This window comes from Amphiprion ocellaris, chromosome 10 (genome assembly GCF_022539595.1).
Source record: "Amphiprion ocellaris isolate individual 3 ecotype Okinawa chromosome 10, ASM2253959v1, whole genome shotgun sequence".
NCBI lineage: Eukaryota > Metazoa > Chordata > Actinopteri > Pomacentridae > Amphiprion > Amphiprion ocellaris.
Window position 1 is genome coordinate 11086487 of NC_072775.1, and position 246918 is coordinate 11333404.

At 39.4% G+C, this 246918-nt stretch overlaps 16 protein-coding genes and 1 long non-coding RNA gene across 25 annotated transcripts; 8 read left to right on the forward strand and 9 right to left on the reverse strand.

Moving 5' to 3' along the window:
- Positions 1–549: 549 nt before the first annotated feature.
- LOC129349754 (uncharacterized) lies at positions 550–1536 on the reverse strand. The gene is made up of 2 exons (XR_008602866.1): positions 891–1536; positions 550–776 (listed from the first exon to the last, which is right to left on the reverse strand). It is a non-coding gene; the product is annotated as an uncharacterized LOC129349754 (long non-coding RNA).
- LOC111581466 (sorting nexin-16-like) lies at positions 1364–38770 on the forward strand. Of its 3 annotated transcripts, none has more exons than XM_055014076.1 (7): positions 1364–1402; positions 31676–31762; positions 32202–32350; positions 32442–32511; positions 32592–32728; positions 32811–32969; positions 38312–38770. In XM_055014076.1, exons 1-7 carry the CDS (start codon positions 1388–1390, stop codon positions 38331–38333), a joined length of 639 nt encoding a protein of 212 aa, XP_054870051.1. In that variant the 5' UTR covers positions 1364–1387; the 3' UTR covers positions 38334–38770. The 3 variants fall into 3 exon arrangements, with proteins under 3 accessions (XP_054870051.1, XP_054870049.1, XP_054870050.1); XM_055014074.1 differs by lacking the exon at positions 1364–1402 and adding an exon at positions 28404–29459 and having other exon boundaries at positions 38312–38764; XM_055014075.1 differs by lacking the exons at positions 1364–1402; positions 38312–38770 and adding an exon at positions 28404–29459 and having other exon boundaries at positions 32592–32714; positions 32811–33021.
- Positions 2562–11080, reverse strand: LOC111581465 (Y+L amino acid transporter 2). The gene is made up of 10 exons (XM_023289641.3): positions 10863–11080; positions 10136–10668; positions 8384–8509; positions 8165–8309; positions 7003–7126; positions 6694–6797; positions 6517–6613; positions 6231–6380; positions 4459–4642; positions 2562–4184 (listed from the first exon to the last, which is right to left on the reverse strand). The coding sequence occupies exons 2-10, from the start codon at positions 10653–10655 to the stop codon at positions 4090–4092; spliced, it is 1545 nt and encodes a 514-aa protein (XP_023145409.2). The 5' UTR covers positions 10656–10668; positions 10863–11080; the 3' UTR covers positions 2562–4089.
- Positions 12527–28143, reverse strand: LOC111581478 (receptor-interacting serine/threonine-protein kinase 2). Its single transcript, XM_023289661.3, has 11 exons — positions 27545–28143; positions 25297–25450; positions 24641–24796; positions 23177–23334; positions 22441–22490; positions 22180–22341; positions 21745–21830; positions 18291–18392; positions 17289–17385; positions 16898–17101; positions 12527–15331 (listed from the first exon to the last, which is right to left on the reverse strand). The coding sequence occupies exons 1-11, from the start codon at positions 27742–27744 to the stop codon at positions 14943–14945; spliced, it is 1758 nt and encodes a 585-aa protein (XP_023145429.2). The 5' UTR covers positions 27745–28143; the 3' UTR covers positions 12527–14942.
- Positions 38771–44030: 5260 nt separating the features above from the next.
- On the forward strand, positions 44031–58527 carry asip2b (agouti signaling protein, nonagouti homolog (mouse) 2b). The gene is made up of 4 exons (XM_035957004.2): positions 44031–44181; positions 44280–44411; positions 55238–55311; positions 57741–58527. The coding sequence occupies exons 2-4, from the start codon at positions 44303–44305 to the stop codon at positions 57906–57908; spliced, it is 351 nt and encodes a 116-aa protein (XP_035812897.1). The 5' UTR covers positions 44031–44181; positions 44280–44302; the 3' UTR covers positions 57909–58527.
- A 2263-nt stretch (positions 58528–60790) lies between these two features.
- LOC111581472 (V-type proton ATPase subunit d 2-like) lies at positions 60791–65235 on the forward strand. The gene is made up of 8 exons (XM_055014073.1): positions 60791–61391; positions 61899–62070; positions 62431–62609; positions 63449–63528; positions 64368–64445; positions 64526–64702; positions 64779–64856; positions 64985–65235. Exons 1-8 carry the CDS (start codon positions 61262–61264, stop codon positions 65147–65149), a joined length of 1059 nt encoding a protein of 352 aa, XP_054870048.1. The 5' UTR covers positions 60791–61261; the 3' UTR covers positions 65150–65235.
- On the reverse strand, positions 65189–132924 carry LOC111586552 (uncharacterized). 2 transcript variants are annotated; one of them, XM_055014071.1, is made up of 74 exons: positions 132582–132924; positions 132371–132418; positions 132119–132285; positions 131965–132035; positions 131566–131731; positions 131236–131373; positions 130576–130753; positions 130342–130484; positions 129731–129834; positions 127054–127219; positions 126779–126958; positions 126069–126221; positions 125636–125780; positions 125021–125179; positions 124742–124860; positions 124465–124659; positions 123543–123698; positions 123262–123446; positions 122980–123162; positions 120729–120820; positions 119445–119614; positions 119101–119254; positions 118945–119021; positions 118675–118855; positions 118422–118577; positions 115132–115265; positions 114852–115010; positions 114484–114667; positions 113045–113256; positions 112644–112832; positions 112369–112511; positions 112120–112279; positions 111943–112026; positions 110044–110181; positions 109725–109841; positions 109547–109639; positions 109184–109404; positions 108870–109063; positions 107808–108056; positions 107489–107718; positions 107231–107395; positions 105276–106382; positions 104035–104406; positions 103373–103726; positions 102820–103155; positions 101639–101770; positions 101352–101504; positions 100720–100836; positions 100467–100640; positions 100118–100322; positions 98254–98408; positions 98074–98186; positions 97886–97967; positions 95583–95720; positions 94374–94536; positions 94059–94174; positions 90795–90941; positions 90546–90659; positions 90346–90462; positions 90096–90254; positions 88815–88976; positions 86952–87114; positions 86674–86861; positions 86013–86105; positions 85707–85911; positions 83819–84006; positions 83119–83216; positions 82257–82441; positions 69308–69507; positions 69055–69223; positions 67941–68050; positions 67157–67282; positions 65741–65867; positions 65189–65603 (listed from the first exon to the last, which is right to left on the reverse strand). In XM_055014071.1, the coding sequence occupies exons 1-74, from the start codon at positions 132643–132645 to the stop codon at positions 65593–65595; spliced, it is 12501 nt and encodes a 4166-aa protein (XP_054870046.1). In that variant the 5' UTR covers positions 132646–132924; the 3' UTR covers positions 65189–65592. The 2 variants fall into 2 exon arrangements, with proteins under 2 accessions (XP_054870046.1, XP_054870047.1); XM_055014072.1 differs by having other exon boundaries at positions 106305–106382; positions 132371–132421; positions 132582–132920.
- A 1195-nt stretch (positions 132925–134119) lies between these two features.
- On the forward strand, positions 134120–142635 carry zgc:153115 (uncharacterized protein LOC768186 homolog). Its single transcript, XM_023292547.3, has 2 exons — positions 134120–134923; positions 137468–142635. Exons 1-2 carry the CDS (start codon positions 134413–134415, stop codon positions 137710–137712), a joined length of 756 nt encoding a protein of 251 aa, XP_023148315.1. The 5' UTR covers positions 134120–134412; the 3' UTR covers positions 137713–142635.
- Positions 142636–144697: 2062 nt separating this feature from the next.
- colgalt2a (collagen beta(1-O)galactosyltransferase 2a) lies at positions 144698–150822 on the reverse strand. Its single transcript, XM_023292546.3, has 12 exons — positions 150526–150822; positions 149839–149949; positions 149050–149167; positions 148834–148968; positions 148535–148739; positions 147328–147447; positions 146945–147018; positions 146748–146854; positions 145612–145744; positions 145375–145502; positions 145093–145299; positions 144698–144998 (listed from the first exon to the last, which is right to left on the reverse strand). The coding sequence occupies exons 1-12, from the start codon at positions 150762–150764 to the stop codon at positions 144794–144796; spliced, it is 1782 nt and encodes a 593-aa protein (XP_023148314.3). The 5' UTR covers positions 150765–150822; the 3' UTR covers positions 144698–144793.
- Positions 150823–151948: 1126 nt separating this feature from the next.
- tsen15 (TSEN15 tRNA splicing endonuclease subunit) lies at positions 151949–154373 on the forward strand. Its single transcript, XM_023292563.3, has 4 exons — positions 151949–152139; positions 152264–152345; positions 153342–153477; positions 153559–154373. Exons 1-4 carry the CDS (start codon positions 152071–152073, stop codon positions 153728–153730), a joined length of 459 nt encoding a protein of 152 aa, XP_023148331.1. The 5' UTR covers positions 151949–152070; the 3' UTR covers positions 153731–154373.
- Positions 154374–157829: 3456 nt separating this feature from the next.
- On the reverse strand, positions 157830–169081 carry zgc:55943 (uncharacterized protein LOC406337 homolog). Its single transcript, XM_023292561.3, has 6 exons — positions 168758–169081; positions 167659–167797; positions 164512–164591; positions 163967–164037; positions 163801–163864; positions 157830–158758 (listed from the first exon to the last, which is right to left on the reverse strand). Exons 2-6 carry the CDS (start codon positions 167747–167749, stop codon positions 158720–158722), a joined length of 345 nt encoding a protein of 114 aa, XP_023148329.1. The 5' UTR covers positions 167750–167797; positions 168758–169081; the 3' UTR covers positions 157830–158719.
- A 55-nt stretch (positions 169082–169136) lies between these two features.
- sec22ba (SEC22 homolog B, vesicle trafficking protein a) lies at positions 169137–173211 on the forward strand. Its single transcript, XM_023292559.3, has 5 exons — positions 169137–169362; positions 170399–170508; positions 170616–170776; positions 172199–172345; positions 172605–173211. The coding sequence occupies exons 1-5, from the start codon at positions 169288–169290 to the stop codon at positions 172757–172759; spliced, it is 648 nt and encodes a 215-aa protein (XP_023148327.1). The 5' UTR covers positions 169137–169287; the 3' UTR covers positions 172760–173211.
- Positions 172992–177776, reverse strand: imp3 (IMP U3 small nucleolar ribonucleoprotein 3). Its single transcript, XM_023292560.3, has 7 exons — positions 177557–177776; positions 176453–176560; positions 176156–176230; positions 175986–176065; positions 175756–175807; positions 175498–175570; positions 172992–173738 (listed from the first exon to the last, which is right to left on the reverse strand). Exons 1-7 carry the CDS (start codon positions 177691–177693, stop codon positions 173712–173714), a joined length of 552 nt encoding a protein of 183 aa, XP_023148328.1. The 5' UTR covers positions 177694–177776; the 3' UTR covers positions 172992–173711.
- A 1214-nt stretch (positions 177777–178990) lies between these two features.
- On the forward strand, positions 178991–194354 carry slc35a3b (solute carrier family 35 member A3b). 5 transcript variants are annotated; one of them, XM_023292550.2, is made up of 9 exons: positions 180590–180744; positions 185061–185109; positions 186154–186400; positions 186505–186659; positions 188169–188291; positions 190095–190269; positions 191235–191353; positions 192019–192152; positions 193467–194354. In XM_023292550.2, exons 1-9 carry the CDS (start codon positions 180734–180736, stop codon positions 193561–193563), a joined length of 1110 nt encoding a protein of 369 aa, XP_023148318.1. In that variant the 5' UTR covers positions 180590–180733; the 3' UTR covers positions 193564–194354. The 5 variants fall into 5 exon arrangements, with proteins under 5 accessions (XP_035814192.1, XP_023148318.1, XP_023148324.1 ...); XM_023292553.3 differs by lacking the exon at positions 180590–180744 and adding an exon at positions 182085–182189; XM_035958299.2 differs by lacking the exons at positions 180590–180744; positions 185061–185109 and adding an exon at positions 178991–179155.
- Positions 194355–195773: 1419 nt separating this feature from the next.
- Positions 195774–198976, reverse strand: fam78ba (family with sequence similarity 78 member Ba). Its single transcript, XM_023292557.3, has 3 exons — positions 197763–198976; positions 197397–197676; positions 195774–196798 (listed from the first exon to the last, which is right to left on the reverse strand). The coding sequence occupies exons 1-3, from the start codon at positions 198095–198097 to the stop codon at positions 196556–196558; spliced, it is 858 nt and encodes a 285-aa protein (XP_023148325.2). The 5' UTR covers positions 198098–198976; the 3' UTR covers positions 195774–196555.
- Positions 198977–199091: 115 nt separating this feature from the next.
- Positions 199092–207034, forward strand: cmpk (cytidylate kinase). The gene is made up of 6 exons (XM_023292558.3): positions 199092–199339; positions 203723–203869; positions 204030–204182; positions 204299–204375; positions 204652–204748; positions 206191–207034. Exons 1-6 carry the CDS (start codon positions 199202–199204, stop codon positions 206230–206232), a joined length of 654 nt encoding a protein of 217 aa, XP_023148326.2. The 5' UTR covers positions 199092–199201; the 3' UTR covers positions 206233–207034.
- A 471-nt stretch (positions 207035–207505) lies between these two features.
- Positions 207506–213839, reverse strand: bcl6ab (BCL6A transcription repressor b). 2 transcript variants are annotated; one of them, XM_023292548.3, is made up of 9 exons: positions 213696–213839; positions 211640–211811; positions 211199–211420; positions 210288–211106; positions 210052–210179; positions 209759–209935; positions 209542–209672; positions 209315–209452; positions 207506–209102 (listed from the first exon to the last, which is right to left on the reverse strand). In XM_023292548.3, exons 1-9 carry the CDS (start codon positions 213724–213726, stop codon positions 208959–208961), a joined length of 1962 nt encoding a protein of 653 aa, XP_023148316.2. In that variant the 5' UTR covers positions 213727–213839; the 3' UTR covers positions 207506–208958. The 2 variants fall into 2 exon arrangements, with proteins under 2 accessions (XP_023148316.2, XP_023148317.2); XM_023292549.3 differs by having other exon boundaries at positions 209768–209935; positions 213696–213838.
- Positions 213840–246918: the final 33079 nt, after the last annotated feature.

Here is a 246918-nt window from a genome sequence, read left to right on the forward strand (position 1 = left end):
GAGAGAATGAAGCGGCCTTGCAGCGGGAGGAGATGGCCCAGAATACTGCCTTCAACCAGTCATTTCTGGGTGTACTGGGGCAGCTGGTGCAGGTAGTGGGCAGCCAGCGAGTCTACCTCCCAGAGACTTGAGATTTAGTTGTATATAGTTTTACTTTTAGCCCTCCACTGTAGGACAGGCCCACCACAGTTTGTACTTTGCACATTGTAAATAGTTTTGATTTTGCTGCTGACTAATAAACTATTTTGTGACTTATGTGATTGCATCATAACTTTTAATTTTATCTGTTAAGACACTGTTAGGAAAAGAGTCAACAGTCTGAACCAAACAATTCTATATTCCCTAATAATGCATTTATGTTTAATGGGATTTAACATGTTTTAACACAAATTCTTTTATGGTTCATAATTCTGGTGACTGAATTACACCAAAGCAATACTGATTTATCAAACTGGAATATTCTTAAAACAGCTGTTTTAATGTTTTGGTGTTTAATTTGTCATGTAGTCTTGCTAACCTTCACAAATAAAACAATAGCACAGACACATCTGCAAAAGGTACAAAAGTTTATTGTCAGAATTGCATTAAAGAAAACAATAGCGGTCCGGGGACAGAAAAACAGAAGTATATCGAGAAGAATAACTTAACTTTTGCATGACACGTAGTGCATCAGTGCATCCTGTACATCTCTGTTCTCCTCCTCTACACCTTGTGCCACTACAGGCTCATGTGTTGCTGCTTCAGGTAAATCCCATGAAGTCTCACAAGACAGCCATCTGAAACACATACACAGCATACATATTTTAATACTTAATAGCGATAAACTGCAGCCATTACAGGGTCGTTCACAGGACTGATACACGATAGCTAGCGAACTAGCATTAGCTTACCCTTATATGTCGTCTAGTTCATATCCTCTTGTCTTCGGCTTGATACTGCTGCATCGCCTCCCAAACTCTCCTGAGTGTCTCCTGAGTGTTTCGACTCGCCGCTCTCAGTTTTCTCCGACTCTTCTATTACTTTGAATCTGACAGAAAGCCACAGACTGAGCAGCACGTGAACCATCGCCTCCGCTATGTTGCGTTTGTGTCGCACACAAATGACGTTAAGGGACTTTAGGCTCGCCGTGCTATGACGACTCCACCCACGATGAGGCGATATGGAAAAACAACTAAACCGAGACGAGCCGCACCGCGCCGAGTAGATGCTTGTGGAATCTCGGCTTAATAATAGCTAGGGGGTAAAATAGGGGCGGTGAGGGGAAGGACAAGCTCTCTCCTTCACTCTGCTTTCCACGCCCTCTTTTCCCTCCCCCAATGGGCAGAGATCCAGGAAGAGGAAGTGTAGATAAGGTGGGGGAGTGGCCTGTTAGAATCTCTTTGGGACCATGCGGCCATCTCAGGTAAGGCTGCAGTGTAAAGTAGTACCGGTGTCTTTGATGTTTTTTGTTTGTTTGTTTTTTTTGTTTGTTTCTTTTTTCTTGTTAGTATTAGCAATGAGCAGTTAGCAATTAGTACTTGCATCTTAGATGAAATCTGCTTGTATAGTCTGTCTGGTGAGCTTGGCTGAAGTAGTGAAGTATTTTAGCAATTAGCGGTTAGCATGTAGCACTAGCAAGTTTGGTGAGCTGGCTTGTATAGTTTCTTTGTCAATGATGAGTTTGCTTTGGACATAGTGGTAGTCTTGCAGCTAGCATTAGCATTTAGAGGGGTTTGGAGAGTCTCTATATATATATATATATATATATATATATATATATATATATATATATATATATATATATATATATATGTATAGTTTCTTTGTCACTTTTTAGCAGTTGGCACTAGGTATTCAGCATCTTGCACTAGCTAACTGATAGCATCAGCACTGGTCACTACCTGGAGCATCTCCTTAACGGGCCTGGGTCAGTTGAACGTGGCAGTGCTGTTTGGATTGTGTAGGAGCAGCGTGAACTGGCACTAGAGGGGGTGAATCTGGGACGCCAGAGTTCACCACCTAGCCTCCTGGAGGTGTTGTGGGACTAAGCAGGGGAAACACCGTTGAAGGGAGGTTTCCACCTGATGACGCCCAGAGATGTGTTTGGAATCACTGCACACTGGTGTGTATAGTGAAGGTCAGGGATCCTAGGTCCTTTATTGAGTGCACATCCTTTTTGTTTGGAGCACAAGTGTCTTGTGTTTAAACTAACTTTGACCAGTGACTGTAAAAGGCCTTAAAATGCAGCTTCATTCAAATGACACAGATGACACCTAAATATCCACAACTCAACCATTTCATTGTAAAAATATAATTCCAGACACATGTGGATGGTCCAACAACACGATCCTGTCCCCTAAAACATCAACCAACTTCTCTAAGCCCTTAAGAAAGACTTGGAAAACTTTCTACAGGCAGCTTCAGATTCTTAATAACTCATTACTGTCTTGTGATTTCTGGTCTGTTCATTATCATTCCTATATAGTGTGCACTTGGTTGTTTAATCACATTAATTCTGTTGTAGAGATGCTGTGTTGGAACAACAAATACAGAACATGTTTACAAATAATACACAAATACAGTTTGATGCAAAAAATCTTTGCAGTTTAATCAAATACAAAAGGGTAATGAAGCAAAGTGCGTTTACAACAGAGAAAGTTCAATTTCACGCCAGCTAAAGAGGGTTAGATACGACAATATAACTTTGTAAGAAGAGAAACAAAGCACACATTGGTCAAGTAGGCCAAAAGTTACAAGTGTAAATCCAGTGTGTTTGACTGAACCTGATGTGTAAAAAAAACAAAGAAACATTTCATTTTGAGGGCTGCTTGGTGGTTAGCACTGTCGACTCGCAGCTAGAAGATCCCCGGTTCTCGCTCTGGGATCTTTCTGCATGGAGTTTACATGTTCTCCCTGTGCATGTGGGGGTTTTCTGTGGGTTCTCTAGCTTCCTCCCACAGTCCAAAACCATGCTGCAGTTAACTGATAATTCTAAATTGTCTGCAGGTGTGAATGTGAGTGTGATTGTTTGTCTCTATGTGTAGACTGGTGACCTGTCCAGGGAGTCCCCTGCCTTCACCTTAAGTCAGCTGGGATAGACTCCAGCCCCCCATGACCCTAATGAGGATAGGTACTGGATGAATGGATTTCATTTTGAAAAGCATTAAGCTGGTAAAGTGCTCGGACTCACAGTTGTTTCCAGTGCAATGAAACGATTTTATAATTAAAATGCTGTCAATACAGATTTTTTAGAGGCACTGGAAAGAGAAGGCAAGTTTCAGTGCAACACTCTCTGACTGCAGATTACAAATGCACCAGTAGTTTAGTTCTGTACTCATGCAGTTCTCCTGTAGATGGAGCAGTTGAGGTTAGTTTGAGTTGAACTGGTCTGACAGGGAGGACAGATGAAGCTGCAGCCTGCTAAAAGCAAATGAGGGAGTTTCATACCAGGATGCAGGGAGTGTTTGGCTTCCAAAAACCTGCTCTGACATTTAAAAAAAAAACACGACTCAGAGCCTGCAGACAAACTGCTCAGATCAGCCAGATAAGTGCAACGAAACACCTGAGGATTTAAAGGTTGATTCATTTTAAAATGGTCTAAATAAATACACTCAGTGTGAATGCAAAGGTTTAGGAAACATAATATGCAAACTTAGTGGAACAACGATAACTTTAACAGCTTCAGCTTGACATTGGCAGTTTTCATTTACACAGCTATTCACATATGAACATGTAAAAATATCCCTGAATAAATAATTAGATTCAACATGCTTCCTCAAAGTTACGGTTGTCATAAGATTTAAATTTAAAAAAAAATAATAAAATTATACCGTCACTCATAAATAAATCGTGACCTGCAACTACAGATATTGAAAATAGTTCCATTCAAATCCTCATAGAAGATAATCCTCTGTAGAAAAGTGTACACTGGAGAGAGCAACAGTTCATCCGCTCCTTCCTGGTGAGTCATTTGACACGTTCGTCTTTTTTTAACTTGACCTGGCACAAGTAATCCTCACAAATGTTGTGAGACTCGCCGCTCTGTCCACCCAAATGCCGTGTTCTCCAGGACTGAGGCCTCAGCTCAGACCGATGAAGTCCATCTGCAGCTCACTGAGTTTTACTTCCTGCTTCGGTTTCCTCCTCGACGTCGAACTCCGTCAGGCAGCAGTAGAGCAACATCTGGGTGTATCTGGTGGCAGCAGCTGGAGGAGGAACAGGGGTGGAAGGAAGGAAGGAAGGTCGGTCAGTTTCTGCTGACTGATGATCCAAGATGATTAGTAATGTATTTTGAAACTAATATGAATCATGTGGTGCAGATATTTGGCAATCTGGGTAAAAAAGCTGTGTAATAAAGAAAAGCTTTGTTATATAATCTCAAATCAAACCAGTAAGGAACAAATAATTAGATCCTAAAACAAATGAAAACAAGCTTACAGAAGAATGGAAGCATCTTTGCTGTTTGAGTCTGAGCCTTACTGTTTAGTTTGCGTATGAATTTGGGCCTCCTCTCCTCAGGCAGGTAGATGGCAACATAGTAAACTGGGATCCCAGACAGCGCGATGCCGATTCCTATTAGAGAATTAATGGTGTCTCCGTAAAGAGGGACGATCACCAAGAACAGGCTACACAGGCAGTAGATGAAGGGGAAGAACAAGGTCAGCTGTGGAGACGAGAAGACAAACGTGTGGTTAAATATGTGTTTACATGCAGAATAATGGTTCAAGCCACAACCAGACTGTCTCCTGAGGCTGATCATTTAGAGCACATGGAAATACCTTCTTTATTTCTTTGTTAGTTTAAAGGTGGAGTCTGTGATTCTGAAGAAAGATGCTAGTTTGCATATTTAGATAGTTGTGTCAGATTTATCATCCCACTTGCTCCCCTTTTCCTGTGAAAAACAAGCTACGCTGGAATAATGTTGCATGGATCAGTCTGAGCCACTTTATTCACATTAACAGATCCAGACTTGTGTATGAACACTGCTTTTTTTTCAGTGCACACACAGCGGTCAAAGAATTACTCAGATACTTTAAGTATCATTACAACAATGTCAAAATACTGCATTACAAGTTAGAGTCCTGCATGAAAAATCCCACTGAAAGGAGTAAAGACATGCCAATATTTAGATTTTTTTATGACAATAAAAACTTTTTTAAATGTCTTCTCTAGTTAGATTTCATTCATTTCATCAACAATTCTTAATGACAACATGATATGGTTAAAAAGTTGTAATAAAATGTTCATCAGACCCAGCAAAGAATTCTTGACAAATGCCTTTATGACCCCTTGTAACTACATTATATTTTGTTTATTAATGTTTGTTAATGAATGCTAAAGAAGATCAAAGTTGGTCAAAGTTAAAAAATTACTCACTAGCTGGATTAGTATGTGGCAAATAAAACCTTTAAAACTTAAACCGGGAATCTACTGTAAATATACAAACAGGTGTCAAATCAAAGGAAAAATCTGGATAAATGAGTACAGCAACACATTTACACCGGTACAATTAATTAACATCGAGCCATGCTCTGTGGCATGTATGAAAATATTAAGCAGACTCATTTGAATCAGATTTGGTATTAAAATGACAGGAGGAAAAGATGTACTATAAGTTAAACCGTTAGATGTGTCATTGTTAGGGCACAGTTGGCAGGAGCTTCAGTTGTAATGACTGCTCAGTCAATTGGTGTTTTAACAATAAATTGATTTGCATTTAGTTCTATGAGAAAGACAATAAATAGGGCCAGAAATTGTGATCGACTTTCCACCTTTGATGAGAGTGGTGTCTTCCAGGATGACAATATTTCATTCCATACAGCACTGAAAAGAGGGTCAGAGCTCTCCATTATCGTCAAAGCACCAAATGAGGAAATATCTTATGGAAGAATGGTGCTCATCCCTCCAGTAAATTGCAGAAACTTGAAAAATGGTGGTGGCTCATCACCTTACTAAGACACTGTATGATGGGTTTTCCTTTAATTTGTCACGTCTTTATCTGCCAGTGTTAAATATGGAGTTTAAAGTTGATGTATTTACATGCCAGAAATAAAAACAAAATTATGTCACTTCAAACCACGGAAATATCTGAAATATCTAAAGAAACTAAAACACTGAATGAATGCACAGACTGCAAATGTCCTGTATACATGTAAATATATTGCAGATATGATTGCTACAGATGACTGATAATCTGCACACACATGTAAACATATAATAAGCATGGATGTCTGTAGTGAACAAACACACACCTTGACAGGCCTGTGTCTGTCTGGCTGGGTGATGCGCAGGTAGATGAGTCCGGCCACAGACAGACCAACGTAGAGCCAGTAACTAAAGCTGAAATAGTTGATGAGCTGAAACACGTCCTCCACACACAGGAAGATCAGGCCCATTAATCCCTGCAGCCACACAGAACAATGAGAAGAGAATCACTTGAACAGAACCTGCATTGCCTGTCATGTAGACCTTGTTTTTGGGTCTTTGAAGTAGCACAGATGTGAATGCGTGGGATAAATCTGCAGTTGTGTTTCTTACGTTGAAGAGCAGTGCAGGTATGGGCGTGTAGCGCTCCAGGTGGATCAGACTCAGGCTGTTGGGGAGATGGCCTTCTCTGGCTCCAACGAAAAACAGCCTGCATGAGCAGTAAAGTGGAAGATTAGTGGAAAATTACTCACAATATGAGCTCAAAGTCAGCAACTGTTTTCGTATTACCGTGATGCAGCGATGACGGAAGCATTGAGTCCCCCGTAGCAGGACATGGCCACTGAAACAGGGATGATCCAGTTGAAAGGACCCAAGACTGCATTTCCAAACGTCTGCGGGGTTTATTACGAAAACATTTTTTAAGCAGAGCTTGCTAGTGCCTTATACTGTTACACTGACAGCATGCAAACTGCTTTTGCTTCATTTTCAGCAGTCTTGTTTTCATGTCACGTCTTGGGTCGACCATTTCTAAGTAGAACAGGCCTAAATTTAGCAGCAGAGTAAATCATCTCTCTCAGGTGACTATTTGTGTCTTACCACAGCAACAGCGTCACTGGACAGCAGAGACGGCATGTCTAAAACCACATAATACGCCACGTTGGTCAGCAGGTAGATGATGGTCACTATGGGCATGGAGACGGCGATGGCCAGGGGCAGATTTCTACAACAACATCCACACAGATCGGTTAGGGACTCAATGAAAAGCGGCAACAAATGGATTATAGAAGATTCATGTGAAGGCAACACTTTAAGGTTGCTCAGTTTGAAATTCCAGCCTCCATACTCCATTTTCCCGTTGTTCAAATACACATTTTACGTGTACAGCTCAAGAGATGTCTCAGCATTTCATTTCAACATGAAAAAATCCCCAAAAATATCTTTAAAAATGATGGAATACTGCAAAAACTCAACAAAATAACAACAAAAAACCCCGGTAGAAATAAGGCAGATATTGGCAAAATATTAAAACAGTAATTTTACAGTTGGTTTTCATTTAATTTTTTTTACTGTTAACATGCAAATTAATACCATTTTCTAAAGTTGTGTCAAACTTAAACTAATGTATATTTCATCTACTTTGGGACAAGCTGCAAACACAAAAGTAACTTGTTATGACCTTTAAAGTTACTTCAGTTTTTATTTTGAATCATATTTCCCGCCTGCTGATGACCTAAATCCATTTGCTCTCTTTTAGCTCTGTTTTTGGTCGCCACCATCTTCTGAACCCAATGTCTGCCTCTTTAGCTACTAAATGCTAAAATGCTAGTTCACCAGTGAACTGTTTGATAATGGACAGCTGGTTGTTTTGTTTATTGTTTGTTTGTTTGCTGAAAACAGTTGCTGGAAACAGAAAACCCAAAAAATATTAACTAAAAGGAGCTAAAAAGGCGATGTTTTCTGTTTCTGTTTTCGCATTTGCACAGCCTTTTGAGCCATTTTTATTATAAAAGTGTTTATCGTAGCAGCTTTAAATGAAGCATATATTAATATCTGATTCAAACTGAGAACATTTTGAAAAACATTTGTTGTTTATTCGTGTTTTTGTACAATTACCAATTACCCATTTTCACCACGTGTATTCAATCTTCTCAGCAGCATGTCAATCGTAAACTTATCCAATCAGTGAGCTAAATGGAGGAAGTAAAGTCAGGTCAAATGTGTACATGTTTGTGAGTGTTTTCATGTCTGTGTGGATCACCTCTCTGGATTCTGGATCTCCTCCGTGACAAAGTTGAGAGTATCCCAGCCAGAGTAGGAGAACAGAGCCGAGTAAAGGGCCAAAGCTACAGCTCCAGGATCTGTGGAGGAGCCTTCAAATGGACTCTCAAAGCTCTTTGTTTGTCCTGCATGAAGAGAAGTTCAAAGCATGTGATGCATGTTTTCTCTCATGAGTTCTTCTTCTTTCATTTTCACTCACCAATAGACATTTTCAGGATTCCCATGATGATTATGAGGAAGAGGGCCATGAGTTTGGCGTAAGTGAAGATGTCCTGGACCAGAGTGCCCCACTTCACATAGGCACAGTTAATGAAGATGAGTATACCTGGAGAAAACAAAGCAATAAATGAGACATCCTCACAACTAAGAGGCTAAATTATATGAACAGGGACTAACACAGCTTCTGGTACAGATTCTACTTTTGTGTTGGGTTGAATTTGCACAGCAGAAAATGAGAAATCCTTCGGGATGCAACGTTGAATTCATTTTCTTAACAGCTGATTTTTGAGAGCAAACAGACTCTCCTTTGTGTCACATTCAGTAAGAGGGCACAGAAACTCATGACTCTCTCACCTAAATACCACTTCTGCTCGCTGCAGACTTTGCAGCACAAAGCCGGGCCGTAAACCACGGCGGTATTTCACAGGACTGATAGTCTAACTATAGCTGAGTCAGTTCCTCTGAAGGTTACTGAGTTTGGTACTGAAAGATGTGGCCAATGTGTGAATGTGCCACTTCATCTTTTGTTCTGACTAATGTCTTCCTGTACAGGTAGCACTAATACTCAACTATAAAGAATATTTAGTCAGACAAGTACGTTGAATTTAATGCCAGAGGGAGAGTTAACGTGTTGGTTCTGGGTTGGGTTTTCTTCAGCACTAACTTAATACAGCTCTGATGCTGATTTAGGAGAGCAAGCAGAGATGCTGCTATCAGAGGGTAAAATTACAAGCAGTAACAGTGGATTACATACACTGTTAAAAAAATAATAATAAAATACAGTAAAAAAAAAACTGTCAGCAAGGATAACAGAAACAATCTGAACAAAATATGCCTAAAATGGTGGAATACTGCAACAACTGTTTAAAAAAACAAAAAAAACAAAACAAAAATGGTGAAAAGATGCCATATATCTGTAAAATATAAAAACTAATTTTAAGGTCACACATTATGAAAGAACAAATAACTATTTGTGTAAACACAGATTTTTGATGTGAATATTAGTCACAGTTTATACAACTTTTTTTATTTTATTTTTTACATTCACCATGTAAATTAATATGTTCTATGATTTTACTAGATATTGTCTGTAATTTAACAAAACTGGGGAAATTTTGCTATTTAATTGATATTTTCCTGTTTTGACAAATTACAGATGACTGGAAAAATCACAGAAAAATGAAATGAAAACTTACATATTAAACAAAACACAAGCATAAACTATAAACAATGTCCACATCAAAACAGATTTTAAAAAAAAAATAACTTGTTTTTTTACAACGTTTGACTGTAAAATTACACTACTTTTAACTAAATTTAAATCAGCAAAAATGTTTCATTATTTTACATTATTTGTCTTTATGTTCACTGTTAGTTTTTGAATGTTACAGGATTCCATTGTTTTTAAACATTTTTTTTCTCTGACCCTTGCTGCCAGATTTTTCCAGTTTTTTTTCCACAGATTGTAATTTTAGTTTATTTTTTGTACAGTGTAGGAAATAGTAAATCGAGGCTTTCATGCTTGTATCTTTTGGCAACAATCTGCAGCAGCCCAGATTTTAAACTGTCCTTGTCAAGTATGCAAATTTACAGCTAAAAACATCAACCCAGATTTGAAATACTGATGTAATATCAAGCTCATATCTTATTCAAGGACTAATTCTTGTAATCTGTTTTCTGGGTGATACTGAACTTCAATTCACGCACTCACACACACAGCAGTGTTTCTTACAGAGGCAGGCTGCAGCTAAGAGGCGGATCGCATTGTACGGCGGCTGGCAGGTGGGGTAGAAAGCCTCCAGTAGATAGTTGGCGAAGGTGATGGAAATCACCGCCTGGCTGGCCGGCTCGATCAGCAGGATGGACGTCCACAGGCGGATGAAAGCCAGGAAGCCTCCGAACGACTCCAGGATGTAGGCGTAGCTGGCTCCAGACTTGGTGATGGTGGTTCCCAACTCTGCATAGCACAGAGCTCCAAACACTGAGAAGATGCCTCCAAGAGCCCAGATGAGCAGCGACAGGCCGTAAGAGCCGCTGTGCATGAGGACGCCCTTCGGTGAAACAAAAATCCCAGAACCAATCATGTTGCCCACGATGAGGCAGATCCCATTGATGAGGGAAATCTCCCTCTTCATCTGCATTTTCTCTGTTTTGCCGCCATTTGGGGCCTTTAAGTCCTCTTCAGACGGAGCTTGTGAACTCGGACATATCGTCTGTGACATGACTCCAATCTTCTGCCTCAGGTCCCCCATGGGTCCAGCAGTGCTGATGTGGAGATGACAGGGCAGAAATTTAACATCACAACATTCTTACTTTTAGCTGAACAGGATGCTGTTAAAGTCCAAAATTCAACAAGAGGTCAGTCATGTGTCAGTCTCCATGGTCCACTGTCTGTGTCTAAAGTGTACAAAGTCATCCCTGATCCACAGAAGAAGTGTGTAAAAGAACAGTGAACTTACCTTGTTTTCTAAAAAATCAATATGTCCGTCTGTCCCTGTGAACATGTAAAATCACTCTCAGATCAGTGTTTCTCCTCTGGACTCGCAGTCAGACATCAGTGAGATCCCATCTGAGAGGTAGCAACAGTCGGTCGATGTTGCAATCCCTGCAGGCCAGCACGAACCACAGCGGGTGTTTTTTCCAGCACCAGGCGAACCGCACTCTCGTGTTCCCCCCCTGTGCTATTTTGAGAGACAAGCAGACCTCGTTCCTGCCCCCAGGGAGCCTTCAGCAGCCTCAGAGCCCATATACAGGACACAGTTAAGAGATTGTTTGATGTAAAGCGTACTGAGATGTGCGCTGTCATCAGGCATAGCTTCATTCACAGAGACTGTTACAGCTGTCACTATCCATCAGTCGCTCTGACAGGTTGTCATGAACGTTATGAGACAATGGACCTGCAGGCTCAGACATGTAGAAGCTCCACAATGCTGGCTAGACACGTTTTTCATCTCTGTGGCTGTTTCGTATCTTTAAGAGGTCATTTTTTGGCTCTTAGTGGTTGTTTTGTGTGTCTTTAAGGTCTTCTAGGATTCTTTTTGTATCACTTCTTGGTCATTTTCCATCACTTTAGGGCATTTTGATAGACAGAGATGAGTTTTTTGGGGTTTAATCATTGAGTGACTTTGCACCTTTGTGTCAAGTGTATTTGTACAGTTCAAATTTAAAAATCTTATCTTTTCGTGGTTGTTTTACATCTTTAAGAGATCAGGTGTTGGTTCTTAGTGTTTTTTTGGGTCTCTTTATGGTCTTCTGAGGTCCTTTTTTATTGCTTAGTGACCTTTTTTAGTCTCTTTTAGTGATTTTTTTTTTTTTTGCTGGTTGAGCTGTTGTTGGTGAGCTGGTGTGCTCACGCTGCAGTGAGTGTGGAAGAAATTTCACAGATCTAAACATTCTAGAGAAAGCAATAGTGCAGAGTTACATCTAGGCCAATATAAAGCACGTATGGGTTATTTTCATGTAACATTGACACACAAAGATGAGTTTTTAGGGGTTTAGTCAATGACTACAAGGACTTTTGTCAATTGCGCCAAGTCAATCGTATTTCAGTATCCCAAATTTAGAAATGAATGTGTAAATTTAACAGATATCATGTACAGAATAAGCCAACAAAGGCACATTTTTTTTGTCTTTTTGTGGTTGCTTTGTATCTTTAAGAGATCACATTTTGGCTCTTAGTGTTTGTTTGGGTCTCTTCATGGTCTTCTAAGGTCCTTTTTTTATTGCTTAATGACCATTTTCCCTCTCTTTAAGAGATTTTTTGCTGGTTGAGCTGTTGAAGGTGAGCTGGTATGCTCAAGCTGCAGCGAGTGTGGAAGGAATTTCATAGATCTAAACATTCTAGAGAAAGAAATGTATGTGTAAATTTAACAGATAATATACAGAACAAACCAATGGAGGCACATTTTCTGTCTTTTTGTGGTTGTTTTGCATCTTTCTGAGGTCATGTATCTCTCAGCAGTTGTTCTGTTTCACTTTATGATCTTCTTAGGTCATTTCTCTTGCTCTGTCATCTTTTTTAGCCTCTTTAAGTGAAATTACATCTTTTCGGTAATTAGCAACTGGTTCTTTCTGTCTGTCTGACTGGCTTGCATCAAAAAATAAAGACAAAAGCAGACAGAAGTAAAAACAGAGAACTCATTTTAATGAAGAGTTTGATACAATATTTGAAAAATCCTACTTCCGACTGAAACCACAGCTACACATCAACTGAACTTTGTTTAAACACATATTTACCTTTTAATTAACTGACACTGATAATGACATGGGCACCAAATTAGGTGCCCATGTCTAGTTATTTTACGGAAGGCATTTCTACGAATATCAAATGAACGCTTCACAAAAACAGTGCATGAGTTTTCAAACAATAGATCACAGATGAAAATATATATATATAAAAAAGATGAAACTATCATCTACGGTACAAAATATGTTACAACGTATTCAAACTCGTAGCAGTTTTTTACTCAGTTTCGCTTGATATGTGTGTAAAAAGGCTTTTGCACGTTACTGGAGTTGAGACCAAAAGCGGAATATGAGGCACAGTTATCAAAGACAAGGCAATACAAGTCCAACATATGGAAGCATATCCACCTTGCTCGGCCTCTCTGTTGTCATTTAAACGGCTTTTTATCATCGTACACAATTTTCTGTAACAGTGTCTCACTAAGAATGGTCTGCTGCAACTCATTTCCTCGGAGCAAGGCCTAGATTGAACCGTTGCTTACTTTGGACTGAGTTATGCAGAACCTTTAGATCAACACGATGAGAGAGTGAAGTACATTTATTTATAGAAATGGGAACAAGACGAATGCTATTCTGTGACAGATGTATAGATGAGAGCTACTATATTGCAATATAAGCACCTGTTTGAGAACGTGAAGGCAGTGATGAAGACAGTAAGGCCTTTGATGGAAACTATATGCAACAGACACACCGGGGCTGAAAGAACTCCATTAATCTGATGAACAAAACTAGATATTTTAAATTGGTAATCTTTAGATTTTGAACTTCTGTTGAGACAAATAGAAAAAGTTAAGATGCAACTTTGGGAAATTTTTTCTTCATCATTTTCTGTCATCCAAGTAATCGATAATAGTCGAAGCCCCTCTGAAAGCGTAAACACAAACACACTCGCGCACAAATGTTAATAAAAAGGAGACCAAGCATTCACTTACAATGAGAAAATTGAAAAATATATATGCTATGTGTATGAATGAAGTAATAACAAACCTTCAGGCAGATAAACTGCTGCTACTTTCTTATATGAATATATGTATTATCTTGAATTTAACAGTATTACGCCTTGCTCAGTTTTACCAACTGACTGTCTGACAGAGAGAAAATGATTTTATAAACACGTTGCTGCCTTTTTGAGCACAGCTGCAGTAGAAAAAGTTTTGACAATAGAGTAATAAACAGCTTAGAGCTTCTGTATAGTGCAGGTCAGCTAAAGATTTGCTACAAGCAAAGCCGGTTGGATTTTTAGTTTCACTTCACTTGTGCTTCTGCTGAGCAGCTCAGTAGGATCAAAAGTGTAAAAGAAAAACTATTTTGCAATCTCAGCTCAGAGTCTATGGAAGAACAGGAACTGTGGAAGTATTCAGATAAGCCTAAAGCATCTTAGGTGGACGTTATGAAGAATACTGAGAGGTGAGGTCGTTGCTGAGCAGACTGAAAGAAATCAGATCATCTTGGTCAACTTTTAATCTAGACACGAACACGACGCTCTCCGTCTGGGTATTATATTACAATCTCAGCTTCCTCTTTACTCCATGACCCAGAGACTCTCTTTAGCTCAGCAATAAATAGGGGAGGAGGAGGAGAAAGAGCCTGGACGGGGACAAAAACTTTCCATGCAGTCACATGACTTCGAACACTTGAGATGAGTTACGTGACGCTGCTCAAGAACAAATATTTAAAGTGACTATGCGTTTTCCTGCTGATTCAGTGTTGAGACGCTCTGGGTCGGGGCTCAAACTCACTTCACTCAGGACAGTTAACCCATGAATACATGATACTTTAGGATTGCTATAATAAGAATGAACCTTATTTTTACTGGAGTTTTTCCAGCATGTTAACAGTCCTCCTGCCACTCAGATAAAGTGAATGTATTGAGGAGGTTGCCACACACACACACAAATAAAACAAAAACAACCGAGCTACATAAAGGTAACAGTGCTGGAGACATAAAGCATAACATACCAAAATGGGTGAAATCCTGCAATCCATCCACCCAGAATAGAGGAATATAAATAAATTGCCACATTAAATAAAATCACTGATTCAGTTGAAATCTTTTGATTCTGATCATACAGAATACAACCTTTAAATCTCTGGTTGATGTTTGGATATGAACTTAAGTTTTGTACTTGCAACTCTTTTTGCTCGAACACCCGTTCTTCAGTGTTTTCGAGGGGGAAAGGCCGACAGAAACCACAAACACCCTCTTGATGACAATGGAACCAGTAAGAGTTAAGTGTAGTGTCAAGTTGGCACTGTCTATAATCTGGAGTTTTTCCATTGTTCTGTGCCTGCTGCTACACATTCCTGGGGAAGCTGCAGGACATGGACAGCGGTGGTGCGCTGGGGATGAAAGCCGTGGTCGGGGAGCTGATTTCAGGCGGGTACGGCTGCAGGCCGTTCTGCTTGTTGTCGTACAGCTTGCGGACGACGATGCGGCAGAAGTCTTCGTTGTGTCTGTAACAGTTGTCCAGAAGCTGGCGGACCTTTGCGGTGCGCGTCGGCTGGTTAACCACCAGTTCGTAATCCTCTCGCATCAGCATGTCGCGGGCCAGTAGGGCGTCCAGGCTCTGGTTCAGGCAAGCTTCTGTCATCTGGGAGACGATCTTCTCACGTCGTAATGCAATCCAGTGAGAGATGGGGCCTTGTGAAGGAGGGAAGTCTCCCAGTGGAGGAGAGTAATTTACTGGAAGAGTGAAGGGAGGAGAAAGAGGAGAGACTTTAGAAAGTAGTAACACAATGAAAACAGTTCATTTGATTTAAGACCACCTCCAGTGAATGTCAAGTAGTTAACACTGTTAATATGTCCATACAGGGTTTTTATATGCTAGAAAAAACATCATGAGCGATATAATCAGGCAACGGCACGTCTGAGTGTTTCCGCCTTGAAACTGCAATATGTCGACTTCTGGGGTTTCATATGTAACAAAAACCGAAAGAACCCGTCCTGCTAACCTTAAGAATGGAGCTTTCTGTATCAATACTCCTCTTCAATACTGGTTTCTGGTTCTAACACCTAGGGCTGAATGATTCCAATGTTACAACTTAACATTGAGTAGTTCACACTGAGCTTAATTGTAGGTGAGCTGGTGTGCTTGAGCTGCAGCAGGTGGGCAGGGCTGAGAGAGCTGGATGTTGTAGAAGAAGCGTCAGTGTAGAGTTACATCCAAACTATTTAAAGTGCAATATGGTGAGAATCACTTGTGTGTGTGTGTTCTGGCCTTTATAAACAAGGAGGTGTAATTTAAAAGCTTCTACAATAAGACGTTTACTTCTGGCATTCCTCAAACCATCCATACCTAGATAAATTTCCAACTTTACAAACCAATTCAAATTTCTCAGATTCCTGCTGTCTGTTCTCACATATACTGTACTTTAATACAGTCAGATTCCCAATAAGACTGTTAATATTTTGATATTTTCTCTTGTCAGACAGTGGAACTAATTTGAAACACTGACTGCAATGAAGCACATCAAGACCACATATGAACCAGCAGTCACTTCAGAGCCGTTTGTAAGCTGCTGCTCTGCACCACCAAAACACTGATTTAGAACTGAGTTTTGCTCAAAGTCCTGGTCTCACACATTTTGTGTCAGTTGCCTTGCGGTCAAATGTTTTGTCGTCAATCACAGAAACAGAGAGAGTCTTCTTCCTGTAGGGGGTGTGGACATCAGCTGCACTTAAAGCTACAGACATGTAAACGGCCAGATTACAACAGAATGAAAACCAGGGTTTATATAGTCACAGTGAAATAAACCATCTGTGCAGTATTTTGAGCTGAAATACTGAAAGAAATATTATAGGGGCGTGAGAGACGTTCATTAATTTGCTATAAGGAGCACAACATGGGACCTTTAATTTGCTATAAGGAGCAAAACATGGAACCTTTAGGGCAAGAGGGTATTATTTTCTAGGGAAAACAATCTAAATATGCAACTTTGATACATGGAGAGGAATTTTTAGGGGTTTAATCAATGACCGAAGAGATGCTTTAATTTTACCAAGCTAGGCCGATTTCATATGGAGCTTAAGTTTATGTGTGCAGAATAGACCAGAAAAAAAAGTCTGAACTATGGGGATGACAATATTAGCTAGATAAAGTGTAAAAATATATGAACAATATGAATCCAGTAAAACACTTAACAATTTGCAGGTGCTACCAAAACAAGTAGGACCTGAAACACACTTCTGGTCTCGACCTGGAAACAGGACATTGGACCACATACAAGAGAAAGACAATGCTTTCAGTACCTTGCTGCTGAGGCTGAGGCTTGAGGGTGAGGTTATCCAGCAGTGTCTCACATTCAGTGGCGGGCAGGCCAGGTTTGATGGGAATGTTTAAATCATTCATGGGTCTGGCACTCTGGTAGCCGTTCAGATTGTTGACTGCGCAGTTGTCTATCAAAGAGGCTGGAGGCTCCAGAGTAGGAGCTATGAATGATGATGGAAGCCCCTCTACATCAGAAAGAGTAGAAGAAGAAGAAGTGTGATGTATTCAGGTGGTTAATTAAGATAATATTAAACACAGACTTGGATTAAACTTTATATCTTATCTTGTCTTACAATGGAGTTGAACCCTTTCAGTAAATGTTGTGGATCAGTGGTAATAAATTAAAGGCGTGGTTTGCAGTGTTGTCATTACGTTTAGAGGGTGCAGGATTGATGCTGGTGAGGACGCCCGGCAGAGAAATGTCTGTGTCCTGGGAGGAACAAGACCCTGAGCCTGAATTGGAGTTCTCCTGTGGCAAAACAATGAAGTTTATTTTACAGTTTCATAAAAACGTAACTAACCAGACAAAGCTTTTCCAAGTATTTCTGCTCTGGGAGTAACTACACACAAGTTCAGCAGTAATGCTGCTGAGTGTTACTTTGATATATTCAGACATTTTAGCTCATTAGCTTGTAAGTGTTTTATATCTCTCTCTCTATATATATATACACACCCATATACATATACATCCAAAATCACACAATTTATCAGACACAGAAAACGAATGTCGACAACAATCACCTTTCTGATGGCTATCTGTGACATCAGAAAATGTAACTAAAGCCTAAATCCTGATATTTCATTAGAATCACTTCATTCTACAGGTGACACTTAAACACATCATCAAAAACAAAGGTTTGCACTCACCAGATTTCATGAAAAACAAAAAATTCTGTGCTCTGCGGTGTAACCATGAAGCAATAAGTGACTCAGTTGTGACAAACAAGCACCTGACAAATATCAGGTTGCGCTGACGCAGAGTCGATAGGAGACGGAACAAATTACAAATATGAGTAGTAAAATATCTATAGAAGTAGAAAAAACTTTTTTTTCCCAGTATTGGTAATACCTGTGGGCACCTAGAAAATCTTGATTCCAGGATTTTTTTTCTTCAGTTTTTGTAATTAAAAAAAAAAAAACAAACAAAAAAAATCAAAAGTTTTTCTTTTTTGTGATTTATGACATCATTACTGTTGAATACTTCACAGAAGATATTTTTGACTTCTCACTACTTTCTAACCATTGTCGGGCACAGGGGCAGAGAATTTTATAATGCAGTGAAAATGAGCCCACAGTGAGTAAAACTGTAACAGGAGAAGGAAACACCTAGCCACTGCTTGACAGTATAGACATCAGAATCCTCTGGATACTGACCTGCCATGGGCTGGATCTGTCCTTCAGCATGTTCAGAGACGCCTCATCACTCCTCTTTTCACACACGTTCTGAGCTGAACAACAGCCTGATCTCTGCCTCAGCTGTGGAGGAGCAAGAAAGACAGAGAACAACCAGATGTTAAGTTATAAATTGTTAAAATAAAACATGCCAAAAGGAATTATGAATGCATATACAAGAAAATACTGAAAAGGTTGTCCAGCAGCACACAGGAGGATGTTACATTTACATAAGCAGAATAATACCCCCCAAAAAGCTTGTAAAGCAGAAGTGATGCATCCGACCACATAGTTAAATATTCACCTTTCTAGTTCCTACATTTTCCCCTGCAGACGTTTTGCTGCCATTAAGTGTTGCTCATACTGAAGGGTCATGTTGTATGTAAATCACTGTTATACTTGGCTGACTTGAACTGGCAAGAAGTGGTTGTAACTGGTAAGATGATCGAGTTTCTCCTACAGTGACTTTTAATACACTTTACGCAAGTGAGGCTATTGTTATGAAATACTGGACTTCTAGTGTCACCATTTATCTTCAGTATTCTGTGGCAAGACCAGTTTCAAATAATTCAGTTATCATCTTACAGTAAAACAAACAGGGACTTTTGAATGTTCAAAGCCGTTCAACACACATAACTACTAACACAGTAATGCTAAATAATGACTACATTAATTTGTTAATATTTCAGATTATGAGTTAAAGCCTTGTTTCCATTAGTAATATTTATAAAGAGTACAAAAATGAGACAATAAGTCTGAACATTTAACTATGATCAGCTGTTATTTGAAGTGTTTAAAGGTTTGCAGTGAGTCATTATACTCTACTTGTGGTGGAAAAAGACTGACCAACTTCACATTTTTTTTGGAGTAGCTCTTAGTGTAATACTGTATCTGTTTCTGCATTTTCTTTCCAACCAGATAACCACAGTTTTCTAACATTCCCTCAATACTTTTCTTGTTTTTTCACAGGAAACAATGGTCTCAGTCACGTTTATGCATACATATTCAGGTACCACACAACTGAAAAGAGGCAGGACACGATAAAGGGGAATTATGAGGTAACCCTTCATCATCTTCTCTTAGTCACGGTACAAATCCAATTGTCCAAAATTACACACAGTTCAACTTTCAGGTCCCTTTCTTTGCGGAATGATGTTGCGTATTGAGACGTAATTTGTTAGTGTGTTTGGAATCGAGGGGATTTTCTGAATTCATCTGGGAATTTTATTAACCGGAATTGTTTTGTGTTCATTTACAAAACAAAAACACTGAGTTTGTGCTGGTTTCAGAGCTGCAAGCAACTAATGTGAAACTGTAACTACAGTGAAAACAAAAAACAAGCCGTTGAATATGAAGCCCATTTATGTAAAAAACAACAGGTTACTGGAGCCTCTATTCTGCCTGTCCTTGTAAAAGCCATAAAACTTTTTTTTTTTTTTTTTTGAGTTTTACTGTTCCTACTTCCATATTCATTAGCATATTCAATCCAACACACGTTTGGTTACATTCAGTGAACATCTCTTCAGTCTGTTAGCTCTCTTCTGAACAGAACAATTTTGTTTGCAGACCTTGGCTCTAAATGCAAACAAAGTAGCTCCGACTTCACACTAAACTGTTCCACCGTGTCTTGTGCACGTTCATGCTCGTGCACGAGACCGGAGAAAAGGAAGTGGAAGGGGATTTAGAGGGGAGAACAACAAGTTTTGCATTTCCTCTGATTCATATGAATTTTTTTTGTTGTCCGTTCCAGTTATAAAATACTTTGAGTTCAGGGAAACACTGTGCAGAGAGTTGAGATTATGTTACATTTCATGTGATGCATTCAGTGCTCATTATTCATTTGAAGGGGCCGGTCTCCAACAGTACACGGCTAGTGTCATACCACACACATAACCACTGCACATAATCAGTGTTATTTAAAACAAACGTGTCACAATGTAGTATACAAACCAAAGCACAGCCACAATCACAGTGACACATATTATGATACAGCAGCCATAATCTGACTGACCAAAAAAAAGAGAAAAAAGACGCTTTCATGTCAAGTGAAAACAGGTTTCTTCAAAGTATTAAATTAATGAAAATATTAATTACAAATATAAAATACAAAGAACAGGTGATTGTGTAAATATTCACCCTCTATGTAAATCAACACAGGTACAGCCAATTGGTGATGTCACACAATTAGTGAAAAGGAGATCATCTGAAGGGAATGCCTCTTGCCTCGCACTGTGAGACACGTCCAACGACGTCTGTTGTCATGGTCTTGCCACCAAAGACAAGCTGCGATAAAATTCTGACCGTGTCAGAAATTTGAGGTGATCATCTCACAGTGTGACTGCTGCTGCGACCTACGACAACTAACTAGCCAATAGAAATGCAGTATGAAATTATGTACTGATCAGAGCGGCACTGGTGCTAAACCCAAATAGATGATTGGTGGCAACAATGGCAAAATGCAACAAAACAATTAAGTGGGATTTAAACATAGAAGAAAGCCTAGTAGAGTTGTAGCAGCAGAAGTCTTGTCTTTTTGACGTGTCCAACTCGTACCAAAACCGGACAAAAAAGGACGAAGTATGGAAGGATATAGCGGTGGAATTGCAGCTCCCTAACATTAGCGGCTAGCAAACACACACAAACGCCGCTTTAAATAGTGGCCACAGCACTTAGTTTGTGTTATTAATGAATAAAAATTAAATCCGTTCATGTTTCGCTAGTTTCCCTGTGATTGTAGGAGCTTTGTTTATGCATCGGTTGTTTATTTTTCATGGACGGATGGCACACGCTTTTTGAGCATTCACGTTGACTTGCATACAACAGTGGCTTCCTCTTTGCAGCTTTCCCACAAAGCTTTGACTGGAACAGGAAACAGTATGCACAGACTCTCTAATCTCAGCCGCTGAAGCTCATAAACTTCATCAGAGGAGTTATAGGTGTCTTGGTGGCCTCCATCATTAGTCTGTTTCTTCGCTCAGTTTTTGGGGACGACCTGCTCTAGGCGGACTGCACATTGGCACATTTCTTACATGTTGTAGTCAAGGATTTAACTTTACTCCAATGACTTGGAAATTTTCTTGTATCCATTCCCTGACTTGTGCTTTTTTAATAACCTTTTTACGGAGCTGCTTGAAGTGAACTTTTGTCTTAATGGTGTAGTTACAGCCAGGAGTCACTTTAAAGGGCCTGAATACTTACACAATCAAATCACTTTGTACAATAATAGCTTTCAAAGTTTTCATTTTGACATTAAAGAGTCTTTTATTTTTAAAAGTCTTGTCACAAAAGCAAAATTAAACTGACCATGATTCAATGGCGAAAGGCAATAAGAGGGGAAAACTTCCTAGGGGGGCAGTCAATGCTTTTTTATTTATGCTGTAAAACAACATTCAGAAGTACATTAAAATAGAAGAAATGTGAAAAGCCTTTGGCTGACCTTAGATTTCTTGATCTCCAGCACAGCCTCCAGGAAGTCTATTTCATCAAACTTCCTCACCATGGGTTCCAGCTCAATTAGACACTCTGAAATTGAAGTAAGCACATCACTCTGCTAAATCTAATCAACATTGTAACACAACCACATTTTTTTTATCTGGTGTCACATATTTTCCAATCATGCAGTTCCATCAGTTTGAACCACAGTGCTTTAAAGTTTGTCTTTATCATTTCAGTAATGTAACAGTAAGCTAATAGTCATTGCTCAGTAAGGATAAAATCTAACATGATTTTCCTGTTACTCAACATGAAAAATGTTAATCATCCTAAATTGTGTGAAAGTTCAGAACAATGCAACACAGTCCTGTGAGTAGATAGAGTTTAAAATATTCTGTCGGAAACACATTCGTGGTTTCAGGAACTTGTGTGATCTTACTGAGGAAGGAGGGTCGGTCATCGGGGTTAGCGGTCCAGCCGCAGGTCATGAGGCTGATGAGAGTTTCTCTGCTGGGGATGTCGGCGGACAGACTGTCCAGGCTGGTGTCAGGACGTGTCCCTCGCAGCACACTGAACATGATCTGCATCGGGTTGGTCACATCTAAACACACACATATTAGTGGTTCAAGTGAACAGACAGAAACAAGGAGAAATGCTAAACTGAAAAAAAGCAGCGCACCATAATAGGAAAACAAGTTACCTTCAAACGGTATCTGCCTGGACAGCACCTCCCACATAATGATGGCATAGCTATAATGTAAACATGAAGGAGAGAAACAATTCAAAGAAATCAGAGTTACGTCACTGGTTTCAACTGGTTTTCCCCGTCAGAGCCGAGGGACTTCACCACAGTTTTATCAGAGAGGCTACTTTGAGGAAGAGCAACAACCGTCTGACCTGTTGCAGCAACCTCAACCTCTTGCCCAAAAGCTGAAAAGATACCAGCCACAGTGGTGAGTGAGTCACTGTCAGCTATAGGGGAAAGTGGATTTCTTTTTTTCTTTCAACTTTTCTAATAATCACCACTCCCACTCTGACAGATTCCTGGAATCAGACCATTACTGGCTCTTTGTGTGCTGCTTTTTTGACACATTTAGCCTTTGGCATGTGTCCCTGTAGTGTTCTGCTTTGGTATGCCAACATCCCAGTCTCTCGCTGACACATTTCTCACCTTGCCAGAAAACCTAATGTCCCAGAAGGGCCATTTGTGCTCAACAAACACTGATACTATCAGTCTAAAAACAAGTCGAATATAAAGTGTCAAGAGTTCACCTATTCACAAATTTTACAAAAAACTTACCACTGACAATTTAAGCTTTATGTACTTAAAAACATCTAAATTAAACTAATGCTATTGACATAAATATTAAATTAAGGAAGAATGTAGACTGTTCAAACTACTTGTAATTACAAGTGACTGAGATCAGGAGTCCCACCTGTACATGTCATGTTTCACGTCAGCCCGGCGGCTCTTGGACGGGTCGTACTCTTCAGGGGGCATGTAGATCACTGTGCCGCCCATCTCTGTGGTCTTGGACCCCGAGCCTTTACTGACAGACAGCTGCCGCCACTTTGAAAGACCAAAGTCGGCAATCTGGAGAGAGGAATTGCAGACAGTTAGCAAGACAGGAAGCGCTGACAAGGACCTCTTTTTTTTACAGTTGTACTATTCCTAATTCAGTGTTTTCTTTTTAGGGTTGCAGTCTAGAAGTCGACTGGTCAGTTGGTTGGTTGAGATGCTCTCATGTACCATCACTGGCTGAACAATCTCCAGTATTACTTTCATGAGTAGAAAAGCGCTACATCGATAGCCTTCCAGGATTAATCATTTATTTTTGGCTGCAGATTTAAACCGGCCCATCCTGATGAAGCCTACTAGGTTTTTTTTTTTTTTTTTTTTTTTTTTTTATAAATGAATACGGGCTGGTTCACTCTGGTATGTTCAGAGTCTGCTGTTGTCTTTTAAGTATAAAATAACATAATAACAAGGTTAAAATGACTTCATATGGAGCAAATACTAGCTCTTTATATGCATGTATTATCGATTTAGGCTAATAAGGCTAACAGGTAGAGTGTGTGACTGATTTAGTTCATCTAAAGATAATAGACTTTTATTTTTCTGTGACCAATAGACTGGTTAAAGACGGAACACAATTTCAGTCAAGAAAGCTTTCTCTGTTTGACTATAGCCCTATTCTGTCAACTTCAGACAAACAGTGTGACTGCACGACTCACTTGGATGGTAGTTTAAGAATTGTTGCATTAACTGATAACAGAAGCTACTAAGAGGCAGCACTTTTTCTGTGAAGTATTTATTTATTTATTTATTTGGTAGGGACAGAGCACATTAATGAATGCCCATTTATTCAGAAATGGGCGTAAATATGCCGGATTATAGCACAATGCTAATTTACATCTGTAGTCCCTAATAAAAAAAGACATAACAGTGAAACATAAAACAATAAGACACAATATAAGCACACCGCAAAAAGTACATACAATAAAACATAGGACAATAGATCACAATAAAAGGTCAACAGGTTGCAATAAAAAGACAATAGGTCGCAATAAATGATAAAAGTATAAAGTATGACCTTCAAGTTCAAAGAAAAAGACGAAATAGAGTTTAAACACATTTTAAAAAAGGGTTTTATGAGATCATTTAACTTCTCTTCAATGATGTATGAAGGACAATTTGTTCAATGTGAAAGATTTGTGGAATGAAGGCTGGTATTTTCGCTCGCTACTGTTTGGTTTCAGTGGAAAAACACAACGTATGCATCACTGCATCAGAAAGATGAGATGTATGTCTTGTTGTCACACACACTCGATGAAGCTCTTACAGTAAAAGCTTGTCTTTCTTCTTTTACACATGCCACTCATATCTCTCTGACACATACCTTCACATGAAATTCGCCATCCAGCAGTATGTTCTGTGTCTTCAGGTCGTGATGTAAGAGAGGTGGGTTCATGTTGTGAAGGAAATTCACCCCGAGGGCGATTTCATACAAAATCCTCAGGCGCAAAGGCCAGGCAAGAACAGGGTACATGTCTTTCTGTTAGTAGAGATTAGAGACAGAATATAAATTAAATCAACAAAGAGGGAAAGCATGTGTAATATTGTATTAAAATCACAGAGCTATGCAAAATGACGAAATTAATAAAATGAATGACTAAGATGAGTAGGAATTTCTCTGCACTCTATTTGTCTGCTTTTTTCAATGTTCAGCTTTTGTTTCTCTGCTTGCTACAAAGTTTCATGAGAGACTGAATATTTTCAAGTTTCACGTTTGTTTGCTGTTTCAGTGACATGATGAGTGTCACACAAAACAGAGAGTAAAAGCTACAACAGCAGAACAGAGACTCTTTGACTTCACCCAAAAGTCCAGAAACAAGAACTGTAAAATCATTCTTCTAATCAGCGATGTAGCAGCGACACTGAACAAAGAGAACTGGTGTCTATTTATGGTGATGGAGATGAATTCTTTAGGACTGTGATCAGCATGTGGATGATCACTTCTTGGTGATATAAAGTTACTTATTGACGTGTAGATACCTCGTGGAGCAGCAGATCCAGAGAGCCATTGCTCATGAACTCAGTGACTATGCAGAAGAACTCGGGCTCGTTGCAGATGCCAAAGATCTGGATGATGTAATTGAATCTGGCTTTGTGAAGCACCTCTGCCTCCTTCAGCAGGCAGTTTCTCTCTCTGAAACACAGCCAGTGATTAGGTCAATCTTTACCCTCAGACAAAAAGAAATACTGATACATCAACAATGCTGACTTCAAGGAAGCGTGCTGAAGGAATAAATGTTAGAAATAATTCTCAGGGTATTAATCAGAATACTTTAAAATATTGATTTATACCATGATGGGGTAAATGTAGACCAAATCATGATGAAAGTAATGACACTTTAATAACTAATTTTGTTAGTTTTAGACAGAGATTGCTCAGAATCGTTAATCAGAACTACAGAAATTAGTACACAGGCGCACACTTTGAATCATTCCAATGTCATATGATCTTTTTGAAACGGTCATCAAGGCATCGTACAGGACATTGAGGGGTCATTGTACTCAAAATACCTCTTAAATATTTGATCAGAATAGTTTTACATGTTTACATTCGAGGAAGTTTGTCTTTAACAGTGAGTGATAATGTTATCTAGAAACAGATCTTATCTAAAGACAGAGCAATAAAACAACTCCTTGGCTAATGCTCCCAAAAAGTCCAAACAAAGTGAGTCAATATATCATCTAATATTAACTTACTGACCAAGCGTGGATTAATTTATTACCAAGTATGGGTATCCCAATATTTGTCAGCTCATGGGCAAAAAGAACAGTACATAAATGCAAAGATGTGTTGAGTTAATGTACAAACCGTGTCTCATTTCCAACTTTGTTTAACCAGCTACTGAACTGATAAGTACATTTTTTCAACAGTCAAACATCCCACACATTAAATATTTTGCTCAAAATTCTTGCCCAAGGAGATCTTTATCATAAATATTGGTTTACATTTAGAACTGATGAATCAAACACATCTTGACTATTAAATTAATTGCCGACTACTTTGGTAATCAGTTGGTCAGTATTTTCTTTTAAGTTTAACTTCTCGGCTTTTAACTTTTCGACTTCATAAATTTAAGTATTTTTTTGCTTTCTTTGCTCCTCTGTGACAGTCAACTGAATGTCTTTGGGTTGTGGACAAAACAAGACATTTAAGGACTTTGACAATTTTATTTCTCACCATTTTCTTCCTCAATATAAATATCAGCATTGGAAATACTGATTGGGCTACTGTTGATGTACTCAAAGTTATAGAAAACATGCCCAAGAAGGTGAAAGTGGAGTGTTATTCCATTAATATGAAACACAGCTTTATCTGACTAATATAAATATTAAGACAGTTTTGTTAGTTATGGAAATTAATCAGGCTAATTTAGAATTAAGTTATGACCCTGGAAAACAAATCCAGGGATGACTCTGTCTTTAAAATTATGCAACTGTCTGAGATTGCACAGTGCAATACTTCATAATTTTCTGTTGATGAATCACATAACTCTGAAAATATAGACTGTGTTTATTATTTTTAATAACAGTGTAGTCTCAGGTCCTCCAGCTAAACAACAGGGAGACAGAGGAAATATGCAATAAAACTGCACACATGGAAGAATGTAACAACTTCTGAGTCACTTTAGATACAGCTGAATCAAAAGTACACACAGGATTAAACCAGCATCAGTTCACGCCTTTATGCTCTAATCTCCAGATTAGTCAAGTCACAGTTATTTATACATGTTTAAACCAGCAGCTGATGAGCCACAGTGCTTTCTAGTAGAAAAATAAGATTGGCGTTACAAATTAAGTGTAAATATTAAGGTTAAGACACTGCAGGGTTATGTATGGTGTGAATTTACCTGAATACTTTAAGTATGAAATGACAAACCACTACTAAAATGTCATAAAGACGACTTTATCTGACTAATTCGAATATTAAGGCTAAAACCCTACAGTATGATCAGCTATGGGGATTAACCTAATTTAGAACTTAAGTTTGAGCCTGCAAAAATATTCATCAAAGCCCCCCCAAAATCCAAGGATTATCTGGATTTCTTTAGGGCAAGCTAGAGTTTTTAGATCATTTAAATTAGTGGGCTGTCTGTGACTGCACAATGCAATACCGCAGAATTTTACTGCAGTTTTCTGTCCGAGTGCCTTTTATCTTTACATTTACAGAAGTCACCATTTCTTCCCCTCAGTATACATGACCTAGATTACTACAGGAGGCGCACACTACCTTTCTCCAAAGGGTGAGTCGAGCTTGAGGCACTTGATGGCCACAGTGGTCCTCCAGTCGGAGTGCTGCGCCTTGAACACGGTGCCGAAGCCGCCTCTGCTCAGGTAGTACAGGTCCGTCAGCTTCTGGTACGGGATCTCCGACAAGGTGCTGGTCAGACTGCCGATGTTCACGCAGCCTGTAGCCACGGGGGGCTCCATGTCCGTCTGTGTGAGCGTTGTACGGAAACTCTCCGGCGATTTATGCTCCGCTAGGTCAGCCTCTGAAAGCAGAACTGACCCTTCTGGTAAAGAGGAACAGCTCTCCCATCTACAAACTGACTGCTAGCAAGCTAAGCTAACATGGCGGGGGGAGGACGCCTGGAAGAGGGAATATTTGAGCCGTTCGCCGGCGAAAACCGAGGAAACGAGCTCGGTTACACGTTTGCGCTTCCCTCTGTCGGTTTATTCATGGTATGCAGCCGGCTGTCACCGGAGCAGAGACACCAGCCGCCGCTGAGCCGCTCCGCTGCGTCCAGGTGGGTTTGTTGTTGCCAATGACGACACACTGCCGGGTTCCGCGAGGTGCGTTCAGGAGCGCAGGATTTCACAGAGTCACACAGGTAGCCGGATTATTGTTCTCCAATTACCTCGGAGAGCAAAATCAGAATTCAAATATGAACCACACGGAGAGAGAGAGTTAACTCCAGAGATGAAGACACTGTGTAACTTAAACTTATGTACGAGCCTCAGGGCATACATTTGCTTTCACTTTCGCCTCAACAAGGACGCCCCTCCTCGGTATGAGCTCAGCTGTTAATATCAGGAGTTTCAACAACTGGAAATCCCCAGAACCTGGGGCTTTCCCACTGACACGTTGTTCATTTGAAAACGTGAGAAATTATTTATATCTTCTGATACTTCATATAATTTGAAACATTCTGTGGAGCACTGTGACAAACAGTGTTTTAAAGTTGCCACATTAAATGGTAAAATTGCATTTTTTTGGGGGGGGGGGTTGTAAAGAACTTGGAGGTGTGCAATAAAAGCTGCAGTTTGCATCTATGATGTGTAATAATGCTGTAGCTGTGCAGGTAATGCAGGTAATGTTAGCTTTGTTTATATGTCCACAGGTGAGAGTTTTGTCATAACTGTGAAGCTGAGGAATATTCAGGGCTAGTGTGAGAGGGAGTGCAGGTTTGTTGTTGGTGCTTTATAGAAATAGAAGGTGCTCTTCCTGTCCTGTAGACAGGACACACTGTGAAGCACATGACTGTGTTGGAGTTGTAATTCTGTAACCTGAAACCCCCATAAAGCAGAGTGTGCCAACAAATCAGGTAGTGTGTAAAAACCACTGCTTATATGGATCTGAAACAACGTGCCTTGTATTTTTGATGAACCAGCAGGACTGTCAGCCAGACAGTCACTGCACAGCTCAGGTGAGAAGCCCAACGTGGATTAGGGACGCTGTTTGTTTTCCAGCTCTAACATTCAGTTTGCTCTAATCTGGTGTAAGTAGACACTCCTCGTATGTGTCCTTGTGTGTTTATGAGGATTAACTTTATGTACTTGCTGACAGTACCTCAGTAAGATCAGCTCCGATGGCTGTCCCCTTTGTTCCGGTCCCCTTTCCAGTGGACTGGTCCAGAGTGAGCAGGTCCTGCTCTAAGAAAGGGTCTCCCATACAGACTAACTCGTCAAACTGTGAGAACCCAGCTCTAGAAAGTAGCCCCTTGGTGAGAAGACATGGACCCTGGGGTGCTGCAGCTGGAAGTCCCACCCTCGATGAGAACTTGAGTGGACCCAGAAGGGGCATATTGGACGGGTCTTCCACACTGCTGGAGGGTGAGGGGAGATGCGGGGAGAGCTGGATGGAGAGACCGAACTCCCCCACACTGCTGGGTTATGAGATCCTGGAGGAGAGGACGAAGTTCACGGTAGGAATTTATTGATAAGATCTGCTGGCTGTGCACAATAGAGAAGAAGATTGATCTTATACAATAAAGGAATTTCCATTGATAGGTTTCCAAAATTGTGTCAACATCTGTATTTGTATTGTATTTGGTAAAAATAAAAAAAAAACCTTTCTGATTTTAAAAAAAGAAAACATGGCTATATCTGAAACAAAACATTGGTTTAGTTTGGCATTGTTCAATTTTGTCTCTGTCTCTCTCTCTGTGTGTGTGTGTGTGTGTGTGTGTGTGTGTGTGTGTGTGTGTGTGTGTGTGTGTGTGTGTGTGTGTGTGTGTGTGTGTGTGTGTGTGTGTGTGTGTGTGTGTGTGTGTGTGTGTGTGTGTGTGTGTGTGTGTGTGTGTGTGTGTGTTGACTGCACAATATTGTTGAATGGGCAAAACCAGTCACAGTCACATGTGCAAACATGTCAGTATATTTTGCAACAGCAATTGCATGTAAAATTCCCCATTCTCAGGAGAATTAACGTAAAAGTATGAAAGACTGAAAATAAAGATGTTTATCTGCAGTTTTGGAATCTTACGTTACTGGCATTTTAAGTGAACTTTACTGTTTCTTTCATCTACAGCAATATTAAGGCCTGTCTGGGTGAAAAATGCATGTGGTTTAGTGAACCTTTAGGATGGGCAAGACAGTAGATGTCTTAATGCACCATAGTGAAGACATCAGTTAAACTATAAAGAAACCATGTAATTTCAAAATAAGGCCATTAAAGGAGAGCTGCTTAACAAACATTTTTGAGAACACAATTTGCCAGTAGTGATTTAATTTTAATATTGGTGTGTAATGAGGCCTGCTCATATAATAGTAATTATGTAGCCAACTGACTAAATGAAGCAGAATATTAGCTAGGAAATAATTGTGAATTCTTCCAATAAAACATGCATTTAATAAAATCATAGTCATTCATTGTCCTTTATTGTGGAATGCAAGCAGAGAGTCATTTTCTCATTCTCAGTGTCAAGAACAGAATCACATGTTTTTATGCTTCTGTCTTATGCTCAAAGTACAATAAACACCTGAATAACTGAAATAAATTGTAGTGTAATATTTTTGTGTACGATGTGCTAAAAGTTGATATAATTATGGCAAATGCTATTAGACCAGAGGTAAAACATATGTGACTTTGGTGTGAAGATACATGTTTTTTGGAAAATGATATGTGATGTACTCAAAACATGGTGTAAATTTAAGGTATTATAACTTTTATTCTTGCACTGCACATCTCTGCACTTTTAAACTTTATTTTTATTTTTATTTTTTCTGTTAAGCCACTTTACCCTCATCTGTCACCCTTGTATATATTGTAAATATTATTACTATTGTTCTATTATTATTTTATTCTTATCACTATGTCTACTGTTACATAAGCTGCTGTAACAATGTAAATTTCCCCTGGAGTGGGGAGAAATAAAGAACTTTATCTTATCTTATCTTATCTTAACATATATCAGAATAATATGCATGAAATCTATCACAAAATAATGAGGGTAAGATGTGGAGCAAAAGATCTGAACATGTCTTTGCATGTTCTCTGTAAAAGATGACCTAATGATAACTTAAAGCGCATGTCTTCAGTAAAGTGAGATCTAGGAGTGAAATATGATAACCTGACGTCATGATCTGACCAATAGATTAGTGGAATGGTGTCAAAACTGCCACTCCTATCATGCGCCCTAGAGGCGTGGAGAAATGACCAACTCTCACAGCATAAAAGACAGTGCACGGCTCAGTGTCTTCAGTTCTTCTTGGGGTGTTATCACTGCTAAGAACTGCTCCTGGATTTTTTTGTCGACAAATCATGCTGAGTCCGAGTGCGGACTTCTCTTGGCGATTTTTTGAACATCTTTAAAGAAACTTTTTAGACATTTGAACACGGTCAAGTCACAGACTCTGACATTGATTTGTAACCTGGTTTACACTTCATCAAAAATGTTGACAGAAGAGGGTTGAAATCTGCTGGGATTTCAGAAGGTGTGTCGTAAACATAATAGATGCATGTGTTTACAGTTATTTGTAAAGGTGTGATAATAACAGATGTATGAAAAGGAAGGGTCCCATGTGTGTGAGAGGGATTTAACTTGCTATGACGGTCAGTGCAGCTTAATGTGTGGTAACCGCTGGTGAAGATGCACGTTTATAAAGATGCACCTTTGCCACAGTTTAATCATGTGTTTTGTAGGTTTATAAGATCCTGGTGGTGGGGAGTCCGGGAGAAAGCTGGGTGATCTTCAGACGATACACAGACTTCTGCAGGCTCAGTGGCAAGGTGAAAACACATCATGCACCTCGACAGGAAAACTTTTTTTAAAGGGATTTCAGAAGATTATGAAATGGGATATTGCTGAAAGCCCAGAGGGGTCTGATGACAGATGAGACGTGAACTCAGTTAACTCCAGTTGTGCTTTCAGTGAGCATCAGAGAGCAGTTTTTCCTTGTGACCCCAGAATATTTCCATTTGTGATCCATCTCAGTAGATTTTTCCATGTAGAGTTCTAAGAGTGGCTTTAGGTGTACAGCTGGGTCACACCACATGCAACGTATCTGATTTAATTAAGACACTTAATCAAGTTCTTTTACATCTCACTGTGAGTGCTGTGGTTTGTCGTTCAGCTGTGGCCTCATGACCCGACAACACTTTTGACTCAATGATGTGTTGCCATAGTGATTCTGTTTTCTGTTTGTTTTTGTTGGTTACTTCAACGCAGCTTAAGGAGCTGTTTCCCAGCTGCCGTCTAACTCTGCCTCCTAAGCGCTGGTTCAAAGACAACTATGACGAGGAGTTTCTGGAGGACAGGCAGACTGGACTGCAGACGTTTCTGCAGAACCTAATGCTACACAAAGATGTCATCAGAAGGTGTGTGCTGTGAGTCTTTCCAATACTTTCCCAAGACTGACTTAATTCATGTGTGATTTTGTCTTCTAAATGAATTTCGTTGTTCCTCCAGTGAAGTTGTGAGACACTTTCTGTGTTTGGTTGACCCTCCGAATCCATTTGACAGCCTCGAGGAAAGCAGGGTGAGGTCACTTTCATCGCAAAAGTATTGTTAGTTGTCAAGACTGTTGTCTAAATCAATCGGCTGCTGTTTGGAGTTCAGGCTTTTTGCGAGACTCTTGAGGAAACCAACCATCGTCTTCAGAGGGAACTGGTGGAAAAGCAAACAGAAGCTGACAGGTTGAAGGAGACTCTGGAGGAGAAGGAGAACTACATCGACCTGCTGGTGAAGAAAGTCAAGTAAATACACACAAAGTTGTAGAGCTAGAAAAACACCAGAGGCCTTTTGTACACTGTGCTGAAATGATTTCCTCCTACGCAGATCCTTGTCACGTTATTCTAAGAGTTTTGATGGGCCCCGTGAGACAACTGAGATGATCCCCACAGACATCAACACTCAGAAGGAATTACAGATGTGGATGGATTTGAGCAAAATGGGGATGAAGATGATGGCAGAAAAGGCTGACTACGATTCAGAACGGTAACTAGCAACAGTTGCTACCACTCAGCAGCAATAAAGGATGGAAATAAGAGAGTTTTATTCACCTTTTGTTTATCTTTACTGAATATTTTCATCTTTGGTGAGAGTCTGAACTGCCAGTAAAAAGCCGGGAAGCTTCCCAGACAACTGCGGCCAGGATTTCACATTTGCACTTTCTGCTGAAACATCATTTCATAGAAGCAGAAGCTCAGTGACAGAATCATGAAGAGCAAAGAACACACAGATGCAATCTAATGCAACATCCTGAATACATGCACTGATGAGACAACACTAAAGTCTGTCTCCGGTCGTTGATTAAAACCCTAAAAACTAATCTCCGCATATCAAGGTAACATATTTCAAATTTTCATACCTTTTGCAATGTGCAGGTCTAATAAGCCCCCACCTCTATATACTCCCCATTTGCTGCAGCTCAAGCACACTAGCTCACCCAAAGCCCTGCTCAAACATTGTAAAACTACTCCACACTGCACAAGGGCAAGTTGTAATATTGGACTAATTCAACCATACATGACAAAAATTGTCAATGAAAATCGAAATGCTGAGCCCTAGCTATATAAAAACCACCATATAGACACGTCAACAAGTAAAAACACTTCTAATATAGTATTAGGTTCCCCTCGTGTCACCAAAACAGCCCTGAATTGTCAAGGCACCAACACTGGACTTCTGTGGGCAGCAGGTCAAAAAGGGGACTCTTCTTTTGGCCGACCACTGCTGCGTTCCAGCTCCCGTTTGTGGTCCGTATAGTCATTTTTGAGCTTTTTAAGTTTATTGAGGAGTTAGTCAAGGCTCTGCTTGTACCGGCTGCAGCCATCTCCCGCTGGATCTTTTCAAACACCGGCTTGGTCCAAGAGGCTCCCTGTAACTTTGACTGAATTTCGATCGCTGCTTGGATTTGGTGTCCATATTTACCAGTTTTCAAAACAGTAACACTAAACACTGCTTCTACTCGCCCAGCTGTTTAAAAATGGCTGTTCTGTGTTTTCACCGTTGATCACTGTAACCCCGCCCCCAGCCCGTGACATACTCGGTTCTTAACTCTGGCCCAGCAAAGAGTCGGTGCATGAAAAGCACCAGTTTTCGGAGCCTGGAGCCAGTGCTTAGTTTGTGGAAACACAAAGAACTGGTGCTAAGTCAGGCACTGGCTCCGAACTAGCACTGGAACCAGCTTGGTCGAAAAGGGGCCTGATGATATCTGGTACCAGGATGTCGGCGGCAGATTCTTCGGTTCCTGTGGGTTGTGGGCTGGGACCTCGGTGGATGGGGGTTGCTTTGATGCATCCTGTGGATACTTAACGTGACTGGGATGAGGAGTTTAGAGGACTGTTCAACACCTTTAAGTCGTTTTCTGGAAAGTTTTCGCAGTTTTTTTTTAGTCAGCAACAATGTTTAGGTGGGTGGTACATGTCAAAGTAACGTCCACATGAAAGCCAGGACGCAAGATTTCCCAGCAGAACATTGCTCAACATGATAAATGTTATTGACTTCATCTGTCTTCAATGTTCAGACTCAGTGTTCAGCCTAATTGTTGAAAACTGAGTTAAATAAGCTACTTTGTGTGTGTGTGTGATTAGGGAAAAAATATGTATTTTGGGATACTAGAAGCAATGTCGTTTTTCATTAAAAAGTGAATGTCAACCATAAATATCTCAAAATATGAAACCTTTTACATTCTCACGATGTGCCCGTTTGTTGTCTTGCTTTAATGAGGGAAGAATCCGTTCCTTCCATTGGATCCAAATACTTATTTTGGAGAACTGTTTTGCTTGTAAGCAATGTTCTGAGATGATCTGGATCATGATGTTTCCGCTAATGCAGGCGGTTTTGGAGCCAAAGAAATAGGAAACAAACATGACCAGTAGGTGGCACTTTAGTACAATAAGAGTTTCTGAAAGTAAAGCTGCTGGCTGCATCTGAATGAAGAGATGCTGGGAACTTGATGTTCTGTTCTCAGCTCAAGGACGTCTCGAGTGCCGAGGAGAGAACACAAGAGAGATGTTTTCCTCTTCAGTAGCGAATAACAGCTCACAATCAATGAAAGGTGTGTGTGCGTGTGTGTCATCAGACCTATACAAGTGAGACTCATTCATGCCAGCTCCATTGTCAGTGAAGAACCATTTTGTTGCTTCCATTCACCCACTCTCCCTGAATTATTGAACAAATCACAGACATGAGCAGCAGATCTTATGTCTTGAATCAGGCCCATATTTATACGGCTACACTGAGCATGTCTGTAGATTATTTTATTTTTTATTTCTACTGCACTCTGAAAACTTATAGTATAAACAATGAATGTGAATGACGTATGGAAAATACATTTGTGTAGGACTGCAAAATGAAAAGTGTGACATGTCAAAGTCAGCTCAGTTTTCATAGTTACCATAGCTAGATTACTTTATGTTGCAAAAAACATTCACTCTTTAAAAAAAAAAAAAAGAAAAGAAAAGAAAAATCATGGTCCCCACTGGATGAGTACCGTATTCAAGACCTTCTGATCACTTTGGTAATTTCTTGACTTTTCCTTTGCTGCCATAATCAGGTTGAAATTTCATTTGTCAAATACTTGATTTATGGCCAATTACCAAAAAAACAAGATATTCTGATTAGCTTAGCTTACTTCATGTTAAGTGATAATTAGCAAACGTAATGCCAAAAGAGTCTGAACTTAATTATCTAATATTTCCATGAATCTGACCACTAGCTTACTAGCATCATATTTACAGCCACACAGGATGTGTTTACATCATGCACTGCAGAAGTCTATGGTTTACACTGATTGTAAGAAAAGTGCCAAAGTTTCTTGGAACCAGGCAGTAGATTCAGAGATGCAAACTTAATTTGGACAATATTTACCTCTAAATTTTGTAAAATAATTTAAGAAATTATCTTTAAAATTGCCACTGGCACCTTTAGATGTGACACTAGTAAAGAGCACCTGAATTTGTATTTTCTTCACCATTAAATTACCAACGTTATTACTAGTAGCTTCAGTGAAAAAGCAACTGGACTGATGAAAGCACCTCCTTCCGTTCTGGACAGTGGAGGATGCCTCTTGGATGAGTGGAAATAAAACATCTTGAAAAACCTAAAAGAGAAGTCCAACTGATTATTTCTGAAGCTCCAATGACTTCCACAACCTGGATGACTGATTTATTGTTCTTGGCCTGGTGCAGAACTCCCTATTTTTTACTGTATTGAAATTACATTTTGACATTTTGATTTTCCCTCAGATCCACACAGGTGAAAATCCTGCAATCAGTATCTCCTTAGATTTCCTCCTTTCAGTTTTTATTCTGCTTGGGTAAATACTTTTGAACAAATTGGTATTTTCCCAAATTGTTACATAATCGCCACCCAGTCAGCCATGAAGCCTCTAGCTGCCCACAGCTAGTTTCACAGAGATCTTCACAAAGATAATTTGGACTTAAAATACACTAAAAATGGGGCTGGACTGCATTCCTGTTCAGAAGAACTAATGCAAGAAAGAGTGATTACAGCACTGGATTTACAATATCTTGCAAATGTACAGTGCTGTGAAAAAATATTTCCCTCCCTACAGAAATCTTCTGTTTTGCATATTTGTCACACGTAAATCTTTCAGATCATCAAATTAATTTTAATATGAGATAACGATAACCCAAGAAAACATAAAATGCAGTTTTTAAATGATGATGAGGGAAAATGTTGTCCAGCTCATCTAGCCCTATGTAAAAAAGTTACTAATTTACCATATTATCAAATTAAATTGCCAACTGATTTCAGTCTCACCATCCACACTCACATCTGATTACTGCCAGGCTTATTGAATCTAACATCACTAAATAGAACCTGTCTGAGTTTGTGAAGTAGCTAAAGGCTCTCAAAAAGCTGCACGATGCCACGTTCTAAAGAGATTCAAGAACAGATGTGAAATAAAGTCACTGGCATTTATCAGTCTGGAGAGTTACAAAGCCATTGCTAAGTCTCTGGGACTCCAGTAAACCTGATTGAGAGACACTATCCACAAAACATGGACCAGTGGTGAACCTTCCTAGGAGTGGCCCAGGTACCAACATTTCTCCAAGAGGGCGTCAATGTCTAATCCAGGAGGTCACAAAAGAACCTAGACGAACATCAAAAAATCTGCAGACCTCACTGGCCTCAGTTAAAGTCCGTCTAGATGATTCCACAATAAAGAAGACACGGGGAGAAAATGGCTTCATGGGAGAGTTGCAACAAAAATATCTGGATGAGCCCCAAGACTTTTGGAATAACATTCTGTGGACTGACGAGTGAAAGGTGGAGCTTTTCAAAGGATATTACGTCTGGTGTAAAACTAATACTGCATTCCACAAGAAGAACATCATACCAGCAGTGAAACATGGCGGTGGTCTTGTGATGGTTTTGAGGATGATTTGTCATAATTGTTTGAGCCATGAATTCTGCTCTCTATCAGAAAATCCTCCTGGAGAATGTCCACCATCAGTTCATGACCTAAAGCTCAAGAACAAATGGTTTATACAGCAAGACAATGACCCAAAGCACACAAGCAAGTCCACCTCTGAGTGGCTCAAAGAGAACAAAGTGAAGGTTTTCGAGTGGCCGAGTCACAGTCCAGACTTCAATCCAATTGAGATGCAGTGGTAAGACATTAACAGGCAGTTTGTGCTCGAAAACCATCTAATGTGACTGAATTAAAATTATTCTGCAGAGAGTGGGTCAAAGTTAATCCATAATGATGTAAAAGGCTGATCATAGACTTTCACTCCAGTTGTTGCCGCCAAAGGTGGCCCAACCAGCTATTAGGTTTAAGGGGGCAAATACTTTTTCACAGGGGTGATATAGGTTTTCAATAAATCTTTAATAAATCATCATTTAAAAAATGCATTTTGTGGGTTATCTCTGTGATATTAACTAAATATGAATGTTACTTTGATGATCTGGAACATTTGTATGAGACAAATATGCAAAAATAGAAGACTTCTTGTTATGGTCCCTGCTCCTGCCCATGTTCTTCTCCGTCCTTCTCCCTTCTTTCTGCCTCCTTTTTTCCTGTCTGCCATCTATGTCTCCCTATTCTCACTCTCTCTGGTCTCTCTCTGTCTGTCTGCCTGTCTCCCTCTCTCCTATGTCTCTCTACTTCCTGAACCTTCCACCTGCCTGCAGTCTGATTGCAGCAATGTGAATCAGCTGCTGTAATTAGCTCACACCAGTCACCTGTTTGCAATTCCACCTCCCAGTATATAAGCCAGCTCTGTCATTCACTCCCTGTCGGACTATAGTCTCTGTTCATACATGAATTCTGGTTTCCCCATTGAGCTCTGCTTCCCTCTTGACAGCTTCAGCCTCCATGGACTCTGATCTCCACAGGACTCTGCTTTCCCACTGAGCCCAGCTTGGACTCTGGCCTCCCCCCATCCCTGGATAACCGCCGGTCCCTTCTGTCTCCAGCCTTCTGTCTGCCAGTCTTGTCCCCCCGCCAGCTTCCGGATTCCCCGTGCCTGCCTTCCTTGCCCCTTTAGTTCCGTGTCCCCTGGGTTTGTGAGTACACTGTCTGACTTTAGTTTTTTGCTTGCATTTTCCTAGTGTTCCAGTGTAGAGTGTAGTCTTTGTTTGGGTTTTGCTGTCTGGCATATTTTGTATTTGGTCTGGTTTAGTTTTTCCCCGTAGGTAAATCTTGATTTTTCTTTAAGGTTTTTGTTTTAGGTTTAGATTGGGTTTTGCAGTTTAGACTGTTTTTGTATGAGGGTTGGTGTTTTCGGTAGCGCCTGTTTTTCCCCTTGTATTTTATTAGTATTCATTTGTATAAATAAACGCCTGATCTCTGTGCCTGTGTCTGGGTTCTCCGACCCCCCCCCCCCCCCCCCCCACACCCCCACCACACCATGACACTTGTTTTCTCAGCACTGTATGTGTGTATATATATATATATATATATATATATATATATATATATATATATATATATATATATATATATATATATATATATATATATATATATATATATATATATATATATATATATATATATATATATATTACTCTGAACTGATTTGCCATTTTATCAACATTAGAGAGAAAATTACAACAAAACCACGATTAAAGGGTAATAAAGTACCAGCCCAGTCTGTTGGGTTATACCTCCCACTGTGACTGCAATTGATCTCATCAGGCAAACTGTCAAACAAGCATTTCAAATATTCATTCTTAATTAAACATTTCTAAACTTACCATATACATGCTTTACTATAGGCTATAGACACTCAAGGTTAAAGCGATAAATTCAAGGGTACTGGTTTTATTAATATTATACCCCATCTGTCAGTCAAACCTGATAAAAGGCCCTTTTCTCAATAGATGTCCAAGTTCTGGGTGGTATTAATAAGGTTAATGATTGATTCATTCTATTCACGTTTCAATAAGTCATGACATTGTGACCCAGAGGCAGCATGCACACTAGCAGAAGCCTGAAACTGAAGCAGCTAAATGTAGTTCAGCCATCATTAATTGCATTATTTACAGCCATGCTGTTCCTACTGTGATATGGCAAATATTTTCCATGACGAAAGCCCGTCAGGCAGATCATTTGGTACTTTTCCACCCCGGGTCCTTTATCTGCCATCAAGACAATTCACATTGTTATTGCTTGCTTCATTTTAGGACTTTTTGTACCCTGTCTCTCTGTGTATGAGTGCAATGCCTTCAATTTGTCCACCTTGAGGCCAAAACAAGGCTAAGGACAGTGATGCAAAGTGCAGGTTACCATAGCAACATCAGTGAATTTTAAAGCAACAGTGGTGAAATGACTCAACCAACTTTATACATGCATCAGCTGTCCGTGACAATGTTTGTTTCATATGTGGTCATAGTTCATTCTAATTGTTCTGTTTTTGTACAGGTAAGGCTTTAATCAGATATTACAGGAGAATTCTACAGATTTCACAGATCAAAGTCCTGGCTTTCAGTCTTAGACGATCCTACCAATAGCTGTAGTCTGCTCTTTGTCCCTGCTTGAGGTAGCTGTTGGATAATACGCCCAAATCCCTGCTGGCTTGTGGACACGAGGTTTTGACAGGGAAGATAAATGCATGGAACAAAAACATGGTGTCTTTGCTTCCTGCTGCACTGGTTTTGAAGTCGTTTGAAAGTATGCTGCATGACTCCAACAGTGCGCAAAGCTAAATAAGAGAAGCACTGCAGTAATTCTTAGAAAATGTCATGTCTTTAATTATAACTTTTTAGTCCATGATGATGAACCGTAGCAGCAAGCTCACAAGTTCTTTGGTTTCAGTCACGACCTGCAGTTGATCAGTAACTAGCTGGAGAACTACTGCCACAGCTGCCCTCAATTCATACCTGATCTGAAGGCCATAGTGCATGGTAGACATTAGCAGGACTCTGCAGTGGTGTACAAGCTGTATTTCCTCAAAGGTCTGATTATGTTTAGACTTGTATTTTTAGTGAAAATATAAAAAACAATAAAATAAAAACAAGTCAAACAAAGGAATAGCTGAAATTCACACCTCTAACAGAGTGTCTTACTTTCGTTGTCACTTGTTTTTGTCATTTAAAGCCCAAGGAAGGATATTAATGAAACAAAAAATTACCATAAATCAAAGTTTTGCATGAGTATCAACATTTTAGGACATAACTATATAACTTCTGCTGCACACTACAGGTAAAGTGCAAATACACACCACTGTGGGCCAGAAAAAGCTAAAATAAACCTAAATTAATTAATTTACTTTTGTTACATGTCAAATTTCATTTCAGATTTTTTTGGATGATAGTGCTAATTTTTAAATAGCATAATGGTCTGAGGTAAGGGTGGTTTTGATATATTTTGTTCACTGTTTCACTGTTTACATGAGAATTTTATAAGGATTATCTATTAGTTTGAATACAAATATGTTGTCTGTAATATGTTAAAGTGTAACTTTAGGAACTTTGAAAAAAACTTGACTTGCTAATGTTAGATTTTTGATCAACTGTGTACACTATCATTTCGCGCAGCACAGTAGCTAATCAGCAATAATATATATACATGTATATACACATATAATATGAGTCTAAAAGGCTAATTAACAGATTTTATGATAAGCTAATAACATTTAGCTGTGTTAGCTTGCTAGAGTGCTAGCTAGCTTGAATTCTTTGCTGCTGTTACTGCTACTGATGACATTATTTTTTAAGTCAGGAATTTAAATATCAGTGATAATAAAGTTAGAATAAAGTTCAAACTTTTTCTGAGGTCCTTCAATTCTAAATGAAGTGGCCGTAATTAAACCATTTTTGGAATAATTTGTCGGTAATGGCGAACATTTATGTTGTAGTTCAAGTCAGAGCAACGTCAACATTTTAAAATAAAGTTTTCCTTTTCAAGATTTCACATTCAGTATTACAATAGCAAAGCTGTATTTCATTGTAATGGTTTCACTATACGCTTTAAAGTTGTTTATTGAAGGCTACTGCTGGTCTAAACATTGTATTGATTTTCAATATATGTATTTTCACAATAAAATACATGTTCTAGGCTGAAAGGTTTTTGTTCTTAAAACATTCTAAGAAAGTTCTGCCACAGTCTAGTAATATTTTTCACAGGAAGCTTCATTTGTGAAGTTAGGACCCCTGCCCTAACATTCCTAAAACATTTTCTAAAAGTTGCATTGACAATGTCCTTCCTTTGATATTATGTCACACTGAGTAACATTGTGTGAATGATTTTATTAAAGAGTGTTCTATAAAGTGTTAGCTCAACAACATCACCAAAACATCCTCAGAATATTGATGGCAAAATGTTTATTAATATATCACATTAAATGAGTGTTTTTAAAAGATGTTTTGTCATATGAAGCTTTGAAATTATCCTAAAAAAATGTGTTTAAAAGTAGGTTTGAGAATGTGCTTCCTTTATTATCATGAAACATAATCTGAGACGACATTCTCACAACATCTTCTGAATGTTGCAGGTAAAACGTTATGTTTTGCTTAATTTTTAATGTTATAGTAAGCAGGGGAACCGCCATAATAGTTTTATAGCAGTTGTAACAGGGGGCCACAGAAAGACCTGGGTTGGAACACAAAAACAAAAGCTTGAATTTCAGGAGTTTTATTATCCTGGTTTTGTACCCAGGATACAGAAAACTATGTCAATATGAGAGTTAAGAAAAGGATTCATTTACACGTTAGCCCTAAAAAACTGTTAAAACATGTAATGGACAAATAATGTCCACATCAAAAATGTATACATTACAAACAGTAATTCGCTCTTTTACAGTTTTTGACAGTAACATTACACTTTTGTCTTACTGTATTTATATCAGCAAAAATCTACTTTTTTAAACAAATATTTTCTGTTATTTAAAAGAAATATATTTATATTAAAAGACTGAAAAAAATGGTAAATCCCCATTTTAATTGCTACTATTTATGTTATATTGTATATGATAGGGAAATCACAGAAAAAAATATTTATTAACATGTAACTCCAAAAAACTGGTCAAAACTGTACTTAATGTCCACAAACAGTAATTTGTTCTGTACAATGCGTAACAGTAAAATGATACCGTTTCAGTGTATTTAGTGTATTTCGTCATGGCCACATATATGATGACAATAAAGCTATCAAAAAAATCTGCCAAAAACAGCCCTAGTTTACATTTATTTGCCATTATTTGAAAGAAAATTAGGTATATTAAGAACTGAAAAAAACTTCTTGACTATTATTGTATATATTTCCCCAGTTTTGTTAAATTACATGTAATATTTATATAAGTGAAATCATAGAAAAAAGTTATTAACATGTAGCTCTAAAAACTTGATCAAAATTGTATATAATGTCCACATCAAAAATCAGCAGTTTTTCAAGCAACAATTTGTTCTTGTGCAATGATTGAATGCAAAACACAGTGTTTAACTGTATTTAAATCAGCTAAAAATAGCATTATTTTACAGATATTTGCCTTTTTAAAAAAAAAAGATGCATTACACATCATAACTATTGAATATATTATAGTAAATTCACAGAAATAAGGTATTAAAAACTAATAAAGCAGGTCAAAATTTTACATAATATTCACAGAAAAATCTGCAGTTTCTTTAAACTGTAATTTATTTATATACAAACCTTACTAACTGCAAAATGACACTATTTTACTGCATTTACATCAAGTGAAAATGTTTTTATTTTGCAGATATTTGTCATTATTTGCACCATTTGAGTAGCAGAATTACCACAGATGAGATTAGGAACACTCTTTGAAATGCTAAATAATTTTCAGACCTTCTTCAGATTAAAATATCTCCTTCAGACCATGAGTAGAGCTTGCTGGTTATGTTGACCAGTGCTGAGGAAACAATATTCACTTTGCTGGTTGTTGCTGGAGAGTCTTAATGTTGGTTGAGTTAAACCAGCAGGTAGAAATGGAAATCAGTAACTTCTTTAACCCTTGTGTCGTCCGGGTCAAAATTGACCCGTTTTAAAGTTTGAAAATGTGGAAAAAATATATATTTTCACAGTGAAACTTCTGATGTCCACATTTTCAACATTTTTTGGAAATCTTTGAACATTTTTTGGTGGAAAAAAAGAAATGTTAAAAATGTTTCTTAAGAATATTCACACAAAAAATCAACCTAAATCCAGCGAATTTCGCTGGATTTTTTTTGTGAATGTTCTTAAAGAAAATATAATAAGTTTTACTGATATATATGTAATCACTTTAGATATTTTTATGATTTTGTTTGGAAGACTTTCACTCATTTTTTGAACATATTTACAAGAATTTTCTTGCCAAATTTGGGGGATTTAAAAAAAAAAAAACTTTTAAGGGAAAGTTTTAAGTAATTATTGGAATTTTCTTCCTGAAGGTTTTGCAAATTTTCAGAAATTTGGGGAATTTTTTTTGCTGAATTTTTGGATTTCTTTCAGACAAGGAAACAATACTTTTTGGTGCCCGTAAATGAGGACAGCAGGAGGGTTAATTAGTGAAAATGGACCAGGGGACAGGGGAGGGAGATGTCTGCCTTGGGGCCATTAACTGCTGCCTTTTCCAGCCTATTCTCCTATCAGTGAGAGTGATCGGCTCTCCAGCTTCATCTCCTGCGGCGCTCAGTCCGTCGTGTCGGGGGGCGGCGCGTCCAGCTCGGGGTGGTTCAGTGGAGCCTCCTCACAGACGCACAACCTGACCGAGGATTTACTGAGCAACAAGTACGAGAGTCGTGGATTTCTTTCCCCCCCCCCCTTCTTCTTCTTCTTCCCACAGTTTTTCTTATGAATATGTGACTGATTTTCGCTGTCATCTGCAGATCTTACCATCACCATCATCATCATGTGGAAGATCTCCGGCAAACACTTGTTGTGCTTCTTGCTGCTCGTCTTCCCGCTGAGCTGGGCAGAGGACACGAAGAAAGATGCGAGGAAGACTGAGAACGCCACAGGTGAGGATTGAACCATCTACGGTACTCATGGGGACGTTTATTGTGAATACGTTTTGTTTCTGTGCTGTGAGTCTAAAAGGCTGCAGCGTCACTGAAACTGCTGCAGCCTCTGATATGAAAGGAGACTCTGGGTAAATAATGCATGTGGACATCACAAGATCAAATCTGATCTGTGCACAATTATCTGAGGCACCAGTACACTAAAAGAAAAACGCAAATAAATCCAATCAAGAGAGACAAATGGAGAGACAGAAATGTATTTGTGCAATTAATCATTTATGTTACCGAGTTATGTACAATAAATTGAATTTAGAACAACAGCATATACAGTACTTTCTATCCAAACCTTTTATTCCAGGCTGTGCATGTATTATACTAATAGGCTTGATTTATAGGACTTGATTAATAACTTTATTGGCAGCAAATGTGATTATATTATTCATATTATTGTGATCTAAATTCAAAAAGTTTGACATATTTGTTACATGCTCTTATTGTGGAGACTGTTTGAGAGGACTTTAAACAATACATTCACAAACCCCAGACTTTCCTCAGATCAACTGTGGATTGTATTTTTGTACAGAATGAGGACTGGAGTTTGTCTCCCAGCACTTACTTTAGAAGTACGTCAATGTCTGACATAAATAAGAGAATGACGCAAGAAACTAAATCCGTGTTCAGTGGTCGTAGGAAACTTTGCTGTTTTCCTCCAGTATTGACCAATGAAGAACTTTACGCTTGAGTATCTTATTGAAGAATTGCAACAGAGTATAAGGAGCATATACTGTAATAGCTGAATGGTTTGTTAACGTATTTAATGGTAAGTTATCAATTAACATTACACTAGTTCACACGTCTGAGTAGATTCTTTGTCATCCAAGTCATGGTAAGTAAATTCTTGTTTATTTCTTGAAGACATTTCACCTTCATCCAAGAGGCTTCTTCAGTTTTAAAACTGATTGATGGGGAGTTCCAGCTATTTATTGTTATGCCCAAATCCTTGTTTGTAAAACTGCCAGGTGAGGAGTGACTCAAGGTGTTAATACTGGTGTTTGGGTGAGAATCTCAAGCCTACGTTACCTGATAAATGGTGTCATCGAAGCCCACACTTGCAGATGAATAACTACAGTTTGATTCCTACCACCTGCTGGAACATAAGCTGAGGAACAACAGAACTTTACAGCACAGGGTCTGGGAAGAAAGCAGTCCTTATCCATCTTTCAGAACTCATTAAGCCTCTTGGATGAAGATAAATGTCTTCAAAAAGTCTTTAGTTGTAGATATTCAATGATAGTGACTTGACATAATGTCAATATAATTTGAGTGCATTAACTCGCCTGTAAACATGATTTCTGCTTGTTGGTGTTTTCCATTTGAACTGGGAAGTCAGAAGTTTTGTGCTTAAAATTTCAACTAGAACATCAGCTGTAGTCGACTCAGAAAGTTGAAAGAACCTCAGCTCACCTCATCATTAGTGGCAGGTGTGGTAATATATTGTTTATTAGCATTTCTGTCTCAATAAATCACTGCTCCACACATTACTGTCCAACTGCTATCTGGGGACATGAGGCTAACTGCTAACAATGGCTAACCTGAAAACAAAGGTTGTACTAGAACACGGTCAGCTTTGGTGCGACATCATTCCCAACTCTGACTTCTAACTTCTGAGATAAAATGGAGTCATGTGAGATAGATTTTCAATAGTGCGAGGAAAAAACAGTCTCTATCATCTCACACTTGTGTTCAGTGTGTTTGAAAGCATCTGACACATGGTCCAGTAGATGTGAAGCAGCATTACTGTTCATCTTAAGCTCTCACATTACTTACGTAGTGAACGAATGTCTCGTATTTACCCCACCGAGCCCTGGGGGAAATACTCGGCTGGTTAGCTGCCAGTTGCTCCATTATTTACATCAACAGAAAAAAAATGGAAAAAGTACACAAAGTATGAATTGGACTGCAGAAAATCAACCATGTATTATTTTAATGCAAAAAATGTAGAAAGGTCAGCAGTTCAGATCTTGACATGGGCAGGATTTGATATACAATGAAGTGCTTCATTGCCCAGAAGGTCGATGATGATTCCCCTGAAAAATGAGTGTTTCAAGTAAACAAGGAGAGGTACAGACCGCTGGCAAGAAACGCAATGAAATTAGATGCTTCTACACTGGGGATCTGGGAATATGTTTTGTTTTTCAGGGCCGCTAAGGCAGATTTCTTGCAGCATTATTTGTTGTTTTTTTCCTTAATAGGTTAGATGGCTGTGCTTCTTGGTCAGGTTTTGCAGATGTGTCTGTCAGTTAGAGCAGAGTGTTAAAATTTGTCTTCCATTAGAAATATTTTACGGAGCTCTAAAGTTTAGAAGAGTCAGCATTTTTAGTGTAACAGAAAAACTGGACACGCTTGTTTAACCCTCCTGTCGTCCTGCGGGTCAAAATTGACCCGTTTTAACGTTTGAAAATGTGGGGGAAAAAAATATATTTTCACAGTGAAACTTCTGATGTCCACATTTTCAACATTTTTGAGAAATCTTTGAACATTTTTTGGTGGGAAAAAAAATGTTAAAAATGTTTCTTAAGAACATTCACAAAAAAATCAACCAAAATCCAGTGAAATTCGCTGGATTTTGGTTGACTTTTTTGTGAATGTTCCTAAAGAAAATATTACAAGTTTTACTGATATATGTACTCACTTTAGATATTTTTAGGATTTTTTTGGAAGATTTTTAATCATTTTTTGAAAGTATTTACAAGAAAATTCTTGCCACATTTGAGGGATTTTCTAAAAATAAATTTTTCAAAGGAAACTTGTAAGGAATTATTGGAATTTTCTTCCTGAAAGTTTTGCAAATTTTCAGACATTTGGGTAATTTTTTTGCTGAATTTTTGGATTTTTTTCAGACAAGGAAACAATATTTTTTGGTGCCCGGACAACAGGAGGGTTAAGATGTTTAATACATCTTGTTGAGCAGATGGACCTTTTCTGTTTGGAACAGCCTCCCAGAAAAGGATCAAATCTGATCTGAACAGGACGTTGTATACAGTATGGTGAAATGTGATTGGTTTTAGAACACAAACATATAATTCAAATATTGAAATGTGATTGGCTAAAGGTGGGGATAAACCGTGGTTTAGACTTAGTTCTCCCATTAGTTGGTGCACAGATATGTCTGTATCTCTTATCACATGATTCATCCAATCCCCAGGAGCTGCACCCTGTAAGAGGAACCCTCCTGTAAACTTTTCCTCGCTTTCTACCAGTTAGTATTATTCCATTGTTAGCTGAGATGTGATGTAGCCATTAGTGGTATTTCATAGGAAGGATCATTATGGTTTCCACCCTTAAACAACCTTGAGTTAGCAGTTTCATTAGTTACATTATAAGGAAATAGGAATATGCTGTGTATCAAAGCCAAAACTCTATATTTGTTAGTGTGTGTGCACGTGTAGAAGAAGAAACATTTTTTGTAAGCGGATGCAACTTTCCAGCCTGACCTGTCTGTGTCCATCAGAGCCTGGAGTTAGTGCTTAGCTCCATCTCTCTCTACACTCATATGTAATATCAATTTCAGTGTTCAGTTAGTAGTACCTAAAAACATAAATCCTAACAAACTTCAGAGGTATCTTCTACCTTAACTGCCAAATCACAGTTCCATTAATTCATCAGAATGCCAAATATCTTACACTGAGAACTGGTTGATCCTTATTCTACACAGGTCCATGGCAATTGAGCAATGAACATCCAGTCAAAGAGTTGATTCTGATTTTGTCAAGAGGAAACGATGCAAGTGGCTTTTAAAGAGGGTTCAGTGTTAATCGGTGGATATTAGGAGCACATGTACCAGTTATAAAAGCTGCTTTGAGCAGGAACATTGAGTTCTAAAGTGAGATCTGTATTTAGATATGTGGGAAAGACGTCAGCAAACAGGGTTTAGAAATTGTTTGACACATTTGATGACCGTGGTGCTTGTACATTGCTAGTCAAAAGTTTGGACGCACTTTCTCATTCAATGCTCTTTACTTATTTCTATTATTTTCTACATTGTAGATTAATACTGAAGATTAATACATTTTTGTTTACAACATATTTCGCTAAGTTTTATTTTTAGTTTTGATGTCTTCAATATTAATCTACAATGTATAAAATAATTTTAAAAAAACACTGAATGAGAAGGCGTGTCCAAACTTTTGACTGGTAGCGTACATTAGTGCCATATGTAAAGGAAAAACAGGAGAGCCAGTGACTGAGGATGTCAGTGCAGGATGTGATCAGACTGTCAGCAGGAACACTGTCCTCACAATTACATAGAGATGGATGTTAGAGCAGGCTGGCATCACATAAAGCCGTCATTACAAAGATGAATGCGCAAAAACCACTGAGAGGTGAAAAAAGTAATATGGTCGGATGAGTGATCTTTTATCATGTTCTTGACAAGTGGATGACTGCATGTGTGGCACCAAGAGCAGCACAGATCTGAACCTTTGAGGGGATTCCATTCTGGTGAAGGTGGTCTTCTCCAGGATGACAGTGTTTCCATCCAAAGGGTACAAGGATTCACTGAATGCTTTGAGTAAATCCCATGGTTTGGCCTTTGAGGTCATTGCCAATCAGTCAGATTTAATTTCTATAACCTTTTCATACAACGGATGGAAATAAGCACTTGTGCTAAATTTGGCTTATTTACTGCAACTTTGCGTAAACTTATGAGATTGTATGTTCACTAATATGCACTATCCAAGCAAAAAACAAGTGAAATGTAGCATAAAGTGCTTTACAGATGAGCAGAATAAAAATAAAACAACATTACAAACAACCTTCCACTTCCAACATCGCGTTACAAATGAAGGACTCAAAAGCACAGCGATTGTAGAACTGAGGAAGCGTGATCCTAAATAACATATGCAATGAGGAAACACCAGAGGATATAAAATAAAATATCAGTTGTTAAATTCCTCTTAGGGGCTAGCACTTTTGCTTTGCAGCTAGAAGATCCCTGGTTCATGCCCGATCTTTCTGCATGGAGTTTGCATGTTCTCCCTGTGCATGTGTGGTTTTCTCCAGGTTCTCTGACTTCCTACCACAGTCCAAAAACATGCTGAGATTAATTGGTAACTCTAAATTGTCCGTAGGTGTGAATGTGAGTGTGCTTGTTTGTTTGTATGTGTCACCCTGTGATAGACCAGTGACCTGTGCAGAGTGTCCCCTGCCTTCACCCTAAGTCAGCTGGGATAGACTTCAGCTCCCCGCGAACCTAATGAGGATTAAATGGTAAATAGATAATGGATAGATGGAAATTCCTGTTATTAGATCTCAGCTTAGTTAAACTTCTCGGAAATTTCCGACCGATGTGTTAGACAACACTCTCCACCACCATCTTCAAAAACATCAAATGAGCTAATATTTTTTCAAAGAATGTTGTTCATTCCTTCAGTATGGTTCCAGAGATTTGGAGAATCGATGCCACGGTGAATTGAAGCAAGCTGACGACAGCCTTGCAGATGACTGTGGCCCAAAGCCAAGAGGGAGGGTCCATGTGAAAGTCTATTCGGCTGCAAAATTACTGACTTGAAACACTTCCAACACAATTTTTATGTGTTTCTATATAAATATGTGTTGAAAACACATTTCACTCTGTTATTCTGCTCCTTGCTCCTCTGCTGTTAGTATGAAAATGATGTGGCCAAAACACGTGGCTGACCAGATGTACAGAGGACACGTGCTGTGGACTATTTAGGTCTAAATGCTGAGTTACTACTGATCAGGGGATCGAAAAAGAAAAGCTGGGATAAAGAAAGAATGATAAAATAAGGAGAGGCAATGGCCACATTTTAGTACCAGGAAGCACAATATGCCTATAGTTATTTACAGTCTAGTAAGTAAAACGTTTCTGGCTTAACCTTCAAGTAACATCAGTATGTTTACGTTTACAAGAAAAAATCTGCTGCAGTGCCTTTATACAAGTATTATACTGCAACCTACCAATTCTTACAGTTAATGAACTGTGATCAACAAGAAAATAACCAGACTGTTTCTATATCATCCTCTATCAGACCCAGAGCGAGTTTCTGCAGATTTAATGTTGGAGATACATTAAGCAGCACAAGAGAATAAACACCTGGTCTATAAAATGAGTCCTGACTATGAAAATATGAAGAAGGCTGACAGGGAGAAAAGTTTTTTTGTAACAATTTCTTGTCGCTTCTTCATTAGATCATTTTTTTTTCTCCTGTTTTGTTGTTACTGTCACAGTCTAATTTGATAGAACCTTTTTTGAAAGAACTGATTCGACCTTTTGAGCTTTATAATCACAGTGGTGGTTATTTAACACTTGGAAATGGTTGTTAGGGACACCATCTCTGTCACTGCAAGGGTAATGGCACAGAGCTTATTTGAAACTGATTGTGTTGGTCTTAGAGATAATGCTTGCTTGGTGTGAATGAGGGGAAAAGTTTGAAACATGTTCTTCTCCTGTCCATAATTCCACATTTCTGACCTGTCCAGCAGCACATGGTGGCCCAACACCTTTCTAAGACACTCGATGGTGGTGTTTTGAGAAAGTTGTGTTTTAAAGGAGTTGATCAAAACACGGACGAGAGCTTCAGTATCAGCAGGTGGAGAGGCATAAAATATCACAGAGATGTACGGAGGTATCTAAGGTTTAAAGATCTGGTCAAAGATTAACCAAAGTGTTGAGCTGGACTGAAAGTTAAGGTGCAACAACTGTCAGTCAGGAGGCAAAAGGAAGAAAGAAAGCTGAGAAAGAGGAACTTTCATTTGTTGTCTTTGTGAACTTGTGTCCCGTCTAGATTGGGCTTTGAAGGCACCGATGCCGGAGGTGAGAAGTTTCACTTCAGTAAAGATTGTTTTGATTATCATCAAAAGAACATGAAGGCCTGCAGACGGGACAAGTCAAATCATTTTGGAGTCAAATCATTTTGATTTGTAGTGGAAGACTGACCATCTTAGCTGCTATTAAATCATTTTACTGCCTCGGCTTGGATACTGGTCCAGCTCCATATGTTTATGGGAACGTGCCAACGTGCTTCAAAGCAAATAATAGTCACTTATGTACATCTGGGATTTAGATATAGATCAAGCATGATAGAAAAAAGCAATACCCCACCTGCTTTTTGTTGCACATACTGTCTTAACTGCGATTTGGCAGTAAAACTATTGATTAGCCACACCCATTCCAAATTTGTGAAGCAGAAGTGCAAAGAAGAAAAAAAAAATGAGTCACTGGTCCAAAAACTAAATCAATTTCAGACGACAAACACTTACTAATTTTTTCATATAATTTCACAATATATACACAAAAATAAATTTTTTGAACACATTTAAGCACAACAGAAGCCACTTAATTATTTTAAATGATAAATGACATGGGGACAGGACCGATCAGGATCTAACTGCTCTATTAGCTGCTGAGATATTTTTATTTTTATGTTGGTAAAGTAGTAGTTTGATTATCTTCACACTTGGACAGAATTTTCAGTGTTTAGGAAATCATGAATAACTCAATAATTAGCTGTTTGAACAGTTTGATAAGGTGCTATTAATTTAGATTTAATCTTGTGTTTAAGTGTGTAATTATTGTGTGTGATACATCATTTCATGTTCTGTCCAATCTCACATGCATAACAAATAGATGTATCATGGCGCTCTCCTCAGTCCCGTCTTCAAAAAATTACAACCACTACACTGTCTTTTAAATCACCTTTTGAGGGAAATGTTTTTAAAATGTTGTTGCTTTACTGCTGCTCCTTTTCATCCAACCAATCCTGGTGGAGAAGCTTCAGACGTGCTTTTAAAAGCTCTTATTATTTTAACCTAATGTTTTCCTAAAACGTACCCAGGCAGTTTTTCTTCCTAAACCCAACCAAGGTTCTAACATGTAGTTATTATGAAAATGGGAGCCAAAGCTTGATACTAACCTAACAAGTGAAAATGAAACTTATGTTGAAGAATAATGTGAGAAAGTCCTGTTTCTGACTTATGCCACCATGTTACCTCCTTAAGGGCAATTAGTGCTGTCTGTGTCCATGTTATGTAAATCATTGTCATTAACCACATGATTGCAAGGGTCACCACGGACACCTCTGTGGACTTTCATGTTGGTGACTGCACCTGAAGGGAAAACAGAAGGTGCTTAAAGCCAATGCTTGTTTAGAGGAAAGACTGCAAGGAGATTCTTGGTTATCCATAATTCTATCATTCATCTCTGTGCGTGGACACAGTGCTACAGAACAATCTTGTTTGTTATGGGTTCTGTAAAGGGTTAGGGTTAGGGTCTTGAGACAATTTGAATTGTAATCAGCGCTCTATAAACTAGAAAAGCACTCAGAGAGCGCAGTACTCTGCCAAGGCTGCTCAGTTGACGTATCATTTTCGATGGATGAAATCTTCAATAAAAAATGACCTTGTGCAGAGTACAGACATGTGTTATGCATGTGCATGTTATGTATGGATACCAAATTGCATGTAAATTACTCTTACAAAGGTCTGTTGATCAGTTCATCACTTTTGGCAAGCCTTTGTTTTTCTAATGTTAAAATAACCGTTCCCTCCATGCTTTTATTTTGAAGACGTATTTTTAATGTTACAGGCTTTTATTTTGTCATTCCAGTGGCACAGGAAGTGTTTATCTAAGAAGCAGTTTCTTGACATGATGAAGGCGATGGCGAAAAGTGCGAAAATTCACATAAAGATGAAAGGAAACGGTTCTACACTGTTGCTGTCTAGCAAAGGATGTGTCTAAACTTATAAGCACCTAGCTGGAATGAGGACAAGCTCTTAAGGTGAAGAAATGAGTAAAGGACAGAAAGGTGAATTTGTGTTCAAAATAAGGCTGACGGCTGACCTTTACGGGTCTTGTGTGGTTTGCTACATCATGTGACCTAAATATGCAGTAATTGATGGGACTCAGAAACAGCCCACAGTTTAATCATTTGTTCCTTGTATGATTTCCAACTGATGAATCACAGTGAATTTGTAGTAGGATTGTAATCATGTGATCGTCAACAGGTAACTGACACAGTGTTCACTTGTTGTCATGGTTACAGCGATGCCATGTCGGCAGCTATATCTCGCAATGGGAAATCCTTAACAAAGCCGTGGATCCAGACTATAAGCCGCATCACTGCCAAAATCTAATCACTTGGTTCTTGTATGACTTCTGACCTTCCCTGAAAAATTCATCCAAATCCGTTAGTCCGTTTTTGAGTAATGTTTCACTCAGACAGACTCACTGTGATTCTCAGTATTATCTAGCAAGTATGAAACGGGCGAGATGTGAATCAGTAATTCATCTTGATTCCCACCGTGTGACAAGTGATACAGTAAGGATGAAGGAGTTATCACAAAGAATACAGTGAACAGAATTTGTATTTCTGTTTCAAGTAAGATTGAATCAGATGTTGAAAATGTTTTCCAGTAAAGTTACGTAAGGATGGACAGAACCAAATCATTTGCAAACATCTTCTGACGGTTAAAGCCAAGTACCCAGAGATTGTCCAGCTGTTTATAGTTAGCGGAGGCCTCACAAAGGTTCACCCACCTGATGACAGAATTTTTGTTCTCTGAGGACCTCCATATAGAAGAACCCAACTTTTTCAAATCAGTGATGCTGTATTTTCTTGCATTGTTCAGAAAGATTATGTACAGCTTCTGCAGCTATGGATGCTGTATTTCTGTAAGCATGCCAGCTTCTTTACCCTCTGATCAGCTGACAATGCACAGACCCTTCACCCACCCCTGCCTCCTCCTTGTGGGTGATGAGCCCATGTGTTTGCAACTGAATTCTGGCTGTTGTTTATTAGCAACTTGGCCTCATGGGTTCCAGCCAGACATTTACAAATTGAGGGAGGGGATCCCACTTTCTTTATGTCACCCGAGGTTAATGGGATGTGACCCTAAAATGCCAGTTTTTTAGAGGACAGCTGGTGAACAGATGAACAACCATCGACTAATGAATTGGTGTCATGTACTGGATACCAAATGCAAAGATAAATTGCAACCTCAAGGGAAAGCGTGGAGAGTTTTTAAAAACATTCTGGGAGTGGTGGGTCCACAACAAAGCCCTTCTTTTATTTTGAAATCAGTCTTGAATCCAGCTATCACGTGTTAGTCAGGCATGTGTGCTTGATGGTTGTTGCTGTCTTTTTTTTTTCCTTTTTGTTTGTTGTCTTGCCTGGGCTATTTCCTCTCTGCAACTGTCTTGTTCTGTGATTTAATTTAAAGTTCTGCATTGTTTTTATTGATTCCTTTTTATATGAATAGGCACACATGCTGAAGACAGGTCAGAGGTGCACTGTCGAGGCGTGGGTGGTAGGTGAAGGAAGGAAGTAGGGGTCTCCTGATCTGACATCTATGTAATTCTATTTTCATACATTGTTGCATCAATCAACTGAATGACTATTGTGTTGCAAAACCAATGAAGAGAGCATTAAAAAAGTGAAGCAGTGTGGACTGATTGAATGTCTTCCTGTGGAGGATGTCATCCACATCCAATCAGAAGAGCAGACAAAGAGCATCCATCTGGGAGCTTCATAGTATTTAATACATGTGTCCATCCTCTTCTGAGCCAAGTCCTGTTCGCAATCAAGTTTTGACCTGATAGAACATTGAAAGCAAACTAAACAATAAGCTTCTTTCTTGCTTGATCTTCATGTGTAACGAAAGAACAACCTCTTGTAGGTCTGAAGAGATTCTGGTAAGGAATTTTCCTCTTCTTGGCCAGAGCCACTGCACTGATTTCCACTGAAAAAGAGTATAGAGCTAATCAAAATAAGAAATGTTGATTCAGTCTCATCCTCTGTTAATTACAGTTTTTGGCCAAGTGAAGAGCAGACGGCTGTTTGCAAGGCAAAAGATTTCTCCACCTCAACAAAATCAAAATCTTGTGAGTATTCATCTTTCTGCTTCGTTATATGATGCATCTATATGTATGTCTGTAAGTGTATGTTCACACTCTTTTCTGTGAGAGCTGGAAATGTGAAGTGTTTGACTGTAATTTTACCAGCTGCTGGCAGTTTTATTTATGTGCATTTTCCAGTCCAAATATTCCCCTTAAATTTCTCCCAAAGGAACTGCAGAATCAGAAAAACACTTTAAAAAAAAAAAAAAAAAAAAAAACATCTTTGACAGCAGCTCCATTTCCTTCTTCCATTTTGGAAAATGGTTGCTTCAGGCGTTTATTCCACATATTTTTCTGTCACTGAAAATTACATTTTTAATACCTTCTCTTCATACTTACGATAAACCTTTATTTATACAGCGATTCAAACATTTACATGTTTCTAGTATTTCTGTAGTAAGATTGTTTAGGTGATTAACCTTTAAAGAACATAATTTTTACAGATTTCGTGGCAATACAAAACATTATTTCTATTCCAAAGGATGCAGTCCTTGTGATATTCTTCTACATTTTTTTTCATTACATTTTCAGTTTCTTAGATGGATTGTCATTGTGTGTCAAATTCAAAAACATTCATGTTGATTACTATTTATGTGCAAGGTCAAGACTTGCCACTTAAGGAATCTTAACTGAAATCTATGGGTGAATTCTGTAACACCAAAAATGATGGCTGTGTCTGACCCCTCCCCCCAAGATAGCCAATCATCTGCTTTGTAACAGTCAAACCAGGAAACATCCAATCAGTCAACAATGTTGTGAAATTGTGTGTATATGTGGCAGAAGCATAATCTCCAGAATTAAAAAAATGACTTTTTAAACCTTATTTTGAGGCAAAGTCACCAAAACTTTAAAGCATCGGCTTTGAGTGGAGATTTAATATGTATTTTTTATGTCTAGGTGAGGATGCAAATACCTATTTACAGCTATATTCTCAATCATTCAGACAGGAGCCTGGTCTTCAAATAACTACATGGGAGTGTTACCGAGTGACTGCTGGGTGGTGAGACTTGCCTTCAAGGTCTTTAACTCTACCCAGTTTTCACTATGTTGTCAGATTTCTCAGCAAATAAAAATGTCCTTTTATCACCTTATAAAGTTGATATGACCCATATGTTGGCACATAGTCGATTATTTACACTTCAAGTAGACACATAGCAACATTAGCATTAATTTGGAGTCTAGCTGCCTGTTAAATATAAGTCTTGTTTCCTTACCTTTTTGTTTTTAGCTCTGTTTTGGTCCCAAACCAAAACCAGTTATATGTGTCCCGTTAGCTATTAAAGCTCCATCAGGTTCTCAAGCACGTTGCCAACTTTGACTGCTTGCTGTTGAGTGCTGGGTTTGTAGATTACAACAGTTCCATCTTAACTTTTTTTTAAAAAATTAAAAGCAGCTGCTAGACTTTAGTGAGATTTGCAAGATCACATTACAAGAGAGTCTATCCTGCCAGGTTTTAAGCTATGTTCTAGTGTCCCATCCATAAGTCTGTTTGTTTTTGTTGTTAGTCTGAAACTGTACTTGAAAATAGATAAATCCTCATCCACAGGTGACCCATAGGTTTCTTAAAAAACTATTTTGAACTTCTGTGTAGTGGCTCCAGCCAGGACATCTTGGCAGTGCCTGACTCCACATAACTCCCAGTTAATCCAAAGATGAGCAAAGAGCTGGAGCTGAACTGGTCCATGGACCGTCCTGTGATGGTGCCCAAAGCAGCCACATCCTTAATCATGCATAACTTTAAGCCTGAATACAATTATAACTGCTGAGTTATTTAAAAATTCACTGTGGTACATTTGTCACGAATAAGGAAATTAGCTATACAGACCAACACTGTTTTTTGTACCAGATTGTAAACATGTTTATTTCTCCTGCAAAGTTGGACATTTTAACATGAAGGTCAATGAGGACTGACTCACTTTTGGAGGAAGCATCAAGTGGCCATTGAAGGAACTGCAATTTTTTTTGCACTTCTGTGTTGGCTTCATTTGTAACCTCCTCAAGTTGCCACTGTAGCCCATGACAGACAAATAGTTAATTGGATCAAGTGTTCTGAGAAAGTGGGTGAGCCTTTCCTTATAGTTTTTTAAGGAGGACTTTTCCGATGGTTCTGTGTAACAAGCATTTGAAAAAAGGTGCTGAATAAAACAGTAGGAGTGAATCAAGACAGTAGAATTACAGGCCTCTGAAACAGAGCTGACCATGAGCTGAAAGACACTAAAATGCTCTGTAGAGGTGAATAATCGATCTCTTCCAAAGAGAAAATAGCAATTTAAACCACTGTGTACTTAATATAACTCATTAGTGCAGCTTTTACTTACCTTCTCTGTATTTAACGGCGCTACGATTTAAATAGCTCATTGGGGATTTTAATTGCTTTTCCATTTCTGTGGATTCTGTCTCTGCTGGTGTTTTAGAAGCACAAATCAAACGTCATGGCTCCTGCACGTCGCTGCGGCCGCTTGATGGAAAGCTGCTCCTCGCATGTTCCGTGCTGCGACCCCTGCGCCTCCTGCCGCTGTCGACTCTTCAATACCATCTGCCACTGCTGGAGGATGAACCCCCTGTGCTTAAAGAAGACCTAGACAGGACACCCAGACGTGCACACTGATACGTGCACAAATACACAGCAGCAGACATATAGACACAGAGGTATTTCCATATATTGCCTTCTGGCTTGTTGGTTTTCCTCTTCGGCAGTGCAAGGGCAGTTTCAGTTCATATTATTACAGTTCAGAGTAAGCTACTACACAGACTGATGGAACAAGAGAAAGCTCTTCTTTGTGAGGCAAGAATCTTAAAAAAACAACAAAAACAACGTAGTCTTAACCTACATACTGTAGTTGGGTTTATCTGTAGATGTGACACAGTTTGGGTGACATGCTTTTTCCTTCATGTAGACATAAATATGTGTATCACATTTTAACTGTGTGTTATGCCTCGGGCAATCCCTGCACTATCGCTGCTTTGGAATATATTTATAATTTCTATTCTCTATTATCCATGCTAATCATGTAGGGGCATCGGTTGTTGGATTTACATTTTAAAAAATGTGGATAAATGTCCTGTTATGTAAACAATGCATTGAAGAATACATATACATGAGTCCCAGTTGTGAAATCACCAGTTATCCGTGTGTGGATTTATGAGCTGAAGTGTGTTTCTATTTTTGCTATTATATAAATACTGTGTGATATAAACTTATATTATTCTTGATTTTTTTTTTCAGTTTGATTGTCCTAAAATCTTTGAAACAGCATAAAGACAAGCCATTTAAATGTTGATGAATAGGAAGGAATAAGATTTACTTCAGGAGATGTGGAATGCAAGATTAAGTATAGGCAAAGAAAATCAAAGTTAGTCTGAAAACATTTGTTGGCGGCTATCTTGTGGATAACCAAGGGTTCAACATGCTTTGGAAACTTTTCTTGGACACATTACACGAAAAGCAGAAAGATAATTAACATTACGCTGCTTGTACTGTGTGTTTCCTGTAAAAACATGCATAAACACACGTTGATACTAGTCTGTGTGAATTCTGCAGTTAAGCAGTTTTGCATCTCCTGAATCCCTTCCAGGAAATCTTTGTTTCTTTAATATTATAAATTTGTCTGAGAGAGGAAAAAAGAGTTGGTTAAATAGACGCATCTAATGTGACGTAACAGTACGGTTCTGTTTTGAATGGTAATCCATTTCACAGAGATCGTGTGTTCAGAATGCCTTTTGAACTCTTGACCATGAAGGAGTGGGAGCCAGAGAGGAGTGAGGTGTTTCTGAAAAGAGCAGTTCAGTCGTGTATCCAACATGGAACAACCCATTTAAGTTCATAGAGCTGAACTCGTGTACTGTGTCTTATTATGTAAGAATAATCTGAAACAGTTGTCCGTATAGGGAGGAACACATACTTAGCGAATATAAGTAATAAATGTGTCTGACATTTTCTCTTCTTCCCACAGGAACACTCTGCTGTCTGATTTTGTACAGAATTATTCCCACACAAAAAATATAGGTTTATACAGATGTTAGTTGAACATACATGTTGCCAAAACTGTACATTGGAGAAGCAGTGAAGCATTTCATTAGCTTGTCTTAGGCCTCATTCCTTTTTATTTAGTGCATTATGTGACACAGACTAAAGTCCATCGTGTTATTTGATTTATACCAATCAGCCACAAAGACATCGGTGGCATGAACTCCATAAAACCTCCGAAGGTTTCCTGGTGCCTGATACCACAGGAGATTAGCAGCGGCTCTTTTGCAGCTCTGGATGTTGTGAGATGGGGCCTTTCATTAATATGATTTGTTTTTCCAGCACATTCCATAGATGCTCAATTAGACTGGGAGCAGGGGAATTCGAAGGAGTTGTTTTTTGGCCATTTTTGGCTTTATTTGACAGGTTAAGTTGAGAAGTAGACAGGAAAGTAGGGGAGTGGGGGAGAAGAATGGGGGAGAGACCTGCTGTGGGCTGGCGTCGGACCCAAGCCGCTGCGTTGGGGCCCCTGTTCATGGGTCACCCACTCAATCAGTTGAGCTATCTGGGCGCCAACACTTAGAATTCTTTCCTCATCAAACCTGTCATAAGAAATCTTTGCAGTCAGGCAGGGAACATTATCCTGCTGGAAGAGGCCATCAGGGATTACTGTTATCATGAAGGGATGGACGTGGTCTTCAGCAATGTTTAGGTAGGTGGTTCATGTCAAACATGAATGTCAGAACCCCATATTACCCAGTGGGAAAATTGCTCAAAACATTCCACCAGTTTCCCACAGTACATCCTGCCTTCTTTTCTTTTCAAGGTCAATGATGTGCATACACATGATGAAAAAGAAAACATGATTGATCAGAGCTGGCGACCTTCGTCCATTGCTCCATGGTCTAATTCTGACACCTTTGTATCATAGCAGCATAAAGGTTTGCAGCAGTTTGTGCTATCGTGACTCTTCTGTATGATTAGACTACATGGACCAGCCCTCACTCCCCGACACACATCAGTCAGCCTTTACCAGTCAGGACTTCATCACTTGTTCACTGCTTGGACAACTTTGGTAGGTACTAAGTACTGCTTACCAGAAACACCCCACAACACCTGCTGTCAGACCATTCTGTGCTGCGCCTCTGTATCATTCTGCTACAGGGGGATAAAACACTCTGCCTTGTTTGTATTTCTTTAAACCATTAATCTTAGGCAGCACTGAGCCCAGGATGCAGCAACGGTGTCCCCTCAATACAGTGACAGTGAAATAGTTTTTGTTTTGGTGCAACATTTGTATCCAGGGAGGCAGGAAGTATGATTATAATATGATTATAGTAGCTAATTCACAAAAAAAGTATATATATATATATATATATATATATATATATATATATATATATATATATACAAATCCTCTGCAACACAATGTGGTTGGTTGCTGCCTGGAATTTTTATTTATTTTTTATTTTTGGTGAAGGTATTTTTTTTTTATAAAAGACAACTCATAGGTAATGGAAGGAGAGATAAAAGATGTGCAGCCAGTGGCAGACTTATACTCACATTGTGATGAGTCAGACTACTTGCTGCCTAATATATTCCACCATCTGACAGCTGCCTTGTAGGAGATAATGGCTGTTATTTACTTCACCGGTCAGTGGTTTTAAAGTTACGGCTGATCGGCGGATATTGCACCACTGTTTTCTCATAAGTATGTTCTTCTCTCTTTACACAGGAGAATAGACTAGAATGAAAGACAGTATGATCCAGTGCAGCCAGACTGGATGCATTCAGGAACAGGAACTGAGAATCTGCACAATTTTAGAACAGCTTTGGAATTTCTTGGTGTCAAAGAGGAAGGAAAAATAACTGCATGAATGTTAGTCAGGGAGGGAGCAATGCAGAAGTTACTGTAGTAAAAAGAACAAGAGAAACACATTTCAAGGCTTTGAGAAGTCATTTGGCGTCATGGCAGCGTGTCAGGAGCTCAGCTTTAACGTGGATCACGGATATCTGGAGGGTCTGGTCCGAGGAATGAAAGCTGGGATTCTGACTCAGGCTGATTATCATAATCTGGCTCAGTGCGACACACTGGAGGGTAAGGATTGCTCATCACTCAGTTTAGTTTTTGAAAGCTTTTCCTACTGTGTGTGGGTGTTTTTGAAGCACTCCTGACAGCGATTACCTCATCTAAATAGTTTCTACACCTGGAGCTCATTCATCCCACAGATAATCTGAATGTTCCCCCCACACATTAGGGCCTTCCTCTCTTTGCCTGTGAAAGATGAAAACCAGTGACATGCTATTATATAGTGCAGATTATGCTGTGTTTTAGATTTTATGTTCCTAACACACATGTTAGCATGTCATCACTGTAGTAAATTGCCCATGGAAGAAGTCTTAGAGACCAATCAGTAAAAAATCAGACTCCAAAATTTCAGTATTTGGCACCGTGTGTGTGTACAATTTAGTCAGTGATCATCAGCTGTAATGAGTTTAACAAGAAGGCCGGAAATAGCTGAGTGTGAATCATATACTGTATTATGATTCATCTCTTCCTGCTGATTTTAGAGGCACAATAATGTCTTTGCCGTTTCCTCCTCAGACATGAAGCTGCACCTCCAGAGCACAGACTACGGTAAACTGTTGTCCTCGTCTGAAGAAGACCTCAGCGTGTCTCTGGTGGACAGCAAGCTGAGGGAGAATCTGGTGACCGAGTTCAGCTGTTTGCGCTCCAACGCCCTGCCGCCGCTCTCTACATTCCTTGACTATATAACGTATGATACATACGCTTTAATATGAAAAGGTGGAGAGCTGAGAAGATATGCACACCTGGTCTCAAAAACGCCCTTTCAACTCAGCATTTTCCAAAAGAAAACTATGTGTCAGTTGCATCTGCCCAGATTGATCCTGTCTGATCCATCAATCTTTACACAAACAGCAAAAACTCAAAAAAAAAAGATTTAGCAAATTCTGAAAAAACTAATTTCATTCAATCCAATTTTACAGTTTAAGAAACTAGAAGTGAATCTGTGTATAAATCTGTCCCAATTTTTGATACAAATGGCATTCAGACAAAAAAAAAAAAAAAGCAAAAAACGGGACATCCATTCACTGTGTGCTCTGTGTTGCCATAGTTACGGCTACATGATCGACAATGTGGTGATGCTGATCACTGGAGCCCTGAAGCAGAGAGATGTGGCAGAGCTGCTCCCACGGTGTCACCCACTGGGAGGTTTTGACCAAATGGCGGCCGTGGGCATCGCTCGCACCCCGACTGAACTCTACTCAGCCATCCTGGTGGACACACCGCTGGGTAATGTGTGGTTCTTACTCCCAAAGATCAGAAACTTGAATGTATGAGTCATTTATGAGTCATTACAAGTCGCTGGTGATGTTCCATCTGCAGCGACTTGCAATGACTCTGGTGCCATAAAGTAGTATTTTAGTGTTTTTTTTAAATTTTATCTTCTCTTACAATATTCTTTTGGCCATGATTTTCTCCCATAAAAGGGGACATTTGACTCTTCTTCCACACAATATGGACCAACAGTGTGTTGCCTACTTCAGTCAAGAGGAACAGGTTGTTATAATGGAGAGCTTTGAAGGATATAAAAAATATTTAGTGGGAAAACCACTACTACTGCAAGTTATGTAAGAGAGGAACGTTAACTCTTTTTTTTTAACCACTCAATCACTCGTTTTTAACGTGACAGCTGCACAGTAGAGCTGTTAAACTTTAACTGTGATTTATTTAAACACGATACTCAAGGGAAGCATTAAGATTTGACACTGCCTCAGAACAGAAGAGAGAAGAGAGAACAGAGAACAGAACAGAACCTCCTCAGGTCAGTTATGCAGCACTGGTTACCATGGTGATCTAGCATTTCAAAGAGAGACACCTTCATGACATTGAAAACTCTGACCACCAATCTCACTTTGTCGTACACTCATCTGGCCTTTACTGAGTCTGAATTTTTACTTACAACGCATGTTTTTACTTTATCCAGGTCCAACTTTTTTTTTTTTTTTTGGCATACGTGGCATTCCATACTGAAGTTCTACCAAATTAGAAATATTAACAATCCACTTTTATCGATTTATTTTTTAATCAACCTTTAACCAACCCAGCGTGTTTTGTTTTTTCTGTCACAGCTCCGTTTTTCCAGGATGCTGTATCTGACTCCAACCTGGATGAAATGGAAGCTGAGATCCTGAGAAACAAACTGTATAAGGTGACTGCAGTGTGACATGAGGTAGAAGGATCACATGGCATTTAAAGGCCCAGTGTGGTGGTTTTAGGCGGATCTGCTAGCAAAAATGAAATACTGTATTGTTGAGCATGTTCGTTTTTTGAGATAGAAGACGATTGTCTTCTATAATATCTAATATCGGTTCTTAAGAGGTTGAAGCTCCATAGTTTATGATTAAAGAATATTTTAAGAAAATCAGGGAAGGTTGACACAAGGCCGCTGATGTTTGAAACTGTAATGAAAGTCATCATGAAGGTAAAGTCAAGTTTTACTGAAGATTTAGATTGTACAGTAAGGAAAGTCTGCTTGTTTTTGTTTGGGTTTTTTTTGGTGAATTAGCCACAGACAGTGCTCCCCTCCCTGCATATCAATACGCCTCTAAAACATTATCCCGATCATTATTTTGCCGTTGATAACTGTGCATCCTGAGCTGATCTCTGCCTAAGAAAACTGTGATTGGTTTAAAGAAACACGTAGCGAGGGTTAAACTGGCTCAAAATATGTGTGCAGAAGTTTGAGCAGAAATGTTTTCCTTCATGCTTTTCAGCTCACCAGTGCTGCTCTGTGCACTTGTGTTACGTTCACGTGCCTGTCTTACATGTGCCTAATTAAATACATAACTCACCTTTATGACTCTAAGTGCATGTGTTCACAAAAATATTATAACTGTAGTATTTACCTCAGCTGTCAGACCTGTTGGACAACCGAGAGGGAATACATATATTTTACTACTGTGTGAAAGCTTAAAATGTCATCTCAATGTAATGTTTTTCATGAGATTTGTTCTGACCTTCATGCTTTTTTTTTCTTTTTATCCAAAGGCATATTTAGAGTCTTTCCACTCTTTCTGCAAGAAGATGAGCGGCGCCACGGGGGATATAATGTGTCCCGTCCTGGAGGTACCCTGATGATTCAATCCTTATGGGCTGGTTTTATTTAACAAACTGTTTAAGATTTGCTTTGCTGTTTTGTGCTACAGTTTGAGGCAGACAGGAGGGCCTTCATCATCACAGTGAACTCCTTCGGGACGGATCTCAGCGGAGCAGACAGGAGCTCGCTGTATCCGGCTTGTGGCAAGCTTTACCCTGATGGCCTGCGACTCCTGGCCCTGGCAGAGGACCATGAACAGGTCAAAGCCGTGGCCAGCTGCTATACAGTGAGTCATCTCTGAAAACTGCTATAACAAGAGACGTCAGAAGTCGGACAGCCAATTAATTTTAACCTCCCTACAGGACTATAAAGCAATTTTTGAAGACCCTGAACCAGGATCAGAGTTTAAGAGTTTTGAGGACAGATTCTTCGAACAAGAGGTAATGTAACTCAGCAGAACTTTTTCACATTTATGGTTGAGTTACTTTTACTGACAATGAGATTCTTCAAGTCTTAAAACTGCACTGTGGCCCCTCTAAGCAGCTTTAATTCTGTTATTTTTTCCCAGGTGAAGCTGAACATACTGGCTTTCCTGCAGCAGTTCCACTTTGGAGTGTTTTACTCCTACATCAAGCTGAAGGAACAAGAGAGTCGCAACATCGTCTGGATTGCTGAGTGCGTCACTCAGAGACAGAAATCCAAGATACACAACTACATACCCATCATCCAATGAACAAAGAAGTGAGCAATAAAGACACGTAGTAAAGTCACATAGCATACAACAATGTAATAAATGCACTTTGTCAAACTGTATAAAAATATTTGTTGATGTCTTTATGATTCAGTTGTAATGGATTAGTAACTGTGGTTGCACTAAAGTCAGTCTTAGTATCTTCAGTGTTTGTACTACAGACCACAGAAAATACAAAAAAGAAACCTAATGAATATTAATAAACTACCTGCTATAGTCAGTATGTTCACATTCACATTATTGGCATAACATCTGCACATCTAAACAGGACAAAAGTGTACACGACAGGAGGTAAAACTATACAATAAAGTACAAAATATAAGTATAGAAGTAACGTGGCACAACCAGTGGTATATGTGTTTATGTTCGTCCATTTTAGCAGCTAACAGAGGTCATAAACTGCTCTTCATCTGCTCGTCTGTCCTTCATGCTTTAACTGAAACAAGAAACAAGATGTGGTCATAAAATAACCTAGAACTTCATTTATCATTCATTAATGTAAAACGTTGCCATATGTATGATAGCACACCGACACAGCATGGGTCTAATCATGCACATACTGGCCCAACTTACTGCACTGGACAGGGAGCTCCAGTGGTATGTAGTTCTGTTGACAGAGATGAACAAAAGCAGACGCTAATCTGCAGAGCGCCCTGTGGGAGCTTAACTCGCACACCGACAAGAACCTACCCGGATCCACCTGGAAACAAAGACACGCAATTGTAAACCTGAAAATGGTAAATCAGTCAAAATCTGTCTCAAAATGAACCATTAAGGTTCCCTGTTTTCACTTTTCTCCATGTGTAACCTCTTACTGTCCACCATAACTCACATTATAAGATTCTAGCACATCTTTATAGCTCTGAAAACATGCACATTTACTGTATTTATAAATGGGTAAATATATAATCGAGGGACTTTTGAAGTCCATGGGCTAGATCTTACATACATTTTCATTAAATGTAAAAAAAAAAAAAAAAAAAAAAAAAACTAAAGTTTTTTTTGTTCGTTGTGATCATGTCTTTACAAATTACATGATTATTTATTATGGAAACAATCACTTACTAATAAAAAATGACTGAATATCACTAAAATGTCAACTAAATAACTGTCCTAATTAAATAACAACCACCTTCTAATTAGCTAAACAATAATAAAATGAGCTCATTTAAAAAAAGTTTTGATTGTGTTCTTTTTATTAATTTGAGATAATCATGAGACATATTTCTTTTTTGGTAGTATATCAAATTTTATATGGAAAATAACTAATTGTGTTGTGTCCAAGAAATCACTTTCAACTAAGTTGCCCGTTACAAAAACACCTCTCAAGGAAGTGTGTTAGTTCCAGATCACATGACCTGCTCCACATGATGTCATTTCCTCCTGAAGAAAAGACTGGTAAGACTCCAAGGCTTTCTGAGTTATTTAATATAAAGTAGTGTGTGAGTCAAGTGTGGATTTATCGTATGTCAACAGGTTTACTACAATATCCTTAGAAATAACTTTCGATTTCAATTATACTCAATTGTATATATAATATTTTAGAAGAATCTTTCTGTAAAAATGCCATGTGGTGTTTGGTTATAGGCGGCCATGTTGATTTTAGGCCTGAAAACAGCAAAAATGTCAACTATGATACCTGTCGACCGTGTTACAAAAAGTGCTGGAATTATATATTGACCCAAATGCTTCTTTTTGGCAGAACAAAGATCCGTCCACTTCTGTTTTTCCACAGTCTTTCCTTTATCTGATCCCAGCAAAGTGTACAAGTGCAGCTTATTTTTACCATATGGGAGTTTTTCTCAGCTGCAGAAAATCTCGTTAAAGGTTAAGAGAAGGTAATGCTGTACTTGTGTGTGCATTCTGTGCCAGATATGTGTTATCACAGTATCATGTATCCGCATATCTCATCAGGCAGCAACGAAAGTTAGTGCTGCAGGATCGTGGTAAGAAAGCGTTGATGCACGCCAGCTGTGTTCTGCTACTTACTACTCTGAAGCAGGAGCTGAGTGGAGAATCGGGAGACGAGAACAGAGAGTCGCAGCTCACCAGGCTCCTGGATGCTTTGGATAAAATCTCTCCTGCAGCTGGAGGTTTAATACATGGAGGCTTCATCTAGAGACACAGACAGCCAAACTGCAGGTGATGAATGGATTCAGTCAAGTCAACAACACTGCAACACAATCGCGGAAACATTCAGTAGCACAAGATTTTAGAAAGTTTTTCCTCAGTGAAACAAAAACAACTTGTTTATTTTTTATGTTCTCCAAATAAAAGTTATAGAAGTGTATCCGTGCACCATGATATCGTCTGCATTTGGTCAGTTAACGCCAACTGAAATCCAAAATAAATCATTCGGAACCAATTCTGACAGTATGATGGTGATTAGGTTGCATTTTTTCCCTTTGTAAGCAAAATCTGGAATCAAAATGCAACAGTTATACCTTTTGTTTATTATCTGAAAGAAGAATTTAGCTGTCCAGACAATCTCAAACTTTGACAAAAATTTTGATATTCAAAGAATATAATACTGACATGTTAGTAAAACACATATGATGGTAACTGAGCATCAGTAAGTATCGCTATAAAGTTATGCTGGAGGCCTTCTCCACCTCCCCACACTCGTATTTTAGTATTAGTAATAATATTTTAGTTGTGTTTTTTTCTTTATTTTCTGTTTCAATATTCTCTTGGCCACAATAATCATGTAGTGAAAATCCATTATTGTGACCACCTCGTCCTCAATATGCAAATTGTGTTCGTCTCAATCTACCTGCCAGCTGTTGAGAAAATCCTCCAAATTCTCAGCTTGAGATCCATCACGCAAAGGAAAATCATTTCCTGCATCATTGTCGTTGGTCCCAAACAGACCAGTGGACGCACCTGAGGAAAAAAAAAACAAGTATAAGAGAAGAAGTCTGGGAAGAAAGTGTAAATACTAGTAAAACTGTGAATGTGCTCATAACAAGTCATTGATTTTAAAAAGTTATTGTTACCTTTCAATGCCTTTCTAAGCTTCTAACTGTATCACAGATCTACTAAGCACATATGAAAGCAGGCAACATCTTAGATCAACTGATGCTTGCAGTCAAAGCTTCTCAGCTTGGGAAAAACTTGCATCACCATTTTAAAATCTTTTTTAAAAAAAATTTCACGTTTTATTGTTTTACAAATGTTATGTGTAATGTGAACGATTACACTTGCAAAACATTTTTTTGAGATTCTTTTGAGCAGGAACTGACCATTGAGCCTGGACAGGAAGACCCGCCCACAGCCAGTGGACTGACAGCTCACTCCTTGAAGCAATAGCAAAATCAAAAGCGTGGGGAAAAGTATAAGGTAAAATAAAGGGACACAAATAACTAAGTGTTTTTTTTAATAGAGATAAAGAAATAAATAGATTTTTTTAAATACACAGTAAAATAGATATGCAATATGCAAATAATAAATATATATTTTAAAGATAAATGCAATAAATGTGAAAATAAATGAAAATCCTGATAATTGTTCTTTTGTATGTTGCTATTTGTTTGTATTTCTACACTTCGTTTATTATTTTATTTACTTTTCTTGACGTTTCTGTTTTTATTTATTTGTGCTTTAGTTTTTTCCTCCTTCCATTTCCCATTTATTTTGCTATTCTTTTACATATTTCTTTTCTTTTTATGCCACTCCTATGACTCTGCACTTTGCAATTTTTTTTAAAGCGCTACATAAAAAAGACCATCACAGATTTTATTGTTATTATTGTTGTCATTACTATTATTGTTGCTATTGCTGGTATTATTGTTGAAATTATTGTTGTCTTTGCTGTTGCTGTTTGTATTATTGATAGTCTTGTTTTTGTTATTGAGATGTTATGGCTGGTTCTGTTGAATCTTTCCTACCATGTAACCATCCATCCAGGGTGAAGCTGCACACTTCAAGCGACAGGTCACATGAAACTGATCCTCCGTTCTGATTGGACACCTGCACTACGTTTGATCTTCTCGTGATGTCCACTCCATCATCACTGTGAAATATGTGGGACACAGCGGTGTTGCAGTCGGCCTTCACCTGTGAAACACGTTTTCTTCATCAGTCTTCTGCGTGACCGATTGAACTCTCCTTGCTGGTAACTAAAGAAACAGAGACACAAACCTGTCCATTGCGCTTAATGCTGACAGTGCTGTTATTCATCTGTATGAGCAGGAAGCTCTGTGGGTCTGGATGGAGCAGCAGCGTGAATGAGGGCTCGGCGTTGACGTCTTGGGCGAGCAGCAGCGGACATGAACCTGGCAGCTCGAACAAGTGACCATCAAACGTCACTACAAACTGATCCGCCACCAACAAAGCTTGGTCTGTTAGAGAGAGAGAGAGGCAAACGCAGAGACAGACTTAAGTAATTTAGGTTTTTTTTTCTAAAAAAATAACATGTCAGAGTGTAAAATGTTAACAACTGTGCAACCTAATCAGCCATGTGGTGATTCAGTGGCTTGCTTAAGTATGTATATGAAGTCAAACTGAGGTTCTGCGGAACACGATCCCGTAAAATGCCTTCATGAACTGGGAATTCACTTTCCCACAATGACATTGAGCTGTCAGACCCTGGAGGACTGAAAACATTTCAGCAAAACTCATCACAGAGTTGATATTTCATGTTGGTATGTTTTATGTACGTATGTATTGTACATTACAAGCAGTGCTGCAGTTTCTTCCCAAACAATTCAACTTTAGCTTCAGTAATTTACTCAACATTTGTTCTGTATTGACAAAATGCTTTTTGGTTAACTGATGAACAGATTGATGTTTTTCAGCTTTCACCGATTTTCACTTTGTTTTCTGTGTTTTTGTCGAGAGGCATGTTTTACAAAAGTAGAGACTTCTTGTAAACAGCAAAAATATGACTCTGCTTGTGATACAGCTTCATGGCTCTCCACTTCCTCCCGGTTGTGATCCCTGCCTGGGCCACCTTGGGGTCACTGGAGTCCCTATACATCACCACCTCTCTTGCCTTTGTCACTTTAAACTCCTCCTCTAGTGACTTCAGGGGCAGCGGAAGCTTGGTGTTACGTCCAATGTTCCCTCTAATTTTTCCTGAGTGTGAGCAAACACACAAACTCCCTGAGCGTCCCTTGGACCACTGTGAGCAACATCAGACGTGTGCACTGTGGTCACACCAGCATCACATCCATTCAAGTTACATGGTTCATTAAAAGAATCAAATTACAGCATTTACATTTCTGTTAAAACACTTTGTAAACAGGAGCCAGTTGAAGGCTGCAGTGATTTTAGTGACACTACAATGTATAAGAGTGAAGTTATTGAATATTTGTCTCTCTTTACTGTTGCAGTTTTGCAAATTGCAGACGGACCCTGTTCACTCCATAGACACCAATGTTATTCCTGTAGCTTGAAAGACAGCTACTTTTGATAAAACTGGGCTTGTAGCACATTGTCTGCCTTGCAACAATGGGAAAGAGGCACCGTTTATGTTTTGACAACCTATATCTAATGAGTTATTGATGCTGGAAGTGTGAATCTGTGAATATCTTTCCAACTTTACTGAACTTGGGGCCACTACCACCTAAGGAGTGATATATTTAATTTTGAAAAAAGCATTTAGCCATACTTAAAGCTTTAAGTGCTTTATTAACACGGAACTAAAAATTTTGTATTGTTTTATTATCACAGGTTCTGTCTGAAAAGAGGTGGCATCATTTTAAACAGTGAAATCAAACTAACAAAATGTAATGACCAACCAGTGAGTAATACTGGATTCTGCAAAAACATAAACAACTTTTTTTAAAATCTAAATCTTAACACAGTTAATGTATTAACTTATTTTTGTGTGGATGCATGTATTTATTGATTTATTTAGTACTGTTAACATATCAGAGTTCTGAGTGAATTTTTCTTAAGATGGGCAAAGGCCATTTATTGATTACATATAGGCTGTTAAATGTTTATTAAAAACTAAAAAGCATTTTTAAAAAAGCAACTTAGGCATTTATTGAGTCACTAAAATACTGTAGAGTACAGACCACATCAGCATGATTATAAGCATCCTCTGGTAAATTAACAACCAGATACTGATGTCTCTCACCATATGGACTTCAGGAGATGACTGGGGGATGATAAACTGTGATCTACTGGTTGGGTTCTCTCTGTTCTCATGTTTCTTACATGTTTGTCCCCTGACAGCCGGGTCTTAATGTTTTTTGAGCAACACACCATACTATGACGTTTTTACAATGATGGTTCTACTATGGAACCAGTTTGACATGTTCAGGTGTTCTTTGTGTGAAAACTCAGAGATTTCAGGTATCAGAAAGTGGTTTTCAACTTTCTTTGTTAACTTTCTGCTTCAACTTTAAATTAAATTTCCTTCACTAAGCCAGCCCTCTGGACTTCCAGGAAGCTGTGTTCCTATTGGCTGTCCAGGTGGCTGCTTGGTGTTATCAGGAACACCTGAGCAGCTCAGTGTCTTCCTGCTTTATTGAGCTGCAGACAAACATTTCCTCTGCTTCTCTCCACCACTGAACTGGGTTTGGCTCCGTTGCTTTAGGTTGTTCTTTAGGCGTTGGCTTGCAACTTCCAGCAGTAAAATAGACTTTAATGTGTTTCTTGGTGTGTTTTAGGGCTTTGTACTGGATAGTTGTCTTGGTAAAGGTGGTTCTTTAGCCACAGTTAGCACATGGTGCTAATGTGTGCAGTGATTAGTGGATTTGGTGCAGCTGAGTTGTGTCTTTATCTTGGCTGTAGTGAGTCTTCAGAGGTTTTTGGTCAGACACATTCTGTATTCTTGTTTGTGAAGCAGCATTGGTTGTCCAGAAGGTAAGAGTTCCTGTCCTGATTCTCTGTTCTCAGAGGATCTCTGGTAGGCTGCAGGAGACTTTAGCGTTTGGGTTGTGCTAGTTTGGTTTTTGTATGGTTTCATTTGGACGACTATCTTGAGGCCTCTCCATGTGGTTTAGTGAGGTTTTCTGCAACAGTTCTACAAAGCAACCTGCAGCAGAAGAGACTTTGAGAGTTTTTAGGAAGTTCTGGAGACCAGACTTTAGAGCAGCAGAAACATTTGTCAGCAGTTTGAGCAGGAGAAGGTGATCTTCAGAGTAGAAATGAGATGGAAACCTTCTTGACCCGTGTGGTGAGGTCCTGTACCAAGAGTTTGAGCAGGTTGTGAAGAGTCTGTAGTTCTTTGGTCTGAAACACAAGAAGAGTCGACTCATTAAAGGAGAAAACAGGAGATATTGTCGGTTCTTCTGTCGTTCTGCAGTTTCCTTAGACTGAATATCAAGTTTATATTTTAAATGATTTACCATGTGAGCCCAAGAAGACTTCAATAAACTCCCTCCATCCCCTGGACACAACATATTTTATTACCATGTTAAATCTTTTTTTTTTTATAAATGTTTTTGAGTTTTAATCATAGTTTTAGCATAGTTTTTTTTTCTCTGCTTGTTTAGTTTTGTCATCTGTGTGAAAGGTGCTAAACAAATAAAGTTGAATTGATAAACTGAATAACTGACTTTGTATTTTAAAAATTTTGTTTAATTTCATGACATGTATTGTATCTTGTTGAATGATCTAATTCAATATTTTGTTTAATATAATTTAATTGTATTTAATGTTTAACTCTATTAAACAGACAAAATATTGAATTAGATCATTCAACAAGATACAATACATGTCATTATGAAATTAAACAAAATTTTTAAAATACAAATATTAAAAATTACAGATAAAATATTTTCCATAATTAAACATTTAAAAAATACAATTCAACAAGAAGAATATTAAACATTTTAAAAAATGCAAAACATTTAATTACATTATTAAACCTTTAAAAAGACAAAACATTTAATTAAAAAATTAAATGTTTAATTAGAAAAGTACATCTTAAAGACAATAAAACTTCAAATAGGAATTAAACAGAAAATACAATGAAGCATTTAAAAAGAAAATTAAACATTAAAAGGTGGTAAAACATTTAAAAAGAAAAACCTTAAAGATTTAATCAAAACATTAAATATTGGGAAAGGAAAAAAAACTCAAACAAGCCGATAAAACATTTGAAAAAACAATTAAAAATTAAAAAGACAAAACATTTGGAAATCAAATCAGACATTAGAAAAGAATAAAAGGTGAGAAAAGAGCAAAACTAAACATTTAAGAAGAATCAAACTAAAGACAAAACATTTGAAAAGACACCAGTTAGACTTTAGAAGATCAAATTAAACAGAAGAGACAATAAAACGATCAAAAAGAGCAAAACCAGATAAAGGTCTCAGAGCATTTTCTAGTCTGAAACGAAAACATCAAGTTGTTTCTTCAAACATTTCCTCTTTCTATGTTCTTGGTTTGATTGTGGATAGATTTACTAAGAACTCATTTCAGAAAACTGCTTTCCAGATAAAGTCTACTAGTAGTTGAAGGCATTGATCAAACTAATGTTACCTTCTGATCTCCACAAACTTTACTGTTCAGTGAAGAGAATCAAAGTTTGTTGAAGGTGAAGGTCTGAGAAGAACTCAGATGGATGGTCTAAATGTGAAATCAAGACTCATGGTCACAAGTTTTAAGGCTTCTGTTAACCAGAAAGTTCAAACTAACAGAGAAGTACTGAGAAACTTTTAAGATTTCAGTCCTCAGACTGTCTAAAGGTTCAAACTAACAGAGAACTACTGAGGAACTTAGAGGATTTCAGTCCTTGGACTGTCTGAAGGTTCAAACTAACAGAGAACTACTGTGGGACTTAGAAAATTTCAGCCCTCAGACTGTGTGAAAGCTCAGGTCCTGAGGACTTGGGAGGTCTGGAGGCTTGGAAAGTCTTGGAACTGAGGGTTCAACCCTCCAGCACAAAGGCTGAAGTCCAACCTCCTGAAAAAAACGGTCGAGTCGAGACTCAAATTAAAAAAAAACTCGAAAACGACAAAAAATAGATGATAAATGCGCAAAAAAAAGAAGAATTAGTATCTGAGCGAGTAGCTCAGGGGATAAGAAGACAGACTACCAACTCGGAGGTCGCAGGTTCAAGACCCACCACCGGCAATTTTCTTTCTTTGTCTTTGTCAGGATTTTGAGAAAATTTAAGAAGGGTCTGGTCTTGAACCAGCGACCTGCAGCTCCATAGGCAAATCCTTAACTCACTGAGCTACAGATCAGATAAAATAACATAATTTCGTCGTCCCTTTGGCATCGTAGTTCCTGAAGTGACCACATGGGTGGAGCCAAGGCGGAGTCTGGGTGGAGTCAGGGCGGAGAGTAGGCGGGGAGGTGGGTGGCGGCCTCCCCCCTCTACTTCCCCACCTCCCCCCACCGCCCACCACACCTTCCCCCGCCCGACGAGTTCTTCGAGTCTCCACGAGTTCTTCGAGTCTCCACGGGTTTTCCCGAGTTTCTGGAGTTTCCACCAGGTCGGAGGCAGAACAAGCTGTCATGAAGAGGTGTTGCAGTTGGCCAGGATGGACTGACTTTTTACAGCAACTAGAAGGAAGACGACTAGAAGAGCAGGTCTTTAACCAGCATCCATAAAATCCATGGAGTCGCTCCAGAGAAATGAAGGAAGGTCAACTTTTATCAACCTCCATCCAGATGTTCAACTTAATATCTTTACTTTGACATTTTTTTCAAACCACAAACCTTTAGTATCACACTTTATTATTATTTATTAGGACTTTAATGGAATCCACCGGCAGATTTAGTTTTTGTTGACAAACTTTATTCTTGTCATTGTGGGACTGCAGTATTTAAAACTGTTCCTTCTATTTGACCTCATGTTTATTAGTTTTAGTGGAGAAAGTTATTTTAGTTGTCGATTAGTCTCTTAAAAACCAAGTAATAAATTGGATTAGTCAAGAGGTTTAAATTTCTTACTTTGTCATATTTTAAATATGACAAAAAATATAAAAATAAAGCGTCTTGAGACAATTTGACCTGTAACTGGCGTTATATAAATAAAATAGAATTTAAATTGTATGTATCTTGTAATGTTGGAGTAATTCAGCCATATATGTTGGAAAACACATTTTCTTTGTCCATTAATCTGTTGATTGTTTTCTCCAGTAATTCATTTCGTTTTGGTTTATAAAATGTCAAACCCAAATATATTCAGTTTACTGTCATAAAAACCAAAAAGATTTACATTCATGATGCAGGAATCAGGCAGTTTTTCACTTTTTATCTTAGTTTAGTCAGAAAGATAGTTGATAATGTGTGAATTTTTGCAGCTTGTGAGCCGTAGAAGGTTTTAATCTTTGGGGCCGAGTGTCAGAAAACATTTAGAAACCAACATCAACAAAACACTCAACAAAGATTTGAACATCATTAAAGGGAAATCCAACTTTTGCATGACAATGTCTAATTAAAGGACATTTATTTCCAATGTAAATGTGTGATATTCATCCTCTGGAGCTTTCTCTTCACATCGTCTTCCACCTGGACTGGTTTGGTCGGGAGCATGTACAACAAACATTTGAAAAACTGCACTTTAACATCAATGAATGACACTGAAGTTTAATCTCTACATAAATGAGACTGAGTCTGGATGTGCTGCTCTGTCATTAACTCTTAAGTTTAGGAAAAGTTCAAACAAAAGAGGACAGTTTAGATAAGACTTGAGAATGAGCTTATTTTGAACAAACATCTCAGATTTTCTGAGCTTCAGCACCTCTAGCAAGATATTTTAACAACAAGCAACTCAGGAGATCCAGAAGTTGGAGAGAGTTAGCTTTAGCTGAGCCAAAGAACATGTGGGACGCTAACCTAGCAAACATTTCAGATTTTTCTCTGTGAATTCTGAGAAATAATTTCCTATTTAATGACAGAGCTACACATCTTAACTCAGTCTCATGAAAACAGACTCTAATTCAGTGTCATCCATCCATATTAAAGTGCAGTTACCCAAAATGTTTGCTGCATGAGCTCCAACAAAACCTGTCCAGGTAGAAGGCCACTTTGACAAACAGGAAGTGGAAGATTCCAAGCAGATTTATAGAAGGGGGAACCGGACTGTACTAAGTGTGGTCGAGTACAGAGGGGTGTTTTGTGGGTTTTTAAGGCTGATAATGATTATTAGTGAGACATTTGGAGTAGATATTCATTTGCAGTATCTGAAAGTATTTAAAATCTAATCTATACTTAGAAGAACACAAACTGTAACAGAAAACTTTGTTGATACGTTTTTGTTTTGTTTACAGATGTTAAAGGAGTTTTATTCGTGACGTATAACCAATCAAATCACTCCAGAAGACAGAGCGACCACAGGTAGATAAAGGTTCAGAGCCAAAGTAGCGCCATTTTTAAATGTATTTATTACCGTAAATCAGTAAAAAATAAAATAGCTGATAATCAGTAAATCAGTCAGCCCACAATTACTACAATTCTACAATGTATGTCTCTTTGCTTTGACTTGTTATTTGTACAATATACGATGTATATGATGGCGTTTTTTCATACCAAAGGCTATACTATGATGTTTTCTAAGAGACATACGATGCTACTCTGGTTGTTCTGGCTCTGGGCTGCTGCACTCCTCCTCTGTGTTTTCTGGATTGTACTCAGCTGCATGCCTTCGTCCACCCGGCCTCCGTTGACTCGTCCCGCCTGCCGTCTCTGGAGCTGAAGCTGGATTGGAACAGACCAAAGTACAGTCCAATCACGATGCCAAGCGGCACTTCTTCTGAGGGGAAGCTGAGCTGGCCCGGCAGAACTTTGGAGATGTGTTCCAGTGGTTGGTGGATGTGTGGGGAGATAGAGAGGGACCTTTGAATTGTTCAGAAAGGAAAACAGGGAACCCATTGGTAGTTTTAGTTTAGGGTGCTACTGCGGTGTGTTTTTGGGTTTTAAGAGGTGAACAGGAAGAGTTTTTTTTGTATTGATTATCTTTTACTTTGTTCCTGGTTGGAATGCCCATCAATGTCAACATGAAGTTCACTTTTAGTTCTGTTGATTTATTTTTATTTTACTAACACCCATTTGTTTTTAACCCCCTCACAGGTTGTGTTGTTGTAAACTTACTCTTTCAAATAAATTCTCATCTAACCCTCTGGAAACCAGCGTTTGGACTGTTTTTGTGTTGCTCCTCACCTACTGACAGCTGTGGACTAAAGGCTATACTCTGACGTTTTTAGAGCGACATGCTATACTATGATGTTTGTTGGGCGACACGCTATACTATAGGCTTTTTTAATTGACACTATACTGTGACTTTTTTTTGTTTTAGTTTTTTTTGTTTTTTTTTAGCAACATATAAGTTTTGAACCACATAATAATCTAAGTTTTGGTTTTTTTTCCTTGCCAACATGCTGTACTATGAACTACAGGCCATACTATGTTATTCTTGAGTAAAGTATACTATACTTTGACATTTTCTGAACTACATCCTATACTATGGCGTTATACACAGAGTGCTTTGGTTACATGTTGATTTATAATCTAGATTTTTTTCTGTTTTGTTTTTTGAAGGGATTACCACAGACCTGACCGTGAACACCGTCGACACCCACCTCAGGGAGACGCTGCCTAAGATCTCAAGGCTGCTTGGTCGTGGTCTTTCTGGCACGTACTCTTCCAAGATGAGCCGGGAAGTTAAACACTGATGGAATGACACCAGGTCTAAGCCAACAAACTTCCAATTCCTCCTCAACCCATAATCTCTGGGAAACCTACATGGAATAAGAAAAGTGGACAGAGAAGTAATTAAGTCTGTACACAACATATTAAAAAGAAATCATGCTAATAAATTAAGTACAAATAACCGAATTCGCCAATATACTGGAGACCAGAGCTATTTAATTTGATAAGTATAACCTTGTTTAGTAACATTTCAATTATTTGAGAGCAATCCTAAAGAACTGCCTGTAACCCCAATCATAAAATGGGTTTGGAGGAAGAACATAGATGGTAATCTGGATATATATGAGTTAGGCTTTATAACTACTATTGGTAGTATTGGTGGTAGTAATAGCAATGTGACTACTACTAGTAGTGCTGCTGATACTGGCACTGCTACTACAACTTGTAATATTATTACAAATGCTGATACTACTTCTACGACTCTAACAGCTGTTTATACTACTACTGCTGCTTGTACTTTTAGTATTACTACTACTGCTTGTACAACTATACTACAGCTACTATTAATCGTCTGGTATTTGGTTGTCAAGCTGCTAGCTAGCCTTAGCATTTTACTAGTGGCTAACTAGTTAGCTCTCATAGACTGGAAGCTCTCAACAAGATTTCATAATGAAAAAAGAGCCAAAAACTATTCTTACCTATGAAAAGTAATTCCAAGTTTCCTTGTCTCAATCGAACGACGTAGTGTGTAATTTGCAGCACAGTGAGACGACATACTTGTTTCCGTTTTCACGCCGTCTACATCAACGGAATGCACTGAAACTTTGCCCCCACTAGCTTAGCCTCGCTGTAGCACGCAGCTCAAAGGGGCGTGTCCTATCTACTCATTCATATCTATGAGAACAACGATGGCTGCACATAAGGACGCCTGACGTTGATTAGCTGCGTAAATACCACTCTATACAGTCTATGGTAAATACGTATGTGAATCGTATCATTGGCTGCAGCAGCCAGTCACCGGTCACTCACTGACTCACATTGAAAAATAGCACAGAATGAATTATGTGTTTATTTTATTTACAATTTAGGTTGGATTTTTTTTTTTTTTTTTGTGCGCAGCGCAGATTTTCTGTGCGCGGAGACCGTGTCAGCAGTGCGCAATTGCGCACGCGCGCAGCTTAGAGGGAACAGTGGTTACATCCATAGATGGCGATGCTGCTGAGGCTCCTTGGCAGTCCCAGCCACCTCCTGAGGAAGCTGCTGACTTTCCTCTCCAAGCCCTCTATGATGGAGATGGGAATTTCAAAGTATCCTAGGCAGGATACCAGGTTGGTAGATCCAAGCCTTGAACTTTCTGGGAAGCCCCGGGTTTCCTGAACAGATGTTGAATCCTTTCGGCTGCTGTAAACACCTTGCCAAGGCTCTTCAGAGACAGTTGGGACTGGTGTCCCTCTGATGCTGAAGCGGAACCTTACCACAACTTTGCCCTCCTTCAGCACCAATGACTTTGATTTTGCAGGTCTGAACCTCATCCTTGCCCATCAAATCAGTTCCTCCAGCCCTTGCAGAATCCACCTGCTCCCTGGTACTGACTCGGTGGTAACAGTCAGGTCATCCATGAAGGCCCTGATTGGTGGTTGGCGCACTCCTGATCTGGTCTTTGGACCCCGACACTGAGTTTCAGTGGACTTCACGATCATGATCAAAAAAGATCACAGAGATGGTGCACCCTGTGATGATCCCAACCTCAATTCTGTGCCACTGATGTCTGATGTTATTGACCCTAATCATCTGTACTGAACAAAAAAAGGAAATAAAATGCCCAAACTGCATTGATAACTGGTTGGACTAGACACAGTCAGGCCTGGTTACTGCTTGTCAATGAATCATCACTAAAATAGAGCATTTGTGCAAAAGATGTCAACAGTAGCACTCTATGGCAAAAATCAAAAGAAATTGAAGAAAAGATAAGGAGAAAGGTGAATGAAATATGTCAGTCTGGGAAGGTATTTCTAAGGGACTCTGTAGATCCACTGTGAGAGAGATCTCTGCAAGAGAGATAGAGAGATCTCTATCTGCAAATGGACAGTGAAGCTTCCCAAAATTCCTCCAAGAGCTCGGCAGTAACTCAAGCAGGAGTCACTAAAATTCAGCGAAAACAGTAGAGGAACTGCAGACCTCTCTCACCTCAATAAAGCTCGGTGTTCATGAGGTGAGAACAGCTGCTAACCCAGAAAAACATCAAAATGCTCATTGGGTTTTTACCACAACTGTGAAGTTTTTAGGAGAATGTGCTCTAGAATGTAAGTTAAACAGTTTGTAAGACAGCGGTCCTGTTGCATCTGGCAAAACCAAACAGAACTCCACAAAAAGACATATTGTATGTGCAGTCAAGCATGTGGTTGGCAGTGCAACGCTGTGGAGATGCTTTGCTGCTTCGGGGCTACTTTCTGTTATTGATGCTAAAATCTCTCGTCAGGATCCGTTGTTGTGCAGCAAGACAAGGACGCCAAGAACAAGAGTAAGTCCACCTCTGAATGTCTCAAATGGAATAAAATGAAAGGTCTGGAGCAGCCTAGGCAAAATCTGCACCTGATCCCCACTGAGATGCTGAAAAAAGCACTTTATGCCAATAAACCTTTCAACGTAGCAGTGCTAAGCTTTTCAACAAAGAAAGGTGGGCCAAAGTTCCACCACAATGGTATTAGAGACTGATCTCCAATTATCTGAAGGGTTTGGTGGCAGTTGTTGCTGCTAAAGGTGTCACAAGTCAGGCAAATTCATTCATCTGTGATTTAGGCATCAGAAAGCCATTCTACTGTCTTGTATTTTGCATTTGCTTAGATTGTCTTTGCTACATATAAGATTTTGTTTGAAGATTTTACTTTATTTCTCTGATTAGAAATGGCTTTTCCAGTTTAACATAGAGGGCTTCTTTTACTCCTCCTTCAAACCATCTTTCTTCTCTGTCCAGAATGTGAGCATTGCTACCTAAAAAGAACATTCCTTATCATTTAGACACTGATAAACTGTAGGCTCCTGTATCTATAGGTCTTGTTACATAAGACTGCATTTATACTGCTGTTAATGGACCACAAGCTATGCGAGTTGGGGATGACAATATACACTCACCAGCCACTTTATTAGATACACCTGTTCAATTGCTTGTTAACAGAAACAGCTAATCAGTTAATCACATGGCCGCAACTCAATGCATTTAGGCATGTAGATGTGGTCCAGACAGCTTGCTGAAGTTCAAACCGAGCATCAGAATGGGGAAGAAATGGGATTTAAGTGACTTTGAATGTGACATGGTTGTTGGTGCCAGACGGGCTGGTCTGGGTATTTTCACACACAACCATCTCTAGGGTTTACAGAGAATGGTCTGAAAAACAGGAAATATTCAATGAGTGGCAGTTGTGTGGATGAAAATGTCTTGTTGATGTGAGAAGTCAGAGGACAATGGGCAGACTGGTTTGAGATGATAGAAAGGCAACAGTAACTCAAATAACCACTCATTAACAACCAAGGAATGTAGAACACCATCTCTGAATGCACAACATGTCTAACCTTGAAGAAGACCAGCTACAGCAGCAGAAGACCACACTGGATGCCACTCCATTCAACTAAGAACAATAAACTGAGGCTACAATTCACACAGGCTCACAAAAATTGGACAGTAGAAGATTGGAAAAACGTGGCCTGGTCTGATGAGTCTCCATTTCAGCTGCAACATTCAGATGGTCAGAATTTGGGATGAACATCAAAGCGTGGATCCATCCTGCCTCGTATCAACAGTTCAGGCTGATGGTGTAATGGTGTGGGGGATATTTTCTTAGCACACTTTGGGCCCCTTAGTATCAACTGAGCATCGTCTAAACACCACAGCCAGCCTGAGTATTATTGCTAACCACGTCCATCCCTTTATGACCACAGTGTACCCATCTGATGGCTACTTCCAGCAGGATAATGCACCATGTCACAAAACTCAAATCACCTCAAACTGGTTTCTTGGACATGATAATGAGTTCACTGGACTCCAACGGCCTCCACAGTCACCAGATCTCAATCTAATAGAGCATCTTTGGGATGTGGTGAAACGGAGATTGGCATCATGGATGTGACGCAGACAAATCAGCAGCAAGTGCATGATGGTATAATGGCAATATGGACCAAAATCTCTGAGAAATGTTTCCAACACCTTGTTGAAAGTACTCCACGAAGAATTAAAGCAGTTCTGAAGGTAAAAGGGGGTCCAACTTTTTACTAGCAAGGTGTGCCTAATAAAGTGGCCAGTGAGTGTATATCAGGAACTTCCTATCAGTCCTGCTAATGAGAACTGAAAAAGCCTCTTGGATTAGAGGTGAAAAAACTTGAAGAACCAAAAAGAGACAAAAAGACAAATCCAGTTGCCTTCTGTTGAATCTCTAAGAAGTAAGACAGATAGACGAAAACAAGAAATCCAGGAGGAGGTTGAGTACTTATTCACAACACAGCAATAAACCTGTAAAACCAACCCTCTCCATCTTACGTGCAAATGGGCTGTCCATGATTTTCCTCTTGAGACGATAAAGTTCAGCAGTGGGTCTCACAGAGGCGACGGTCAGCAGAGGCTTCAGGAGCCATTCCTCCAGAAGAACCTCCATCAGCCCAGCTTCAGCCATCCTCGACCAGGGAAGCGGCGGCAGCGGCACTGACACAATGACTGAACATTCCCTAGAAGAAAAAAAAAACCAACACAATTTGGACTAAAATTTATCACTGATAATTTTCATTTGAGTGTCTTGCTCAGGCTCAACATTCAGTGATTTCACATCAGAACTCTGAAGCTTGGGGGTCAGTTAAATGTTACATAGCTCTTTGTTTCCTCTGGATCTTCTTAAAATTCACAGGCATCTAAAACACATCTAACATTATGTCAGAACATCTAAATTATATATAATTTTAGTTTCAGAAGCATGTGAGTGAATGGAGCTTTGTGGCAGGGACAGAGTCGATGATACACAAACCCTTTTTTCTGTCCATTCTGACTTTCGTTCACACGCCTAATTTAGCGCCCGTCCACAAGCCTCTCCAGACCCACAAATCACCTCCTCCTCCTCCTCCTCCTTTTAAAAAACAAAGCTGGCTCCTTGTCATCATTCACATTGTGTTTTGTTAAATGTCATGATATGCAAATCTGACACAGCGTCCTGTCTGAACTGTATTACAACATGTACTTTGTATCACCCAAAATAAATTCACTGAAATTCTGTTGAAGTACACCCTCTAAATGTGTCCCAGTTTGGGTAGCTCTGACTGGAGGCTGAACTTAAGAGAACATAATGGAGAACAGATCCCTGCTCTGGGTGTGGACAGCTTTTCATCATGCAGGTCTCAGATATTTGCAGTACCCCGGGGTGAATTTGTAGACAGAGGCGAGTCGCTTCCTGACTCCAGACAGAGCCGTGGCCAGCCTGGTCTCAATCCACTGGTAGGTATGCTGGCCTGCCTGACAGACACAAGAAAACAGTTAATACACATTAATGAAAACTTTTCCATCATTTTAATACACATTAGTATGATGGCTTGGAGTGAGATTTTAGATTTGGTCATATATAAAAAAACTATATCATCCTTTTTTTTTTGTTTTGATTATTTTTTGGACATTTTCCAACATGGTGGAGAGCAATAGTAAATGTGGGGTATAGGACAGTAGGAGACTCACTGTTAAGGACATTTTCACTCGGGATCTGTAAACTGACTTCAACAATTGGGTCGATTCTAACATCAGTGCAAGTTTGACTCTTCATTTCTATACGTAACTCAACATTACCGGATTTAGCCTCTCTGTTTGCTGAATGCATTGCTTTTATTTACCGTATATGTAGATCATAATCTACATGTATGATGTGAATTGAGTTAATGTTACACCAGCAAACATGGCAGATAATAAGCAGCTACTTGGCTAATGTGTTCCCACAGAATCCCTAAATCTAGGATAAGAGCTCATCTAAGCTAAGTATGCACAAAACATACCCAAGGCAGTCCGAAAAAAAACAAGAACTGGGATAATCGTGTGCATAAAACTACAACAGGCACCAGTTTCCTTACCAGGTCCAAGGCGACGCTGAGTGTGGTGACTCCAGCCTGTGACAGCGGCCTCAGATGAGGGTTTTCCAGCAGAGCAGGCAGAACTTCCACCAGCCTGTCGGCCCACGACAGCACAGCCTCCCTCCACATGGCCTCCGGCCGCTGGCCCTTCAAATCCTGGTACACACCTGCCAGAGTGGCCAGAGGCCCTGAGAACAGAGTGAGCAGCAAGGTCTGGGATCAATTTTTACACAGAGAACCAGAATAAGAAGTGAACATTTTCACTCGGACATCCTAACAAAACGTCTGTGATAGTGTTGGAAAAAATATAATTATACAAAAATACACTGCTCAGCCAAAAAAAAAAAAAAAAAGTCACACTGTTATATTTTGTTGGACTGTCTTTAGCTTTGAGTATGGCACTCATTCATTGTGGCATCATTTCGATAAGCTTCTGCAATGTCACAGCATTTATTTCTGTCCAGAGCTGTATTAATTTTCTACCAAGATCTTATATTGATGATGGGAGAGTCGGACCGCTGCACAAAGTCTTCTCCACAATATCCTAAAGATTCTCAATGGGGCTGAGGTCTGCACTCTGTGGAGGTCAATCCATGTGTTAAAATGACGTCTCATGCTCCCTGATCCACTCATTCACAATGTGAGCCCCATGAATCCTGGCATCGTCATCTTGGAACATGTCCATGCCATCAGGGAAGAAAAACTCCACTGGTGTAAAGACCTGGTCATTCAGTATCTTCAGGTAGTCAGCTGACCTCATTCTTTGGGAACATAACGTTGCTGAACCTGACCAACCCCAGATCATAACCCTTAACCCCTCACAGGCTGGTAGGACACTAGTCATGATGAGTGCATCACTTCATCCTGCCTCTCTTCTTACCCTGATGCACCCATCACTTTGGAACAGGATAAATCTGGACTCATCAGACCACATTTGTTCCTTGAAAATGATAGTTCACCACTATCCTCCAGGTTTTAAAAATGTATTGGATGGTTCTTAACCTGACTTTAGTAGTTTCAGAAATCTCCTAAGTTGTTTTCTTTGCTTGATGCAGGCCAGTAATTAGACCCTTCTGAGACAGATTAACATCCTTTCCATGACCACAGGATATGTCTTCCAACATGGTTGTTTAAGAAATGAGAACCTCTTCACTGCATTAGCTGGGGTTAAATAAGTTGTTGCAGCTGAAACGCATTCATCACTGCAGTAATTATCCAATGGAAGGTTCTTATCTATTTGCTTAGTTAAATCCAGGTGGCAACTTTTCTTTTTTGGCCAGACAGTGTATGTAAGTAATAAAATGAGACAGGAGAGATGCTTGTAATGTTTCAGACAATAAGTTTATGATTTTGCCTCTCGCAGAAATTAGATTTCTGCCAAAGAAATGAAAAAAGACAGAGACTCACTGTGCTTCCCTCACTTCACAAGTAAAGGGCACATCCTTATTTATAGCAACGGAACTTACTGCATCCGCTCAACAACAGTAGACAATTCTGGCACCGATGCTGATGTAGCAGTTGATATATTTGTACATTAAAAAAGAAAAGGATCAAACTGTGTTGCGTTGGAAATGGTGGTGGAGGAAAAAAATGCTCCTTTAGTTTGTTTTTTTTTTAACAGAAGATAATAAAATCCTTTTGACTCCTAGCACTGTTTTCTTTTCATGTTGTCCCATGTTACTGATTCATCTGTGCTGCACTTTGGTTTTATCGGTTTTATGGTTTTATAGTAACCAAATTGTATTGTTTTGTTGTATCACGCTAATGGAAAGCACTTTGGTCTTCTTTTATGTTGTTGTAAAGTGCTCTTTAAATAAATTTTGATTGACTTTTGATTGATTGATCAGATCCGCTTTCAAGCTGGTTAGTGTCGTCTGTCAGCACTCACTCCTCAGTTCCTGCTGTCCCAGCAGCGAGGCGTGCTGCAGTAGGCTCAGGACACGAGGCAGGCTGTCGGACAAGATGCGACGCAAGGAGCTGCTCCGCCAAAGAGCCAACAAACCTCTGTCTCTGTGTATCAGCAGAGCCTCAACTCGCTGTGACACATGAAAAGGCACAGAGCTCAGCTCCTGGAGCAGCTGACTGTCTCCGGACTGGAGACAAAACAGACGTGATCGCAGCATTAGAAACTGCACACACAGATTCTTTTATTATTGGTAAGCATGAAGTGTCCTGGTTTGTGTGATGCAGTTACCTGTTGTCTGAATTCTGTGAGAAGATGCTGTAATGTCTTGATTCTCTCTACAAGTTTCTTCTGTATCCGAGAGCTCAAATAGTGAACTCGCTCCTGCAAAATGAACCAAAACAGATTTAACCCTCGTGTCGTTCCGTGGGTAACAATTGACAAGTTTTAAAGATTGAAAATGTGGGGAAAAAAATATTTTTACAGTGAAACTTCTCATCTCCACATTTTCAACATTTTGGGCAAATCTTTGAACATTGAACAACCAAAATTTGCTGGATTTTGGTTGATTTTTGTGAATGTTCTTAAAGAAAATATTACAAGTTTTACTGATATATACATAATCACTTTAGATATTTTTAGAAATTTTTTGGAAGATTTTTACTCATTTTTTGAAAATATTTACAAGAATTTTCTTGCCAAATTTGGGGGATTTTTTCAAATAAAACTTTTAAGGGAAACTTTTAAGGAATTATTGGAATTTTCTTCCTGAAGGTTTTTTTTTGTGCAAATTTTCAGAAATTTGGGGAATTTTTTTGCTGAATTTTTGGATTTTTTTCAGACAAGGAAACAATATTTTTTGTGCCCGTAAATGAGGACAACAGGGGGGTTAAAAAGTGCCACGCTGCAGTGAAGCTAAAAGTGATAAAAACTGTGATGGTGCTGATGGTACCTCCGCTGCAGCTAAACTCTCCAAACAGCCGCTCGCTCTCAGCATCAGCCTCTGATTGGCTGCTCCCAGAGACACGCTGGCCAGAGTTTCAGACACGCTGCTGCCATCTCTTTTCTGCACATCCAGCTTTAAAGTGTGATTGGTTGCCACACATGCTGCTACAGTGAGATCCTCACTGTGGTCTGGACCTGCACATGAACAGACAAACTCCCTCATAATCATTGAATTTGATGTTTTGGGGCATATTGCAAGTATTGCATAGATTCTTGTGTATTTACCGTTCATATAACCGGCTGTGGTCTGAACACATTGTCCCTCTACTGTCCCGTTCAGCCACATCTTCTCTCTATGGTCCAGTGTGGCCTGAACCTGGAGACCTGAGCCTCGGGGCCAGGACAAGGCATTACCTCCAACCTTCACGCTCCAGTTACCCATCCTGGACTGTAAACACACACGCTTAAACTTAAACAAATAAAGTATTAAAGCAAAAAAGTCCTAATTTGGCTCCTCTGACTGATATGTTATTCAATATGACATGATTAAATTATTAATAGTTAAGCATCAGAGTATCAGCAACATGTTAGTGTTGTAGCTGCTGCAGGTGGAGTCAGTTTTTATCCAGTTTTCCAGTCAGGGAAGGCAGATTCTAAGGGTGAGAGAGGAAAGACGGGAGAAAACAAAGGTCTGATACACAAATCTGTTTTATCGTTTTGGACTGCTCCCTAGTTTTGGATTTTGGCTGAAATATTGGCTCTTTGGAGAATTTATTGAAACCAGATGGGAAATGTCAAGGGGAAAATATGCTGTAGAGCCATTAACAACTCATTAACTTCTGAAATGTGACCCCGGCTGCACACGGTAGTCGGGAAACAGTCGGAAACCACTGATGCAATCTTTAACGATATGTTGTATTTTATCAGCTTGTTATATTACTCACTGTGGAATATCTCATTTCAAGTTAGTGTAAAAATAAGTAAATCTGTCAGTTAAATGCACTGGAGCAGAAATGCAACATTTCACTCTGGAGTGGAGTGGAAGCATAAAGTAGCACAAAACGGAAACTAAATTACAAGGACAGTATTTTAGTCAATGCAACTGACAGCTTCCCACTACTGCTACTGTTTAACCCTCCTGCTGTCCTCATTTACGGGCACCAAAAAATATTGGTTCCTTGTCTGAAAAAAATCTAAAAATTCAGCAAAAAAAATGCTCAAACTTCTGAAAATTTGCAAAATGGTCAGGAACTAAATTCCAATCATTCCTTAAAAGTTTCCCTTGGAACTTCTATTTTTAAAAAAATCTCCCAAATTTGGCAAGAAAATTCTTGCAAATATTTTCAAAAAATTAGTAAAAATCTTCCAAAAAATCCTAAAAATATCTTAAATGATTCCATATATATCAGTCAAACTTTTAATGTTTTCTTTAAGAACATTCACATAAAAATCAACCAAAATCCAGTGAAATTCGCTGGATTTTGGTAGATTTTTAAAATAAATGTTCTTAAGAAACATTTTTAACATTTCTTTTTTTCTACCAAAAAAATTTTCAAAGATTTCCCCAAAATGTTGAAAATGTGGACATCAGAAGTTTCACTGTGAAAATATATTTTTTTCCCCACATTTTCAAACTTTCAAACAGGTCAATTTTAACCCGCAGGACGACACGAGGGTTAAAAAAGTATTGTTGCGTTTTTATAAGGGGTTTTGTGGCATTATGTCTTGGTTCGATGCAGCAACTTCTTGCCGTCTTGTGTGAGGCGAATGTCCAACAGTTTGGGACAAAAACTTATTTTTTTGGCACCAATTTACAAACTTTGATATTAAAAAAAATCACAATTAGTGAGCATTAGAAGTACGTTTAGGTGGTACTCCAGGACAAAGTCAGGATAGCTAGTTTTCAATGCCTCCAGCTTTATATTGGCTGCACAGACATGATAGTGAGACAGCTTTAAATCTTGCCCTAACCTTATTATAATCTTAACCCAAATGCTAAACATTAACCCTTAACATCCTGTCAAAGAAGAGAGGGACCGCCAAAATATGTCACTTTCATCACTGGCCTCTAAAAACTCCAATTAGCTCCAATTAGAGTGTTTGTATTGTGTTGTATTTTCTAACATACACCATGTGGTCTTCCTTTACCTCAGAGAACAGAGTCATGTTTGTCCTCTGAGCGGTGGATGAGTTGGTGATGGCGAAGGTGAAGCTGCAGTGGTTTGGTCGTCCCGTCACCGACAGGCGAGACCGAGTGTAAAACATCTCCTGTCCAGAGTTCACCCTGTGGGACCCCGACCACGACAGAGTCTGAGACAAACACAGCATTAAGAGCGGCTTAGGAAAGTTAACCAGCAGAACAGAGATCTTTGGACAAGCCTGGATAAGGAGGTCGTTCAAGTTAAAAGATGAAAAGCTTCACACAATCAGGAAACTGCTAAAGCCTGCTAGACCACAAAGCACTAATTATTGGAAAAGGACATTTTCCTCCAGGGGCAATGTTAATGACACTCAGCGTAACAAACAGTACAAACAGCCTGATCCTTACATATTTAGAGTTAAACGCCTTTTAAAATTCCCAAAATGTGTCCACATGTAAAGGAAGAGAAGTCAGTTAGTATGTGTTTTTTTCAGAGCTGGAGAAGATTATTAGTAACCAAGAAGAATTGTACAAAATTCAACCCTGAACTTTGCTGAAATGCTTTGTGAATTTATGTTTTATAGGAGTTTATTTAAAAGACAACTTCTCAGCATTTATCCTTCAGTGTTCATTGGTTGTTAGTAGTAACCAATCAGACAGTGCTCTGTTTGGGGCAATAACTGAGACCTCAGAGTGATTGCAGATTGATATTTTTGGACATAGGTCTTGCAAATTTTCAGAAATTTGGGGAATTTTTTTTGCTGATTTTTGGGATTTTTTTCAGACAAGGAAACAATATTTTTTGGTGCCCGTAAATGAAGACAGCAGGAGGGTTAATACATCTCAAATTAGGAGGTTACATGAAAGTGAAAATCTATTTTTGAGTGACAAACTGCTTCTTCTTCTTCTTTTTTTTTTTTTTAAGCATATCTGGCTTATTTTAAAACACCTAAGCTTCACAATCCTGGTAAAATAGAGCTTAAAATAAGTTTTCCTAGCTAATTTTAAGATCTCAATATTCTAAATATCATATCTTATTTCAAGAAATCTTACCAAGCCACTTTTCACTTGTTCTATTGGCAGATTTTCTTCACTTATTTCAAGATAAAAGTTCCTTGAAATAAGTTTTTTTTTCTTGTTTTGAGTGGGGCATTTTTTCCAGTGTAAAGAAAAAAAAAGTAACTTTTCGTACAATATTCTAATAATGTAAGATGCACCTGTATACATGCATTGGAATCTGATATTCAGCTGTGTTTATAATCCCTACAAAGAAAACAGTGTGGACTCACAGGCTGTGGGGGGCAGAGGCCCAGCAGCACAGTGTGCTCCAGCCGGTCCCTCAGGTTGGTTTGAACCTTTGCCTGAAGTGTGTGTGAAGAACAAGGCACAGGAGACACTCTGTCCAGGCCGACGTTAACCTGAAGGCTGTGGAGTCCCCGCGGGTCTTTCTAGAAACAACACAGTCTGAGATTTCTTCTAAAACATCACCCATTAATTGTGGAAATGAACCATCTTTCCATTCAGTGTCCATCAGGTCACCTGGTACTTCATGGCTTGTTTGACACTGCTGTGGTCCCATCTTAACTCTGCATTTTGTGTATACGAGTTTCCCTCCCGGCCCACTGACACACAGCCTTTAACAGAGGACACTTCCATCTACACAAACACAAACAGATGAAGAATACACGTTTTCTGCTTCTGTTTCATGAATAGTTTTGAAATACTGAGGATCCACTGACCTGCTGAGCTGACAGCAGAACACATGCCTGCCCCCTGCTGGAGTTATTCTGCCACTGTTTGTTCAGGCTCAGGGAGACGTTGACAGGAACTGTACTCTCCCAGGACAGATGAGTCTGCATGCACACACACAGACACACAAAATACCACGGAAACAAATGCAAGAAAAAAAATGCAGAGATTAGATGTGTGATGTGTGCAAAAAATAAATGAATGTGTTGTCAAGTAGCACTGTGAACATCTTTGTGCACCTGGTGGCTGCTGTGTTGTTCCCTCTGTGAGTTGTGTGTCAGTGTGTGCAGTGACAGCTGACTGAGTGTGGAGGAAAAAGGCTGTTTCAGCTCCAGCTTCGTCTCATTCGTCTCCTCGGAGCGACTCCACAAACTGAGAGCTTTGACCTCCAGACGACAGAAATCAGAAGCAAAGGTGAAACCAAAAGAGATGTTGACACACTGAGCTTTTAGTGAAGCTGTGGGATTTTTCAATGAAACTTCATTATCAGATGCAGATTGGCTTCAAACAGTCTGGATAATTAAAATCATTACAGCAGCCTATATGAAGTCATCAGCAACTGTGAAAACAAACTCAGTCGTAAGCTCATAGGGTATCATTTATTTAAATTTTAATAATCTATTTGCTTATTAAACGCTGATGAATTTATGTTTACAGGTTTAATATTTAACATCTGTGGAGATCAGCATGTGTGTGTTACAGAAGAATCTAAAAAATAAAGAAAATTGTTGGATCAACTTAAATGATTTACTTCTTTTGGTAACATGCAAATGAAATAAGTTTATTGAAATTAAGTTAACACATAATATATTAATGCCACTGTTTCAGTCAGAAATGCTTAAATCATTTGATTCCTCTCAAACTACCAGTTTGCATTTTAAGTAAAGTTTTACATTTTTCTAACTTACATATGTGCTTCACCAAAATCTAAAATATAAAATGTGAATTGTCAGTAGATTTATCCTTTTCTGGGATCCTACTCAAAGAAAGAGGCAGGATTTTTTTTTAAAGAAATGTGAGCATGATGGCATCTGATGCAACTTTTTCTGCACTTTCTGCGAAATTACAACACAAGTTTAAAAAAATCATAGAGATATTTCAATGGGAAAGATAAGCAGAAAGATAAATGAGAATCATATTTGACTACTTTACTTCATCTACAGTTTAAATTTATATTTTACAGTGCACAGTGAAATGCTTCAGGAAGATGCCATTTTTAAAATCTAAGAGGTTTTTGTTGGAGGACTCAGCATTTTTGGTGGTATGGAAAACTACTGTAGGTTAAATTTAGACCTAGATAGAACCATGTCTAAATGACCACACTTAAAAAATTAACAGTTCACATCAATCTTTTTGAGTTCTGACAATTTCTAATGAAATATTGAACCAACAAACTACTCTGAGTTACTTGAACTAACATTTCCTCAACACTTTAAGGTATTTTAATTTATTGATCTGTCTTAACTGTCCAAAATTGTTGCCATCAAGTTAATTTTATTGAGTTACCTAAACTTGAATTTAGTTTTAAAATTTACTAAGGCAAAAGTTGATGCAGCATTATTATGTCAACCCAAACCATAAAAATTATGTTTGCAACTAAAAAAGCTAATCTAAATCAGTAAAATAAATCCTTTTCAACCTCGTCACCATGCATTTAATTAAATGGTGGAAACAGGTCCCTTTAATTACTCGTTATAGTGCAGTGCAAGAGGAATTTCTGACTTTTATGTTCAATATATGGGTCAATACATAATTGTGGGACTTTTTGTAACATAGCTGACATTTTTGCTGTTTTCAGGCCTAAAATCAACATGGCCCCCTATAACCAAACACCACATGGCATTTTTACAGAAAGATTCTTCTAAGTATTTTATATACAATTGAGTGAAATTGAAATGGAAAGTTATTTATAAAGATATTGTAGTAAACCTGTTGACATGCCATAAATCCACACTTGACTCACACACTACTTTATACTAAATAACTCAGAAAGCCTTGGAGTCTTACCAGTCTTTTCTTCAGGAGGAAATGACGTCATGCGGAGCAGGTCATGTAAACTGGAATTAACACACTTCCTTGAGAGGTGTTTTTGTAATGGGAACCTTAGTTGAAAGTGATTTTTCAGACACAGATACAATTATTTTCCATATAAAATTTGATATATTGCCAAATAAGAAATATGTGTCATGATTATCTCAACTCAATAAAAAGAACACAATCAAAACTATTTTTGAATAAGCTCATTTTATTAATGTTTAGCTAATTGGAAGGTGGTGGTATTAAATTCGAATGGTTATTTAGTTGACATTTTAGTGATATCCAGTCATTTTTTACTAATAAGTGATTGTTTCCATAATAAATAATGATGGAATTTGTAAAGATGTGATCATAATGAACATAAAAAACTTTTTTTTTTTTTACTTTTAATAAAAATGTATGCAAGATATATCCTATGGATTTCAAAAGTCCCTCAATTATATATATATTGACCCACATAAAGTTGTTACAGTTGTGTTTTTCCTTTAGAGGCTAAATGAACTCTGTTTCTCTTCATATTCTACACAATATTAAATTTACCACTGACATCAAACAGTTACTGTAATTTTCCACAAGACAAACCAGAAATTCCTGGTATGGACAGGATTATATTTATAGATCTAAAGTTCTATTTATTTTTGATATAACATCTCTTTTTATTGTAGGTAGTTTAGGGGGGAAATGCCATTTAAATTTGGATTTATGAAGGTAAATTAGAACAATTTGTTAATCTATGCATGATTCAGAGGAAAGGAAAATTCAGCATCAGATCTCTTCTTTCAGCCTATTTCTCCTGGAGCTCAATTTAACAGCACTATGACATCTTCATTTAAATTCAGCTTCTTCTTGTCACAGGCTGATCCCAGTTAAAAGTCTTAAAAAGCTCTTTTTCTGTCTCTCACTGTACTGATATTTATTTGTCTGAGATAATCAGCTCTTCAGTCTCATTGAATTATCACAAATTTCACTGATAAATTAAAGAATCCCTGTCTGTATGTGTGTCGGTTAATACCTCAACAACTGCACATCATTAAGAGAAACAGCTCAGAATGCAATAATCTCTAAATAACAATTAATGGGATTATTTGTTTTAGTTGAGATAAAGAATAGATTGTTGGAGAGCAGGAGTCTGTTCTGTTCTGTTCTGTTCTGTTCTGTTCTGTTCTGTTCTGTTCTGTTCTGTTCTGTTCTGTTCTGTTCTGTTCTGTTCTGTTCTGTTCTGCCGTCTTTCAGGGTCACGCCCTCGTACAAATTCTTTCTTTAAGTGTTCTGAAATTAGTCAGGAACCGGTCAGCCTCTGCTCTTGAGCAATCATAATTGAACTGAACAATTTTAGATTCAAGGGGACACAAAAGGACACAAAAGACTGAGCTGCAGACAAAAGCTGATTCCATAAAGGAAACCCATCTGGCTCGAATGAAGCTCTTCATTTTTTCAGGGTCATGACACACTTTGTACAGTCTGACCTGCTCCAGTTGTCCGTGTCTCGTCCAGCCGAGTACAACGCTGTCCAATCGACCGTGGGGGGAACGTTCCAGTGTCACCTCCAAACTGGTCAGACGGGGAACACAGGTGATCTGAACTAATGTCAAGCAAAAGAGAAAAACTTTTACAATCTGTAGTGAGTTAGAATCTCAGTCAAGACTTGTTAACCCAACAGCAGATTCATATTTGAATCTATTTTCAGTCCTAATGTGGCCTGTGACTCTAAAATAAAACTGATGTGGCGCTGCTGTGATAACATCTGGGAAGCTTTGCAGATCCTGCGTGGGTTTTATTACCCTTCAGTGTGTGGTTGCCGATCTCTGGTGCTGGAGGGGCAGAGTACAGACCAGACAGGCTGAGCTCCTGGTTGCCCCACACAGCTGCATGCTGAACTTGGTAGCTCCATTTTCGGGCTTCGTACACCGTCCTCAGCACGATGGTCCTGGGCAGCGGCTTCAGCTGCAGAACAAAGACAACAACCCACACTTTCAGGATGTACACTACCAGTCACAAGTTTGGGTACACTGTCTCATTCAGTGCTTCTTACTTATTTGTATTATTTTCTACATTGTAGATTAACACTTTTTTGTTTAATTCCATATGTATTCTTTTATAGTTTTGATGTCTTCAGTATTAATAATTAAATGAAAACCACTGAATGAGAAGGTGTGTCCAAACTTTTGAATGGTAGTGTAGGTACATGACGTGTTGATGTGTGTTTAGAGACAGAAACATTCAAATAATGATCCAAAAGTCCATGAATATGGATTAAAAAAATACACAGCAAAGCGTCATGGCAGTGTTTGTTGAGTGCACTGTCTAAAGTCACAAAATTGTTGCTCTACTTTGATTAAATTAAAAAAAAAATGTTTACATAATTAGTAGAAACACATCCAATGATAAAGCTGCTGAATTATCAATAAAATATCTTTGGTTGTTTGACTGTTTAAAAAAATAATAATTTTCACACCAGAATTACAAACAAATATTGCCAATAAATATGAAAAATGTCTGTGCATGAATTTTAAATTCAAGATTTTAGAGGCACATGTTCATATTTTATGTGCTCAAGGCTGTGCAATAACAATAATAAGACAATATAAAAAGAACAATTCTTTAAAAAACAATAACGAATACAAGAAAAACAATAGTCGAATTGCAGGAGAGAAATATTTGGAGAAATATAGACGTCATATACACAATGCTGAAGATAAAATACCAGTCTAAAGTTTAATTTGAAGTTTATAGAATCCAGAAAAGTAAACTGCCAAAGCAGAAGGATAAATAGAATCTACTTAAATTACAATTTACATACACTTTTAACAGTGCAGACGGAAACTCTTCAGGTCCTTCTGGGAGGATGCCTTGCACCTATATACTACTTACATATTAACAATGATCCAGGGTGCTGCAGGCAGACGACGTGTTATGATTGTATGCATGTGTCTAAAGCAAGTATCAGTTGAGAATATTTTATAACGTATGCACAGTGAGTTCATAAATACCTGTGGGTGCGAGTGTTTGACCTCCAACGCCTGTCTGTATCCGCTGTCAATGGCTGCCAGCTCCCCCAGAGCCCAGAACCTCCTCCTGCCTGACAACACCTCCAGCAGACCCGCCACACTGGACTGAGACTGGTTCAGCTGGACCAGGAAACACAGAGGGGACACCTGACACATCATGCTAACACCAAGTCATCATTTCATAGAGAAAAGACACAATAATTTGAAATGAACATCAGTAAAAAAAAAAAAAAAAAAAAAAAATACAGGATGTAAAGGTGGCAAATTATAGAATAATTACTCATTCAGTCCCTCGGCAGGCAAAAAAAAAAACAACAACTAAATAAGTCCACAAGTAGAAAAAGATCATTTACATTTTGCAGTATGTGGAGTTAAAAGTGATCACAGATTTGATTTCTCTTTAAATCCCCCTATTACCCTATATATATGTCCATACTTTTTAAATGCCAGTAGACAGAAATATTATGAGCAGACAAGCAGTTAGCACCATGGTTAATCATTTTCATCTCACATCTGCAGTGGACTAAATACAGCTGCAAAGTCACACACCCAGGCTTCAAGTGTCAGGGTTCCCTCCTCTGTCCAAGCTTCAGCCTCCACCTGACCTTCCTCATCCTTCCTCATCCTCCCTCTCCCCCTCCTTCCTCCTATTCCTCTCTCCACCTTCCTGCTCTGTCCAGCTGTTGTTCATCACCAATCACTCATCAGCGGAACTCCTGGCAGCTGTGGTGCAGCACACCTGCTGATCATCTCCACCATAAAAGCTGGCTGCACACGCCACACCCTGCCAGATAGTAAACTCTGCTCATGTAGTCAGTTGTCTCGCCTTGCACTGTTGCTGAAGTTCTCCATTGAAAAAAACCTTGCCTTGCCTAACCCTGTTTTTCCTGTTTAGCTCCGCTGACCCAGCTGCCCAGTCCCACCTGTTCTGCCCCCCATCTCCTGCACTCTGGATCCAGCCCTGACCAGACCTCCCTCCTCCCTCCCTCACCTTGAACCTGTTGCCTGCTCCTGGATCTCCTACTCGTCGTGGAGGGTCTCTGCCTGCTGTGTGCCCCCCTCAGCTCTGAAAAACACCCCGCCTGTCGCCCCCCTGGAACGAGGCCCTCCTGCCTGCTCTCTGCCGCCTACCTACCCCACGGAGAATGCCAACTGGGCCGCCGGTTCCTGGTACAGTCACCCCTCCAACCTCCCCTTTAGTTCAGTATTTTCAGTCACCAGGTTCCCCACCCCGTCCAGCACTCCCCTTTGTTTTTGTTAATAAAATCCACCTTCGTTCTTGCCTCAGTCCCTCGTCTGTGTGCTCTCTACTCAGGTTCATCCCCACGCTGTGACATCAAGGGGTTTATACATGACAAACCTAAATAACAGACCTTCAGTATGAGGCTTTCTGGATCATTATTCTTCCTCAGAATCAGTTTTTGGGTTGAACACGTGTGACCACATTATAGATGTAACTTTGTATTGTATGACATAGTGTAGCTCTGCATTGTTTGTGCAGACAGTAAAGGTTTGTCCAAATGTGGTGCATCTATCTGGCTCCTCACATTCTCCTCTATTGGTGACCCTGGTGCTGTTGCGACCCCTGCTGTCTGCCATCTGTTTAATGAATTCATGTAAATGTGGTAAGCAAGTCCCTGAACCTTACATAAATTACATAAGGAAAGCTTATTTAAATTTTTTTGACTTTCTTGAAAAGTGATTCCACTGATTTAAGTGTTGTTCCACCTGTAAATAACCATCTAGCTGCTGATTATTTACAGGTGACTGCTAGCAGTAAAGCAATGCTGAACATCCAGAAAAATCAGTCCGTGTAGAGACCATAGACTACATTATTATACAGTCTATGGTAGAAACGTCCAGGTAGCATTAATTGTCAGAAGTGGCTTAATTTGCTTAAAATTTAGCAAAATAATTTGACATAATTGGGACTTTTTTAACATGCCTGTTAAAAGTTAATGTAGAATCCAATGTGATCCAGAGATACTAGAACCTAGTATATCCTGCCAAGCTCCTTCCCTTCCAGGACCATACCGTAATAACTCCCCTCTGCAGGTGGTTTTATATTATATATTTAAATTAAACAGATTTAGGATTTAGTGAGCCAGTGCAAATGATAGATATGGACATAGCAACAGGATAACATCTGTAATCTGAGTAGGTTTAGATTTACTGCAGTGTAAACTCCCTTTAAGTCATATCTGTGCACAGATTTTGCAGGGTTTAACTGTTTATTCTAGTTTAAAGAAAATTTAACAGGAGTGCCGTTGAGAATCAGAACCCACCTGTGATCGGACGTTGAGCTGAGACGGCAGGTAGACCAACATTTGAGGGATGTTCTGGACCACCTTCACCATCAGGTCCTTGCTGGACAAAAGAACATCTGTCATTTATGTGTGTGAGTGTGCATATTTAATTTTTCAGATGTTTTGAATGCAGTAGTAGAGGATTAAATGAACTACGGTGTCTGTACCTGTGCGACGTGTGGTGTCCTTGAACTATGAGAGCCAGTGAGGAGCTGAGTTCAGGGTTTACAGCCATCGAGCATCTCAGCTGAGACTCAGTCAGTCGTCCCCAGGCCTCCACCTGTAGCAGGAAGTGGTTAGAGAAGAAGAACAAAGTTGTGGGTATTTAATGTGCATGCTGACTTTACCTGTAGGGCAGGACTAGCCTGGCCTTGGACGGTGTGTTTCAGTGTGGCTCTGGCCTCCTTAGTGCCTCCATGTGACCCCCAGCCTCCAGCATCCCCCATGACTCGGACCCTCCAGTCCTGACAGTGAATATCTAATGAGGCGCTACGCAGAGGACCTGCAAAGGGAATCAGAGCACTGTTCAAGATGACAGATTTTTGAATTTCCCTCTGGATAAACAAAATATCTATCTATCTATCTATCTATCTATCTATCTATCTATCTATCTATCTATCTATCTATCTATCTATCTATCTATATCAGGGGTGTCAAACTCATTTTAGTTCAGTGGCCACATTCGGCCCAATTTGATCTCAAGTGGGCTGCACCAGTAAAATCAGAACATAATAACCTATAAATAAGGGCCACTCCAAAATTTTTCCTTTGTTTTACCGCAAAAAAGGACATTCTGAAAATGTTCACATTTAAGAAATTATCTTTTTAAAAGATATCACAAACAACCTGAAATTTCTTAAGAAAAATAAGTTCAATTTACGCAATATTATGCCTCAGTTTATCATTTACACATTAAAACTTCCAGATCACAGTGTTTCTGCAAAGGGACAGAACATTTGGTCACAGGTACATGGAACTGAATGATATAGTATTTTACCTTATGATCAAAATGACCAAAATCAGACAAAAAAAGACAAAAAAAACCCCAACAAGACAAAATATTACAAAAATCAAACGCAAAATGACAAAAACGAGACACAAGACAAAAAATAAGACAAATGACATGAAACAAAACAAAAAGAAGACAAAAAAAATAGACAAAAAAGTTAAAGTGACAAAAAATGGGCAAATGACAAAAACGAGACAAAAAAATTACATAAAAACACAAATGACACAAGAACAAAAATGCCAAAGCGAGAAACAAAACAACAAAAAAGTAGACTAACTGCACAAGCGAGACAATAAAAAACACAAAACGACAAAAACAATGCAAAACATGGAATAAAGCAAAACACAAAATGACAAAAATAAGACAAAGAACACAAGCAAGACAAAAAGGAAAAACGAGAAACAAAATGACAAAAACATGAGACAAATGACAAAAGTCAGACAAAAAGACAACAAAAACAGGACAAAATATTACAAAAGTGAGACAAAAAGACAAATGAACAATGAGCAATCTAGTATTTTACTTTATGATCAAAACAACTTGTCATGGTCTAGAAATAATTTTAAATTTATAGATTTACAAATTTACAATTTGCAGTTAATATGTTCTCTGTAAGTCATCCTGTGGGTCGGATTGGACCCTCTGGAGGACCGATTTTGGCCCGCCTGCCACATGTTTGACACCCCTGATCTAGAATAACGGTATAACACCTGAGAGGGCTCCACAACCATCAGGAGGAAACAGCTGGTCTAAAGCAGCGTTTGCTTTTGCAGGAAGAAACTAAGAGGTGCTCATAATGAAACAACGTTAACATGGCGATTTAGTGATGTGGAAATCAAGCCACTTAACGACTTCAATCAAGTGTGGAGTAAAATACTGACATCTGCTGGTCAGTCTATCATATTGCACTTTTTTAGGCAGGACTGAAGGCAAACATGGCAAAGATAATATGAAGCAAGAGTTGCGTGAAACTCTCAAATTTGAATGAAAAAAACACAAACAGACCTGAAACAGAATAATTACGATGCCTTATTAATGGTAATATGAATCTCTTCTATATGAAGAAATAAGTATATTGCCTTGTCTTTACCTTCAGAAGGTGCAGAGAAACAACCTAAGAAATATCGCAGACATCAGGAAACAATAGTAAAAGCTGGCCCGAGTGCACAAATATTAAACCCAGCTTTTTAGTACGATCTGACCTTTAAATTGAGCAGTCAGCACAGTGTCCAGATTCTGTTGTATCCTCGTTTGATTGAAAGCCGGCGGAGAGTAGAAAAGACGTGCAGACAGACGTCCATCAGCACCACTGATGTTCAGGCCAGAGGTGAGCAGCTTGTGTCCGTCCACAGTGAGCTGAGCCCTGGACTGGAGCTGGGATAAGACTCCCTGGATGGAACACAGGGCCTTGGAGGGGAAGAAATCCAGGAAAACTGCTTATTTTTGACACTAATCTTATAAATGCATCACACAAGTTCGACTTATCAATATAAAGATGAGTGTATTTATGTTAAATGAGTTATCAAACACCATGTCAGGATATTATTGTACCTCCATATTAAGCGGCAGTCCTGTGTCATGTAGCCACGACCAGCTGTGCCACAGGGTTCCTCTTATTTCTTTGACCACAGGAAAATTTTTCATCTTAAATCTCAGTCCTGCCAGCTGACCCCCCAGCTGGGACTGTAAGGTCAACGTCTTCCCCTCAGCAGCACCGAGCTCTACCTGCACACGATCACCACAGAGGGTTTAGCACTTGCTGCTAACAGCCCGGCTTCAACACATCTGTGTTTGAGTTTCTCACCTGGATGCTGTTGTTTGCTGGGACTCCCAGTTTCTTAAGATAGTTCACTGTGTGCCTCAAATGACTTTTTACTCTCACTGTCTCAGACGTCTTCTCCACTGTCATCTCTTGACTGAACTGTAAAAAAAAAAAAAAAAAATCAGGATGTGAACAGTAGCTCTTGTTACAGAATTCAAAAATGCACATTTTGAGATTCCTTTGCCATCTGGTTTCCACTAAGGACTGAAGAGTGAAATAGATTTTGTCTGGTCTGACAAATGAGACATAAAACCAACATGAAACATCTTCGTAGGGTCTTGACACACTGTTGCTGCCAGAAAAGCTTCAGTTTCTTTGCATTAATTCTTCAAATCTCTGGAGTTTATTTTTTACTGGGGGGGATGAAAACTATTCCTTAAAGATGTCCAATTTTTTATTATTTTGAAACTGGTGGTGCAGAGCAATAACAAGTTGCAGATGCAGATACAGTGAGGTTATAATCTGGTGTAACATTCAGCTGTGTGGAAGCGTCTTCATTTGCTTGATTTCTATAATTTGTCACCTGTCTGCATGCGCTATTATGGTCCTGGACTTTAAGCTTCAGTGCTTTAGAAGTGCATTTCACCAAAAATCATTTGAAAAACTGCCCTTACCTTTTGACTTCCCCCACTGCTGTTGAATACGTAAAAGTATGAACCATTGCTGTGACTCCCAGAGTTCAGCGTTAGTGCAGCCTTCACAGGGAAACCCAGCTTCTTCAACAGCGGCATGGAGTGGTTTAGATTAAGTGATGCTTCACTTTTATCCTGCAATAGCAGACAATTAAAAACAAAAAGAGGAAAGTGAGATATTTATGTCACATGTAACTTTACCGCATCTTATAAGCAATGAATTAAAATTTCAGAAATTTAACATGTTAAATCATTATGGATTTGAATACCTTTGTTTTTTTGACGGACACTAAAGTCTGTAACTCAGTCTCATCCACCATCATGGAGACCTGAGATTTAATAAAGGTCGTGGAGAAAACCAGGGACCCAGAAGTCTGCACCTTCTCTGGACTGCCCCACTCCTAGAGACATAAACTAGAAGTGATTATACATTATACAGTAGACCTTTATAAATCAGTACTGGAAAGGGTATTTACACCCTACATATCCTACAATACTCTGTTAAAGCAACAGTCTTGAATTCACTTCTTCAAGCCTCTAAACTCAAAGCTGTTCTGTCACATTTGTTCTAACTGTAGGCTCGATTTTCCCTGTAATATAAAGTCTTGCACCTATATGGACGTAAAAAGTAGAGAGACTTCGGAAAATGATTGTCCTCCATTATTTATTTTACAAAAAATTTAGAAACATAATCTACATGTACAACATTTTTCTATTGGTATGTCACTCTACATACTATAGATATTTTACCACTTAAATAAAAAAAAAGAACAAAAAAAGTATCTGAAATATCTGTCAAGTTTGCTTGTTTGTCATGTAAACACAGCCTGCAATTCAGCTGAAAAGTCCTTGAATTTTTGGCACGAGTGTCACTAATCACTTCTTTTTTCATTTTTACTTTTTATAGAACTTGATTTTTATTTTTGAAATGTTTTTGCCTATTCCTAAGTAAGACATGCATAGCAAAGTCATTTTGGTAATATCTTACAATTTGAATTTTAGATTTAATTGTATTTCCAGATGAAACTGCATGTCACACATGGTTAGTTCAATGACCATGTAAAGCTGAAAATCTAGCACTTGTACTTGCTTTTACTGCTTATAAATCAAATCAATGGTGTAATTTTGGCAAGTTTCCAGATACAACATGCCTTTCAAACCTGCCTGGCATCATAGGCCATTCTCAATATGCAAAATGACATATCTCCAAATCATATATATCATATTACTGGATTATAATTGTTAACCCATTAACATCCACATCCCCACAGCCTGCACTTTAATGCTGCAGCTGGAGAAAAAATGTGTTACTTTATATACTACTTGGTAGCTTAATCAAAAATAATAATAACGTATAATATAAATTAAAAAATGCGTAACTGTACTAACTTGCTTACTTGTACAATATGTGAGTAAATGTACTTATGCTGCTATTCAGTGGTATCTGTACCTGAATCACTGTGCAGTTGTTGTGATACACCAGCGACCCCTGCAGGCCAGACTGTGACCCCACAGCTCCACTGGCCCCAACAGCACACTCCTCCACCTGAACCAAGGCTTCGGCGTCATACTGTTGCTTTCCAGACCTGCTGGTGACTCTCAGCCGGCCGGTCTTTGGCAGACCTCTGAGAGCAGGAAGGTCATGGCTGAGCTCGGCCTCCACACTCAGCTCTGGCCAGGCGCTGGCATGAAGCCTCAGGAAACCCCTTCTGCCCTCCAGATCAGAGTCCAACATGGCCGTCCAGACCCCCTGATGATCCAGCAGCACTGAACCATTCACATGAGCCTTTAATGGATCAGAAGCACAAATAAATACATCTTCTACAAATACTGGATAATTCAAAAGTAAATTTTACTTCATATCTGGGGATTCTTTAAAGGTTGTTGTGTCCTCCTATAATCGGTAATGTTTATATCTATTTTTGGCAGATATAAAGACAAAGGCAGAGCTTAATGCAGCTTTCAGTCACATAAAAATGAAGTAATCATCCACAAAGCCCCACCTGTAACACTGGGCATGTCGAGTTCAGAGCCCATAACCACTGTGTCCGTCCTCTGCTCTCTATGATCCTGTTGGCTCTGATGTTACATGTTCCGACTTTAATAAACAGAGCTCCAGCCTGCTTCGGGTCTCCAGGAGCTGTAGCCTCTATGGAGATGATCTGTGGCAGCCCCTGACTCCTCAGACCAGGGAAGGAGTGGGTGAGGGTGCCGGTGAAATGTGGAGTCCTGCAGCGTTGATGCAGCTCCAGAGAGAGATCCTGACCGTCTGCTCTTACAGAGGACGACACGGTCAGCTGGCAAGGAGCCACTGACAGGAGGCCCTGCAGAGCCAAGGACACAGGGAGGACCGTCCCCTATGAAACAAACATACATGGAGGATGTTCATTAGTTCTGAGACATATAGCGTCAAACCCAGCAGCTGTATCACCTGTGGTGTTGTTCTGCTCTGCTGCTACGACCAACGAGCTGTAGCTTGACCTACTGATGGGCTGGAAACTGTATGTTGACGGTAACATAAACACATGTAAAACTTCTCACTGTGATGAAAGAAATGACAATGTCTGATCACAGCTGGAGGCAACAGCAATATTTTCATCTTCAACATGTTAGTTTAATCAGGTTTTCACATGCAGCACTGCACAAAGCTGATGGATTTCCGTACCTCTAGTGAAGGACAATAGCTGGTAACGTTGACGGAGTAAGAAGACTCCTCAGCTTCTGTCTGCGGAGCCTTGATTTTCCACAAATTACCACTAAAATGACACCATCCCAGCTCCAGACCAACATTCACACCGGGCAGAAGTGCAGGTGAGACATTCAGTAGTAGCGCTCCATGGGTGGGAAATTGCAGCATCTTTATTGCCTCTATAGAGTGGTGTACAGACGCCCTCAGACTAAGGTGAGGGTGACAAGTTAGGGAAACATTAAGACTGCCTTTCTGCTCCCCCTCAGCCTGGAGAACCGTACTGAGACTTGTGAAACAGCCAGAACGGGTGACTGAGATGTTGACTGAGGTCTGTGGTGGCAGGAGAGTCTGCAGAGGAAAAATAAAACAGAGAAAGATTAGGATTATTTATTTTAGATGACAAGGAAAAAGAAGTTGTACTGCTAAAAAAACAAAAACAAAACCGAAGACACAGGTTGTATATTTCACATTCTTTAAAAAATTGTGGTGACTTTGCCCCAAAATATGGTTTCACCCCACAGACATCACTTTTGTTTCAGTACAACAACATGATTGGATGAATGTTTCCCAGTTTGGCTCTTATAAAGCAGACAATTGGCTGTTCTGGGGGGAAGGATGCGACATGCATCATGTAACTGACATATTTGGTGTTAAGGAATTCTCCAAAAGATTATTATTTAGGATTCTTGAAGTGGCAAATCGGAAACCTTAAAGTTACTGTTATTACTTAACACAAAGTACAGTTATAGTTGTCATTAGCTTTACATTTATTTGGTCAAAAACCAAAGGATGAGGCAAATTTAAGGTTGATCTAATGGTGCCACTGGAGGAAAAGGTAATAAGCACTAAAGTTACAATAATCTATCTTGGGTGGACAAGTTTTGTAGAAGATATTTACTGAATTGGACTAAAGCTGTATTGGATTAAAATAACTGACTCTACCTTTAATGTCTACACCAGATTTAATGGCAATTCATCCAATAGCTGTTGAGAAACTTCAGAGCTACAGTCATGCTGTTACTGTAGCTGGAAACCACTGGCTAACATTCAGTACAAATTGTTTATGCTGGTACTTTGTCCATACTGTTGCATGTTGATGTTGATCAATTAAACTTGTACTACAATGGAAAGTCAAGAGTCATCTCCACAGTAAAGATGTTTCTTTTGCTTTCCTCCTGATGGGAAACAAGATTCTGGACTCTTGTTTCCTCTCTAACCTTCAGGGAGACACATTGCTGATTGATAAAAACATCCCATCTGGTCCTGCTGTCCTTCCCTCCCCTGTGTTGATCTGCCAGGAGAAGCATGGAGCAGACGTCGCTTTCCACCTTAAACTGGGCTCGACTCACTGTGGTCGACATGCCAACAGAGACCATTTCTGGTACTCTAGCGGTGGCCAGGTTTTGATGAATCGTGGCTCTGAAGGAGGTGGAGGGCTCCATCTCAGCAGTGATGTTCACCAGAGCAGAGCAGGAGTTGATAGACAATCTGATAGTTGCAGAGAAGGAGGATTCATGGAGCTGACCTGACCCTTGGAGGTCCACTCTGTTTGGGATGATTGCGGCAAGAGAGGCCCAGTGGTGCTGGAGGCTCCAATCCACCTCAGCTTTAAGGTCCTTCAGTAGCACAGACAAGAGGCAATGGAGGGAGTCCTGCTGGTTCTCAAAGCTCAGAGATCCTTTGAGTCTGTCTTTTCCTGCTTGTCCATATACATTTAAAGAGGTTTTATGTGGTATATTCCCCTCAATGCTTCCAGCCTGCACCCACGCCAGCCTCCCCACCCCCGTACACCGGACAGACACCAACAGACTGGAGCTGACTGAGTCCCATTCTGCACTGACATCTGCCCAGATGTGACACCAGCTTTCCAGCCTCATCCGACCTGTAACTGCAGCTTTGTGTGTAACACTCTGAGTTCCATACATAAGCAGCCCGTGCCAGCCATACAGCCCAGGCCTCTCCAACCTCAGGCCCACATTCAGGTCTGTTCTCCAAGGGCCAGCAACCATCCCGATCCAGAGGGTCCACCTCTGAGGCCCGGGCCGGAGAAGGAACCTAACCCTAGATTTGTTGGGCACGCCCAAATACGTAAGCAGGAGCACAGAGGAATGAGTGAGGTTGGCTCTGAGCTCCTTCTGACCGCTGGAACTGTAACAGCCCTTAGCTTGAGCGCTGAGGCTAATGTGAGCAAGTGACAGGCCATAGCAGAGCCTGTTGTGTGGTCTATAGGAGCGAAAGGCTCGTACCTCCACAGGGCGATCCGCCACATTTCCATAGCACTGAGCTGAGAGTCGGTCTGCAGTGGCGTCCCCTGTGCAGTTCATCTGTGAAAACAAAACCCCTGTTGGAAAAGTTTGTTTTTTCTAAAGGAGGAGATGGAAGCATTTCTGAGGGATTACTGAACTTTAAACTGGCCACATAAAATATCATGGAACTATAACATGCTAATATGAGCCCTCATTATGGAAAAACATCTGTTTATGTTAAAATTAGCAATTCAGGTTTAAAACTGGCGGTTCAACAGTTCCTGCTGATCACAAAGTGCTGTTGTACTGGGATAGTGTGTCAATTTAAAAAAAGTGTTTATTCTCTTGGTTACCCATAATTAGAGTAAATTGATTCTATAATGCGGTTAAGTCTGTGTGGAAAAAGTTAAGATACAACCAACATCCAGTTTGCTGGATTTAGCATAAAGACTAGAAACAGCGAGTCTAGCTTTGATAATCTGCTAGTTGGCACACAAAGGGTCTCTTTCACATGAAATTTTTTTTCTATATGGATTAATCAATAGAGCTATAAAGTGCAAGATAGTGAATAAGTTTAATAGCTAAAAATGTACTAATTCTGCTTTTGCATGCAGAAATAAAAACGGTTTCTGTTCAAAATAAGCAATGTAACAACATCAAAGTGAAGGTGTGGCGCCACTCAGGGATCAATATTTGGGCCCTTTACATTTAAATGATTTATCTCCTTATTTTAAATTGTAATATGTGGTTTTATTTTCCCTGTTATGTGTAGATTTTAGGATCCTGCTTCTCAGTGCACTAAAAATGAATACACGTGGATACTCTGCAAGTGTGTTAATGTCGTCAGTAAGATACGGACGAAGTTTCCATTTTTATTAATAGGCTGATATCTGCAAATGAATGAGTGTAAATTGTGTCAAATTTACCTGTAAGGACGTTGGTATGAATCCCTCAAGCAACTGAATCTGTTGCCATAGTGATGCTACCAAAAGAGCTGTTTTGTTTTTGGATTCAACATTAAGAAGGATGTCAACCATCCTCACATCTTCCATGGAAAGGACCAGTCCTGTGTCCAGTTTATCTGTTTCTAACTAACAGAGAGAAGAACAATATAATGTTTGTGAGTTAGAAAACAAATTATGAACTTAGAAAGGATAAAAAATATATATACAATAATCCTGCACCTGATAATGTGATTTGGCTTGAAAAGAGCTTGGTAGGCCTCTTTCCAGCAGGGCTTTGACTTGGTGCTGCAACCTAGAGGAGTATTGCCACTGGGGGACAAGATGGTCGGTTCTTTCTCCATGAAATTCAGCTTTAAGATGTTCACGTCCAGTCTGCAGTTCTGCCAGGATGGACAGCTGACCACCATCCTGGGACCACTTGACCTGAGCGCTACTGTTGGCAGGTACACCTGTATCCAGAAGACACAGACACTCAGAGACAGGGAGATATATACATGTAGAAAATATATATGCATTATACGGTTATTGCAACGATCACCTGTGGTGTTGAGCAGGTGGAATGAGTGAGAGAGTCTCGTATAGACTTCTCCCCTCCCTTGATTCCACAGCTGATGGCTCACATTCACACACAAATGCTCCACGCCTGACCAAACACAAAGCCAGTGACGGGACATTTTTTCCATCATGCCTTCTTCAACCTCGTCTCCACCTGAAACTTCTCCAGGATCCCGCTGATGTCTCATCTCCACACTGTACAAAGTTTCCATCACTCTAACTCTCAGCTGTCCTGCAACAACACGCATGCTTTATATAAGGTATTTTACACATACACAGTTCCTATAAAAAGTATTCAACCCCAGTGGAAGCTTTCCCCTTTTACTGCCTTTTAATATTGAACCTTGGTCCATTTAATTTTTTTTTTTTGACATGAATGTATAAAAATAAGAAAATGCCCTTTCATGTCAAAGTGAACAGACATTTCTACAAAGTAATGTAAAATACTGAAAAGAGGATTTGTTTTCCAGTAAGACAACAACCTGAAGCAACAGGCAAAGCTACACAGAAATGGTTTCAAGACAACAAGGTGAATGTTGTAGAGAGGCCGAGTCTGAACAAACTTCATTTCTATTGAGCACTTGTGCCTGGACTTGAAAAAAACAGTTTATTCATAATCCTCATTTAGCCTGACAGTTTTGCAAAGAAAAATGAGGTAAAACTGCAGTGTCCAAATGTACAACACTCAATGCTGTAAATGCTGCCGAAGGGGCGTCAGCTAAATACTGACTTGAAGCAGGTGAATATTAATGCAATCAGTTGTTTTATTTTAAATGTTGAAGTTTTTATAACTGACGTCACTTTGCAGCCATCTGTTTTCACTTCCAAAGGGATTTTTTTTTGTAAATTCCTGTCAAAAAAGCCAAATTATGTTGACTGATGCAGTGCTGAAAAGCAGTAAATGGGCAAAACTTAACTTCGAAGAGAGGTGAATACTTTATGTGGGCACTTTATGAAACTTAGATGATCCAATACTCTACAGTCATACCACACAAAGACAGTAAACAGCTATTAGCATAATCAAGATTTCCACGGGGAGCTTTACCTTCGATTAAAGCATCAGACTGCCCCACTGCCCCATCCAACCCTAGGACTGGAGGCAGAATGATGAGGTTGGTCATAGTGTGCCTCAAGTCCCCTGAAACAGCCAGCTGGAGACCCTGCAAGTCTTTTAGAGACCCTTTGACCTGAGCCAGCAGAGCCTCCTGCCCCTGTGTGAAGGAGCCACGTAGAAACACACTGGAGGAGAAAGGAGAACCACAGTTCATAAAAAGGTAGTCAGCATTGTTTGTCAGATATATGATTTTCACACACTTAGATCTCTCGGCTAATGTGTTAAATTATACATGAAATACAAACCTGTCTGAGGACATGTTGGCAGCCAGGTTAACATGCAGTTCAGTGGCTGAAGGCAGCAGGCTTTGGGAAAAGTTCAGCCTCAGCCCAACGGCTCTGTCTGCCCCTTGGAGAAAGTGGGACGCCTGGGCATTCAGCACCATCCTGTCCTTCCCATCAGCCTTCACATACACCGAGCTGCTCCCTTTACCAGGCACCGTGGAGACATCTGCAGTGGCCTTCACCTTGACAGACAAACAGGGAAGTGATTAATAGCTACAAGATGTCTGCACTGTTTTCCATAACCTGAATTTGTTGTGAGATTTTAAAAACTTTCTGTTTTGAACACAAATTAAAACAGTTTGGGAAAACAAAAGCAGAACCCACCTCTAATGTTTTGGGAATCTTTGACTTGAAGGGGTGACTGAGAGATGAATACAGACCGACTCTGCCTGATGTTCCGTTCAGCTGCACGGAAAGCTGGGAAGCAAAACAACAATTTGATTCCAGACCTTCATCGGAAACGAGCAATGATTAAAATGCACAAAGAGTTAGTTTTCCTCACTTTACACTCCTGTCGCTCCACTCTCAGTTTCCCTCTGGCCTGATAATCAAAGTCATTGTTGTTTTTAGGAGTCCAACATACATCTCCCTCCATTATAGCAGAGGAGGGGAGCTGCAGCTGTAACAGCAAGAACAGATGAACTGGTCACAAGTTTGGCCTTTTCTACTGTAAACTATACTGCACACTGCTGGAGGTGGACTTACATCACTCACTACATTGCTGTCACCATTCAGTGCATCGCGCATATCAACATATCACACAAAGAAACAGTTCACCAGATGTCATTTAAACATTCCTCTGAGTAGTGAGGCTTGTTTACCTGGAGCTGATGGAGGAAGTTGGCTTTAACTTTTATCACTTGGTGACTTGAATGCAAAGGATTCAACTGAACTTGGCCAAAGAAAGTCAGTCTCTCCTTGCTCCCAACTCGCAACTTCCCTCGTAGATCTTTGTGGGTCTGAGGAGTGTCATAGAGAGAGCACATATTTAATACATAAATGTTCCCCATATTTATCTAGAATATCCACCTGCAGTAAGCAAATTAAATCTATTTTCTACCTGTTTTGATTGGTACTGTACTGAAATTAGGTAGTGCAAGTACATCCGATTTATGATGGCTCTGACATTAAATTGTCATGAAACTCAGTTCATTTGCATAAACCAAGATCAGCCACAACATTAAAACCACCTGCTGAATATTGTGTAGGTTCCCCTCATGTCAAATCAGCTGTGACCTGCTGAGGTGTGAACTCTACAAGACCTCTGAAGGTGTCCTGTAGTATGAGGCACCAAGATGTTTAGGAGCAGATCCTTTAAGTCCTGGAAGTTACGAGGTGGGGCCTCCATGGATCCAACTTGTTTTTTCAGTAAATCCTACAGATGTTCAATCAGACTGGGATTAGAGGTGAAATCAGCCTGTTGAACTCTCTGTCATGATCATCCAACCATTCCTGAGCATTTTCTTTTTGTTGTAGTTTGACAGTGAGCATTATCCTGCCAAAAAAGGCCTCAGCGATCAGGGAATACCACTGCAATGAAGGGGTGGATGGGCTCTGCAACAATGTTTAGGTAGGTGGTACGTGTCAAAGTAAAATCCACTTAACCCTCATGTTGTCCTGCGGGTCAAAATTGACCCGTTTTAAAGTTTGAAAATGTGGGAAAAAAATATTTTCACAGTGAAACTTCTGATGTCCACATTTTCAACATTTTTGGGAAATGTTTGAACATTTCTTGGTGGAAAAAAAGAAATGTTAAAAATGTTTCTTAAGAACATTCACAAAAAATCATCTTCTTGCCAAATTTGGTGGATTTTTTCTAAACAAAACTTTTAAGGGAAACTTTAAGGGAATTATTGGAGTTTTCTTCCTGAAGGTTTTGCAAATTTTCAGAAATTTGGGGAACTTTTTTGCTGAATTTTTGCATTTTTTTCAGACAAGGACACAATATTTGTTTGATGCCCGTAAATGAGGACAATAGGAGGGTTAAACGCAGGACCCAACATTTCCCTGCAGAACATTTCCCAGAGCATCACATCGACTTCAGCTGCTTGCTTTTTTCTCACAGTGCAACCTGCTGCCATCTCTTCTAGATAAACGCCACACACACACACGATGTAAAAGAAAATGTGATTCATCAGACCGGGCCACCTTCTTCCATTGCGCCATGGTCCAGTTCTGATGGTCACGTGTGCGTTGTTGGTACTTACGGCAGTGGACAGGAGTTAGCATAGACACTCTGACCAGTCTGCAGCTTCACAGCCTCATACACACTTTTCTATCACAGCCAGTATTAAGGTTTTCACCTCTCTGTGCTGCAGCGGCTCTTCTGTGGACCGGACCAGTCTTCTCTAAGACATCAGTGAACCCTGGGTGCCCATAACCCTGTCTCCCATTCACAGGTTGTCACGCTTTAGTCTTTGTTAAAATTGCTCAGATCCTCACAGCGCATCACCATCAAGCACCGACTGATCAACTGCTGCCTAAAATATCCCTCCACTTGGTAGATGTGATTGTCATGAGATGACCGATGTTCTTCACTTCAGCTGTCAGTGGTTTTATCGTTGTGGCTGATCTCTGTTTATTTCATTGCAAATCAAGAGCTAAAAAATGAATGAATCTGAAACACACATATGCACAATATTTGCAATGGGCCCACTAAAATGTTTGGTTTTCATTAACTATTAGGTGATTTGAAATTAATGTCAGAGTTTAGATTTTACCTGGTTGCTAGTAACAGTCACACAGATCTCGGAGTCTGATGGAACAGTATCAGAGCTGAAAGGATGAGTCAGTGCAGAGCAAACCTAAACAAATGATCATATTTAAAAATGAAAATCGCTGACCAAAGCCATTAATGATTCCCCCAGTTTCCCTTAAGTACTGAGCAGTCGACTCACAAAAGGGCTCGGTGGTTGGTAGCCCAGAGTCAGGGTGTGGATGACCTCTCTGTTGCCATGGAAACCAGCTTTAGACTCCAGAATATAAAGGCCTTTCAGGAGGTCGACGGTGAAGGTCTCCCTCAGGAGAAGAGTCTGAGGGAAGCTCTGAAAGGGCTGTCTGTGCGAGAGGGTTGCTGTTAAAGTCACAAATCCCAAACCGAGCGAAAACACACCAACAGATTTATGTCCAGCAACCACATTACAGACCTCAGCTGGAGCATTGCAGTCTTCTGATACATCTTCTTGTCCCTCCTCAGCTCCTCCACCACTCCCTCAAACTCCAGGTCAGTGGACGGACTCTTCGGCTTTGACAGGCTCATCTTCACAGTCACTTGCCTCTTTTTCAGACTCTGTAATATCAGCCACGGCCCGTCAGAACATCAAACATTTTACAAACAACAAAAGAAAGACAACTTCACTCTACAATGAAATCAGTAATTAACACGTCCAGTCCACAGATGCAGCCCGGTGTGTCCACCCACCTTATCAGCAGTGTTCAGAGCAGCGGCAAAGCTGACATTGTGCTTGCCGTAGGTGGAGGCCATGTGCAGGGTGTGGCTGAGTTTGGAGGCCTCCAGAGAGACGTCTGCTCTCAGAGGAAGAGTCCACAATGAGCTCAAGGAGCCAGAGGCCTTTAGATTGCGTTTCCCCACCACTCCCCAGACCCCGACCTGGACAAGAGGTGGTCAGACAGCAGACGTGTAAATGTGCAATTTTCTTACATAAATATGTCACATTATTGTTATTATCTTCATCAATATTTAACCTAATTTAATTTCTACCCCTGCATCTATATATTATTCCAATAATGAAGACAAGCATGAGTGCAAACTAAGTGATGATACTTTGACTGTTCAGACAGAACAGACTCTCCTCTCCTTACTTGGAAGTAGGTGGCAGCTGGTGTGTAGAGCTCCAGACGGGCCTCCCTCTCTCTGCCCCTGTCCCTGTAGAAACCCTCCAGGATGAGGTTACGGATGGTCAACCACTTGCTGGCAGTCAGCTCTGAGGTGATCTGGAGTGTGTGGTGCTGGAGCTGGTTCAGCTTGTGGGCAGTGTAAATGTACAGCCACGGTGTGTCCATGTTAAATGAGCCTGGACAGATAGAAAGAAAGAAGAAACCAATGTTCCAACCTCAAACTTCAGATGGTTTATGCAAAGAAAACATTAAACATGTTAAACATGTAGTAATGTTAGTTGACTGTGGGGATTTGGAACAGCTGTGGTTTAAGACAAAGGAACTCGTTGCACATCTATGTCATGAGACAGGAGCATAGAAGAGGGACAAGCATATCCAGAGGCTTTAAAATACTGCAGCATACTGTCTAATTTGCAAAAATACATTTATTTGCGACATTTTGGTGCTAGACCTTCATCAAGAAAATGGTTTGATACAAAGAGAGGCCATCTAAAAAAAGAAGAACTTTTCTGTGGCATACAGAAAGTAGGAATCACAAATGTTTCACAAAAGTTGTTTATATAGAACAGGTCCAATTCTAAAATATGAAAGCTTGGTCTCTTGATACCTTCAAGTGCCTACTGAAGATTTATTTGTACTCTCTAGCTTTTAATTGAATTTGAGCTGTGACACCTTGACGTATGCCATTATTTGTCTTGCGCTGCATATTTTCTTCCCAGGTAATATTTTTGTTTCTATTTTGAGCTTGTAAAGCACTTTGGTCAACCTTGGCTGTTTTGAAATGTGCCATATATATATAAAGCTGACTTGACTTGTCTTCTGTGGGATTAAACATGTGACCTCACCACTTAGAGGCAGCGACCATGATTTCAACAGGTAAGTGATTCCACAGGCTGGGTGCAGCCTCAGAAAAGGCTCGGTCACCTCTGCTTCTGAGTCTGAATCTGGGGACTTTAAGGACCATCTGACTGGCCGACCTCAGCGCTAAAACTGGAGCATGGACATGTAAAAGCTCAGATAAATAAGAAGGTGCCAACCCTTTTAACACCTTAAAAACAAGTAACAAAATCTTAAAAACAATTCTGAAGCAGACAGGAAGCCAGTAGAGTGAGGCTAAAACTGGAGTGATGTGCTCCCGTTTCTTTGTCCAGAAACACAATGATATCATTAACTTCTGGGGGATTTATATTATCGTTGTTGACCTTTCACATTTCATGTATTTCTATTGTATGTAGGGGAATGCTGACTTGTTGCAGAGTTACAGCTTTTCCTTACTAAATATGCCTCCTGATGAAAGTCCAGCAACCAAGACATCATGAAAAATGTAATTATGCAAGTGAGACAGTGTCTTGAAACGTTTGGAATCTGATATGGTAAAATCTCAGTAAAACACTTGTTCTTACCTTCCCATGTCTTCTGCAGGGCATCTTTCGGAGGGCTCTTCCAGTGTAATCCAGCCACCAGTGGCATCAGATTGTTGTAATTGATTTTTAAGTGTGTGCTGCTCTCAGACCCAAACTGAGTCAGGTGAGAGTGCAGAAGCTGAGTCCTGTAGTTTAAATTTTTCTCAGGTACCTGGAGGTTGAACTGAAATAAAAAAGCAGGGAATGTATTATTTTGGGACATAAAAAATATTCATATATTGCTAGAAAAAAAACAAAAATTGTAATCAAAATGTCTGTATATGAACAGTATGTGTTGGTTTGGAATAAAAGAGTCTAATAAATATGAGCCAGAACTGACAGACCAGCATAAACACAAGTAGGTTTACCTCTAGAGTGTAGCTGGTGTGATTTTGTGTGGACTGATTTTTGAAGGACTGGCTCAGGAGAACTGTGTGTTTGTTGTTTATCTCATCCCAGTGTTTGCCGTAACTCATGTCCAGAGCTGATTTAATGTGACTGGGGCTTTCTTCATGCCTGAGGTGGATCTGAGAAGGACACACAGCACAGACGAACCTTCAGTCATGGTAAAACCTGCTTCTGTTGCTCAGCTCAAGGTCTCTGGGAATAACTGGTTTGTAATAAATATCTATAGCTATCTGCAGTCACCTTGTGGTTGATAGGAGCCGTGTTGGAGCAGTAGAATTCATGATCAGCTCTCATGATATAAGTCAGGTTTGAGTCCCTTTCGCTCCTCAGTCTCTGAGACGTATAGCACTCCTGTCGCAGCTGTCGGGCATCACCTGTGAGGAGGGAAAAGTAAAGCATAAAATAATAAAATATTTGTTCACTACATACGGTATATCGCTCACTGAGGAGATCTGCTGAGAAACTTCCATTTCCTCTGAGCTGCATGAAGCTCCCTTGCATGTTTGTGGTACTAAGCAGCAGAAAGAGGTGATGTTTGATTCGTTGTAACATTTATGACTAAAATCCATAGAGGAGTGCCTTCATAAAAGGGATTTCAGCAGTTCCAAACCAAACAACACCAAAGGAACAACAAGAAAAAAAGATTTAATATTATAAGGTTTAGGTGAAAAGAAAGTTTGCATTTTCTTCTTGTGACTTGATTGTTCTCATCCTTCAGCAGAAAAGTGTCTGTGCTATTATACAGGTTAAGATGCATTTTAATAATGTTACTCCATTTTGCTATAGGCAAATGAGAAGATCTTGTTGAATAAAGCTTTAGCCTGTGCCTTTGTATTCTTCTTTTACCACACAGTCACAGAGAAACATCTCACAACCATTACTTTCAGGGACAGTTTATCTGCAAAAGCATTAAAATGCATTTCTTCCAATCCATTTAGCCAGCTTTATTGTGAATTTACTGTGAAACTGGGAGAAGGGTGTGTATAAATTGATGGCAACATACCATAAACTGAGGCCCATATGCATTTAGCTTGTTGCTTAGAAGGGGTAAAAGATTTTATTTTGAAAAGATCAATGGCTTTATCTCCATTTAGACAAGATTTTAAAAGCTGTGTTACACACGTCATGCTGTAAACTAACTCTGGAATAGAAAGTTGGTGGGCGTACCTTGGTTGAAAGTAAACATGAGGTTATTGTGGTTTCCAAAATGTATCACAGTGTCACAATAAACACCAGGAAATATATAACTTCAACAGAGTACAGTTAACCCTGCCTGTAAAATTCTACACACATAGATAACTACAAACAGTGTGTGTGTGCGTGCGTGCGTGCGTGCGTGCGTGCGTGCGTGCGTGCGTGTGTGTGTAAAGTGAAGTTTTAAGTGAAGCACTTTTATAAAAACATTCTCCACTAAAGTCAAATGGTTGCTATGGCATATAGTGATTCATCTGTGTCCTCTTTTGAATTTGAGGTCAGGTATTTTTCATCTGACAAATAGAACTTGTGTGAAGCTGTTTGGATGAGCAGCGCATCATTATATTTAAAAAGCTGAGATTGGCAAAGCCTGAAGGCCAAGAAATCAGCCTACTTTAAACAAGCATCCGTTTGAGAACCACTACACTAAAAATGAAACAAAGCATTCAACTTCTTCAATCTCATATTGACATGGTTTTCAGGAAATCCCTACATTGAAACGGTAAAAAATCTGAAACTCAGTTATGCTTTTGGTTTCGGTGTGTCACCCCAAGATTTCAGTGGCCCCATCTGGCAATTCTTATGAGAACATTCTAGGGATACCACAGAAAAAGAATGACTCATTTCCTTTTTAGAGTTTCTTCTACAAAACAGAAACTTAACCTGTAGCATCGGAAGTTCAAACTACACTCCTCTCCAAAAGTATTGGATCAGTGAGGCCAATTCCTTTATTTTTGCTGTAAACTAAAAGCATTTGGGTTTGACATCAAACGATGAATATGCGACAAGAGATCAACATTTCAGCTTTTATTTCCAGGTTTTTACACCTGGATCTGATACACAACTTAGAAGATAGCACCTTTTGTTTGAACCCACCCATTTTTCATGTGAGCAAAAATATTGTAACATGTGACTGACAGGTGTGCTTTGTTGCCCTGTGTGTGTCCCACCTCATCTATTATTCAAACAATAAATAGCACTCAATGTCTACGTCCAGTTTCAGATTTGGGTTTAGCCTGTGCAGACTGCATCTGTAGTTAGAGGTGTAACCAACATGAAAACTAGAGAGCTGTCTCTGGGTGAAAAACAAACAATTTTGAAGTTGAGAAAAGATGGAAAATCAATCAGAGCCATTGCACAAACATTGGCCATAGAACAGTACAACCATGTGGAACGTCGTGAAGAAGAAAGAAACCACTGATGTACTAAGGAAGAGACGTCGAATGGGTAGACCAAGGAAAACAGCAGCAGTGGACAACAGAAACGTTGTGAGAGCTGTAAAGAAAGACCCTAAAACAACTGTTAGTGATCAGCAACAACCTCCAGACGGCAGGAGTGAAGGTATCACAATCTACTGTTGGCAAAAGACTACATGAACAAAAGTACAGAGGCTACACCAGAAGATGCAAACCACTCATTAGCCAGAAGAATAGGAAGGCCAGGCTGGAATTTGCCAAAAAAAAAAAAAATACAGAGATGATCCTCAAAAATTCTGGGACCAAGTTTTATGAACTGATGAGACTAAGTTGAACCTTTACCAAAGTGATGGAAAGGCTAAAGTTTGGAGAAAGAAGGGATCTGCTCATGTCCCAAACATACAAGTGCATCTGTGAAACACAGTGGAGGTAATGTCATGGCTTCTTCTGGGATGGGCTAATTAATCTTCACTGATGATGTAACACATGATGGCAGCAGCAAAATGAACTCAGAAGTCAACAGAAACATTTTGTCTACCAGCTTAAAGAAAGATGCAACCAAACTGATTGGAGATCCTTCATGTTGCAGCAAGATAATGACCCAAACACACTGCCAAAACAACAAAGGAGTTCATCAAGGGCAGGAAGTGGAAGGTTTTAGACTGGCCAAGTCTCCAGACTTCAACCCTATAGAGCTGCATTTTAGCTGCTAAGGAGGAGACTGAAGGGAGTAACCCCCCAAAACGAACAACAACTGAAAGAGTCTGTGGTGATAGTCTGGAAAAGCATCACAAAAGGAGCATGCAAAAGTTTGGTGATGTCACTGGGTCACGGCTTGATGCAGTTAATGCAACTAAATATTAAGTCTTGTTCACTTTAATCTATTTTAAGTCCATCTGTTCCAGTACTTTTGCTCACCTAAAAATATGGTTTTCCGCTATAGATAATGATGTCTTCTAAGCTGTGTATCAGATCCAGGTGTAAATACCTGGAAATAAAAGCTGTAATGTTGATCTCTGGTCTCACATTCATCTTTTGATGTCAAACCCAAATATTTTCAGTCTATAGCAAAAATAAAGGAACTGATCTCACTGTTCCAATACTTTTGGAGGGGAGCGTGGATGTTTTCCTGTAACTCACCTCCCAGTCCATATTTGAGCCTGAGCATGGAGCTCCACAGCGACCCCCTCTGCTCCATCAGGCCCAGCATCCTGCTGCCGACCACGCCAGGTAACAGCAGCTCCGCCTCCACAGAGTACTGTCTGCTGCTGGAGTCCCGCCGGCGCTCCAGAGCCACTGAAAGCAAAAGTCAGTCACCAAACTACTGCTGTCTACTGAGTATAAAACTACAGGCTGTAGACACACTTTTAAAAGTAAAAATAAAGTTAGATACCAGACAGTGATGCAGTTTCTCTGAACACGTTCTTCACTGTAGCTGAAAAGCTGGTCTTCCTGCCAAGTCCACGAGTCACATTAGCAGAGAGGATCATGGGATGTGCATCAGCCGCCATCTTGGCTTCAACATGGTAGCGTGTCCTCTGCTCTGACAGGAGGGTCTGCGTGTCAACCAAACACTGCAGTGGAAAACATGATTAATATAATTTAAAGCCTTGAAATGATTTCAAATGATTAAGAAAAATGTTACGGAAAACTCCACACTTACCATGACATAATAACGAACACCGTCTATCGAGAGCTCCAGCTTCCCGGACTTGGTGTTCCTCTCTTGTTCAAGTTGTCCTGAATAAAAGAACACATTTTCAGCATCGTATCCTGACAAAAGATAGAACTTTGTTTATAGTGTTCCTCTGGGACCGACCTTGCATGTGAATGGTTTTCAGAGGATGGTTGATCCTCAGCAGAAATCTATGAGGGTTGAAGGCCAGATCCAGAGACATGTCCCTGGGGATGGAGGACTGAGGAGTGGCCAGCAGGAGGTGGATGGAGGCTTCTCTGGGAAGCCAGTTTCCTCTCTGAAACACAAGATTTATCAGCCACTGTGAGACTAAATGAAGGAATCAGCATTTAAATAGCATTTAGTTCTTATTATGACCACAGGGATCTCACAGAGGGAAAAACACGGGGTCCTCTTGAAGCAAAGAATACATCAACTCAAATAAACTCATTGGAAGTTCACTGGTGCATCTTGACATTTTCTTCTACCTGATGATGCAGTGAGTAAGCAGCCTCCAGCAGATAGTAGTGGAGGCCTCTGTCCAGCTTCAGCAGCCTGAGGGAGAGATGGACTGGTCCTGGAGGGGGGAAAGTAAGACCAGTGGTGGGTGATGGGTAAGATCCGTTTGAGCAGAGTTGCCAACCGACCATCTTGGACCCTGCATGAAGGTAGAGATCAGTATTTGGTCAGTAATCTTATTATTATAGTCAGTCAGTGAATCAGACAGCAGCTGACGTGGACTCTTTCAGATAAATACCTCAGTACAGGATGACAGTCATGATTTTGTGCCAGATAGGAGAATAAGAAATGGTAAAATGTACTTTCTGAATTACACTATTTAAATCCTCTCTTTACAGTTACACCCAAACATGTACTCAAACACACACTTGTAGGATCATCCATCTCTCCACCTGCTCAGCTCATAGTAACAATGCAGCAAAAAGGTTTGTTGGAGTGAAATGATTAAATAGGAGTCACAGTTATTCAGATACAGAGTTAGACATTTAATATCTAATCTAATAATTACTCCTACAATGATTCATGCTCATGCCAAGTTTCGATTTCTAGTAAATTTGTGTTTGCCTAATGGGTTCCTTCTGCCTGTAAATCGCTTCAATAAGTGACAAAAGAGGATAGGACATTGTGTTTGAAGTGTCGATGATGAATGTGAACAAATTTTAGCTTGTTTAAAGGTCCCTTGTGAGGAAACCCGTTTAAATTGTGCTTTGTGGTCATGATATACTTAAACAAGCATGGGGGAATATTAAGTGCCGATTAATTTGCTGATAAGGGACATAATATGTGACCTTTAAAACATTTTTACCAAAAATAGCTGCAGCAAAGTGGTTCTGATCATTTCTATTATGTTCTAGCACATTACAATACATTGTATTTGGCCTTTATTCTACCAGGCAAAAATGTCTGAGAACCAGTTCTCATTTGTAAACATGACCTGGCCAAGAGGCGCCGGCAGGAACAAATACAAATGTAAACTACAGACACAAATAGACATATAAACATAACAAAGAAGAAAAGTAAACCAGTAAGAAGCATGGGAACTTATGCATTTGAGTGAAAAAAATGTGCACCAGGTGTAGAAAGTGTGTGTGTATATATAAGTATGCATGTAAGTAAAGTCCAAAGTGATCAGCTGGAGCAACAGTCAACTACAATGTGTTGGAGTTGATTCATTATAAATTGGGAACAGCTGTATCATCACACAAAGCATATCATGAATAATAATAATACCAACACAGTGTGTCAGGACTCACAGGTTTTTGGTGTACAGGTGGTCTTTTGGACTCGACTTTTTGGGCCCTTTATCTCCTCTCTGTGGTCTCCACTGAGTTGAAACACTCTAGAGCTGGAAAACAACATTTTTTAAGAAATTATTTCCTTTAATGCAATTACAAATATTCATAATATTTACAATATTTAGACTCCGACCAACAACAGAGCTACAGTAATTGATTAATCAATCAGGGAAAATAATCAGCAACATTTTGAATCAATTCAAGTTAAAGGGAAAACAGAAAATTCTGTGATTTCAGCTTCTTACATATTCATATTTTCAGAATTCTTTCATACTCTATGAAGAAGCATACCCTTAAACACTCAGCCAGAAAAATCTAAATGAAGAATAATATAAAACTGAAAAAGACTTCTGCAGTTTTGGTGAAGGCTTGTGGCCTCTATTCAAACAATCATTTGGGCCGTTTCATTATTGGTTTTTACCATTATTTTAACTATTTATTGGCCAAACCTGCATTGTAATCTATTGGGAGTATGAGTCGTACTACAGGTTACCAAAAAAACTGTCAGATCTCTTTTTGATGCAATATCAACCATCCAAAGCAGTGAACTGTGAATATTTTGTACATTTTAAAACTGTACAATACCAATTTTTCTACATACACAATAGTCTGTGCAATATCAGTATTCCCCTCTACTTATGATAGATAGATAGATAGATAGATAGATAGATAGATAGATAGATAGATAGATAGATAGATAGATAGATAGATAGATAGATAGATAGATAGATAGATAGATAGATAGATAGATAGATAGATAGATAGATAGATAGATAGATAGATAGATAGATAGATAGACTATATTGCCAAAAGTATTCGCTCACCCATCCAAATAATCAGAATCAGGTGTTCCAATCACTTCCATGGCCACAGGTGTATAAAATCCAGCATCTAGGCATGCAGACTGCTTTTACAAACATTTGTGAAAGAATGGGTCGCTCTCAGGAGCTCAGTGAATTCCAGCGTGGAACTGTGATAGGATGCCGCCTGTGCAACAAATCCAGTCGTGACATTTCCTCGCTCCTAAATATTCCACTGTCAACTGTCAGCTGTATTATAAGAAAGTGGAAGTGTGTGGGAACGACAGCAACTCAGCCACCAAGTGGTAGGCCACGTAAACTGACAGAGTGGGGTCAGTGGATGCTGAGGAGCATAGTGCCAAGAGGTCACCAACTTTCTGCAGAGTCAATCACTACAGACCTTCAAACTTCATGTGGCCTTCAGATTAGCTCAAGAACAGTGCTTCAGCAGAGAGCTTCATGGAATGGGTTTCCATGGCTGAGCAGCTGCATCCAAGCCATACATCACCAAGTGCAATGCTAAGCGTTGGATGCAGTGATGTAAAGCAGCCACCACTGGACTCTAGAGCAATGGAGACGCGTTCTCTGGAGTGACGAATGGCGCTTCTCCATCTGGCAATCTGATGGACGAGTCTGGGTTTGGTGGTTGCCAGGGGAACGATACTTGTAGGACTGCATTGTGCCAAGTGTAAAGTTTGGTGGAGGGGGGATTATGGTGTGGGGCTGTTTTTCAGGAGCTGGGCTTGGCCCCTTAGTTCCAGTGAAAGGAACTCTGAATGCTTCAGCATACCAAGACATTTTGGACAATTCCATGCTCCCAACTTTGTGGGAACAGTTTGGAGCTGGTCCCTTCCTCTTCCAACATGACTGTGCACCAGTGCACAAAGCAAGGACCATAAAGACAAGGATGACAGAGTCTGGTGTGGATGAACTTGACTGGCCTGCACAGAGTCCTGACCTCAACCCCATAGAACACCTTTGGGATGAATTAGAGCAGAGACTGAGAGCCAGGCCTTCTGGTCCAACATCAGTGTGTGACCTCACAAATTCCCAGAAACACACTCCTAAACCTTGTGGACAGCCTTCCCACAAGAGTTGAAGCTGTTATAGCTGCAAAGGGTGGACCGACATCATATTGAACCCTATGGATTAGGAATGGGATGTCACTTACGTTTATATGCAAGTCAAGGCAGGTGAGCAAATACTTTTGGCAATATAGTGTATATGTGTGTTTTTCTTTATTGTTCGTTGCTGTGGCATGTGTCCATTCTTTTAGTCTTCAGGTTTTTGTGCTTCCATCTCTTTGAACAGCCTCTCAGTCCTTTTAATAATGATTTTGACTAAATCAAATAACTAGACACATTCACTGCCACAGATGACTTATTTAGACATGTCTGGAGATGAAGCACCTCAGAGAGACGATGTCCATTAGGTCCTCTGGTGTGTTAAGTGCGACCCGGACATCTCGACCCTCCTGAAGCTGAACGCTGCCATCCAGGCTGGTGGAGCTCTTCAGCTCAGCGATCCACTCCACTGCAGCCTGACCAAGAGCACTGTCCACCCCCATCCTGGCCGACAGCCCCACATAGGCACTGAGGACAAAGACACCACTCACACTCGGCTCATACAGCAACAACGCCAGGAAAAATGTAAGTCGCAGCCCCTGTTAGATTTGGTTAACACGGATGTACTTTGGTTTGATGTATCCGTTGAGGGAGAAGTGAGATGTGTCCCTGTAGCTGACGTTGCCCTTCAGACGCAGTGAAAGCAGGGAGGTCATGTTGATGCCCAGTTTGATGGGAACACCAGACAGAGAGGGTAACAGCAACTCCTCAGTCATCAGCACGGCCCTGTGGTTCAGCTGAACCTCCTGACCCTGGAAGAGGAAGGAAGGCAGAGTCAGGGGGATGAAAGAGAGGCCAGAGTCAGAGCGAGAAACTGAAACAACCTATGTTAGAAACCGCCGTCATACCTTGAGCAGCTTCACAGCCAGCCCGGCTGCGCTCAGTGACACGTGGTTCATTTGATTGTAGAGATCTTCACACGTAAACACACTGAGCTCGTTCCCAAATACCTTCACACCAACCCAACACTTGGGCTTGCCCTCCGTTTTCCTTCTTCCAAACAACTGCAAAAAAAAACAGAACAAAAAAAACATGTGGCATAGACGGACTGGCAGTGAATGTGATTATCCTTTCATAGTAAGAAATCACTGAAAAGTCTATTCTTATCTTCTTATTTTGCTATTATTTTATCTATCTAATGACTTACAAAACATATCTGAGCAACTGAATGAATGTAGCACATAAATATAAAAAAAAATACTGAGAAGCATTAATAATATTACAAATATTAAAAATAAATACAGAGTTATTAAAGGGCTTCACATTTTTGCCTGATTTTAAAAAAATTAAATAAATTTAACTTGTCTCAGAACTCGATAGCCATTTTGCACTGACAGTACAGATTGCTTAAGCTGGAGATCTGAAAAAAGGCAACTACTTTGGCCATTAATCAATTACTTATTTCATTTTTTTTTAAAAACGGAAACAGAAATATTTGATGTCAGACTTCTCAGATGTTAAAATCTGCTTCATTTTTTTGTCTTTTTATTTTGTAAACCAAACACATTTACATTTTAAATAGCTGGTTAAATAAAAGGGTAATTTGAAGACATCACTTTAGAAAATTATCATGAATCTTTTTAATTTATGTTATCAGTATTTAATTAGTGCTCTGACAGTGAGTACTGTGAGCTTTGAGTCTGAAATACAACAGCCCTGGTCTTTGTCTGGTCTTATCACACATGCCTGCGATCACATGTTAAACCTGATGGCCTCAGTACTCCGCTGAGATAACAGCCTGCTGACTGTCCAACAGTCACAGAGCCTCACCATCACTCTGGCCTGCTCCAGGTAGTTCCTGCTGCTGGACAGACACGTTTCTTTTTCTCCTTTATGGCCATCATCTGTTTTTCTTCTTGTCCTTCTCGCCTCATCTTTTCCATTTTGAGCGGCAGGTTCACTCTCAGCCGGTTGACTGAAAAGGTTCTTGAAAAGTGGTTCGGCATTTTCAACGTGAAGGTCCACCTGAGTTGGGAAACAAAGTGTATACATTAATTTTTTTAAATAATAGAAAAATTATTAAAAATTCAGTGCACATCAAACTCACTTCCAAAAGGTTGTGGGCTCTGCCGTGAAAATACACAGTCAAGTTGGCAGAAGCTGATCTCGGTACAAACGATTTGGGGGAGAAAATCAAAGTTGTTTCCACATTTTTGATTCCAATACCTGAAACAAATAAAGCAGAGAGAGAAAAAAAAGCTCTAAGCTGCGCCTGTAAATAAGTGAGTGATACTAAAAACAATTCATTTACCTGCATTTTATTGTAACTGTGCATCTCATTGTCCAAATAAAGACATTAAACTCAATTACTTGAAACAATCATTACCTGAGGCAACAGTATAGTCAGAATAGGAGGAATATTTCAAAAACTCTGCTTCAAAATCTCTGCTGATAATGTCATCAGGCAGTGACTCGATTAGAGTCTGCTTCACAGGATCCTCGCTCCTCAGGACATTAGTGAGGTGACTCCACACAAATGAGCCCACTGGAAAAACAGAGCAAGACAAGAGAAAATTACCTGCAAGGAGATAAATAGAATAAGAAAGGATTCATCTGTCTGTCGTTTCCCCTTAATTTAAATGATTTTAGATTTAGCGGCCATAAGTCATCTGTATTATTCTCAACTGTACAATTCATAAACATAAATCAAACCTCCACCTCAAAGGATCTCAGAAGGTGGATGAAGTAACCTACAGAGCAAGTTAGATGCATTTCTCAGCTCTTTATCATGAATACAGCATTCAGATTAAATGTGAAGGTTCAAATGCTGCATACTAAATAATCTAAGATGTAGTGACTTCCAAATGTTCCTTTTTTCATGAAGTGTTTCCATTGCTTTGTCTACCACTTCAGTATCCCTTAGCTGCCACAATTGAGCATATTCACTGATAGAAGATGATAGGAGCATCTCTTCTACAAAACACACAGGTTTAGATCAGACCTTGGCTGGAGGTCTCGTTTCTCAGCGTCGTCTTCACCGCTTCAAACACGTCCTGGTCGGGGCAGCGCATGAGCTGCTGGTATGCAGCGATTCTGACCTCAGTATCCTCCTGGGAGGAGATGTACAGCTGCAACAGCACAGACCTCTGAGGGAAGGAAGCTGCTGTCAGTAACTGATGGTAGATTCTCACTCACCTCCTCACCTCTTCACCTCCACCTCAACCCATCATGAATCAATTATCACATCATTTAGACACTCAGCTTATGAAGATTTGCTGACATTAAACATTTTACGTCATTTAGTCATGTTATGTTATCAATGTATAGACAACAATAGGCTGAAGAAATCCAACAAATCCAACAAACAAAAACGCCATTTTTTGCACGTTATCATTTCACTAATATTTTGAATATTATTTTTAGAATCAACTCACATCAGCTGAGCAGGAAAAGCGTCTAAAGGCTTGGATGGCAGTGAGTCTCAGCTCCAGTGCTGTTGAGTGGTCCAGCATGCAGTGATTTAACAGAGGAACGAATGTAGGAGCAGACAAACCAGCGTTTCCCACTGATTTCAGTGTGTAAAAAATCTGTTGGACAATGTAAGAAATGCAAATTGAGCATTAATCTGATTTCTTTTCCAATATAGGCATTTACATTACATGATGCATACATTTAATCATCAATAAGCCAATATTTGAGGTCGGTACTGTACATCTGTGTAGATTCTCCTTCATTCTGGTGCATCAGTACAAGGCAGTTGGGCTTGTCTTTTTATTTCTTCAAGACATTCCACCTTTCATCCAAGAGACTTTCTCAGTTTAAACTGATTGGTGGGGAGTACCAGGTACTTACTCATTCTCACCTCAAAATCTCATGGCTCACTGCCTAATAACAACCCAAGACTCACATGCCTCGAGGTGTGAATGTTTGTGAGACTGTCTGGGAAGTGACTCCAGGACTGCATTGTAAGTACCTGATAAGTGGTGCTGTGGTGCAGCGATTTGACGTGTGAATGAACACCTGGGACTCTCCGTCAGTCAGTTTAAACTGAGAAATCCTCTTGGATGAGAGATGAGATGTCATAAAGAACCAAAAAGAGAAGTCCAGCTACCTTCTACTGACGAAATTGTCGTTAGTGATATACCTCTGTCACTCGAGTGGGTTCTTCTCCTTCACAGCCCTCCTTCAAGGTTTTCTCAAGCGTCTGTATGAAGGTCTGGACCTGAGGAAGTTCACTGCAGGAACATCTCTGACACAACTGATAGGCCAGAGATGATCCTGCCAGCATGGCTTTGGACCGCAACTCTGGCACCTCCAGTAAGGCCTAACACAAGCAGCAGACATCAATGTGAAAGATATATATCATAAGCGAATACAGGAGCTTCGTTGAGAGATTTAGTGTCACCCAACGGTTCCTACATTGATGGAGCCAATGATCTGTGACGATGGATGAGGGATGAGGGCGATGGTGGTGAGGAAAGAATGAGCCTGCTCCTCCTCCAGCTCTTTGTTCCTAATTAGGCCAGTCAGCAGTATGATGCAGTTTTCAGATCCACATGCTGGTAATGCATCCAACAACGGCTGCCTGTTCAGACAGTTAATTGATATCAGTGTCAGACTCTGCTGTACATAACCTGTAATCTGAGGTATATATAATAATTAGTGGTGGGACGCGATTAAAAAAAATTTATCTAATTAATTACAGGCTTTGTAATTAATTAATTGCAATTAATTGCAGTTTTCTCAAATAGCAATATTTGACACAATAAGTGAAGTTTTACAATTCAAATAAAATTGTGGTTGACAGTTGAATCAATGAATAGACATATACGTGTTTATAATTTAAAATTTAAAAAAAGGAAAATGGGACATATCGAAAAAAGTGATTTTGATGACTTAAAGCCTGAATTTAGTTGTTTTTTCCACTGTATGGCACATAAAATCAGCAAAAGTAGTTCAAGGAGCTTCAGAAGGTTGAAAATCCAGAGATTCATTCTGTTTTCATCTTTTCTGGGTCTGATAAATGGTGTAATTTTGATGGTTCTTTTTAAAGAAATATCAATTTTTATTTATGTAATTTTTCATAAACAAAAATTTTATAATTAAGTTATTAAAAGAGATATTTTTGTTGTTTAGGTTATTCCTCCTCCAAGGAGGCAGAGCCTCGATGGAGTAAAAACTTAAACCACAAAAATGTTTCATTTCTGTTTATCTGCATTTTTCATCTGTCTGCTACATTCACAGATTACTGCAAATCTAAGTGCAATTATAGCGATTTTATTCAACATTGTAAGACTTTCTGTAAACTCAAGCACTGTCTAGAAAAGTGGTCTATTATGGGATGGCTACACCGTTAGCCGTTAGCATGACTCGTAGCTAACGTTAGCTCTGGTGCTAACAGCAACATGTTTTACATTGAGGTGATACCGTCGGCTTGAAGTGACGCAGTGATCAGAAAACTCTTTGTTGTACAATTTGCACACAACCAGGCTTTTATCCAAGCTGTCATCGGGAAGATTTTTAAAAGGAAACTTTCTGCCCAACAAGCTCAATCTGGTCTTCCTTCACTGTTCACCAGTGCCTGACTTCACTCAGTACTTCCTGTGCTTCTTCTTCATGGCTACAGACTTTAGCTTCATTACTGCCACCTACTGGGCTGGAGTGTTCATCAGAGTTACCGGTGTGCCGGAAATGAGGGAACTGAGGAGGGTGCAATTAATCGCGTTATTATTGTTAACGCGTTATTACTTTCTTTTTTTTTTCGCCGTATTTAATTAATCGGAATTAACGCGTTACAGTCCCAGCCCTAACAATATATGTTGGCATAATGTTGATTGATGTAAAGCAATGGTGCATTTTGGAGCAGAGTTCACTAAATAGTCTGCTGTACTGAGTGTAAATATTTATCACAGAGGACATTTAATTTGCTAAACAACACAAATGTAACTGTAATTCTAATATTAACCAAATTGTTAGACATTGACAGATATAAGCTGTTTTTTTTGCCTTCGTGCTGAGAAGCTGGTAAGAATATGGATACCATTTTCATGTCTGTACAGTAAATATTGACGCTGCAGCCAGCAGACTGTTAGCTTAGCTTAGCACAAAGATGAAAACAGGGAGAAACAGCTAATGTAGCTCTGCCTAAATGCAAAAAATGCACCTAGCTGCATCGAAGCTAAGGCTGTAACACATTATATCTGAACCAATTAAGTTACACAGGAAAAACAAGGTGTAAAAATTACACTTTATATCTTAGCCAGCCTTTTTCTTTATGTTAATCTAAACTATAGAACAACACATGGTCAAAACATACACTATACAACAAGGTCTTTGGATTTTTTTCCACTTTTTTTAAACACCAAATTTAATGTGAAAATGTAATTTAGTTTGGAATAAAGACTGGAAATGCAGAGGTCTTTCCTGTGAAGATGAAACAATAACTTACTAGCACCTACAGCTAATGCTAATTACCATGTTTTTATATTGTATATCTGAAGTGTACATTTCATTGTAGTTCTATGAGTACTTCTGCTCCAAAACATTTCTTAGCTGAAGCCACTGCTAGTTGCTTTTTAAACAATTACTACAACTGGTAATCTATTATCAGTCTGAACAGCAAATTGAGCTAACGACAATAAGTACAATAGATATGCTTGTCACACAGGCATATATATCATATAATATATATATATATATATATATATATATATATATATATATATATACACACACACAACTGTATCTGCAAGTCAGAATATCGACTATGTTTAAATCATATTTGTTCTATTCTTGGTGGACGATATTAAGGAGGCGACTGTCCTGCTCTGCATGTTTTGGATATTTTGGATGAAGTTGGCTACTGTCCCACACTGTCTTTTGATTCCTTGGTGACATGCCCAGGGGCTGTGTATTTTTCTTATCATAACCCACAAACACGCACCCTTTCAGCTTTAATCCAATTTGCTGATAATGAGGCACAACATATCACATTAGCTATAATGCAGAGTGGAAATGTGTAACAGTCATATTGGAGATAAATTTTTAAAAAGAACTGAAGGAATAGACAAATGACAATCAAATATAAAATACTGACCAATCATTGCGGCACTTGAAAGAAGCTTCTTGCCAAAGTGTTTTGAGTTGAGATAGAGTCAGATCTTTTAGCTGGAACACCAGTCGAAGGAACTCTTGTGACACCTTGGAGCAGATAAAATCCAAACACATATATGGACTTATGTTGCTGTTATCATACAGTGAATGCACATTACTCTCCACTTTTTCATAACTATTCCTGTTCAACCAGAACTAATCAAGTCCTGAAGAACTGTGAACACAATTTTTCATCAAATCCATCACTTGATCCCCATGTCAATAAAATATTACAGGCTCTCAGTCTGGTGGAGCCTTTTAAACACCTCCTATGTAAACAGACTATGATGAAGGCTGCCAGATTGGATGTGACTAAACTCCTCTGTGAGGGAGAAATTAAAATCATTGGCTCACGCACAGAAAAGCCTCAGGGGAGGTCAAGCCTTGATTTCTAAATACAAACACAACATCAGTGGTTTGGCAGAATACGCAAGTTATTCATATTCATTACTGAATGCAACACCTGAAGTGTATGGCAGGTGAACTAAAACAGAAAATCCTTACAGATAAACACATTTAAAAGCAGATCCAGGACCTGCTGCATTTGTGGCCTACCAGTTGTGGGTCTGAGGTGAGGCTACATAACATCCTGACAGTCTGACTGGCTTTCTGTGTTGTTGATGGTCTGGATTTTCCTGGTCTTACAGGTCCCTCATCCTCAAACTGCAGGTCAGTCAGCACACCAGCACCTAAGGAATCTGCAAGAGCGGCGAGGAGAATGGATCAGGGTCCATGTCAGTTAAAGAAGCTAAAGAATGGAGCTGCTGGGGTGTTCAAGTGTTGCTCAACCTGCTCTGAAAGGATTCCCTGGCTGGGCTCTGAGCAGGAGAAGTGTCGATACTGTTTGGGTCTTGACCAGCCCTGTGGTGCCGGACCCCGTTGCCATGGACACAGTTTCAGTGCAGTTAACTTCCTCCATCACTGTGGATCCATGACGCTGAACACAGTGCAGCTCCAACTGTACCGACTAGCAAAAAACAAGAAACAAACCTCATATTGTAAAAGTACAAAAAGTGCTGACTCAGTGTTGTGGAAATTTGAAGTGACAACTAGCAACATTACCCCCTTTTCAACTTCCACTTCTCTTGAACTCAGACGCAAGAAGGGATAAAACAGGAAACTGCAAGCAATATCTAACAGCAGAGACAAAATCCTGCAACTGTATAATATTATAATGAAATAAGTTAGGAGTCAGGGTCCCTTTAATGAAATCTAAATTGTGATTCAAGGCTCCAGACTGAGTAATAAAATTCTGTTGGAGAAATACTGAATCACTAATACATGTATTTGGCCTAAAATAGTCATTATTAAATGCCTGAGTCTAAATTACTGAAATAGAACCATAACGTAATCGCTATGTGTATGTTATTCTTAGTCAATTATGACTTCAGTGTACTCATTAATGAGCCACATCTGCCACTAATGAACATTTTTAAGGCTGAAACTTACTGTGTCTTCAGTTAAAGCTACTGAATGAGGCCAGAAGTTTACCAGCCTGGACTGCTGGCACTGTTTCAGATCTCTGGTCTTTAGCATTAGAGGTCCTCGCCTTTCATATCTGCTGGTGCAGGTACCATACACATCCATCTGAGAAAGATGCAGCAAAGAAAGTCAGTTAAAAAAAAACCTATGGATTGGTTAAATTCTGACATGATGATTTAATGGCAGTAGCAGGAACAGAAGTGGTTGCTGAGACTAAGACAAGCTGAACATGTGTTATCTCACAAATTCTCACATGCATCCTTCTACACGTACTAAATAGAATCTGCATCAACGCACCTCCTTTTCTGATTCCGGTTTGGAGGCCACGGTGGAGGTCTGGAGCATGCTCAGTAGAGCCCTTTTTATGTTGAGAGCCCACACCTGCTCCCCCTCCTGGAAACAGAGGGCCGCGACCTTTCCCCCTCGGAGGGAGAACTTGAGGCGCGTTCTCTCCAGCGCCTCCCTGGGAAACAAAAACACCAGATGAGCCCCCCGAGACCAGAGAACACAGACAAGTGGAGCATCTGAACAGAGTATCACATTCATAGGAAAAACAGTTGTAGCATTCCAAAATGATCTGCGACACCACAAACAGAGAACAGATGCAAAATGGCAGATCAGAATACAATAAATAGTGCAGCCATTCACTCATTCTCCTCTATGAAACTGCATGAAACCTACACTGGATGGTGTTACCTCAAGCTTTTAAAACGCTGCACAGAATGTTCCTTTTGGGGGGAAAGCCGCTTTATCTGTGGATTCCTGATCTGTTGGACAAGTGAAACAAGCGTGAAACAACAATTTTATATAATTTTTACAGTATTGTACAAGCAGTTTTAATAAAGCCAACCTGCATCATCAGGTGACAGTTGGACACCACGTCGATATCAACGGCGCAGTCCAAAGCCAGTCCATTCCTGCCAGCACTGGAGCCATGAAGAGTGGTGGTAATTAGCGTACTATACCTGTAAGTGTACCTCACCCCTTTCTGATAGGGTAAGTCAGAGGTAGGAAATCCTATTGACACAAATAATTCTCAGTTAATGTTAATTTGGATTATGGACGTACTTGCATCAAAACTGAAGTGCAACACAATTCTCACCAGCACAACTTGAATCACAGAGATTTGGTTCCACCTGAAGGCAATCACCTACTAAACAGAAGTTTGAGTTTTAAGAAAATAATCCCATATGTACTGACAAAAAAAGCTTCTATCACATCAGCAATAGCACATCTACTGTCATGCCATATGAGATGACTCTGTTGTCAGGTAAAAGTCTATAAAAAACCATAAAACAAGCCATAAAACTCACCTTGTAGCAGGAGAAAAATGAACACGACATGTACACAATTAAGCAGTATCAGTGACCCAGCCATAGCAACCCAGAGTCGCTGCAGGTCCGGCCGTCTCCGAGCCTCCACATGTAAGTGAGATGAAAACCAAGCACTGTTCGCAGCCACTGAATGACCAGGCTTGTACGTGGGCTTCCACACTGACCCATACTGCTCTCAGCAACCAATCAGGAAATACCTCCCAAGCTGGAGCTACAAACATCCACAGAGGCAATTACTTTGACACAGTGCTGGGCCTCGCGAAACATTAAGTTTTCTTATACCTCCCAGTGACTACACACATGAAGAGAAACATACAGTTTTATTGCAGCAAAGTTTAACACTTTGGAAGCTGGGAAGCTTGTAAGTCTGAGTGTTCACCTATAAAGGGATGGACAGGCAGTGTTTGTAGTGCTATTTTTTTCCCACTTGCCATATTATAAGTTACTCTTATTAAACTCTTATTAAAATAATAAGAGTAACTTATAATATAGCAAGTGGGAAAAAAATAGCACTACAAACACTGCCTGCTATATGTGCCTTTTTAATTGGCCCCTGGGGACAAATAATTTTTTTCTGAATCTGAATCTACAAAAAAGAATTACTGCTATTGTTCCCTTCCTTTAATATAAAAAAATAGGTATTCTTGAAGTTTTTCTAAAGCAAAAACCCTCCTACACACACTGTAAATATGACCATATTCAATAAGCCACACAACTACTGTGGGTTCCTAATCAGTTAAAAGCTGGTTCATTAACATCTCAGCAGACAAACAAGTACAGTTGAGAGCATAAACACAAAAAAGAGGGACATTTAGTGTCTGTGTCTTCTTGGATACAAAGAAGTGGGTGCTTTAGGGTGCGTTCATGGCCATTTAGCCAACTGTTTAGCCCCCCACGGATCAGCCACGTTCTCCAGACTGAGCTAAAAAACTAAATTACCCAACACGCCTTTCATCCCCATCTCCTTCCCCCATCATTACCCAAGCTGCCTTCCAGTGCCACCTACTTTCCACGATGCACCCGCCGCCGCGGTCCACGCCCGTGCTGCGACGTCAGTCCCTGCGTACTCCTGGTTCACGGTGCATTCAAGTACCAGTGAAAACTTTGATTTCATATTTTTCTTTAAAAAAAAAAAAAAAAAACACACAACACTCTTTTGCCTTTGCTTTCGAGGCATGAAACAGTATCAGCAGAGCATTTTGTTGCACTTCTCAAGCTAAATATGCTTTAGTGCGTTAAAATATGAAACAATTATGCATGTAAATTAATGATAATATCTAAATAAAAGAGAAGAACACATTTGGGTGCTTGATTTTGCTCAGTATGTGATTTGTTGGTGTGCTTTATGGCAGTGAGTTACTTGCGTCACTCATTTTTATTGATATTGGGGTGATTGTGATTTTAAAATAACAGGATTAACCTTTCCGTTATAGATATAAACACTTCCAAAGAATTTTGACCGACGCGCCCTGAACACCTCTTTAGTCCGGACCAGGGGGCGTAGGTTTGACCGGCTTCTCCGAGCCTCAGACACAATGAACCGTCAGACGGTGAGGGGCATGCATGTCGGGCCCGAGGTATTAGCACGGTTTTAGCACATTATTTTTTACTAACTGTGCCTTTCCCCGGGTTTACTTAGTATTTCTGAACTACTGATACACTGTATGGAGGTAAGGAGGCTCGGCTGGAAGCGGTTGGTTCGTCGAGTTCGATGAAAACGAGGTCGGGTTCAGGCTAACGTTCGCCCTCCTGCTGGATCTTTCTCTTTTTGTTCGTTATTTTTTTCGGGCTAAAGACAACGTCGATAACAATGTCGCTGACTGCTTCGTCTGATTACTTCGCCGCCGAGTGTCTGGTGTCGATATCTAGCGGTCCCGTCCTGCACAGACCCACCCCGGTCGCCCCCGCCAGCCAGCCTGCCACGGTGGGCCTTCTCCCCGGGGAGCCCGACGGGTCGAGCGAGGACAGGGAAGTGCGGGAGACGCTGCGGCTGGAGGGAGCCAGCATGATGGCGGTGGCCGGTATCCTCACCGACCTGCACGGCAAGTTCCGCCCCATGTCGGCCTACTCGGAAAGCAGCAACTCCTCGTGTGGTGGGGAGAGCGGCTACACCACGTTGTCCGACCCGACCACCCCTACCATGACCCCCTCCGCCACCCCGATCCCTGGACAGCAGCAGCAGCCGCTCAGGGGGGCAGCGGGAGGCGGAGCGGTGGGGGCCCCGCGGTCCCCGGTGAAGCGACATCAGTGCACTTTTGACGGATGCGACAGAGTTTACGGGAAATCATCCCACCTGAAGGCACACATCCGGACACACACAGGTAGGGAGACAACAACAGTTAGCCTACATTCACATGTGTACACAACTTTGTCCCCAACACAGCTTCTGGTTTTTGCTTTGACTCTGTTTTTTACCATTAAACCAGATAAATATGTTTTCTTATCGGGTTTAACCATCGGCAGCGTCTTTTTCCCCCCATTTTGCCACCGCCTTTGCTACAATAACGTGGCCAAACAAAGGGAAAGACAGAAAAAACTCCTCTCAGAGAGTCTGACAAAGAAGTAAACTAACAAAAGAACTGGGCTGGACGTTAAAACCTGTGACGAAAGTCTTCCTCCCGACTGGATTTGCATATGAAATGAACGTAAGATGAAACCTTAACGTCGGGAGCGTTGGGTTCGTAGTCGGGCACGTTAATGGCCGCAGCAAGTGCATGAGCTTGTTCGGTTTTTCTCCGGGTATCACCTCCTGATTCTCCCCTTTCTGCTGACGGGCCCAGATCTACTTTATCCCCTGCAACGTGTAAATTATTGATAAAACGTTTGAAGGTGCTGCAGGAGGAGAATCGTCCGATAATGGACGCTCGAGTCTAATTGCGTATTTCAAGCAACATTTAATGTGTTTGCGCTGGAGAGCTCGCTGACTACTTCGCTGCACTTCCTTGCACTGTCTAATCGTGCATTGTCACTGTGCAAAGATTCCCTCGTAAACAGACCCACCCATCCTGAACTGTAGTGGCACTGTAGCGCTGTTGAAAAAACCTGCGTGTGATTTTTTTTTTTCTCGCAAAATGAGGTGAATTGGTGCGTCCAGTGTCACTGAGCAGGCGCAAATGGATTAAGGGCAGGAAACGGCTCAGAGACACTGGTGGGAACGCCCACGGGGAGTTCTGTGGCAACAACGTGGCCAGGCTTTGTGATCTTGAAAATGGAACCGAGCATCCTACTCACTTATCCTGGGTTTGACTCATGTTGCCTGCTAGAGATTAAGGCTACTAGTGGCTTATGAAGATTAATCTGAAGTATCTAAAGCCTAGATATGTTTTTTGGCGTACTTAACTGTGTGGAGATTAATATTTTTTTGCCAGACAATGCATTTGTGTGTTGTTGTGTTTTGTGATTTAATGCAAAAGCCTAAATTAGCTTTCAGGCTGCAGCCAGAATTCTCACCAATATTTAATTCTGCATTTTTATGCTATTTGCACAGCACATTTGAACCGTGGCAAAAACTAGTAAACACAACCTGTTGAGCCCTGTATTGCTAATTTGAAATGAGATTAGTATATTAGCTTTAAGGGCTAGCTTGCATGATGCTTAAGGCTGTGTTATTAAGATGCCAGAATTGAATTTCATTAACATAGGTGATACTGCTTACTTTTATTATTGATTAATCTATTATTTTCTCATTGTTTGGTCTACAGACTGTCAGAAAATGGTCAGAAATGTCCTGCTGTGTTTTCCAAAGCCCCAGATCACATCATAAAATCTATTGTTCTGTCCACAATGCAAAATATTCAGTTTAATGCCACAAAAGAATACAGGAACCAGGAAGTTTTCACATTTTAGAAGCCGGAATCAGAAAATTGTGATATATTTTTCTTTGAAAATTACTTAAACCATTTAATTAATTATAAAAATGATTGTAAATTAATTTTTGACGATGAATCAGTGACTTGTTGCTCTAATGTAGGAGCAGGTTTATAATATTTTTGGCTGTTTTGATACATGAAAGATTAAATAATACAAAAGGCTGCACACACACATAAGCTGCATATATTGGAGGTGGAACTAGATGTTAGTTGATTATTTAATGTTAATTTATCAATCCGTTAAAAATTTTAGCAGGGATTTTCACTAAATCACTTTCAAGAATATATGCAAAATATTTCCCAGTTTCAACTTCTGAGAACTGGGGATTTCCTTCTTTGTATCTGCCCTGTGTGATGGTAAACTGAATATTTTGGGGGTTTGAAGATGTTACCGTAGGCTGTAGAACATTGCAATGAGTGTTATTCACTTTTTTCTGATTTTTAGTTGACTAAATGTGTAGTTAAAATTACAGATCTGCAGATTAAAGTTGCATTTAGCAATTCTAATCCAGTAGAGTTTTTGCTAAATTGTCCTTACAGTCTTGTCGTGTTTATGTGCCCAAAAATGCTATGTTTGTACACAGCTCTGTAAAGGGGGAAGCAAAGTGCACAACACTCCAGCAGGTCCTGTGCATACTTTTGTGTTGTTGCTCAGGGAGGGGGAGGGGAGAGGAGATAAGGGGAAGGGGGCAGTTGGAGCAAGGGGGGGGTAAATCCAGCACATGCTGCAATCTTCTTTCAGACTCACACACTATACCTTTACTTGATGATTAGAATAGTTAAAATAGTTAATGGATACAGTACTGCTTTGTCGTAGTCATTGTTTATAGAAATCAGAGGAAGTGACACTTAACAAATGAGACTCCTACAACCTCATGTTTATTCATGAAACAAATCTGTTGCATGCCTGCCATGAGAACCTGCTGACTTATATTGCATCGTTGTTGGTAGATTGTATATCGACTAACGTCAACGTGTTTTGCCTCCGTGTTGCAGGTGAGAGGCCCTTCCCCTGCACCTGGCCCGACTGCGAGAAGAAGTTTGCCCGTTCCGATGAGCTCGCCCGCCACACCCGCACCCACACAGGGGAGAAACGCTTCCTGTGCCCGCTGTGCGACAAGCGCTTCATGCGCAGCGACCACCTGATCAAGCACGCCCGCCGCCATCCCGACTTCCAGCCCTCCATGCTGGGACGCAACAGGGGCGCGTCCTCCGCTTCTAACCTCGCCACGCACGATTAGGATGGTCTGGGTTGAGGGGGAGATTATTCCTGTGTACTGGGGTCGACAGGAGCACAGAAGGTCACGTTGGTTTCAAGCGAACCAGCTACAATCAGATCCACTGATTAGGATTTAGCATGGCTGCCTTTTACTCCAAAATGTGCACATACACACTTAAAAGCCAACACACACAGCGCTGGATGTGAGGGGGAAGTAGCCTCGTCTCTCCATCCACAAAGACGAGTCATGTGACCACTATCCACTTGCTCATCATAACTAGGGTTGGGTTCTTTCCACAAAATTTGATTGGGGTTTGCAGAGAAATGTGCTTTCTGATTCCAGTTCTCGTTTCCTGAAAGCAAGAGATTGGACCTACTGCGCTTCCATTTACGTCGCCTGTTGCACATGTTTCAAAGCATGTGTGTAATTTTTACGATATAGCAGACTGGAGTGAACTTTTAGTGTTGCTAAGCTTCACAGAATACAGTAGAATGTAATCACTGTATGCAAATAATTACAAGAAAGTCAGTAAATATGAAGACATATTTACTATGATGTTATATGAATGCAGGTTTTCCTTCATGTCCTATGTCGACGGTAGTGACAGTAAAATGTCAGATATTTTTACAGATGAGATAACCAGATAATTACTGGTTATGATTATTTCACTGAATTAAAATCAAGTTAAATCAAGGTACTCTCACTGATATAAAAAGAAATATGTGAAACGAATGCCATAAAGAGCAAAAAACACAGGTGCCACAGCAGATAATTGTTTGTTGTTTTCACCAAAAATAAATCACAAAATGCCTCTTTTTTTTTATCCCAACATTATGGCACTATATTTTTTTCTTTCAAGATGCTTTGGTTTTGTTTTTAGGATTCGATAAGAACCAGAATCATGAAGCAGATTTCAGTCGATACGATACACCCAACCCTAAACATAAACCTCCGTGTCTCACACACTTTCACAAGTTGCAGGGATTTTTCACATATTTTTCTGTAAAAAAAAAAAAAAAAAAACAAATCAGCACATTTGTCATCATCAGCCAAAACTCTTCTGGTTTCTTGTGGTTAATTTGTAGATTGTTGTTGTGCTCTTCAGTACCCTTTATTTACATGAGTAGCACAATATTGTGATATTAGGTAGCGAGGCAGTGGCTAGAAGCTTTTACCTTTCTTTTGTTTGTTTTAGCTTTGCTGATTCTAAGTTTTAGTGGTGACACATTCCTTTGTTTTTTTTATTGCTTTAGTATCCATAATCATTGAGGCAATTTTGTCAGTTTTTTTCCTGTATATCCAATTTAACTATAGATCAAATATTAATTTTGCCAGGAAGTGGATCAAATTTCACTGTAGAAGAGCTGTTTGCACGCTACCTTTAAGGCTAGATCAGTTATCATCCATGAAATGCTGACACATAATACACAGCAGTATTATGTCTAATATTGATGCAAATGTCTTTAAGCTTTAAGCTTTTAATGTAGAAAAATGGCAATGCTACTAGCAGCAGAATTAATACTTGTGACGAATTGTAGCCTTATATTAGGGGTATCTTTATACGCTTGATAGGACAGCATTGCTTGTGAGTCTCGGTGTGTATGTTTTTTTTTTTCTTTTTTTGGTTAGTGGCAGAACTGGGAAAAGTGTGTTTGCAATAGTATCAAAATATCCGGGGGAGGGGGGGACAGACCACAGGAGTCCAGCTTGATTTTTTTTTTCAGCCTGCTGCCTTCAAAGTAAAAGCGTTCACTTCACTCATCCAGGATGTGAAGTCAGGTGGCAAAATACAGATGTGTGCCAGGTGTTTCATTTGTTTCAACAGCAGATAAAGCTGAGTTTTACAAGTAGCATCAAGGGAAGAAAATCCTATTATAACTGTTTGCGGAAATCAAAATTATTGGAAAATTTGGTGGTAGACATTTTAATGTGTGAACACAACAAAAGCTCCGGTGTTACTAATAACTGTAACTGTGGCCCTACTTTGTCATTTAACCAGCATGCACCATGTTAGTTGGACTATAGGAATTGACCGATTTGTTTTTTAGGGCAGATAATAGAAATTATCAGGAACCACTGAGAGTGCTAACTGATATTTGCTACCAATATACATGGCAAACGCGAACTCCACCCCAGCTTCATTGGCTATAACCAATCATGGGCAGGACGCCGAGACCACGAAGTGGTAAAGACAAATAGAGAGAGGTGGCTGTATCAGCCTTTTTATTTTATTAATGTGATTTGAAATTTGTTGGAAAAAAAACGGAAAAATGCTAAGTATTGGATCCGATATTTGATCAGTCTGGTAACTGGTCAGCACCTCGGCAGGCTGTTAAACAGCATCATTTCAACAATCACGTTTGCCAATATATCCCCGGTGTGAGTGCAACATGACTTTAGGATTGGATTTTCAGCAAGTTTATTTATAGAACATCTTGTGAAAAAGACTACATAGTCACCTATTAGGGATTATGCTAGTTTTAAACTGGGCAAAACTGGCTAATTGAAGGACAGCTCCTCCCTTTGCAGCTTCTAAATGAACAAGCCGCCATTAAATTATTGGGGAGCACAACCGCATTCGGAGAGTTTGGTCTCAAACACGACTTATCTTTTCAACACCAGTCAATCAACCACCACTAAAGACGGCACCACGGCCCTCTTTAGTGGTCTGATAGACATTGGTGCAACCAGAACATCCTTAATGCTGGTGGTTCCTGTTAGTAAACGCTTTGAATTGCGCTTTACAGGTCAATTATTTAGAGTTGAATTCCCTAACAGGTAGACTTTTAAATTAGCAAAATACAATGATAATAATCCCCCCAAAAATTCCACCACTGATAACCAATCTAGGCATCCAGTCGTCCAACCCTACTGGAGAAATACTAATGAAAGGGTTGCAGATTAGTTCCACCTGTGGTTAACAAGAAAAAGTGTCCGCTTTGACAAACAAATGAGAATTTTAACAAACTGTTCAGTACATTTAAGCAAACTGGCACCTCAACATCTTTATCTTGCCAAAACATTGACTAATGCTCTTGCATTTCAGGAATTATCCCTCAAAAGAATCACCTTTTACCAAATCAAGCAAACCTCAAGTAATTTAGATATTTAGAATCTTTTTGAGTGCTTGCTATGTCCAGGTCTGACTCTAGAGAGGTTGAGTTCTTCTTTTTTTAATGTTTCCACACTGTTTGTCCCGCTCATGGACATATTCCTTTATCTCAGTGAACAACACTTTTTCAGGAAACTCTGAAAGCCTTAAACTATGTCATAACTACTTTGCACCATGTTTACAGTTGAATCATTGTATAGGTATCAATGCTCTCCTGCGAGGACATTACAGAAACTCATTATGCAATATGGCACTTTTTTCTTAAGGTGTATTTGGCTGAATAGTGTAATGGCTTGCACTGTTACTATGTTTCTACAAGCAAGCACTGTGTAACTTTGCTAATGTGTTGATAACCAATGGTTTGTAAAAAGAAAAAAAACTGCCTTTTCCAAGTGCTTTAGACAGCGTGATAAAAGAACTGGGTAGTTGTTTTTATTTAGATTTTCATTTTATATATATACATACATATATATATATATTGTTTGCTTAGTCATCCAGGCCATCTCTTGTTGTGGAATTTGTGTTTATTTTCTAGACACTTCACGGTTGTTCCTAGATCTGTTGTTGGCTTTGTCTCCTCCACGCTACGATCAGAGAACGACTGCAAATGTCTTCCTCATACACATCAAACCACCTTCACATGCCAGTTCACTGTTGGTTTCATTTTAATGGGAGCTGTACTCGTTGAAATGAATGCTTTGAAATTTTGTACACATTTCTTCCTCTGGATCTGTTTTCGGTTGCTGCTGGCAGTAATCTTAAACACATGGACTGTTTAACAAAGGAACGCAATATGGTTGTTTGTTTTTTTTTTATTTTAAAATGGAAATATGTCCTTCCATCTCTCCTCACTGCTGCAAGTGTCGTCTGACACAGACTCTCAAAGCTATAATATCACCAAAACTACATACCTCACAGTTTTTTCTCTTTTTTTTTGCAGTGTCTGTACAAAATCCATCCAAACTGTCTCTCAGAAATTCCTATAAAGCCATTGAGCCTTGGATTTCAGAAATGTGTTTTTATCAGCTAGATGGTCTCTTATGTACCTTTATCCTTACTGACTCAATATGCAACATCAGTACTACCTGTGTAGGAGCAAAATTAACTTTTTTTCCCCCTGCCTCAATGAACTTCTATTGCTAATAGTAGTAAATGCGCCAACTGTCACTAAAGCCCAGCTGCTGTTGATTTGCAAAGCAGATAGACTGGCAGCTGGTGGGAGCAGAAGCTGAAAAAGAGGATGTTGAAATAGTATAAAGTAGAAATTACCTGTAGACTGTCGGCTCACTGAAAATATGAAATGGAAAAAGCTCAGTCCAAATCTATTCGTTCGTATCACTGAATGTGGCTCGATGACAGCCGAGCGTTATCCAATTAGGATTTAGTTTTTGCTGCGCTGACTCGCTGAGAAAAAAAAGAAAGAAATAAAAGCTGTCATTTCTCTCGTCACCACACTAATTCAGATATGCACATTGTACAGAAGTGGATGTTTTTTTAAATTGATGCCTAATTTTTACATTCATGTAATTTTTAAACAATCCTCTTATCAAAGCTTTAGTTAAGGTAAATAGGAGGAACTGTGGAACTAAATAATTGCTGCAACAAGCTGTTTTGATATTTATATTCTCAGGTGTCTTAAATTTCGAGCATTGGAGTTTCAATATTTCCTGTGCAACACCGAAGTACAAGCATGTTTTTATTTCTTTTGTTATGCTGATTAATTTATTACGTATCAAAAAAAGGTATCATTTGTGTGGTTTAATTATTCTCTTCATAACTCATTTTGTGATATGGAACAGTACTAATATTAAATGGTTCCAATGTTTGCTTGACCAGTGCTTTTTTTTCCTTTTTTTTTTAAAATAAAAATTCCTAAGTTTATTGCTCAGCGTTTTTATGTTATTTCTTCTGTTAAGCAAATGCAGTTAGATTTGTTATAAAACAGCTGCCTTATTGAAATGTGAACATAATTGAGTTTAAATGAGGAGTGGTGGATGTCAATTATAAGTCATTATTCTAACCATTTCCATGTTATTTCAGCTTATATTGAATATAGTTTAGAACAGGGGTGTCAAACTCATTTTAGTTCAGCTGCTACATACAGCCCAATTTGATCTCACATGGGCCGAACCAGTAAAATCACAGCATAATAATCTATAAATAACCACAACTCCAAATTTTTCCATTTGTTTTAGTGCAAAAAAGTAAATTCTGAAAATATTGAACCACATTATGCCTTAGTTTATCATTTATACATTACAACTTACAGATCACAGTGTGTCTACAAAGGAACACAACATTTAGTCACAGGTATCTGGAAATGAATGATATAGTGTTTTACTTTGAAAAAGACAACAAAAACAAGACAAAATATTACAAAAATGAGAAGCAAAACAACAAAAGAGAAACAAAATGAAAAAAGAGACAAAAAATCAGACAAAAAAGTTACAAAGTGACAAAAAAAATTAACAAACGAGACAAAAAATGACAAAAGTGTGAAACAAAATGACAAAAATGATAAAAGGAATAAAGCAAAACACAAGATGACAAAAATGAGATAATAAACACAAGCAAGACCAAAAGGAAACACAAAATGACAAAAAAGAGAAACAAAATGACAAAAACATGAGACAAATGATAAAAGTCAGACAAAAAAAGCCAAAAAAAAAAAAGACGAAACACTACAAAAATTAGACACTCAACGACTACAGAACAATGAGCAATCTAGTATTTTACTTTATGATGAAAACAACTTGGTCTAGACATTATTTTAAATTTACAGTTTTACAAAATTAAAATTTGCAGTTAATGTCTTCTCTGTAATTTTTACACTTTGAGGGCTGGGTGGGACCCTCTGGAGGGCCGGTTTTGGCCCGTGGGCCACATGTTTGACACCCCTGATTTAGAGCAACATGAATGTAATGCATCATTATTCAGTGGTTGGCATGCATACTCAAGAAAGAAATAAAAACTGCACGAACAAACCTCCATCTAAAGAAGATATGGTTTGTTCAGAACTGATCTAATTAAAGTCCAGTGAACAACTTTATAGACCTGCTCGTTCCACTGACACCAAATCCAGAGTTACTGTGAGCTGCAGTGTTTGATCCGAGCATCCATCTTGTCTCTGAGATGTTGCTCTGCTCCTCAAATGGAAGCTCATGCACTGTCTGCAGGTTTCCACGAGAAAAAGTTGCTGTTTCCTGTAATATACCAAGTCTCATTGTAACATACTCTTTTTACAGACACTTTTATGCTCAGTGTAATTTTGACAGACCTTTTTTGTTAATCATTATTAAGTACACTATAAAAAAAATACGTTTTTAACAAGGACTTTTTTTAAAAATTATTTTACAGGTTTTCAGTTTATTTTGCTTTTGTTTTCAACTTTAGGGACAGATGTTGGAAAATAATGTTCTCTGTAAACTTTCTGACACCTTCAGTGGATCATTGAACATTTGCTTTCATTTTATCTCCTATATGTATAATGTATCTGTCATTAAAAAAACCTCCACCGGCTTGTTTTTGGCATGTAGTGGTTAAATGTCCTAATAATACAAAATACCTTTGTGCATAATGTGAAAAAGTGCTTTTAACACAATGTTCTAATTAAAAAAATAGCAAATTATTATTTGTCATGGAGACACAACACCATTTCTGGGCTTTAACATAGCTTGATGTTGAAGAGTTGTTACATAGGATCTAATAATCCTGTGGAAACTTCACACATGCACTGTTATTTTCCGGTCTTAGTCTTGACATGTGGAAGCTTGATTACTACCTGGGCCTTGAAAAACTCCTGACTTGACTGTGGGTTGACTGCTTTGTGTTTATGTCTAAATCTGGGATCAGACAGCGGTCCATCTTAGAAAAAAACTGCACACACTGCACAGAGAGAGTCACAGAGTTTAATAGGATCTCAGGCGGGGCATGTGTCATGACATACGTAAGTCCTCTTCAGAGTTCGTTTCTAACAGGGAGTCCACCCGATCAGACCTCAGGCTCCTGTCCCCGGCAGCGTTTGGTTCCTCCTCTGTCCCAGTCTGTTTCTGTGGCCTCGTCGTCCCAGATGGTCGACGTCTCGGTGTCGCTGAAGTAACCAGGCTCACCGGTGTAATGAGTGGGGAAGAGAAGCAGAGGCTCCACTGAAAATGCTTTCAGCTCTCTTTGATCAAAATAGTGCATGTACTCGTCTCTGCGGGGACAGGGAGGTTGTCATGGTTACTTTAGACCAATACAAAAGGCCTCAAAGCCTAAGATTTGAAGTGTATTCAGTGGGTGAGACTAACTTGGGGTGTTTGTTGAACATGACGGGCAGAAACTCGTCAACAGGCAGCATTTTGTTCAGAGGTTTTGCCTGCAGGAGCTTCTTGGCACCATTCAGTGAGAGGACATAACCCAGAGTCCAGTAGGAGTATCCTGGGTGCACCAGGTTCTGGACTCCCTTCACCCAGTACTCCGGCTGCTTCACCTGCAGCCGCTTACGGCCCACATAGCTACAGAGACACATTACTGGTCACTACTGAGGGTTAAACACAAAGGATTTAATCAGTGTAAAGGAACTCGCTTACATCAGATCCCAGTCTAGTCCCACTCTCTGCACGTTGTCCATAATAGCCACCAGCCGGCTCTTAAACCTGGGCTCAAATCTCACATCATCCTCCAGCACAAGCACCTGCTGTAGTTCCTGCTGCACCACCTAGAGGGCGACACACAGTAGTCTTCAACAACACATCAGCTTCACTGCTCTTCTCACTGGGGTGCAGCTGTTTTTGGTAAACTAAAGAGCACACAGTTTAAATCCTCACCTGCTTCCAGATGTTGTAGTGGCTGAGGAAGCATCCGATCTCCCCTCGGGTCAGCACCCGCTCTGAGTATGGATCTGTGTACCCAGGCAGCATGTCTACACCCATCCACTGCAGCACACTGGAGTTCAAGGCTCTGTGAACAGTGCAAGCAAATACATTTGCTCATTATCAGTGCTGCATATGGCAAATGTTTTCAGACTTTTGGAGCCTTGTTTTCCATTTCTGTCATGAATTCTTGCAGCGTTATGCTCCATTAATGTGGTCAGGTCCCAACATTAAGTTAAATTCAGCTAAATAAAAAACACTTGTTCTGTGTTTCTCAACATATGTTGCTTTCAAATCCGTACATTTTTATTGATTTTTGTGCAGAAAATATGTAATTGCACTGGTACTAAGCAGCTAATTACCAGTTATTTAATACATGTTAGGCAGGAATCAAAAATATTTCATTGCAATTTTGGGGTATTTGTACTTGACTTTTGACATTATTTACCACTTTATGCAGTTTACAACTCTACAATAAAACAATATGAGCACCATAAATAAAAGCCCTGCATTCAAAATTTTACAAAATGGTCACATTCAGATCGTTAAACCATTAGTTACATCACATCTTTGGAATATTACATTAAAGATACATAATGTGTAAACAGCTTGTTGCTGTTGTAGTTGGTTGCAGTAGAGCTATTTAAAACTGCAGTCTTAACAAAGTATAGCTCGGTCATATATTTTTATAGAAATACTGAATCTATGAAGTAAAAGGTGCCTGTATCAGTCAAATAAATGCAGTAAAAGGGGTTTTCTCTGAAATGTAGTGCAGTAAAATTAGAAAATTGCATAGATGTCTGAATACTCAAGTAAAAAATACAACAAAAAAGTTCTTAACTATTAAATAAGATGTGCTTTTCACTTGTTACTAGTTGCAGATTTTCATTTCTAAATATGATACATTTAATTATATGTTTACGGGACAGGAGTCATTCTGAAAATGCTGCCACTTTTGATACTTTTTGTTCATATGCTTTGATTGTTTTCATTACATAAAATTTACTTTCACGGTTAAATCTGTATTTTTTCATTGTGGCATCATAACTTTAGCTTCTGAATATTCTACCAGCTGTGACTGAATGTCATACTTGCCATCCACGGCTTCTGTCAGCGTAGCATTAATGCCGAGGACGGCCAGAGAGCTCAGCATCCTCTCTTTTCTGTCTGAACGCCGCCTCAGATTGATCAGAAAGACCTAGACGAGAAGGAGAATAAAGTGACTGTTCACTTAAATAGCACTCTTTAAGTGGGAAATGTTTCCTCTGCCTTTAAAGTGTATCTGTACCTCATCAAATCCCATCTTCCCTGGCTGTTTAGGTGTAGCATGCACATACTGTGAAGGCTCCATGGTGTAAGAAACTGGAGATAAAGGCCACACATTTCACATGAAATTATAGTAAACTGACTTTTGGGTTAAAGGAATTTGTTACACATGTCTAACATCTAACGGATGTGAAACTCTCCAATAAAAGCAGGACTAGAAGGTGAAAAGGGAGGCAGAAGGCTTTTAACACAGGAGTGAGGCATGTGTCATGACTTCGAGAGCAAAAAAGACTAAATATGCTGCAACGAAACGATGAGAAAAGACTGAAGACGGACTGAGAGCCTGGAAATTTTTCATTCATAGCATCAACCACATTATTAGCAGAAATTAGAGTGAGAACTTACTTAGTGCTTCTGTCAACGTGTGAGTGAAACTCTCCTCTTCTTCCTCCAGAGTCTGGTCCTGTTTAAGGGGCACCGGTAAATATCCATAATGATCCCTGTTGCACACATGCATCTGAATACCTGCAGGGTTCAAATGAATCGAGTTTCAGTGCAAAAATGTTTCCTTGTTTGAAATTTCACCACAGTTGTTACCATGAAGCACAAGAATGGGTTGTTCACAAATTATCAGTAATACTCTCAAGAAGATTAGCAACAGAATTTCATAAATGTTACTTAAGATAAACAATTTACTTTGTTTCCATATGCCCTAGATTTTTTTTCATTTCTACCTAAAAACAATCCCTAAATTTCATCAGTAACAGCTGCAAAAACTGTAAAATGAGAAATATTGGGCTCTGCAGAAAAGAAAAACCAACTGTTCAGGGCAACATAAGAAAATTTTGAAATGCAATAAGTCTCCTTTTCCTTCTGTTTTGATCATTCTACTCTGCAGAATGGCCTGGCTACACGAGACAACCTTAGACTTCACCAGATAAGAGTGAAATTTGAAAAACTTCAGCAAAAATTGTAATTTAAAACTGTAGATTCAAGAGTAAATTGCAGCAACAATGACAATTAAAGCAAAATGGTTTGTGATGGCTTCATTTGTGAGAATGTTCAGGGCCTAAGGCTGCATTAGTGTTGAACATTAATTTGATGTTTTTAGGAAAAAGTGAACATAGCAGCTAATATTTAGCACAAGTCACCTGGAAAAATAAGGATGGGCCTTTAAGAAACCCCAATGTATTCTAGCATGTAGCAATATTCTGTGATTCCTGAAACATTTCACTAAATAATACAAATGGTAATTTAATACAAACTTTGCTTACTATTTAAATATATTTTTGCCCTTTAACAATCAATCAAGTGCCATGCCATTCAGCGTAGGCGATCATTTCTCTCCAGCTAATCCGATCTTTTGCTCTCTGAATTGTGACTGTTGCCCTTTCCATGTGTAGCCATGATGTCAGTCCGTCTATCATTTTCAACCCTTTATATCTGAATGATATAACTAACATCTCGTTAAGGAAAGCTTGTGTAGTTTTAGCTCTACACATGGATTCCTAGATGGTTACTACTAATGAAGGCCAAATGATTATGATCAAATCCAGGCAGGAAAATCGTCTTCTACATTTCAAATTGAAACACAGTTTGATGAAAATCTGACCTGCTTGTCGTGCAGAAAAAGCAAAGACCATGATGTCGTCTAGATGGTGAGGGTACTGTGGGTGAGGAGGGTAGAAGGCCAGGTCTTGGCTGGCTCTGCGCCTCAGGTCCAGCAGGTAAGTGGAGTACACCATCGGGACGGCAAAGCAGCCCTGCTGCCTCCACTTACGGATAGGAATGTACTCTGGGGTCCGTCTGTAGTAGCCCTAAATGTACATGTGAGGGCCAAGAACGATGACTTCCCTGCAGTTTTTGTCAAATATTCACCACAGTGAACACGCTGCAGTGTGTTTTGTTTACCTGAGGAGTTACTCCACACCAGAAGTTGGAATAAAGACTTCTAGATTCCAACATGGGAGCCACAACTGTCAGGTTCTCTGCTATCATGTCACTTAGCACTTGGCGGTTTGTGAGCAAGTTGTCACTGTCCACAAACTGACAGAGAGAGAAAGAACAGCACTAGATGGTGGAAAAGTGGTGATATGACACACACATGTTTGTTTTCTACTCTCTCACCAATATGTAGTCTGTCCACAGTCGTCTGGCAGCTCTGAGTGCTGCCTGCTTTAATTTCATCACATGGATGAACCGAGAGTTGGGCCAGTGTTTGGGTCCCTCCTCATCTGCAAAAGAGCTGAGAGACAGAAAATTCTCTTAGAATCAGGAGAAGCTCAAGGAACTCTGGGGATTTTCAAAAAACCTTGTTTGCTTGAGGAGTTCCTGGAGGAACTGTGGAACCTTTAACAGCTCAGTTCACAGAAAGAGTTGCTGGAGGAATCCTTGACAACTAAAAAGAGGTTTCTAGGCTTCTAGGGGCTAATGTATGGAGCTATTTAGAACAATAGCAAAGATGTTAATGCAGGTTTTTGAGACTGGTTTTAAAATATTAAGGCCAACGGGAACCCTGTCTGATTTTCTGCTGACATATTTATGTGCAAATGACACAAATGCCAAAGTCCTGACTTGCTTCCATTTTATTGAGCAGTTAAATGGAGTAATATCTTTCCTATGTTTAGAATAAAAAAGATTACAAACAATAATACTAATAATAAAGAATTCAAACTGGAACCCCAAAACTCCAGAAAACGATTAGTTGAAGAACCTTTCTATGTGGTTCCTCAGGTAATCTCGGATACTGGATTTTGAAATCAATAAGTTCCTCCACAGTAGCAAGCATGTGAAACTTGAAACAGGTTCGGCTTTTCTACTTCTAAGAGTGTACTAAAGATTTTAGGATCAGAGGACGTCACGGTTCGTTATCAGGATCGTGCATAAAAGAAAATATTCAGACACTTTTTCAATCACCTCGGCTCCTCCATTGGTCTCCACTCCACAGAGTGATAAAGGAGCTGCACTCCTCTGAGCCACTCATGAAGCATCGCTGTGCTGTTGTCCACACTGTGGTCACAAGCTGCCCTGAGATCACAAAGAAAGAGACAGACAGACAGACAGACAGAGATAGACAGAGAGAGATAGACAGAGAGACAGACAGACAGACAGACAGACAGAGATAGACAGAGAGAGACAGACAGAGAGACAGACAGACAGACAGAGAGCGAGAGAGAGACAGACAGACAGAGAGACAGAGAGACACAGAGATAGAGATAGAGATAGAGAGAGAGACAGACAGACAGAGATAGAGAGAGAGAGAGAGAGATACACAGACAGACAGACAGACAGACAGACAGAGAGAGAGAGAGAGAGAGAGACTTTCTTTCTTTCTTTCTTTCTTTCTTTTCTCACTTGTCTAGGAATTGTTTGCTCATGAACAGTAAAGCAAAATGTGAAGAATGACATTCACACAGTGCAGTTAAACTGACCAGAAAATGGTGCTAATGTCTTTATTGCTATTACTAAAGGTGCTAGTGCAGGAAAAGCTCTTCAATTCAAATCAACACCATGATTTCAGTGTATATTTTTCTACTTTCTTCAGAAAGCTGAACAGATTTATTGGAATTAAATGATCAATGTAATTAACAGATGTATTTTTACCAGATGGCGATACGGTCCTTTGGATAGTCCAGTCTGTCGATGCATCCCAGGAAGTGAGGCAGGCTGTGCTGAGCGTTTCGTGCCAGGATGGTGATCAGCACTGTGGGCTTCAGCAGGGAGGATTCCCGTTTGGCTGCTGGAAGCTCATCGGCTGGAAGGTCCTCTGTGCTGGTGAGCAGAAAGAGAAGGCCTGCAAAAATCACTAAATAAAATCTAAATCCCACAAATTTAAAAGGCATATTTCCAGCAGGGGAATCTCATGTGTCAGACTGCTGGAACTGAGGCAGAGAGACTCACACACACATGATAACAAACACACACACAGAGTGAGAGAGAGAGAGAGAGAGAGAGAGTGAAGGAACCTGAAGTTAGACCCAGAAAGAGGTGGAGGAAGTATTCAGATCCTTTACTTATGTTAAAGTAGCAATACGACAATGTAAAAATTACAGGTGAAGGTCCTGCATGAAAAATCCCACTTAACCCTGTAAAACACATAAAGAAAAAATATATATATACACACACACACACACACACACACACACACACACACACACACACACACACACACACACACACACACACACACACACACACACATAATCTAAAAAAATACACAAAACAATGAATAAAGCAGAACACAAAATGACAAAAATAAGACAAAAAAATATAAGCGAGACAAAAAGGAAACAAAAAACGACAAAAACATGAGACAAATGACAAAAATCAGACAAAAAAAACTACAAAAACAAGACAAAATATTACAAAAATGCGACACAAAATGACAAAAGGACAATGATCAGTCCAGTATTTTACTTTATGATGAAAACAACTTATCCTGGTCTAGAAATTATTTTAAATGTATAGTTTTACAAATTTACAATTTGCAGTTAATGTCTTCTCTGTAATTTTTTACACTTTACAAAGTCATCCTGTGAGCTGGATTGGACCCTATGGAGGGCCGATTTTGACAGGCTGCATGTTTTACACTCCTGCTCTACATATTCATATATTATTGTGTTCAGAGCATTCTGTCCATACTGTTCATTCTGTTTATATTGCAACATGCTGTATACACCTATACTGTAAAATAATAATAGTAATAATAATTATTATTATTATTATCAATATTATGAAGAAATTACTTACTGCTGCTTTTGTACTTCTGGTTAGTTGCTAAACTACACTTTGTTGTACAGATACTCTGTGCAATGGCATTAAAATTGAATATAATCAAATCAAAAGTTTCTATTTTTATTATAGTTGTTGTTGTTGACTAATATATTTTGCGTTGTGAAACATCTACAACCTAATTATGGAACATTATAAGCAGAAAGGACTCTAATTGGGCTTTTTCGCTCTGAGTTTGGTCTGTCAGGCAGCTGCTGCGATGAATAACGAACTAATGTTTCCACCCGGACGACTTTTGCTGCAGCACGCCGGCAAAACACGCTGAAAACACAGCTCAACCACGCAGTAATTACAGCAACAGGATGCCGTGAGATCAGACTGGGAGTTAATGAGTCGATATTTGTGGTATCAGTGTAGATGAGGGCAGCTTTAGAGGCAGCGGACATGTGTGATCAAACTACTAACTGGATCCTCCAGCATCCAGCGGTGAGTTTTACACATACGGTCTATGGTTTTACAGCAGCCGATGGTGGTGTAGTCTGATGTTGGTGCAGTCTGACAGTGTGTTGCTGTTGTCAGCTGCAGTAACCAGCGTCTGTTCTTGTGTCAGTATCAGCAGATGAAGGATCTGGAGGTCGGAGACAGCGAGCAGCTCCATGCAGCCTTTCTGGTCTACATGGATCTGACTGAGGGTGAGTCTAAAGATACTGACAGGAGACACTCTGACAGATGTTTGGTTTGTGTGTGATGCAGACAGTCATTTAACAAGGTGGAAGACGAGATTTCTTTCTTTTCAACCTCGTTTTTTAAAACAAAACACAACTATTTAATCTACAGCTCCTTCCTACTTTTATTGTAATTCTGTAGGAAAAGTACAGAATCCATTGTATTTTATTTTATTTGTGTTGTCTAAAAGCTGCCCATGTTAAATATGCACAAGGTAAAGTAAAAGAGTTGTCCTTTACAATTCAAGGTGTAAAGTGGTATAAATTTGTGTTTGCAGAATTTAGCATTTTCAGTAATCACTTCAGTGTTTCTGAGTGTGGTCCAAAGGAGATGAAAACACCACATTTACTGAATTAGACATACAGGAGATAATTCATTTCCACTCCCTCAAATGTACATAGCAAGATCAATACAAGTGAGAAATTTTAAAGAAAAGAATAAAGAATTAACTAAATGTTTTAGAATTGGATACAGTCGGGTAAGTCTTGACAAATATCAAGTTAGCATTTTTTGGTTTCAGCAGATATGTTGTGTAACTCCACACAGTTTGGACATATTTACAAATTAAACCTCACTGCAAACCTCAAATTTGTGCCTGACACTTGGAGAGTAATATGCAAAAAGAGTCAGGTAGAAAAAAACATACTCTTATTTGGGGCTGAATGATTTGGGGAGGATAAATAATTTGTGATGTAATTTTTTTTATAGTGCTTCAGTCCAATAATCACTGATCACTGATTTGACAGTTGAGAGTCTGGGTCAGCCATGCTGCATAACATACATCCTAGTCTGCAGCCTTTGTGAATTATTATTATTCCTATTCTAAACTGGTAGAAAGAAATATGAATCATGTTCATCTCATTAAAAAAAGTATCACATTCAGCAGTCACTGGAGTGTTTTTAAATGACACATAAGCAGCCGGAGTATCAGTATGGATGTAACTAACACTGTGTTTCTGCAGTCCGTCGGTGGAAAGAGGTGTCTTGTGTGAAGAGTCCTGAGCTGCAGATGGTTTTACTGGAAGCGAAGGAGAAGGAAGGAGCACCTGTTCAGACCATCTTTCCGCTGCCAGTTCATCGATCTCTGAGCCACAGAAGGTGAAAGAAGCTCCCTGAATTTCACATGCTGCCTTCCCTAATATTTCCAAACTTAGTTTCTTTCTCCTCCCCACCCTGCAGCATACGTCAGGTGCTGGACAGAGGTTTTCCTGTGCTGCTGTGTGCTGTAGCAGCTGACTCCACCCTGGTCTACCAGAGGATGACTGACGGACTGGTGACACCGGACCCTCCTGCAGGACCTTTTCAGGATGTGGGACGTCGGCAGCACCGGAAGAGACGGCAGCAGCGCTGAGCAGCTGATGGTGAAGATGATGAACCATAGAGGAGAAGAAAGGATGAGGTGACAGCCGAGTGGTCAGTCTGTGCTTGTGAGCTACTTCTAAAATCAGCACAAAGATGCACTGTCACTGTGGAGCTCCCATATGGAGATGTGTCAGCACCCCTCCAGGTGGTATATGTGGCTGTTAGGTCCACCCTTGTTAGTCCCTCTCACTAAGAAACCAATGGCTACATCGAACCAGTGAAGGGGATATCAACATTTTTTACCTTAGTGACATCTGGAAACAAAAGCTGTGACTTATCCTCTGCATGGCTGAAGAAAAAAGAGCAGATATGTGTAAACTGAAGAAATAACATTATTTTTAAAGTTTTTATTTTTCATCTCTGCAATTCTGTTAAATTCTTGTGACACCCTGGAGGGTACTGCCGTGTTTGAGAGGCTTGTTGTGACGTATGCAAACAGGAATATATTCACCAAACACTACTTTATGTGGTCTGATGCCTCCCACAAAATCATAGACTATATAAAAAAAGCCTCCAGGTCTGAAATGTGAAGCCATAATGGAAATGCCTTAAATCTGCATTCTTTCTAACAGCCAGCAGGGGGCTGATGCTACTTCTCATTTAATTTGTTACTTCAGTAAACATTTTCCAAATGAGTTCATGGTCTCAAACAGTACATTTACATCACCTTCAATACAACATGATGTTCATTTCCTAACTTATGGTCCCATTTAGGCTAAAATAGACGATGAAGCAGGGTTCATGTTATGGTGTGGTGGCCTTGTGATTGACAAATCACTACCATATTACCTATGTTTAGTGTTTGTAAGTTCTTAATCAGATCCACACTTGACTTGTAGGGTGTCCAATGTCAAAAGACTATGTTTTCGACAGATAAATGCGAAACCCTAGTTCTGCATTCCATATCACATACTTTTCCCCCCATTTCAGTATGTACTGCAGCTTCTTGTACAAAGTATGCACTGTTTCATGCAGGTCATACAATTAGGACATACTACTTTGTCATAATATTGCACCTTCCTCATATCCGTTACAGTACCTAATCTGTCTACACTCTTAAGCTTGTTTATACTATCGCAAGACACCATGTCGTATGTGATGTAACAGAGGATTGTGGGTCAGAATGGCCAGAAAACCATGCTGGCTTGCAAACTGCTAAATCCAACCAGATGTTGTAGGGCATCATAGTTTTTGCCATACTACATTTAGTATGCTATGTGTTGGGACATGATAAATCATTTTCTGGCCTTCTGTATGGAGTAGTATGGTACTGTGTATATTGTAACACATTCAAAGCTTTAAAGCAGTAGTCCACACACCAATGGATGACACTATGCTTGCCACATCCATCTTTTAAAAACAAACTGGGTTCAGTCTTTGATTGGGACCTTATTGGTTTACAACCTCTGATTTTTATTTTTTTTTTACTACTGCAGCCCAGTCTTTACAGATTTTAAAGGCTGGTAAAGAAAGAGAAGATAAAAAATATATACAATATAATGTATATCGAGATTTGTTTATATAATTAATATGTGCCATCCACAGTTTTAATAAAGATATCTTAAATAAAATTATGAAAGAAACCCGTAAATAAATAAATTACTTTTTGTTTTCTATTTTATCATTTTTTTATAAACTTAAGTGTCATCTGGAAAGGGCCTCTGTCAGACCTGACAAAAGGTAACTGATAGCCTGAGAGTAAACAGTAAATGTTAAAGAAATTAGCTACAAATGTAACAGAAAATGTGGAATTTGCCTTGAGTTAGCTCCTGTCCAAAGGCAAAATAAGGTAGGTTTAATAATTTTTTGTGTGTTTATAAGGATTTTGACTATATATTCTTGTGTAAAAATGTAGCTAACCAACTTGATGTTGCTATTAGCATGCTAACCAACTTTATGTTGCTGTTAGCACGCTATGCTAACCAACGTCATTTATTAGCATGCTAGGCTAGGTGACGTCAATGACGATATGGTCACCTGAAGTAAGTGGTTTTCTTCTAATTTGTCCCGTCCTACTCTCATATTCAGCTCTTTTTTAAAAGCAGAGACTTTCTTATTTATCTAAATTTTTATCCCTTGTAATTATCAATGTTGGCGTATATGTAGAAACTGCTGCACAGAATTCAAAATGTGTGTTTACATAGATTTGAAACAGTGCCGCCTGTTGTTCCACCAGAGAGCACCGATACGTTTATTGTTTCTACAGTAAACTGTCTCCCTTATATTATCACTTATGTAACTTTAACTAAAATGGTATAACTGCTGATCGATACTGATCTATTGCCACCCGTTTTTAGTCCAAATAGCATCTGACTAATAGGAACTACTTTTCCCTCCGCCAGTGGAAGCTGGCTCTATAAATACGTGGGAAAATCATTCACATGTTTGTCTTACGTTTGTGTTTGTTTTAAGTAACGGGACTTCCCCGCATCCTTAAAACGGAATATATCGTTTTATTAAAACTCGTATAAATAAATATGCCAGTGACATCAATAACATACGCATGAAGAAACTAAATAAATGGCAGAACAAACAGCTTTTGCAAAGTTCAGGGCTGCAGTTTGTTCAGCTTGGAGTGAGATTGGTCTCTTTGGATCACGTCACATTAATCCAGTAAAATATTTCAGTTCACACATATTATTATTATTGCCAATGTGTGTTTTAGTGATACATATAAATTTCAACGACTTTCCTTAGGTGGTCTTTTTAAATCTTGTTTACAGTGTACATATGGTGTTTTATATGCCTGAAGACACATCATGAGTGAAATAAACAGTCAACACCATGGTTGAGCATTTCCACCTTTAAACTGCAGCCTTCTGATGATAATGTCAAAAGCACAGATTCAGATTTCCAGAGTTTTATATGCTATAAACATATAAGAAATCATTGCAGTCAGCTTGTGTGATGAGGATTTCCTTATTATTATTCCTCTTCGGAATCACTTTCTGGTTTAAACCTGTATTATTGTAATTACCCCCAATATTGCAACTTTTCATTGTGTGCTGTAGAGTAGTTTTACGCTATTTGATAGGGGTCATGGGTGAGCTGGTGTGCTCATGCTGCAGTAAGTAGAGAGAGTGCATGGAGAGAGGGGAGTAGACTTCACAGATCTGCTGATTTTAGTGAAAGCAACCATGTGTTTTTTTCCCCCTAAACCATCTTAATGCAGGAATGGGTTATTTCTACGGAACACACATCTAAATAACTTATTCATTGACTTACCTTATTAAATGATGGTCTATTAGTAGCCATCATTCACTGACTGACAGCTAGCACATTATTTACTTGTTCTGTATTTGTTCTGGCATTTATTTCATTATATAATTAACTGGCTTTTTGTTTTTGAAAGGCTAAGATTTAGCATACAGTGCAGTATAACTCGATCAGTACAATTTCCATCATTTGTAGATGATTTTACAAGAGCAGCAACACTCACAAGCTTGCTTTCTATGTTTCTTTTTGTGAACACATTAGGCTTTTGTATTATAGTGGTATCTGTATGAGTGTTGGCGATACGTGGGTGGGTTTTACCTGATATTACATAAGTAGTGTCGCCTATCACACTAGGAACACTAATGATGAAGGCCCCATTCTCAGGATGACACCAATAAAATAAAAAAATTTAAAAAATGCAGGAAATGATCTTCAGGGTCAAGGCAATTGCATGTTGCTCTTTTCATGAGACATTAACAGATTTTTTGCATCATTTTTGTGTCATTAAATACAGCTGTACAAAGTGAATGCTTGTACCATGACAGCAAAACAACTGAGCAGTGTCTTATTATTTTGATAGAAAGTAAAATTACTGTATAATACTTGTATAATTCAGGCTGTCCACTAATAATTTTATCACCCAATTCAAGTTTCTTATCAGCAGTGCAAGTTTGCATTATAGATAATACAGATTACATCGTAATTACTACCTGGAAATACAGTACTGTTATATTGATTTTCATACCAGAAAATAAATAATAACTGTATTAAATTGGTAGATGATTGATGATTTATCGTGCAGGTTGTTTTGTGTTTGCTGCACTTCTGCCTGTGGTGCCAGTAGAACAACACACTAGCATCAACTGTGGGGATAAATTACTGAAAACACTTTTTATTTTTCTAGAAAACCAAAAATTCAACATAGAGACTGAACACAACAATATAACACTGGTGAAGGAAATATAGAATCGGACTTCTATGTGACGTTGCAGTGTCCACCTTGTAGGATTAGATGGGACAGATACTGAAGCAGGGAACATCGGTAACCCTGGTGTGTGAGTGCATGAGTGTCTTTTTAATGGTGTAACAGTGTCTTAATGAAAGAAGGACTCGACTACATGAGACAAAGATTACAACACTTCAACCCTGAGCCTTATTCAACATAAATACTCTACATCGTAACAGAAACGGACATGGACAGACAAACACACTGTACTGGCCAACATACTGTAGAAAAGAGGTTCGTACTGTGTCTTGGAATGCAGGAAGTTTCCAACCCGTTGACTTGTCAGGGAGGCATTCAAGGATGAAATATTCAGAATGATGCGAGGACGGTATTTTCATTATGAGTGTCCATGAGAGCACTAGCCGCTTCTCCTGTCAGAAAATTATATCGACAGCAGTCTGCGTGTTGACGAGAAGTCTCAGTGACAGCTGTGTTTATCCCATCAGGGAAAGAAAAGTGTTAGATCGCGAGATCTCCATCATCGTGTAAAGGCTTTACTGAGGAAGTAAACCTAAACCTTCTCTCCCTTTGGAGACTTTGATTTTGGTTGTAATCTTTCTCGGAGTTGATCAGACGAGCGGGTTGTGAGCGTGACAGCAAAAAGGTGCTTGTTTCCAGTCAGTAATCCATTTATCTCAGGCTTGTGGGACAGTCAAAACAAGTCCTCCTGGACATGGTGTCACATTCTATGATCCATCCATAACACTGGAATGACAGTTCTTTCATACTGCGGCTGACGAGTGCACGAAAACAGGGCTATGTCATGTCCTCCTCCTCTGAGCAGTAGTCCCGGCCCTGGATATGACATTGGGAGATGTAGAAGGATTAGTCCAATTAAACAGCCTCACGGTATTATTATTCATTTACTGTATTAAGATACAACTTGTTCCCAGGACAGCAAATAATGCAATCAAAGCTAACGGCGTCTCAGAGATACATACTAAGTGTCATTTGGAATCTGTGCCATCTGTGTCAATATTTAAAGCTGATAGACTTATAGGAGTTTTTCCGGTTTTAAAGAGCAGCATAAGGAGGTTGGAGGGTTGTACTGCTGGTGTACTTTGTAGGACTTTCACTCAGGAGACTGAGGCTCGTGTCAGACTAACTATTTTTATACTTAATTTAGTTTTATTTTGTGACTGTGTTTTCACTGACTCTTTGGTTAAGTTTAGTCACCAAACTACTTGTGGCGCTTTTCCATTAGCACCTACTTGGCTCGACTCCACTCGGTTTGTGAGGTTTTCCATTAGGACGTAGTACCTGGTACTATTTCAGTACCTACTCGGCCGGGGTTCCAAGTCAGCTGAGTCGAGCCGATAATGTTGACGTCTACAGAGTGCAGGCCACTGATTGGACAGAGAGTCACGACACACGAGAGCGACTCCTTCACGAAAACCAGCGTTTTGTGACTTCAAGAATCTTTTACATTACTTATCCCATTGGAGGCAAGCTCACTTTAAACAAACAAGTATGTTTTGAAAGTAACGTTGTTGTCTCCTGTATGAAGACAATAAGCTAGCTAGTTAGCCATCAACGCTAACTCTGTGGCCGGGCCGCCGTGCTATGATGACTCCACCCACAATGAAGTGGTACTCAGTTGCAATGGAAAACGACCTAAACCGAGTAGAGTCGAGCCGAGTCGAGCCAAGTAGGTGCTAATGGAAAAGCGCCATTGGTTAGGTTTAGAAAAAGATCATCTTTGTGTTTAAATACACCCCTTCGCAACATTAAGCGTGTTACAAAGCAAACTTTCTATTCCCTGAAAATTAGCAACAGGGACAACACTATTTCTGACATTCAGGGAATTTTATAGGTCTATGGCACTACCCAGCATGTTGAAAAAAATACGTTCAACGGTATCTAGTTGGTTTAAATGCAATTCTAAGTGGTGGGAGTGAGAACAGGCTTCATGTAAATATTCAACAGCTCATTTTGTTATAACATGATATTTTCAACATTCCGTAACATGACGTTGAAAGTTAATAAGCAATGATATTGAATTTTTTTGTAGCCCCAGAGTATAAAGATAAAGCTATATTCTGTTGAAATATTTGCAGTATGACCTCAGTGCAAAACAAACGGTACATAATATAATCAGGCTCCTGAGATCAAATTACTTTTTTCACTTGGATTTGTTACTAAGAGGTCATTAAATCACACACACTACGACTGAAGACTTATTTCCGTGGTTGCCCTTGAAGAGAAGAGAAAGATGGTCTTTCTAGACTCAACACATTCTCCAGATACAACATATACACCGGTGCCATTGTGAAAGAGGACAATTATTCACCATTAGTAATCCCAAAGAACAAAACTACAATGCAGCTGTGAGAATTATTGAATTCTCAGCCGCATCTATCTAGAGGAGAGAAACGTGGCTCATACTACTGCTATCTTCATCTGCACACACATATGTCTGTAGCCCCAAACTGAAAAGACAAGCTCTTCTCTAGGAGCCATTGAAAGGCATTCTGAGAAATGTATGAAATTGCAATGGGACATAAAATCAGAAAAGATAGAACTATTGTTGCGTTATGACGAACAAATCAAATTAGAAGCCAAAATCAGTGGCCAGTATGTATGTTTGCTTCTCAGTACTTTCACACCTTTTTACTCTGGCAAGTTGTTTATTCTAGAGACATTAGTCTTCAGAACAACTAAAACACAATCAGCTGGCAACTGCAGTTTTCTGTAAACATTGCTAAAACAGGAGTTATTTTGCATTTGTGAGGGACCGTTTTAGCTGCAGATTAATACTGATTTAGCCCTGTAGTGAATGTTTCCTGCAGCAGGATGGTGTATGTGGGATCATCTCAAAATAGACTACAGTGCCTGTGCAACAGTGTGACTCACTTATGCATTTGCTTTTGGACAACATCGGAGCTCGAGGACACAGAGCTACAAGATATTTCTTATTTGTTATTAGACTTTGGCTGCACAGACAATACTTGTAATTTACTTCTCAGTAACAATATTACTTTTGGGCATAACTTCACCCCCAGCTTAGTTATTTTACCTGCATAATTCTGAAAAATATATTGCCAAAAAACAAAGTGATATGGGTGCAAAAAAGTGTACACTGTAAAAAATGTCTGTACATTTTACAGTAAAAATCTGTAAACTCTGAAACAGTTTGATGCAGTTTATATAACACTGAATCACCGTAAATAGGTTAATGAGGAAAAAATGTGTTTTTTAGATTTTTTTTTTCTCTTGACAAAATACATTTCCTGACTCCTGCACAGTTTTTAATGGAAAAATGTCATAATATCTATGACAGTACTGTAATTTTTGCATTTAATTCGCGAAAAGAATACAGTTTTTCCTAGTTAAATGTGCATATTGTTTTACTGCTAATGCAAACATGCTGCAATATTTATAACAAGTAACATGGCAATTTCTGTATTTATTACATGTAAAAAATACAATTTGTTACTGGTCAAACTGATGCACTTTTATGTTAATAACAGACATATGATTTAATATTTATGACAGCTTTAACTGCAATTTTTCCTAAAAATACACATATTAAATGTTAAATACACTAACTGTTGTGCTGATAACAGAAAAATGCTGTAATATCTATAATAAGTTACACAAACTTTATTTTATATAGTATTTTCATGTAAATTTTCAAAATTTTTAAAGGTTAAAACTTTTTATTGTACAGTAAAATATGAAATGAAGCACATTTTTAAACCCTAAAATCAACAATAAATACATTTCTTTACCATAAAAGTAGAAAATGTTTTACTGTAATTGTACGTTAGCGTTCTGGCAACCACAGCTGCCGGAATTTTACTGTAAAAACAACTTCTTCTTTTTTTTTTTTACAGTGTAGGGCTAGTTTATGAGTGGCAGCATAACATTAGTTAGAAAGAGTGTCTGAAGCTGAAAAAAACATAATAAAGGTGCTTCTATGTCAAACGCGTGTGTGTAGACTACTGCACCAGAACTGAAAAATACTAAGTAGTGGTTGAGCAAAAAATAGCCTTAGGTGTGATAAATGATGTCTCAGTCACACTATATTTGAAAATGAGACTCACAGTTAAGGATGAGGGCTGAAGGAGGTGGACCCCCCAACTGTGAATAGATGGGAATTAACTTTTTTTAAACTATATAAATTACATGATGTAGATGAGTATATATAGGTGGCTTTTCACTACAGGAACTCGGGGCAGGCTTGAGATGATGCAAACGTTTGCCGGAACACCCCTATAATTGGCCTTTAGTGTAATATCGAACAACTTTGACCATGACGTCAATTCCAAGTGAACTAAAACAATGACAATTAGTAGTTACTGAATGCATCCCCAGTTCTGTGAGTACGTAGAAAATAGGACAATGGAGAGTTTGTTTTGTTAGCCGATATGGTGAATTCTACATTGAAGATGGTGATGTTAGAGAGGAGAAAAGTGCTACTCGATGATGACGTCAAGAAGGCAGAAAAATGGTGCTTGTTGTCCTCCGAGAGTTTACCCAGTTAGTGTTTGTCATGTCTGAGCTTAACCAATCAGTATCAAGACCCATTCATCAGTTTTTCAGGGCGGCTTTGAAGTACTTACACTGGAGTAGGTACTTTTTTCTCCCCCAACAATGACCCTGAAAGAGGCTTTACAGGTGTGGTTCTTATGGTCAGAACACACACACAAGGTTTTGGCTGCTATAAAAATGTTGATCTTGTACGGTTCCAAATTATTTAAATCACTACATAGCCTGTTCAGCCATTTCAGACACATGGAGTACAGATTATCATAAATATGGAAGAAATGCCCATATTTAACAAATTTATCTCCAGTTTTGGCCATTACTGGAGCTATGGGCTGGAACCTCCAAACATAAATGCCAAATGCTTCGTCTTTGGAAATAGACTGGTGAAGATGTCCAATCACAGAACCACAAAAAAGATATTTAATTGGGGCATCTCCAATCATCAACCCTGGCAAATGAGCTAAAATCTTTATTTCATTTGAACAACTCATTCATTTTTCATAATAGGCTACTCTGTGATATTCAGGAGATGAGGACTAATATGAGAAAAATGGTCTGTTGACATTTGGTACAAACCAAAATTATGAATTTGTTGTCTTATAAAGGACAGATACAGTGTGGAACCTTATATGAAATATAATTTAAGTAACAGACAGAGATCCCTGTGTGCACAGCTATGCTCAGGAACATTACCGTTAGCTTTAGAGGCTGGGAGGTTTAGTGCTGCTCCAGAGAAGGACAGAATTTGTTTGCCGTGTAATTTAGGAGAAGTTGAGAATGAGGTTAATTTTATATTTTACTGTCCTGTATATGAAGATAGCGGGGAGGTACTTTTCAGTAAGATGCCCTCTATTTATTTTGGTTTCTTTTGGTTGGATGACCATGAAAAACTAGAGTTATGTTTTAGAAGAGGAACCCTTTTCATGGCAGAATTTCTTTGCCAGGCCTGGGATAAAAGGCAACATATTTAGTTTAAGGACAGAGCAGCAGAATAATGTGTGTTTTGGATGTATTGCTGCAATGCTGGTACATTGGGTTTGTTCATGGTTGTGTACATGACACGAAAATAAAGAAATCAATCAATCGATGTGTTTCATCACAGTAGAGTAGAATCATTTAGTTCGCAGCTCAAGAAAACACGTGTAAGTCTTTAAATAGCTGCACTGGCAGAACACACTGGATGTGACAGATTGAGACTGTTTTGCAGTATCATCTGTCGTGTCCTCGTTTGCCACAGATTTGCAGCAGTGATCGGATTAACCTCCATTATGTCAATTTAGCAGGGGCTTTGTTCCAAAACGCAAAAACATAAAGCGATGCTCCAGTCGTGATGTGCTGTTTTTTACCTTTTCAATTTTCTCGTCCAACATCCTGAAGAATTCCTGCTGGCTCTCTGAGGAGTGGATGCTCCTGCAAGGAAGACAACATAGTCTCACAGTACAGCCTTCTACAAAACATTTATTAATAATACTGTCATAGCAAAACTGAGCAACACCATTAGTCAGTACTTACAATATCTTTCCATTTCCGTTTGATCCTGTTTCATCTGTGTGTTGACCTTTACCCAGGAGAGCACTTTTCTCCTACAGGACAACACACACACACACACACACACACTCATAAATGAATCAGTCATCCTATCAAATTATTGTCTTACGTTTCATGACGAACGGCAGAGCATGAAACATAATTAAATAAGTGCTTGAACTGACAGATAAATTGTAATGAATTATTAAAACATTTTGAAATGAGCTACTAGAAAGTATTTCTTTCTAATAGTACCTAATGCTATATAACAAACGGCTGGTATTCATAGAAACACCACTATCTCCTCACATTATTGCTTCTCGTCATTATGCAAATAGATGCAGCACGGTCCTCTAAAACGTTATCAGATGTAGCTGAAAATGAACTTCGTGTCAGAACTTATTCTAATTGCAAATTTACCCTTTTCAGTAACAGTAAGATAAGCAGAAGACGTAATTAAATATGAGTAAGTGTCCTAGTAAGACACACTTAAAGAAGAGAGGACAAAGAATACAAGGGGAATCACGCACTGTGCTGTCCTGGCCGTCCACTCCTGCCTCTTCTCCACTGATGTACTTGACTTTTTCCACTCCTTTCATCTTGTACTCATCTGTGACAGAGTGGGAGACAGAGAGGCAGAGAGGAGGACATCTCCTCTTATTAATACATGTCAGCGGCGGCAGGAACGCAGAGGACGACCCACTCACAGCCGCTCTGATCACCACAATCCTCTGAGGTTAATAGTTCTCATAGTTCAGTACTTGGCAAAGTAATTATGTGCTTGAATTCTCACGCTCCAGACTAAATCCTCTCGTAACAATGGTTGGCAAGCAGCAAACACATGAGCTGACAGCCTGATTCGCCTCTTTTCTCTGCCTCTCCATATTTTTCTCACACAAGTGCTGCCCCCTCCTCTATCCCACTCCTACGCTTTTAGAAAAGAGGAAATGAAAATGCAGATATGAAGCATGGTAATGACAGCCTGTTGGACACGTACAGTTATAACACTTGAGATTAATGTTGTGTAAGATATTATTTGTTGTTTATCTGTAGAAGCTTGAACGCCTGCTATGATAGCTGAGCTCTGAGATAACCCACTGACATTTGTCACAGATTATGGTGGCATCATGTACATCTTGCATGAATAAAGCATTAGTCAGAGATTCATTCAAGTGCTTTTAATCACTGCTGACCATTAAGGTTGCATTTAAACTTTGTATTATACATGAAGCACTTTTATGTCCCATTTGGCCTCCAGTTGGTTTTAAATAACTGAAAATGAATAATAAAAAATAAGCTTTTGTTGATTGTGAATATCCCCAAACAAACACTTCCACTAGGCAGCATTTCTGTGAATGAAAATGCCTCCTTAATCAGACAGGTCAGAGCAGAAAGGTCAGACTGGTTGGAACTGACTGCTGTACTTTCTATATTTGTGAGTACTTGAGTTTCTGACAGCGACTGAGTGATATACACCACCGTTCAAAAGTTTGGGGTCACCCAGACAATTTCATGTTTTCCATGAAAACTCACACTTTTATTCATGTGCTAACATAACTGCACAAGAGTTTTCTAATCATCAATTAGCCTTTCAACACCATTAGCTAACACAATGTAGCATTAGAACACAGGAGTGATGGTTGCTGGAAATGTTCCTCTATACCCCTATGGAGATATTCCATTAAAAATCAGCCGTTTCCAGCTAGAATAGTCATTTACCACATTAACAATGTCTAGACTGTATTTCTGATTAATTTAATGTTATCTTCATTGCAAAAAAAAATGCTTTTCTTTAAAAAAATAAGGACATGTCTAAGTGATCCCAAACTTTTGAACAGTAGTGTACAGTTTTTTGTGGTCACTACGCTACAAGGGCAGCAGTTCACATGTAAGGAACATGCAGACCACAATCTACTGTGCATGTATGAAACATGTCTTAGAGGACTAGTCCAGTTACAACAACTACACATCCATGGTATCAACAGCTGTCTGTGTACACATTTGTGACTTAGACAACCTCTCTTACAACTGTGAGTATCATCTTGTCTGGGTCACACTTTTGGCCTTTCATTACCAATTAATCGTTGTTAGGCTTTCTGAGTAATGTTGCTGACCATGGTCATTGGTGGTGTGATGTTTGTGTTGGGGGGAATGAGTTTCTCAGGAACTATACAATAACATTTACTTCTCTGCACAAATGAGATCTTGGCATTCGTCTGTTTGAATTGTCAGACAAGTGACTTGAAAGCTACTACACTGAACAAGCATATGATTAGCCTGAAGCTAAACCTGGGACTGACTATAAACATCTACAATAAATTAACCATGTATTAATTATAGTGTGTTAAGCTGATACTCTCCAAAGCTGAAGGAGTGACTGAGTTGGAGAGTGAAGCTAATTCTTGTTCATAACAGATTAAGAGACATTTAGCTTGGCAGAGACTGAAATACACCACGTACCGCTGAACGAATTGGTGAATGAATCAGAATGAATATTTTAGGAGAACTGAATCAAATGAACAGTGTGCCAAAATAGCAGTCATTTCGCCCAACTCTTTATGGCCACACTTTACTATCATCTAATGGCTGCTGCCAGCAGGATAACACACCATGTTACAAAGTAAAAGTAGCTCAAACTGGTGAGAAGATCTGAATCCAGTAGGACACCTTTAGGATGTGCCAAAAGACTGTAACTAAAGCTTGGCAGCATAAATCTGCAGCTGAGAAATCTGCAGGAATAATGTAATACAGTCATGTTAACATGGAGCAGAACTGAGGCTGTTTGAAAGGAAAGAGAGGACTGACGCAGTATTAATAGGATGTTCCAAACTAAGTGCTTGGTGTATATTTATGAAGAGCTCAAAATATTTAAGTTGAATAATGAACTACATTCATAATGCAATTTATCAGAAACTATTATGCCAAAATAAGCTGCTTTTTCATTTAAAATTTACCACCTCAATCGTTTTTACTCTTGGTCAAAAAATGTTTTAAACAGCGTGCATTTTTCACATTTGTACATGTTTTATTGACCAAACAGTTACCAAAATGTTATTGCATTTACTGATAGTGAAATTAATTGTTCATTGCAGAGGTACACTAGAATTATCTTTAAAATTATCTTAGTAGCTTCAATTGTATCAAATCAGTTTATTCATGTGGTCTGCAAATGTTAACAATCAGGATTAAAACAGGAAAAACAAGATTACAACTTATAAGAACAAAATCTAAGATAAAATAAATCTTATTAACTAAAAATTAGGACCATTCAGAGCTACCCAAAAGCACTGAAAATGTGTAAGTTTTGAAATGTATCTTTAAAATATCACTAGAATAGGAACTTCATATTAGTATACCAAAGCTTTTGAACAGCTGAACAGTTCTATTCGAACCATCATGCATGACTGCCTGTAATAAAACGCTAACTAAAGGTCCCATAAAAATCAATGTCAAAGTCTTCGAGGGTTCAAAAATAAAGCTTGCATTTATTTTATTTCCAATAATGAATCCACTTTAAGTGCCACTGGGTAAAAATGCAGAAATACCTTTGTCTGAGAAACTACAACCTCATTTTTAAACGGTCACTCTAACCCCAAAGGAAAATAAGAAAGTGGAATTACACCTGATCAGAGAGGTACATGGGAAATGTGAGTCTCTAAAATAATGAACAGACTGACCAGACAGGAGGTCTCCGTTGCTGTGGGCTTTATTCTGGCCCTCCTCACCGTTCGGCACGGCAGACACCTGCTTAGCAGAGGTGCAGCCCATCTCCTTCTCCTCAGCTGCTCTCCTCAGCCCCGAGCATGACAGGCACACCTGGGCACAGGTACGAGGGAGGAACAGTGTTTGGCTGGAAACGTGCAGATCAGGACTCCAGAAACTTGCTTTGTGCGTAAAAATAAAAAATTAAAGCCTCTTCTCACTCCTGATTAAGCTCCTGTCTCTGGGGAAGGAAAGAAGAAATCCCTCTGCATGGGAATCACTATTTTCATAATCAATTAGTCATGAAGCGCCCCGCCCTAGCATTCAAACACGCCGGCCTCTCAATCTATTCGAGCAAAGACAATAAAATCGACGGGTTTAGGCTGGTCGTGAATCACGCACACGCCGGGCTGGGAAAACACCAATCACAACGTGCGCACGGCGGTGCCAGCTGCACCGCAACAATAAGGCCTTTCAGCGTGCTGGGATGCCACTGTGCCAAGCCGCCGGGTCGTTTCAGCGGTGAATGGGGGGTTTCTGTGCAGCTCAGAGGATTAAACTGGCTGCGAGCGAGTGTTCCCATCACCGGCGTTATAACGCAGCAGTGTGTTAAAGCTACATGACCTGAGCGTTTTTGCATTAGGCTCTGGAAAATGCACAGCGATTCATCCCCGTATGGTTGATCCCAAACACCCTGGTCGCTCAGCAGAGTCCAGCTGCAGAGTCAGCTGCTCCTGACCCATCACTCACTATCCTCCTCACCATTGGCTTAACCGTGGAGCCTACATTCATACCGGTCCAAGCTGCATCCCGGGCATCACACTGCGATTGAATGCATTTGTGAGCAAGCGAATAAACATGAGAAACGAGGTGCAAGTTGCCTTTAAAGCTGCAAAATGTCAACCACCATCTTCTCATTATTTTCTGCAACATCGGAGACAAATAATAACAAAAGATGGGAAAAGAGCAGCCATTCCACGACCAGCAGCCGAGACCACATCACGCACACGGAATCAATACGTTACACAAATGATATTACTGTAGTTATTAAAAAAAAAAAAAAAAAAAAAGTACCTCTCAGGTGTATCCATGGTTCAGAGCTCCTTCCTCTGGGATCAGTTCAGAGAGGCTTTAGTCCAGACGGAGGACCAAACCAGACCGTATCTGCATCTCTGGGCTCAGCTCAGGCATCAGTGGGGCTGCAGTCAGTCCGTCTGCCAGCTGTCTGGTCGGACCGCTGGAGCTCATGGCCTCGGAAACTCAGAAAAGAGCATCAGCTTCGGAGAAAATGACGAATCCGATCAAACCGCGGCTAACACGAGCTGTTTCGAAGTGGATATTTTGAGCTAAAAACACCTACATCCATTTAATTTGTCCATGCGACTTTCGGCAGCGTAACGTACCGCTTTAAATGCGGTGGAAAAAATGAATCGTGCGCCTCCAGTTTCCACTCGGACGCGATTCACCGGCGCACCGCCAACTTCCGTCCAACGCATTCCAACTGCATCATCAGTTTGGAGCTAAAACGCTCAAAAGTTTTTTGAAGTTCGCACTTTCTGACTGAGCCGACAGCTGACAGCCGCCGAACACCGACCTGCCTCAGGATGATTTTACTGACGATGGTGGCCCGTGTGGCGGACGGACTGCCGCTGGCCGCGTCCATCCAGGAGGACGAGCAGGTATGAATGACAGCTAGCATGTAGCCCTGCGCAGCTAAGTCCATTCAAAAAGTGGGGTTTTTACGAACCTGTCCGCTCCTGGTAGTTTGTAGGAAAAGTTAAAGCAGATCATCTACAAAGTGTATTTTATTACAACTATGGCTCAGTTTTTAAATGTAATGTCTGGATAACAATATTTTAAGGGTATTGCACATTTCATATGCAACAGGAATTTTAAGTGTTTCACATTAATTAATTTAAAAAGACCTTAAAACAGTGTCAAAACATTCATATTCAATGTAAGTTATTTCACTGGGAGAGGACTGTGTGTTTGTGATGAGCTAAATATGAATAATAGTTTATTTGGATGGTGAAGAGTTCATCCATTTTTAATTGAAGGTCCCATATTTTGCCTCTTTTCATCAAATTAATCAAAATCTCTCATGTCCTCACAGTGTGTTTTACAGTTTTTCATCTCAAAATACTGCAAATATGATTAATTTCACTGTAACAGTATAAACCCTGGTTTTAGATCTGTTCTGAATGAGTTGTTTTGAATAAGCTGCTGCTGTTCCTGCCCCCTTCAGAAAAACACTGTCAGCTGGAGTTGTCAACCACAGTTCAAGCTTAAAGACTGTTAGTCAGTTAGTTAATTAGTTAGTTAGGTGTTACATAGTATTTGGGTCAAACTCTTACTGGCTTGTAAAGCTAGTTATGTCAGAGTTATGAGGAATGGTTTTACTGTCGCCTTAGGACTTGCTCTGGAGGTTCAAGCATATGGGTTCTATAAAGCATCTTGACTCAATTTGAATTGTAATTGGCACTATATAAATAAAATTGATTTTTACACCTCCGGGTTTCTAACAACCACAAAACACAATAGAAATTTCACCATAAAATTTTCACCATATAGGACCTTTAAAGGTTTCAGGCTTTCATGTGATATTATTATTATATTATTGTACTTGCTCATCTGAGTTTATGACTTTTGGGGCTGTTTTATTATGAGGCTTGATATATACGTAACTAACAAACTGCACTGTCTCATGTTTGTCAGTCAGGAAGAGACCTCCAGCAGTACCAGAGCCAGGCCAAGCAGCTTTGCCGTAAACTCAATGCTCAGAGTCCAGACCGGTGCACCCTGGAAGCCGGAGACATGAACTTTCAGTAAGACAATGCGAGCGCTGTACAGTTAATTTTGCTGAGATTTTAGCTGATGAATATTTTGCCATGCATCAAAGTCATTCTATATATTGGTTTTAATTTGTTTTCAGCTATTTAATAGCCCAGGGTGTATGCTACCTGTCCCTCTGTGAGGCTTCTTTCCCCAAAAAGATGGCTTTTGCATACCTTGAGGATCTCCACAATGAGTTCTATGACCAGTATGGAAGAAGAGTACCCACAGTAACGAGGCCGTACTCTTTCATCGAATTTGGTAAGACTGTGTTTTTTTATGTGGTATGCTGAGGAAAGACTTCACTATTTACTATCTGCAGAATAAAACTGCTTGTACTTTAGCATACATACAGTTTTTTCCCTTTCATTTGTAGTTAATTTTTTATTTAATTGGGACAATGCAGATGTGCTGCACAGAGAGTTTATAGATATTACTAGTTTTCAACTTTTGACTGTAATTGTCGCTCGTCATAACTACAGTACACAACAGACATGGAAGTGCAATTAAATACTTTTAGCAAATTACATCAAGTGTGATGCGTAATTAAAAAACGAGTATAATTAGCTGAAAATGATTACAGCTTTGGTTCGCCTTTATCCAGTGCTGAGCCCTTGTTATGAAAGACTTTAAGTGTTTTGCTTTGAATTAGTAATTTGACAGCCCTTTACAGAGAAAGCTGATTGTCCAGATTTATGTCTACGATGTGGTTTTGTTGCCATTCACCATTCCCCGAGTCATTATGATGATGTCTTGTCTTTGTATGTATGTGGACAGAGGCTCTGGGGCTGAACTGCTGATACATTTGAAAATTTCAGAAAACAAAAATGAATAACACTATCAAAGCTTGGTGCATTATATCTTCTCAGGATGTGACAGTGATGAACAGGCTTCTTGTCCATTTTATAGAAATTTTCCTGTAGTTTTATGATTAAATCACCTGTTTTCTACTTAGCATCTCTGCTGATTGCCAGGCAACCTCATAGTTTTAAATTATACATACAGAAAAAGATGCTTGGGGTATTATAGAAACTGTGTCATCACAAAGTTTGTCCTGCAGAACAGGTCAGACTCCATTATTTATAACCCTCACACAGGACACACGATGGTTGCATATGCAACCTTTTTTGAGAGTGCGAGTTGAAATTTCAGGTAATCGCATTGTGCGAGTGAATGATGATTGTTAGGCTGATCTGGTTCCTTCCTCTGCACAGGTAGCTACTGTCAGTTATTGTCAGTAAAAAAAGCATGATCTCTTCCACATTATGTGAGTCTTTCCCTACCTGAGGTGTAAACAGCCAGCATGTGAGGCATTTGGGGAACATCGGTAAAATGTAGTATTCAGCGTTCAACCTGTTATGACTGACATCACAAGAGGACTGGTGGCAAAATAAATATATTTTCTAATTAAAACCTTTAACATATATGAAGTCTTGTATCGCTGGGTTGTACAAAAACAGCTGAACCAAAATAAGGAGGTGGGGCGACCAACCAAAAAGTTGGTAACACCAGTGCTCCCAGTGGAAAAGTCTAGAACCCTGAGGTGTCTGATTGCTGAGAGTAAAGCTTGACACTCAAACTGTCATACATCACACATCGTAGAGGGCATAATTAACTGTCTGTTCGAGTTATGAGGTGCTTGATTAGTTTGAAGTAATTAAAATTGCCGTTTGCTTGTTCCAGACACATATATCCAGAAAATGAAGAAGTCGTACGTGGACAGCAGGGCTCGGAGGAACTTGGGCAGCATTAACACAGAGCTACAGGACGTCCAGAGAATCATGGTGGCAAATATCGAGGAAGTTCTGCAAAGAGGAGAAGCTCTTTCTGGTACGTTTTGTCATAAAAAAATCAGTCCTGGATGCCATATCTGAACAAGATACTATCAATTATTACGCCTGGTAATATAATGCCAATAATGTAATAATAATGACTAAATTATTTTCCTTCACATGTGAGGTGCTCATTCTGCTCTAAATTATGCAGTTTGAGTTTAGGATTGCGTTTTGTTTTTACTCCAGTTTTCAAATCAAAATGTACATTTAATAATAGATATCTAGTTCACCTCAATTTTGCCTTTTTTCTTCAGCTCTAGACACAAAAGCCAGCAATTTGACCTCCCTGTCGAAAAAGTACCGCAGTGATGCAAAATACCTGAACACGCGCTCCACCTACGCCAAGGTGGCTGCCGTGGCGGTGTTCTTCATCACACTCATCATCTATGTGCGTTTCTGGTGGCTCTGAAGGACACTTGGACAAGGACTTTAATATTAAGAAGGCACTTCTCTCCAAAAAAAGCATTTAAACCAATCCTGTTCCATTTCTATTGTATACCAGGGTGCCTTGAAGGGGTCTTACAGTCTACCAACATGGAGGCAGATGTTCTTTCTCTGCTTCTTTCAGCTTTGGGTTATGCCACCTATACAGTATAACCTGAGCTGTAGGTCTATGAAACTTCTCTGTGTATGAAAGCAAATGTTTTACGGTGAGTTCCAGTTTATTGGAAAGTTTAAGAACAGTATGTTGACAAACATATATTTACACACTGGTATTGGGGATTCTTTCTTAGTTTCAGCATTAAGGAGAGACCATATGCAGAAGTTTGGTGAAATACTGTGATAAAAATGTTGAATGTTTACAAAGTTTACATAATTGTAAGAAAGTCTTATTGAAAAAAATTAAATATTTATCAAAGATTCAGTTTGTGTTTTACCTTTATGTATACACAAGTAATGGTTATATTTCATAGTTTGTACGTGTAACCTGGCATTTCGAAAATCACACACAAACTGACCCAAACAGCTCAAGTTCACACATTCAGAACAAATAGAGTTATAGAAGATGGATCAGTCACACCTACATGACTAAAAGCTGCTCTGTATAACCAGTGGGTTAGCAGGCTTAAAAAGTCAAATGCTGACACAAACTGTTGCTTTAATATATTAGAACAACTGTCAGCAGATCACAGTTCACAACATCAAAAGGAAGTCTGTTTGCTGAGCAACGTAGAGGCTGTAAATGTCTATCCTTGCTGTCCCAGGTAAGCTATGATTTTTTAGGAGGTGAGAGCACTAATTAGTTTTCCAGTCTCCAAGCTGATAAGAGATCCAAACTCCTGTTTAATCACGGCAGAGTTAACACAGCAGAGTCCTTGTTCCTGTTCTCCAGGGTGATGAATGGATGTTAGAGATCAGACCTATGCCACCAGATCAAAGTCGTCCCTCTGCAAAACAAACAGTGACATCAGAATTATGATTCAACTCGGCAAAATGATCGTTGTGTGTTTTATGATTACTTCAAACTCCAGGAACCTGTATTATGAAGCAGGTTCAACATGCACAGGATGTGTTTTCAGTATCTGACTTCAAACGCAGTCAGGCTAAGCAGTTACACAAAGCTGGTTATCAACTTGTTAAATCAACCCAGGGTTTCTGGCTATGAGCGTGTTTGTACAAAAGGAACCAGATGACATGTCACAAACATAGACAGGTCATATTTTTCACTAAATACTACATTCCTAAACCAACATGAGGAGTTTAAAACAGGCTAAAGGCAACACAGCTACTGCAGACAGAAAACAAAAAAAACTACAGATTGTGAATGTGTAAGTTACTAGGCTTGTTGATATCTGCCCTATTAGTAAAGAATGTGGAGATTTGATTATAACAACTGTGTATTGAATAAATGTGTTGCTTAAATGTAGCGAGTACAAGTCTGTAGTGCTTCATCATTCTCTGTTTTAGGATTATATCCCTATGCAAAGGTTTATAGAAAAATTAAGTAGCTTTACAATTGCTTGTGGTCACCAAGAAAACATAAAATAAAGGAATGAAGAATGGGGTTACTTCTACAGAGAATCTTTAGTTCTCATTTCTACACTTGTCAGGAAAAGAAAATGGTTTAAACAGACTCTAAAAACACTCGCCTTCCTAAGAGACCCCTCCTCACTATATGTGCAGAGGCTCCACGGGCCCTTCTAGGATCTGTTAGTGGACCATGTGCTTAAAGGAAGTGAATCATCATCATAACCCCAAACACCAACCTGAAGTTTCCTCACTACCCCCAAACCCTGCTTCATAGTACAGGCCTCAGATGCTCATTTGTTTTCAAACAATTGCAGCATTTTTACCACAACAATTGTGTAATATATACAGGGGGTCCTCGACTGACGTTCCGTTCCTACGGATTGATGTAAGTCGATTTTCACCGTAAGTCGTAACAGTTTACAAGAAGATGACAATATTGTAACGGACTGATATTGTTGTTGATGTTGAGGTTTCAAAGTTTATTGTTCAGTTGAGATTTACCTAATGTCAGTGAACGTGCCATGTTTAGTTAACTCACCTCTGATTGGCTCAGAATCAGCAGTAGTGTGTGTGTTGCTTAGTGCTGTGCCGGTATGTGTGTGTTGCTCTGTGCCATTCCGGTGTGTGTGTGTGTCGAGTGAGAGAGAGCTGGGAACCACAGCTAATTCTGGAGCTAAGTTTTTGGGTTTTTGTAGCTATTTTGGCGTTGGCTATGGCCACAGCAGCCTGTGTGAAGGTTTAATAAACAACCAGAGAACGAGATAAAGTCTCACTCATTCATCACAGAGGGTCGCTACAATATGTTGCACTGTTTTTACAACTTGACCGATGTTCGCCTGCGTTTCACCCTGTTCCAAGCGTTTTATTATATCTAATTTCACTTCCATAGAGATGGATTTCCTTTTCTTTGAACCACTGCCATCAGAAGAGTGACTAAACCTTGGGAGCCATAATGGAGGGCAAAAAGTTAGAATGTAGCACAATCCGAGGTGGCGTACAACCGGCAACTGTAAACAAAGCCGTCTTATAGCGCCACGTGAGAATGTATTCGTCCGCTCCGCTCGCCAGCTAGTTCCACGTAAGCAGTTCCAACGTAAAGACGAAGCGCCGTAGGTCAAGGATGTCGTAAACCAAGGACCCCCTGTATATTTGAGCAAATCCTGTACAGTCACTCACCTCATCATTATAATTCATAACGTGCTGCTTGATCTTTGAGGAATCCACCCACGTGACAAAATCTTCTAGATTTCTTTAAAAAAAAAGTCACAGTAATAGTGTCAACACTGGATCACTGCTGATGCTTTTGCAGATTGTATCTATACTGTTAACTTATTTTGTTTTAGTCAGAGGAGACTGTTTGTGTGAAAGATCCTTTTCTACATGAAGTGTTATTTTAAAAAAATTGTGAGAAGACAAAACAACATAGAGCCCAACCTTGTGACTAGAAATGCTGGGTCTGTAACTACATCTGGTCCAACGCGTACATCTGTGACTGAGTCAAGGACGATACTGCAAAACAACTTCTATCCTTGGATGCAGACAGATCTAATCAGTCTAACAACGCTAATTCAATACATATAAACCAAACGAAGACAAAACTTCATTACAATGTAAGAAATATTGTGCAAATAAAACCTTCCAAGTAATGTATTAGAGAAGGATACGTCCTTGTTCGATGAATGTGATGGCTGTCTTCAGGTTCTGAGCCATGCGAAGCTTCAGCATGATGCTGGGCAGCCGCCTCCTGCAGGAGTCACACATTCATCAGGTAAACTGGCAGACAGGTGATGGATTGTTGCATCTATGGACTCAACTTGAGTTTAACATTATTTACCTGCAGAATGAGGAGGCTGAGATTTTCTCTGTGAGAGACAGATTCTGTTTGGTGGGGATGAGACCGATGCTGTACCTGAACACACAGAACCAGATTTATCAGAGTGATGTTGGTAAAGATTCAGAATGACTTGTACAACCACAGAGGAAAACTAACACTATTCAATTCTGTATTCAAGTACAGGTGTTGATACAAAATCAAAAATATGCAGGCTTAAATGAATCAAACCACTTGTTGATAAACATCAATTGACTGAGGTTTGAGTGGATTCTGTCAACGAAACAGTCAGAAACTCACAGTTTTTCTAGAAGTCGATGTGTGCTCTGAGCTCTGAAGCCGTCTTTCTCGTCCAGGTCTCTGATTTTCTGAGCGAGATCTCTGATGCTACGACTCAGCTTATTGTACCTGAGACACAAGAGGACAAAAGAATACAATTAACACTATCCAGGGTTTTTATAGCTGCACAGAGTTCATCACTGTCAGCTGATTCCTGCCTTAATTTCTTTGATTTGTTCGCATCAGTGCATTAAAACTCTGGGTTACTTTAAACATTTTTTTTACACATATCTCTAGTTGTACTTAGAAATTACACACTTGTTTTCTGTCTGTAACTTGTTGCCCCTGTTTAAATGCATGTGTAATTTTGTGCAAGTAACTTTAGTGCAAAGAAAATACTGGAATCAATTTCTCTGTGTGCACAATGAGTATAATTTGACAAACAAAACCTCACCAGTTGTTCTTCTCTATACTCAGTACTATGGGTCTGATTAATGCTGTTTTTGTAACGTTTTGAGGTTTGGTTCACCCAAACTACCCAATTTAAATTTGGGATGCAACGACTAATTAATTAGTTGTCAACTAATAATTAATTGCCAACTATTTTAACAATCAATTAGTCGATTTGGGTAATTAAGACAACATATCGTTGATGTCATCTTCTTAAATTTGGATATTTTCTGGTTTCCTTACTCCTCTATGACAGTAAATTTAGTATCTTTAGATTGTAGACAAAATAAGACATTTGAGTATTTGGGAAACTTTTGTGAACATTTTGACCCATTTTCTGACTCTCTATGGATCGAACTGATAATCGATTAATCAAGAAAATAACCCACCATGGAATTCATCGTTATATGTAGCCCTAATTCTAAAACCCAAAGGTTTACAGACCTGAATAGAGATTTTTAAAAAACAATCTTGATGTTTTGCTCTTATTAGCTAACAACTCGCTAATAACTAGCTAACAACGTAGATTAAGCATAAAGATATATTTGTTATGACAACTGTTTTTGCTGGTCAACTTCAGCTGAGGCGGTACTTTTAAGATAATTTTGTCATTCTGACATGTGAATTATTAATTTAAAACAGTCTCAGTCCCAGCAACATGCTGAGGTTACTCACTTGGTGTAATCTTCTCTCTTCTCGATGTGAAACCTCCGCAGCACTTTGACCTCATGCAAGTTGTTGTCGACCTCCCAGTTGATGAAGTCCACCTTCTTCAGCAGCTTCTGTTCATGGTACTTTAATTTACGAACCATTATTACACCTTTTGTTAGCTATTTACTCACAGGACTGATTCCTCCACATGCAGTTGAACGGAGAAAGGGGAATCACGTGGTCTTCTTCTTCTTCTTCGGCAACAATTAAAGGTCGTTTGTTCAATGACCGTAGACTGCAGCGCCTTCTACCGCACTGACCTTACATCCATTTATAGATAGATAGATAGATAGATAGATAGATAGATAGATAGATAGATAGATAGATAGATAGATAGAACGTACTGAAGACTTAGAGTGGGGTAATATAAGTATTGTTAATATACCAGTCAAAAGGACACACCTTCTCATTTAATGGTTTTTCTATATTTTCATGACAATTTACATTGTAGACTCTCACTGAAGGCATCAAAACAATCAATGAACACCTATAGAACTATGTAGGAAACAAAAAAAGAGTTAAATAATCAAAACATGTTTTAAATTTTAGATTCTTCAAAATAGCCACCCTTTGCTCTGATTACTGCTTTGCACACTCTTGGCAGTCTCTCCATGAGCTTAACGAAACGATGAACTTTTGACTGGTAGTGTATATATTCTATTTTTTGTTAGAGATAATAGCATAATACACACACACACGCATATATATATATATATATATATATATATATATATATATATATATATATATATATATATATATATATATATATATATATATGGTGCCTTGAAAATGTGTAAATGTTTTATATTGAATTTTAATTACATTTAGTATTTCTATAGATTTTAAAATTCGAAATGTTTTATGGTATTGTACAAAAAATTTTTTAGAGTATATACTAACCTTTAATTTTCATGTTACTAACCTGCCTGTTTTGTCTTTTTGTCATTTATGTTGTTTTATGTAAGCTGCTGAACACTTGAATTTCCCTCGGGATTAATAAAGTATCTATCTATCTATCTATCTATCTATCTATCTATCTATCTATCTATCTATCTATCTATCTATCTATCTATCTATCTATCTATCTATCTATCTATCTATCTATCTGTTATAAATAATACCATTACACACACACACACACATTAGCATCATTATACAGAAATCAGTATATGAAATACTTAGCTTAAAGTTTGCGCTTTCTGTTTGCACTCGTCCCCCCCCCCCTTTTTTTTTTTTTTTTAATTTTTTAAAATTTTTTGCAGGCTAATAATGCAACATTTTTTCAGCAGGTGTCACCAAACTTTGTCAGTCTCCGGTCCGTCCATGAGGGTTCATTCATCCAGCAGCCTGCAGAGGACAAACTCAGACCAGAGCGTAGAAACACAGACTTCATTTACAACTCAGAGCTGAAACTCTTTCCTGCGCTTCGGTGATACCGGCTGCAAGTCTCACTCGGATTCGTAGGACAGAATAAAGAGAGGAGCATGAACGGGACGATCCGGTGAATGAGTGACGGCAGACTGTCCTCCTCCACGTCCGCAGCTGAGCTCAGCCCTGCAGGTAGGACTCTGGTGGAAGGAGAAAGCGTGAAGCGACTCTTTCATGAGTTTACATGAGGCACATTAGAAGCTACATATGTGATTTTCCCTCTCGGCTAAGCTTGTTACGTGCCACGATGCCTTCAGGGACCGTTTGATTTAATTACTCTGTCATCAGCAACAGACAACAAGTAATAACCTCCAGAGAAGCTTGTAATTACTGTTCATTCAGTTCATTTATTCTCACACTGCTTTCAATCTCAGGCTGGTTTAACTTTTAACAGATCCTGGTGATAATGATTAAATTCAATATTTGTTCAAGGCAACTCCTATTGAACAAATGAAGGAAGGTTTCAGAGCAGAAGGTGCAGATCATCACTAGTTGAACACAGAATGTCTTCCGTTCCCAAAATGTCAGCAGATCTTCACATCTTTTGACCTGTTTGTCCCTGCAGTCCTGGTTTACCTGGTTATGGTCGCCGATTCTCAGAACTCTGGTCCCTAATTCTCCTGAAGGTGGAGGTCGAACCTTCAGCAGCAGCCACAGACTCGGCTTTGTTTGAAGTCCAACACTGCCTTTCTGTGTTTTCTGATCATCAGGTTTGGAAAAGTTCAAGAAAAAAGGAAAATGAAAACGTAGTCTGCTGCTGAATTTGTGGTAGTTTTGTCTCATTTTGGTTTGTGAGGATGTCGAGATTCGTCAAAAAAATCAGTTTTGATATTCAGAGATGAAGTGGAAACTTGCAAAACTCGGTGCTGATCATTATAGTTTGATCTCAATTGATTGCCCTTATTATTGTGTCAAGCCCCCCAAAAAACCTTTCTGGATTCTGAACAGACATTTTATCTACTGTAGGTGTTCTTAGCTCACAGAATGAACACGGTATAGGATGGATGTTGATGTCTTGGATGTTTTTAAATCTGAAGGATGCTTGTTTTCAGCTGTGCATCTAAAGATCTTTGAATCTTGATAAGTTTTCTGTAACTCAGGATTCGACTCCATAATTGTATAATATGCCTAATAATAATAATGTATAATAATGCCTAATTTAAATATATGTTCATCTTTTAACTACTTTTCTTCTAATCATGCTAATGCAACAATGTAGATTAATAGTATGCATATTTTTTAATTCAAGTTTTAATTACAGTTCAATTTTATTACTTCATAAGTCAGAAACTCATTGAAATTAAACATTCAGATAAATATTTCTGTGTTTTGCCTCTTGCAGTCATTTAAAATGAATAATATGTGTTTTTACTGTGATTTTACCTCCATCTATAACACCAGAACTTGAGAAACTCTCCTCAGGTTCTGTCACCATCTTGAGTTTTGTTCTGTTTATTTCCTGTTTTATTTTGTATTGATCGCTCTCCGAGTGCGTCTCTTGTGTTTTTACTTCCTCCTTTTGTTTCTCAGTTGCCCTCCTTCCTGATGATCCTGAACAGTTTCACCTGTTTCTCCTGACTCACCTGTGTCTCGTCTCGTCTCGTCTCAGTCTACAAACAGTCTCGTCTTTTCCACAGTTTTTGTCAGTTTCTCCTGTTTATTCGTGGACTTTTCCAGTCTGAATCCCTCTGTTTGCTCCAATTGCTCTTCATGTTGACCAGGTTAGTGTTTTGCATCTTGGATTTTGAATTTTTTCTCACCAAATTTGTGTTTTTTGAGCTTGGAGTTTTGATTTTCCTCTGGTTTAGTGACTCTTGACATTTACTTGGACTTTCAGTTTTTGATTTTTTTCACACCCTGAACCCCCAGCTGCTTTCTGTTTGCTCCCGATTAAACTTTTTCTTTTGCCTCAACCTGCTTGTCCTTGTTGTCTGCACTTGGTTCCTTCTCTCCTGATCCCCGGCAGATTCAGCCCTTTAAAACCATCAGAGAAATGCTCGAGCTGAACTGTTCAGGTGTAAATTAGATTCCTTCACTTCAGGAGCGAAGTCACTGAATGGTAGGAGAATGAATATGATGTTATTTAACACCAGAGGGAGTTGTAAACCAACCTGTTTGCACATTGTTTAGCATTTTTACAACCAACCAGCGCAACTGTGCGGTGATTTATACACTTTATAACATCCAGGCAAACCTCTCTGAATCCAACCAGAAGGCTGATGACGTTTAAAACCTGTTGATTCACTTTCTGCAGTGAATATCATTGATGTGGTCTTGTGTTTTTTTTTTTTTCTGCTGCCCTTATGCTCATTAACCAAATATTGTAAATACGGAGTCAACCAAGCATGGAAATACCAGAGAATATAATGCGTTCACTGTACTGAGGTCAGTTTCACTGTGACTGAGCGGGCTTGATCCTTTCTGGATGAGATTTCTATCATGCAGAAGGAAAAATGCTGCATTTAAAACAAAAATTCATTGAACAGAAATGCATGTTTAAAAGCGACGACTCCAGGTGTCTTCAGTTTTGTTCTGTTTGTAGCAAATTTCACTGAACTTTCTAAAAATGTTAGATAATTGGTTCAGATTTCTCTTCAACTCATCTAATAAATCTGAAGAAGTCGGCAAATTTTAGGTGAAATGAGTTTCTGAACAAAGACATCAGGCATTCATCTGCTCCTACTTTCAGGTTCAAACTCATTTCTACTTTTAAGATTGAAAGACTTCTACGGTTATTCCCAATTTATTGATTTCCTCTCAGAACAGTGGAGGATTATTGGCTTGGTGTGTTTTCCAATCATGACGTTAACTATATTTAATTGTTGTGCTTTAAAAATTACGCCGCCTCAGAAACATGCTTTCAGGCAGTTTTCCTTCATTCTGCAGCATTTTAAACCAAAGGCTTCCAGTTTGACCCGCAGCTCCTCCTTTTCTGAGCGTCCTTCCAATACCACCTATCAGCACTATTCCTTCACCACTGCATGCCTCTGTTGGCACACGTGACCAGTCTTTCTTGTCATTGGTTCAGTTGTTTCATACCTACAAAGTGTGTTCCTCATCTAACCTGTTTACTTACCTGAGGGGCGTCTGCTGAGCAGGTTGTCTCAGTGAGGCTCCAGAAGAACAACACATTCGCCGTATGTGTTGGAACATGTTTGCGGAGAAGGTTTGTGAGGTTTTCTGCTTCTTTTCTGGTCTCTGGTGAATTGAATGTGGAGTTTGAGCTACCGGTGAATATCAGGCGCAAATGGTGTTGGGTGTTGACCTCCGTAGTGCACACAAAGAGACATTTTTCACTGTGTGTTGTGTTGTTAGGAGCGTTTGGATTCAGAGGAGTGGTTCATGGTTTAGAATTACATTTCTCAATGCAATGAGCAATCATTTGTGACACGAGAAGCTTGTTCTCTGTGCTGTCAAAAGTGGTTGTGTAGAAGACAAGTGGGAGGACAAACCAGCCACGTGGCAGCAGTGGAACAAGTTGTTGAGATCTTAAAGACTCCTTCTGGTGAAATCCAGGTTGTATTTTTTGGTGTTACTACATGATGAATGTTGATATCATGAGCTTTTCTACCTTCAAGCTGCAGCGTACTGATGTGAAAAGACAGATTTGTGTAGTAGGGATTGTTGCAGGTGAGCTGGTGTGCTTGAGCTGTTGCTACAGTGTGTTAGTGTTGAGTTACATTACATTTTAAGGTATGAAGGGATTGTTTTCATCTAACAAAATCTCTAAACATTGAAGTTTGATACACAGATTATTTTTTGGAGGTTAAGTCAAAGATGTGAGTGAGACTTTAAGAAAAAATCCTGCCTTGTTTTGTCATTTTGCTGGCTGCTTGATAGTCTAAGGACAATAATTCCCTCTGAAATGTGATGAAGTAGTGCATTGATTCTTATACACGTGTTCCCAGACTGTGCAGTAGCTCAGTCAGTGTGCATATCATTGCTCTCTGGGATGTTTTTGAATAGCTTGTGCTCATGTGACCTGCTTTTAATAACTCACGTCAATGCAAATAATGTGCAGTCTATTGCTTATTATTTGCATCTTGTGTGTGTGTGTGTGTATATATATATATGTATATACATATATGTGTGTGTGTGTGTGTGTGTGTGTGTGTGAAATACAAATAATTTAAAAAAATAAATCTGTATTTCTGCAACAGTTGGTTTTACAAGGTTAAAGATGAAATGTTCGATATTCCTGCAGCTGTCTTAGGTAAAACTTCTAAAATCATTGCATAAAAAAGAGCACAGAAGACGACTAAAAATAAAAGTTCTTAAATGTGCTTGGTGAGACTCAGGAGAGTTAGTTGGGTGTGTGGGAGGCTGACAGAGGAGGATTGTGCCCCTCTGCTGAGCCGAGCTGTTGCATAAGGAGGTCAGTGTGTTGAACACACCACACCTCCTGTTCTGTCAGAACTTCAGCAGCCTCCGTGACCTGTTGAACATCCTCTTTTTACTAAGACTGAGTATTTACCATTGAGGAAGCTGGAGGAGCACATTACAACATGACTCGGTGAATTTGGTCTCTGAACTAGTCAGTAAAACAGATTCACTCTCACATTAATAAATAACTAAGCTTGTGTGTTTCAAATGTGACAATGGCATTTTACAGTGACATTAGGGAAGAACCAGGTACATAACTGTTTAAAGGTAGCGGTGATACATTGGCAGGAGCAAGTTAATTAGCAACCATGCAATGAAAAACAACCCACCTGAGTGAGTCCCACACTTTTACCTTTCAAACCAGAGAAGGTTCTATTCCTGCAGGAGGCTGCAGGAAACTCTGCGACTCGAGAAGTGAAACACTGCAAACCTCAGTGTGGTTTGCTTCTGTGAATGCTCTGCTCTCTGCACACGTAATTTTGAAATTTGGGGCCATGTGGACGAGGTGACCAAGACAAGTGGAAGTAGCTGTTGAGAGATAAAATGCTTCAGTCAGGAAATGTGACACAAAAGAGAGAAGAGTGTTTGTGTTCAAACCTGCAAGATGCCAGCACTATGAGACGGGTCAGTTATCTGTTATATCTGATAGCTTATAAACACAAGATAGTGTGTTTGATGTTTAGCTGAGCGCTAATTGATGAGACACAAACAGTTTTGTAAGAAAGGAAATTAAACCTGTTGAATATTGTTGTAATCGAGTCATGACACGGCGAATGTTTGTGTATTCTATTTTGATCCTTTACTCAACGTACCACTAAAACAATGTAAAAATGATCCATTCCAAGTAAAACTCTTGAATTCTGAACGCCAGTTATATAAAAGTTCACTAAAAGCTATTGAAAATATTGACGAAAAACTGCAGAAATGGACCATGTGATTGATGGATCCTCCCAGACAGCTTACATTCCTGCAGTTATGAGTACTCAGGCTGTTTCTAGCAATTACAGGCTGTAAAACACCTTTAATGACATTTTTAGGGCATCTTAAAATATAGGTAACTGCACCGAAGAAGTCATGAACACAAGTATGAAGTAGAACTTGACATGTGCAACAGATATGATTAAGAAATCTAACAGTTTTTGTATAAAGGGAAACTGAAGGCTGTGGATTTGCTTCCTACCTCCTGGATCTTGCTGGAGGACAGACTTTCTGACAGTCCTTGAACTAATCATGTGGATAATCATGTATGATATAAAAATCTGACAACATTTGGAGCCAATTTTTATGAAAACTTATATAAAGTAAAAGTGATATTTTAAATCAAATATAGAAAGATTTAGTAAATTTTGTATTTTTACTGCCTCCTGAAGGTTATCTTTTTAAAATATCTCATTACTTTGTGAGAAACTCGACCAAATCCAGGCTTAAAGATCTCATATTTTTGCATGTGATTCATTCAAATTCTTTATTTTGCACAACATTCTGTAAAAAAACGAAAAAATTCTGTGCCATACTTGAAAATGTGCATAAAAATGTGTTTAGAACTGATATCACAGTAGAAAAATGACGGTAAATAACTACCTACTATTACTGAGTACAGGACTGGTGTCAGCTGTGTTACTTTTACTGTTCATCTGTGCTCCATGTGCTGCAGGACTGCAGGCCGGTCACAGGAATGCATGGCACCACCGCAGGCTGGACAAGTTAGCCTTCTGTTGAACAACTCTTTAACTACAGCCCTGATCCCTCTGCATTCGCTTTCTCTTTTTCTCTGACTCTTCACACTCTCTTCTGTCTGTTTACCACTCAGCTCAGGCTATCTCAAATCAGACGTTGGTTTCTTGCTTAAGGACACTCTGGCAGCCTTCCTTTTTCTGCCTCTTGTTTAACCCTCCTGTTGTCTTCATTTACAGGCACTGAAAATATTGTTTCCTTGTCTGAAAAAAATCCCAAAATTCAGCAAAAAAATCCCCGAAATTTCTGTAAATTTGCAAAACCTTCGCGAAGAAAATTCCAGTAATTCCTTAAAAATTTCCCTTAAAAGTTTTATTTAAAAAAAAAAAAAATTCCCCAAATTTGGCAAGAAAATTCTGGATTCTGGAATGATGGGATGACAACACAAGATATTTTACAGACAAGTAAATTGATGTCAGTGGAAGTGGTGAAGTTGCCCTTTAACCCTCCTGTTGTCCTCATTTTCGGGCACCAAAAAATATTGTTTCCTTGTCTGAAAAAAAAAATTCAGCAAAAAATTCCCCAAAATGTGCAAAACCTTCAGAAAATTTCAATAATTCCTTTAAAATGATGTTTTTAAAAAATCCTCCAAATTCAACAAGAAAATTCTTGTAAATATTTTCAAAAAATGAGTAAAAATCTTCCAAAAAAATGCTAAAAATATCTAAAGTATATATCAGTAAAACTTCTAATATTTTAGCGAATTTTGCTGGATTTTGTTTGATTTTTATGTGAATGTTCTTAAGAAACATTTTTAACATTTCTTTTTTTTCCACCAAAAAATGTTCAAAGATTTCCCAAAAATGTTGAAAATGTGGTCATCAGAAATTTCACTGTGAAAATATTTTTTTCCCACATTTTCAAACTTTAAAACGGGTCAATTTTGATCCGCAGGATGACACGAGGGTTAAGGACTCTCCCTGAGATTAGGAGAAGCAGGGATACAGGAGTGTCTGCTTTCTCTCGCTGAGCCTGATTTTTGCCTTCTCATTTTGTTTCTATCCGCCCTAAAGGATCCCCCGCCGGCTGCTGACTCCGACACAGAGCCCCCCGTCATGGTCTCGTCCTCATCTCACACCTCCAGGCTGAAGTACGTGTCTCTGGGTGTGCTGGTGCTGCAGACCACCTCGCTGGTTCTCACCATGCGTTACTCCCGAACCCTGAAGGAGGACGGCCCCCGATACCTGGCCTCCTCCGCCGTGGTGTCGGCCGAGGTGCTCAAAATCATCACCTGCACCTTCCTCGTCTTAATGGAGAACAGTGAGTGTTTGTAAAAGTAGATTTCACGCCGTTATTTACCCCAGTCTGCTTCATAAACTTCATAGGTGGTCCTTCTCTGACAACACTCTCTCCGTCTCTGTCAGATTATAACATGCGGGCAATGAACCAGCTGTTGAAGGAGGAGATTGTGAACAAACCCGTGGAGACCCTGAAGCTGGCCGTTCCTGCAGGGATCTACACGCTGCAGAACAATCTGCTCTATGTCGCCTTGTCCAACCTGGACGCAGCCACATATCAGGTTACACACGATGAATGAATGAATGAATGAATGTACTGCTGGTTTGGGGTCACTGCGTCTGTGTGTAACTGAACTGGTTTCTCAATGGTTTGGCACATGTCTTACAAAGTACAGATATCCTTAGAAACCCTTTTAGAAACCCACACTTTAAGTAATAAACTCCACTCTGATTTGTGGGTATCAGATACTCAGCTTTGTTCTACTAGAAAGGTTGCTTAAACAAACATATTTACCAAAAACTAGAGACTGTGGTCACGTCTTTAGTTCTGATGTTATTTAACCCTTGTGTCGTCCTGTGGGTCAAAATTGACCCATTTGAAAAGTTTGAAAATGTGGAGAAGAAAAATATTTTCACAGTTAAACTTCTGATGTCCGCATTTTCAACATTTTTGGGAAATCTTTGAACATTTTTTGGTGGAAAAAAAGAAATGTTAAAAATGTTTCTTAAGGACATTCACATAAAAATCAACCAAAATCCAGCGAAATTCGCTGGATTTTGGTTGATTTTTATGTGAATGTTCTTAAAGAAAATATTAGAAGTTTTACTGATATATATGTAATCATTTTAGATATTTTTAGGAATTTTTTTGGAAGGTTTTTAATCATTTTTTTGAAAATATTTACAAGAATTTTCTTGCCAAATTTGGGGGATTTTTTAAAAAAATAGAACTTTTAAGGGACCCTTTTAAGGAATTATTGGAATTTTCTTAGTGAAGGTTTTGCAAATTTTCAGAAATTTGGAGAATTTTTTGCTGAATTTTGGGATTTTTTTCAGACAAAGAAACAATATTTTTTGGTGCCCATAAATGAAGACATGAGGGTTAATATGAGTCTTTAGCCCTTCAGTGACACTAAACAACAAAAAGGTAGACTAGCACAAGCGAGACAAAAAGGAAACGCAGAACAAGAAAAATGATACAAAACATCGAATGAAGTGAAACACAAAATGACAAAAATACGACAAAAACACAAGCGAGACAAAAAGGAAACACAAACGAGAAACCAAACGACAAAACATGAGATGAACGATAAAAGTCAGACAAAAAACAACAAAAACAAGACAAAATATTACAAAAATGAGACACAAGATGACAAAAGAACAATGAATAATCTAGTACTTTATGATGAAAACAACTTGTCATGATCTAGAAATTATATTAAATTTATAGTTTTACAAATTTGCACTTTGCAGTTAATGTCATCTCTGTAATTTTTACACTTTGCAAAGTCGTCCTGCGGGCCGGATTGGACCCACAGGCCGCATGTTTGACACCTCTGTCTTACAGGGACCTCTGGGGTGAGATACATTATAAATAGAAAACCCTATTGTGATATTTCAGATCACCTGGACGAACTACAAACTATAGGAGAATTGTAGGAAACTAGTTCTAGTACATAGGATGGTGTTTGCTGTAGCTTTTGTTCTCCAGTCATATTTACATACCTGGCTACCTCTATGCTATAGTAAGCGTTTTATTTATTTGGTGTATGTTTTTGTGCTCCACACAGGTCACATACCAGTTGAAGATCCTCACCACAGCGCTCTTCTCTGTTTCAATGCTGGGGAAGAGGTTGGGCTTGTACCAGTGGCTCTCGCTGCTTTTGTTAATGGCTGGAGTCACTCTAGTGCAGGTACCAGCAGAAAGACACAGTGAGCACAATGTAAAAAGACTGATGAATCCAATGCAAAGCGGCTTAAACCTGCCTTCCTTCTGATGGCCAGCAGGGGGCGACTCCACTGGAAGCAAAAATGTCTGATTGTATAAAAGTCTACTAGAAAATGGCTCCACTTTTTTACTCCATTTGTTACCTCAGTAAATATTTTCCTAATGAATTTATGGGCTTCATCAATAGTTTCAAGACTCCTTCAATACAACATGCTGTTCATTTTGTAAATTATGGTCCTATTTAGAGTAAAACATGCACTAAAGCACAGCATGTTTTTGGATATGGCTACTTTGTGAGTGAAAAGTTGCCACCATATGGGCATGTGTAGAGTTCCTAGTCAGATCCACTCTTTCCTTGTTATGTCTAATTACAAAAAAGACAAGATGACAACCATGTTCCAAACCAATGAGTGTCGTCACAGTGACTGTATTCACACACCGATACCTCAAAGTCTCTGAGCAACATACAAAGACAAAGCTTCAGCTGCTATAAGATTTCTCATGTTGTAATTTGCCGTGTTTCCACACTCTAAAAAATGATTGCTGGGCTAAGTAAAAAAGAATAATGCAATAGTTTGCATCAGTCTTTCTGAGGTCAGACAGCTTGTTTTGTCCGACCACCAATCTACACTGAGTTAGAAGAATTAACTTTTCCTCTTCAATCAAAGGTATTCTTAATTAACATTATAGGGTTGGCGGCATAAACACAAATCCTTAAGCTGAATACTCATGAAATGTTGTTCTGACTCATTTTTCCATGTTATTTGAAAGGAATTTTTGTGTTGCTTAATTACTTAATTACCATAATTATGAACACAAGCTGTTAAGTACACAAACATCATGAAAATTGACTTGCTTCAGTGGTTTTGACTTTTTAATGTTTTTGTTCATGTTGGAGCTGTTAAAAAACAGAATTGTTGTTTTAGTTTTTGTTTTATTTTGAACCGCAGTGCGTGTGGTTCAACACACAATATTTAAATCTTTAAAGCAAAACAATAAAAAAAAGTTTCCGCACAAATTAGAAATGGGCATGAAAAGCTTTCTCTGGATAAGATTTGTCGTATGAAACTCTGTTTGCTAAACTAAATGGTATCCACTGCTACATATGACCAGCATTAGCTACATGCAATAGTGCAACATATTCCATCAACTGTTTTAGCAAAAGTACTAAACTGCATGATGCGTTGTTGCTTATATCACAACTAAAATAAGCCCAAATTCACGGGTTTAGTGGAGTTTGATTATAAAAGAAGTGATACTCGGCTTGAAATGTCCTTTGTATCATGTTTGATATAACACACATTCATAACTGAAACTGTCCAGACATGTATAGTAGGTAGAGGAAAGTATCAAATCATTTCTTTCCGTTATTGTAATGTGAATTTTGCCTTAAATCAACGAATGCAGAACTTTGAACTTAAATTACACACTGTATTAACCCTTTGATGCACAGTGTGGCTCACAAATGACCCATATTCAATGGAAATTGTGTGTCTCTTGACCCATGTTGTGCATCAAAAGGTTAAGCTGATGCAATTATCCTCATTATTATGTCAACCCAACCCATCAAATTACTGCTTCCACCTTTAAAGGTTGATCTAAATCAGTGAATTCTAACTTTTATATTGCAATTGTGCATTTAAGTCACGTGTGTGGAATGACTATGACTTCATTACCTCATCAACGAGTTACACTAGTTTGTCCAGCGCAGATTTTGAGAACTCTTCCTTCCTGTCTGCATGTGTTCATCCATGTTTTCCCTCCACAGTGGCCCTCGGACTCTGGAGGTGACGCTGAGGAGAAGGCTCTGTCTGCAGGCTCCCAGTTTGTAGGACTGATGGCCGTGCTGATGGCCTGCGTGTCCAGTGGTTTTGCTGGAGTTTACTTTGAGAAGATCCTCAAGGAGACTAAACAGAGTGTTTGGGTTCGCAACATACAGCTGGGTGAGCTTCTTTGACCTCTGTTTGTACGGTTTGTACTGGAAGAAATGTGCTGGTGACGTTTTAATGATGACAATCAGTCTTGATAACCATAATCACTTCTGCAGTGCAGCCTCTGGTGTTTCTCTTTTGTCGTGCCACTTTAAGAGCGGCAGTGGATCGTGCCAGAGTTAGGCGTGTCAAACGAACAAGTTTTTCAAGTTTGACCGTCTAATATTCCTTCCACGTCACAAATAGTTCATAGTTGGCTTTGTCAGGATGTTGTCTGTACAGTAATGGCAATATTCTTATGAATCTGGTGTAATTTAAAATGACAGAACCATTCCTTGTAATGTCTTGTTAGATGATTGGTTTGATAAGTGCAGGAACTATTCTAATACACAGAATATTTGATGTTTTCTCCTCATTCCAGCTCATTAAAAACCGTCTCTCTCTTTGCAATTAAAAAGCTATATACTGAGTTAAAACTGTTTGTGCAAAGTAAGGAGACTAAAAATGTATTTAGCAGCATTCTCACTTAATTCTAAAACTTTCCTCTCTTTGAGATCCTCTGATTTTACGACTGAAGCGGAAGGTTAAAGCTCACAAACAGACAGATTCATATCTTTCTCCCCTTCAACAAAGCAGACATGATTGAGTCAATGCAGCCTTTCATGGTGCATTTCTTGGCATGTTTGTATGTGTTACAACGGTGTGATGACAGACTCTGAACAACTGATCGTTAGCAGGAAGAGGCGAGGAGTTAAAGGCGAACTTATGACCGTGGGAGTTGGCTGGATTTCTGCCAAACCTGAGAAAAGCCTTACATTTTCCCTTGTATTTGTGTGTGTGTGTGTGACCTCTAGGGGCTGTTCATTGTAGTGAAGCACAGCATCCAGTGGTTTATTTTGTCAGCTTTAATCATTTTCTTTCCTTCATCCAATTTCCAGTCGTGAGTGTATTATTTCTGAATTATTTGTCTCTTTCAGGTTTGTTCAGCTTTGTGTTGGGCTTCATAGGAATGATGGTGTACGACGGCCAAAGCGTGAGACAGTCGGGGATGTTTCAGGGCTACAGCACCGTCACCTGCATCGTTGTCGCCTTACAGGTTTGTCACCGTGTCTTACTTCATTCCAACCTAATCATTCGAACATTCTTTACATCTATTTTTGTAAAGTTGTCAAAGAAATTAACTAGTGTATCTGGCAGTCAAAAGCTACAAATGCAGCAATGTAAAAAATGCTACATTATAAGTAAATGTCCTGCATAGAAATGAAGTACAATTAGTAGTATTGGCGATTAAAATATTAAGTTATTTGACATAATTAGATTATTATTAGTATTATCAGTGTGTCAGCAGCATGTTACTGTTGTAGCTGCTGGAAGTTTGAACTTATATCCAGTTTTATATCCAGGGACAGGAGATTAATCTGTGGATTAGTGATTTACACACCTGTTTTCTATCACTGACTTATTAAAGATATTGAATCATTTGAATATCCACTGAAATTAAACTATGTGAGAAGCTTAGAGGAAAGAAATCATTATTTGATGAAGCTGTTAACTGATAAACATCTGAAATATGAGAAGAAAGCGCTGATATTTGAACCCTGAGTCTGGTCTGTAAGGCATCTATGTTCTCCTGTTTATCAGGTTATGCAGAAAACAACAAAGAACTTTCCAATATTGGCATCCAGTCGCACGCATGTTTCTGTACAGGTCTGACTTCATGTTTTGATGAATACTTTGGAACACTGGGTTTTCTGCCTGCAGGCTGTGGGCGGCCTCGTCGTCGCAGTAGTCATCAAATACGCAGACAACATCCTCAAAGGATTTGCCACCTCTCTGTCTATAATCCTGTCCACACTTATCTCATATTTCCTGTTGAAGGACTTCAGCCCCACCGGGTAAATACATGCACGCTCTGTTAAGGTTTTGTTTTCATTTGCAAAGACTTTATCAGTAGAAAACCTTACATCCATCAGTTTATTTTTTTTTGTTGTTTAGCCTTGTTGCAGCATTACTCCAAACTGAAATATTACAGCAACTGTTGGATTGATTATTAGGGTAGCATTCGTAGTGCCCAGAGGATGAATTCAAAGTGTTGCGATATAAGATACATTATCTAATTGACACTCTAACATTGGAAAAACATAGAGTCAAGTTATGGTTACAGACTCTCTTCATTGCTCTGCACTTGTATTTTGAGCAGAATTAATTTGCCAGAAATAAAACAAAACACAGCAAAGAAAGATAAGAATTAACTTGACTGATAGAATAATTATCTTTTCTATAAATATGGTGATTATTATCTTTTCATTTTTTGTTTTTTGGCCACTATAATCATGTAGTGAAAGTCCTAGTGGGAATCCTAATATATGTGGAGATCTCTTAACTTCATTCTAGTGGCACCATCTGGACTTTAGTGGCTTTGATTGAAACACACTGACAACTGTTGAGTGGATTGTCATAACTTTTTGTTTAGATTTTCTTCCAGTGTCACCGTTTAGGTCACAATTCCAGTGCTTTGGTTTGTGATGAAGCAGCAGCAACAAGAATGACGTCAGCCTCAGCTCAGCTTTGTGTTTACTTCTAATCACCAAATGTAAACTTAAATGGTTTGGCTTCAAACAAAAAATCAAGAAGAATTTTTAAAAATTGAATGTTATGAATTTGCCTTTCTGTATTTTTGTGTTCTTGCATTGTGTATAATAAATAAATCCTTAGGCTTTAAACGGTGCAGGTTTAGAATAAAGGTTAGGTGCTGCATCTGGTCCAGATTTGGAATGAAGATGCTCACAGGGTCTAAGAATCAGACTAATTCCTGGATAGGGTTTCTGTGGGTCAGATGAAGAAGAATCTGGGGTGCCAATGAAATCACAATGTGAGAAATAACCTCCTTAAACGGTGTTCATATTTGACAGTTTGGTCAATATTTGTGCAATACTTCTGTCACTGAAATAGGAAATGCTCTTTTAAGATGCATTTTTACATAGATTTTTTTTTTTATCAAAAAGTTGCTTTTGTAATGTTGAATACAATCTTTTTAATTTTTCCCCTTATGGTTATTGTTTATTAAATGATAAACATTATACCTGCTAAACATCATGACATTTAGCTCAAACCCTCTTCCCCTCTAAGCTGCTAACAGCTGCAGAAGAGAACTAAGTGCACAGTTGTTCATTTATTCATTTCCTTTCTTTCTGCTCTCTCTCTATCAGGTTGTTTTTCTTAGGAGCATTGCTGGTAATTGCTGCCACGTTTCTTTACGGCTACGAGCGAAAACCCGCCAGCAGCAGCAGCGGCATCAAAGTGTAGACCTCTGTGAGGTGTGATACCTGACAGGAGAGATGGCAGCCATCCAGCCTGGACAGAGCAGGACTCTATGAACTGTGATGATGAATGTGGCATCTGGATTTTACAGATGTGGGGAAACATAGAAGCGATTTAACCCGTTACTGTCTGACAGCTGCAGCTGTGTGGGAATGTGCCCATTCACTTCTCTGGAAAAAAGAACTGCTTCTTTGCACAAAAGATGGGATGAATATTGTGAAATACATTAGATTGGTAAGGTTTTTCTAAGAGGGAAATTGTGGAGCTATGTTGTCACGTCGACACATACTGATGCAATAAACCAAAACATACTATAAGTGCAATTTAAAGGGAGATTTTGAGGAAACCATGACATTGTAGATATTTTAAAACTGAAGCTTTATAATTCAGTGCTTGTGTATGTATATGATATGGGATAATGGGGGTGAATGGGGTTTATTTTCAAAACATAAAGGTCATTATTAATGATTCACATAGTGCCTGAGTGTGAAAGAGCAAAATCCTCGACAGAGCTTCCATCTAGTGGTGGAACGAGGAGCAAACTTGCTGCAAAGAGGAGGGGTTACTTCTGTCCAAAGATGCTGAATGTCCTTTTTTTTTTCTCTACCAGATGAGATGAGGTCTCATATAAAAGGGATAGGACTGCTTTGACCTTGCTGCTCACAGTCTGAGTATTTATATCAAAAGCACTCGATCTATGGTTATTTAAATGCAAAAACAAAGGTCTTTATGTGAGAACAAATGAATAAATTAAGGTATCTTTTATGAGGAAACAACCGGCTCTGCCTTGATCTGTTCTTACATCAAAGTGTGTGTGATTGCGAGCACCCGAACACACACTAATGCACACACACACAGAGCAGCGAGGCACACCCATGAATATTTTGAACAGTTTTTTTTTTTTTCACTTCCAGTTGCAGTGCACTCAGGAAAACCAAACCGGTCTCTATAGCAACAGATGGCTGAATGAGCTGAAGGTGCTGTGACAACTGTAGACACACCAAATTAATACGACCTAATTTAACCTCCGAGCGTATTTAAACGGTAGTAGGAACCTTTATTTTTATATATTCAGCAATGACCCTGATGAATATAAGCGCAAAAAACCCACACCTTGCCTATTTTTTCCACCTCGTTGTTGCTGGCTGATCAGTTTTTGCACAGCTAATATTTGCATAGTTGTGGATTTCTGAGAAGGTCTGTGGATTGGCAGTAATGAGGTGGAGGGACAGGCGAGGAAAAAAAAGAGCAGGCATATGGGAAGGTGAGGCGTAAACCTGGAGAGAGGCACAGATGGAGGATGAGTCATGTGACTTGTGTTGTGGAGTGGCAGGCCAGGACTTGGACTGATCCCAAGATGAGACACCAGACGGACCGTGACACCAGAAGATCCTCACCCCATGTTTATCTGCCGCAAAAACACAAAAATGAGGAGACGCCGTGGCTGGTTCGATTCCACACTAAATAAGCCATTAACCCTCCTGTTGTCCTCATTTATGGGCACCAATAAATATTGCTTCCTTGTCTGAAAAAAATCCAAAAAAATCTGCAAATTTCTGAAAATTTGCAAAACCTTCAGGAAGAAAATTCCAATAATTCCTTAAACGTTTCCCTTAAAAGTATTATTTAAAAAAAATAATAATAATAATTTGGCAAGAAAATTCTTGTAAATATTTTCAAAAAAATGAGTAAAATCCTAAAAATGTCTAAAATGATTACATATATATCAGTAAAACTTCTAATATTTTCTTAAAAACATTCACAAAAAATCTACCAAAATCCAGTGAAATTTGCTGGATTTTGGTGGATTTTTTGGTGAATGTCCTTCGGAAACATTTTTAACATTTTTTTTTTCCCACCAAAAAATGTTGAAAAATTTCCCAAAAATGTTGAAAATGTGGACATCAGAAATTTCACTGTGAAAATATTTTTTTTCCCCACATTTTCAAACTTTAAAACGGGTCAATTTTGACCCGCAGGACGACACGAGGGTTAAGAGTAAATTTAAATTCCCTGATTGTTGTTAGATTTATGTAACTTTTGAAGTGCAACATGACCTGATTAGCGCCCCGTCAAATTCATCCTCGCTCCAAGTACACTTCGGCCCCATTCCAGCTGTAATATATACGAGCCTGGACTCTGACTGGTGTTTTAGATTTGTTCTGTGGCACTACTCCAAGTCATTTACACTGCACTTATTGAAAGCATGGCTGACATTATTTATTTAACGTAGTAACAGTTCCAGCTCATCTCTCCGATTGTTTAACACCCATCTGAATACATTTTCAGTTGTGCTAAAAAGGCTGACGATACGTTGGTGCATAAGTTCGGTGTTTTCAGCAAAAAACTCCAGTGAAAACTACAGTAGATGTTTTTTCTTTTATCTTTCAGACTTTTATGGCAAGTGGGTGCTCTTAATACAATCTGATTAATCTTAACCTAAAAAGATTCATATAATACTTTATCTCTTTTTAAATTATCTGAATACATCCTTTACTTCTGGTACCGAGTGTGCTGAAGGCCTTTGCTGGCACTGATGAGGTTTAACTCATGATTTGTTATTTTTTGGCTGACTTTTCAATCAAAACGTCTTCAGGTATCAAGTCATACAAAACAAATGCTATTCTTAAACGTCTTTCACGGACAGTTTTTCCCTCTGACTCTCATGCAATAAGGTCTACATAAGGATGCAGGATGCAGTTCTTGTTGGGGTCTAATACCTCTGCGGCACGACTAAAAACAGTGTCCCTTCTTCGCTAAAAAGGCAGGCAGAACTCTTTGTGGAGGTCCAAAAACTTTTCAAACAAGCCTTGACGCAGCTCCAGGTCCTTGTTTGTTGTAGACAAACAGAGATCCAAGATGTAAAATCCACTCTGGCTTCTCTTAATAGTCCACTTGACTCTTTCAGGAGCCACAAGGTCCTGTCCGGATAAATCCAGAGCAGCTATATTTATGTCTGCGAAGCTACCAGGCCCTTTTATTTAGGCGGTATGACCACAAGTGGCGCCCCTCTCCTCGGCCTCCACATTAGCACTTGGGCGTCGTTGGCGTTGGGCCTCCCCAGTGCGTTGGGAGGGATGGGCTCCTGGTAGTTGAGGATGTGCGGCTGTTCCTGGTATGGACGGCCCACCAACGAGGCCCGAGAGCCCAGAGGCATGTCTGGATCCACGGCGATGTCCACCCGCATCCGCCACCGCACCGTCTGCAACACGATACGCTCCTGCAGGAGGAGAAGCCTGATGTTAGCATGGTCGATACTGTGTTTGTGAATGGTGTGGTCTATTTCAGGCACATCTTGTTGGAGCCTCTTTTGATTGTGCATTATGTCCTGCTGCAAGGAGACATGTGGTTAATGTGCACAGTAATGAATGGTGGTATTAAGGATCTTTTAATTGTAGCTGACGCAGGAGAACATTTGAATGAGACACAGAATTTCTTAATCAGCACTGAAGACAAGCCTGAACACCTTCTCTAGATGATCCTACAAAGAATCCAACTCTTCCAAAAAAGACGGCACACAACTACTGCAGTCACTTGATGCTGGACTGACTTCTGATGCCCACTGCAGGGAATTTATTCAGGAGAACTAAAGGCACTGATGAGCTACTCTGTAACTTTACACCAGGAAAAGAAGTGCAGGATGGGCTGATTACATCACAGCCAGTCTGTGTGGAAATGCTAGAGTAGTTTTTAAACAGCAGGTGTTTTTTCATTTCCAGCCAACCAAAACACGTCTGTGATCTGTGGATGCAGCTTAAAGGAAACTGGTGCAGATTAAACACAGACTCCTTGGTGCTCTCTGTGTTTTGGTCCTGTACCTTGGTGACAGAGTTCATGGCCACCAGCCAGGTGATGAAACTCTGGTCCCTGGTGATGTGGGTCAGCATGGGTGTGTTGCTGTTGCTGATGGGAACCGCCCAGGTCACGCTGGGGTAGAAGTTGTCATTCATGCTGACCGTCAGACGGGACGGTTTGGACGTGGGTCCGGTCAGAGTGACCGTCTCTGTGGTGTTGCCGTACCAGGGGTAGCTGACGCCGTCCGAGTCGCTGATGGCCTTGACCCGACCCTCTCTGAGCTCTGGTAGCTCCCAGCTGGACCTGGAGGAGGACGGAGAGGATCAGACACACACACACACACACACACAGACACAGCACTAGTCTGGAAGTCTCTTCTGTACACTTACATGCCAATATCTCCATAGGTGTTGTAGAACTCCATCTGGGTACAAGCTTGGATCCATCCCACCACCCAGGTTTCATTGCGGGGCACTGGCGGCATCACAACTCCTGCTGAGGCCCTGAAGTAAGGCGTCTTGTAACGCAGCACAATCGGTGAGTTCTCCTCGATGATGGTGGGACACTGGTCAATAGAGGCGGACACCTCGTACACCACAATGTTCTCCCGTCTGATGCGGGGCTTGCATGCAATGCTCTGAATACAGCCCATAGTGCAGGCAGCAAGCAGGATGAGCAAAACCAGAGAAGAAGGGAACAGATGATACCTGGCCAGTATGCACATCAGTCCCCCTCAGGGTTCCACCCTTGCCTGAAGAGCAGATCTTAATCTTTCAATTCATCAGTAATGGGAAGAAGGGAAAAAAAAGCAGGACAGAAAAATGCTGATGGAGGAACACAGTCACCATTGATCAAACATCAGAGTATCCACCATCATATGCTGAGGATGTTGTGGAGGTGAGCTCGCAGTGCTGACTTGGGGGGAAGTATCACAGATCTCCGCAGCCTCCTCCCCCCGGTCTGCCTGCTGACTGCCGCACTGCCCTTGGCGCTCGTCCCCAGAAACTGCAATCCGGCCTCCCCTGGGCTGCTGCTGCTGCTTCTCCGCCGAGCGTCCGCAGGCTCCTCCGCTCCGAGTCGAGTCCGCGCGTCCGGCTGCACGTCGGTGCCCCTTGATCCTGCTGCTCTGCTCCCGGCTCTGCGCTGTCATGTCAAGTGGCGACAGGGCAGCCAGGTGCGTCAGAGGAGGGGGGCTCGATGCCTTTTGTTTGCTTGGCTTTTCCCTGGATTAGCCCTCCACCCGCGCGGCGCCCTCAAAACGCAAAATCGGGGTCTTCATCACTTTGACCTACATGAAAAGAAGCTCCGTCAAAAATAAAGAGAGGCTTATAGAGGCGAGCCGACGGGGCTGTAACGCGCTATTTTAATGCTTCCCTCCCAGCGTACTTCCATTCTTGGGGACGCATGAATGGTGCATCATGAATGGAGGCAGCGAGGCAGCATAAACGAGCGGAAAAGCAGCGACTATATACAATGTCGGTCGGCCGCCTCTTCGGTGCGTCTCGTCGGGCTGCTGAGCATCAACGGACCGGAGAGCATCCTCCTCCAGCGGCGGGTCGCCCTGTTCGCTTTGGAGATGCTGATGCTGTTGGAGGCAGAGGAGGAGGGGCGTCACCCGACCTCTGCATTGAAAAAAATAACAAGTGCATGGGGCGGGGCTACGCGTTGCGTCACGGGTCGATTCGGCAAATCCCATTGGTCGCCGAGCTCGATCGCGGAAGTGGTGTCGCCAGTGCTCATCGACCGACGCTGACACGCATTCTCCGGGCGGCTCGGCTGGTTATTTCACGCTCGCACCCCGCCGGTTCGCGTCCGTCGCTGGTGGTTTATGCTCAGCCGTTTGTTCGGGTCTCAGAGGGTGCCGTCCTTCCTCTACCGGGTGTCGCTGATAATGAAGCCGCAGGTTGTCTTCGTGCTGGGCGGGCCTGGCGCCGGCAAAGGGACCCAGTGCTCCAAAATCGTGGAGGTACGAGAGATAGCGAGGAAAATGACAAAGAAAAGCGCTGATTTGTGATGGTTAAGATTGAGCATGTCGTGATGAATTCAGTGTTCAGTGGGTTTCTGGACTGTTGTGGCTTTTAGGAGCATCTTTTCAATGAGGTATTGTCTCATTTTCGCTGAGTTCCGGTTGTCCTCTAAAAACGAAGCTGGGTGTTAGCCTGTCATGCTAGCTGGTTAGCCACTCAGTTTATGTGCTAATTTTAAACATAAACAGCAGCTGTAGATATCAGCTTAAATCTCCAGGACTGTCTAAATATGTGTTTTCTGGCAACTAAGTCAAAGCAGTAAAGAACGCAATGTATTTTAGCTTTTAAATGTATTTAGCTGTGTGAAAGCTCTGAATGAATGGGCTACATTAAAGCTTGGGTTGGGACTGCTATTACCACTATTTTTCCACGATTTTACCGATTAATCGATAACTTAATTTGCTCCTAAAAATGGAAAATGACCGTTTCATGTAAGTGCAATTTTGGGGGGCAAACTGTGTCTCGTTGTGTAATTCAGCACAGTAGGAAATGTAAGCAAAAGTTCAAACTGGAGACTCCATCACGAATAAAAAAAAAGAGGTCAAAAGTGCTGCTCCAAAAGAAATCCAAGCTTCTGTCAAACTCTTGAAGAAAGTGGTAAAGTTTGGTCTGTTTGAAAGTGGATATTCTACAAGCACTGGTCAGCTAAAATTAGTCTTTCACCCCTTATTGTGTAACTCTTCTCTGACTACAGCGATCGTGTCAAATTAGGTTAAATTATATTGCATAATTTACTACATAGCAGCTGTGTTTAACTTCTGTGTATGGTTACTTTATCAGATGATGGTATAGTCATAATATCTAGATTCCAGCAGTGCAGATTAGCAGTTTAAAGGTGACTGCTGGTTATTTTGAGTCACATTTTTGCCACTGTTTCATACTTGTTCTGTTGTTTGACTACAGAAAATTACGGAAATGAGATCAGCTTTGTTGGGAATTTGACTGTATTAAAATGCAGTATATGTGGGCACAGAGAGCAGGAAATGAAATCATTTTATAAAGCCTCCTGGCAGAATAGCACTCTGTTTCTTTTGTACATTTCGCAGTGCTCCTTTGCCATTGGAACTTTGCACAGTGTACAAACCACCTTTTTTGTACAGTCATAATTTGGAGGATGGATGGATGGATGGATGGATGGATGGATGGATGGATGGATAGATAGATAGATAGATAGATATAGTTGATTATGCTGAGTCTTTATTAACTTTGCATAGTGCAAACAGAAGACATCCTGTTGACATTTCTTCCACGTTGTAACCTTATCATAGGCTTATCTATGTCTGTCTGGTTATGTAATGGTAAGTGTAGGTCTGGAGTGCACTTGGCAAGCCCATCATAGGCTTTGAACAAGCAGAAACACATCTTGACATTTGTTAGATGAGGAACTGATCACACCCTATAGGTGTTACCCAATTAAAAGTCATATATTTTAGTGTATATATATATATATATATATATATATATATATATATATATATATATATATATATATATATATATATAGCACCTTATTGTGAGTCACATTGTAGCCACTATTTCATGCTTGTTCTGTTGTCTGATTACAGAAAATTACAAAAATGATATCATATATTTTAATGTATATATAGTGCCTTATTGTGAGTCACATTAAATATATGACTTTTATATATATGTGACTAAAATATGACTTTTACAGGGGTTACCCAATTAAAAGTCATATATTTTAATATATATAGCACATGTTTAGTAAAACAAAGATATTGGATAAAACTGACATTGCAATATTTGTTTTTCTGTGATGTGTGACTTGAATAATAATAATAATAGTCCAAAGTCCAAGTTACAAAGTGCGCCACAAGGCAGTAAAATAATATCGACAAGTCATAGCATGATTAGAATATTATAGACAGATTAAAAGAAAATCAGGAAATGCTCCTCATAAAAGTATGTTTTAAGTAGAGGTCACTTATTCAACCTACAAGTTTTTATTCCAGAGCCTCAGGGCCACAACTGACCACACTCCTGTAGTTTTCAGCCGCACCTCTGGAATAGACAAAAGAAATCAACCTCATGATCTCAAAGTGTGCACTGCTGCACACAGTGTTAAAAGATCAGATATAAAGCTAGCAGAGAGGCAATGAAGGGCCTCAAAGTAATCAGTAAAATCTTAAAATCTATCCTAAAATATACCAGGGCCTCTCACTTTTCTTGGTTCCTGATTGTGGTTAAATAACTATTATTATTGCTCTGCTTGTGCTGATTTAAATGTCAAATTAACCTTGGTGGCAACAACTACAAGACACTTCTGACAGAGCATCTGTTGTTGGCCAACGTCATCTTTCCTGTAGCTGAAATATTTTTGTATGACTGAGGTTGAATTTGTTTTTGCAACCAAACCTTTCTTTTTTGTGTTTTACTTCCTGGTCCTCGCTCCTTTTGCTGCGCATATCTGAATCCTGCATGTGTCTTGAGGAATAAAGTTAAAGAAAAAACTCGGTGGATCCAAGAAATCTCAGTAAAATACACCGATCGGCCACAACGTTATGACCACTGACAGGTGAAGCGAATAACATTGATCATATTGGTACTATGGAGTGTTCTGCTGGAGAACCTTGGATTTTGGCATCCATGTTGATGAGACTTAAACACCAAAATGAACATTGTCCCAGAACAAGCACACTCCCTCATGCAAATGGAAATCCCAAATGTCACTGGCCTTCCCCTGCAGGAAAATGCATCCCACCACATCATGAAAACATCAAACAATCAGGAACATGACAGTCACCCAAAATGTAAATTTGACTTTGAAACTTCCAAGACCCCATTCTGATCAAGAATCAACAGGATGCAGTTGAACAAATTTGATTTCCAGAGTACCCAAAGGGGCCACTGCCAACGTTCCTGGTTTAGACCCCATAGGACACCCTAAGACAGGAATGTCAAACTCATTCTAGTTCAGGGGCCACATTCAGCCCAATTTGATCTCAAGTGGCCCACACCAGTAAAGTCAGAGCATAATAACCTGTAGATAACCACAACTCCAAATGTTTCCTTTGTTTTAATGCAAAAAAAAGTACATTCTGAAAGTGTTCACATTTAAGGAATTATCTTTTTACAAAACATCATGAACATTCTGAAATCTCTTAAGAAAACTAAGTTCAATTTCAGCAATATCATGCCTCAGTTTATCATTTACACATTGCAACTTACAGATCACAGTGTTTCTACAAAGGAACAAAACATTTAGTCACAGCTATCTGAAACTGAACAATGTAGTATTTTACTTTAAAATCAAAATGACAAAAACGTGAAAAACAACAAAAATCAGACAAAAAAACAAGACAAAAACAACAAAATATTACAAAAATTAGGCTTAAAACAACAAAGAACAATGAGCAGTCTAGTATTTTAGTTTATGATCAAAGGGCCATATGTTTGACACGCTGCCCTACGAGGTCCTCTGGTCCGGGTCCAGTGGTTCAGAGCATTTCTGACCACATAAGGGGAACCAACACAACATTGGGCAGGTGGTCATAATGCTATGCCTGATCTGTGTATGTTGTAAGACAAGCTTCTCTTGTAGATTACTCATGAAAAATAAGAACATTGTGAGTTTTCTTTTGGTATCAAGCAGCAAAAAACAAGTAATAACCCATGATAACCCGCTCAGTTGCACTTCTGGTCATGTGACCATTGATTGTCTGCAGTTATTCATCTCCCATGTTCTGGGTGGGTCTGGAGAGTGTGAGTGATCCAAAGTAACGTCTAGTGAGTCAAACGTTCCCTGAGGCTAATTTATTTGTTCGCTGGACTGAAGGTATTTTTATAAGCTGTGTAGAAAGTCTAAAAAGCCAGAACTCAACTGAAGGATGCCGCTTAGATGTTTGTCTGAAAGTCAAACTAATGAAAACCTGAGAAGCTGCAGCTCTACTGGAGGCCAACATGGAGTCTTTGATGTGTGTGTGTTTGCTAGAGAGTGCTTCTTTAAGAGAGACTTTATAACTGCTTCTGTCCGCCGATGCTTCTGGGTGTCGGCCTCCATGCTTCAAGTGCAGTGGTTTGGCCTGAACGGCAGCTTGGCATAGAGGCTCCTTTCATTCAGTGTACAAGGATTGACTTTTTCCAGGCCTGTGAGTGACAAGGATTTAATCTGTCAGTAAAAGCTTCTCCTCCTCGCTGTAGAAGTTTGTTGTTAATAGAATTATGCAAACTTAAAAAACTTGTCACATTCTCATCAGACATGAGTGGTTTTGATATGCGTTTCTTTGAGGTGCCACTTTCAATCACAAGACCAATCTATAATTAAACATGTGTTGTTGTTTTTTTTTTTAAATTCTTCTCAGGGCTACAACTACACCCATTTGTCAGCTGGAGACTTACTCAGGGAGGAGCGAGCCAGAGAGGGCTCAGAATGTGGACAGCTCATCGCCAATTACATCAAAGAGGGCAAAATTGTTCCAGTCGAGATCACCATCAACTTACTGAAGCAGGTATGTAACAATTGAAGGCTGTAAATCTGGCTTGTGTTTGTCTAGCGAGAAATAAAACCCTAATGTGTCTGGACTGTTTTATGTAAACCCATACCAACCTTGAATAAATTCTTCATCTAAGTGCAGCATTACATTTTTGTTCTGGTTTGTGCTTTGTCAGGCTATGGAAGAGACGATGCAGAAAGACGAGAAGAAGTTCCGTTTCCTCATAGACGGTTTCCCCCGCAACGAGGACAACCTTCAAGGGTGGAACACTGTCATGGATGGCAAAGCAGACGTCAAATTTGTGCTTTTCTTTGACTGCGGCGAAGAGGTACGTCATGGAAACTATAGAGCTACAAACCGCTTAAGCTGTTTTTAGTGACACACTGTGCCGAGCTGACGCGATCGACGTTTTTATGCTGAGGAAATGAGCTCCTTTGTCCACAGGTTTGCATTGACAGATGTCTAGAAAGAGGGAAGAGCAGCGGACGCACAGATGACAACAGAGAAAGCCTGGAGAAAAGGTGCAGTCCTCCACCACTGACAGTGTTAGGCTATTCAACTACAGATTTTAGAATACACATTGTGCTGTACTGCTGCTGTCTACAATTGATTTCATGTATTTATTTCCTTGTGTTTGTAGCAAAACACAACAAACACATCTGATGAGTATAGATTTCTCTGACCCATTTAAGTGAATGCTGGATACCTGCATGTGTGTTTTTGACCTAATTTGTGTCTCCTTTAAGTCCCCTGTGTCACCTGACCCCAATAACCAGCCATATATTCCTTCAATGCAGAATCCAGACCTACCTGCAGTCTACACGACCAATCATTGAGCTGTATGAGAAGCACGGCAAGGTGCGCACTGTAGACGCTTCTCGCTGTGTGGAAGAGGTGAGTAAATGTCAACGATGGTGCCCATGAATGTCACTCAGATTGTTGAAGGAAGGGATTGTGGTCAAACAGTGAAACAAGAAGAGCACTCAGAGAGCGCAGTACTCCGCCAAGGCCGCTCAGTCATTCTATCATTTCCTACGGATGAAATCTTGCAAAAATTCACAGAACTCGCACCACTATAGAATGTAACCATTTAATATAGATGTACCCACAAACAAAATGACCTTGAGCTGAGCACAAGCATGTCTTACGCATGTGCACGTTATGTACGGATACCGAATCTTGTGACCTAAATATGTAGCGGGCGGCGGGAATTGATGGGACTCGAAAACACCCCAACAATTTAATTAATTGTTCCTTGCACGATTCCCGACAGATAAGTCCCGAGAAGTCCTCAGTGGTGGATTTGTAGTAGGATCACAATCATGTGATCGTCAGCAGGCAGCTGATGTAGCATTCACTTGTTGCCATATTTACAGTGACGCCCTGCCGCTATCTCACAGTGATACAGAAATCTTTAACGAATCCGTGGATCCAGACTATAAGCCGCATCATTGCCAAAATCTAATCACTTGATGTCATTTCTGTCCTTCCCTGAAAATTTCATCCAAATCTGTTTGTTTTTGAGTAATGTTGCTAACAAACAGCATATTTTATAACTAAACACAGCAAAAATAAGACTTTAATTTGGAGAATGAAGGTGAAAACTCATTTATTTGAAACTTATTTTATTGATTTAGTTTTCATTTTTTGCAGTCCGTTATTAATGCGTCTCATTGTATTTTATGAAAGTGAAAACAAAGGCAGACATTACAGCCTTCAATACTCAGATAGTGGTGTTATGATATAATGATGTTTGTGATAACCGTGACATAAAATATTGATGCCATGTTAATAATAGACATACTATATTATCACAAATAATCCAGCTTAGCTACAACCTACAGTACTGTTATGATTACAGAGTCTCTCCACAAAAACGACAAAATACAAAGTTAAAGATAAATTTACCTGATGGCTTTTTTATTGATAGCACAATAATGTTATCGAGAATTATCTTGGCTACTTCAAAATCTGAAAAAAATAATAATAAATTGATTAGTCAGTCCATGGAGGATTAAAGTAATTTGGATATTAAATAATGTATGTAAATAATGTAAATGCATTGGTGGTTTTGACTTTCTGTCTTTACTTTGTTTAGACATTTTTACACTTATAAGCTAATTGAGGTGTAATCCATAATGAAAATTATCCTTCAAATCACTGAAACCTGTCTGGTCTTGGTCATTTCATTTCAAGTTTAGCCAAAACCAAAAGGATTTATTCCCCAAATTAAATGTTTATATATGTATCTTGTCTTAAGGGTCATAAAATTGTGCAGTAACTGAAATACAGTCGCTGTTTGTGTCAGAGTGCACTAACTTGTTGTTCTCTTCCAGGTGTTTGCTGATGTGAAAGCCATCCTAGACAAGGAGGGCTGAGCTTCTCCAACTGCCACCAACATTCATTTACCTTTTAGTTTTCTTTTTATCAACTGCAATTACACTATTATGAGTTTATATGTCCATTCATATGACTTTATACGTTTGGTTACCTTTAATTTCTGTGTCTTTTTGGGTTTATTTTTTCTGTAAATGCTACACTGTTTGCGAGCGTATGTGTGTGTGTATGTGTGTGTACAATGCGTACCGGTATGAATGAGAGGCAGAGATGTCTAGCAGCTACTTGTAATCAGCTAGTTCATGTTCAGAGGAGCACGCAGTTCACCGTCTTTCATAACAGTCGGGGGCCTTTGCATTGAAAATCAATGCATTGTTGGCTCAGAGAGGCACTTGTTTGTCAAAATCAAAGACACTTACAGTACAGGAAGTCTCTAAACAATGCTATTTATCACTTATGTCTTCTGAGTAACATGTCAAGAGAAGCAGCCATCACGCTTCAGACCAAATAGTCGTTTGACCTGAGGACAAGGGTTTAGTTTAGTCTTGACTGAACGGCCAACAGCCTGTCTGGCATCCAAATAATATGAATCCAACATGTGTGTCTCATGTTTAGTGGATGGGAACTACAGAGGCATGACCAGGGAGCAGTTTTGTGCCATGTAGATGTTATCAGGTATGTTTCTGTGATTAGATGAGTATTTAAAAACCTCAGTGTGCTTCATCACAGCTATGACATCTGGGACTAGTCATAGTGAGAACATGGAGATGAAAACGAGCACTTAACTCTGTACTGTATCTGCTTGTATGAAGGAGCATAAAGTGGAAAAGTCAAAAACGCTGACTTTTTGTTGTCTTGTTTTACCTCAGTTACTTGAAGAATCTTTCTCCCGAGTCTGTATTTAATAGTTTTGTCTCATGTATCGGCAGAAGTGTTAAATTGTAGAAAAATTTTGATCATTTTGTAAAGTTTTTCACAACAGTTACACAAAACCTCAGGTCCCTGGATAGTGTTCAACCTGATCGCCCAGCAGGGGGCGCCTCACACCATAACTTTAGAAAAGGTTTCAGTTCAAAGTTTAACAGGCGTTTGAAGACATCTTAAGCAAAGGATGAATAAACTAGTATTGAAAGAAAGATCCATTTACTGAGAACAAAAAATGAATACAAAAGTACTTATATGTAGATTAGAAGCCTTAAATGCATGTCTATTACTATGTATTTCTGCGAATCTATACCACTCAATTATTCATTTTCAAATGTAATTGCTTTGAGAATTATGTTATTTGGAGTTTCATTCACGTATCTGAGCATATTTTCTTGCTTTTTTTTTTTTTTTTTTTTTTAGGATTTAGAAACATTTAGCTAATGAAACCATTGGAACTTCTCCAAATCAGTTCAGGTTTGTTTTAACCAGAATGTAAATGTTACATTTCCAAGAATATAATATGCTGTAAAATGCTCAGGTGAAAAATAATGGGCACAAGTAGAGCAATTTATGCTACATAATATACATTTTATTTTCATGGTTTTTTATATATATATATATATATATATATATATATATATATTTCACATATATATAATCTGCAGTTACAAAGACATTTGCTTACATATTACTATTATTCCTGAGTGTTTTAGCTTGAGGCCTGGTGTATCTGCATTTCAAGAGCTACACACAACAGAGTAGAAGTTTCCAAAATAACTGTACCTTGACACGCATACACATGACAACAGGGCCAAGTACCGAATGGGAAATGCGTTCCAAAAGCAGTTAACTACTGCGGCTGTCGAAAGTAAAAATGCACTGATAGTTAGTCTGGGAAAGTAGCTGATAGAAAAGGCTGAATGTAAGGCACTATAATTATACTAGTTTGTATGAGTGCGCTATAATACGTACAGTTAGGTAAAAAAAAGATCAAAGTTTAATGATCCCACTGAGAAAACTGGACCATCGCAGCACCAAAAGTAAGGGAATACAGCAAATTAAAAATATAAATAAGAAAACAAGTGCTGGGAATGGGGTTTAACAAACTGAACATGTCAAGAACATTTTAAGTAGAAATATCTGCATGACAAGTATGAAAATATGTGGATTACAGCATCATGAGTATGTGCAAAATACCAACATGAACCTAGAAATGACTCGAAAAAGAAAATATGTACAATACGTAGCCATTTCTTAAATGAATGACGATCTGTAGATATTACAGTATGTACCACAAACTATGACATGGCAAAATAATAAGCTCTTGTGTTACTGACAGTCAGTGAAGCTTACTGCATGTAAGAAAAAAACGTACTTAACGTAAATATATTTGTACTCTGCCAGCAGATGGCAATCTGAAAATATATAATCTTATTTACAGAAACAGCCTTATGAAAAACAACTGCATAAGACCACATTACTGGGCAAATTCATACCAATATCTGAAGCAAAAGTGTAACAGTGAACCTCAATACGAACGAAAAGGAGGACTGTCCTTCAATGCACACATTCTGTTGACTAATTGGCGAAACAGAGAAATACCTACTCATTCACATTCAAGATGTACATTCTGTTGTTAAACATTCAGGATGAAAGCATAAACTTCTACAGTCTTTGAAATACCAAAGAGTTACTTTAAGTAATGTGCGTTACTTACAAATACATCAAGGGCAAATATATATAATAATTAGGTTTCTGTTTGTATTTAAGAAAAAACACAAACTTTTGACAGCGTGGTGGCTGGTGAAAAAAGGAAAAGATTGACAAGTGTGCAGCCGTCTCAGCAGGAGTTCAATGGGCCTGTGATCATGTTGCCGGGAGACCTGCGGTACTGAGCCTTGGTGTTGGTGACGGCACCATGCTTCTGCCGGAGATGCAGCCGCAGCTGACTCTTGTGTCTGAAGTGCAGGTCACATTTTTCACACTAAAGAAAAGGATTAAAAAAAAAAAAACAACACGATTTAGAATCACCTAGTTTCATCCCCCACCCTGCCAACAATAGTTCATAGCTCCCTGGATCACCACTCAGGAATTATAACTATTGATAGGCATATGGATCACTGGGGTGAAGGGATTACTCTCCTTTTAGCAGCCAGACACAGTGGATAAGGAGGGGAGGCCGACTAGGAGGCTTACATGATAAGGCTTCTCTCCGGTGTGAATACGCATGTGACTCTTGAGCGTTTGAAGGTGGCGGAAGTGTGTTCCACAAATCTCACAAGGGTATGGTTTCTCTCCGGTATGTATTAACACATGGGCGCGAAGATGGGCCACCTGGGGGGAAAAAAAAAACTATTTGCATAAAGGCAACACTCTCAGAAGTGAAAGTTGTGTGAAAGACAACACGTTTCTGTTCTTCTCACCTGGACAAATCGGGAACCGCACGTCTCACACTTGTACGGCTTTTCTCCAGAGTGAATTCGGGTATGGGTCTTGAGATTGGCTGGTCGGTTAAACTGAGCACCGCAGATGTTGCAATGGTATGGCTTCGCACCTGGAAGTTTAGAAAAGCGGTGAGTAAATGAGACACATTCTTAAAGCAGAATTTAACAGTACTTTTAAAAGTCAAAAAGGACTTACTAATCTTACCAGTATGAACAGTCTTATGGCTGGCCAGGTTGCCCTTGTAGCGGAAGGCAGCCTGGCAGCAGTCGCACTTGTATGGCTTGTCGCTGTGGACCTGGACCATGTGGTCTTTCAGGGAATCTTCCTCCGTAAACTTGGAGTCACATCCGTTGCAGAAATAAACATTGTTTTCTACAGAAAAAAGAGAACCAATGTGAATGCAATGCACTTCTGCGGCTTTCTTTAAAACAATCCTGCTAAATCATTAAATACAGGCAAACAATAGGATGCTTGTAGAGTCCACATACCACAACTGGAGGAGGAATAATCTGAGTGTAGCTTGGTGGTGTCATCTCCGTTGTATGAGACAGGAGAAAGATGACCCATTTCCATGCAGCGAGGGCTGTCACAGCCACAGGAGGAGCATCTGTGGTGGCTGTAGTCATAAAAGAGAAAGAATTAATACAAAGTTAGCTTTCTCATTTAACCACTTGCAATTTTTTTGTCAATTTGTTATTAATTCTGACATTGAGCTGTAGTTTACCTAATACTGCTGAGGCTGTCGCTACTCTGAGATGAAGACATTTCTTCTCTGTGCTCACTGGCTCCCTCTTCTGGCTGCTCCTCACTGTGTCCACCTGCTGCTCCACTCCTGCAGGGGCTCAGTGTAGGAGAAACGGCTCCGACATCAGAGCTGCCTCCATGAGCCTCCTTTCCATTCTCATCAGGAGTTTGGTTCATAAGAATGAACTTGTACTTCTTCCAGTTGCGGGCCTTGGCATCTTTGGGGCAGTCTGAGGGCTGTTTAAGGCTCATGCTTGCGTTTCTGCTGCTGCTGGACTCGGTGGGTGAGTTTGGCTGGCAGTCAGATCTGAGGGGGCTCTGAGGGCTACAGATGACACCTTTGCTAAAGCCTGGGGAAAGTCTCACGCAGCTGGTTTGTGGGTGATGAACGCCATCTTCCTCCATGGGAGCAGCAGGCCGTTGAAGGTTGCCGTGGGCTACCGCCGGTCGTATGACAGTGGAGGGGAAACTGGGGTGTGACGGGACAGAGTGGGAGATGGATTCGTTGTGAGCCATGATGGGGCTGGGTACCTGCGAGCATCTGATCTTATGAGCACCTTCAATCTTCCCAGCAGGGACGTGGAGGTCACCGTAGACATGATAGGAGCCGGAGGTGTTGATACCCCTGAAAACATTGGAGATGTAACCCTTGCACTCCTGGAGGGGGGTTGTGTTGGACGTGTGGTTGTTTATAAGGTCTGGCTCTTTTTCTTCAACAGGCCTGAAAGCAGAGACGTCCTCAGCCAGGTGCAACGAGCTGTTCTGTACCTCTTCAATCGGCATATCCAGGCTCTGATGCCTGCATAAACACATTCAATTCCAAGTCAGAATCCTTCAGTTTTTAACCACGACTCTAAAGCACGCGTTTTCACGTGTTCTATTTTCTTTTACCTGGACTTGATGAATCGGTGGCAGGTGTCGGCCACATGTTCCATCTGGAGGTAAATGGCTGTATTCAAGGTGGCCAAGACCAGGCTGTCGTTCAGGTTCAGGCAGGACGTGTACATGAAGTCCAGCAGGAGGGAGAAACCCTTCGGGTCCACTTTGGGGTCTAAGCTGATGGCACTAAGGTTTGCGTTCTCAGGATCCATGAAGACAGAATAAAAGAAGCCACTGTGGAAGAGCAGGAGAGATTGATGTCTCATATGAAACTGAATTTCACTATCCAGTCCTATTCAGGTGTGAAAGTACAGCTGTGTCAGGATCATTTATAATCTCAACTTAATTACGGTAAAGGAAACTTAGTTCCAGAAATAGTCTCTTCTTTTTACAAGAAAAAGTCCTAAGGTGCGTGTGATGCTGCACTCATGTCGATGTCATGATGGTGTGTACCTGCAGGCCACCAGGATGGCCTTGTGAGCATGAAACTGCTGTCCGTCCACCTGTATGGTGACGTCAGTCAGGATGTTCCTGCTGCGGAGGCGGTTGAAGTTGAGCAGGACGTCGCCTGCATGGCGTGTGAATTGAATGCAGCCATCTGCAGTCGTGGCCATGCTATCGCAATCTGTGCAAAGGGAAAAAAATGTATCTTTAATTTACATCCACAGTTGAATAAAGGCAGATGAGAAATAAAATATAATATGGTACAAAACAGTACAAAAATTAGCATAACTGTACAATATTTTTAGAAAATAAATTCAGCTTAAGTTATGACAACTGATGACATTTAACATAATTTATATATATATATATATATATGTGTGTTTTAACTTGTTTTTATCTTGAGTTATGCAACAAAATTGCATATCAGGAAAAGAAATGCAGTGCCTGATAGAAAAGCTTTGCAGTATATTCCTGAAAATGAAAATAAACAAGCTGTAGTAAAATCATAAAACTGGATAATTAAATTTTGCCCATGAAACTGGAATGTTAAAATAATACAACAAATTTTAAATGTTACACGTGGAAACTGATATTTTACAAGAAGATAAAATGTCAAATCTGGTTGTTCTTCTTTTGTCTTCTTACAACCTTTGTTTTTGAAAGGTTCTGTATAAATACTGTCATTACATAAATGCAGAATAATTGATTAGCTCTATAAAAAAATCTGTTTCATAACTTGGCTCTTTCTGCTATTGTAACACAAGCCAGCTGCCTTCAGGCTTTCAAATCAGACCAAACTTTGAACCAAACAAGTGTCTTGACTGCATCTGAACAAAAGGCGGCGCCACTTTAAAGCGAGAAGTAAAAGGGAGGTTTCCAGCATGAGGCCAATTTAATAACGGTGTTATTACAATATCACCATTTTCACATAAATTTTCCATCTAAGGCGGTTATATTTCCATTTAGCGAGTCAGCATTTAAAAAAACAACCCATGAAGAGATGATTGCAATTTTTGAGGTGAAAACAACTTTTTGAAACGTGCAATAAAGAAAGTTGGAAAAACGTGCAAACTTAGAGGGGGGAAAACAGGTAGAAATGCTGAGTTTGCGACTTAAAAATCAGCGTCTAGCTCTTCTCGGTGTGTCTGCAGCAGTGGGGTGTGCAGACAGACAGACAGGCAGACGGACAGGCAGACAGACAGACAGACAGAGTGTGTGCTGGCAGCCTGCACTTTGTAAGCGTGTTTGACGTTGAGCACATTCCGTCCTGGCTGCTCAGATTAGGTTGCCAGTACACAGAGAGGTTTCCTGTTCCCCGATATAAGTGCAACTCATCTCATTTAACCCATTTAACATTTGCTTCCCCCGTCGCTAAACTAATCTCCAGAGTTATTTCTAAAGCCTTTAAATATTTCACCACAACCGAGACAACATGATTTTGTAGGATGTGATTTCAAGGAACGACTTTTTTTTGGAAGTTTGTTGTTTGCTGCGTAACTACCACTTCCCTCCCCCTGAGCAGGCCAGCACAAGTCCAGACACTCCTGAGCTGTCATGTCCGGAGGTTAATTATATTTTTTCAAGTGTTTCTAAAAGTCTTGGCTCTGTTAAAAGTGCCGCTGTGAGGCGGGCGAGGCGTTTAAAGTGAAGTTTAAAGACTGAGAAATGCGCAGAGGAAGCCAACCGACGGTTACTGCTAAGAAGCTAACTTGTTTCATCAAATAGAAAAACTCTGAATAAAACAAAACGGTCTAACACAGAGCTAAAGGTTAGTTAGCACGGCAAAAACAGCAGTTTGTACTCGAGCAGCGGCGTCTTCTTTCACGTATAAAAAGACAACAACAATAATAAACCCGCCTCAAACACGCTAAAGTACAGTCAAAGTTAGCGCAGCTGTCACAAACATCAACACTTCGAATCTGTTACTTCACTTCTAGCTAACGGAGACACTAAATATTCTACATATTAAGGAGAAAAGTGCAGAGCCGAGGCGGCCACGGCAGCATCTGCTACTTCACTACACTTCTGACCCAATAGGGAGAAAATAGGAAGGGAAAAAAGTCACCTTGTAAAAGTTTCCTCGAAACTCTGAGCATCACCAGTTCTGAGAATCCAGTTCTAAGAAACACAGCAGCTCAATTCTCGGAATTTCAACACCGGGCCGTACCATTGTGTGCAGGGCGGGGCCGCTGCCTCCTGCCAGCCGTCGTTTATCAGCCTCATCCAGGCTGTTTGAGAAACCAGAACACACAGGTGCTCATTAAACTCCGCCACTGAATCATCTTTGTGCTTTTAAAGTGGGCGATATCGTCAATTTTCACGTTCAATTCGTCTTTTTCTGTGTCAGTTAATCTCCCCGCACGGTGGTTCGGTCCAAGTGCAAGGTCAGCTGACCGAGTTATAAATACCGTGGGGAATATGAGCGTATGTTGTAGCTGCAAGGCCTCCTGAGAAGAGTTTATTACTCATCTTCTCTTACAATAATGCACACTACTGGTTTGTTGTTTTGCTTTTTAACATTTTCTCACCATCGTGCGTTTGATTTCACTATTTTTCCTCGCCTCCAACTGCACTTCCAGTTTGCTTTAACTGCATAATTAAGTGTTTTGGCCAGAAGCCACTGGTCATCCCTTTAAAATGATTAAGAACCCTTAAAACAGTACATCCGTTCTTTTCACTATCTTTTCATCTGGTAAATTACGAACTTGAATAATTCCACGTCACTGATCGTTTCATGCGTGTCTTCAAGTGTGTGAGGTCTCTGTTGCTCACAGTGGCTGTTATGAAGTCCTATTTTTAAAAGCTACCAAAAGTAAAGTTCTCAACCTTCCACAAAGCTCACTTTCACTTGTCTGTGTGCCCACATCTTCCTGTCTCACCATCACAGCTGTGCATCAGTCTGACACAAAATAGGGCAAACTAAATCCTGTGAGTGAATGAGTCAACAAATAAGGAACCAGCTGCTTTTTTTTAAAGGACAAGGAACTCTTGAATACATTTTGAATCAAAAACTACTGTGTGTAGTAAAAATTATTAGTTAAACAAGATAAATGAATGTGTATTGACTTAACTCAATAGATTCTGTTGTACCTTTGACTAATTACTTCCTTATTATGCTGCATATTTGCTGCTATTTTCATCCCCCTCCAAGTAATGTGGTATGTTCTGTATTACTTCCTTAATAAGTGCTTGTTATGTACAGCGTCACCGTAATGTATTGTGTAACCACGTGCAAAACATCAACTCCTCATTAGAAACTTTAGCTATAGTAATTTTACCGAAGACACTGAACATTTAGTCTTGATTATAGACTGTGCTCTATTAAAATCCACAATCAACAGTGATTTGTCACTAATATCTGCTCTCTAGACACCTTTGTTCTGACTTTGTTTTTCAACTAATAGATTATGTGGTCATCTGAGTTTTTGCCAAAGCTCATCATCACTGACAAATAGTAGCTTGCAAGTGGCACATTATAATTGTCATATTTAGGAACATTAAACACTCATAAAACTGTGCAAAATAGACATTTAGGAGGAAAACAACAATCTTTTCTCTTGAAATAAATGTGTCATTGCAGCTCATCTTGTCTAAATTACCGCTGCTCAGGTGGCTATGGCAACCAAACTGGTCTATTTCTAGTTAATGTTTTCACTCTAGATGTTTTTTCCCCCCGTGGTTATCTTTAGTGGCTGAAGTTTCTGTGGGTTGTTCATCGTCACATCCTTTGAAAGAAGCGATGTTTTCTCATCTGAATGAGACGAGATGAAAGTTGTTTAGGCAGCAGCGGGGCCTTGGCAGAAAATAAACGTCTAATTTCCTGGTTTGGTTGTTTGTTCGCAGGCAAGAGGATGCATAGATTTGATTAGTCAGCCTTTTCCTCGCTTTATATAAGCGCAGCATCTTTAACTTCACGTCAACAAGAGCGAGGGCAGATAAGCTAGAGACGATGTGAAACGAGAATATTGTGTTTGGTAGATATCTGTGCAATAAGCTAATCAGCATAATCGTTCAAACGTGGTACTTGTTAGTTTTGCAGGATATATGTCAAGTTTTTAAAATTAATATCATTTCTTTTGAAAGGAAGTACTTATTTCTGCTGTAGCATGGACATTTATCATCACTTCTGCTGAAGCATAAAGAAATATTGCAGAGATGAACCCAAAAGGTGGGTTGAAAGGTTTATTTTAAAGCGATTAAAGGTGACCTATTATGGACTTCTGCAATAATTGAAAGCAAAAAATGGTGAAAATCAAAGCAGAAGGCATTGAGATGCTTCAAGTTTTAGTCTCTTGTCAGCCAGGTTCCAAAAATACTGCACTGACCTACGTTTCCCATAATGCACCTCGACTGATCTTCTACATATCGGTAGTAAAAATTTCCACGTCCTTAAAACTTCAATTTGTATCAGGAGCTTTCTATTGTAAATTTGCTTCCTCTGAGCCCAGTCTGAAATAATTATGATGATGGAATGACAACACAAGATATTTTACAGACAAGTAAACTGATGTCAGTGGAAGTGGTGAAGTTGCCCTTTAACCCTCCTGTTGTCCTCATTTTTGGGCACCAAAAAATATTGTTTCCTTGTCTGAAAAAAAATCCAAAAATTCAGCAAAAAATTCTCCAAATTTCTGAAAATGTGCAAAACCTTCAGAAAATTTTAATGATTCCTTTAAAATTATATTTTTAAAAAATCCCCCAAATTTGGCAAGAAAATTCTTGTAAATATTTTCAAAAAATTAGTAAAAATCTTCCAAAAAATCCTAAAAATATCTAAAATGATTACATACAAATCAGTAAAACTTCTAATGTTTGCTTTAAGAACATTCACATAAAAATCAACCAAAATCAAGCTAAATTGCCTGGATTTTGGTTGATTTTTATGTGACTGTTCTTAAGAAACATTTTTAATATTTGTTTTTTTCCACCAAAAAATGTTCAAAGATTCCCCAAAAATGTTGAAAATGTGGACATCATAAGTTTCACTGTGAAAATATTTTTTTCTCCATATTTTCAACTTTAAAACGGTTCAACTTTGACCCTCAGGACGACACGAGGGTTAAATGAAAGGAAAGCCCCAGCAGCAGAAACATTATTTATGTCTGTTTATGTGTTGCATTTTATTTCCCTCTTCATCAAACCTGCTTTCTTCCGGGTCCATCTAAAGAATGCCATGCATGTCATGAAAACAACACTTCATGGGCTTTAGCCGGCCAAACGCTGAAACAGATTTGCTGCTGTTCTTCTTCTCCTCCTGCTCGACCGGTTAACGAGGCCGCGTGTTAACAAATGCTCCCCCACCTCCCTACCCATGAACTCATCTGACCCGGGGCCTAGAGGCGGACCAATATCTACATGCCTGCCCCAAAACATGATCCAGGCACATGGTTGTCTGACAGGGATCAGAGGTCACGTCAGTAAAATATGACTCTGAAACTAGCTCAGTTTTGCAGACATGTTTGCCTGAAGGGGGTTGAAAGAGGGAAGTTTTTATCTGTTTTGAGCCAGTATCTCGCACTTGAATTTGGGGAGCTGCAAGAGAAGTGAGACTAGTTTTGAATTCCACAAAACTCCCCAAGAAAGGCGCAAAAAAAAGCGCCGAATGCTTGGTGGTAACAATGTGCACAAGTACCTGACATGTTCATAAATAGCACAAAGTTCAGAGTTGTTTTTCAGCAGCTGTTGAAGTGTCCGCTGCACAGACGCCCTGAAACACTGAATACGCTCCATGTGACACAAACACGGTGAGCTTTGAACTGCTTTCATGTGGTCAATGTGGGACTTACCGAGAAGAATATATTTAAACTGCAGGTGGTATGCACAAAAATTACTGAACTTCAAGTGACCCTGATGAAGCAAACTGTGTCAAACCGCTAATAATGGAGAAGTTGTGTCTTCACAGCCTGCGTGACATTTGACATGTATGCTGGTTCCCTTGAAGCCAGAATAGCTGGTAGAAATTACATGTCAATCAATACTTGGAACTGTAGAACTGAAACAATTACATGATTAATAGATAGACATTTATAGTGGTTTTATCATTTAATGCATTTGAACAGTTTTTAGTTATGAAACTGGGCCAACATTTAAAAAAAACTGCCTGTTCGCCTCAAACCAAATGATATTTAAGACTAAAAGGGAACATTTGGATTTACTAAGGATGAATTTGTGCATTCACTGTTAAAAAAACAGATTTGAAAAATGACTCAGATCAGTCGACTTAAACATGGTTAAGGTTATTTCTCAGTATTCAGGAACACAGTTTATTTGCATGTCTGGTGATGTGGTGAATTTGGGATAAACATAAGTTTCATTTTTGAATTAAGGAACATATATCATCACACATTAACTCTGCTCTACATGACTCTCATATCTGTGGTTTCCACCACCTGGCTCAGCACCAGCAGCCAGAGAAGAGTTCGTGCTTCTGCTGAGTGTCACATTAGTCCATCAAGTCCCCTCTCAGAACTTGTTCTACCCAACTTTACAAAGTCCTGGTCTTTGTGTTCCTACTTTAAATCGGTTTCTTTGTTGTTGCTATCACAGATGCACCAAGAATTTGAGTGCTGAAAGGAATTCAGAGCATTACTCTTCCACTCTGTTTCAACTGCTCACAGGATCAGTAACGAATTAACAAAGCAGCAAATCAGCGTATGTTACATCACCGGGGTTAATTAACCGTAGCAAATGATTAACATCAAACTTCATTTAGGCGCAATGCTGCACAATGAGTTCTTGTGACCGTCTGCCGAAGCAAAAACAAGATCATCTTCAATGTTCTCCAACATCGACCAAAATATAAATCACATTATTTGGATCATCTCATTGGATTCAAGCATCTGAGCACTCACAGTCGCTCAAGTCCTCGTGGTCCGGCCCAGAATAAAATGCTCAGAGGGCGACACATAAATAGTGGCTTTGTTGCACCAAACCAAAAATGCATCTTCAGTTATGTGGCTAAATGGATTGTACGTGCAGAAGATGACCTTTCCTCTTTTGTACGTTAAGTCTAACAACGTGTCTCTCTTAAGCGGACGACACACATCCTTAGCAGGAGTTTAATTAGACAGATTTGTCACCATGAGGCTCCTCTGAAGTCAGCTACCAAACAAGATTAACCTCGCTTATGTTTATTTTCTTGACATTTAATTGTACTTTTGTGCTTTTATCTTTGTAATCTTCATCTTATTTGCTTTCTTCTGCATGATTATCCAGTTATTTCCGTATTATTTTGAACATAACGCAGATGATCATCACAATACACAGAGTGGAAAACTTCAACTTCAGATGTTGATCAGCAGCCAGTTCATACACAGGAAGAGAGCTGAACGGCTTCACTGACGGGAAGGAAGAATTAAGTGTAGTCAACCTTGGCTGTATGGAATGCAAGGCAATAAATGCATAAAGTCAATATAAACGTACATTGCAACAGTCAGCCTCTAGCCGCATGTTATCTGTGGAAAAGTACCAGGGTACACGGTGTCACTGTGGCGGATTCCCCTGTTGTTTTACAGCAAAGCCTCGGGGAGGAGGACGGTGGGGGGAAGGGCAGAAGCAAGAGGTGGAGTGTGTGTGTTTGTGTATGAAGTTATTGGTGTGATCCTGGGTGCCTCTCCGCTGGTTCAGCTTTGAAAATTTACCTTCACGTTAGAGAAGCTGGGAAAATCTGGACGAGGAAAATGAACGAGGAAGGATTTTCAGTCCAACAACAGGAGGCTGTTCTTCCACCGGGCAGCTCTGAAGCATTTTTCTATTGAAGAGTTTGCAGTCGTGAAACACTGATCAGTTGTGTAAAAAAAAAGTGTGTACACATTTTTAAAGGAGCAACAAAAACGCCCTGTTCCTGCAGCACATGTCTGTTGTTTACAATGTTCTTATCTGAAGCAACAAGGAAAGACCTGCAGACATCTAATCAATCAGATGCACGTGAAATGAACACCATCAGCTTCAGATACCATAAAGAGATGATAATCATTGTTTTAATAAAGCACAATAATGATTATTATGTATATTTAAGTGACAATCTTCTCTTTTCAATCCCATCTTTCCCTTTTCCTCTGTTTCCCCAACAACCCACTATTGTGCCCGTTGATCTGACGAGAACCTGTCTGGTTTGTCCTCTTCTTCTCAGAGATTGCTGTGAAAACACAACTGAAAACAAAGCGGGCGGCTGTGTGAAAGTCACTGAAATATAAAGAGTGGATCTGGATAAAGCTGTAAGGCCGCCTGCTGGTTTTTCTGCACGTTTGCACAACACTGCAGACAGTGGAGGTGAACTGCTTATTGAACGTGTTGGAAAACAGCTGAGAATAAAAATCAAACGCTCAGATTGAAATCTTTGTGCCTGAGGTAAAAGTATGACTGAATTCATGGGCAAGCATGTCAGAACTGCAGATAACATGAGTGTAAATTATACATTTGTGGAGTAGTTTAGCGTAACCTTTGCACATACTTGGCATTATGTAACTAAAAAGGGAAAAAAAACATTTAAACCTGCAGTGCAGAACTGTTGTTGCCCCCTTCTGGCAGTGACAGTAATTACACAAACACTGTTGAAGCATAATCCTTCCTCTAAATGTTGTTTCTTTCATATGTGGAGCATCAGAAACTTTTCTTGTACGCTTCCTTTTCTGCCGTACTCTTATCTGCTGTTTCCTACTGCATCTCCGCTGCTATTTCTATAGATGTAGATTTCAAAACACATGTATTTCTCCTGCCAATAAAAACATGAAAAAAAGCAAATTGCTTTTATTTAAAAAAAAAAAAAAAAAAACAAAACGGTATAATATTTATTCATTGTGCCTGAATTTGTTGCATTTCTCTGCATAAATGGAAACACACTGCCTGGCCAAAATAAAAAGTTGCCACCTGGATTTAAGTAAACAAATAGGTACGAGCCTTCCATTGGATAATTACTGCAGTGATGAATGCGTTTCAGCTGCGACAACTTATTTAACCCCAGCTGATGCAGTGAAGAGGTTCTCATTTCTTAAACAACCATGTTGGAAGACATATCCTGTGGTCATGGAAAGGATGTTAATCTGTCTCAGAAGGGTTAAATTATTGGCCTGCATCAAGCAAAGAAAACAACTAAGGAGATTTCTGAAACTACTAAAGTCAGGTTAAGAACCGTCCAACGCTTTATTAAAACCTGAAGGATAGTGGTGAACTATCATCTTTGAGGTACAAATGTGGTCTGATGAGTCCAGATTTACCCTGTTCCAAAGTGATGGGTGCATCAGGGTAAGAAGAGAGGAGGATGAAGTGATGCACTCATCATGACTAGTGTCTACCAGCCTGTGGGGGTTCGGGTTATGATCTGGGGTTGGTCAGGTTCAGCAAAGTTATGTTCCCAAAGAATGAGGTCAGCTGACTACCTGAAGATACTGAATGACCAGGTCTTTACACCAGTGGAGTTTTTCTTCCCTGATGGCATGGACATGTTCCAAGATGATGATGCCAGGATTCATGAGGCTCACATTGCGAATGAGTGGATCAGGGAGCATGAGACGTCATTTTAACACATGGATTGACCTCCACAGAGTGCAGACCTCAGCCCCATTGAGAGTCTTTGAGATGTGCTGGAAGAAGACTTTGTGCAGCAGTCCGACTCTCCCATCATCAATATAAGATCTTGGTTTAAAAAAAAAAGAATGCTCTGGACAGAAATAAATGCTGTGACATTGCAGAAGCTTATCGAAACGATGCCACAGTGAATAAGTGCCGTACTCAAAGCTAAAGACAGTCCAACAAAATATTAGAATGTGTGACTTCGTTTTTGGCCAGGCAGTGTATTTCCACCATAAATTGATGTAGCAAAGGCACAAGTTGTTGCAAAAAGTTTCACCAGAATGTAGGAAATTAAGTGTTTGATGCTCAAAGGAGGAAAGCCAAGACTGCCGATTAATGTGTCCTTTTAAATGTTCAAATAAAATCTGCGACTGAGGCTACAATGTAAATTATTTTAGGTTCATTCATCTTAAAGATGTATGTTTCCCTGCTGCCTTAAAAATGTGAGTTAGCAGCACTAGGAGGGATTAATTGGTTCAATGTCAGCTCATAGACTCTTATGAGCTGTGAGGTAAATTAACTGAACTTGAGAAAATAAGTTGAGGAAACTAAAGATTTTAAGTTGAATCAACCACTCACATAAACAATAGCTGCAGATAGACCTGCTTTTCTCTTACATTTTCTCAGTTGGAAGAATTTCTTCTGCATTTAACACTGACAACTTACAGTTTCAGCCATTTTAGGCTTAATAAAGTCCAAAATCTGCTGGTGTAGCGCCGAAATTCAATACTAACCTCTGTCATGGTTAGAATTTGGAGGGGATTATAATGAAAAAACAACAAGTATTCAAGATCAACAACAAGTTTTCATTGTGTTAATTTTCTCACACTACACAAACCAAGAGTCTCTGGGAAGTATTAACTCTTCAACAATGCATCCTGGGAAGTTTGCTTATATGCTGGTTTTGTTTAGTTCAATATTTTAATCTAAAAATTAAATAAAATAATTTTGTTTTTCAATTCAAAAGTGGTTTGAGAGTAAAAATTTGACATTTTAAGTTCAATTTACAACAAATTACCAAAACTCATATATTTACAATAAGTAGTACTAGACAAAGATCAGTAGATTTAACAGAATTTCTGTAATAGACGTTCATTTATATTCAAATGGCTCAAACTCATTTTCATTGTCAGTATCAAATAATGTTGTCACTCATTCAGAAAACAGCACGTTTTAAATGAGACCATGTATGTAACACGAATAGTGTCACAGGTTTAAAGGAGAATTTAATTACGATCCAGTGAAGCTGTAGTTTGTGTTGCTGTATTGAATTGTATTATATTTAAGTGTAAACCTTTAATAATTCAGTATGATCCAGAGTGAGCAAAAATACAACAAATCTCCTGCAGAGTTTAATCACCTTTTGTTGGACAAACGTGAACGGTATAAGCATCCCACAGGAGGGCTCGTGTTCCCTGTATGAAATTAACGAGATGTCTTTGTTGTTTCCACTGCCTGAGCAGTTCATCTGAGTGGAAATGAGCTCTTGTTTGTGTGTTACTTTAGGGAGGTGGCCTCAATCTGAAAACATTGCTTCAGAGATTTTGCTTTTGTTGATTTACTAGAAACACTAATTTTACTTGTTTGGTTTTTTTAATCTGCCTGCGGTGATCCAAGAAGGTGCTGAATCTTCCTTTAAAGCTGGCAGACAAAGCTCAAAGAGAACAAGGAGCTAATGTTGTTAGTCGTAGTCTGAACACCAGCTGCAAACATCGAGGGCCTTGTCATGTGGCCGACACGCTGAGTAGGGGCTGTGATGTTTGAATTTGATAACTCGAAAGGCCAGAAGGTCGGCTCATCTGATGCTCAATAAGTAAAAATATAACCTAAAAAATTCATGGCAGACGAGTTGGACGGACTTGACAGCGAGAGAATGTAACCAAAGAATTAAAACGAGAGCCCTAAAGACGGCTAATATCTCAGCTTAGATCAACATTCCTGCAGGTCATTTCTTTTTATGGAACTAAATGATAATCATGAGGATGGCTGGGAGAACAGTTGCACAAGCCTCTGAACGGTATCTGGAAAGCAACACAACAGATACAATTCATTTAGCAACACGAAAAACAACACAGTTGTGTAACATTCCAGCTATTCTGCGACATCAAGAGCTGCCTTTGTCACTTTACGGCATGCTAACTTTCTTATGACATTTCACTTAGTAGTTCTGCTTTCTGTTAAAGCCGCAGTGAAGCTAATCTTTAGCAAAGTGACGTATTTCCAAGTGAAACCCAATACCTGGTGTGGCTGTAGTGGAGTTATGAGAGGGATTTACATGAAAGCCTTGAAATCCAACTGCAAAAAACAAAAGCAAGCGTGAATAAGCAAATATTGCAGATCAAGAGGAATGTGGAATACACTTTATTTATACAGCACTTTTCAAAATATATGTTACAAAGTGCAAATTATTTATTTGAAAACCAATGCAGGGTAGGACAGGTAAAAAGACAGTTCAAGAAAATGAAAACTAATGTAAAATCAATTAACGCTCTCTGGTAAAAGTTAAAAAAAAAGAAGGAATTTAAAAGACTGACTGATCTGATGTCCTCCTATAGGTTGAATAAATAAGCTAGATATGTTTTGCAAATGTAAACAAGGTTTCTGACAGCAGAACTATGAATCTGTTTTGCTAGAAACTAACCAGCAGTCACGTTTATGTCTGACTGGTTAGCTACTGACCCCAAATCACACGCGATACATTTCTGCAACCATCCCTGACTTAAAATTATTTTTAATGGGGAAAAACAGAGAAATAAACAGAAATCCTGAAACGCCTGAGATTAATAAGGCAGTTTACACAGACACTTGATTTCACTCTGTTTTGAGGTAGCCAAAAAAAGTAAAAAAGACAAATATTCTTTTTGCCTCAAAAACATTGACTGTCACCCCTTCCAACAAAAATGAATAAATACATGAACAAAATCAGTTTCTCTAAACTCCCTCCCCTCTTTTACTTTCCCCCATAGTTTCAATTAACTTTGCTCAATATAACAAATACCACTAGATTTTCAAAATCCTGCTTACATATTATAGATAATCGTGGTGTCTACAGACCATAACAAGGAGGAAATCGCAATTACTGTGATCACTGAGTAATCACCAGCTTTTCTTTTGAAATGCTGAGAACCGAATTGATTTACAATTGAATTAACCTCAGTAATCGTTCCTCCTACGCTTCTTCTGAATATGTCTGACATTTCTACTTGCATGTTACCTTGCCAGCAGCCCCCTGATCTCTTTTAGTTTTCTGTGGAAATCACTGCCTGCTGGTTAACCAGAAGGAAAGTAATATCCTGCATATTGCTACAGTGGAAACACCCTCGACGCTGCATGAGCGTAAACCCTACAGCATCACTGCCTGATGGTTAATAAGGAAGATCTCAAGTGGCTGTTGGACGAAGGAAGAACATCATTAGAGCTGTTTCTGCTCTTATCCATCACTCTGCAAAATAACACGTTCCTGTTATGATTGTTATGATAATTGGTACTGAGAAAACCTCTTTAAAAACAGCCAGCAAACAGGTCCACAGGTTTTCACTGTGATTCCTCTTCCTAAAGCATGCCTGGAATTCAAGTGTTTTGAATCTTTTTCCATCTCTCCAACTGCTTCTGAGTTATTGCACATTATAAAAGTGAAACATCTGCCCTCTGTAAACAGGTGAGGAGGCAAACAGTGCAGTGGAGGCATTTGAAAAGCAGGTTAATGTGTAACCGCTGTTAATTTCAGACAGATGGGCATTTGAAGCGTTCAGAAAAAATATGATCTCCCCCCACGTCTGGCCCTCTCTGCAGGGCTGAGTGGGAGATTCACATGGCTCCGTCTGTGTCAGACAACTAAAATATATGTGTTGTTAGTTCCAGGAATGCTGGTGTAACATGGAAAAAAGGGAGTGTCACTCACTCACAGCAGATGTTGCGCTTTTAATCATCCTTATTGCGCTGAAGCTTTTGATGTTTTAGTGCTCGGATTCCGACATACATCCCGAACGCTGTTGTGTTTTCCTTGTCAACTTGTGAGGAAACAGACTGTGAGAGAAACTGAGAGCCGTTTGCTCCACAGATTCTGTCATCAATAAAATGTTAGGTTGATACTGTTGTAAAGGCAGACATACTCTGGTGTTTTGCTTCAAGTCTAGATATGTTCATCTACATTTTTAAGTACGTTATTGTAGCCAACTATGGCCATAATTGGACATTTTGGGAAAGATGAGATGAGAAGATTAACCATCTTGACCCCAAAACCTACCTATGACACAATTTACCAGTGGCAGAAACTGTAAAAAGTAAAAAAAAAAAAAAAAAGGATTTTTAACTTTCTGATGATTCTGGAACTTCTCATCTGTGACATGTGGTTCCATCAGGAAAATAAACCAAGTCAGAGATGAAGATATTTCATCAAAATCCCTTTATTAAATATGTCTCTTTTAAAAATGAGACAAAAATAAATCAATTGCAGTAACCAGCTTTAATATTTTGATGTCTGTAGTGCAATGAAAAGCTTTGAGTGCCCAAACGGTTATGTGACAAATATGTTTTTAGGTCAACTGTGTTTACACAGAGCAGACAGGAGATCAGTATGGAATCAAGTTAAAGATTTAAGTAGTGAAATATCTATAGTATGTAGAGTACCGCTTTCTGCTTTTGTAAATGTTGATCCCAGTCACTTTTTCTTTTTAAAAAAAAAAGGTTTATGGGATTTTAACTGTGTCCAGCTCTACTTAACACATTTTTGAGTTTTCTCTACTTACTGCCCTGGAGGTGCAGGACTTTATATTCCAGTGGAAAAAATGAGCTCACGCAAAAAGAAACTGCTTAAGGATTAGATGGTTAATACCGCTGTCATGCCTGTGTGATGAAGCTAAAGCTCCAGCCAGCATGAAGACTGAAAACAAGTGGAAACGCTAATTAAGATGCTGTGTATTTTTTCTCTAAGTGTGAAACCTATAGAGACATACGATGATATCTCCATTGACTGATAAAGGTTTTAAGATGGAATTTTTAAATTAGAAAAGTTTACAGTTTAGTTCGAACATGTTGCATGAAAAATGAGTATGGGATGTTTTACATGTAAGATGAAGTAGTTTTCTTATTTTATCCAGTGAACATTTGCCAGTGGGCCATCATTATAGAGTAGATATGATAATATGTATGAAAAATCTGCATATATGAGTATCAGCATTAAAAATCAGACAAAATGAGTTGGAACATACCGGCATATTGGATATTGGTTAAATCCACTGTGAATCTGTAGCAGGAGCCACTAGCTGCTTAGCTTAGCTTAGCTTAGCATAAAAACTTTGAAACAGCGAACCTGACTTAGTCCAAAGCTTATGGTTAACACATGCTATTACACTGAAGCTTTTGCAAGGACAAAATTGAGATATATCATGATTATAAATGAACTTTACAGCTTCTGGTATGTGGTCTTGTTACCTCTGGAAAGAGCCAGGAAAGCAATTTCTTTCTAAATGCTCAGCTAAGCCAACAGGCTGCTGTCTTTAGTTTCATATTTCAACAGGAGAGTGGTGTCAATCTTCTCATTTGTTTACATGAAGGTGAATAAGCCTGGCAGCAAAAATGTTGACCCATTATACTCAATGCTCTTTGCAATTTCTGTATTTTAGCTGTTCTTTTATGTCATTCACCCCTTTATCATCAGAGTTCCACTAAGGAAGTTCTTTTGCAGTGATGTGACAAGTTTCTGAAAGCCAAAGTAACAATCATGTCAGCGTGATTTGCTTCTCTGTAGAAAATGAGCTCCACAAGATCCAGGGAAGTTACAGCACTTTGAGGAATTACATCCCAGCGACCAAAGACCTCAACCAAGCCAAACCTGACCAAAAAAATTCAGCTTTACAGCCTGCAGGCTGCCGTCCAACGCTGTGGATTAGAAGGCACGGCCCATTGATTAATGTTTAGCCTGGAACTGACCTGCATTTCAAATCAAATCTTACATTTAAATGAATTGCATTTCTGTTAAATAACCTAATAAGTGTTGCATCAGTTTCTTGGCAGTGAGGTTGTTGAGGCCTTTGACTCTTTGTCCTGTTCGCTCTGAGAAACAAAGTAACGTGTCTATTTTTACTCCACTGTGAGGTAACTGAAAGGTGCTATTACTGCCACTTTTACTGCTGCAGTCATAGGAATTCAAAAACCTGTTGCTCTGTTATCTGCTGCTGTTGTTAGCTCGCAAGACTTAGCTGTAATAACCCCTTTGCTCAAGAGGCTGCTGTGTTTCTCAATGATCTGTGCTCTGTTTTCCTTGTGTCAACTCTGGCCCGCATTCCCACCATTCAAGGTCAAGCTGAGGTGGTAAATCCAGTTGGAGGAGCGTGATGTGAAATATGACAACGTGAGCGACGAGCAGTGGTGTTTTGCCTCGGATCACTGAATCTGTGACTTTTCCCAAAAGCTACAGAAGCGTTTTTGGTGTTGATTGCTGTGGAAATATGTTTTTAATTTTATTTTTATCAGCTAAAAAAGATTTCAAAGTCTATCAATGGTGTTTTTATCATGACTAACAATGTCAAAGAAAGAAAGAAAGAAAGACCAATTGTGTGAGTGCTGCCTGCTTCACACAGGGGTCAAAGGATAGAATTCCAGGTCATCTCTTTGGTTTCACAAGACTCACCAAAGCACAACCACGAGTGTAACCTGAGCTAGAGGTAAACAACTGCTCCACACAGGAGCGGCGGGGAGGTGTGAAAGGGGGCAGTGCTGTACATGACATACATCCTCGGGGTTATTCAGACCTCCTGTCTCGGCTCAGCATTTGACACCTGCAGGTGACAGACTTCCAGGACAACTCAGCGTCCGCTGCTTGGATCAGTTTGCGCCGAGGTGCGGTAACATGGACAAAAGACAAGCAGGAGGAAACATAATAACATCACATGTGCCCTCGAGTCACTGGGCCCTCTGACTGTAATCCACACTGTTCACTACTGTGTCCAGTGGGCAGTTATGAAATGAACGGAAGAGGCACGGAAGGTGACATTTTCCACATGTCAATTATTGATGAAAACATGTACAAGTGCATTTGAAGATCATCCTACATTCTGGGGAGGATTTCAAACTGCATATGCAGTCATGGAAAAAAATAATAGAGCACCTTGCTTTCTTCAATTTCTTGCTCATTTTAATGCTTGGTACAACTAAAGATACATTTGTTTGGACTAATACAATGATAACAACAAAAGTAGCTCATAAGAGTTTAATTTCAGAGCTGATATCTAGATGTTTTCCATGGTTTTCTTGATAATAACCAAAATCACTTAAGTTCTTACATCAAAAGCTATGACATTGTTCTGCCAAAAACAGCTTTTAGACATTCCATGTTTTCTTTTCTGTCTGTTTTAGTCACATGTTAAACACAGGAGTTAGTACTGATTACATAACCATTGTTTCTGATGACTACAGTCATGCGTCTTGGCTGCTCTCCACCAGCTTCTGACATTGTTCTGCTGTCACAGCAGCCCATTCCTGTTGCACTAATTCAAACTAAGCTATGTTTTTGGGCTTGTGGTTCTCCATTTTGTGTTTGATGATTTTCCACAGGTTTTCAATTGGATTTAGATCTGGTGATTGAGCAGGCCAAGGCATGGTTCCAATGTTCTGGTTCTCCATCCAGGCTTTAACTGAGCTTGCCGTGTGGCAAGGGGCATTGTCTTGTTGGAAAATACAGTCATTGGAGGCAGGAAAGAGTTTTCCAGCTGATCAAAGAAGACTGTTTTCAAGAGTATCCCTGTACATGACCTGGTTCATTTGCCCTGTTCCACCAATACTGAAACAACTCCAGATGGTCACTGATCCACCCCCATATTTTACTGTAGGGCAAGATAGTCTGGTTTGTAGCTTCTCCAGCTTCCTCCTAACCAGTAAGTTGGCTGGAGTGGGCATCAACTGAAAATTTGATTCATCACTGAAAAGAACTTTAGCCCAACCATCAACAGTCCAATCCTTGTGATCCCCAGCAAACACTGGACTTTCCTCTGCCTTTCATTGATGAAGGGATTCTTCCTGTCCTGTGTGACTTCAGACCAGCTTCAAGAAGTCGGTTTCAAACTGTCCTTGCAGAACAAATCACATTTCTCCACAGTGTTCACTCATTTTTAAGGTCCCTGGAGGTCTGACGATGATTCCTGACACAGGAACAGATGCATTTTTTGTTGTGTTCATTGTATTCTTCAGGTAATATACCTTTAGTTGTACCAGGCATTAAAATGAACAGGAAATTGAAGAAAACAAGGGTGCTCTAATAATTTTTTTCCATGACTGTATATTTATTTGAACAGATAAGATTGCAAGCTATTCTTTAAAAATAATACTTTTCACAACACAACGTACTGAATGGAAATGAAGGACTTCTTTGACTTGCACAGTTTCCCTCCTCCATGTCTGACCTGAGAGAGTTGATGATCCTCATCCAGGTCAAACAGTTCATGCACAGTTTACTGTCACAGTCCTCAGGAGATCCGGCTGGATAGAAAGATCGCATTCCTCAGTCAGGACGCAGGAGAGACTGGAAACCTTTCCATAGGATGAATTATTCTGGCTTTTACGCTGGCTGTATGTACTTATTGCGAAATTATCTCGGAGCTGTGCCACTACAAGAGAAATATTTCAGCACTACTTGCTACTTCACAGTGTGCAGAAGTGGTTAGGGAGGCAGAACATCCAGATTTTATCTAAGAAACTGAGAAAACTTCCCTGATCACATCTGTTCAGTATATTCCCGCTGCAGTTCAGAGAGTAAACATGACAAGGTGACTGAAACGGATTAATTATTATCACTGCTATAGGAACAGCAGCTATCTGTATATGCGCTTCAGTGACACACTCGGTGGTCATTGCTGACGCACACTGTGATGTGAACAGGAGGTGCTAAGTGGAAGACAGCATGAAGACACCACAGCAGATGTCAGTTGGGTGCAAACTGTTCATTGTCTGGCTGAAAATACTTTTATCTCTTCATTTCGTTCACTTCTGCATTCAAAACCTTGGCCTCAGCTTGAAATATCTACCTAGACATCACACAAATCAGAGGAAATGTAATATACAGTTGTGTGAGATCACATTAAGGTCACAGCTGCAGCACTGGTTGGATTCACTAACCCTTTGGACACGTTCGTAACAGATCTTAAAGAGTAAGTGAGGCAAATGTATAATCACAGTACATTTTTCAACATAATATTGTATAACTAATAACTGAACAACACTGTTTCTGGGAAGAGACAAGCAAAGTTATTAATATTTGACTTTCATCTTTGACGATGGATGCATCCATGCACTTTGCCTATTTAAAGGTTGTTATCGGATGTTTTGTATTTTTCACTTCGTCTGATTTTGATACACTGGCAATATTTAGCATCATAAGTATCACATGATCTATAGCTACCTGTCAGGCCATTGACCAAAGCAGCTTTCAATCGCATGTATGTGCGCTACTTTTGTTAGAGCTGTTTCTTTCAGTTGTTTCTGTGTAAATCTGCAAGCCTGTGCTGCGTCACACACCTGCTGACCCAATATGTGACACCAATAAAAGTCCACAGTGAAATGCACTGCATCGTTTTTACTTGGTTTCTGTTGGTTTTAGTTGTAAGTTTCCTATTGTGAGCTTTATTACCTCAGTAATGGTGCATGCCTTTCTTTATTGCATCTTCTAAATGATCGAAAAACACTTTTAGCTGAAATCTTTCAACAATATTTGGTTCCTAGAATGAAGGATTTTTAGGCCTGCAAAGTTTCTGTATTTGACACTGGAGACTGAATGCTGTCTTCTTCAGCAGTCAGTGTTTGTTTCCCACGATCCTTCCCTAACCTTAAACAAGTAGTTCAGTCAACAAACCTTAAACCTGCATTAATTGACTTTTTCAGCAACTTATGGCAGCACATAAACTCAGTATTGACATATTATCACCCTATAAAGTTGTTTTAGTAAACATTTGCCTACAGACTTCTAGCAGAGAAGGAGCAACATTAGAATTCATTTAACCTTCTGACTCCAGACTTGCTTCTGTTTTTTTTTTTTGTTTGTTTGTTTGTTTTGTTTTTTTAAACATTTTTATTCACTGTGGGCTCATTTTATACAGGAGTTTAAAGTCCTGCACCTAGAAGGACTAGAAGGAAAGAGAACTAAAATATATCTTTTGTTCAATCCAACAGAGTTCTAATGTCATAAATTATGAAAAAGAAAAGATTAAAGTTGATTGTCTTTAAATTTATGAGAGTCTGTAACCTGGAACCTGATATACAACATATTTTCACGTGTCTCCAGGTGTTACAAATACTGGGAAAAAAAAGTTGTGGTTCCACATGTTGAAGATATTTTACATTTTTACAACCTCTCTGTGTTTCCATACTTGCCTCCTCTCTGCTCTGGTTGAACACAGCCTGCAGCTCACTCAGAAAGTCACAGAATATTTGTTCATTACAGTTGAGTCTATCATGGCTATCCAGTGAGCGCAGAATCTATAGTTTGTTTGTTTTTTTTACTGGATGTGATTTAGACAGTTTATTTTTGCAAAATTTGTAAATTAGACCCGTAGAATGAAGTGATTTTAATGTAATGTTGCGACTTGTCACACATGATTTGTTAAAACTATTTGAGAATCTCACAATTCCTTCTGTCTTGACAGTTTCTGGCTCTGATAAATGGTGTAAATGTGGCCAATTTATAATAAGATAATGCTCCCTTCAAAGAGGGTTAAAGTGAAGTCTCGTTGACAGTCCTTGGGGAAATATCAGCCTCTTTACTGGTTAGCTTGTCACAAACTTTGTCTGACTGTAATTTCATACTTCATAAGTAGTTTCCATTGATTTTATCAGAGCAATAGCTGAACAGATTCCTGCTGTGACAGAATACAATGCTGATGAGAGCCCTAAGACTGAACCGACTGAGTAAAGCTGCCATCCAGAAAACCAAAATGAGCTAAAAGAAGCTGAAACGCTCTATAGAGTGTGTGACAAATTTGCTGTTTTAGCACCATTTGCATCATTTGTTAATATAATAACGTTAATTATAAGTTTATCAATAGAGGTTGCAGATTATATAAACACTCATGTGTTACAGAAAATTGCCCACAAATCTACCTCTTGGTTCTTAAACTACAGACGAACTACTTCTAGAGAGACTGTTTAACTGAAATACTCCACATCCTAAGCATTTATAGAAGTAGCCTTCATGCATATGTTTCCAGGAAGCGATCCAGACTGGATTTAAGAGGACCTGAGGATGGCTGCTAGTGTTTAAAGAGTGGCAACCAAGTCTCACTGACGCCATTACTTCTCAACAGCTCACGGCTTTTCATTAATCGCCCCTCAAACTGTGCCGTCGACTCTGTAGCCCCAAATGATTGCACGTATTGCCTTACATATCCCCATCCTGTCACTGTGTGTCATGCTGCAAGTGTGTGTGGTCTCATAATGCAATATCTCCACCAGCTCTGCAAAACCAGCACGACAGGCTGACAGCACAGCAGCAACCACTTTGATTTTCCACAGAGGAATGAATCACTCTCGGGTGAACACTTAATGACCCATGGCTTAAATGCCAAGATTAGCCCTCGCAACCGACGTTCTCTGGGGTTCGTAATCGATGTGGAGGACTGCATGGACACCCTGCTGTTTACCTGAGCTCTCTCCCTTGGTCGTCCTGTCCAAGTCTCAGTCAGTATGACGCAACTGCCAACACAAATGTACAGTCAGACAAGCACACAAAGACAAATGCTGTGTATGAAACACTTTCTACAAAGTTTAATTCAACATTTTTCAGAAATAGGGCAATACATTTACTTGCTATCTTGCTGACAGCTTAGATCAAAGACACTCATAACTGTATGCTAATTGTGAAGTTATCACCAGTTACCTGTTAGCTTAAATTAGCAAAAAGACTTGACGTGGACATAGTCCAGTACTACCCTGGTTAGAACCACAGCTTGTCATTTTCACTCTTTTTTTTTTAGACTTCAAAACAAACCAGAAGTAATGTATCAGTTGGCTTTAGATGTGCTGGTGTAAAGATTTTTAAAATGTTTGGACAGAGCCGAGAAAGTTCTTTCCCTTGATTCCAGTATTCATGCTAAACTACGCTAACCAGCTTCTGGCTGTAGTCTTAAACATGTAGTCACACCTAAAAGACAGAAATTGTGAATTGGGAATGACTCCTGAAACAACATATGTTAGTGTTTGCAAATAAAGTGATATAAAGAGTGACAATTTCCACATTTGGAGGTGTTGGTTGTGATGGTGGTAGAGGCTGCTCAGTCACTGGACTGTCACCCATGAGAGTGTGACATAGGACCATCTTTTTAGAGGGTGTTCATTTTTATTTCTTTTTTTTTTTCAAAATATCTTAGTTTTTACGTGCTGTTTGGTCAGGTTTGGCTAACCAAAATATGTGGTAAGGCTGGTTAGGTTATCATGGTCTGGGTTCTGCCACGACTAAAATGAACGACTTTGATGATGCCACCACCATGCTGAAAAGTTCTGAAGCGTTACCTTCAAATGGAACTTGTGAGTTCGCTGTTATGACATGGAAAGTTATGTGCACCAAATCCTCATCGTTCATGTGCTGTAAGTTGTGAGAACACAGCTGCTTAGACCACGGCAATATGAACCGTCCTATTGGCATCTAGAAACACTGAGGCTAGCATGCTAGTGAACAAGCTAATAAATGGTTAATGTAATGTAGTGGATGCGTCACGAGACGATAAGATTGTTGGAAATCAGCATTTCCTCAGACATTATTCAAATATGAAGCAAGATTGTATATTTATTTTTATTTTTTTATACATTTTCAATACATTACTTACATCCACCGAATAACGAGCTTCCATGGTAAATGGTCTGCAGTTATATAGCGTCTTTGTAACTAAGCGGTACTCAAAGTGCTTTACAATGTGTTTGTCATTGACCCCTTCAAATGCACATTCATACACCAATGGTGACAGAACTTCCATGCAAGGTGCCTAGAAGCCACTGGGAGCAACTTGGCCAAAGTCAATGGACAACCATTCTACCAGCTGAGCCACATCTGCCTTTTCTGAAAACATCAACAAACACGTGACAGTCGCACTTCCGAGCTTTCAGAAAATTTCCTCCCATGACTTGAATACCACAAGTAGGGGGTTTTCATATGAGCTGTTTTCGCAGTAAACACGACCTCATTTGAAGGCCAGTTAAACATCTGTCATTGTACCACTAATAAACAATCGACCAGTATTGTTGTTGCTTTCCAGTGACGTCGGGACTGTTCTGATGGTGTAAAATTAAATTATCCGTTAACAGCTCTGAATCAACTTAGATTTGGGTCAGTTTTTTTGAGCTTGTATTGGAGATAAATGTGCTTCAATAAAAGTTTGTGTTCGAAGAAACAACAACTTCGAGCCACTGTAGTCAAAATCTTGGTGGATTTTTTATTGTTTGTCATTTGGTCTACTCTTCCTATTTCAACTATACTTCAATAGCACTCTTCACTCCTTTCTTTAGTCTTTCTTTAGGTGGATGAATAAAATTTAACAAGATGAACATCATGCATTGATTTTAGTTTCTTTTCCTCATAATACCTGTATTTATAGCAAAATCTTTTTAAATGAGGCATGTAGAATGCATAATCTGATTTGAAATTAAATTATCTCAAGAATTAGCAAGTAATATCTGTAGAGACAACAAATATGTGTTTGTACTTGGTATGTAGCAAGGAATTAGATGGGTTATATTTATCAGGAACATCCACATGAATGCTGGAACTCAACAGAACATTGCACTTTAATGACATAATCAGTGTTATATAGCTGAGTCAAAATGGTGACATTTTCCCTTAGGGTTCAACATTCCTGGATTTTTTTCCCCTCTTTAGTCTTAGTGAGCTTGTCTTAGAGAGATGCTTTATCTACCGAATGTCTTAATTTCCTGTGCATCTGGGGGTGGAGGGAGTCCAATCAAAGCTTCAGACATCTTTTTGCCAGTTTCAGACTGACATAATAGCATGTGTACTCACAGCTTCATGTTGTTATCTTCCTGTACTTTTCCGTTTGTCCTCCGAGCGACACTCACATGTTCCTTGTAAATTGAATCAGATGAGAACACGGCGTACGCAGTGTCAGCTCGAATCGAGATACGGTGAGCTTCTTCTGACTTTACCAACACCTGTGCAGGAAAAATACTATAAAGGAAGAAGACATAAATGGGCAGAGATGTGCTGGAAATGCAGAAAATACTAATGCAGAGATGCTGAAAGTAGCACAGGCTAAGAGCAGAAAGAAAAAAAAAGTTCCAAAGCAACTGTTTCCAAGGGAAACTAAAAAGTAATGATGACCCCCAGACATGGCTGGGACCTGCTTGTTGTTGCCATGGTTTGTGATTTATGACGTTAGTGAAGTCAGTTATCCATCAGAGCTCCTCTTTCTTTCTTTCTTTTCGACAGAAATTCAATTCTACATCATAAACTAATGAAAATGCTTTTGCAGTGCCCTATATTTGACTGTGTTTTGTTGAGTAGCTGTTACTGTAACTATTAGAATCAGTTGTTTCCAATTTTACTTAAGTAAAAAAGTTAAACAAAATATTAGAAAATAATTGTACAAGTGGCCACTAATGCAACCAAACATGGACCCGTCAGAATTCTATGATACTGTATGGCTATTACTGAGGGAGTCGCATGTAAACATCCTGTTATTCATTGTATAACAGTTTCAGCTTTTTATATACTAATTATAGGTTTGTTAAACCCTCTCTGGTGAAAACCAAGTTTGTTACCTTGCTATCATGTCCACATGCTGTTTTTTACATGCTGGAAACACACTCATGGGTGAGCATTTACACCTTTAAACTGCAGTGTACCACTGACGACTTCAAAAACAAGGATCCAGACTTCAGAGATTTCACATGTAACAAGCTTAAGGAGTCAATCCTAGAATTAGTCCCTGGTTTGAACATCCATCCATCATCTATACACCGCTTAATCCTCATTAGGTTTGTGGGGCAGCTGGAGTCTATCCCAGCTGACTTGGGGTGAAGGCAGGGGACACCTTGGACAGGTCACCAGTTTATCACAGGGCCACATATAGAGACAAACAAGCACACTCACATTCACACCCACAGACAATTTAGAGTTACTAATTAACCTGAACATGTTTTTGGGCTGTGGGAGGCAGCCGGAGAAATGGTGAAAACCCACGTATGCACGATGAGAACATGAAAACTCCACACAGAAAGATCCCAGGCCCGGGCCGGGACACAAACCACAGATCTTCTAGCCATGAGGCAACAGTACTAACCACAGAGCCACTGAGCAGCCCCTGGTTTCAACATGTATGGCTGATGTCCATCCATCCATCCATTGTCTTCTGCTTGTCTGGGGCCGGGTCATGGGGGTAGCAGACGAACCAGGTCATTCCAGTCATCCCTCCCCCCAGTAACGCTTTAACGCTTTCCAGTTCTTCCTGAGGGATCCCGAGGCGCTCCCAGGCCAGACAAGATACATTATCCGTCCAGCAAGTTCTGGGTCTGTCCTGGGGTCTCCTCCTAGGTGGACGTGTTTGGAAAACCTCCAAAGGAAGTCTCCCCGGAGGCATCCGAATCAGATGTCCAAACCACCTCAACTGTCTCCTTTGACACGAAGGAGCAGCGGTTCTACTCCAAGCTCCCTCCTGATGTCTGAGCTTGTCATCCTATCTCTAAGGCTGAGCCCAGACACCCTGCAAAGGAAGCTCGTTTCAGCCGCTTGTATCCGCGATCTTGTTCTTTCGGTCACTACCCAGAGCTCATGACCATAGGTGAGGGTTGGAACGTACATGGACCGGTAAATCAAGAGCTTCGCCTTGCAGCTCAGCTCCCTCTTTACTACGACGGCTCGGTATAACGCCCTCATTTCTGCTGCTGCCGCACCAATCCACCTGTCCATCTCACGCTCCACTTTCCCATCACTTGTGAACAAGATCCCGAGATACTTGAACTCCTTTGCTTGGGGAAGCAACTCCCCCCAACCCAGGGTTGGCTGATTTATTCCAGCATTTCTCCATTATATTCCATACTGCAGTTTCACAGCGTTTGAACAGATTTGTTGGTGAACTGGTGTGTTAAGCTGCAGCGAATGAGGAGAGGATGGAGATAAAGGCAGGGACTTCATAGATCCTTGTTTTCTAGAAGAAAAAATGGTGTAAAGTTACATCTAAGCCATTTAAAGACAAAACTCTTAAGACACTTTTGATACACAGAGATAGATTATTAGGGTTTAATTTACACCCCAACATTAAGCAGTAACAGTCCAGCTGTAAATGAGGTTGAGCACTAAGTACAGTATTTCCCTCATAATGCAGTGGATCGCTTCAGTAAGTGTGCTCAGTTACTTTTCATGGCTCAAACCCAACTTTCATGCATCAGTGCCACACAAGTTAGTGGACATGATAAGCAAATAACCACACAACAGATGGCAGAGTGGAAGCTCATTGTTGTGGATAAGATGCAGTTATGCAATGGAAGATCAGCCTTATCTTTAATCATATTTCCCAATGGTAACTGCTAAAAGCAAAGAAAAAATTAAACCGGACCTAAAATATCTCTTAAGATCGAATTAGCAGTGAAAATCCAGATCTTTATCTGGATTTAATATATTTCCTCCAGACTCCTGAAACAAAGAAATCATTTAATTCAGTGAATAATATGTAATATGTTGCAAAATTCAGTGAGGATGACTTTCTTCATGCTGTCATCTGACTTCTCCGTCAGCTGACTGAGAGCATCCACTCTTTCAGTTACACTAATCTGATTTCACCCATCATTTTGTTGCAGACAAACTGACTGCTGCAAACCTCCTCCACACCGTTCACCTCCAGTTGTCAACAGAGCCAACAGTTCTAACACTGAGTGCATCACAAGTCCTGCTCTACATCACATACTTCAAAGAAAAGGAAGTGTATTTTTTTTTGCAGCGAGGAGACTAATTAAATAATACTAAATTAATTTTAATCCCTGATGATCCCGGATGCAGCAGCCCAAATGAAGTGAATTAATTTCAGCCGACAATCTAAAAGACAATCTAATCATGGTTTTGAAAAACTGCATCTGATATTTTTAACATTTTAAATCAGCAAAAAATTGCAAAACCAAAATACAGACATAAAAGAAGCAAAAGGGAAAAAAAACCCTGGCAATTTTCCATGACCTCAATCATTAATCTGTGATGGAAAGTAACAAGGTACATTTATTCAATTGCATTTACTTAAGTACAATATGTTGGGTGTTTTTGGTTAATACAACTTTGTTCCTCTACTCACTTTCATAGCCTTTAAAAAAATGCATTACTATGGATTAAAGGCCCCACATCTCCTACAGGGGTCTCAGTTGTGGAGCTGATGGTTGTTTTACAGGATCAAACAGAAATAACTTTTGTGTGCGTAGTTATGTCTGATCATAACATAACATAAAAATATATTTAAAGACCTCGAGGCCTCCATATTATAATGCAATGAAAGAGGGCATTTTGTAACATAAGCATTTCTAATGGACACTTTAAATCTACAGCGCAGGACTTCCGACTTTTAAATAGACATCTGTTGCATTCAAGCCTTCACCAGGTAAATCTCTCTGCATTGTGCAGTAGAGTGGAGTTTTAAATCATCGTGACACATACAGAAATTTACAAGTTAGAAAGGAATATATAAACACAGTAGTGCAAATGGTGATTGCATGATGCAGTGCAAGAAAGCAAAGAAAACTGTTCATAGTGCAAAAAGTACTGTGTATGTCCATTGGAATACTATCTATTGTACAGGTGTGGAGAAATGGCTCAGCTAGATATTTAACAAAACAGGTAAAATCTGTTTTTTAAAAAAAAAACAAAACAGTACATCTTTCCAAAAATTACATTTAAAAGCATAAAAGCATTTTTTTTTCTTTTTTTTTTTTTTTTTTACAGTTTACAGCATCTAGGAGTATGGCAGAAAAACCCCAGAAACATCCAAGAAAAAAAAAATCATATAATCAAGACTAAAAGGAAGAATTAAAGCTTTTTAACCCTCGTGTCGTCCTGCGGGTCAAAATTGACCCATTTTAAAGTTGGAAAATGTGGGGAATAAAATATATTTTCACAGTGAAACTTCCGATGTCCACATTTTCAACATTTTTGGGAAATTTTTGAACATTTTTTGGTGAAAAAAAGAAATGTTAAAAATGTTCTTAAAGAAAATATTAGAAGTTTTACTGATATATGTAATCACTTTAGATATTTTTAGGATTTTTTGGGAAGATTTTTACTAATTTTTTGAAAATATTTACATAAATTTTCTTGCCAAATTTTGGGGATTTTTTTTAAATAAAAATTTTAAGGGAAATTTTTAAGGAATTATTGGAATTTTCTTCCTGAAGGTTTTGCAAATTTTCTGAAATTTGGGGAATTTTTTTGCTGAATTTTTGGATTTCTTTCAGCCAAAGAAACAATATTTTTTTTTGGGTGCCCATAAGTGAAGACAACAGGAGGGTTAACAAAAACAGATATAAGTCATAAGCATGTGTTCATCACGTTTAAGTTTCACGCTTCATATTTAAGTACATTTTGATGTTAATACATCACATATGCTGATTTAGATTTTGTCTAAACATAAACCGTGTTAATTACCGAACACTCATGATTTTTTTACATGATTAAAAGTGCAGCCTGTTGCTAAAGTGAAGTATTCATATTGAGCTCCTGTTCTTTTCTAATTCACATGTGAATTTACACAACAGCAACTAGACAATCATGATTCATTTGCTGTAGTGCTGCATGGTGGTTTTGCTATAATCTATCTTGGCAACATCCTTTGTGGAGGCAAACCAAACAGCTTCAGTCACTGGAGGCATCACAGTCTTTATGGAGGCACCGTTGACATGTGGAAAATTCATCTGCGAGGCATCCCAGCCATGAATATTACTACTTATTAAATATGTGGCTCTTGAATCACTGTAACAGCAATATTTGGATAAAACCAAGTTCAAAAATTTAGACCCGCAGGCACATTTAGAGCTCACAGCTGGGATTCAGTTTGTACACCACGATGCAGCAAATCATTAAAAACACTAAATGTGAAAACGCACAGCTGGGAGAACGGTAAAGTCTGTGAGCGTTTGGAAGAGAGACACCGCTGACTTTCCATGTCTCATGATCAGAAACATGTGTCGGCCACGTGGAAGCTTGGCTGTATTTGTTTAAGGCTCAGGTTAAAACACAGAGATCAGCTCTCCGAGGACAAAAGGTGAAGGAGGGAGACGAGATCCACCTCACCCCGACAAACGCTGCATAGCTTGTATTTAGGAGAGACCGCATGCTGTTAGACCTGTTCCCAGTGTAAAGAAAATGCTGAGAAACCACAAACCGCCTGATAAAAACATAAACAACTCAGTCAGATCAGCAGATAAAGTAGAAAACCAGGTTTGTAATAAGACAAAGTATGACCCAGTATTTAGTTTGTTTACCCCAGCTTTATAAATGGAAAGCTTTTATCATTTTAGCCACATTTTTATTGTCATATCTGTTTTTTTTTTCAACTTTCAGAAGCTTTCAAAATGTTCATCAGCACATTTTATTTCCTCTGATATAATGTTTTGACCCTTTCTTGAACCAAACCACAGCAGCGGAGGATAAAAGCTTCCCATTTGGCACCACTACACACATATTTGTTCAGAAAACTTTTGTGGTCGAGGAGAAGTTTCAGTGATGTCTTCTCTTTCTTGTAGGCGTGAAATGTTGCACTTTAGAGCAACATACGCTGCGTATCTTGCTTATCTGACTCCAGATAACCTTCTTTTTTTCTTAAACTCAAATATGCCTCTTCTGTCAGGGTGTGGCGTCGCTGTGGAGGGCAGAGGTGAAGACGTTTGAATTCAACTGGCTCCCACTCTGCTACAGATGGGAGGAGGCAGCCGGCCAGCGCAGCGATGCCTGGCAGTGTCTTCTGCCTGTTTAAATCACTTACATTCACATTTTGGCCGAACTGCTCTGGATTCTTTGGAGACTCCACATGAGTATCCATAATCTGCATCTGTCAGCGAGAGAGGGGTTTTGGAAAGACTGTTAAAAGGCAAGGGAGCCGCAAAATGCTTCATACTGGAATTAAAAGTGGAGGCAGGGCCAGCGGCTGGTTGGTAGGGCAGTGGGCTTTTTGGTTTGTTGTTGTGGGTTAACAGTGTAGCTCCTAATAGTGGAACTCCAACGAGGACGACCTCGAGGTTGTTGTTGTTGCTGCACTGAGTTGAAGGAGGTTGTATTTCATGTCTACAGCTTAGAGGGAGATCCAAAGAGCAGCAGTGTAGCTGGAATGTGGTGTTTTTGTGAAGTTTTGCCTGTGAAAGCAGTTTAGTTTTCCCCGTGACGCTTCATCATTACGATGCCGTCTTTGTGATTTTGTCACTAAATTTGACACGTCGTAAAAAAAACGGAGGCACGTTTGCGTTTTATTCACATATGTGCATTACGAGCATGTATACCTCGTGCGTGTGCTGCAGAGGATGGAGAAATTAGTGTTTAGTCCTGACAAACAGGGACGAGAAACCCTGTTTCCATGGAGACGCTCGTCTGTTTTGTACAGAACACAGTTCAGGTGTTGGAGGAGGTCGGCAGAGTCTGAATAAGTGACGGTGAGCTGCTGCTGCCAGTTTCAAAGAGGGTTAATTAAGTTGATATGAGACACACACACATGAAGCAGTTCACACGTCTGCGCTCACATGTTTGTGAAGAAGCTCAATGACATAAAGCTTCTTACTTTAACCCTTCAATGCTCCTCGGCCCAAAAGACAGGCCAAGTCAGAACTCTGCCTAAATCAGCCTGTTCAGAGTCATCACTAGAAAGTACAAATCACAATTCAGATGCTATTACACATTTTAAAATAGACTAATATCAGTGCAACAACTCTTTTATTTATCAGATTAACCCCTTTTTGGTAAATTACAAACAAGAACAAGATACAATGTGAGGGATAACCTCATCAAACAGTGTTCATTTTTGATAGTTTGGTCAATGTTTGTGCAATACTTCTGTCACTGAAATAGGAAACAGTCTTTTAAGATGCATTTTACATAGATTTTTTTACAAAGTTACTTTTTTAAATGTTGAACACAATCTTTTTTTAAATTTTACCCCTTATCGTCATTGTGTTTACATTGTTTGACCATAAAAGCACACTTAAAAAACAATGTAGATCTGCCAATCATGTCATGATTTGGCAGATATTTGCTGTTATTTGGAAGCAAAAGTATGTATATTAAGGACTGAAAAACGGTCAATAATTTCAATAGTTATTATTATCTGTTTTGTTAAAATACAGATAATAAGTAGTAAAATTTCCAAAAAAAAACCATGACAAGTTGTAATTTAAAACAGGTCAATATTGAAAAAAATACCCACATCAAAAATCTATATATTCACAAACGATCTGCATTTTTCAAACTTTTCCCTGTTTTGTTAAAATTCAGTTAATAACCAGTAAAATTAGGCCAAAACTGCACACGATGTCTATATTATATAGTAGAAAATGTGTTTTTACAAATAGTAATTCATTCTTTTAGAGTATGTGACCATAAAATTATACTCTTTTATTGTATTTGAATCATGTAAAACTGTTATTGTTTTGCAGATATTTGCTGTTATTTTCACAGCTGCCTGCTGAATCTCCAAAAAAGTCCAAAAATACAACGTTTCCAAACTGTTAAAGGGTTAACAGCAACAGGAAAGTGAATAACCTTAAATCTTACCCTAATTCCAACCTAACACAACATCTCAAATAGCACATTAAAGGGGCGTGAGAAGGTGGGAATCCTCACTTTCCCCAAAATGTCGTCACTCTGATGGTATAAAACTAAAACCAGGCGTCACGTAGATAGTTGTCCAGGTTCACACACACATCACGAGTGCGCTCAGGGACGCAGATATACATACATTTGCAGGCCAGATGATCCTTGAAGCTTAACTAATGAGCTCAGCTTGACTTAGAGATTTTTCATTCAACTTGGCAGGGCGTCAGATGTGTTCGTGCGTGTGTGTGTGTGTGTGTGTGTGGGTGTGTGTGTGTGTGTGTGTGTGCGTGTGTGTGTGTGTGTGCGTGTGTGGGTGTGTGTGTGTGTGTGTGCGTGTGTGTGTGTGTGTGTGTGCGTGCGTGTGTGTGTGTGTGTGCGTGTGTGGGTGTGTGTGTGTGTGCGTGTGTGTGTGTGTGTGCGCGTGTATAATTACGTTCAGGCTGTGCTTTTATTCTTTTAAAATCTCAACAGCGAGTCCATTCCCTCGTGTTCTCTCTGCATCGAGCCCCCACAGAGGGCTCATATTTAACAGAACATATTCCTAAGTGCAGTAATAATGCAATAATAACCCTAACAAGCATGTCAGCGGGCAGGTTGTTTTTCCCTCCGTCTACAGTTTCCAGCAGTGGGACCCCTGAGGTGGACCCCTGTGGATCATATCTGAGAGAAAAGCTGGTCTTATGGTACATTTATTATGGCAGAAACATCTCCATTATCTCCAAGTTGGACAAGAGTAAAACTGAAGTTTGTCTTTCGTTTTTGTAAGTACAAGGGCACACACTCTTGCATATATGAGGCTCACACGTTTGTCACATTGTTTAATTTATTTTTTGTTTGCTTTGTTTGAATTATTAATCTGTGGTTGCCTGGTTATTTTTCTGTGTTTAATGCACATTGAGATTTCTTCTGTAAGCCTCACAACTTGCTTAGATTTACTGTGCAAATAAAAAGATAATAACTGAAGTCAGTGTTGCGCTGATTTCCAAGTTGTAATAAAGCAAGAGCACACAAATTCACAAATTGGATTATCGAATTAGTTGCACTTTAGTTGCAATTTGCTTCAATCTGAGGCAGAATTTAGTAGAATGATAACAATTCGTGACAGTTGCAAGCATGGCTCAGCAGCTCTGCAGAGTGGATTAACAGATCAGGTTATTTTGATCTGAGAGGTGTAGCTTCGCCCTGAAGGATCTCTGTTCAGACTGAGGCTCAGTGTTGCAAGGACACCCGGAGAGTTCAAATCAGGTGAGACAGCACCTCTGCTGGTCGGATGCAGGAGAGAAAAACTTGGCTTTGACAGGCATGAAAAAATATTCAACTTCAAGTAAAAGTACTGCATTGGAAATGTTATTTTAGTACAAAAATGTGCTTATTTTTAAAAAATATCCTAGTCTTCTTTTAGCTTACGTACTCAATTTTCAGTAATGTATTATACTGATGTTTGATTGCTTTTCTACTTTTTGCATTTCTCATCTTATCGTTTCAAAGGTAAAAAATGCCTCTTGTTCCATTGGTATATAATCTCACCTGTCACTTCAGTTTAATACAGCAACTCTTCCATGAAGTCTACTTGTCTAAACTTCTACTTTTTCTGTTTTTGTTGCCTAAAAATACAACTGATGATGGTTCTACTTTATTTATACTTCGCCAAGGAACGCAGCGGAATGATGTGACGATCGGCATGTGTTTGTCTGTGAATCCGTCTGTCTGTCTGTCTGTCCGTGTGCAACATTACTCAAAAACAGACGGATTTGGATGAAATTTTCAGGGGAAGTCAGAGACGACACAAGGACCACCTCATTAAATTTTCGCACTGATGCGGCTTATAGTCTGGATTCACGGCTTTGTTAAGGATTTTCCTTTGCCAGATATAGCTGCAGGCACAGCGTAGCGGTAACCATGACAACAAGGGAACACTGTCATTTAGCTGCTGACGATCACATGATTGCGAACCTACTACAAATTGATTGTGATTTATCAGTTAGAAATGATGCAAGGAACAAATGATTAAACTGTGGGGTTTTTCTGAGTCCCATCAATTCCTGTCGCCTGCTACATATTTAGGTCACATGATGTAGCAAACATCTACAACAACTAGCCAGACAATGGTGAAGCTCCTGATGTTTCACAAAGCCTTTATTTATATTCAGCCATCAGTCTTATTTTGAACACAAATTCACCTTTCTGTCCTTCACTCCTTTCTTCAGGAAACACCGTAAGTGCTTGTCTCCATTGCAGCTAGGTGCTTATAAGTTTATACACATCCTTTGCTCGACAGCAACAGCGTGGAGTGTCTTTCACGGCCTCCTTTACATTATTTCGTCATATGGCACGTTTTTACAACATGTTTGAAAAATGGCATTTTTTTTCGACATAGTATAGTAAGGCGTTTTTTTTGCGCCAAAATTCATGATGATTTTTTTCTCAAAGAAAACCTTTCTGGAGTGTTTTTCACGGCCTCCTTTACATTATTTCATGATATGGCACGTTTTTACAACATGTTTGAAAAATGGCATTTTTTTTCGACATAGTATAGTAAGGCGTTTTTTTGTGGCAAAATTCATGATGATTTTTTTTCAGAGAAAACCATACCACAGTATGTCGTCCAAAATATGACAAAAATGTCATAGTTTAGTATGTCGTCCAAAATATGACAAAAACATCATAGTTTAGCATGGTGTGAAGCGGGTTCCCGGATAGCTCAACTGGTTGAGAGGATGATTCATAAACAGGACTGCACCAGAGACACAGGTTCGATTCCAGCTCATGGCCAAGATGTGAACAAAGTGTCATAGTTTAGTATGCTGTCCAATATGTCACCAAAATGTTGAAAATTCGCTTTTTTTTTCGACACAATATACTATGGCGTTTTTTTGCGGCAAAATTCTTGATGATTTTTTTTTTCAAAGAAAACCTTTCTGGAGTGTTTTTCACGGCCTCCTTTACATTATTTCATCATATGGCACGTTTTTACAACATGTTTGAAAAATGGCATTTTTTTTCGACATAGTATAGTAAGGCGTTTTTTTTGCGGCAAAATTCATGATGATTTTTTCTTCAGAGAAAACCTTTCTGGAGTGTTTTTCACGGCCTCCATTACATTATTTCATCATATGGCACGTTTTTACAACATGTTTGAAAAATGGCATTTTTTTTCGACATAGTATAGTAAGGCGTGTTTTTGTGGCAAAATTCATGATGATTTTTTTTTCAAAGAAAACCTTACCACAGTATGTCGTCCAAAATTTCACAAAAAACGTCATAGTTTAGTATGTCATCCAAAATCTGACCAAAATGTCATAGTTTAGTATGTCGTCCAAAATTTCACAAAAAACGTCATAGTTTAGTATGTCCTCCAAAATATGACAAAAACGTCATAGTTTAGCATGTTGTGAAGCAGGTTCCCGGATAGCTCAACTGGTTGAGAGGATGATTCATAAACAGGACTGCACCAGAGACACAGGTTCGATTCCAGCTCATGGCCAAGATGTGAACAAAGTGTCATAGTTTAGTATGCTGTCCAATATGTCACCAAAATGTTGAAAATTCGCTTTTTTTTTCGACACAATATACTATGGCGTTTTTTTGCGGCAAAATTCTTGATGATTTTTTTTTCAAAGAAAACCTTTCTGGAGTGTTTTTCACGGCCTCCTTTACATTATTTCATCATATGGCACGTTTTTACAACATGTTTGAAAAATGGCATTTTTTTTCGACATAGTATAGTAAGGCGTTTTTTTTGCGGCAAAATTCATGATGATTTTTTTTTCAAAGAAAACCTTTCTGGAGTGTTTTTCACGGCCTCCTTTACATTATTTCATCATATGGCACGTTTTTACAACATGTTTGAAAAATGGCATTTTTTTTCGACATAGTATAGTAAGGCGTTTTTTTTGCGGCAAAATTCATGATGATTTTTTTTTCAAAGAAAACCTTTCTGGAGTGTTTTTCA

Coding starts and splice junctions, on each gene's coding strand:
- LOC111581466 (XM_055014074.1), top strand. CDS start 29,124: ATGGCTGTCCCCTTTGTTCCGGTCCCCTTTCCAGTGGACTGGTCCAGA. Junction 32,512..32,591: donor ACAGCCTCGAGGAAAGCAGG/GTGAGGTCACTT, acceptor TTTGGAGTTCAG/GCTTTTTGCGAGACTCTTGA. Junction 32,970..38,311: donor GCTGACTACGATTCAGAACG/GTAACTAGCAAC, acceptor CCCTCTTGACAG/CTTCAGCCTCCATGGACTCT.
- bcl6ab (XM_023292548.3), bottom strand. CDS start 213,726: ATGCTCAGAGTTTCGAGGAAACTTTTACAAG. Junction 211,812..213,695: donor TTCGAGGAAACTTTTACAAG/GTGACTTTTTTC, acceptor CCCTTTGCACAG/ATTGCGATAGCATGGCCACG. Junction 211,421..211,639: donor GCCATCCTGGTGGCCTGCAG/GTACACACCATC, acceptor GCTCTTCCACAG/TGGCTTCTTTTATTCTGTCT.
- cmpk (XM_023292558.3), top strand. CDS start 199,202: ATGCTCAGCCGTTTGTTCGGGTCTCAGAGGGTGCCGTCCTTCCTCTAC. Junction 203,870..204,029: donor CCATCAACTTACTGAAGCAG/GTATGTAACAAT, acceptor GTGCTTTGTCAG/GCTATGGAAGAGACGATGCA. Junction 204,749..206,190: donor CTTCTCGCTGTGTGGAAGAG/GTGAGTAAATGT, acceptor GTTCTCTTCCAG/GTGTTTGCTGATGTGAAAGC.
- LOC111581472 (XM_055014073.1), top strand. CDS start 61,262: ATGGCAGCGTGTCAGGAGCTCAGCTTTAACGTGGATCACGGATATCTG. Junction 61,392..61,898: donor TCAGTGCGACACACTGGAGG/GTAAGGATTGCT, acceptor TTTCCTCCTCAG/ACATGAAGCTGCACCTCCAG. Junction 62,071..62,430: donor ACATTCCTTGACTATATAAC/GTATGATACATA, acceptor GTGTTGCCATAG/TTACGGCTACATGATCGACA.
- slc35a3b (XM_023292550.2), top strand. Junction 186,401..186,504: donor CCTCGTCTTAATGGAGAACA/GTGAGTGTTTGT, acceptor CGTCTCTGTCAG/ATTATAACATGCGGGCAATG. Junction 192,153..193,466: donor AAGGACTTCAGCCCCACCGG/GTAAATACATGC, acceptor TCTCTCTATCAG/GTTGTTTTTCTTAGGAGCAT.
- LOC111581465 (XM_023289641.3), bottom strand. CDS start 10,655: ATGGGGGACCTGAGGCAGAAGATTGGAGTCATGTCACAGACGATATGT. Junction 7,127..8,164: donor GAGATCCAGAATCCAGAGAG/GTGATCCACACA, acceptor ATGTTGTTGTAG/AAATCTGCCCCTGGCCATCG. Junction 4,643..6,230: donor ACAGACACAGGCCTGTCAAG/GTGTGTGTTTGT, acceptor TCGTCTCCACAG/CTGACCTTGTTCTTCCCCTT.
- colgalt2a (XM_023292546.3), bottom strand. CDS start 150,764: ATGCCTTTTAAATTTGTGGGATTTAGATTTTATTTAGTGATTTTTGCA. Junction 146,855..146,944: donor GGAAGATGGGATTTGATGAG/GTACAGATACAC, acceptor CTTCTCGTCTAG/GTCTTTCTGATCAATCTGAG. Junction 145,745..146,747: donor ACAGAAGCCGTGGATGGCAA/GTATGACATTCA, acceptor CACTGTTCACAG/AGCCTTGAACTCCAGTGTGC.
- tsen15 (XM_023292563.3), top strand. CDS start 152,071: ATGAGGGCAGCTTTAGAGGCAGCGGACATGTGTGATCAAACTACTAAC. Junction 152,140..152,263: donor GGATCCTCCAGCATCCAGCG/GTGAGTTTTACA, acceptor TTCTTGTGTCAG/TATCAGCAGATGAAGGATCT. Junction 153,478..153,558: donor CGATCTCTGAGCCACAGAAG/GTGAAAGAAGCT, acceptor CCCACCCTGCAG/CATACGTCAGGTGCTGGACA.
- LOC111581478 (XM_023289661.3), bottom strand. CDS start 27,744: ATGGAGCCCCCCGTGGCTACAGGCTGCGTGAACATCGGCAGTCTGACC. Junction 21,831..22,179: donor TGACCGACCCTCCTTCCTCA/GTAAGATCACAC, acceptor CTTCAATTTCAG/AGTGTCTAATTGAGCTGGAA. Junction 17,102..17,288: donor CAATCCTGCACCCTCTAAAC/GTAATGACAACA, acceptor TTTCTGATGTAG/AGGGGCTTCCATCATCATTC.
- fam78ba (XM_023292557.3), bottom strand. CDS start 198,097: ATGTGCATACTGGCCAGGTATCATCTGTTCCCTTCTTCTCTGGTTTTG. Junction 197,677..197,762: donor ACCTATGGAGATATTGGCAT/GTAAGTGTACAG, acceptor GTCCTCCTCCAG/GTCCAGCTGGGAGCTACCAG. Junction 196,799..197,396: donor CCATGAACTCTGTCACCAAG/GTACAGGACCAA, acceptor CTCCTCCTGCAG/GAGCGTATCGTGTTGCAGAC.
- sec22ba (XM_023292559.3), top strand. CDS start 169,288: ATGATTTTACTGACGATGGTGGCCCGTGTGGCGGACGGACTGCCGCTG. Junction 169,363..170,398: donor CCATCCAGGAGGACGAGCAG/GTATGAATGACA, acceptor CATGTTTGTCAG/TCAGGAAGAGACCTCCAGCA. Junction 170,777..172,198: donor GTACTCTTTCATCGAATTTG/GTAAGACTGTGT, acceptor TGCTTGTTCCAG/ACACATATATCCAGAAAATG.
- zgc:55943 (XM_023292561.3), bottom strand. CDS start 167,749: ATGGGCTGCACCTCTGCTAAGCAGGTGTCTGCCGTGCCGAACGGTGAG. Junction 163,865..163,966: donor AACGGAAATGGAAAGATATT/GTAAGTACTGAC, acceptor TCTTCCTTGCAG/GAGCATCCACTCCTCAGAGA. Junction 158,759..163,800: donor TGGACGAGAAAATTGAAAAG/GTAAAAAACAGC, acceptor TGTCATATCCAG/GGCCGGGACTACTGCTCAGA.
- imp3 (XM_023292560.3), bottom strand. CDS start 177,693: ATGGTTCGTAAATTAAAGTACCATGAACAGAAGCTGCTGAAGAAGGTG. Junction 175,808..175,985: donor CACATTCATCGAACAAGGAC/GTATCCTTCTCT, acceptor ACTCAGTCACAG/ATGTACGCGTTGGACCAGAT. Junction 173,739..175,497: donor TTATGAATTATAATGATGAG/GTGAGTGACTGT, acceptor TTTGTTTTGCAG/AGGGACGACTTTGATCTGGT.
- asip2b (XM_035957004.2), top strand. CDS start 44,303: ATGTGGAAGATCTCCGGCAAACACTTGTTGTGCTTCTTGCTGCTCGTC. Junction 44,412..55,237: donor GAAGACTGAGAACGCCACAG/GTGAGGATTGAA, acceptor TGTTAATTACAG/TTTTTGGCCAAGTGAAGAGC. Junction 55,312..57,740: donor CTCAACAAAATCAAAATCTT/GTGAGTATTCAT, acceptor CTGGTGTTTTAG/AAGCACAAATCAAACGTCAT.
- zgc:153115 (XM_023292547.3), top strand. CDS start 134,413: ATGTCGCTGACTGCTTCGTCTGATTACTTCGCCGCCGAGTGTCTGGTG. Junction 134,924..137,467: donor ACACATCCGGACACACACAG/GTAGGGAGACAA, acceptor TCCGTGTTGCAG/GTGAGAGGCCCTTCCCCTGC.
- LOC111586552 (XM_055014071.1), bottom strand. CDS start 132,645: ATGGCTGGGTCACTGATACTGCTTAATTGTGTACATGTCGTGTTCATT. Junction 112,833..113,044: donor CAGCTGCCACCTACTTCCAA/GTAAGGAGAGGA, acceptor CCTCTTGTCCAG/GTCGGGGTCTGGGGAGTGGT. Junction 100,323..100,466: donor GACTGCCGCTTAATATGGAG/GTACAATAATAT, acceptor TTCCCCTCCAAG/GCCCTGTGTTCCATCCAGGG.